Source organism: Hyperoodon ampullatus, assembly GCF_949752795.1.
Source record: "Hyperoodon ampullatus genome assembly, chromosome: 3".
NCBI classification, from domain to species: domain Eukaryota; kingdom Metazoa; phylum Chordata; class Mammalia; order Artiodactyla; family Ziphiidae; genus Hyperoodon; species Hyperoodon ampullatus.
In genome coordinates this window covers 174,393,132-174,649,425 of record NC_136916.1, presented here as the reverse complement: position 1 = coordinate 174,649,425, position 256,294 = coordinate 174,393,132, and the positions used below count along the sequence as shown (strand labels likewise).

General features: G+C 53.2%; 4 protein-coding genes across 6 annotated transcripts; 2 read left to right on the top strand and 2 right to left on the bottom strand.

Moving 5' to 3' along the window:
* Positions 1–5,793: 5,793 nt before the first annotated feature.
* Positions 5,794–31,258, bottom strand: HHIPL1 (HHIP like 1; the record flags this gene model as incomplete). Its single annotated transcript, XM_079700505.1, has 9 exons — positions 5,794–6,512; positions 8,880–8,962; positions 11,399–11,480; positions 14,643–14,788; positions 16,772–16,898; positions 17,237–17,565; positions 20,176–20,319; positions 23,103–23,749; positions 30,977–31,258. 9 exons carry the CDS (start codon positions 31,256–31,258, stop codon positions 5,977–5,979), a joined length of 2,376 nt encoding a protein of 791 aa, XP_079556631.1. The 3' UTR covers positions 5,794–5,976.
* Positions 31,259–61,907: 30,649 nt separating this feature from the next.
* CCDC85C (coiled-coil domain containing 85C) lies at positions 61,908–144,314 on the top strand (the record flags this gene model as incomplete). 3 transcript variants are annotated; one of them, XM_079700534.1, is made up of 6 exons in its annotated part: positions 61,908–62,712; positions 123,357–123,430; positions 134,267–134,374; positions 139,113–139,208; positions 140,066–140,164; positions 143,924–144,314. In XM_079700534.1, 6 exons carry the CDS (start codon positions 61,908–61,910, stop codon positions 143,954–143,956), a joined length of 1,215 nt encoding a protein of 404 aa, XP_079556660.1. The 3 variants fall into 3 exon arrangements, with proteins under 3 accessions (XP_079556660.1, XP_079556659.1, XP_079556661.1); XM_079700533.1 differs by lacking the exon at positions 143,924–144,314 and adding an exon at positions 141,081–141,170; XM_079700535.1 differs by lacking the exons at positions 139,113–139,208; positions 140,066–140,164.
* A 1,172-nt stretch (positions 144,315–145,486) lies between these two features.
* CCNK (cyclin K) lies at positions 145,487–159,628 on the bottom strand (the record flags this gene model as incomplete). The annotated part of the gene is made up of 10 exons (XM_079699373.1): positions 145,487–146,112; positions 147,403–147,474; positions 150,272–150,305; positions 151,022–151,293; positions 151,646–151,815; positions 152,788–152,845; positions 153,346–153,451; positions 157,214–157,345; positions 158,873–158,954; positions 159,432–159,628. 10 exons carry the CDS (start codon positions 159,626–159,628, stop codon positions 145,487–145,489), a joined length of 1,749 nt encoding a protein of 582 aa, XP_079555499.1.
* Positions 159,629–164,486: 4,858 nt separating this feature from the next.
* SETD3 (SET domain containing 3, actin N3(tau)-histidine methyltransferase) lies at positions 164,487–235,865 on the top strand. The gene is made up of 13 exons (XM_079699654.1): positions 164,487–164,582; positions 177,148–177,257; positions 179,779–179,871; positions 182,023–182,171; positions 184,147–184,219; positions 184,525–184,781; positions 223,029–223,087; positions 223,948–224,062; positions 228,738–228,812; positions 229,860–230,026; positions 230,906–230,991; positions 234,294–234,454; positions 235,178–235,865. Exons 2-13 carry the CDS (start codon positions 177,155–177,157, stop codon positions 235,622–235,624), a joined length of 1,785 nt encoding a protein of 594 aa, XP_079555780.1. The 5' UTR covers positions 164,487–164,582; positions 177,148–177,154; the 3' UTR covers positions 235,625–235,865.
* The last annotated feature ends 20,429 nt before the right edge of the window (positions 235,866–256,294 follow it).

Sequence of the window (256,294 nt, the reverse complement as noted above, 5' to 3'; positions counted from 1 at the left end):
ATTTTCGAACTACTAACGAAGACTTTCCTCCCTTTTATAACCTGCTTCTTCTTACCAATCCGGGTATGACAGAAGAGGCCAGCTCTGGGCTTTTTACTTCCCAATTCTTAGACTCAGGAGCAACCCAGAAGGAAAGCAGTGGATGGGAAGGGCCAGGTGTGCCCCCTCCTAATCCAGATAAAGATCCTTACAGCCGGGGAGGAGGTGCCCAAAGAGTTTAGATGCTGCTGGGTTTCTGAGAAAAGAACATGCCCCTGGGCCAGAGTCCCAGAATCCTGAGAGGTTTGGGAAAAACAGAGGAGGCCTGTATACCTCCTTCCCGGGTACAGCCAGGGACAGTCCCCACCAGGGGCATGAGTGTTTGGGGCGTGTGGGCTATGGGGTGTCAGAGAGGGCCAAGCTTTAAGAGTGGGGTCCAGCACGGAGGAGACAGGATTTCTGCCCCCAGCACGGCAAGCTGGACATCCATTCCAGCTCGGGGGATGGGGCCCCATCCTAGGGGGAGCACCAGCCTCCCCCTAGGGCTGGGAGATGGTGGCTTGCCACCTTGGCCCCATGTGGTGGTGAGAAGCAGCCACAGGCATGCACTGGCTGGCCCTGAGGGGCAGGGGATAGGGAGGCGGGGAGACCAGGACAGACCCTCCTAGGTTGTGAAACCTCCAGGGGTTGGGGGCAATTTGAAGGGAGGACACCAAACAATTGTTCCTTGAGGGCAGGACCAGATCTTAAACTGCTCTGGCCACAGTCTGGGGCAGGCATGGGACAGCCTCAGGGTACATTTGTCAGTGTGAACCTGTCCAACTAAGCTAGGGAGAGAAGTGGGCATTAATATTCTCTGGCGCATGGGTCAATACCAGTGACCTCTGGCTCTGTCCCACTGCCACCTCATCTGAGCCTCCCGGCTCTCCTGTGAGCATCAGGGAACGCTTAAGACTGTACACTGATGCTCCCAGGGGAAGCCCTTTGCCTGGACAGGCAGCACTGCAAGCCCCCAGCAGAGGGAATTCCCTGGAAGCATGTGGCCAACCACCCGGCCCTTCACTGGGAAGGTCTGGACAAATGCTATCCACTGTGGTAGCTATTGGCCACATGGCTTCCATACAGGAACTGGTTTCCTAGGAGGAATCATTGAGGGAGACGCAGGCAGAAGAGGTGGCTCTGAAGTAGCTGCCTTCACTTGAGTGGCCTGGCAGGGCACAGGCACAGTAACCAGGGAAAGAGAAAGATCAGGCTCCTTGGTTCAAAGCTAACTCCCCCTCTGAATAAGGGACCCAGTCACATAGCCAACTTGGAGATCATCTGGAAAGGAGCTGTTGACTGAAGAAAAATGTACAACCTAAAAGTTGGGAGTTATGTTTTATTTGGGGACATTGCTGAGGACTATAGCCCGGGAGACAGCCTCTCAGATAGCTCGGGAACTGTTCCAAAGAGGTCAGGGTGGAGCCAGGATACATATATAGGAGTTTTTGCTGAAAATAAAAAACATGTAGTCAAACATCAAAAGATTACTGCTAATCACAAAAACCAGACATCTCAAGTTAATGATTTTAGTGCTGAAGATGTAAGAGTCTGGGCTCATTGAAATTATTCCTTAGACATGCATCTTAACTATCAGGGCCGGTATCCAGTTTTTCTCCATCTTGAATTCCCCTCAGGGCGCACCGTAGCGGGTGGCTGCAGTGGCTGATGGCTTGATGGTGGGCAACATTCATCGTTTACCAGGATGGCAGGCAACATTTTTTTGTCCGCAGTGTCAGGGGTGTCTAGTGGGGTAGTTGTGAGGATTAAATGATTCTGCATACCTGAGGCATCTGGCATATAGTAAGTGATCAATAAAGGTTAGTTTTTAGCAGTAGGACCAGAGGACAGATGCTCCCACAAGAAGATGTGGGTTCTGGGCTTTCCTGGTGGCACAGTGGTTGAGAGTCCACCTGCCGATGCAGGGGACACGGGTTCGTGCCCCGGTCCGGGAAGATCCCACATGCCGCGGAGCGGTTGGGCCCGTGAGCCATGGCCGCTGAGCCTGCGTGTCCGGAGCCTGTGCTCCGCAACGAGAGAGGCCACAACAGTGAGAGGCCCGTGTACCGCAAAAAAAAAAAAAAAAAAAAAAAAGATGTGGGTTCTACATGTTAGCTGAAGGGGCTCATCTTCCTCCCATTTTGAGGATTTGTCCCTGGGTCATTCTCATGCTGGTCCCTCTACCTGGCACACCCGTCCCACCCTGTCTTGTGCAAATGGCAGCTGCCAATGTGGGCGCCAACAGCCTGCTACTGAGCTTTCTGTCCAGGAACAATACGGAACGTCCTGGGCATGTTTGTAAACGTTACCTCATTTTTCTTCCAATAATCCTGCTGATTACTTCTGTTTTCCGATGAGGCTCAGAGAGGTTAAGTGACCTTGCCAAGGTCACACAGTCAAGGCTGGAACCCTAACATCCCAGGCGTTGTCTCCCAGCCAAGCATTTGCAAAGTGTAAACATAGGAATGCCTTGGGGAGCTGAAGGTTGCTCCCTAGCTTGGTTGTCTTCAGCCACTGACTGAAGCTGTCAGGGCTGCCAGGGACAGTGGGCCTTTCCTGTCATCAGAGGAGAAAGGTGGCCACCTAGGGCCCAGCCCAGTCGAGGCTTGCCAGAGGGATGCAGGTGAACAGGGAACAAATGAGGCCCAGCCAGAGACCTGGAGTGTTGTTACCTGAGGCTGACGCCATGGATGCAGTCCTGGGTGCTGGGCCACACCTGGGCCATCCCTGCAGCGGTGGCTCCAAGGGCTCCAGAACTAAGCTGTGTGACGCTGGGCAGAGGCAGTCCCTCTCTGGGCAGGTTCTGAGAGATCACTCTAGTTGCTGACTGGAGGCCAGATTAGAGGCAGTGAGGGCAGAGGCCTATAGGGAGCACGGGGAGCCTTGGCCCAGACCAGCCTCCATCCCCAGAGACTTTAGAGGACTCAGAGGCAGGATCAAAGTCCCCGGGGACAGAGTCACTTGTGACTGCTCCCTTGGCTCGCCGAGGCTGGTGGTTGAGTGAAAGGAGCACTGGACAGGGAGTCTGCGCCTAACCCTGCCCCTCCCTGGGCCTGTGTCCCCATCCGCACAATCATGGGGCCCAAGGAGGGGGACACTGAATTCAGTGCTCTTGAGGTAGCACAGCGTGACAGTCCACAGCTGGGGCTCCAGAGCCCACGCTGCCTGGTTTCTAATATTGGCTGTGTGACATTTGACAAGTAACTAAGGCCCCCTGGGCCTCAGCTTCCACATCTGTAAAATGGGTGGGAGAGTGACCCTAGCACCTACCTCATAGAGTTAATACAAGGATTAAAGAGTGACTAATATATAAAGTCTTTAGAACAGTGCCTGGCATAGTAAGTGCTCGGCCAATGTCAGCCACCTGCCCTTATTATTACTAGTACAACGATAGTGTGTCTCTGTGAGGCTCCTTCTCAGGAGTCAGGCAGGCCTCAGCCTTGTTTGGAGCCTGAGGGGTGATGGAGGGGGAGCACCCTTCCTGCCACACTGACAGGCCAAGGCCGGCACTGCCCAGAGGAGTGATGGGGCCTGGGGCCTCTCCTACTTGCCCCAACAAACAACAGTGACACTCAGGGCCCAGCGGAGGGCCGGACCACTCCCCCTTGCCACTTGGGGAAAGTGCCACGGGCCCCAGATGGTGGCCCCAGGCTGTGGGTGCTGAGGTGCAGTGGGAGGTGCCCACCTCCCAGGCCCCGCCCTGTGGCATCATGTCCTCCAGGCCTTGAACTGAGGAAGGGGGCTCCACAGGGTGGGGAGGGGCAGGAAAGAGCACAGAGGAGCCCTAGGACGAGGAGGCAGAGGCTGCTAAAAGCCATACCCCACCTCTAAGCCAGAGGGCCCAACAGCCCTGGCCCTTCCGCTGAGCAGGGCCATGGTGCTGCCCTGCTCTGAGGGCCCCGAGGGCCGCCTTCCCTGGGCTCTCATCGTAGCTCGGCCCCATCTGACCAAAGGCCTGGGACACTCAGCCTCCCGGGTTCATTTCCTCAGCAGCCAGTGAGGAGTTCGGCCTGGATGGTCCCCACGGGCCTCCCAGCTCCTAGCACTTCCAGATGTCCCAGGGACCTGGAAGATGCCCAGTCAACCACCCCTGGGCAGTGGGAGGTGGCACAGCCACCTGCTTGGCAGAAGGGGCCCACGGGGGTCTCCATCAGCTCTTTCCCAGCAAGGCTGGTAGCCTACAGCGGGCAGGGGCCCTGGGCCATGCTGAGACTTTCTGTGGGTATAGCTGGGGGTTCAGTGGTTATACACCTGGCGGGTGCTAGGGCTAGCCAGCTCGTGTTCAAATCTGGCTTCCCCCTCCCTGGCTGGGTGATCTCAGCTAAGATATTTAAGCTCTGTGCACCTCAGTTTCCTCATCTGTAAAAGGGGAGGAAGAGGGCTGTTGCGGGGATTGAATGACTTCAGGTATGCGGCACCGTTCTTACGACGGTGCCCAGCACACAGGCCACACTCAGTGGCGGGGTTAATGGTGGTTTCCACGCGGGACTCAACAGGGTTAGAGGAGCCACAAGGGTCTGGGTCCCTCGCTCACCCCACTTAGGGCAGAGGTAGGGGGGAGTTCGAGAGGGTGACCCTAAAGCTTCTTTCTGCAGCCTCATACTCCACACTCAGCTTCAGCGAGCAGCTGGGAGACCCCGACAGGCTTTGCCTGCACCATTTCCTCTGCCAGGCACACCATCCCTAGTGTCAGCTCAACTCCCAGGACAACACCCAGGTTGGGTTGGGATGCCCCACCCAGAGCCCTCCCCCACTCCCCCGACACGGGCCATATCCGGTCCTCACTGCCCGGTGACCACCTATCTGCTTCCCCTCCCTGGCCCGCTATCAGAGGCTGAGCCCAGCCATACTTGATGCCCCTTGGCCGGCCTGGCATGAGCCAAGGCTGCGGCCCTTAGTGGGCAAAGGAACTTCCACCTGTGAGCAGGACAGAGGCTGCAGGCCCCTTCTGCCACCCGCTCCCTCCGCTTCCAGGCAGGTGTGAGTCAGAGAAGAGGCAGGAAGCGGGTTTGTAAACAGTCACGCTGTTGGCACGGCACCGGGTGACAGAGCATCGGTGGTCTCACTGGGTCCGCAGCCCGGTCGCCCCCGGGGTTGGGCTGAGGAGACAGAGGGTGCCCTGGGATTTCGCTGAGCAGGTGGGCGGGGAATGGAGGTGACAGGGGTGGCCCCGGCACCGGCTTGGAAGTGGAGAAATCTGAAGCCTCACCAGCGACCGTGGTGCTGGGAGTGGCTGGGTCCAGCGTGATGCTGAGGCCCAGAAGGCTTCTCCCAGGTCATTCACTGCTCCCTGCCAGCCCACCCCGGCACTCGCCTCCTCCTCGGCAGCCTGACCCTCGCTGGGGCAGCCACAGCCCAGGGGTCACCCTGGACCATCAGTCTGATGACTTCCCTTGGCCCTACTAGGTGCCTTCGTGTTCTCTTCAGCAACTCTTGACTGCCAGGCCACCGGTCCACGCCCTTTGGGCCACGTTCCTCAAGCCGCGCTCCAGCTGGTCTGGGGCCTTCCACTCCCCACCATGGGGCAGGGCAGGCCTGGTCCCCTCCCTCCACACACCGGCTGTGCCTCTGTTAGTGCAGCGAGGTCATGTCCACCCTTAAAGGGCAGCTGCCCTCCGTGCTCAGGGTTCTAGCAGACTGTGCTCCTGCGGCTGCTTGAGATGCTTGGAGGTAAGCAAAGAACCCCTCAGGCTGCAACCACACACCCACAGGGGCCACACGGATTCCAACACATACTGCGGCTGCGGGGTTTCAAAGACATGTGGGCAGGAACACACAAAGAACACGCGTGCACTTCACGCACCACAGGACAGCATTACAGATGGGCCACCCCTAGGCCACCCCCCACGTTCCCCCCCACCCTCAGACTCGGGCGCACGCACCAGGCGCGCACAGGGTGGACGGGCTCCGGATGCACGATGGACAGCCCGGCCGGCCAGACAGACAGACGATGCTCGCCTACAGATTGGGGTCCTCGCGGCTGCACACGACGCCGGCATCCTCCTGGTGGTCGCAGTTGTGGGAACCCAGGCCGGCATGCGCGCACTCCAGCAGGTTGCGTTCACTGCCTGTGCAGCGCACGTCGTCCAGCAGGATGGGCAGCGTGTGACCCTCGCCGAACTCGGCACGCTTGGCGGCCCGCACGGCGTACGCGAAGCCCAGCTGGCGGCACACGACGGCAGCGCCCTTGGTGTCCCAGGCGTCATCGCACACGGTGCCCCAGCGTCCGCCCGCGAACACCTCCACGCGCCCGCGGCCTGGACTCAGGCCCGCGGGCCGCACCAGGCGCACGGCGCCGTTCGAGGGCTCGGGGACCGCGGTGCCCAGCCGTCCCCGCCGCCGCCCGCCGCCCCGACGGCGCCCGGGCCTCGTGGTGGGTCGTGCCGGCCACGGGGTGGGCGCGAATGGAGCGGCCGTGGGGCGGCTGCGGCGGGGAGCCTTGGTGGGCGCGGGCGCCGTGGGCCGCGGGGTGCTCTCCGTTCTCCGGATGAACTCTGCGCAGAGGAAGAGCCTGTGTTCGGAAGGGCCCCGGCCGCCCCAGCCCAGCCCACGCGACCCCACCCCACCCCACCCCGGCTCTTCACCCCGGAATGCAGACCCCGGGGAAAGACGTCCTCGTTCCGCCCTCTACTCAGACCCTGAGGATGAGGTGCCCCAAGCGTGCTTCTGGGGTCACCCTGGCCCCACAAGGTGCCCACCTGGAGCTGAATGCCAGGTGCTTCTGCAGCCATGCTGCACACGCTTGCTGGCGGCTGCTTCGTGCCTCTGCTGCTGGGCCGCTCCCCACCCCCATTCCTCCTCCCCTTCTGGGAGTCCCCTGTCTGGCAGGGGAAGGACCCTCACGCTGTAAATTCCTGAGCGCAGTGGCAGAGAAGGAGTGTCTGGGAGAGCTTCTCAGAGCACATGACGCTTTCTGGCTCCAGTCTCTGGTTTGAGGGTGAGGAAGCTGAGGACGGCTGATGGGGGGTGGGGGTGGGGGGGAACTGCAGTGGGTGGAGGGCAGGCCAGCAGGATGGGAACCAGCCTGCCCGGGGCCCCTCTGCTCAGGTGAAGCCCTCCCCTCCAGGCTCCCAAGGCTGCTGGTCCCCCTGCCCATCACAGGGGGGGCTGGTCAGGAGCTCTCTAGGTGCGGAGCTGTGGTCCACACTGACCCCCGCCCATTGACCCCTCCACAGGGACCTGGACCCATTAGGTGTCAGGGAGCTGCGGTGGGTGATTCCCTTTGTCCCTGCAGGATGTGGCCCTCACGCTTGGCCCAGGTCAGCCATAGGGCTAAACGTCACTCCACATCAGACACTCTGCCAGGCACTGCCTCCCTCAGGGGAGGTGGAAACCCCAAATGGCTCGGTTACTATGGGCAAGGATCCCGGGGCCACCGGCCAGTCTCACTTGGAAAACCACTGAGACGGGGGCTGAGAAAGGGCCTGGATACAAGACCAGGTGCAGGCTGGGGCCAGAACATGGGCCAGACGCTCCCCCAGCCTGCACCCTGGCCCCCACTCCACCCGCAGGGAAGGACTTCCAGCTCCCAGGGCTCTTGCTTCTCCTGCTGCCTTGGCTGCCTAGGCTGCCCCTCCCCGACCTCTGCAATGCACTTTCCTCTCAATCCAGGCTCAACCCTCAGCCTCCAGGACCTTCCCAACCCTCCCCTCCACCCCCAGCTCTGCACTGCTCTGGGTCCCCATGGCGCCCAGCACAACTTCTGTCACGGGGCCTGGGACACTAAACGACCCCTCTGTCTGCCCCAGCCAGGACGGGGCCCGGTCTGACTTCTTCTGTGGCCCCAGCACCCGGCACAGAGTGGGTAACTAACAGAAATGCAGAAACTGCTGAATGAGTGAATGGAAAACTCTGCCAAGGCCCCAAACCAACTGCAGCTGGAAGTAAATTCCCCAAACAGCCAGCTTCCCCAGCCTTCCTCTTCCTGGTGGGGCACCCCTTCCTCAGGGCCGGGTACCCCCCCACCCCCCCAACCTCCCCCTCTTCCTGCCCCCCACCCCAGTCTGCCAGCTGGAGACCTGCTGGGCACACTCAGCCCACTGAAGTATTTCCTTTGGCCCACAGGGCGGTTTTGAAAATTGTGAACTAGTTGCCAATATTTTCAAATCGGGAGATTGTACAATAACAACCCAAGAAGGTGGGGACCATATCTGCTTGCTCAGCATTATAGCCCCAGTATGAAGCACATATGTGTGGTGGATGGATGGATGGATGGATGGATGGATGGATGGATGGATGGATAGGCTGCTCGTCTTGAGAGCTGGAAGATCTGACAACACTGGGTCTCTCTCTGTTCCCACCTAGCTTGGACCCAGTGGAACAGCCCTCTCCTCGGGCCATACCCTCTTCAGGTGGCCCCAGATCCCATGGGTGGTCACTGTGGCTTTGCCTGGACCTCGGCTCATGAGGATGTGTATCCCTCTCTCCCCACCAAGCTCGTCAAAACAGAGCCGTCGTACAGCAGACCCAGCCCAAACGCTCCCCTAGGCGCCCTTGCACCTAGAATAACTCATTCCAGTCTTGCTCACATATAGATTTACCCTCTTTCTCCGTACCTCCCAAGAACTCTGAGAGAACCTTGCCTGGGACCAGCTATTTCTCCCTTTGCCATGCTCGTTGTGAGGCCTGCGGCCCCTTGGAGCCACCCACCATGGCCTGGGACTGGCAGACACTGCATGAGTGGAAGGAGGTTGAAGCAGTTCCACCCGCTCCTAGTATCTCCTGTGTACGGGGCCCAGTGCTGGGCATGGGGGCCAAGGAAGGGCATCCAGGCCCAGCTGGGAGCATCCACCTCTGGAAGAGGGGCGGCGGGGGTGGGTCGCAGGAACTCCCGCTGTGTCCCCTCCTTGGCGGACACTTACTTTCTTTGGGCACGAAGTGGATGAGGCGGCCCCGGACCTTCACGTGGGCGGCTCGGATCTGACACTTGCCGGGTGGTGCCCGTCTGCCGACACACAAGAGGTCATGAGCCGCACCCTGGGAGCCCGCCCTGAGCCTGTCCCCCCGACGTCACCTGCCCCCTGCAGCCAGGCAGGAAGGGAAAGGGCCGGTGTGCATTCAGGCCTGGGCACGTGTGTGTGGTAACAACAGTGGCCACTTACGGAGCAGTGACCCTGCTGCTCCACGCCTCCCAGACCCCAAGAGTCCAACCCCAGGACAGGAACCCCCTATAAAGGCCTGCCAAGTGCCCGCTCAGCCTCTGCCTGAAGAGCGGGAGGGCCGGCGGCCACTTCTAATTCACAGCATGAAGTGTCCTTGGGATGTGATTAAATGTCACAGTCCTTCTCCCCAGCCTGCCGGTCCAGCTCCTGTAACTGTCACCACAGCCCCATTCCTGCACTTTACCCTGGTCCCCATTCCCCACAGCCTCTGAGGAGGGTTTCTCTCTGCCCCTCTGGTTCTGGGATTTCTGGTGATACAGAATCAAAGGGAAAGGTTAAGTCGATCTAAAGAATAAAGTGGGGAGAGAGAGAAAGCCTCGGGGCTGGCAGCAGAGCTGAGGGCTCTGGGGGCCTTGGAGTGCGAGGTTGGAGAGGGCTGGGAGAAAAAAGAGCCTGAGAAGGGTTGCCAGGGCTATGAATTGGGTCTCCTTGGACATCTCTGAGGGACACAAGTAAGGAATGGAATCCCATTTTAATGAGATTCTGGCCGTTGATCTGTAAGTCTTTGAATGGGACCGACCCTATTCTGGGACTAACCCACGTGGGTCCAAGACTTCAATGGGTCCCAAGAGCACGAGGGGAAAGCCCAAGGGCTGAAGCAGCCACGTGACCTGGGGTGGCTTTCAGACAGCCCTGGCAAAAGAGGGAAACCGAGGAGGAACGCGGGCCATTCCCCCCAGAGGTTGAAACACAGCCCAGCTCACACCCTTCTCCAAGCTGCAGAAAGCGTGGGTTTTCTGGCTGCTTTGAACTCCACATAATAGCCACACGCTTCAGACTGACCCAGCCGGGTTTTGTTCCTTAAGGAAATTACATAAAAATTTTTGTCTTGCCAAAGGGTAGGAGATACACCAAAAAATGCCACAGAGGTTTTGTTTGGGCGGCAAAGGATGACCCCACCCTACCCCCTCTGCTTCCCATTTCTTCATTTTCCAAATGTTCTAGAATGGCGCCCCTCTGCAATATGTTGTGGATGCACAAAATTACATGGATTCCCAAAGTGAAAAATGAAAAAAGGGATGAGAGGGTCACGGAGGGAGGGAGGGAACGGGGGTCTAGCACGTTGCTGGCTCCTCCCACCCACGAGACCTCGAGCAGAAATCCCTAAGCCTCGGGTTCCCTCTGTTGCGCGGGGGCCTGAGCCCAGAAGGGTGCTGCACAGACTAAAGGAAACAGTGGGTCTCAGGCAGCATCTGGCATGAATTAGGTGATGTTTCCTTAGAGAAGCACTCTTTTTTCAAAAACTGGAAATAACCTAAATATCCAAGGGATGGATCAGGCAATCACGGTGCAGTGACTCAACAGAAAATTACGCCGCCATCAAAAAGGAGCCTCCTGAGGGTAATGTTACAATGTGGAAATGTTTATACAAAATAAGGATAAACCTACGAAGAAAAATGCAAAGATTGCATGTGTTGCTCCACAATGACATAAATCCAAAGAGGGCCTAGACCTCGGGGAGAGGAAAGGAGCAAGCGCCTATGTTTTTCTTGATTAATAGTTATGTCAGTAATTAATAGCTTTGTACTTTCAACAGAAAAGTGTGGTGAACAAGGAATGTCTGAGAAGCTGTCACAGACTAGAGGAAGCTAACAGGACATGATGACTAAATGCAATGTGGGGTTCTGTATGGGATCCCGGAGAAAAGGACACTAGGGAAAAACTAGAGACATCCTTTTGTTTTTAAAGTATGGAGTTACCTCAATTTAAAAAAAAAAAAAAAAGAAGTGTGGCACTTAATGAATAGTAATGTACCAATATTGGTTCATTAATTGTGACAAATGTACCATGATAATGTAAGATGTTAATAACAGAGAAAACTGAGTAAGGGGTATATGGGAAACTCTGTACTATCTTTGCAACTTGTCTGTAAATCTAAAACTGTTCTAAAATTTAAAAAAAGAATTAAAAAAATGTGATGGTGGGGCCCATATTTATGGGCCCCCACTGGTATCTTTGGCGCCCTCTTAGCATGAATAGAACTGGACTTTGAGGCTGGCAGATCGGTTTTGAATCCTAGATCTGCCCCTCACCAGCAGTATGAACTTAGCTAGTCACTTCCCCTCTCTGGGCCTCAGTTTTCTCATCTGAAAAATGGGCATATTAACCACAACCACCTTAAGGAGTGGTAGAGAGGGGAAATGAGGTAATGGAGGGGAGGGCTCCTGGCAGACGGTAGGAGCTGAGGCCATGACGGGGGTGGGGTGGGGGGGACTCACCTGGAGGGGTCGATCACTTTGTAGACAACCCCACGTGCTACTGTGGCACTCGGCACGCCCGTTGACATGAAGTACAGCTCCCCTTGGATAAGAAACGAGGCAAGAAGTGAGAACACTGCCTGCAATACCATCCCGGCCAGCCCCACGGCCCCACCTCAGCTCTGAGGTGCACCCCAACCTCAGTGAGCCAGGAGGGGAGATGCTGCAGGTCCGTGTAACTCTCCAGTCCCCAGAACTGGAAACCGAGGCTGAGAAAGGCATCCAGATGTGCCCAGGGGCCTCTGCAGCACAGCCTCCCAGGCTGCCGGCTGCTCTGCCTGGACCCTCCCAGGCTCTGACCTCTGGACTCTTGTCTCCTCCCTGGTGACCCAGCCCCACCTCTGGTCCCTGCCTGGGCTTCATGCCCAGGATCACACACCTCTGAGCACCAGCGGAGGTCCACAGCCCAGCTCCCCACTGACTGCTGACTCAGCTTCCTCATCCCCAAAATGGGCCTGCCTCATAGGGCTGTTGTGAGGATGAAAAGAGCATGTAGTAGATGCTCCATCAGTTTTAACTATTATTGCTGTTGTTATTGTCATCGTTGCCCAGGGTCCAGGTCCTGCCAAGTCCTTGGGGACACAGTCTCTCTCCACTGACCAGCAGACACCTCCCAGGCTAGTAGCAGGGGCAGAGGAGTTCGTGCTTCGGGAGCCTCTAGTGTGAATCCCAGCCCCTGCACTTGGCCCCGTGTGAGCTCCAGCAGCTCCAGGACAGCCCCACGCAGAGCCTCTGTTTGTAGAAATGGAATTATGAGCACCTGGTGCCACGGATGCTCTCAGGGAAATTGAGTTCTCTGCTCTCTCCCCACCCCCATCCTGCCCCCCTGGCCCCTGTTGCCACAGGTACCCATGCCCAGGAATTAAGCTTCATTATTCTCAGCTTCCAGATGAGAAAACAGAGGCTCAGAGAGGTCGAGTGACTTGCCCAAAGTCACACAACTGGTGAATGGTTAAGCAGGCCTGGAACTCAGAAACGTCTGCTGTCCCCAAGCCCACGCTAATGTAGGAGACGTGGTAGCTGGGAGGCCCAGACACAGGCCACATGTGGCTCATTGTGGTGGTTCAGCCATGCTAATACCTTCCGTCCTTGTAAGAGGCAGCGGACAGCCCTCCCAAGGATGGGGGCGGGGGTGGTTTCCCCAAGGAGAGGCCAATAGAGACAGTGAGAAGGGAGCTTGAAGGAAAGCATGTCCCTGGTGACTGGTGCAGTCAGGGAGGGCTGCATGAGGGAGGTGTTTGAGAATCAAGGCCCAGGAAACCTGGGGAATTCTGGAAGGGGACGACACTTGAGAGGTGACCTGTGCAACTGGGGTAGACCAGCTGTGGCGGGGAGCTGGGAGCTGGGGAGGGCAGGATGCCGAGTGGTCAATGGCCCCTGACCTCCTTCCTTGGCAGGCGGTGGGAGGGGGGGGGGGGGGGCGGGGGGAGCGGGGGCGGGGGGCAAGTTGGTGGGGGGAGGAATAGGCCCACAAGGTGTGATGCGCCCTGTGGGCGGGAGCAGGGCCCCTGGCAAGCAGGTCCCTGCAGGAGAGTCCACAGGCACAGCTATGCATTTGCATGTGGCTTTGAACCTTACTTCCCTTTCTGGGCTCCCTTCTGGAGAGAGGCCCTTGGGAGCAGCCACTGTCCTCTCCCTGGCTGTGCAGCCCTCCTTGACCCTATGCTCCAGGCGCTGGAGCAGCTCGGAGCTCCCTGCACATGCTGCTGCCTTGGCCTGGATGCCCTTCTCCATTGTCGGCCTTTGCCTGACCAAGCTTGAGCTTGAGGTCCTGCTCTGGGAGGCCTCCAGGGGCCAGGCTATGTCCAGTGCTCCCCACCCCACGACCAGGCAGGAAAAGTCAGCCTCAGTTTCCCCATCTGTAAAGTGACAGCATTGGACCGGGTGCACCCCAAGGCCCCATCCAGCCTTAATCTGCAGGAAACCCCCAACCCCGTGCATGGGCGGGGAGCCCCCGTGGCACTGCTAAGCCCTGCCCAGGGCCACACTACCCTCCTGGTGTCTGCGGTATGGACTGTCCCTGGAGGACCCTGGGCCAGCAGAGGTCCTTGTTTTGCAATTTGCATGTGTCAGAAGATCAAGCGGAGAGGCAGAGGCCAGAGGGAGCTGGGAGAGGTTTGCTGGCATCAGACCCCCAGGCCTCTGTGCCTCCGGGGCCGCCTGCCCAACTCACCAACATGCTATCCCTGGGCTGTCTGTCTTTGAGGGGCCTCCTCCTGGCTGTCCATCCCTTGGTGTCACTCAGAGGGCTGAGGAAGGGCCCCCTGGGAACTGCGCTTTCCAGGCCCTCCTCTGGGTCTGGGCTCCGGAGGGGGAGGCGGGTGGGGGGAGGGCATCCCCCGCTTCCAAAACATGTTAACTCCCTAATGACCAAAAGAAATGGCTTTCAAGGGCCCAGTGGGCTCGGGGAGGGTGGTGGGGTCTGAGGCTGCCCTTTTGAAAATTTAGACTCTGACGGGTATCGGTTCAACAAAGGTTTCCCAGACTCAGGCCTGGGGGCTCTGGGCACTGGGCCCTGCAGGGGACACCTCTCGAAAGGCCCCTGGGAAGGCGTTGCTTAGTAACCTGGCCAAGCATCCACCAGGCCTCACTGGGGGCCCCTCAGCTTTTGTCCGGGGACAATCCGGGGCCAAGGACAAAGGCGGGATCCAGCCTCCATGGTCCTTCTTCCTCTCCCCTCCCCCTCTGTTCCTTGCATTGAAAACACAAGTGCCTGAATGAGGGACCCACTAACAGGCAAGAAAGCGGTGCCCACCACTTTCTGAAGACAATGCGGCTTCGTTTATAGGCCCCGATACATTTGCCATCAGGAACCCAGGGAGCTGGAGGTCCCCAGGGAGGCACGCCTTCCCCCACCTGCCTGCATTTCCACCATCACAGATCCTTTCCTGGTCCCATAACTGCCCTGGACTCTTACCTGTGGGGTTACGCTATCCCTCCTGGCACCCCTGCCCAGGGTGAGAGTTGGGGAAAGGGAAGGACGGGGACCACTGCTCCCAACTTCCAGATAAGGAAATGGAAGCTCAGATGAGTGAGAACTGACACCGAAGCAAGGCTCAAGCCCTCTGAACATGTCACTCTCCAGCCAGAGGGTGATTTCAGGCCTGAGATGCCATCCCTCGAATCCCAGGCCGGAAGGACCCATGGGGTGGGGCACAGTCCCAGGCATTGGCAGCCTGGATGGAGAGGCCTCAGGAGCACTCACCAGCCTCGTCCTCCGCGAAGGAGATGATGTGTGGATAGTAGTTGTTGATGAGGCCCGGGAACGCACAGGTCTGGCCACGGCCCATGCAGATCTCGTTGTACCGCCACTGGCCTGTCCCCAGGTTCTCTCGGAGGGACATCAGACGCCTGCAAAGGAGGATGGGCTGTGGGGTCACGCCTGGCAGGGTGCCCGAGGGAACCCCACCCACCAATCCATCCATCCAATCATCTATTACCCATGCAACCAGGACCATACATAACTTGCAGGGTCCAGTGCAAAGTGAGCATTCAGGGCCCCTTGTTCAAAAAGTACTAAAAATTTCAAGACAGTAACAGCAGAGCATTAAACCAAGCATGGGCACTTCTGAGATGGAGCCCTGCGTAAGCGCACAGGCCGCACATCCATGAAGCCGGACTCAGGTGCAGGCTTTACTGAACACCTGCTACGTACCAGGAGAAGCACAGGGTTGAACAAGACCAGCTTGGTCCCTGCCCCCTCAGCTCAACCCCACCTGCTGACCAGCAAGAGGCAGTCAGCAGCTGACTTCCAGTTCAGAAGCCTCCAAGGCTGGTGCCCAGGAGTTTCCACATACTTTGGAGCTGCCTCCACTTCGGAGCGTGAAGTGGAGAATTTGGCATCTTCAGAAAATGTTGATCTTGTCCCTTACTCCCTTCTATGCCTGTCAATCACCTATTGATACTTTCAGGCCCTGCTCGGTCATCCCCTCCTCTGGGAAGCCCTCCTGACTGCCCCTGGGCTGGGCTTCCCCAGCACTGCTCACAGGCTCTCTGAGGCCGGACTCGAGTGGACCGAGTGTGGGTCTGTCTCCCTGACTTGGGTACGAGGTACTCGTCAACTCTGTTGCTTTGGCCCTGGCACAAAGCCTGACCCAGCAGAGGGGTTTGGGAAGTGTTGGCAAAATTCATTGAATTTCTGAGTTCAGGTGGCTTGGGCACTCCTGGGGGACTGCAGAAGGGAAAAAGGAGAATCGGGGTAAAAAAAAGGGTTTCATCTAGACCCATTTTCCAGATGGGATAACTGAGTCCCAGAGGGAGACGCTAAGCTGGGAGAAGGACCCAGCAACCAGAGGCCCAGGTCAGGGTTCTCTGTCAGCTCCAGCTGTAGATGCACTGGCCACAAAGCCACCCTAGGTCAGCTGCCTGGAGGAGGTAAGAACTCTGCCAGCCTTGGGCTTCTTATTTCCTCTCCCGAGGGACCCAGTTCAGCTGCCCTTACATGGAGAGGCTAGGGTGGGAATAATTAAGAACTGGTGGTCCAGTGGTTAGAATTCCATGCTTCCACTACAGGGGGCCCGGGTTCAATCCCTGGTCAGGGAACTAAGATCCTACAAGCTGCACGGCGTGGCAAAAAAACAAACAAACAAACAAACAAAAAATTCATTTCACATGAGGCTGGAAGGGTCCTTAGGTAACCAACAGATCCTTCCACCTTATTAAACAAGCAAACAAACAAACAAACAAAACACAGAAATTGAGCACGTTCTAGATTCTAAGTGCTGTATATGTATGAACAGGTCTCAAACAACCCTAGTAAGCAGGTACTATTATCATTTTGCAGATGAGGAAACTAAAGCACAGAGTGGTGAAGTAACCGGCTCAAGGTCACATGACTAATAAGCGTGCCAGGCTTTGAACATAGGCCATCTCAGCTGTACTTTTAAACATCACGCCAGGTGTATAGCTTCCCTGGGCCTCTCTGGTCCTCAGTTTTCCCCTCTATACAACAGGAGGAGATGGTCATGAGTCTCCATAAGCTCCCCTGGGGAGAGAGTTTGACCCACAGCAGGCTTGGGAGGTATGTTCTACCTCCTCTGAAACCTGTTTGGGGTGTGACTCATCCCAACCCCTCTCCCAGACACACACACACACCCTCTAGGGGCTCAGTGGGTAGAGGCAACACTGCCGTAAAGCATGGGAATCGGGCAGACCCCAGCTGGAGCCCCAGCTCCCTTCTCTCCAGCAGGGTGACCTCTCTGGCCTGTTGGCGCAACGGCAGGTCCTGGCTCCCAGGAGCCAGATGGCCCCGGGGGCTGTCAAGGGTGTTGTACATTCCCCCACCTTTCACCTCTGCAGTCCCTGCCCCCTCAGAACTGTTGTCAGGCCACTTACCCGCTCATGAAGTCTCCGAAAATGTAGAGGCCGTTCAGGTTCGGGTACTCGCAGCCCCGGTACACGTAGCCCCCAGTGACCGACTTGCCCAGTTTGTGCGGGTAGGCGAAAATCGGCAGCACATCATCTGCAGAGGCGGGAGAAGCTGGGTGAGTCTTCAGCCGGTTCCCAACAAGGCTTCTTGGGTGGTCCTGAGTCTTGCGGGGGGGTGGGGGGGTGGGGTGGAGGGTGGGGGGAGGTTCCCGAGAGGGCCCGAGATGGGGCCCCAGACAGTCAACCAGAAAGGGTGGTGTTTCAAGTTTGTAAACCGCGGGGAGGGCATGGGTTTGCGCGGGCAAGGGAGGCGCGGGCAAGGGAGTCCCGGTCGAGGGCGCGGTTGGCCACGGAGGGAGGCGCGGGCGCACAGCCGTGGAGTGGGGGGCAGATCCGGGGAGACAGGTCCTCGAGGGCGCGGGGGGCGGTCACCGAGGGAGGTGTTGGCGCACAGCTTGCGGTCGTAGCACTCGAAGCCCTCGCGGGCGCGCCAGCCGTAGTTGCGGCCGCGCTCCACCAGGTCCACCTCCTCGAACTTGTTCTGGCCCACGTCGCCACAGAAGAGGCGCCCGCGGCCCGCGCCCGACGCCGGGTCGCCGCGGTCGAAGGAGCAGCGCCACATGTTGCGCACCCCGAGGGCGTAGACCTCTGGCCGCGCGGCGGGGTCGCCCACGAACGGGTTGTCGGACGGGATGCGGTAGAGGGGGCCGCGCTCGTTGCGGTTCACGTCGATGCGCAGCACCTTGCCCAGCAGCGCCGACCTGCGGGCGGAAGAGAGAAGGAGCCGGCTCGGGGTCTCCCCGCGCCAGGGGCTCGGGCACCGCGGGGCAGGTGCGGGGACGGGGGTGCCGGGGCCCGCGGCCAAGCCAGGGGCAAGGAGAGCCTCGGCTGTGTGGCCACTTACCAGCTGGGTAACCTCATTCATTCATTCGACATTTATCGGGCAGCTTACCAAGTGCCAGGCCCTGTCCTAAGTATTGGGCATACATACCGTCTATTGCTTTGTTTCATCCTCACAACGAATCTTTTAGGTAGGTGGGTGCTATTGTGATTCCCTCTTTTTGTTTGTTTTTTCTGTTTTTTTTGTTTTGTTTTGCTTTGTTTTGCAGTACACGGGCCTCTCACTGCTGTGGCCTCTCCCGTTGCGGAGCACAGGCTCCGGACGCGCAGGCTCAGCGGCCATGGCTCACGGGCCCAGCCGCTCCACGGCATGTGGGATCCTCCCGGACTGGGGCACGAACCCGTGTCCCCTGCATCGGCAGGCGGACTCTCAACCACTGCGCCACCAGGGAAGCCCTGTGATCCCCTTTTTACAGATGGGGCAGCTGAGCTCAGAAAGGTCATAAAACATTCCCCGTTGCCACACCCCCAGGGAATGATAGGACTGGGATCCAGCCTCGGCAGCCTGGCTGCAGAAGTCCAAGCTCTTTACCACACTTTCTAATCTCCCCGGACCTTGGTGTCCTCCTGTTCCCTCTCTTCCCTGCCTACTCACAGGGCTGTGCTACAGGGTGAAAATCATACCAGAAAAAGTACTCCTATTTACAGCTTTCTTCCAGCACCTAGCGCAGTGACTGGCGTGTAGCAGGTGCTCATGAAGTGTTTGCTGAGTGAATGAATGAATACCTGCAATCAAAGTCAAGTGCCCCATACAAGAGTACAGGGCAGGGCAGGGAGAGGGGAGAGAGAGCACCTCGGATCTTAGCGGGAAACGGGAGGCGGGGGTACTTGTCATCTCTCTCATACACCCCCAGTGCCATTGCAGCATGTCAGAGAGCCAAACAGGCCTCAGAAGCAGTTTAATTCACCCCACACTCCACACACACCACCCTGATCTCAAAGATGAGGCAACCCACGTTCTGAGACGGGTCAACTTGCCAGATCCCTCAGGCAGCTCTGGACTGGAAGCGAGGCCACTCCTCGGCACCATGCAACTTCAGCTTCTGGAGCCCTTGGAGCGAGGAGACCTCAGGATGTGCCCTCCAGAGCCGCGAACAGGGTGCAGCCCTAACCTCCATGCAGCCACTGGGGGTGAGCAGCTTTTGGGTCTCATTCATTGCATAACAAAAGTGACACATGATGGAACCTACAACATGCTTAAAGATGTACGCCCTCTTCATCTGTGATTTTTTGATGCGCTTACTTACTGCGTGGTTTTCCCCTAGCTGTTAGCATTTTGGTGCACTCCCTTTGGCTTGCTTTTCAAGGCAGGACTGGTTGGTCCGCCCATGTGATGCAACTGTGTACCCCATCATTCTCACATAGCATCAACACCCAAGCTTTTCCCTCATCATTAAAGACTCCTCACAAGTATTCTCTTTCATGATGATAAAACGCTCTCCCCCGGTAGATGCCCCACAGTTAATCCCCTGTTGTGGACTTCTAGGTTTTGCCCCAGTGAGTTTCTCTCATACACTCCCGTCTGCTCAGCACCAAGCTACAGATTACTCCCTGGAGCCCATACACCACGCACCAAGCTTTGATATATAAGTGGGCAAAACTCATAACAGCAAAGTAATATTTTAAGCCCTGTCCAATTATCCACAAATCCTTAATTTCTATTTTCTCCACTTCATGTCTAAATACATCCCAAACATGAGAAAGCTGCAATGATTCTTACACTGTCACATATGAAAGCACAAGTCACAAATTGGGAGCACTTTAATTACTGTAATCAACTTCATACTCGCTATTTTTACTTTCTGGGCTGAGGAAGGTTTTGTGATTTTTGACTAAGAGAATGGAGGAGGCTGCCCTGAGAGTCCTGGTTATCCTCATCTATGTGCACGAGACTCGTGTGTGTGAGTGTGTGTGTGTGTGTGTGTGTGTGTGTGTGTGAGGAGGGGAATGGTGACAGGCCATCTACTCAAGTCCAGAAGTGAGGAACTGAGAGAAAGACAATGCTTCAATTTCTGGGCCATCTTGGGTGACCCTAGGGGCAGAAAACCCACATGCCCATCCATACAGCGCTGCTCCAACCAGCCCACACTCCCCATTAGGTCTGGAAAACACCCTTTTCCTTCCTCTGGCTCCACTGGGGCTGGGAAGACTTCAGAGAAAATCTGATCTTCCCAGAGTCTCTGTGATGTCACCTCTCAGGTACCCATGACAACGAGATCACCTTTATTCTTCTTGACTAGATGATGATGAGGACTATTATTATTCCCCCCATGGGGATTCTTCTTCTTCTTCTCTAACTGATGAGAGGAAGTGACTGGGTTCCCCAGCTATCTAGCTGCAGACTGAGCTGGGGTCCAAAGCCCTTTCTACTACCCTACACTTTGTGGCTGAGGAAGTAACCCCCCCTCCAGGATAGTATGTAAACTAGGAGTATGTAAAACAACCCACCAGCCAACCAAATCAGAACATACTTGTTTTGGGCATTTCCAAACTTTCCAAAGGGGTCTCCAGCCATCCCGCCATCTCCAGTAAAGATGTAGAGGTACCCATCATCCCCAAAGAGCAGCTGGCCCCCATTATGGTTCGAGGCTGGTTCTTCGATCTCCAGGATTATCCTAAAAGAAGATAAGCACCCCGCCCCCCCCAAAAAAACCTCAGCCAGAACACAAAACAAGATCACAGCAATAAAACCTCCTGTCCCCTGGATGCCATTTCATAGTTGGAAAAACTTTTCATATCCTTTAGAGCAGGTGATTTTTATAAGGATCTGGCAGGCTGGGCAGGAGGAATAATTCACGCCATTGTGCCAATGAGAACCGAGAGGCTCAGAGAGGTTGAGCAACTTGCCCAAGGTCACACAGCCCATAGATAGCAGAGCTGGGACTAGAACTCAGGACTTCTAGTTCTGGTCTAGCGCTTTTTCCACTCTCCCCACAGCTAGCACCTGCCCTGTTAGGATCAAGCGAAACTGTTGACCCAATCACTGGCACAACTGGTTTCTTCATCATCATAGCTACCCACACGCCAGCCACTTAAGCTGAGCACCTCTGACACACTCTCTCATTGATTATGTGCTGTAGCTTCTAAGGAGCTGGGCTGGATGGTGTGGGTTGTGCTCAGTCACACTCACTCCTCAGTAACCTCCTTTCCTGCCAGGGTGGGAACCTTCCATCATACTGCCAGCCAGCTGGCTTCCGGTTAGGGGCTTGCCAGCGGAGGATGGAAGGCAAGGAGAAGGGAGGGACCACACGTCCCTGGTTTCTGGTGCTGCCTCCAGAAGCGGTGGTTGCAGGAAGGGCAACAGTGGCTGGCAACTAGGGACTCCTGGGTTTCCAGCCAGACCTCTGGGTACCAGGAGGGGCAAAACTCAGCAGCACAAAGACCCTTTTGCCTTTTGTTCCTCTAGCTTCTCACAGGCACTCATCTTTAGGTAACCTGACCGTCCCCTTGTCCTTCTCCATCCCTCCCAATCCCTTTCTAGCCAACTCCTTGTACTAAATTCCCTCTGATCGAAATGCGTAGGCTGGTTTAGGTTTTCCAGGATTGGTGACCGACTTGCCAAGCCCTTATTAATACAGATGAGAAACCCGAGATACAGAAATGTCAAGCAACGTGAACCCAGGACTTTGGACCTTCCGAGCCAAGACCAGAAGCCTTTCTATTGTGAGGCCAACACACACGCCTTGGCAAGTCATACACAACCCCAAACTCCAGGTCCTCCATGGAGAGGACAGCTCAGGCTGTCGGTCATCCATCTCCCATTGGGGTCTCAGCCCTGAGAACGGAGACTGACAGCTGACTCAGGCAAGGATGGTCACTCACTCCTGTGGCTCTGCCCTGAGCCAGCTGTGACTACTTCGGCCCCTGCAAGAGTCAATTTCTAGGCTTGTACTACTTGTGAGGTCCCCATAGAGCCTTTGCTGAACCCTAACTCTGCAGTATATTCATCTGTTTATTTTGTGTTCCACCTTGTCTTCATCAGGAATCAATTCTTAAAAGTCACCATTGAAGACACATCCACTCTGTCCCTCTCTCTCCCCTCTGTGAGATCCATGTGATAAACTTGGCCTCTCTTGGAGAACTGGTTGTGCAGCCTCATACGAGGTCATGAGAATTATGTTTTCTCCTTTTGCCCTGGCTGCCAGGAAGCTCACAGGCAAAATCTACCTTAGACCTCACATTAGCCAGCATATTTAACTCCTTCTTTTTATAAGTTCAATGTCAAGAGTTTACAGTTTTATTGAATGCATGATGCGCTATTATTTGTCTATTTGCCCTCAGATCCGTCCTGGTCCTCCCCTTACATGCTCCACTACTTCAGAGGGCCAGCTCCTGAAAACTACATTTCCCATGCTCCTCCGCTACGTGGCCTCCAGCTAGGTTCAGCCAGTGGAAGGCACTGGCCAGAGACTGGAGGGCGGGGAGTGGGGAGTAGCGGGTGGAGAGGCAGCGGTATTTCTCCCTCTCTCTCTCTCTCTCTCTGTTTCAGGCAGTGTCTTGGCAGTCCCTGCACCTCCTACCTGGCTCCAGCTCCCCCCACCCAGGTCCACCATGGCTCTAGCTTCCACCAAGTGGCCCCAGCTCAGCGGCTCCAGTAACCCCACTTCTCACAGCCCACGGGACGGAGGCAGCTCTCTCCGGTTGTTAAACTCAGAGTTGCCTCCCCTCTTCCCCAGGTTGCTCTTTCGTCATTTCCAACACCCGAGGCGCTAATTCCCAGTATCAAATTCTGCCTATTTGAGTTACCTGGTACAGGATTTATTTTCCCATTGGAGACAGATTATGGCATGCCCTCCTTGTCAGGCTAGGTCAAACCTGTTTTGAAAACAGCTGGGGCATACCTAATACCCAGAGGGCAGGCTGGGTGTTGAGAGTAGCAGAGGCCTGGAGGCAAGGAACGGAAAAACCTGTTGGGGGAGGGTGGGGAGGAGAGCAGCCTGCCCGGGGGGCAGAGGGTCCAGGTGAGAAATAGGAGGGGGGGCCAGGTGAGACTGGGGCCTTGGGGCCATAGTGCCCTGGTAGGAGCAGTGGGTTGGGCCTGGGAGGGAGGGAGGCAGACAGACCAGGGTTCCAGCTCTGACACTTCCTAGCTGTGTGACCTAACAGTCCCGTCACCTCTCTGAGCCTCCACTTCCTCATCGGTAAAATGAGGCTGTATGAGAACCAAATGAAATGCACCATCTAAAGTACCTGGCCCAGGAGTTGGACATGTGATGTCTGTTTGGCAACTACCCCCCACCGACCCCAGAACAGGGGGTTCGGCCCCCTCACCAAGCGTGACATTCAAAATATTTCACAACTCTTGGGGGGGCACAACTCCACTTGGCCATATGTGGTCACGCCAGTGCTCATCCATGCTCGCGGCCCCGGCCCTCCCGCCTGGGCTCCCGGGAACCACCTCTCCGAGTCGTGGTCCACAGCGTTCACGTCCTCCGCTGAGACCCTGAACTCGCTGATGCGTATCCACTCGTGGAAGCCCACACCCACTGAGTAGTAGACGTAGAGCTTGCCATTGTGCCGGAAGCCGGGGTGGAAGGCGAGGCCCAGGAAGCCCCGCTCATCACCCTCCCAGGGCGAGGTGAGCACGGCCCGGCTGATGTTCAGGAAGGGCTTCTCCAGCCGCGAGCGGTCGGGCAGGTAGACCCACACCAGCCCCAGCTGCTCGGCCACGAAGAAGCGGTGGGAGCCGTCCCGGGCGTGGACCATGGCCACGGGGTTGCGCAGCCCATTGGCCACCTCCTCCAGGCACAGCTGCAGGCAGCCCATGGCGTCGGCCACCACACGGCCCAGGTTGGAGTTGAGGTTCTCGTTGACCAGCAGGCGCGGGAAGCAGTAGTCCGTGTCGTCCAGGGACAGGTAGCGGCAGAACTTGGCGCGGTTGCCCTCCAGCGTCCAGAGCTCACGGTCGGGTGACAGGTGGCGGAAGAGGCCCCGGCATGACTGCCACAGGTCCAGGCAGTAGTCCTCGCAGAGCCCGGGCACCGTCCTCAGGGGCGTGGATGGATCCTCCGCGTCGTAGAGGTGGGCCGCGTATGGCGAGCATTCCTGCACAGACAGGGATGGCTCAGGGATGCTCTGGGGTGGTCTTACCAGCTGGGTGACCTCGGGCAGGTCATCCCATCTCCTAGAACCTCAGTCTGCTGATCTGTAAAATGGGAGGATGCCATCTGTCCATTACCACCAACTGTCTCAACTACAGCAGCAGCTACATAGGACCTGTATCTCCTCGCCTTCATGCCTTCTCTCTCGCCTTGATGCTTCTGTTAGAATAGCCACACTATTACTACTCTACTAACATCAGCTTCAGGAGCTAATCTTAAACACCTACTGTGTGCCAGAAAGGATCTGAGGCATTTTTATACACTTTCCCTTTTAATATGCTGCCTCTGCCCTATACCTCCATGATTCACTCCACTTTTTAAATTTTTTAAATTAATTAACTTTTTTGGCCACACCACATGGCACGCAGGATGTTAGGTCCCCGACCAGGGATCGAACCTGCATCTCTTGCATTGGAAGCACGGAGTCTTAACCACTGGACCACCAGGGAATTCCCTCACTCCACTTTTTATAGATCCCTACTCAAGGGGCACCTCCAGGAAGTCTTCCCTGACCACCCAGCCATCACCCCCATTCCCTCCTGGCCTCTGACTCGGTTTAAAAAACAAAATCTTAACATTCCCTGATATTATTATAAAATCAGTGTGTTTTGGGCTTCCCTGGTGGCGCAGCGGTTGAGAGTCCGCCTGCCGATGCAGGGGACGTGGGTTCGTGCCCCGGTCCGGGAAGATCCCACATGCTGCGGAGCTGCTGGGCCCGTGAGCCATGGCTGCTGAGCCTGCGTGTCCGGAGCCTGTGCTCCGCAATGGGAGAGGCCACAACAGTGAGAGGCCCGCGTACAGCAAAAAAAAAATAAAAAATAAAATAAAATAAAATCAGTGTGTTTACATGTTTATTGTCTGTCTTCCTCAGAACCGAAATTCCATGAGGGCAGGAATTTTGCCTGTCTTGGGCACTGCCGTATCCCAGAGCCTGAGACCATGTCTAGCACATAGGAGGCCCACAGTGAATATCTAGGGACTGTGCTGAGCACTGACCCGCCCAGACCAGCCCTTAACAGGGAATAAGGTCTCCTCCCTCATTATTCATCTAATCATCACAAGGGCCCATGAAGGGGGACTTCCCTGGTGGTGCAGTGGTTAAGAATCCCCCTGCCAATGCAGGAGACATGGGTTCGAGCCCTGGTCTGGGAAGATCCCACATGCCGCGGAGCAATTAAGCCCGTGCGCCACAACTACTGAGCCTGCGCTCTAGAGCCCGTGAGCCACAGCTACTGAGGCCCGTGTGCCCAGAGCCCGTGCTCCGCAACAAGAGAAGCCACCGCAATGAGAAGCCCGCGCACTGCAACGAAGAGTAGCCCCCGCTCGGCCCAACTAGAGAAAGCCACGCGCAGCAACAAAGACCCAATGCAGCCAAAAAAAAAAAAAAAAAAAGAGCCCATGAGGGTGAGAGTGCTACAGATGGGGAGACCCAGGTGCGGGCCCCCCAGTGTCACCCAGCACCATCGGTCAGCATGGAGGATCTGGGTTTGATCTCAGGCCGACCGCACCCTCCCAGCACCGGGGAGGCTGGTGCATGTACACGTGTGAGTGCGTTGATTACGCTCATGCCCACATGTCCACCTGACCGCCGGGACACCTTCCTCCATCCCCTAGTCACCTTGGGCTCAGCCCCTCCCAGGCAGGGCCCTGGGGCTGTCCTCTGCTGCCAGAGCTGTTGTCCTGTGAGATAAATGAATCAGGAACCCCCCCACCCCCGGGCACCTCTTCAGACCTGCTTGACCTCACTGGTCCTGGGATCTAACGTCACAGGGCAAAACCCAACAGCCGTAGCTCACCCCTCACCTCCCACCGAGGGCATCCCCATTGATGAGACGCTTGGGACCCCACTCATCTCCCACATGGGCCCCATCCGGAATGTGGGGGAGTTAATGCCTGATGTGACAGACCTTTGAGCCCTAGGAGAAGGGAGCTGACAGATGACTTGCTCTGCCTTCCTCCTCCCCCTCCGCCCAGGATAGTCCTGATTCACAGTTAGTGTGGTTTCTTGGAACCATAGTCTTGCCAATTCAAGCATCGGTCACGTTGGGCAGCAGCCGACTCGCAACTGCATCCTTGACTGGGCTCTCCCTCTGCCCTGTGCCACTTCTGCTTACAGCGTCCTCTCACCCCAATAAGGGAAAGAGCCATGAGCTTTGCCCCAGGTTCTGCTTTCTGGGAACCCAGGCAGTGGCAACAAATGTGACCAGGCCTCTCCGAGCTTCAGGCTCCAGTGCCCCCACCTGAGAGCTGAGAGCTGAGAGCCCCCCAGAGCAGAGGCCTCAGCACCCCAGGCTCTCTAAGGGACTCCCTCGGCTCGAGCCTCTGATCTGAGCATATGTAACTGTTTATGTGTCTGATACCCCCCGCCCACCCCCTGCGTGAGCTCACCAGGCCAAGGCCTGGTCTGACTCAACGCTGGGCCCCCGAGGCATCAGGGGATGCTCTTCCCACAGCAGGGGAGGCGCAGACAGGCACACGCTCCCCCCTCACAGGCAGGGCCAGGCTGGGTTCCAACAGGAGGCCCTCAGGGGCAGAGGGTGGCAGGCTGCCCTCCTGACTGTGTTCTCAGGCTCCTGGCCAGGGGCCGTACCCTCCCTTTACATGATTGTGGCTTTTGGTCACACCACGGCCTGTCCTCCTGGCCCAACTACTGCTACTGTGGGGCCGAGGGCCACTTGGTGACGTGCTTGTGGGTCTGGTCAGTACTGCCCAGGCCCAGACAGGGAGAGCGTTTCCACATGTTCCAGACGGCCAGGCCCTGGCCTCTGTGCAGTGCCACCTCTCCCACGGTTCCCCTGGAGCTCCCTGTGAGTCCAGCCAGCAGCCGTGGGTGGACCAGGGAGGGTCTGTGTGCGCACACGCCTCATTTAGTCATTGCGAGGTAGGGTCATTGTGACTTCTACTGTATAGATGAGAATCTGAGGCTTAAAGAAGGCCAGGTGCCAAAAAGTGGCCAAGCCAAGGCTCAGACCCAGGCCTCACGATGCCCAGACCAGGGCTTTTCTCAGATTACTCAGCAGAGTTTCATTCAACGAGTGTGTACTGGGTACCGACTCTGTGCCAGGCACTGTCCTCGGCTCCAAAGACACAGTGGGGAGCAAAACAGACTTCTGGAAGCCAACCTGAGTGCCCTCCACTCATCAAAACCCCACCCAGAACTAGAGATGGAGCAGGGAGGGCCTCCAGGGAGCCAGGCTGGAATTTCAGCATCCATGCATCAAACCACCGGGTCCGGCCAACCCTTACTCATGACCCATGCACTCTTACTTACACACAATACAAACCTGGTGCCCAGGCCTGAGTAGTCCAGACCAGGAAATGACAAGAGGGTACAGCAGTCGCTGCTGCAAGGAGTTCAATCGGCAACCAGCCTCACGGTGGTCAGTGAGGGCGAGGCAGCAGAAAACCCATGGAAAAGCAACCCAGTATCACATTGCTTAGCTGTCTGGGCCTTTCAGCACAGGGGCAGACAGCCTGCCCAGATTACTGCCCCGAGGTTGCCAATGTGCCGTCACTGACACTCATGATCCATTGTCCTGAGTCCCGAAGGCTTCTTTTTTTTTTTTTTTTTTTTTTTTTGTTTTGCGGTACGCGGGCCTCTCACTGCTGTGGCCTCTCCTGTTGCGGAGCACAGGCTCCGGACGCACAGGCTCAGCGGCCATGGCTCACAGGCCCAGCCGCCCCACGGCATGTGGGATCTTCCCGGACTGGGGCACGAACCCGCGTCCCCTCCATCGGCACGCGGACTCTCAACCACTGCGCCACCAGGGAAGCCCCCGAAGGCTTCTTATGTCCACCGTCTACTCTTTAGGAAGACCAAGTCTATTTTTTTTTTGGCTGCGCCATGCAGCTTGTGGGATCTGAGTTCCCCGACCAGGGATTGAACCCGGGCCCTCAGCAGTGAAAATGCTGAGTCCTATCACTGGACAGCCAGGGAGTTTCCCAGGAAGACTGAGTCTTTGTACACAATATTCTCTTATAGGACGTTCCCTCCTCGCCCACTTCTGCATCTGGCAAACTCCTATTCATGACTCAAAGAGCAACTCAACAGTCTTCCATTACACCTCTATTCTCTCAGGGCCCTGATCCCCCAGCCCTTGTGGATGCTCCTACAGCTCTCTGTCCATATCTCAGACACAACATTCACCAAACTGTAATTCTGTCGCTTGCAGTGTGAGCTCTCCACTTCTGCTGTCACCTCCCCACTGCTCAGCTGGTCTGCTTGACTAGGACTTAATTATCTCTGTGTGTCACCCCATAGGCTGTGAGACCATCCAGGGCAGGGACCCCAGGGCCCAGCACACGGTGGGGCTTCAAGAAGGCAGGCAAAGTGATTAAGAGAGGGGTTTTGGAGTCAGAGCACACTGGAGACGGAGTCTACCATTCCCTGAGTGACCTTGGGCAATTTCCTTAACCTCTCTGTGCCTATGTCTTCATCTATAAAAGGGGAAAAAATTCCATCCTCATAGAATTATTGGGAGGAATAAACTGAAATGATGCATGTTTGTTGAAATAATGCTCAGACAATGTGGACTATCAAGAAGGCAACTCAGTGCTCCCTCCTCCAAGAAGGCTTCCCTGACTTTTTCAGGGTAAGTGTGGCCTTTCTCACTATGGCTCCACAGTCACCCTTGGGAAGCCTTTTGGCCATTCTGGTAAGTGTCTGTGTGTCTGTCTCCTGAATTGAACAAGGGGACTTTTGAGACTGAGCTTGCTACTGGCCAACTACCTCTGGGCCCAGCACCCAGCATAGGGCCAACTCCTAACAGGCTCCGAGGAAATGTCTGCCCAGTACCTGAGCCTGCAGAGCATGTTTTGCACAGACTTCTATCGGAAACCATGCTTTGATGATTTTCGTACTTAAAGAGGCCAGTTACATGGGAAGTTCGTTATGTGGACTGGCTCCCATCAACCTGGGACCTGAGCTGCCATGTGTCACAAGTTGTCTCTTCTCCCAATGACACAGGCATCAGATGGACGAGGGCAAAGCCCCAAGAAAGGGTCTGAAGGGGCCAGGAAGGACTACTGCCCTCTGGCTAAGGAGCCATCCTGGGCATCTAGAGGAGTTGTGGGTGCCAGATAGGGGCAGGTTCGGGGGGGACTTTGGGCGTAGGCATGGTTTCATGGTCTCTCTCCCCATCTGGAGTCCAAGCAGACGTGGATCCCTGAATGCCGTCATTGACTGAAACTTGTAAATAAGTTACCTTGGCCACGTGGAAATCAGGAGGTGCTGAATCCAGACGCAGCCTTGGCTTGCAGAGAATACCATCCCCCATCTAGCATTCTCCTTCCCTCCCTCCCACGAGGCCCTGCCAGGGAAATTGTGATCCAGCCTTGGGTGTACTCTCCAAGCTTGCTCCAGACATGAGGTCACTCCCAGAGATGCCTGCGGTGAGACGCTAGTGGCCATTCTACCACTGCTTGCTCAAGGCCAGGCCATACTGGGAAGGTTCCCGAGGAGAGAGGGGAGCCTCCCGCCAGGGGAGGGGTAGCAGCCCTGACCCTCCCCTTCTCCCTCCTCAGACCTGCACACCTTTGGGCCCTGGTGAGCCTGGCACATAGTAAATGCTCAATGAAAAGACGTGGAGTGGATGCATGTACTCTGCTATGTGACCAGGGTGGGAAGACCACAAGATCTGGTCCCCAGGAGTCCCCAGGCAGGTGAGCTAGGTGGACACTTGACCAGACCATTCTGGCTCCCCTGAGATGCACAGTGTGGGTGCTCAGCAGAGTCCACCAAAAGACAGCTGCCCACCCCCTTGCATTCTGGAGCTCCCCAGGGTCTGTCTCCTTGTCTGCCCCCAGCCCCCCCTTATTTCTTACCCAGATGGCCCATTCACATGGCAATGATTGTGGTCCAAGTGCCACCATGGCCACCACTGAGTTGTGTGACCACCAAGCAAGTCCCTGCCACTCTGGGCGGTCCCTGAATCAGCCTGTAGGCCCCACTCAGTCCCTGCTCAGGGCTGGGCAGCCAGTGGGGACCAAGGAGGCCCGAGAGAAACCCAGGCAGAATCGTCCACTGAGCCCTGAGTATGTGTCATTTAGTCTTCATGGCAACCCTGGGGGGGGGGAAGCTAGGATCGCCCCTGTTGTAAACATGATGCAACTGAAGTGCCGTGATGACCTGCCCAGGGCTGCAAAGCCAGTAAGTGGCAGAGCCAGGATCGAACCCTAGTATGTCTGAATCTAAGCCAGCCCTCTCGCTCCTCCCATCAGCGCCTGCCCCTGCCGGCTGAAGGCTACGACTCTGTGCTGTGTGGGCAGGACCCCTCCACCCACGGGTCCTCTCACTGTCCAGGTGCGGGGCCAGGGCCAGCCTTAGGACTTCTCAGCCTTGACCCATTGCCGGCCAGGGCTTCTGCTCAGGCACTCCGGAAGCAGGAAAACGAACAGCTAAGGCACAGTCTGGTGTGAGCAGAAGCAGGGCCTCAGCCCCCACAGGGGGAGAGGGGTTTCACCAAAGGGATCTCACTGGGGTGGTCTTGGAGGATGAGAGCGCCTATGCCTACGCCGGGTGGGAGTGCCATCCCAGGGAAAGGGCACAGCACAAACCAAGGTATGGTCTGGAATCACCTGGGACATCTCAGCACCAGGGGTCACCCAGGATCGAGCACCAGTGCACGTCAGGATCCCGGAGTACTGAGGGGCTGTCAGACAGCTCCTTCAGGTTGGGGGAAGGGCCCTCACTGGGAGCAGTGTGCCCCCAAACCCCTCGACAAACCCAAGCCCAGCGCTTTGACCATGCCCTCTGCAGGGGTCTGCGGCTCGCATCTCCCCGGGGGGCAGCGCAGGGGAGCCCCGAGCGGGACAAAGGCTTCCCACCCTGGTACTCCGACAAGGGCAGGGCTCTCCAGGGCCGCGGCACTGGGGGTCTTTAAGCGTTGCCAGGGCAGAAGAGCCCCCAAACTCCGAGGGAGTGATGATCTCATCAGGAGGGGAAACCGAGGCCCAGAGAAAGCCCAAGTCACAAAGCTAATGATGGCAAAGCCCAGAGCCATCCCAGGATGCCCGAATCCCTGCCCCGTGCCCAATTACTCCTGCGGTGGGGGTGGGGGGCCCGGGTTACAAAGCCCGTCGCCCACTCTTGATCTTCCCCCAGTGGGGTTGCCAGAGCCGACCTCCCATCTGGGAACTAGGCCCCTGGCGCGCGCCCCGCGCGCCCGCTCACCTGGCACAGCAGGTCAAGCGCGTAGCCGGCGCACTCGGCCCAAATCGCGGCGTCCACGCGCGCCGCCAGGGCCCCGAAGCGCCGGGCCAGCGCCGCGTCGTGCTCGGGAGCGCAGCAGCCGAAGGCCGAGTACTGCGCGCAGAAGCGCAGCGGCTGCGGCGGCCGGAAGGGCGGCCTGAAGTCCAGGCACTGTGGGTGCGCCGCGGCGCCGAGCGCCCGCAGCGCCAGCAGCGCCAGCAGCGTCCGGACCCCGGTCCCGGCCCCGGCCCGCCCGCCCGCCATGCCGCCGCCCCGCTCCGCCCCGGCCCGGCCCGGCCCGGCCCGGCCCGCGGAGGAAGAGGCGGAGGGAGGGCACCCCCGGCCCAGTGCGGCCCACGAGTAGCCGCCGGCCGCGCCCTGAGCGCCCGCCCCTCGCCCCGCCAGCACCCTCCCGGGGCGCCCGCCCCGCAGGGCCTGGGGTTTGGCGACCTCCCCTGCTAGGAGGTCGCCTCTGGTCGGGGACGTCCCGGCGGGACTGAAGGAAGAGGGGCGCGGTGCAAAACTCGGAACTCGGCGCAACCTCTGTTCCCGCCGTTCGGGCAGCCCCTTCCTCCCGGCCCTGGAGTCTTTCCAGTTACAATGGCAGGGACCCAGCCTCCTGGGGCCTGGGTGCGGACTGTTTCCCGTTGCCGTCTGGGACGCAGCTGGCCCCCACCCCCGGCGCTTTTTAGCGCAGGACGTGCAGGAGCCCCCCGGCCAGAGGCTTGGACCCCTGGATTCCCGGTCCTACCTGTGACTGGGCCAGGGGAGGAAGACGATGGAGCCAGCGGTTGGGAGTGCTCACAGAATCACTTAAAAATGGGAGTGCAGCCGTGTAAAGGGCTGGTGCTGTTGCCCTGGGACTCACAAGAAGTGAAACCTAGGCCCAGGGTGGGGAGAGAGGATAGGGCAGACTCTAGAATCCAACCTTGGCCCCCACCCCAGGCTTCTTCCCTTTCTGCCCGCCTGGGTCAGCAGATTCCCTGACAGCCTGGGACTGCAGGCACCCCCCGCGCCCCCCCCTGCCCACTCCTGTATACCTCCTGGGTGGGCATCCAGTCCATCCTCCAGCTCCTGCCCCAGCTTCTGCCCTGTATCACGCACCTGGGTTATGGAACCAGCTTCCCCAGCAGCCCCAGGCCTCTCCTCCCTCCCCATCGCCACCACTCCACAAAACCAGAGAGGTTTTTCTGGAAAGCAGATACCAGAGTCCTTCCCCTGCTAAACCAGGTCTGAGGCCTCTCGGAGCCCAGGGCAAGGGTTTGCACACTCTTGGGAGCAAGCCAGCCCCCTAAAAATGGACCTTCTGAGGCCCAGAGATTGTTACGGCCCCCTACAAAACTCTAATTCAAGAAATTCTGGGATCATTCTTTGAGCAACCCTGGTGTACAACACACAGAGCAGGCCAGGTCTCAGCCTCGGCTCCTGCTGCTCAGACAGGACCCCCTATATGCACGCACACACACACACAGCCCCCCCTCCCCAGAATCTCATGGCACCAAACCGCCCCCCACCCCTGGGCACTTTCCCAAGTGGACCTCGGCACTTGCTCCCCCCAGGAATGCCTTTCTCCATCTTCTCTGTCTGGCAAACTCCTACTTAGCCTTCATGGCCCCAACTCACAAACCCAGCCTGGGCAGGTCTCTTTGGGCTGCCCTGGGGAAGGGGATCTGTGTCTTTGTGCCACCCCTCACGGCAGGACTGGGGGTGGATTCGATTCTGCAGGACTGCGAGCTCCCTGAGGTCTGTGGCTTAGGCCCAAACAGGTGCCGTGTATGAGCCAGAGAGTACCCAGAAGATCAAACATCTCTAAGTATTTAAAACAAGGGGAATTTAATGCAGAGAATTGATGACCAAGAAGCCATACAGGGGACAGTGAGGCAACCTTGAGACTAGCAACAGCAGGAAGATTCCACAAGTCCCTGACTGGCGGAACAGCAGGAAATGCTACTAAAGCCAAGGGACGAGGGTCACCTGGTCAAAGCTGGACACCCAGCGGGTCTGTCTGGTGGAGCCGGAGGAGGCAATCCCTTCAGAGATTCTGCCTGAGACAGAGGGAGAGAAATTCCCTGGCTTCTCCCTTCCTCTGGCCTTCCAGCTCCTTTCACTGGCCTACCTAGCAGGCAGAGGCTGGAGCTGAAGGCTGGGAAATGCAGCCCCCAGGGGCCCTCCTGCACACGATCTGGGCCAGGGCAGAGCCAAGACAGGAGCTGAAAAGGGCTTCTGCAATGGCCCCTTCCTCCCAGCCTGGAGTCAGACAGGGTGATGATACCTGTCTTCAGTCTGCTCAGGCTGCTATAACAAAATACCACAGACTGGGTGGCTTGCAAGCAACAGAAATTTATTTCTCACAGTTCTAGAGGCTGGAAGTTTAAGATCAGGGTGCCAGCACAGTTGGGTTCTGGTGATGGTTCCCTTCTGCGTTGCAGATGGCTTTCTTATTGTATCCTCATATGGCAGAAAGAGCGATAGGAAGCAAGCTCGTGTCTTTTTACAAGGGCACTAATCCCACTCGTGGGGGCTCCACCCTCGTGACCTAATCACCTCCCAAAGACCCCACTTCCTGATACCATTGTCTTGGGGGGTAGAATTTCAACATATGAATTTTGGAGGGACACAGACATTCAGACCATAATAATAACATCAACACAGGGCCCTGGAAAGGGTGTAGCCATGAACTTTGGGGACAGCCTCCTCAATGCCCAATGTCATTCCCACAGGAGATGGCCAGGCAGACACCCTCCCCACCAACATACACACCTGGCGTGGCCAGTTCCCGAGGCACAGTCTGAGACCAGAGCATGGTGTCATGCTGAGCCCCCATCCCCATCCGGGTGGAAAACCTAGAGATTTGTTCATTAGTTCATTTAATAAATGTTTATTAAGCAGCTATGGGACACTAGGCTCGAGGCCCCTGTGCCCACCTGGCTGTTTTCTGGTGTGCTGGGCTGTCTGACCTCAGAGAAGGCCTGCTGCCTGAGGTCACGGGGAGGGAGGCTGGAGGGCCCGGACTCTGACTGGTGCCTCCACCACGGACTCACATTTGCCAGGGTCCCCAACATGGCTGTTGTGACAGGTCTTGGCAGCATGTGGGCACAGAGTCTTTGTGTTGAGACCCACTAGACAGACGAGGAAACACAGGCTGCATCACACAGCAAGCTGGTGCTTGAGAGTCTCTGGTTCCTCTCTGGCGTGTAGGAGCTTGGAAGTTGTTACTCCTGTCTTGCCAATAAGAAAGGGGCTGAACAAACTGAAAACTGGTGACTTTTCCCAGACCCATTCGAGAACTGAGCTCCGCGGGTCAACCGCCACCCCCAAATCTGGAGAGACAAATAAGTCCAGAGTCCCAGCGGTGACCTGCTCACCTGGAGCAGAAGTTGCTGGAACCAGAGCCTGTCGGCAGGCTTCAAAGGTCATGTTGCCGAATTGCTGGACGCTCAGTGCAGAGGAACTCCTGGGGTGGGGGTGGGATTTCACAGTCTAAAGGAGGGGCCATGGTTTGGGGATTTTACCTCTAGGAAGCCCTCAAGCCCCCCTCACAGCTCTTGCAGGGGGAGAGGAAAGTGGCCCTCGTGAAATACTCCCACAGTGGTCTCCATAACAAAGGCCTACTCTCCAGGATTAAAGGCTTTCCCAGAGCCTGTCCGCTACCCCACCAAGGCAGCCCCCCCAACTCCAGCCCCGTCTAACCTGCCTGTCTTACCTAAGTGGGGGACAAGCTAAGAAGCACCAGTGAATGTCATAGCCTCTGAGGCCTGGGCTCCTGCCAGAGCTGGGGGCCATGGGCTAGATGGCCTGGACGATTTCACCAAATGCCATCTGGAGCCAGGGACATTTGTAGGCGGGAGGGGGACACTATCTAAGCAGCAGGAACAAAGCTGGTTCTTTGAGCCGATGTTCCCTCAAGCCCCGTGTGATGGAAACAGTGGCGGAAGCCAGGGCTGTGGCTAAGGAAACCGGATTTTCTTCCCCAAACATTGGCTTCGTGTGTGCTGTCAGGAGATGCTTCAGGGCCCAAAGGCTGCCTCCTTGCCCATCCAGGACCCTCCTGGCACAAGAGGACACCCAATCCTGCTGTCGACTCCCCTTGTGACCCTAGGCAGGACCCTGCCTCAAACTCAGCCCCAATTTCCCTACTTCTTGAGTGGAGGTAGCGTGGAGGTGAGACCAGGCCACTGCTGGCCACTCAGCAGGCCACTGCAGCCCATTGGCCCTGAGGATTGCCTGAGGGTCCAGGCGCATTGCCCACATTTCCAGGAGCCCAGAGGGCACTGTCGGCTGCCAGAACCAGGACACACAGGCCAGAGGAACACCCAAAGCCTATACCGGTCAGACTGGGTCAGTGTGGGCAGCCGGCCATGCTTCAACTCCTGCCGACCAGACACCCACTAATTACACAGCTATTAGTTTCTTCCCCAGAGTGATGGGAAAGGCCATGGGCCAACCTGTCTGCCCAGCGGGGCCACTTGCCCTCCCTGTCTCGTTGGGGCAGCCCAGGTATTGGCTAATCCTTTCTCCCCAGGGCCACCCAGCCACAGCAGGAGAATATGCTAGGCGTCATCTCATGAGCACCGTGGGGGGAGGGAGAGGTGAGCTGGTCATTGCTCAGCCACCCGGGAAGCTGGACTACCGGGAAGTGTGATGTGGATCACGGCCGGGCAAAGGGCCTAGGGCCAGAAGAGGCTTTTGTAAACTTTCACACCTACAGGAAATTACACAGCACAGAAGAAAGAACACCCAAGAACACACCACCAGACTTTACCCGTGTTAATATTTTACCACAACTGCTGTAGACGTCTTAAGTCTTTTCTCAAAACAAGAGGAACACTGAGCCACAGTATGAGAGGCGACGTGGGTTAGTAATCCAGAGCGTGGCCTCTGCCGCTTACTAACTGTGTGACTTTGGATGGCCCGATTAACCGCTCTGTGCCTCAGTCTACTCATCTGTTAAATGGGCTGGTAGGTGAGCCTGTTAGAAGAGTAGCTGGCACGTAGTATGTACTCAGTACAGACCTAGTCGGCTCCCACCCCCTGCGCCTCACATCAGCCTCATGGCCTTTTCCTCTGCTCCTGAGGGAAGCTTCTCCTGAAGGTGGGTGCGTACAGGCACCACAAAGGATATAGAACATCATCTAACATCTTCTTAAACTTGCTACGACTGAGCTCGTGCTGTGTACTTTTCCTCCTGTGACTTGCTTCTTTCCCCTCACCCCGGTGTTGGAGACATGTCCACGTGGATCAGGGTGCTCGCTCATCGAGCTGCCACCTAGGACCACATCGGACCATCAGGGCTCCCTTCCGCCTATCTCGCTAGTCACCAAAAGGCAGCTCAGGCCGCCCGCGAAGACCTGCTCACCTGCCAGTGTGCTGGTCTCTTTTCAAAACATCTATGTTTAATTTTAAACTTGGAAGAAGAAGAAAAAACCAGAAGACAGAAATAGCGTTTATTGAAGACCTGCAGGGGTGGGTGTTGGGCCTTTGTCTGTGCCACCTTGTGCAGGCCTCACACAGCACGGCTGCACACATGAGCTGTGTGCTGCCAGGTCTCAGGCGCCAGCGGGGGCCACACGGACCCGCATGCCGCCTCCACCCCACCCCTGTGCCTGCAGGATCCCCGGGTCTCCCCAGTTGCTCCGAGTCTCTGGGGGTGCGGCATGAACTCAGGGGCAAGCTTGTTGATGTCTCGCAGCCCTCGAAGACCTCCCTCCCCTCTTGCCTGTACCAGCCCATGCTGCCACTGAGGTCCCCGCCACATGCAGATGGAGACACTGAGGCACGGGGTGCTGATGACAAGGAATCACGATGGGGTCAGGACATGGCGGGGCCAGGATTTGAACCCAGAGCTCAGTGTCAGGATGCTTCCCGGAGGCCCTGAGGTTGAAGGCAGCAGACTCTGTCACCTCAGCCTGCTTCCTCCCTCTGACTGGCTACCAGCTGTGTGGCCTCATCGCTCCAGCCCCGTCTTGTTATCCCGCTGATAAATCAGGCGGAGAGGCAGCAACTGCTTGCTTATCACCCCTGTGGCTTTGGTGAAGCCTCCAGTTTAATGAACTAGCCCCAGCCACACTCCAACCCTCTCCTAGGAAAGGGTGCTCTTGGCTGGTTCTCAGGGCCCTGGCCCTCTCGGGCAGCACCTCCAGCCTGTGGCCTGGGTGCAGAGAGGCCAGCGGCTGGGGCGGGATGTTAACTCCAGGCTGAACTCGGAGCCACGATGCAGAGGTGGCCCCAGGAGCCGGTGCCAGAAAGGGGGTGTGGAGAGGGTGGCCGTGCCGACGGGATCGGGCTCAGCCCTTGGATAGCAGGTTCCCTGCGTCAAGGAATAAATAACCCTTTCTTTAATCGGAGGGGCCCAAGGACCAACTTGAAGGCCGAGGGGTGGGAGGCCGAGAGGAAAGTCGCCCGGACACCATACAGTCCTGGGCTCAAATCTGCATTCTGTTTCTAAGTTGACCTTGGAGAAATCCCTCCCTGAGCCTCAGTTTTCTCATTTGCACCACAGGAAGATGGCCCAGCTGTTCTGGGGGATTCAGATTTTAAATGTTCTCTTCTGATGTTTCCCATGCTCTGTTCTGTAGAGTATGGGTCCCGGGCGCTCTTATCAGGGGCTGGGCTGTGTGGGGTGCCACAGTCAGGTGAGTTTGGGAAACACCACATTCCAAGCCTCTCCTAGAGATTCGGGATGTACCTCTGCATGCTAAAGGCTCTGAGAAGTCCTGCAGCCAAAGCCTGGTTTATTTATTTGCTCAAATAAGACTTCATAGGGACTTCCTCAGTGGTCCAGTGGTTAAGACTCAGCGCTTCCGCTGCAGGGGGCGTAGGTTCTATCCCTGGGTGGGGAACTAAGATCCCACGTGCCGTGCAACTTGGCCCACACAAAAAAAGAAAAAAAAAAGTAAGGCTTTTTTTTTGGCCACACTCTGCGGCATGTGGGATCTTAGTTCCCCGGGCAGGGATCGAACCCATGCCCCCTGTATTAGGAATGCCAGTCTTAACCACTGGACTGCCAGGGAGGCTAAAACCAGGACCCAGACGTAAGGCTTCTTATTTTTCCCAGCACACATGTTAACACTCTTCTAGTCTGTTGCCTTGATACATCTCTAAGTCAGAACCCTCACATCTCCACTTCCTCATCTGTAAAAACGAATCGCATTCTCGCCCTAGGAGGAGTGGATAAGACTTAGGTGGGAAATGCAATGGAAGGGCCCCCAGAGGGAGGCTGGTAGATCATGCCCCTGCCCCCCAGCATCTCTAGAGCACGGGCACCTCCTCTCCCAGACCTAGATAGAGGCTAACCCACGCTCCTGCTCAGAAGCCCTGGGGAAGATGTTCCCACATGCTGAGCACACTTCCCCTAGGGGTCTGGGGCTGGGAGATTTTTCTGGAGCAGACTGTGAGAGCTTCTGCCTTCTGGGAAGCCTCCTTTCCTCATCCCGAGGTTCCGTGAGAAATAAATGCCAGCTTTGCTCCTGTCCTGACAGGCTCCCAGCAGTGGGAGCTGCAGCCTTGCTCTAGGACAGACCTTAACTCCTCTGGCCCACTGTGGGCTGTTCAGTCGTGTCCTGGAAGTGCAAGGAAGGAAGGAACGGCAACCAAAAGACATCAGGGCACTTGTTTCAAAATCAAAGGTCTGGGGAAAATCCTAGCATGCGGATGTCAGCTGGAAACCAGGCTGTCATTTTATAGACAGGAAGGCTGAGGCTACCTGATCTCCTCTGCCTTCCCTCTGCTTCCTGGAAGGACAGTGGCCCCTGGAAAGAGTCCGTGAAGACAGCCTCCCTCACCTGATGACCCTGGACTTGGTAAGTGGGGTAAGTTAAAGCTGTCTTAGAACTTTTGCCAGGTGTCTCTTCTCAATCTGCCCCTCCTCTGCCCAGAACCCATCCACAGCGCCTGTATGGCACCCCCAGAACAGTCTGCACCCTAATGCTGGCCTCAGGGAGCCCCTGGCTGGACCCAGATCTGACTCATCCCTCCCAATCCTGCAGGTCTCAAGCCATAGGGGCCCACAGTCCATTGGTTGTGACATGGCTCTGGGGTCCCCTGGCTTGGGATGTGTTGCAAATAGTTCTGCTTAGTTACTTTGGGGGGTCTGCCTGACAGCATAGATTCTCCCTTAGGTGTCCCCTACAATGCCTGGCAACTGATGCTCCCCTGAGGCTTCAGCTGAAGCAACAGAGGGCTTGATAGGTGCAGGTGTGCTGGGCTTGGCTCACCCATACTCCCCCTCCAGGGTCGTGGGCTGCAGCATCTTATAGGGCTTCCCTGGAGTGGCTGCCTTCCCCAGTGTGCTCCTAGCCCCTCATGTGTGGCCCTCCTGCCCCTAGAAGGCTCCTCATCCATCCAGTCAGGCCCACCCATCACTTGGCTGGACACGGCCAGACTTGCCCAGGTGGGTCCAAGTCCCAGCCATGGATAGAGCTGAGACCCCAGATGGAAACCTCTCTCCACCCCTCTCCCCCTCATCAGTAGTTACATTCAAATATGTGTATATGCATATATATTCATATATATATATATATATATATATATATATTCATAGTGTGGATTTGGAATAATGTAAATCCCGTGGCTCCATCCTGTCCACTCACTGGCAGCGGCCTGGGTGGGGCAGACCCATCTCCTCCATCACCACCTCTGGCTCCTCTCACCCCACAGTGTGCGTCAACCATCATCTTACTTGATACAGCAACCTCCTAGGGCGAGCATTATTATTAACCCATTTTACAGATGAGGAAACTGAGGCTCCAGGATGTTGATACTGAAGACCGATCAGAGGCACTGGATCAGAACATGGCAATGCAAGGGCATTTCTGTAGACACTGGACAGGAGGAAGTGGGGCAAGAGGATGCAACAAGAGGAATTTATGGGTACTGTGAGCGGATGGGGGAGCTGGGCAGCAGGGCCTTCTCCCTGTTGTTACAAACAGCTGCCTGCCCTGTGTGTGGTGGGCGAGTCCTGTATTGGCTGGGGGCTTGTACACAATGGCCTCAGAATCCCACCTGTTGCTGGGATTCCAAGAAACTGGACTCTGAGTTTGTTGGAGGCTAAAACCAGGACCCATGGCTCCAGGGGGTGCTCCGCCAGTACTAAACATCCAAAAAGGTCATCCCAGGAGAGGGAGTTTAAACCAGGGAGATATGTTTCTGTCCACAGAGAGAGGGTCTTTCCAGACTGGGAGCTGACCCGTTAAGGAGTAAGCTTCCCATTGCTGGAGGCGTGTAAGTCAGTGCTGCTATAACAGGGGGAAAACCCGATCACTTCCAAGTTCCTTTCTGTCCCTGAATCTGTGAGTCTATGAATGTTTAGATCTTTCATGTACTTTATATATATATTTATTTATTTATTTATTGGCTGGGTTGGGTTTTCGTTGCTGCGCGCAGGCTTTCTCTAGTTGCGGTGAGCAGGGGCTACTCTTCGTTGCGGTGCGAGGGCTTCCTATTGTGGTGACTTTTCTTGTTGCGGAGCACGGGATCCAGGCGTGCAGGCTTCAGTAGTTGTGGCACGTGGGCTTCAGTAGTTGTGGCTCACGGGGTCTAGAGCACAGCCTCAGTAGTTGTGGCGCACGGGCTTAGTTGCTCCGTGGCATGTGGGATCTTCCCGGACCAGGGCTCAAACCCATGACCCCTGCATTGGCAGGTGGATTCTTAACCACTGCACCACCAGGAAAGCCCCTTTTCATGTACTTTTAAGTATAGGCAATATTTCTATAGAGTTCAAAAACCAGAAAGCACAAAACTAAACCAGTGAAAAGGGTCCCTTCCCACCTATGCCCAGGCCTCAGGTCCCTTTCTGGAAGCCATGGGTGATAGCAGGTTCTGTGCCACCCTCCGGAGTCTGTGTGTGCCAGCACACTCGCTCTTAATTTTTCAAATAAATACGTGTTCGTGTTGTTTTTATTTGTACTCTGTCTCTTGCTTGTTTCTCTGATGATGATTCAGGACAGTCCCCTCCAGGTGTCCACATGTATAAAGTGGGGGTAACCCCTACCTCATGGGGTTGTTGGGAGGTGACCTTTCCCTGGTGACACCCAGCAAAGCACCTGGCACGCGTTCAGCTTCCTGAGAATGGTCCTATGTCAGAGGGTGTCCGAGAGTGAGCCAGCCCTGGCCTGCGTGGCTGCAGGAACTCCTCAGGCCACCAGGGGGCCCCATGGAGCGGCCCGGTCCTGCCGGTGGCCGCACCATGTCCCGAGGTGACCAACACAACACCGGAGGCTCCTTGGCGGGAGGGAGGCACCTGGGCTGGGATTCAGCATCTTGAATTTCCAGGAGCACTGCCTCTCCCTCCATCCTGTCACTGTCCTCCTTGTCCAGGAATGCAACGGCAAGAAGCAGAGGTCACCTGTGACCCCGCTTACCTCTCCTGAAAAGAGCAACAGTTTTCAAGTCATCTTTTTGGGTTTTTTCATTCAAAGACAGAGAGGAAGAGGTTGTCCCATGCACAGCCACAGCCCACCTGCCCCGTCCCGTCCTAACCCCTTAGCACCTGGGCCCTCGGCCGCTCCTGGATGCTGGGACCCCAGCCTGCCTTAGCAACGCTCCCTGGGGACCTTGGTCCCTGTGGGACCTCGTCACCTTCATGCTGGCCATTTGCTGAAGGAACCTTGCAAATCCACCCTCTCCTCCTCTTTGCTCGTGCTGGTGCCTCCCCACTGGGTGCCCCAGGTTTCCTCAACCCTGTGTCTGTGAGCTAGCCTTCTGGGCAGCCTGCAGGCCAGGCACCCGTCCTGCTGGGAGCCTGCAGGGCCAGCTTTGGGCTGACACAGGCGCTGGCGCTGGGTTCCCCATTCGGAGGCCGCAGACTTGGTCTCTAAGCCCAGAGCTGGGGCAGCTGGGCGGGCTGTGTCCCAGAGGCTGGAAATGGGTCTTCAGCAGTTTCTACCCCTGTCTCTTGGTCCCAGATGCAGGACAGACCAGAACAAGATGGAACTGGAATCCTGGCTGGAGCAGGGAAACAGGGAACCTGCTAGGCAGGCTCCACCAGGGCCTCTCGGCTCCATGGGAACCAGGGGGCCTGAGGGGCTCAAACACACGGGTCTGGGCCCCCAGGGACAGCAAGCCCTCTGGCTTCACCAGGCCAGAGCCGATTCCCCCTGGGGCCACAGGGCTGTCCCAGCCACACATGGAGACCACCATGCCACAGGGTCTATCACCATCAAGTCCCGTCTTGGTGAGCCCACCTCTTCTCCAGCATCAGGGCAGACAGCCCCTTCCAGCTGACCCCACCTGGAGGGTCAATGATGCAAACGTTTATTGGACACCAGCGCGGGCCAAGCACACTTCCAGCCCGCAGTCCTCACAATGACCTTGAGCTTTGCCCTGTTGTGCAGATGGGGAAACAGAGAAGCAGCTGAAGTCACTTGTCCAGGGTCACACAGGGAACAAGCAGAAGTGCCAGGATTTGAGCCCAGGGACCGTGCGCTTGCCCAGCAAGATGCACTGCCTTTTGGAGCAGGGTTACTTAGCTTGCCTTGGGGGGTAGGTCTGGGGGGACTCTGCTTTATGCAAACAGTGAGTGCCTCTGGTTGAATGTTCAGGGTTCCCATCCATGAATCTCTGCTGTACCCATCACCAAATGCTTCCAGGAGCACATGGGCACTGAGTGGCTGCCCGAGTCCAGGATCTGCCAGAGGGTGGGAGAGACCCCATGGTGTTGACCCAGCCTGCAGACTCAGGCTGCATGACGGGGCCTCACATCTTCAGTGTAGTCCTGGGGCCAGATGGGACAGGACTCTGCCGAACCCTGGACACCAGCCAGGTACCTGGTCCCAATGACGCAGCCACACAGACCTGCTTGCCGAGGGCACTGCTCTCAGTAATAATAATTACAACTATTATGAGTATTCTATTGTGATGATGGTAATAACCTTGGAAGCAGCTTTGGCGTGGTGGCCAGGAAACCAGACTCTGTGTCAGGCAGACTGGCACACCTTGGCTGCAAGACTTTCTGCCAGTGATGTGGCCTCCCTGACCTCAGTTTCCTCCTCTGCAAAGTGGGATGAGGTTGTGGAGAGGTGTCAGTTCCCACGGGCTGCCCGGGGGTGGGGCTGCCCAGGGCAGAGTCCCGGCCAGCCTGGTGGGGACTGAGTTGCAGCCACAGGAAAGGAGGCCCCGAGATGCTGCCACGTGGTGGAGCCTGAACCCACCAGCAGTCCAGGGAACCTACAATTCCAAGTTCCGTGGGCTGCAGCACCTGCCTGTCATCAGCAGACGCCCTCGGCTGTTGGCTTCTGCACTTCATCCTCAAGGCAGGTTTCACTAGGTCAGGGACTAGTTTTTTCTCCAGGCTCCTCTCTGTTAAGCAGATTTGAAATGGATGGGCTGCCCATTTTATTTATTTATTTTTATTTTAATTTTTTCGGCTGTGCCGCGAGGCAGGCGGGATCTTATTTCCCCGACCAGGCATTGAACCTGTGCCCCCTGCAGTGGAAGCGTGGAGTCTTAACCACTGGATGGCCAGGGAATTCCCTGGACTGCCCATTTTAGAGATATGGTGACTGAGGCACACGGGAGGCCGAGGGCTTGCTTCGGATCTTAGAGAGGGGCCCAAGGCCAGTAGTTCAAGCAGGGATTCCGAATTTGGCCTCCTCTGTGTAGTGAACTAGGCTCCTGGGGGAAAGAAAAAGGGACACAGATCACAGTTGCATGAACATGGGGGCGAGAAGGGAGTCGGGTGGCTTACAGAGGCCACCAGTGCTGTGAAGAAACTCACGCTTACAGGCCAGCTGCTCCAGCTGCCACCAGCCTTCTCTCCTCAGGTCCCAGGATGGGGACACGGGGGAGGAGAAGCCAGGTCCCACTTCTGCCACTACCAGGGTCAGAGAAGGGGCAGGGTGTCCCCAGGTGGGGAGCTGGGGCTATAAATGCCTCATCCTGTGTAAGTTGATAAGGAGACCAGACTTGTCCTTTACTGAGCCCTTCTGCCCAGACACCGTGTCACCGGCTTTGCATGCCTCCCGTCGCCACAACAGCCCCTCGGGGTAGGCACTGTTGCTACCCTATCCACAGGTGAGGTGAAATCCAAGAGGTGAAGTGACTGTTTAGGCCACATAGCTGGTGGAGGGCGGGGTTGCCCTGGAACCCAGGTCGGGGAGTCCCCAGGACCCTTGCATTGTCTCATCTCACGCTCCAGGGAGCCCCCGTGCCAAGAAGAAAGAGGAACAGCTGGGTGTTGAGAACAGAGCGAGGTGGAGAGTTAGCTCTGGGCTCAAATTCTGGCTCCGCTAAGCCCTTGTTCCGAGATCCCATCCCCTCGCGTGCAGGCACGAGTAACTCCCCCGCCTCGCCAGGCTGCCTCCCAGACTTGAAGGCAGTGCAGGGGTGCCCAGCTCACGTAGTGGATGCTCGTTAACAGTACGTTTCCATCTTCCTTTCCCTTGATAATAAAGCACTTAGTAGGTGCTCAATAAAAGTTAGTTTCCAACTTCCTTTCCCTCAGTAATAAAGCAAAGTGTTCCCTCTCCCAGACAAAATATTTACATTTTAGTAGAAGCCCTTGTCTTAAGAAGGAACGTGAGGGATGGTGGAATTCGGGGCGGCGGCATGCTGTGTCAGGCCAGGAGGCGGCCAGGAAAGGCTCTTCGCGAGCGGCCCCAGGGAGGCTGGCGCTGCCAGGGTCCTGCCCTCCTCCCCTGCCAAGCGGGGTTATCATCATCTCAGAAGCACCACTTCTAAAAATCACCCACATTCTCCTGAGCTGAGCTCATTTCACAATCTTGAGATAATAGAGAAGGATTTCCCTGGGCTCATACATACCTCTGGGAATCGTGGTTCTCAGAGCCAGCCTCAAAGGGAAACAGCAATTCAAAGAAATACAGAATAAGGCTGCTCCAACACCATTCATCCCTATTAAATCACACACAAACACACACACACAGCCGTACATCATTAAAATGATAAAAGCCAGTGCTGGCAGCTCTGTAGGAAACAGCACACCCAGGAAGGCTAGCATGTTCTTCCCCAACTCTGCTGCCTACAGAAATGGGGAGCCCGCTTTCAGGCCCAGCACATGCATCTCCTCTACCACGAAGCCTTCCTAGCTTCTCACTGAAATCACTGCTCCTCCCGGCGGCTCCCATAGCACATTAGTCTTATTTAAGGCGTGGCTCTCTGTCCCCTTCTCTAGCCCCAGCCAGGCTGAGAACTTGATGACAGGGACCGTGGCACCTGGCTCATTCAGCCAGTGAACACAGAGAGCCCGCCCCACGCTGCGCATTTTGCCCACGAGATCTGTGATCCTCAGTAAGCCTCGACCCAGCGAGCGTCCTCATGGGACAAATGAGGACACTGAGGCTCAGAGAGGTTCAACCGTTTGCCTAAGCCCAGCTGGCCCCGAGCCTGGGCTCTTTCAACAGTACAGAGCTTCCTCTTCAGGTGCCGGGCCCTGCCTGGGCTTTGGGAACCCCGGGAACCCCAGGGTGTAAGTGGGGGGCTGGGCAGACAGGGCCAGCACTGTGCATGGGGGCCACGACCAGAGAAGCCAGGGGCCGGTGGGAGCCTGATGGGTTGGGAGTGGGGTGTGGAGATGGACTTTACAGACCTGTGTCCTGGCGTGGGAGTCAGCCAGGTGAGGAAGAGGGACAGGGCTTCAAAGGGACAAAGGGAACACTGTGGCCCAAGGCATGGAGGTGTGACAGATAAGAGTGTGTCTAGGGGACAAGCTCTTTATGCTGTGCTTTTAGAGGAATGGAAAATGTAGGCTGCAGAGCAGAGCAGTTAGGAGGGAAGTCATAACTCCCTGGACAGAGTGACCCGGGGACAAAGTTCACCTTGTAAATCAGTGCAATCGGATATAAGAGGGTCTCTAAAGATGGGCCATAGGTCTCTGCCTTCAGCTCTGTTCACTTCCATCCAGGATCTGCATGGAGCCACAGGAGGCTTGCTTATCAGATGTGCAAATGACAACGCCCCATGAGAACACAGCATTTCCAGGAACCTCAGCAGGTGAAACAAGGCACTGAAACCAACAGAATGGAATTGAACAAGGAGAGCCAGAATAACCTGCCTTGAAGCACAAAAGGTTGTATGCACAGACTGACATGGTATTGGTGAGGCTTTTCCCCCCAAAAATTGTCTTTAAAATGGGCATCTCCTGTGGCTGAGATGGGGAGACCTGTTTCCTGGGCTTGCCCACAGAAGGTTCTTGATAAACTTTCTGTGGTCTGTGGGACCCAGACGGCTGTCCTGTGCCATCAGGTGTCCTGGCCCTGGGAGAGTCCTTCAGAGGAGGCAGCCAGCGGCCTGGCTCCAGGAAAGGCATCCCCAGCGATGCCTGTAAGGCTCTCCTACCCCTCACAACAGCTGGGGTTGGCCTAACCCACATAAGCCCCCAGTCCCACCCAGGGACAGCCATTCCCGCTGCCCAGAGACAAAAGAGGGCCACGGCCGGGTGAATGGAAACTCTGGGGCAAGGCGACAGGAGTACCTCCTTTCCTGTGGGAGTGGATGGACGGTGGCTACCTGTGCCTGTGATGAAATACAGACAATGCCTGGGAAAACTGGTCAAGGGGAGACTCAGGAAGCAAGGCAGCCTGGCGCACAGCAGGTGCTCAGTAAACAGTGATGAGTCCTGAATGAGTCAGCTATCTTCAGATCACCAGGCAAGCCAATTTAGCCCCTGTGCCTCAGTTTCTGCAGCTGTAAAGTGGGTATAACATCCAGAGCAGAGTAAGTACTGGGCAAGCAGTGGCATAGGCTGGGCACACAGCCCAGGAAGACCCTTCTACCCAGCCAGTACAACCTCTAAGCCTCCGAGAGATGGTCCATGCTGCCTTAGCTTGTGCACCTCCAGGGACAGAGAGCTCACTTCCTGGAGTCTGAAACAGAGCAGACACCAGCCTGCCTTCAAAGAATTCATAGTGGGGGGTGTAGAAGGGAGCACACTAGTGCCAGGCTCTGTAGGACCATGGACACTGAGAGGCTGGCCTCATAGGGCTGACTCCTCCTGCTCCTATTAGAGGCGTTCCCATAGGGGTGGGCCAGAGTGTCCCATAGGTGGGCCCTGGAGGCGTGGCCCCCACCTCAGGCAGGTCAGAGGGGCCGGGGGCCAGAAGCCCTTCGCTGTCTGAAAAGACAAGGAATGGTCAGCCCACTGGTTTCCAGGCCTTCTTTCTGGCCTCTTCCAAAGCTGCTGACAGATCTGCCTCCCCAGGGAGGTGAGGGATGGTTATCTCACTTCCTGTGACCTCCACGGAGAAAATCCATCACCTGCTGGCGAACCAATCCGGGCGGGCCCCAGAAAGATGGCATTGAGTCACCTGGGCCTTCGTTGCTCTGAACGCGTCAAGCCGGTAATTAGCTCTTACAGGAAAGGGCCAGATCTGTCATTTTCCTCCGGAAGTGCCAAGGGGGACTTGCCGGCTGCCGCTCCTTGAAGCCAGAGAAAGGCCGGATCCTCATCCCGGCGCTAGACTAGATCAGGGGTGTGGATAGGAGCGGGAAAACATCCATCCTTCCGCTCAGGAATCCCACTTCTGGGAACCCATCCCAAGGAAACAATCCGACAGGAAAACCAAGCTGTGCACAAACACGTCCCCACGGGAGTTATTTACAATAGTTCAGCCCCGGAAAGAAACCTCGTGTCCAGCAGTGGGGGAGCAGCCAAGCACCTCTGCTGCTTAAATATCACACCCAATTGTGAAACTGGGTGAATTGGGGAGTGGTGCTTGGAGGTCCTGGATCAGTCACCCTGCGATTCCTGATGGCCCCATCCCCAGCCCGGCCCCATCAAACAGATCAACTCCAGGCTTTACCCCGAGGTGGTGGATCAGAATCTCCAGGGAAGGGGTCTGGGTGACAAGTGTCCCACGTGATTCTTATCACCAGGCAGGTGTGGGAAACCCTGCTCACAGCTAAAACTGCAACTTCAGCAATGCATTTATTTAAACCTTGGTAAGTCTTAGTTTTTGCATCTGTGAAATGGGCCTAGCACCGGGTCTGCCCGTGGGATGCTGGGAGGGTTAGTGAGATTATGGACACGATGGCCCCACTGAGATACGGGGCTCTGTGAGCTGCTGTCACCACTTATACAGGCTATGTGTCCCTCTTCCTCTCCCCAACCCTGTCCTATCACCACCAGGGGAATTTACAGCTGTGCATTGCACCCAGGCCACACAGGCTGGTTTGAGGACATCCAGTGCCGAGGGGTGTGGGAAGGCTGGTGTGATGTTTCTGCGGGGTCTTCTCCCTGCTTCCCACTGCCCGGCCGGGCTCAGTTCCAGTCAGCGGAGGGGAGGAGGGAGGCTCTCGTGAGAGCACGGCCAGCCCCGCGCACCAGGGTGTGTCAGGCTCCAGAAGAGGGAATGCCGCCACCCTTCCCATTCCTTTCCTACCTGGGCCCCCAAGAGCCAGGGGTGTTCCTGGGGGTTTCTGAGCCCCTGCTCTGTACCCAACCTGGTCCAAGCATTGGGAGGGGCCCCGTGGAGGGAGGCTCCTGAGGGAAGCAGCTGGGCTGAGTTCCCAAGAATCTTCCAGAGCGAAGGAAAGGCCAGGCAAAGGCCTGGGGCTGTTAGCTTTTCAGCTGAGGGAACAAGGCTAAGGTGACATTAGGGAGGTGGTCGCACATGCAGGTCCGGAGCTTCGGGTCCTAGTGGGTTTATTTTTATTTTATTTTATTTTATTTTTGTGTGGTATGCGGGCCTCTCACTGTTGTGGCCTCTCCCGTTGCCAAGCACAGGCTCCGGACGTGCAGGCTCAGCGGCCATGGCTCACGCGCCCAGCCGCTCCGCGGCATGTGGGATCTTCCCGGACCGGGGCACGAACCCGTATCCCCTGCATCGGCAGGCGGACTCCCAAACACTGCGCCACCAGGGAAGCCCTATTTTTAATATTTTTTCATTTTTAAAAAATTTTGGCCACACCGTGCAGCCTGCAGGATATTAGTTCCCCAACCAGGGATCGAACCAGTGCCCCCTGAAGGGAAGACGGAGTCTTAACCACTGGGCCACCAGGGAAGTCCCCTGAGTGGGTTTAAAAGGCATGAGGCTATAGAAGCAATTATAAAGCCGGGCTGGGTGTGCCTCTCCAGGCAACCAGGAGGATCTAGGTGCAGAGTCCAGGGAGGGTGAGGGTGTCCCACTCCTTGGGTGGATGAGTCTCTTTCTTCCCACTAACTCTCGGTATCTCCGTGTGTTCACTGGAGGGGCAGGACCAGGTTGGTGGTCCTGAGCCACTGCGTATGCTCAAGGGGCATTTTTGTTTTTGTTTGTTTTTTGTTTTTTCTTTTTTGCCGTGCCATGCGCCATGAGGGATCTTAGTTCCCCGACCAGGGATGGAACCACTCCCCCTGCAATGGAAACGTGGAGTCTTAACCACGGGACCACCGGGGAAGTCCCCCGAGGGGCCCTTTTGAATCTTAAGAGTTTGGGGCTACAAACCTAGATAGATTGGACAATAGCAAACTCGTCAGCAATGAGCACGACTCGGAGCCCATCTCAGGAGCACGGAGACCCCGGGAGCCACCCCTGCCCCCATTGGCTGCACCTTCCGTGTGGAGGTGCCTGTCCGCTGCCCTGCCTGGCTCTCTCACAGCCCCCAGGACGCCGCATCTAAGTGCAGTCCCAGCTGATGCCAGCCCTTCCTCTTTGGCAGCTCGACAGGACACCCCCCACCTGCTGGGCGAAATGCTCCTTCTATCGGACACTGGAGGTGGCGTGTGTGACTACATATTAGGAAAGATGAACTGTAGAGTCGAGGGAAGAGTTTGCAGCCTCCCTGCTGAGCGCCTCCAGGCCAGGAGGGGTGACTCCGGCCCTGAGATTCCAGCGAGGCTGCCTCTCCCTGCCTCTTCAATGGGTCTTTCACCGGCCTTTGTAGCAGGTGCACCTGCCATGGCAGGGACCTGTTACGGACCCCCAGATACACACCAAACCTCAGCTTCTGTGGGCACGAAGGGGCGTAATAATTCCTGCTCACCTCGCAGGCTTGCTGGGAGGATGGGAGGCGGAAGCTGCCCAGAGAATGCTTTGTAAACTGGAAATGGCCGTGAGGAATGTCGGGGCGGATTAGGCTGGGCGGGCCGCCAACGGGCGAGGCTGCGGGGCCTAGGCTGCAGCTGATGAGGGTCAGGTCTGGGGGCTTCTGTCAGGGAGCATCGCTGGTCCTCCTCTCGTTTTTTTTTCTTTCTTTAACTTTTCACTTTATATCGGAGTATGGCTGATTAACAGTGCTGTGTTAGTTTCAGGTGTACAGCAAAGTGATTCAGTTATACATATACATGTATCTATTCTTTTTCAAATTCTTTTCCCATTTAGGTTGTTGCAGAATATTGAGCAGAGCTCCCTGTGCGCTAGACAGTAGGTCCTTGCTGGTCCTCCTCTCTTGTTTAACACGCCCCGGCCCGGATGTAGGTTTTATTATTATTAGATTAATTATTTTTATATTGCAAACAAAACAATGTGTGAACTTAGGTTAACAAAAATCAAATAACATGAAAAGGTTCAGAAGGAAATGAAATATTTCCCTGGCCCTTCCTCCGCTTCCCCACTCTCCAGAACAACCTGTTTCCACATTTAGTTGTTCCTTCTGGTTTTGGTCTCCACGTTTCTCAGTAAGATGCTCCCGTGGCTACTTCTTGATTTTTCAATTCTAGACTTTTCTAGAATTCCTTCCGGTCGTGACAGATGAGGCTTCAGCTCCCACTCCCTCAGCATCCCCTCAAAGGGTCTACCCAATTCTTAGTTGACCAGTGGTCCAGGGCTTTATTTTTATTCTGTAAATGTTACCTGTGAAAGTACCTAGTAGGGCTTCCCTGATGGCACAGTGGTTAAGAATCTGCCTGCCAATGCAGGGGACACGGGTTCGAGCCCTGGTCCGGGAAGATCCCACATGCCGCGGAGCAACTAAGCCTGTGCGCCACAACTACTGAGCCTGTGCTCTAGAGCCCACGAGCCACAGCTACTGAGCCCACATGTCACAACTACTGAAGCCCTCACTCCTAGAGCCCGTGCTCTGCAACAAGAGAAGCCACTGCAATGAGAAGCCTGTGCACCGCGACAAAGAGTAGCCCCCACTCGCTGCAACTAGAGAAAGCCCACGCGCAGCAACGAGGACCCAACACAGCCAAAAATAAATAAATTTATTAAAAAAAGAGAGAAAGTACCTAGTGGTTCCTTTTATGGTGGAGCGTTGTTTGTTTCTGTCCTGGCGTTAATGCGCTTTAAAAAAAAAACAAACTTGGGAATTCCCTGGCAGTCCAGTGTTTAGGACTCCTCGCTTCCACTGCAGGGGGGCAGGGGTTCGATCCCTGGTTGGGGAACTAAGATCCCACAAGCCGTGTGGTGCAGCCAAAACAAACAAACAAACAACCAAAAAACTTGTAAGGTCTTTATGTGTCTCTTCTTACTTTTTCTATCTGCTCCACTCTAACCTAGTGGTAGGATGGTCAAACGCCCAGGCATTTGGATGTCTTATCTAGCCCCTCCGGGCCTGGGCTCTTCCAGGCTGAGCCGTCCACCCCCTGCTCTGGGGCCTGGGCCTGCCCCTCCCCCTGCTCACCCCAGGAAAGGACCTGCCCTCCTGGGGAGCCCTCCTGTGCCCTGGTCTACTCTCAGCATCTAGAGGAGCATGTGCTTCCAAAGCTTCCTGAGAAGTGCACAGCAGTTCATGTTTTTCCTTTTTTTGGTGACCTTGCATTTCTGAAAATGTTTATATTCTGTCTCATACTTGACTGATGCTCTCTGTGGGCATAGAATCCAGGCAGGAGATCCTTTTCCCTCAGACTTTTAAGGCAACCGATTGCTCTGTGATCTTCTAGCATCCAGGGTTTCTAATGAGAAGTCCAATGCCAAGCTTTTTAAAACTGTATTAATTTAAAAACACGTGCACAGGTGTTTCCCTGGTGGCGCAGTGGTTAAGAATCCGCCTGCCAATGCAGGGGACACGGGTTCAAGCCCTGGTCTGGGAAGATCCCACATGACGTGAAGCAGCTAAGCCCGTGAGCCACAACTACTGAGCCTGTGTGCCACAACTACTGAAGCCCGCGTGCCTAGAGCCCATGCTCCACAACGAGAGAAGCCACCGGGATCAGAAGCCCGTGCCACAACGAAGAGTAGCCCCTGTTCGCCACAACTAGAGAAAGCCCGCGTGCAGCGACGAAGAACCAACACAGCCAAAAATAAAAACAAAAAAAAACAAAACACGTGCACAGAGTTTCAAAAATCAAATACAGTTATAAAACTTAAAAGAAAAAAAAAACAAAAAACAATCCCTTGCCTCATGGCTCCGCCCCTGATTCCTGCTTCCCAGAAGCAACTACTTTCGATTCTTCTGTGACTTTTCTCCACATTTGAAAACAACACACTTACACTGCTCTTGACTCTCCAGTTTAGGTAGTACCACTGCCTTTCTCTTAGGGACCAGGAAGGTTTAGTCTACTCACGCGTCCACCCTCACACATGCCACCCCTTCCCCTACCCTCCTAGGATAACTGTATCGCAATTTTTTGGTTAAATCAACGTTGTTTACATATTATACTATTTAAACACTATGGCCAACAGAGCCACGATATGTCCTATGACTGTATTTCCTTCCTTATAGGACTTCTGGGTTTCCCTGGTGATTATTAGTTGCCTCCTTGTTTTGACTTGCTTGGTTTTCTTTGTGCTTGTCACTATTTCACCACCAGACTCTCTGACAGAGCTCTAATGTTCCTCTCAAGACAGCCAAGGCCCCAGGGACTCCACGACTTGTGTTCTCTTTCTTGGCCAGATCCTCCTGGTGCCCTCCCTCCCTGTTCCAATCTGCACTGACTGCTTCAGGCCCTGAAGCCCTCCCTGTCCCACTTCCCTATACCATCACTTTGGGATTCCCCATTTCCTGAATTTGGGTCGTCTCGTATCTTTGTTTAATTCCTAAGTTTAGAGAAAGAATGTCTGAGAGGTAATTTTTATTTTTTTAATCTGAACATGTCATACTCTACCCTCATACTTAATTCACCGGATACTGAAATAATTTTCTTTCAGAATCTCAAATGCATTGTTCCATAGTCTTCTAGTTTTTGGAGCTACTGTAGAGAATGGCTCCTAGGGCAGCCTGCTGCCAATTAACAAGAGCTTCGTCTAACCCAGTGCTTCTCAGTCCTGCCTGATGGACTCCCATCCCCCAGATATTCTGATGAAATGGATCTGGGGTGGGGTCTGAGCGTCTGCATTTTACCAGCTTTTAGGCGATTCTAACCAGTGCCTAGAGCTGAGAACCACTGTGCTGACCCACTGGCCTTGTTCAGAGTTAGCCTGACTAGCTGCCTCCTTAGGAAACTGACTTGTTTACAGGGGCTCTGAGCGCTTGGGATGCTAAGATGTGATTCTTCGTTGCAAAACTCTGTCCTGGTATTGGGTCTTGGGGGTGCTGAGCCTGCTCTGGAAAGAAGGCTCAACTCTTCTCTTAGGGTCTCAGAGTCTCAGGCTGGGCTCTGGGGCATTCCCAGGACTACCCCTAGCAGACCAGCACCCCACCTGCCTCATTGTGTGGCTTGTGGTTCGGGCCTACCTGTCCTGGTGCATTTGAGTATCTTTCTACCCCAGGAGGAGGCTTGGAATGATTCTATTTCCAGGTATGATCCAGAGGCTCAGAGACGGGCAGGACTCCCCAGGGCTACCCTGCTGGGAAATATCAAGTCAGAGACACAGATTCTAACTCCAGGGCTTTTCTACTTAACCCAGCTTCCTCCTGTAGCATTCATTTATTCCACAAGCACTCACTAAGTCCCCAGGCTCTCTGCTGGGAGGGCACCAGGGAGCAGCGATGAACAAAAAGGTGAACCTGATGGTCCAGTTTTAAAGTTGTTCATGTCACAGCTTCTCTGCCCAGCTGTGGGCTCAACTGGGGGCTGGGGGGACAACTTGACTTCAGCCCAGCCTTGCCCAGAGCAGGTCACAGGAGGAATTACTGTTACTGCTGTTGCTATATCAAACAGGAGGGGCAGACAGAGAGGGCGGGGAAGGCTGGTCCTGGTCGGCAGCAGCCACATTAACAATTAAGGTCTTCACCGACTTCGTTCCACCATCAGGGCATGAAATATTCAGGCACTGGAGGAGGCTGGTCTCCAGTGTCTGCAGAGGGCAGGGCCGGGAGGGGCAGCGTTGCTGGCTGTAGATACTGGGCCAAGGACAGCCACCAAGGCCTGGGGTGCAAGGCATCTGGAGGCTGTAGGGGCTGGATGGGCGTGGCCCGGGGGTGTCTCACGCAGAGGGCGCAGCTGCAGACACCCATGGAACACCACGGGGACCAGGCCCCTGAGGGCCCTGGAGAAGAGGGGGCTTTGTCCTCAAGGACAGTGCAGCTGCGGGGAGGCAGATGAAAAACACCCATCACAGGTGGGCCCGCCCGCCTGGGCTTCACGCTTCCCAGCACAGTGATACCGGCAGTCACAGAGATACACAGCTGGCCTCAAAGACCATGTGTCTGGGGTCTGGAACTTATCACCTGGAGTAAACCCTGCGTATCTGACAAGTAGCATAAGTCTTGTAGCATTGTATTTGTGCATGCGTGAAAGTGTCAATTTGATAAAACAAACATTTCAAAGAAGTCAAGACAGGCAAGGCCGCTATACTGTTTCTTCTTTTTTTTCTCCCTTAATATACTGGGTGCCTCAAATGTAAAATTTGACCTGGGTTTCTCCTGTGCTCTGAGAGCCATGAGGGTACAGACCCCAGAGAAGCTTGTGGCTTGTGGGCATCAGGACCCATGTACAGGGATGTCCATGGCAGCATTGCTGGTTACAGCAAGAAAGCTAGAAACAGGAGAAAAGTAAAGGTAATGTATTCATGCAATGGAAATTAGATGGCAGAGTTCTCAGCTGGGGAGATTTTGCCCCCAGGGGCCATTTGGCAAGGTCTGGTGACATTTTTGGTTTGGTTTATTAATTTTTATTTTATATTGGGGTATAGTTGATTTACAATGTTGTGTTAGTTTCAGGTGTACAGCAAAGAGGTTCAGTAATACATATACATATATCCATTCTTTTTCAGATTCTTTTCCCATTTAGGCCATTACAGAGTACTGAGTATAGTGCCCTGTGCTCTACGGTAGGTCCTTGTTGATTATCTATTTTATATATAACATATGTATCTGTTAATCCCAGATGCCTAACTTATCCCTCCCCCACTCCCACCTTTCCTCGTCGGTAACCATAAATTCATTTCCTAAGTCTGTGAGTCTGTTTCTATTTTGTAAGTAAGTTCCTTTGTATCATCTTTTAAGATTGGAGACATTTTTGGTTTTCACAACAATAGGGGCAGGGGTGTCACTTCCATCTAACTGGTGAAGGCCAGAGATGCTGGTAAACTTTCCGCAGGGACGGCCCCTGCCCACCCCGACAATAAAGACTTCTCCAGTCCAAATTGTCAACATGCTGAGGCTGAGAAACCTCTTTATACAGCCAGCCGCACAAATAAATGAACCACAGTTACATATATCAACATAATAATACATGACTTAAAAGCTTGTTGCCAGAGAACACATGGAGTATAATACCATTCAAATAAAGTTCAAAAGCATGCAAAATTAAGCAGTATATCAGAAGGGAGAAATACAATATTGTGAAAGCACAGGAATAAGCAACGCAGCAGTCAGCATCGTGCTTACCCTGGGCTCAGGTGGGCTGGCCAGCTGAGCAGGAGGGGCTCCAGGGGCCGGCGACAGCGGTGATTCCTTAAGCCGGGCAGTCGGGTTCCAGGCACCTGCTGCTCTGCAGTTTGTTGTGATAGGAAATCGTTCATAATAAATATAGTGCCTTTAAGTGCGCTGAGGTGGGAGCTGGTCCTGCAAAGAGCTCCCCTGATTCAGTTTCCCTGTGATTGAGCATCCCTCCCTGCCCTGCTCCTGGGGCAATCGTCTGAGTGGACGTCAGCAGTTGAAAGGGGAGGAGGGTATTTCAGTGGCTCCAGCTGGGAAGGGAGAGACAGGGAGGAGGGATGCAGATGCTGATACCTGCCCCTCCCCACCATTGGTCCCTAAAGGCACCTTTCCCCCGCCTCTGCCCTGGCCTCTGGCCAGCCTGGCTTTGCAGCCTCCTGCCTGTCTCCCGGCCTCCGCGGACCCTCTCTGATCCATTCTTCCCCTCACACCTCCTGTCACCTGCTATCAAACAAAAGTCCGCCAGTTTTCTCTTTGCTCTGTACTCTTCTGTGGCTCCCACTGCCCTCAGGTTAACCTTGAGGCTTTTTTTTTTTTTTTTTTTCTTTTTTTGCAGTACGCGGGCCTCTCACTGTTGTGGCCTCTCCCGTTGCGGAGCACAGGCTCCGGACACGCAGGCCCAGAGGCCATGGCTCACGGGCCCAGCCGCTCCACGGCATGTGGGATCTTCCCGGACTGGGGCACGAACCCGTGTCCCCTGCATCGGCAGGCGGACTTTCAACCACTGAGCCACCAGGGAAGCCCTAACCTTGAGGCTTTTGCCTGTGACATCGGCAGTTCCAGGCAACCATCCTATGCATCACTGACTTCCTGATCCCCTTGGGTAATGGTGTGAGTGAATGAGCCCACCCTCCCCCCAGACCACCCAGTGCTGCCCTCCAGGGGGTCGACATCCCCACAAACTTGCCTACTGGTGGCCCCAGCATCAGTGCAGTTTCCCCACCTAAAAATGTGGGAGTTGAGACACTTCATCACTAAATCCCATATTCCATGCTGCGCCCACCCCAAAAGGAAGTTGGTGGCAGCCCAGGGCCATGGCCGGCATCCTTTGTAGCCCCGTTTGCCAGGGGCAAGCACTAGGCTTCCTGGACAGCCCTTGTTTCAATGTACCTCAGGGTTTGCATCTGGAAAATGGGTGCGATTTCAATGTACATTATGGGAAGACTGTCCTGATCCAGAGGGTGGGGAGAACACACAGGGAAGGGAGGCACGCACATCTCTTCGGAGCTGGGCAAGAGCCCTGCTAGCTGCTTGACACTGGCCCTTGTGGAGGAAGGCTCGTATGAGAAAACTGTGGCTCAGAGAGGTTAAGGAACTGGCCTAGGGTCACCAGCAAGTTGGTGAGAGAGGAGCTGTGAGATGGAGCTGACAACATGCAGTGATTGATCTGTCAGCAGGAAGAGCTAGCTGGAAAGCTCTTGCCAGTGGTCCATCCAGAGGCTTGGGGAGTCTCTCGGGCTTGGTGACAATGTGGAAGGCTGAAGTAGGAGGAAGCTGGGTGATGGACATGGTCTGGGCACAGCGTAGGCCTCCACATTGTAGAACCAGAGTCACAGTGAAAGGGATGTCACAGAGCAGTTGCAGTACAGGAGGCTGTAGTCTATGGGGTAAGGTGCACTCTTGGGCTGAGATGGTCGTGGGTTTGAATCCCAGCTCATTCACTTGCTTGCTGTGTGACTTTGGACAAGTGACTTAACCTATGAGCCTCAGTTTGCCCATTTGTAAAATGGGGATAGAGGCTCCTAACTCACAGGACTGCAGCGAGAGCTCAATGAGACAATCCTTGTAAAGCCTTAGCACAGTGCTGGGTAGATACATAAAAAGTGCTCAGCTGCGAGTTCCCTGGTGGCCTAGTGGTTAGGATTCTGGGCTTTCACTGCTGTGGCCCTGGGGTTCAATCCCTGGTCGGGGAACTGAGATCCCGCAAGTCACGTGGCAAAAAAAAAAAAAAGTGCTCAACCAACACTATCCTTTATTTATAATAATTACAGTTGCTTTTCCATGAGCCCTGATTTTTCATCATAGCCCCTCAGCTGTGCATGGTGACTTCCCCTGTTCAGGATCCTCCCTGAGGTGGGGTGCAGGGAAGAAACCCCAGAGCCCAGCCCCAGACCTGGCCAGCTGCCACTGCCTTGCTGACTTGCAGAAATAGTCAGCCACCACACAAACCTCCACTGGCCACACCAGAGTCCTTGAGCATCCACCAGCCTCTGAACACTGCCCATAAGTTCACACACAGTGGTCTGAGCTTCGTGGAGACAAACAACCCAGCCAACAGGAATCCACATTAAATCCTGAAGAGCTAATGACGCCACCATTCTGATCATCACGTGAGGGCTGGTTTAGAATCCCTGGCACCCACTGGGTGCTGGGTAAGTGGTAGGAGGTGGTAGTTATTATTATTGCTGTTGTTGCTGCTGTTTACTATCAGAGCCCCAGGGAGGGGGCCACGCTCCCCCTGTGACTATTCCCCGCTGTTCTCTGGCTCTCCTGTATGTTCCGGCAATAAGGCATGGTTGTGTCTACACCCCCCCCCGCCACCACTGCTCACCTCTAGGCCTTGGCTTTGCTCTTCCCTCCACCTGGATTATCCCAACCCTCACCTTCCCCATGTACAGTCTGATAAACTCCTACTCACTCTGCAAGATTCACTGGGGGGGTCACCTCCTCCAGGAAGCTGCTCCCAGGGCCTTCGGATGCTCCCACAATGATGTGTTTTGCCCCGCTCTTCTGTGGTACTTATGACAACGCGTGTACAATGCATATGTGATTGCACATACACATATGCATTTATGCATAAATACTTAACCAATTATGTTTGTGTGTTCAGGAAATCAGTGAATGAAAGTGACCTTGGGCAAGTCATTTCCCTTCTGCGGCTCAGTTTCCTCATCTTCAAAATGAGGGGCTCAGACTCAATTGGTCACTTACTGAAGGGTCACACATTCACTCAGCAAACAGCAAATAATGGCTGCTCTGAGGTCTCTGTTCAGGGCCCCAGCCACAGAGGAGATAAGAAAGCCCCTTCCCCTCCCAGTGAGGAGACAGTTTGCTTACTGCCAGTGTGCTCTCACCATTTCCCAGGTTCACAGACACTGCGATCGGGAATTATTTTGTCTACTATGTATTAGTGTACTGGCTCTCAAAAACATTTGTGTGGCTTTAAATGGACACACACAGCCCTGGAGATTCAGAAGAAAAAAAATTGGGGAGTGGTGGTACATCTTTATTTTTTAAAAGACCCACAACTACTTTTATTGGACATCTAGAGAATTACTGTATTAGAGGTCCATGATTTGGTTTTACTGATTTCATAACAAAGCAGAGCTAAAAAAGCAAAGACACTTGACATTTCAGATCCTGGCTCGGGGTACAGGGTCTGTTGGATGGTGAGTGCTCGAGGGGGCTTGGCACCTCTTGCTGGAGGCTCCCTTAGGGAGGGGGCTCTGGCTTAGATGGTTCCCCTTGCTTCAGGACCCTTTTGGAGCTCTGGACCCTCTCAATCTCCTGCCGTCTATCCCGCTCTGCCCCAGCCTGTCCAGCCATGGTGCGGAGAGCAAAGACCGTCCCTGGGACCACCCACCCAGTAGCCTCATCTCTAGAACCTTGTCTCTGCTGCACCGGGGGGCTGTTAGGGATGCTCTCCTGAGTCTTGGTGAGGGGGACCCATGGTCCCACAGTCTGTAGATGATGCAAGCAAGCCCCGTCTAGATGGAGGCTTTTTTTTTTTTTTTTCCTCTTGGAGAGTTCAGCTGAAGCTGCCAGCTCTGCAGGATCAGAGGGCAGAGATGCAGGCCATGGGAGCCACCTGGGGTCACACACAAAGTTGGGGTGGCGGTTCCCACAAGCAGGGTTAACCATCTCAGCAACTTCCCTAGTGAGCCCATGTGTCCTATGCTCACCCCTCACTCTCCCAGCTCAGGCTTTGTTCTGGGGAGAGCCTCCAGTGAGCTATTTAATCTGGTTGGCCTTTTGGGGTAAGAAAGACCTGTACCCTTCCCAAGCGGGAGCTGGAACCCTTTCTCTCCTCAAACTCAAACTCAGATGCCCTGGGCTGGGTCCTCGAAGCACAGTGCCCCAGTGGGGAGGGTGACCGCCCGCAGGCTCACCTGCCTGGGGGAACCTCAGCTACCCTGGGGCTTGACCCTCAAAGCTCTGCTCTGCCTGGCACATCCTCTCCCTGAACATCTATATGGAGAGAGGGGGAGAAGGGTGGGGAATGAGGTCCTGAATCTGGACCTCTCTGCACACCCCCCCCCATCCCTTCTCCACACATGGGCCAGAGTGAGTCTCTTAAAAGGAAATCAGGTCATATTGCATCCTGCTAAGCCCCCACTGCTTTCCCAGCTGCCTTAGAATCATGGATGATCCGGCCCCTCTGACCTCATCTCTCACTCTTCTTCCGAGCCCCCTCCCAGCCCCACTGGCCTTCTTTGAATAGGCCACTAACAGGCCAACCCTAGGGCCTCCGCACTAGCTGTTCCCTTCACCTGGAGTGCCCTTCCCCCTTATCTTTGTCCTTCGTGTCACTCAGATATCAGCTTAGACGCACCTCCTCAGAGGTCCTCCCTGACCACGGGATCTAAAGTAACTGATAATCACTTTCTGTGACAGCAGCTTGTCTTAATCCCCTGCACAGCACTTATTACAGACTCATAGCTATCTAGTTTGTTTATTATCTTCTCTCCCCTCCTCCCCGCAGGGTGCAAAGTCCCCTCCCCCCCAGAGGGCAGTGGCCTCCGCCGTTGTCCCCTACAGAATCCCCCAGTGGTCTAGAAGAGGCCTGGCTTACAGTAGGGGCTGTACACAGTTTTCCAATGAATGGTTGAGCAGCTGTAAATGGGGACATCAGCTGTTGCGCGGGCGCGCGCGCCAGGCCGTGGCGCTCACGGTCGAGTGCGCGGATTTTATCTCGTTGCGGGTCCCGGGGGAGGGACGCCCACCTCTGGCCGGCTGGCAGCAGACGCGCAGTAAATGCACTTCAGGGACGCGAGGATAAACGAGACGGACTCACACAGCCAGTGGGAAGACCCGGGTGCCGGGCCAGGCTGCGGTGGGGAAGCCTTTTCGCCGCCGACTCGGCGCCCCCACAGATAAGACCCCAGTGGGAGACCATCCTCCACCTTCCCCAGTGGTCTACCACGTCGTGAATCACAGATTCTCTCCCGAATTCCGGGACGAGCGGTCGGGTTGGCGGGGGAACGGTGCGTGTCCCCGGCGCCCTCGCACCCTCCTGGCAAGGAAGAGGGTACGGACCGTGCTCCGGGACGGTTGACAAGGCCGTGGCCTTCCCGGTGCGCAACCCGGGGCTGGAATGGAAACGCTGCAACCTCGGCGCGCTCCGGCAGGGGACGGGGGTGGAAACGGGGGCGGAGGAGCCGGGGGCAGGGAAGGGGACAAAGAGCCGCTCTGCCGCCGGGGAGAGCGACCCCCGTGTCAGAGTCCTATTGTCCGTCGTATCTCAGACTAAGCTGGACTCTGGTGCCCCCGGGAGGGAGAAGGGGAGCTGTCCTTCGGATCTTGGGTATTTGTTTATTTGGGGCGGGGGAGGCCGGGCGGGGCACGCGGGCCCAGGAAGGGGCTGGGCGACCATTTCCGCGCGTCTCCTTTAAGGGAAGCCCTGCCCTACCTTTCCCACCTTCCCCCTCCTTGCAGCCGTACCTGCATTTTAAAAGCACCCTGTAGCCCTGGGATTGGCCGAGGCCGCGTCCTCCCGGCGCAGAAACTTGAACCGCCAGTGGACTGTACCATCTCCGCCGCGTCCCCCGCTTGCGCCCCGCCCCTCCCGCACACCCCCGGAGAGGCCCAATCGGACGGGTGTGGGGGCGGGACCATGGCTCGACCGCGCCTGTGGCAGGGCCCCGGGCGGGCGGGCGCACGGCGCAGGGGGACGTGGGGGCCGGCCGTGCCTCGCCCTCTCCCTTTCCCGGAGGCGGGGCCGGGCCGCGGCGCCCCGCCCCTCCCCGCCCGGAGTGGGCGGGGCGGCTGGGGCTCCGGAGCTGGGCCGGGGGCGGGCCACCGCTTGCTTCGCCTAAGCCCGGAGAGCGCCCGGCACTGCAGCCGCCGACGCAGCAGTGGTCCCAGCTCGCCGAGCCTCGAGACACGCGGGTTCCCGGGCGGCCCGGGAGGGCGCTGCGTGAGGGCGCGCGAGGCGGCGCGGGGCAGGCCGCACGCGCCCCTGGTCGCCCCCCGCCCGCGGGCGGACCGGCCCAGCGCAGCCCCGGCAAGGGGAGCGCCGGCCGGGCGAGGGCGCGGGCGATGCCGCGGTGACGGCCCCGCCATGGCGAAGCCCCCGGCGGCAGCGGCGGCGGCGGCGGCGGCGTCGTCGGAGGAGCTGAGCCAGGTGCCGGACGAGGAGCTGCTGCGCTGGAGCAAGGAGGAGCTGGCGAGGCGGCTGCGGCGCGCCGAGGGCGAGAAGGTGGGCCTCATGCTGGAGCACGGCGGCCTGATGCGCGACGTGAACCGGCGGCTGCAGCAGCACCTGCTGGAGATCCGCGGCCTCAAGGACGTGAACCAGCGGTTGCAGGACGACAACCAGGAGCTGCGCGAGCTCTGCTGCTTCCTCGACGACGACCGGCAGAAGGGGCGCAAGCTGGCGCGCGAGTGGCAGCGCTTCGGGCGCCACGCGGCCGGCGCCGTGTGGCACGAGGTGGCCCGCTCGCAGCAGAAGCTGCGCGAGCTCGAGGCGCGCCAGGAGGCCCTGCTGCGTGAGAACCTGGAGCTCAAGGAGCTGGTGGTGCTGCTGGATGAGGAGCGCGCGGCGCTGGCGGGGGGCGCGGGCGGCGGCGGCGGTGGCGGAGGCGGTGGCGGCGCCGGCTCCCGTAGCTCCATCGACAGCCAGGCCAGCCTGAGCGGGCCGCTGGCGGGCGGCGCGGCCGGAGCGGGGACCCGCGACGTGGGCGATGGCAGCAGCACGTCGAGCGCCGGCAGCGGCGGCAGCCCCGACCACCACCACCACGTCCCGCCCCCGCTGCTGCCCCCCGGGCCGCACAAGGCCCCGGACGGCAAGGCTGTCGCAACTCGCAGGTCCCTGGACGACCTGTCGGCGCCACCGCACCACCGAAGCATCCCCAACGGCCTGCACGGTAAGGAGTCACCTGCCGGGCGGCGCGGGTCTCGGGCCCAGAGTCCCTTACCCCGAGGGCGGCCGCCGCTCCAGACCCCTCCTCCAGCTGGCATCCAGAGAGATCCCGAGCCCACCCGCAGTGGGGCTTTGGGTGGTGATTTTCTGGTTAAGTGATGGAGGCGTGTCTCTGCTCCTCTGAATACGCAGCGGGCCCGGGACCGCCAGACCCCAGAAAAGTTTCTCTCCTGCGGAGTTTATCCGTATCAGAGTCTGGCACTGTAGGGCTAGCCGGAGGCACCGCATCCCTGCCTGGAAACCGTTGTCCGGGAGCGGGAAGTTTTTAATGGAAAAGAAAGAAAGAAAGGCCCTTTGAGGGAAAGTGAAATTCCCTCTCTTATCTGGAGCAACAGGCAGCCCCAAACCTAAGCAGTGTTCACCTGTGTGCTGGGGCTGGAATTCCACCTGACCTTCTCCCTGCTGCCTGCCCTCTGGGAAGGATCAGAGGCAGGTGGGCCAGAGTACCCGGGGCTAAGAGCCTTCCTCGGCTGCTGTTAGTGCTGCCTTTCTCGGGGCTCAGGGACCTTTCTCAACCCAGGCTCTAAAACTTTCCAGAGGAATACGGGCTTGGAATGAATCCTGGCTTTTTGTCTGCAGGCCTCGGTTTCCTTATCTGTAGAATGGAACCGATAATCCCTACCTCCTGGATTTGAGGTGGAGATAAAAGCCTCTGAAGGGTTTGTAAACTGTTGGTCACCTTACAGGAAGTGCCACAGTCTGCGGCGGCCAGGGTGTGGGTGGGAGGACCTTTGGTCTCAGGAAAGCTCAGCTACTGTCTTCCACGCCTGTGTGACTGTCGGGCCCAAGGCAGAGGGCTCTGTAGGAGCGGAGCAGCCGGCCCCCATCCCCAGCCTTCTGATCAGTGCTTCTTCCTGCTGCCTGTCTCCTCTCCCACCTCCCTGTCCTTCCACATTTTTTAGTGGCTTGACTCCTACCTCTGGTGGCAGTTGCTGCTGCCTGAACTATTTGCCTGAAGGTGGAGATTAAACAGCCCTTTCTGGTTCTCTTTAAAGGCTTTCCTAGTTCAGAGAAAGTGTATCTAGGCTTTAAGTGACTGTTCTTCCCCAGAGTGACAGCCAGGAGGTGGGGTGGGGTGGGGACAGGGCTCTCTCTCTTTGGTTTGGTGGCCAAGTGGCCTCTGCAGGTGCCTTGCGGGGGTGGGGGCTGGGGTGGGAACTGGACCCGGGGAGGTGGGGTGATAGCCCAGCACCGTTTTTCCTTCGTTTACCTTCCCAGCCTGTGAGTTCAGGGCAGGACTAGGTTTAGAGGGATATTCTGTTACTGATTAGCAATCTAAGGCTACAACTTGGGTTTCTCTCGGTAACTCTGTATCCACCCCACCTCCCACCAGCAGCCTCCTTAAGGCCAGTGGGAGTAGCTCAGCGTTAGGCGGTTTAATATGTTAAGGTTGCACCATCTGGGCAGTGGGGAGTCCCAGGCCCAGCCTCTCCGGCCTCGGCTTCTTGGGGGCCTTGGGAGGGTCAGATTTCTGGGCCTCCGTTTGCCCGAGTGCGGTATGAGGCGGGGGATTGCTGCAGTCCTGCCTGTGGCTAGGAGATGGAATGTTTCTGGTTTTCAGCTGTGTCATCAATGACACTTGGCCAGGGCGATTCTCAGCAGGGCACTGAAGCGCCGCAGTGTCAGAGCGTATTTGCTGAGAAGTTCTGTCATGTTTTGGACAAGGCGACGCGGACCCCGTCTGGCTCAGGGTTTTGCTGCTTCAGTGAACAGAGCAGGAGTGGAGGACTGGACCCTACCCGAGGTTCCCACCCCACTGGGGGAGGGCGGGACCGGTGGAGCTGTAGGGTTTCCTGCAGAATCCATGCTGCCACCAGTCCCATGGGCACTCGGAACAGGACTGCCACAGATTTTGTGGTGGCAAAGCTTTGTGTTGGGTGGCATAAACATTCGGCATTATTATCATGAATTTCAGTTATAAGTGGGATCGCTGTCGTTTAGTTTTGTCTCATAAAGTCAGGCGTGGCCTTGAGTTGTTCTCCCAACAATGTGAGTAGGATGTCTGGAAACAAGGAAAGGCCCATCTCTTAGAAACCACTTTTCTGTACTTGGACCTGTAGTTTTGAGCGGAGAGCGAGCCAGAGATGAGGCTGGTGACAGGCCTCGGTCTGGGTGGTGGCGAAAGGAGTCAGATACCAGGCTTGTGCCTCGGGCCCTTATCCCCATTGTACAGCCAAGCAAGTGGAGGCTCAGAGAGGTTCTGAGCGTTTCCTGGGAAAGCAACTGAGATTCAAATGTCTCAGTCCCAGTTGCCTGGGTGGTGCCCCGGGGGTCCTCTACTGCCCAGGCCGTGGGCTGGCTTGCGTCTCCGGCAGCCTGCTGTCATTGTGGCCGATAATATTCATCCGCAGACACTGCTGACTCCCTATTCTTGGTTCCTGACCCACGTTTGCCCTCCTTCTCCTGTCCTGGGAAGTGTCACTTCCTTATCGGTGACCACTGAGCAGATGGCTGATAACCCTGTTACCCAGAGGGCTCAGACTGTCTCGTGTTCAAATCTACACTCTTCCCTCTTCTCTTTGGCCAGTTACTTAACTGCCCTGAGCCCCTTTCTGCTCTTCTTCTGTAGAGTGGGGCAAAACCCGAAGTGCCCCCTTTATCCCTACACACAGTGGGCCTCGACAGTTGTCGGAATCCTTGCCGTGCCTACTTCTTCCAAGTCTCCTCATGAGAAAGAGGGGGGCCTGTTGGGGGTTTGCCAGATAGACATCGGTGTTCTCTTTGAAACTGTGTTTGCTGTTTAGACAGACCCGCTCGCTTGAATGTTTGCGACTGAGCCGGTGTCTGGTGGCACCTGCGGATGTGCTGGGGAGCAGTGGCCCTGTAGTCCTCTCTTGGAAGCTGCAGGGTACCTGCAGCCCTTCTGGATGCCAGAAGGGCCCTAAGCAGCTGTGGTGGGTGGTGGCCCATCGGTATTCCAGGCCGTACCCGGCTGGGGCTGGGCCTGGTGGGCCTGTGAATGGGGATGCAAATAGGCCTTTCTCTTGGTTGTTTTGTTTTGTCTTGTTTTGATAGAGGTCTGGGCTGGGCTGACTAAAGTCTGGACTGGGATGCTCTTTACTTTAATCCGGTGGGGCAAACTGAGGCAGGCGAACCCCAAACATCAGAAGGTCAGCTTTGCCACTTTGACCAGATGCAATTTTCAAACAAAAGTATTTCCAACAATTCTCCCCTCCCCCTCCCCATCCTGGGTGTCCCACCTTCTTTCTCCCTTCCCCCCATGTCCCCATTCACATCTGTCCCAGTCCCCCCATCACACCATGGGGTCCACTCCCCTTTAGCTAACCCACAGAAACCGGGGCCTCCAGCAGCCTTTGTGTGGGCCCTGTTTACTTTTAAAAGTTTGGATTAAAAATTTGAGCTTCTCAAAATAAGATGGGTTTGTCCTCCTGCTTGTGTTTTTTGTTGGTTTAAAGGGTGGATGGAGCGAGGGTGGTCTGGGCCTCTGGCCCTGAATAGGTCTTTTATGAGGGGCCTCCCAGCTCAGCAGCTCCTGGGCAGGATGCTAATAAGGCAGCTTTTCCTAAACCCAGTCAGGCCTGGGGGCAAAGGTCAGTAAAGACAATGGGGCAGGTTGAATAAGCTTTTCCCCCTCCCTCCGCATCCTGACTCTGACCATCCATCACTGGCCTTGGGGTACCGAGCCCCCAGGGCCACATACCAAAGGGGGCTGGAGCTCACTGGCCTGTAACCCAGGGTGGGACCAGGGTGTGCCCGGCACTTCACAGTTTACCACAGAGGGTGTCCCAGTCCCAGCTCCATCCTGTTCAGAGCTCCCAAATGGTCCCATATCGCAGGTGGGGAAACCGAGGCATGGAGCGGTATGGTGACTTGCTCCCAGTCCCGTGGGCTGGCTGGGGGGCCTGGGATCAGTCTGGGGAATCAGTCTTGGCCTCTAGTGTCAGTCTGGCCCTGCCGCCCTGTGCCTGCTGCCCCTCTGGACCGGGACAGCCTGAGACTCCCATGGGAGACCCCCACCAACAGTGGAAGGCTGTCCGGAGCTTGGTCCTGGGCAGGGCCCCCTGTAGATGGACCCAGGCAGGATGGGGCGGGAGCTCCAGGGGCTGGACCTGTGTAGCAAAGGTGTGGCACCTGTTCTCAGTCCAGACCCAGAGGCTCAGTCATGCTGTCCTGCTTCCTGGCATGACGTTCACTGGTTCACGGTTCTGGAGATCAGTGGGATGGGGAAAGCGCAGGCTTCCGCGCAGGGAGTCCCTCCTCGCTTATATGTTTCATTTCCTCGCTTCCGTGCCAGGCCGGTTTCCCTCTGCTGTTGTGGCCCCAGCAGACCCCTTACCCATGGCCTGGCCTCTGAGTTGTTAGGACACAAACTTGGTTTCGTATCGTTCCCGGAGCAGCGCGATTAGCAAGGAAATCTTCTGCTGCTTGTCATCTGTGTTTTGCACCCATGGGGATTTTCTGTGCCGTGTTTGTCCTTGTCATCAGCACAAGGAGTTGGAAGGCTACGACCCTGCTCGAGTTGCAGGACCCCTGTGGACCTCTGTTTTCTCATCTGCGAAGTGGGAAGCTGTTGCCCGCCTTTGGGTTGAGGGAGGAGGGAGTGTGGTGATGTGTGTAAACTGTGCAGCGTGCGTGAGGTGGCAGCTTACTGCACCTCGAAGCCTCACCTGTGTCTCGAGGAGGATACTACTCTGGTCCTAGAACTGAGCCTTAAAGGATGGGTTCAGTGACCCTCCACTGTCACCTGGACCCTGCAGACTTGCCTCCTCGGGGTGGGGATGGGGGACCCCCTGACACATGCTCGTGAGGGGGGCCCTTGTGCCCACCGCGTGTCAGAGCCAAGTGAGTTGTTGTCTAGTTGAACGGAAGGGGGGTGGCATTCCAGCAGCAGCAGCAGGTCTGCAGGTGGATCTGGACCATGGGTGCCGAGAGCCCAGGGCCTATGAGGTGTTCTCATGACGCGTGGGGGAGGCCTGGGGCCTGGAAGCCTCCTCATGGGAACAGAAAGAACCAGAACATTGAGCCGGGGGAGGAAAAGCTTTGGGGCTGGAGAGCTGCTTGCTGGGCGGGGAGGGCTGTCAGGCCAGCGGGGTCAGTGCTGTGTGTAGCCCCCCAGGGTGGACCCCCAAAGTTCCAGCGATTCGGATTTCAGCCTTCACAGACAAGAGCGGTCCAGGTGGACTAGGTTGCATCTGGAGGTGGGGAGGCATGCAAGCACAGGGCATTCCTGAACCCACTGTAATGGGACACCCAGAGAGCTGGGCATCTGGTTGTGTGAGTACAGAAGAGCGAGTAGAGAACAGTCAGGGAGGTGGGCGGGCAGGGCTGGGTGGCTGAGAGAATTCACCCTTCAAGCAGGAGGGAAGACAGGAGCAGACGTTTATTGAGTGGTTACTCAGTCTGAGTTCTGAGTGCCACTCGCGGTGATTCATGTAGCCGGGCTTGGGGAGCGGCGGTTCCGGAGCATTAACCTGGGGTCCGTCGTGGTGGCGGCTGGGCTGGGGACAGAGGGGCAGGAAGCTTGGGGCCTCCAAGGTGGCCATGGCTGTGACCGTGGTCATGGGAGAGAACCTTCTCTGAGGTTCTCAGATCAGGCAGGTCTGCCCCAAAGCCCTGCCCCCAACCCCCGTCTGCCTCCTTGTGACTCTGACCTGTGGGGTCAGGGGTCAGTCCTGAGCCGCTGGGGGGCTCGCGTAGAGTAGCACCTGTGGGCGACAAACTCTCTCTCTCTGCAGCCTCCCTGTACCTGCCCACAGAGCAGTTATACCCACGGTTGCTCTGCCCACACTGCAACCTGGGTGCCCGGGATCCAGGCAGGGAGTGCTCTGGGATTTCCTCAGAGCTGGGGAGGCAATGAGGGGACCCCAGTGGCTTCCCCAAAGCCTGGCGACAGAGGAACAAACTTGTCTGCTAAAGGGACGTGACGCTCCTTTGATCACGAACAGGGAGGAATGGTGCCCCTCTTCCCAGGCACCCAGAGCTGGTCATTGTCACACGTTCCCCTCTTGCTGTCCTCTGCTGCCACAGGCCGGTGGGGGCAGGTGGGTGGAGTGTCATAGGGCAGGTCTGGAGCTGGGTCAGTCCCCTGGTGATGAGTGCCTGCCTGCTCTTGCAGGAGTCACTGTTGGTCTCTGCTCTCTGGGAAGCAGGGCAGAAAGATCAGGAGTTTTATCGATTCGTTTGTAAGTGTTCTTGGGATCACCCTGTGTATGATGTTTAAACAGAGGTGCGGAGCATCACTTAACCAAAGCAGAAGCCGGGAGCCCTGGGACGTGGGTGAGGGTCTGTTTCCCTTTCCTCCTTCCTGCTTCCTCATTGGCCAGAAGCCTTCGTCATTTGTTATTTCCTGAATTCAAAGATGGGCTTTCCCCTCCTCTGTTGCAGTGCAGGGTGCATCTTAGAATCAGTCTGTGTGTTTACTGCACAGGTTTCCCCTCCCTTACTCTGGAAAATTGGGCATCTGTGACTGATAGTATCTTAGAGTGGAGGAAATGCCAAGCCTGGGAAAGCCGGAAACCCTGGCGCAAACTGCCCGGAGCCCTAAAGGCGCTCAGAGGAGACTTGGAAGGGAAGGGGGAACCGCCCCAGGCTTGGCCACAGCGGTGCTGAGCTGCACTGGGGTCCCCGTTTCTGCTGAGGAAAAGACTCAGGGCAGTGAGGCAAGTCACATCCGATCATGTTGGGTGGGGAGGGGGCCGTCCAGCGTGATGCTGGAGCCTGCGCCCACCTGTGCCCCCCTTGTCCCCGTCTGACTGTTCATCAAGCCCCTTTCACTCTTGGAAGTGCCCTAGTTTGGCTCTCAACCCCTTGAGGTGGGCCGGGAGCTCAGCAGAGGGGGTGGCTGAAGTTGGGAGCTGAGATGGGCCTGGGAGGTGGAGCCGGTCAGTACAAGCAGGGGAGAGGCCAGGCGTGGCGGGAGGAAGAGCTGGGGAGCAGGCACATCTGGCTCCGAGGGCTGACGGGTGACTGGGCGATGCTGGGCAGGTGGGGTCTGTGGCACTCCTCCCACTGTACCTGCTTCCCCCACCCCGGCCCCCCGAAGTCCCTGGGCTGTGCTTTTCTAGCTGTGAGTGGTTCCAGCTGTGACCTTCTCTGCGAGTTTTTCCACAGTTACGTGTGAGGGGTGCACTCAGAAACCGGTACTTTTACATGGACCATCCCCTCCCTTTCCCCTGTGCCCCACTTAATACATACACGGGTGGCCCCATCCGCTGATATGGTCACCACATCTGGGGTTTTGGGGACACGGCTGTGCCCTCCAGGGCTGTTCTGTGTGGGTTAGATGACACAGAACGAGCAGCTTGAGCCCACTCGTGACCTGACCTAATGCAAGCCCCTTGTTTGCCCATCTGTAAAATGGGAAGCTTGGATGGGCCCCGCCCAGGGTCCCAGAGACCCTAGCATCCTCTACAACTGGCAGAGCCACAAGGAAAGGGCCACCTGCCCTGCCCATCCTGCCTCTTGTCGTTACCTTTGTGGTTAGGTCTCTTGCCTGGTGGCTGGTCCTCAGCTTGGGGCAGGTCTGGGTGGTGGCGGTGCTGTGGTTGCCATGACACACAGGCACTGCTCTGTCCAGCACTGGCTTAGACCGAGACCCCTGGCTGGCCAGCCTGTCCTCGTGAGGGGCTGCGGTGAGTGCCCCGGTGGAATTACCTGCCTCTGCCATCCGATCGCCTCCTGCAGGACTGGGTAGCAGGTTTGGTGCTAGAGGAGAATGCCTGGCTCTGGTTCCCTGGTGTGGGGTTGCCTGGGACGAGGCCACCTGTTCTGAACTTTTGCCATTTGCTGTCCTATTTCTCCCCAAGACCCTAACCTTCCCCAGGGCGGGGTCCAGTCTTCCTGGCACATGGTGGGTGCTCAGTAAATGTCGGGGTGAGGAATGGGCAGCCCGGAGGCACTGGACGAGGTCTCCCTCTTGTTTTAAACCCGACAGTGATCAAGCCGCCTTGGCCACTTGCCTTTCTTTTTTGCATTTGTTCCATTTGGCACCAAATGGTCTTCAGCTACTTCAAAACAAACAAACAAACCTGCCCCCACTCCCAGGATGATAACTTGTACACCCCGCTGCCCCTCCTCTCCCCAACTTCCCTGTTTTCTTTGAACAGTTACTAAAAGATACGTTTGCTTTTTTTTGCTTGTTGTTTTTGGTTTATTGTTATTTGTTTAATTAGTTATCTGTTTTATACATATTAGTGTATATATGTCAATCCCAATCTCCCAGTTCATCCCCCGCCCCCCCCCCCCCCGGCTTTCCCCCACCCTTGGTGTCCATACGTTTTTTCTCTATGTCTGCATCTCTATTTCTGCTTTGCAAACCGGTTCATCTGTACCATTTTCTAGGTTCCACATATATGCATTAATATATGATATTTGTTTTTCTCTTTCTGACTTACTTCACTCTGTATGACAGTCTCTAGGTCCATCCACATCTCTACAAATGACCCAATTTCATTCCTTTTTATGGCTGAGTAATATTCCATGGTATATATGTGCCACATCTTCTTTATCCATTCATCTGTTGACGAGCATTTAGGTTGCATCCGTGACCTGGCTATTGTAAATAGTGCTGCAGTGAATATTGGGGTGCACGTGTCTTTTCGAATTATGGTTTTCTCTGGGTATATGCCCAGTAGTGGGATTGCTGGGTCATATGGTAATTCTATTTTTAGTTTTTTAAGGAACCTCCATATTGTTCTCCATAGTGGCTGTATCAATTTACATTCCCACCAACGGTGCACGAGGGTTCTCTTTCCTCCACACCCTCTCCAGCATTTGTTGTTTGTAGGATTTCTGATGATGCCCGTTTGAACCGGTGTGAGGTGATACCTCGTTGTAGTTTTGATTTGCATTTCTCTGATAGTTAGTGATGTTGAGCATCCTTTCATGTGTTTGTTGGCCATCTGTATGTCTTCTTTGGAGAAATGTCTATTTAGGTCTTCAGCCCATTTTTGGATTGGGTTGTTTGTTTTTTTAATATTGAGCTGCATGAGCTGTTCATATATTTTGGAGATTAATCCTTTGTCTGTTGATTTGTTTGCAAATATTTTCTCCCATTCTGAGGGTTGTCTTTTTGTCTTGTTTATGGTTTCCTTTGCTATGTACACGTTTGCTTTTATCAGTGGTTCCCAACCTCGGCTGCATATTAGATATCACCTCCGGGGAACTTTAAAAAGTGCCAGTGCCTGGACCAGCCCTCAGAGATGGGCCCCAGTTGGTCCTGGAGCCTCCCGTGGTTGTAGAAGTTCCTGGGGGTTCTGCCGACGGCAGAGCCACTGTGGGAAGCTCTGGGAGAGAAGCTGCTGGGCCCGCAGGGCTGCCCAAGCTGGAGATGGCCCATCAGCAGGTGAGCCGGAGGGAAAGACGCGGCCCCACACTGGGGCATCACGGAGCCTGGCCCGCAGGGTGGGGAGGCTGGTGTCAGCTCACGTTAGCCGTGAGGGTGAAACAGGCCCGTTTGTACACTGCCTTGCTGACATTCGCCGTGTGGATGCCCCGGGAGCTGGCTTTGGTTCGCCCGGCGGGGCTGCCAGGCAGCAGTGGAAAGCTGGGTTTGAGCCTGGCCTTGCATTTCCTGAGCACCTACCCCAGCTCTGGATACAGCCCGGTTTGCTCCCCCAGCTCCCCGCCCTGGGAGCTAGAATAGACTGCCAGGCATCGGCACGGAGGCGCCGCCTTTGCCACCCCTGTTGTGGGGTGCTAGGCCGCCCCAGACAGGGTGGGGGCCTTTTAAGGCTGCGGTCAAGGGCGCAGAGGCAGGCTGGGCCAGTGGCACCCAGACGGCAGCTTGCGAGGAGAGCCGACCCATTTCCACAAATAGCCCATCCACTGTCAGGGGAAGCATCTCTTTGTCTTCCCAAATCTGTCTTTCCGTCGGCTCCCGGGTTGTAAGGCTAGAAGGAGGCACGCTCTTGTCTTGGAATCAGAGGCTCCGGGAGCCACCCTCCCCCCCCCCCCCCCCACAAGGGCCCGATTGTCCGTCGGCCCTGAATGCGCCCGCCCGTCACGGAGCGCGCCGCACCGGCCCCTCTCCCTAATGAGCCCGCTCTGGGAGTGGCCCTTTGTGGCGGGTTCCGGCCACGCTGCCTGTGCCAGGGCTCTCAGAAGGCTCGATTTCCCGGCCGCTTCACATCTCTCGGAGCTGATGGGACAATGGGAGGCTCCCGCCGTGCCCTTTCTCCTTTTTTTCTGTGTTTTCTGGAATGTGCACACACCGCTCTTATATACGGGACAGAAAATTAAGCAGCAGGTTTCTCCCTCTCTCAGCACCCTCTGCCCCGGCGGGGAGGGCTCCCGGCTCTCCTCGCCTTTCCCAGCCCTTCCCGTGGGACCTCCCCCCACCATTGTCTCCCTCCTCTTGTTCCCGGGTCTCTCCGGGCTCCTTCCCCTGAAAACAGGCTCATGTTTCCTAGTCCAGAGCAATAAACAAAATCCTCTCCTTTCTGTTTTCCTGCCCCCGGCTCCCTTCCTTCCCCACCCAATATTCCGAGGAGCACCAGAGGCCCAGCCCACCTTCCCACCCGCAGCTTCTTGGCCCCTGGCAGTCCTGGACCCCGGGGAAAGGCAGCTCCAGCTTGGTCCAGTGGCCTGTTCTCATCCTGACCTCTTGGTGGTGTTTGATGCCCACTCTGGGCTTGTCTTCTAGAACAGGGCAGTGTGGCTGGTCGCCGCCGACCTCCCTGGCAGCAGCTTCTGGCTTTCTCTAGCTGTCTCCTGCCCGTACTGGGAAGCATCACTCCCGGGCTAAGCCCCCAGTCTTTCTCTACCTTTCGCTCCTGACCTGGAGACCCAGCGGTCCAGTGTCATCCTGGCCACCATCCTGTTGACTCTGTGCCCTCTGAGTTTGGGCTCCTTTGTCTCACCTACACTCCTGTCCTCTCTGCCTAACGGGTGGCGACCCCACTACAGGGTTTCCTGGCTCTAGCCCTGAGCTGCCCACTAGTCACATGAGGCTGTTTCAATTCAATTTAATTAGGACTGAGTAACATGAGCGTTTCAGTTTCTGAGCTGCGCTCAGCCCCCTTGCCAGTGCTTTGCACCTTGTCGTTGCAGAAAAGGAACATCTCCGTCCTTCCAGAGAGTTCTGTCGGCAGCGCTGATCTGGACAACTCCTTGCTGCGCCGTGCACTGCACTCGTGCACAGAAGGAAGCTCTGTGTGTGAGCGTGGTGTCAGGGACTCTGCCCCGTCCTGCCAGGCTCCACGCACGGTCCCAGGGTCCGCTTGCCTTGCCGGTGCACAGCAGGCCCTTAGGGCTTCTGCGGGCAGGAATTGCCCTTTCCTACCTCCTGCACCCACTGAGATCCCGCCCTTCCCTTGAGGCTTAGGTCTGCCCTTAGAGATGGACAGTCACAGGATGTGTGACCAGCAGCCCTCGTGCACTCCGCGTCTGCAGGAGCCTCAAGCCAGGCTCTTGCCGTTTGCCCTGCAACCATGGATGCCACTCCCGCTGGTGGCCTTGTGTGTGGGTTCACGTGTATGTGTAGGACACCCAAGCCCAAGAGGCCATAGGGCTCCAGGAGGCAGCAGAGGTCTCCCCCGTAGAGCCCAGCCCCCCACTCCCAGCCACCAGCTCCTTATCCTCGAAATGAGGCCAGGAGGCCTGCGGGATCCGAAAACAAAGAAAACGGCTTTTCAGACGGTGGGGTGAGGTGGGGTCGGTTGCAGGGGGATGGACACAGGCCCTCCCCGCTCTCTCGTCCCTCCCCGCTCTCTCGTCCCTCCCCTCTGTGTGTAGAGGAGGTTGCAGACCTGCTCCGGCCGGTCCCCAGCTCTGAGCACGGTCCCCCTCCGGCCCTCCATGCGTGGCTGTGACGGGCAGCAGGCATTCTCACCACCTCGGGGTTAACGGAGCTGCCTGGGTCCAGCTGCGGGTCATTACGGCAGCCGGTCCCTGGCGGGTGAAGCCATTACGCACCGCACCTGGTGCTCTGCCCCTGGCCTCGACCCCACTGGTTACTGCCCTTCCTGTGCCCTTGAGCCCACTGTTGGGTGTCTGTGTGTGTGTGTGTGTGTGTGTGTGTGTGTGTGTGGCGGGGAGCATCAGGGCAACCGGTGAGATGATAGCAGGATGGCTCCCCCATGCCCCCTCCCCGCTTTGAAGGCCTGAGGAGGCATTGGCTTGGCCCTGGGAAGAGGGGCTAATATTCGGGCTTCCCTGACCTTGGGGGCCAGGAGGGTCTGAGGAGAGCCCCATTCTGAGGCATCTTACTCTGGAGATGCAGTTGACGGTGGTGGGCTGGCGGGAGGGGGCGATCCTTGGTGTCAGCTCCCTGGAGGTCCCCAGCACCCCGTGCAGCCACCGGGCCCCCGTTCCTCCTGCTGTCGCTCCTCTCCTGAGGGCATTTCCTGGCCTGGGGCCGAGGGTTTCCTGTGAGCCCTGCTTCACGCCCCCCTGCAAGCCCCTTCAGCCCCCCGCCCCACCTGTGGGAACTCCTGCTGACCCGCAGCAGCTCCTGAGCGTGGCCAGGAGGCCCCAGGGATGCTCCCTGCCCTCCCTCCGAGGTCCCGGCCCTGGAGGGTGGTCCCCAGCACGGTGCTGTTTTCATCTTGCCTCTCTCCCTGCAGAGTCCTTAATCCCTGTCCCCCGAGTTAAGGCCTCGTTCCCGTGAGCTGGCCTGGTTGTGGGCAATGTGATCCGCTCCCAAGCGTGTGGGGCTGAAACACTGTGGGTACTGCTGGATGAAAAGACCCCTTGTTTGTGGTGCAACCCAAACTCATGGGCGGGAAAGTGGCGGCGGGGGAGGTCGGGGTGGTGGCCGGCCCCCTGAGTCCGCACCCTTGCCCTCCAAAAAGGCGGCGCAGGTGGGGCCACTGGAACCTCCTGGCCTGGGGATTTATTTGGGGAGTTGTGATGGGAGGGAGACACCCGGGTCAGCTCAGCCTCCTCTGGTCCCTCCGCAGTCCCTGCTGCTTCAAGGTCAGCTGTGTCCTGCTCTGTGCTGACTTAAGTGGACACACGCTCAGTGGTCTCCTTAATCTGGGCATGGCAGGCTTCAGGGAGCCCTGGGCCCCCAACATGACTGTGTACTTATGCAGGTTCTCAGAGGTGGAGAGTGGTCTGTGGCCCAGGAAAGATCCAGAACCACAGTGGGAGGGGTAGTGAAATCCCTCCCTGAAGCCTTTAAAAAAATTTTTTTTAAAATTAATTAATTTATATATATATATATATATATTTTAAAATTTGTGTTCAGTTTCTTTTTAAAAATTTTTACTGAAATGTAGTTGATTTAGTTAGTTTGTGTTGTGTTAGTTTTAGGTGTACAGCAAAGTGATTCAGCTGTACTTATATATAAAAATATACTTTTTTTTACATTCTCTTCCGTTGTAGGTTATTACAAGATATTGAGTATAGTTCCCTGTGCTAAACAGTAGGTCCTTGTTGGTTACCTGTTTTATATACAGTAGTGTGTATATTTCAATCCCAAACTCCTAGTTTATCCCTCCTCCCACTTCCTCTTTGGTAACCGTAAGTTTGTTTACTACGTCTGTGAGTCTGTTTCTGTTTTGTAAATAAGTTCATTTGTATCATTTTTTTTTAGATTCCACATATAAGTGATATCATATGATAATTTTCTTTCTCTGTCTGACTTACTTCACTTAGTATGACGATCTCTAGGTCCATCCATGCTGCTGCAAATGGCATTATTTCATTCTTTATTATGGCTGAGTAATATTCCATTGTGTATATATACTGCATCTTTATCCATTCCTCTGTCAGTGGGCATTTAGGTTGCCTCCCCTTGAAGCCTTGAAAAAGTAAAAATGAATGAGCTTAACGCACGCACCTCGCCAGGAGGCTCCATGCAGGAGTCAGAGAGTGAAATCTAAAGGCATTCTTGGTTTGAGCCTGTGGTCTGGCGGGTGTGGATGTTGAGCTCTGGCTCACGCCCACCTCATCCTCTGTTCTCAGAAGTCACACTTCTTGTTGCTCTTTCCTGAAGTTGTCTGTATTCATGTGAGGGTTTAGAGTTGGGTAGGTGTTTCCACGTACATCTCTGCTTCCTGGACTTTTCTCTGCGTGTTGCTTCCTTTCTGCCTCGTTTTCCCTGGGCCTCAGTTTACCCAGCTGGGAGATGAGGCAGTTGGACCAGGTCCATGGGGGCTCAGAGACCGTGGAGGAACTTGAGAAAGTTCTAGATGCAAGGTCCTCCCTGGGTATCAGCCTTGCCCTGGTGGCTGTTCCCGGCCTGGCCCCTTCTCCCCATGCAGCCAAACCAGTGCCATTGGGTCTTCTTTTCTGTGTGACATTCCTGCCACGCTGGGGTTTCAGCGTCCACGGTGGCCCAGTTTCTAACCTCAGTCCCTCACGGTCCAAGTGCTTGCCCAGGTGGGGGACTGATCTGACCCAAAATCAGAAAGCAGTGGCCAGGAGGGATCGCTTGCTGCCCTCCTCCACCGCACCCACCGAGGCTTCGCTTTCCAAGCTCCGCCGCCCGCCCCAGAGGCACACATGCCAGCTCCCTGCGGCTGTGGGCACAGCAGCCATTGCCAGCAGGAGCAGAATGAAAATGGGAAAGTCTTCTAATTTCCTTCTTTTGAATTGCAACCTTGATCCTTCCTCTCTCCTCCTACAGACCACGCCTCTGGTGGCTTTTGAATAGGTCTGTGGGCTCCCTTTTCTCCAGCTGAAAATATGTGCAGTAGTGCCTCATTTGCCTTAATGACAATGGCAGGCTTAGGGCCCTGGGGAGAGGAGGAGGCCTGGGGGCGAGGAGAAGGCGGGTTTGGACTGCCGGGCCAGCGCCCAGCCTATGACTTTGACTCTGAAGCGTGCTCGTTCACTCATGTGCAAGCTGGTGTTTTCAGCCTCCTGGATGCCAATGGGGCAGGGCAGCTTTGGGGGGAGGGGGGAGTCCGGCATCCAGCCGAGAGGCCACGTCTCCCGGTGTCATCCCCAGTGGCCCTTCCGTGGTTCGCTGATTAGTTCCTGGAAGAAGCGGAAAGGACGGTCCCAAGGGGAGAATGGGGTCTAGGAGGCCTCAGGGGGTATGCGGGGGGCTTCGGGTAACGGGGGGCCGAGGGGAGATGGAAGGGACGCCGGGCCGGGGTCTCTGTGTTCCCCACGAGGACGGGGAGGGTGGCGTGGCTTTGGTACTCGCGTGGCAGACATGTATGAGGCTGTCCGTGGTGTGGGCCTCCGGGCGTGAGTGACTGCCTGCTGCTGGGTCCTATTCCCTCACCTGGGACTGAGCCTGCGGGAGGAGGGGTCAGCCCACCGCAGGGACAGGGAGGTGGGAGGGGCAGGGAATCCTCAGGTGCACCTGCTCCGCCGTGACCACCTCCCCACGGCGCGGTGCCCTCGGGTGTGGACCACGCCGGGCCCTCTGCTGGTCCAGTTGGGCCGGGGAGCCCCTCAGGCAGGGGAGCGGTGAGTAACAGTCTGACCTTGTTGAGGCCCCTCCCCCATCCTCCCCTCCCCCTCCCAATCCTCGGGCTCCACTTTGTCACCAGTGAAGCGGACCCTTGGGTTAGGGATCTCGAAGGGCCCCTTCACAGGGGGTTGGAATAAATCCACATACGCCATTCTCAATTTTTTGTCTTTCTAACACATCAGAAAACCAACATACGCCAGCCACCTCCCTCAGAGGTCTTGAACGAGACTTAGTTCTGACCATGTACTTCAGGCACCGAGGCTGTTTTTGGTCACGATTCATAGAGGACCAGGGGGGAGAAGGTCTTCGAAGGGGGAGTGACCCATGGCAGTGGCGGCTGTCAGAGCCCAGGGGGTCCTGCTCTGAACCGCTGGGCACTGGGCCTCCCCCGAAGCAGGTGGCCGCCTCGGATAACGTGCCCTCGTGTCCTACAGCTGTCCTTAGGGTTTATCCTTTTAATACTCGGGGTGCGTGAGGTGTCCCGCAGGCCCGGGAGGGGAATTTGTGGGGAAGGGGGGGTCCCAGTGGGAGGCTGCCCTGCTGGGGGGAAGGTGAGGTGGCCTGGCCGGGATCTGGGCCCCTGCTCTGCCTGTACCTGTCCTGCTGGGACCATCCCTCCTACCCTCCCCACAGGAGCAAGCAGAGCCCTGGGTCAGGAAGGCAGGGACCCACCCTCGCGAGCTCCGGAGGTTTGCCTGTGGCTCCAGGACTTAGCTGTGGCGCGCCAGCCCTGAGGCCGCCTGGTAGGATTTGGGGACCTGGACCGGCAGCGGCAGGGGTGGTGGAAGGGCCCGTGGGGCCGGGGGCAGGGCCGGGGGCTGCCTTGCTGGCACAGCACTATTCCTGTCCACGTCCCGAGAGGCTCAGACAAGGAGATGCTTGTGAGCCAGAGAGTTGTGAGTTGGCATCTGGAAATGATGCCTCATTACAGAGCTTGCTTCCTAAAAATGCGTGCATTTATCATGAAGGGCCTTCAGGAGGAGCCCTCGGGGCTGCTGGGGCCCGGACGTGGGCGGGGGGGGGCGTTGGAGCTGGCACGGCCCCATAGCACAGATGAGGACACGCAGTCCGCAGGCCCCTGGGATTTCACAGACACCACCGCCCCGTCCCTGTGCCTTAGTTTCCTGCCTGTCTCCCGGGGGCAGAGTGGGGATGTTGGTGGTCTTCTCAGCTCCGTGCTGTGCTGTCTCAAGCAGAGTGCCTCCGGCTGTGAGGGGTGGTAATGGTGGATGGGGCCCGGCCCCTGGTGCCTGCTCACCACTGCGTCCCTCCCCGCAGGCTGCCGGCCCCTGCTCGGGAGACACTTAGGGTCTGGTGTGTCTCTGAGTTGTGTGTGTGTGTGTGTGTGTGTGTGTGTGTCTGTGTCTGTGTCTGTGTGGTGGGCAGTTTTCTGTGGGAGCCCTGGAGGAGGGTCGGGGCCTGGTTCTGGCCTCAGCCTGTCCTGGACCCCCTCTGTGGGCCTCATCTGTAAGGGGCCCCTGAGGTCCCCCAGCCCTGCCCGTATCTGGGCCTTAGAGTCACGTTGGGTCATCATTACCATTTGGTCTGAGCACCGCCCAAGGCAGGCAGGGCCCATCAGGAAAGAAAGACCTGCCCAGAATGGGACGGTCCTCCCTGCAGGGAGGAGGAAGGAGTTCCCCGGGTGGCTGGCCTGGCCCCTGTCCCTGTGCCCTGAGTGTGGCCACCTCTCAGCCTCCCGCCTGAGGTCCAGGGAAGAGGGGCTCTGGCATCTCACACACCCCACTGCTGTGCTTGGCCAAGGCCAACTCACCCAGCGGGTCCCAGCTGAGGCTGTGATTGTTACCTGGCTGGCACCAGGTGCCACCTGATAGGGTCCAGATGGAGGGTCCTGAGCTCTGGTCATGGGTCCAACTGTGTAAACCCAGGCACGTCACACAAACCTGTGTGCCTCACCTTTCCGCCTCTGTTAGATGGAGTGACCCCATCCAGTTCATCTTAGGGCTCTTGAGGACGGACCAAGATGCTCGCATAGCAACAGCAATAGTACCAGTAGTAGGAACAGTAATAACTCGTGGGTGCTCGGTGCTGTCTACGTATCCACTCCTTTAACCCTCACAAAGCGCAGGCACCTCTGTTTTCCCCGTCAGACAGGAAGAGGAAGCGGAGGCCCAGAGAGGTTAAGCTGCCCAGGTCCCGGGGAGAAAGGCCTGGCTCTGGGGCCCGCATCCCTAACCATTGCCTTGCACTGCCTCTCCGTGCACAAGCCGCATCGTTCCCATGGATGCATTTTCTTCTCCTAAAACAATTGCCTGTTTATTATAGACAATTTAGAAAACTAATCACTTTGGGTCCCAGCACCCAGACGGCCTCTGTGTACCAGTGCGATGTGGCCAGCGGTGGTATTGTCAGTAATCGGTACATTTTCTCACTTCCCGTGGGAGGACTGGCCATTGAAATGGGTGAGTTAAGGAGACAGTCAGGAACATTCTAGGTCTGAGTGCAATTTTTCTCCTCTCTGTGGGCAGTGGGGCAGTTAGTGGACTTGAAACCTGTGCATCGGTAGAACGCTTTTTCTGGAACCTCTTGGCTCCAAAGCCCCTTTTGCAGCATGACGCACGTTATAGATACCTCCCAGTGCATCACATGCCCCAGTCTGGGGACACACAGCCCTCTCTTGCAAGCCTGAGCTCAGCCTTCCTAATTTATCCTGGGGTCCCCTGACAGGAGTTCCCAGGGGGCTAGAATGTCTGCTGATGCGTGAACCCCACTGGGGATGGGGAGCGAGGCAGCCCCTTCTTTGTCTGGACTCTGTGGGTGGGAGTGTGTGAGGAGCTCCGGACTTCGTTCCGGACAGATGTCGTGTCCGGCTGGGGTTGGGGACACCCCTACAGTTGTCGTCTCACCTGGTCCTGTCTCACCTGGTCCTTTCAGGCTGCAGACTCCGACCCCCCGTGGTTTATCCTGGAGGAGATGCAGAGTATTGTCCACCCCTAAATAATCCTTTGCTTATTGTGTGCTTATAGTGGGAGGCTTGGGAGGTACTGGAAGGTTCAGCATGGAAATTTGAAAATCGCCTACAATCCTGCCCTCTGCAGAGAACAGAAATTAACATTTTCCTCCTTTCCTAAAGGAGGAAATGCCGGGTGGAAAAGGGACGTCTGTGTACACCTTCTGTGAATTTTTTTTTTTTAACAAGGTATTGAATATAGTTCCCTGTGCTGCACAGTAGGTCCTTGTTGTTTATCTATTTTATATGTAGTAGTTTGTATCTGTTAATCCCGAATTCCTAATTTATCCCCTCCACCCTTTCCCCTTTGGTAACCATGAGTTTGTTTTCTATGTCTGTGAGTCTGCAAATAATGCCATTTGCAGTAACGTGGATGGACCTAGAGATGATCACACTAAGTGAAGTAAGTCAGACAGAGAAAGACAGATAGCATATGATATCAATTATAGGTGGAACCTAAAAAGGATGATACAAGTGAACTTAAATACAAAACAGAAGTAAACTCACAGACCTAGAAAACAAACTCTGTTAACTTTTTATTTTGAAATAATTATAGACTCATAAGAAGTTGCAATTGTAGCGTAGACGGCTCTCGTGTGCCCTTCCCCCCGGCAGTGACATCCTCGTGAGAACGGGGCATTATCACTTTTAAAAAGAATTTAATTTTATTTATTTTTTATACAGCAGGTTCTTATTAGTTATCCATTTTATACATATTAGTGTATATATGTCAATCCCCATCCCCCAATTCATCACACACACACACACACACACACACACACACACACACACACACACACACCCCTTCCGCAGCTTTCCCCCCCTTGGTGTCCGTACGTACGTTTGGAGAACGGGGCATTATTGCAACCAGGACAGTGACGTCGGCACCACACAGTGACCAGACCTCAGACCCTCCCTCCAACAGCGCCTGCCTCTCTGTGCTCTCACTCCTGTGTGTGTGGAGAGTTTTATGAGCTCTTGCCACACATGTAGAGTTGTCATACACACTTTTAAAAAGAAATGTTGCTGTTTAGAACTGTTTATCGATTTACAGAATCATTGAGAAGATAGCAGAGTTCCCATGAACCCTGTGCCCAGTTCCCTTGTTGCTCACTTCCTCCGCTGGTGTTGGTGCCTCCGTTACAATTCACGAGCTGATACTGATACACCGAGCGGAGTCCACACTCCACATTTCCTTAGCTTTTCCCTAACGTTCTTCCTCTGTTCAGGATCTAATCTAAGACATGCATTTTAAAAAGTAACATTTGCCATGTTGTATTACAGTTTGTAACCCCTTTTTTTCCCCCGGGAGCATATTGAGAATATCCTTTTTTTTTTTTTTTTAATTTTATTGAAGTATAGTTGATTTACAGGTTGTGTTGAGAGTATATGATCAGAGCATCACTGGCAGTTCTTACATGCCAGTTTGAGTGGCCCTCTGCTGATCGAATCTTGTGGGCGTCCCCACCGGGACCTTCCAAAGGGGTACCGTGCTGCCTCTTGGCTTCTTTGGTCATGTCAGCACCCTGCCCGCCCCAGGGTGGTCCAAGGGGCAGGCCTGGCACCCCTTCCTTGTGAGGTGGGGCAGCTTTGGGGGAACACAGGCCCCTCCCAGGGCCCCCCTGGGTCCCCAGACTGGAGGAGGTCACGCGGGAGGGCCGAGCGTGGCAGCAGGGTGGATGGTGTGGAGGAGGAGGGCTGGCTCTGCCCCCCACGGCCCCACGAGCCTGGGCGGTCCCACCACCTGCGTACGACCTTGCAGCCCAACGATCGCTTGGGTTAGAGTAGCCACTGGCGTCCGGGGCCGGTTCCAAAGGGTCGTTGGCCCCCACCCGCTTTGTGGCCTTTCCAGGCAAGGCCAGGAGCGGCAGGGCCCCGACAGGATGTTTGCTCCACAAGCCCATGGAGACATCCCTCTGGAAATCCTCCTTTGGCCCTGGCGCAGGCAGGCGAGAGAATTGAGGACAATGGGACCTCAAAACAAAAGGCAGTTGTTGGGCAGGGTCAGTGGATGCCCCAGGCCAGGGCAGGCCTACCATCAGGCCGGTCACTGGATTGCTGCCCATCAGGGGGCTGGCCCCGAAGCAGGGGAGTCAGGCGCCAGGCCTGAGACACCACACTGAGTGCTGTAGAGCTTGGAGTTTAACTTTGGGGCCCGTGTGCTTTGCAGGAGGTCCAGACACACAGTGGGTCTGCCCGGCTTGGCGTGGCGTGGTCCGTGGCCTACTCCCACCTTGCCCAGGTCTTTGCTGCCCCGCCGAGCATGTGGTTTATGGTGAACCGGTGCCACCGTGAGTGTGGGTCTGTGATGTCCAGGTGTGGGGCGCTCCTGCCCCGCTCTGTCGCTGCTGGTGCTGGGACTTCACCCGCCAGGCCCACCTCTGCTCCAGTTTCCTGGGGCCAGCCTCCCAGGCGGCCTCCCTGCCTCCAGGGTCTGCACCTCCAGCCCCCTCTCTGCCCTTACAGAATGTTCTTCCGGAAATACAGCCCCCACCTTGCGCCTCACCCAAGGGACCCTCAGCCTCAACATCAAGCCCAGGCTCCTGGGAGCACGGCTGGAGGCTCTCCGTGATCTGACCCTGACTCCTTTTCCACGCCCCCTCCCATCTCTTCCAGAAGCTTCCGTGACTCCAGGCCAGTAGCGGTTCCCGAATGCTATCCAGGCATTTCCATACCCCCCTGCCCGTTGCCCTGACTGTCTCCTCCACCTCCAACCCCCTTCCCCTCCCCTCCCCTCCATTTCCATTTGGAAAATCCTGCTGGTCTGCAAGCTGTGGCTGAAATGCCACCCCCTCTTTTCACAGTTCCAGCCACCTTTTCCCCCCAGGGCTCAGCGTGGGTCTCTCTGAGTCATGTCTCACTCTGCCGGGGCTGCCTGCGCCTGTTTCCGCATCAGCCTCTGCTGTGAATTCCCAGGACGGCCCCACGTCTGAACCGTCGTTGGTCTGGCACCCACTGCCCGCGTGGGGAGTGCCCCGTGGGCGCCTGGTGCCTCCCCTGCCCGACGCCGAGTGCCACACCGAGCTGCCCGTCCCCTGCTTCATCGGGGGCCCCGGTGGCCAGGCTGCCTGCTTCCTGTCCCAGTGGCTCCATCCACCTCGGTGACCGAGTTCCTGGAAGGCGTCAGCTCTCCAGCAGCGGCCCAGGAATGTGAGGCTTGGATGAAGCGGCCAGCCTCGCCCTGGTGACTCGCTCCGGTGTGTGTGTGGTTTGCCACAGTGGCCGCTGCTGGGGTCACTCCATGTCCCAACCCCAGGCCGACGCCCAGAGCTGGGGGACGCAGCCAGATGGGGGTGGGCAGGGGTGTCTCAGGCCACCTGCGGGCAGACAGCCTGACACCCTCTGTGCCTTGGTGTCCTTGTTGGTAAGATGAGGACAGTGAGGGTCACGAGAGGTGGCTGCGGGCAGGAGGTGGTGTGGGAGCCCCTCCCCCAGCGGCCCTGCCCTTGCGGCCTCTCAGCAGGTGGGGGTGGGCAGGGCCCTGAGAGTCACCAGGCAGCCGGCCCCCGTCCCATGCCCTCCTGGGTCACGAGGGCACCCCGCCTGCCCTCAGCAATCCTGGACCTGCTCCTTGCCTTCTGGGCTGTGCCCCATCCATCTGTGTTTCTTGCCTGGACTCTTTGGGGCTGGGTTTCGGCAAGGCTCGGAGGAGGATGGGCTGAGTCAGTCACCGGTTCCCCGGCTGCCAGGGGCATCTGGAGTGCGCGGGGCCCATCATGGGTGCCTGGGGGTCCTGAGGGGTCCTGTGGGGCGAGCTGGCAGGAGGCTGGGGTTCGGGGTGCCCCCTGCCTGTCCCTGAGCCCCGAGTCTCCTGACTGTGGAGTCAGCCACCAGCTTCTTGGATTAACTCAGCTGCAGCGATGACCTAGGAAGCCGAGGAAGCGTGGCCTCTCTCAGCGTCCCCTTGACCAGGTCCTGGGAACAGGGCCCCCCTGAGCTGCCCTGGGCCCAGTGCCTGGCGTCGGGCAGGAGCCAGGAGAGGGGCCCTGGATTTGAAGGGGAGCCGAGGGGGTTGGCTTGGGGAAGACGCGGGGCGGCCAGGATGGAAGGGGTGTGAGTGTGCGTGCATGTGAGAGAGTGTGCGTCTATGTGAGTGTCTGTCTGAGTGTGAGTGAGAATGTGTGTGTGTCTACATGTTTGTGTCTGCCTGAGTGTGTGTCTGTATGAGTGTGTGTGAACGCGTGAGCCTCCAGCCTGCCCACACAGCCTGTCCTCGCTCCCCCCGGTCACGTTCAATAGCCTGAAAGCATCCCTCCCCGCGGCTTCTATTTCTTGCTTTCAAGTCACCTTTATTTAAATGCTCACAACTGCTGGGCCTTTGGTGCGGTGCTGACTTTATCACTTATAATTGGGAGAGAGGGCAATTTCATTGCTTTTAGCACCCATGCTGCCTCCCCCCAGCCCCTCCCCAGAATAGAGCTGACTTCTGCAAGCTTTTTCCTGGGGTGAGGATTAAATGATCTGCCAGGTGGTATGACTGCACCCACGGAAGGTTCTAGGTGACAGCGGGTGCTCTCTGTATCCGTGTTGGTGTTTACACACCCACGGCACCCTCCCTCCATCCACAAGTCCTGTTGAATGCGCGGGAGGGTGGGCGTTTGCTGAGCCGTGCCCCCGTGGGAACACCAGCCCTTCCTCTTCGCTGCATCTGAAGCCTCAGTGCAGGTGAGGAAACCGAGGCCTGGAGCTCAGAGGGAGCTGGCTGCTCATGCAGCAGACACCTGGCAGACCCAGGTGGCCCTGAGCCCTGAGGTGCCCCTGGGAGATGGTGCCCGGGAGACGCTGGACCAATGGGACGGAGAAGTGGAGGGGCTGGGCGCCCACCATAGGCAGCGTCCTCGCCGTGGTGTCCCCATGGCGTGCCGGTGGCACACCCTGGAACCTGCAGGCCAGTGGAGGAGGAACCGCCCTGGGGGCGTGCCGGGCTGGGGGGTCCAGTGTGACTTGCCCCCAACTCGCTGGGCAAGTTGCCCACCTCACCTGGACTTAGTCTCCGCGGCTGTTAAGTGGGCTCAGGGACACTCAGGTGGTTCCGTGCAGGTCGGGGGCCCACACCCAGCACAGAGCAGGCTCTCAGTGGTAGAGATGCCTTTGTTCATCCAATATATGTTTATTAAGCACCCTGAGTGTGAGAGACGAGCAAGATGCAGACTGGAAACCCGAGAGGAGACAGGCCAGGAGTGTTGTTTCTGGGGTTGGAACCGGGCCAGCTCGGCGCAGGTGCAGCCGCATCCCCTGCTGGTGTCTGCTGTGACGCTGAGGCCTCCAGCCGGCTGCAGAGCTGATCAGGAGTAGGGGCCCCTGGGGCATATGGTGGCCCCCCTGTGAGCCCAGGCAGCCCGGGCCCGGTGGGACAGCTCATCCGTGGGTGTGGGCAGGGGCTCTGACAGGGGCATCCAGGGTGGTGGTGGGGGGGCAGGGTGGTGTGGAGGGAGTTGCTGACTTGCTGTGTTACCTTGGGCCTGTGTTCTTACCTCTCTGAGCCCTGATTTCCTGCTGAGCGACTGAGAGCCTGTCCCTCTCCCCCCGCCCCCCGAGTCCCCAGGGTGTTGTGGGGTAAGAAGGCTGTAAACCTGAACGAGGCCTTGCAGATGTTTGCTGCTGTCCAAGCGTCCCTCATCAGGAAGCCTGTTCTCAGCAGGTCTGGTGGGAAAGGGCTCGGGGTGGACGTGGGCCCTGGGGCAGCTGCAGGCGAGCTTTGTGGCCGTGTGCACCCTGCATGCTCCCGGCATCCCTATGTGGACGTGGGCCTCAGCTCCTTGCAGATTACTCCCTGGATCTCACAGGTTCTCGGAGGTGAGGCTGCCGTGCCAGAGAGGTAGGTGCCACAGGTGAGGTTCGTGGCGTGTGAGTGGACGGTGCCGTTCTGTCCTGGGGATGGTGCGTGACCAGGCAGAGGTGGGGGTGAGCCTCCCGGGAGCCCCGTCTCCCAGACCAGCCTGGTCCCGTGTGTCGGAACCGGAACGGACGCCATGCACTGTCTGGCCGGCTCACCCCATTGGCAGGGACCCTCAGGATCACGCTCGCTGTCTCGAGGCCTCTGGCCCTGGGTTTTAGATGTGGTCAGTGGGGAAGGTGAGCAGCCACACTCAAATTTTTAGTTTACTAAGGCATCTAGAAATCCCCGCCCCATGTCACCGCTTGATTTGGTGATCTGTCAACCCCTTGGATGTGCCCTTGGCCCCCTTTGTGGGATGGTGGTTTCTCTTAGGGGATGGGGGGAGATGTGACTGTCAGTCTGGCCATGCCCATTAGAACTGCATGGACAGGGGAGATTTGTGGAGTGGGCGCAGGACGCACACCCTGGTTTTCCCTAGGGTTTCCTGTCGCGACTTGAGTTCTGGGAGGGAATGGAGGGCATCGCCGGCCCCCAGGTGTCTGATGTGGCCTGGGGGGTGATCTGGGTTCCTGACTTCCACCCTGTCTCTCCGGCCAGCAGCCGTGAAACGCGGGCCATCTGTGAGGGTCAGCCTGTGGGGGGCATGCCGACCCTCTGTCCTAGGTGTCCCGGGGTGGGAAGCTGCCTTCCCGTTGGTTTTGTTTTCTCTCTGATGGCCTGTGACCGTCGCTGTGACTCAGGGCAGGACTGCGAAGCCTGGAGTAGGCTAACCTCTGCTGTAGGGCCTGGGGCACGAGTGTTCCCTGCACGGAGCACGGCTTGGAGCTGGTCTGAAGCACGTGAGGGTGTGGAGGTCTGCCACTTCGTATAAACGTTTGTGAATCATCTCCTCCGGTGTGGTCAGCGTGGGTTTTTGTAGAGCTTTGTGCTCCAGAGAGCTTCCTCCGTTTCTTGCTGGGTCCTCATGGCAGCCCTGCAAGGCCCATTACCGACAGAAGGGGACCAGGCTCACGGAGCGATTACTGGGTGCTGGTGTCCTCCGAGCCCTGCAGGGTGAGCGGTGTGCCACGGGCCCAGGTGGCAGAGGGGGCCCAGCACCGTGCGTGTGAGCCGCGGGGCCTCTGCGTCTCCCGAGGTCCTTGCCAGTCCCCTGGTTCGGTCACGTTAATGCCTGCAGAGCGTCCTGATCCCCCGCTCTGGCCCAGGGTTAGGAAGCGGGCCCCACCCCGTGGCTCCCGTGTCACGGAACTCGGCCGGATCCTGGGGGTGGTGCCAGTTCAACAGGAAGGAGGAAGCACAGGCCGTCCCCGCAGAGGCTGGGACTGAGCCCCATTCTGGATGAGATCCTAAAGGCTGCCCTCTGGCTGCAGTCCCCACCTCCAGGAAGCCTTTCCTCCCTGTCGCTGGTCGAAGCCATTTGCTTGGTGACCTTGGCAGTCACTCGCTTCTCAGGGACTCCGGGCATAAAAGTGGGATGCCCCGCGGGGTGGCCAGCGTCCCACTGAGCAGCTTCCACAGCCCATCCCTGGGTGAGGACCTGATCCATGGCCTCGTCAACCTCTAGAATGCCCTGTGGCGGTTCCTTCTTTGGTCCCTCTGCACTTGTGGGGACATGTTTAGGAATGTGCCCAGGTCACGGAGCTGTGAGTGGCGCGGCCGCAGGCAGACCCCAGCCTGCCCGGCTGGTGTACCACTCAGGGCAAGTGTGAGGACCAACAGAATCATTTCACTTTTTGTTTTTTGGCTGCGCTGCGTGGCATGCGGGATCTTAGCTCCCAGGGATCCAACTCACACCCCCTGCACTGGAACTGCGGAGTCTTAACCACTGGACCGCCAGGGAAGTCCCAGAATCGTTTCACTTTGACGAAGCCCCTGGTCAGTGCTCGGAACCCCAGCAGATGTGCCTTTCGCCCTGATTGCCTCTCTTCTTTTCTACCCTTATCTCCCTACATTCCCTAAATTCCAGGCCCTCCTGCCTCCCAGGCCCCCTTCATCTTTATCCCCTCCCCCGCCCGCACTCCCCCGGATCTGGATTGAACTTGTTGGGTTCTCTGTGCCTCAGCCTGGGAGGGGGGGAGGGAGTATGCTCTGCGTGTGCCAGGCCCTGGCTGGGGGGAGAGCCAGCTGCGGTTGGGATACTGCTCAGCCAGCATCTCTGCCTCCCTGATCCAGGAAAGATTTATGCTGAGATCTAACTGCTTCTACTGTGAACACACAGAAAACCCCCAGAGCAATTTTCGGTTCTTCATTGAGCTGCCTGCTCCCCCCGACCCCCCCACCCCGGTCCTCGGCTGCGAGGTGGTGGGAGTCCAGAGGCAAGAGCCGGTGTCGCAGAATTTAACCCCTACACAAAGCTGGCAGGTGAACGTGCCCTCCACGGGCAGAGATGTCCGGCCGAGATCCCGGGTCCCAGACGGCAGCTCCTGAATTCAGCCGTCCCCGTCTGTCCTTCACATCCCAGGATAGCAAGCAGCAGGGTTCCAGCAAGGCAGGATCTGGAGACTTCCCTGGACAGCCCCCCCCGTTTGTGTATGGGCTGTGGAGACCAGAGGCTTTCTGCAGGTTGGGGGGCACGTGTTAACACGCCCAGCAATCTGAGGCTCAGAGATGGGGAGGGACTTGCTCAGGGTCACCCAGCGCTCGTCTGTCTTCGCCTGCCCCGCCGCCCTTCCACGGGGAAGCCGCAGAGGGCATTGAGGGTCTCGGTGGGGTCGTGGTGAGGGGCGCATTTGGCGACAGCGGTTGTAAAAACCAAGTCCTTCTGGAAGGCGGACACCCCTCCTCCCCCCCAACCCCAGCAGCACACACCTGCCAGCGATTGTGGAGGACAGGGGACTGTGTGTCATGGGGGCCATGGTGCTGCCTGGGGCTCTTTGGAGACAGGAGCTTGGAGCCAGGGCCGAATGCTGCTGCCCAGGGCCCAGGCCCGGGTGGGAGTCCAGCCTCCTGGGTACGCGCTGCTGTTCGAGCCAGAGCTCCTGGGCTGCGGGGACCTCATCACTGACCAAGCAAGGCCCTGTTCAGCCCGCTCCTCTAAGAGGACATTAAGGCCCAGAGTGGGGGAGGGTGGTGACGACTGTGAAGCCTGTGGCCTCAGCCAGTGCCTGCAGTTTGGTGACAGCGGGGGGTCCTGTGCTTCTTAGTGAGACCAAATGACCTTCAGTGATGTTAAAACAAACCTCCCCTGAGCAGTCAGGCAGTGCAGGCTGTGGGGGGGTGCGGTGGGGGGTGGTGGGGCAGCACCCCTTCCTAGTCCGTGCGGGCTGCTGTAACAGAATACCACTGCCTGGGGGGGTTATGGAAACAGAAGTTATTGCTTACGCTTCTGGAGGTTGGACGTCCAAGATCAAGGTGCCAGCGTGGTCGGGTTCCTGGTTCACAGCTGACACCTTCTTGCTGTGCCCTCACAGGGCGGCAGGGGCAAGGGAGCTCTCTGGACTGGAGCCCATGGTAAGGCACTCATCCCATTCATGGGGCGCCACCTTCATGGCTTAAGCGCCGCCCAAAGGCCCCGCCTCCAGCAGCATCCCTTTTGGGGATTAGGGTTTCTGTATGAATTCTGGAGGCGCACAGACATTCAGACCATAACAACCCCCGCGCCAGGCAGAGCCACCTCCCCGGGGGCTCCCATTAGAGTCTTGGCCACCCACGGCTCCTTCCTCTGCCGGGAGCACCCAGGGGGCTGGCGTTCCCTCTGAGTGGTCGGCCCAGCTGCGGGCGTGGTGAGCAGTGGCAGCAGCGGGGCCGGCAGGGACTCTGGGGGCTCCAGGAGACATTAGGTGGTTTGTGCGCGGTGGCCATCTCTGCCTGGTTTCTGAGCGCCCCCAGAAACCGTGGCAGCCTTACTTGTCCCCTTCGGCACCAGGCACGTGCCGTCGTCTCCCGTGGTCACCGTGGCGCTATGAGGTTTTCATCATCCCATCTTATACACAGGGAAGGTGGAGCTCAGAGGTCCAGGAGCCTGGTCGGAGTGGTCCCGATGTCCTTCACCCTCTGTGGTGTTCAGGGCGTGTGCTGTCATCTGTTCATCGAGCACCTATTTCATGTCGGGGCCCCGTTTCCACGCTCTTGGGATATTTCCAGGAGAAACATAGAGGTCCCACTGGGGAGACAAACTAGCCAACAGATCAGTGGACAGGAGGGTTTTGTGTACTGGTGAGTGCTGGGAGTGGACCAGAGATGGTGGCAAGGGTTGCGTCTGGGAGGAGGGCCGCCTGGACTGGGGCTTGGATGAGCAGTGGCTGTCCCTGGAGGTCTTCCAGCCCGGGGAGGATGTGGAGGTGGGTGGGGATGAGCCCGGTGCTGTTCAGGACAGCACGGAGGCCACTGTGGCTGGAGTCTGGTAGCCGAGGGGGCAGAGTGGGCGGCACTGTTGGAGTTGGGATTTTATCTAAGTTGGGCAGAGATGACACCTTCTCATCTCACACTTCTCGAGGTGTTCTGGTTTCCCGGTGGAGGATGGGCTCGGAGTGGGGTGTGGGTGCCTGCATTGGAGGACCCCTGCCACCGGTGTCCTGGTGACAAAGGCCCTGTGCACAGCTTTCAGCCTAGGGGGAGGAGGTGACACCCCAACATGCTGGCGTTGGAACTTATGTATTATTTCTTAGAGAAAAGTAATTCATTTTTTAAGAACAATTCATTTTGGGGGGCTTCCCTGGTGGCGCAGTGGTTTAGAATCCACCTGCCGATGCAGGGGACTCGGATTCGAACCCTGGTCCGGGAAGATCCCACATGCCGTGGAGCAACTTAGCCCATGTGCCACAACTACTGAGCCTGCGCTCTAGAGCCCGCGAGCCACAACTAGTGAGCCTGCGCTCTAGAGCCCGCGAGCCACAACTACTGAACCCGTGCGCCACAACTACTGAAGCCCATGCATACCTAGAGCCTGTGCTCTGCAACAAGAGAAGCCACCGCAATGAGAAGCCTGCGTACCGCAACGAAGAGTAGCCCCCGCTCGCCACAACTAGAGAAAGCCTGTGCGCAGCAACGAAGACCCAAAGCAGCCAAAGATAAATAAATAAAATAAATTTATAAAAATAAATACATTTATAAAAATAAATAAATTAAATAATAAAGAGAAGTAAATATAACACCTGGCACATATTCCTTTTTTAAATTAAAAAAAATTAAATTAAATTTTTTTTAAATTTGTGGACAGGCCACAAATTACCCTGTGCCTGTGATTCAGGTTCCCACCCACCTTTTTCTCCAAGGAGTTCCTGGCATCCTAAATCTTGCTGCAGACAGAGGGGAAGAAAGGAGACAGAGGGGAAGAAAGGAGTCCGAGGTGGTACGGAGCACTGTAGCATCCATGGACCGAGTTTGACCTTCCTGGTGGTGGAGGACCCGGCCGGCCCACATCCCTAGCGTCCCGCCCAGGGACGCCCTGTTACCTTGGCCTTGGGCCCGCCCTTCGCTTCTCGGATCTGCTGCTCACCTGTCACGTGGGGCTGGGGGGCAGCTCAGCAGCACGCATATGTACAACGGGCACTTGGTCACCGTAGCAGTCAGAGCTGGGTGTTTTTAATTAAATTGTTGGCTGTTACTATTGCTGCTGTGGTAGCCCCGGCTGGCAGACCTCGGCGAGATGGGAAGGCCTGGTGGCCCCGAGGCTGGGCTTCCTGTGACTCCGTCCTCCTTCCTGTGCGTTGCCCTCTCGCTGGGGTGGTTCGTTGGAGAGAGTGAGCCCCTGGCAGAGGTGGGGATGGCGGGGCTGGGGGGACAGTGAGTGGGTGGTGGTGGAGACCCTAAGGCTGGCCTTGCCACTTGGAGCTGGGGAGGTGGGAGGGAAGGAGTCCTGTTTCCGTCACCAGGGACCCCCCCCAGACTGCGGCCAGCCCCAGTGCCAGCCCCAGCATGTGCCACCCTCTCCATTTTTGCTTTTGCTCTTCAATTTGTATCAGGGCCTGAGTCTTTCTGCTTCTCTTCAAAGCCACATATACCCATAAGGTTTGTGTTTTCTGAGGTCAGTGGCCAAGGAGGTCAACACCTGGATAAGGTGCACTTGGCTCCAGGAGGACCCCTCGTTCCCAGGGGCCCGCAGGGCATATCTTGGGGTCCAGGGACGCGTTTTCATTTCTCCTGTCTGGCCTGTCAGGTTGTAGCCCCATGCTCCCCTCTGACTGTCCCCTGCTGGCCTGTCACCACCTTAGAAGCCTCTGCCTGGGCCACTTCTGGTCCCTGTGGTGGTTCCTCATCTATAGAGTGGGGTTGATAAGGGACCCACATCACAGGGTCTGTGTACAGTAAGGGGCCAGGCACACAGGCCACCCCCACATTCCTGACCATCCTGAGCCCGGTGGGAGGAAGCTGTCTGTCCAGGGCCCCTTTGAGGGGTCACAGAAAACCCCAGTGTTGGCTGCTGTGTGGCTTTGGGCTGGCCGCTTAACCTCTCTGTGCCTCTTTCCTCATGGGTCTAGTGGGGGACTGTTAGAACCTTCCTTACTGCAGGGTGTGGTGACCGCTGGATGGGATGAGGTGTGTAAGGTGCTCAGGTGTGTAAAGGAGCGAGGCCGTGATGTCCGCACGTGGATGTCACTCCCTGCGGAGGGTGATTTGGTTTCGGGAAAGCATATTTCCAGCCCCACACCAAGGGTTCCTTCTTTGGAGCCATTCTCACTTGCACAGGTCCCGTCCTGCTCTCATTGTAAGCTGCCCGGTGGAGGCTGGCCCTTAGCTCAGGATCTTTCCAACCAGCTCAGCGGCAGCAAATGTCCTAAATGAGCCTGCGTCTGGGACAGTAACTTTAATAGTGATGGTCCGCACGTTTGTGTGCAGGCACCACGTGCAGCCCTCCTGTGTGGTACCTCAGAGGCGTGAGGTCGGAATGAAGGTCTCGGGCTCTAACGAGAACCCCTGGGCTGGCGGGGGATCCCAGTGTGAGGTCGGATGCTCCTGGTTTTCACGTGTTGCTTCTGGAGTGTCCTGGCTTTGTAGCCTCAGGCAGCTGGGTCCCTGTCTCTTGTCTTCTTAGGGCCTCTCTGCATAGGAGACGTTGACTTTTGCAGCTGCGGGTTTTGCCTTGGCACCAGGCCCCCCCGCCCCCCGTAACTTCCAAGGGCCCCGGGCAGTGGTGGTGTACGGCCCCCCAGCCACACGCACTGTTTCGGAACCCCGCCTGGTGCAGCTGAGCGAACGCCCCGCTGGCCAGTGGCCTGTTTGCTGGGGGCATCAGCGCTTCAGAAACCGGAGCCCTGTGTCGCGTGGTTTCCAGCTTCCTGGTTCCTGAGCTTAGCTTCCTTGCCATGGGACCGCACTTGGGAGTTAGAATTTGGCTCTTCCTCTGTGGATAAGGCATGAGGACACGTGGGTCTTTTGTCAAAGTTGGCTGTTGCGTGGCTGGGTTTGGGGGCAGGGGCTGGCCTGTCAGGCCGAGGCTTGGGATCTGACCATCCCTCTCTGCCCCCTTTCTCCCTGTAGCAGCCACCCCCTCGCGATCCCTGGGACCCTCGGTCAGCCCACCGAGGGGGCTGTTTCTGTGGCCCATGTTCCTGCCGCTGTACCAGGCACCGGCCTCCCCAGGAGAGAGTGCCCTGCCTGCCTTTCAGGACCACGTTCCAGGTGGAGCAGGACTGGGGACCCTGGAGAAGCCGGATGGGAACGCTCCCACCCTCACATCGTTTCCAGTTCTGTCTCTGGCAAGGTAATCCTCTCCTTTGTTGACAGCCTGACTGAAGTCATGTTTTATCTGCCCTTTTCTCTGAGCCTGTGTCTGGCTTTTGGCCAAACCACTAGTAATCACACAACTCGCAGTAATCCTTACAGTTGTGGGATGTGTGGCCCGGCCCTGTCCCCCGGCCCCAGAAAGGCCCAGCTTCCTCCTCCCTGAGGACGCTGCACCCTCGTCAGCTGGTCTGCGTCCCCGTCCGTGTTGGCACAGGGTCCGGCGGCGACTTCTCTCCTTGAGCGGTGCCCTCACGTCTGCTCACATGCCAGCCCATCAGGAGGGCGCTGTCTTCTGAGTGTTGGCGTGTGTCCAGGGGTCCACAGAGGAGGCCCCTGGGGCTCGCCCGCACCCTGCAAGGCAGCTAGGGAGGTGGGATGTGCCTCGAGATGCCTGGGACAGAGGTTCCAGGGCGAGGAGGGGCAGAGGCGGTTGGAGAAGGTTGGAGGGGCCCCAGGGGCCCCGGGATCCTCCTCCTCCCCAGGCCCTCGGAAATGCACACACCTGGCTAGCAGCCCCCCACCTTGGGTCTGGAGGCCTGGGTTACACAGCAAAGAGGTCTTTCCCACTGCCGCTCTGTTGAACAGCTGTGGATGCCCCCAAGTACACAAGGCTGGCCGTCCACTCCCAGCAGAAGATGGGCACCAAAGTAGCAGAGGCAGGACTATAGATGCTGGAACTCTGGGACCCTGGCCTTCCCTAGGCAGAGGCAGGAGGGCACGGGCTGGCCCAGTGTCCTGACTCCGGCCAGTCTGGGCCAGTGGCCCCTTGAGGGCTAGCCCTGGGTCAGTGAGGCCAGAGTCAGGGAGCAAATTCATGGGTAGCAGGGAAAGGTCACAGACACTGGCCCCTGAGGGTGTCCCGGGCCGGGGGTCCCTTCTGCCGTGAGAACAAGGCTCTCGTGGAGCCCTTTACAAAAAGTGTGCTGTCCTGTGTCATTGGTCAACATGCCGTGTCCTGGCGCCTGCGTCAGGGCGGCTTTTCCAGGGGCTCCTGGGACTGCTCCTGCCACTTCATCCTTGTGTCAGCCAGACTGGGGCTGGGGGCCTGCCTTCCCTGTTCCTCAGAGGAGGGGCCCCAGTGGAGGCCCAGACACGGGCCGAGCGGGCAGCTCGGGGACTTGGGGCAGCTCTCCACGTGACTTGGGGAGGGCAGGGGGGTTTGGGATCTGCGGGCCTCGCCCCACCTCGTGGCGTCTGGGTGTAGCAGACGTGGCAGCACAGCAGCACCCTGACCGTGGCGGGTTGCGCAGAAGTTCCAGCCTCCTCAGCCGCTGCCGCTTTGGGGATCAGAGCCACTGAACCCCTTCCTTTCGGCGGAGGGTGAGGGACAGTGAAGTGGCCGAGAGCCCACTGCCACTTGCAGAAGGCAGGTGCCCAGCCGGGAGGGACACGGGTGGTGGACCGTGCTGGACTCCGGTCTAAGGGGGTCGCTGGGCATGGGGCGGGTGGCGGACGTGCTTGAGGCCTTTTCAGGGCAGCAGACACCTGGCAGGAGGCGGGCGCCTGCCCAGACCCCGACGCTGAGAATCTCCCCTGCTGTAAACGGCTGCAGGGTTCCCAGGGTCAGGCGGGGAGCTGTAGGGCCTGGGCACCTCGCTCACTCTCCAGGAGGGGGTGAACAGGACGCCTCCCCTCCCTGGATGGCTGGCAGCGGGCGGGGGCGGGGAGCAGGGAGGCAGGAGACCGTAGGTGAGGGATGAAGAGCCCAGCTCTGAGAGGGTCAGCCCTGGACTCAAGGTCTCACCAGCTACCATTCTGGGTGATGTGGGCCCTTGACACACCCCCGCCCCCGGAGCCTCAGTTTCCCCATCTGGAAAATAGGGCGATGATGGTGCATCCCTCGTAGGCCTGAGTAATTCGTGTGATGTGTTTGGCGGAGTGCCTGGCACGTAGCAAGTGCTGAGCAGACTTTGGCAGTGGCCGTGACGGCTGTGAGTGAGCCTTCCCCGCAGTCGGTGCTCAGGAAGAGACCAGCTTCCTTTTGCAGTAGCACCCAGTTTAAGCCGGGAGGATGCGGGGTCCCTTGCCGCGCCCCTTCCGATCTCCCGGGACCCTCTATAAAGTTGCCCTGTTGCGGCCCGCAGCTGCCTTCCCTTGCCTTGGGGTGGGGGGCCGCCAGCATGCCCCCCCTGCATCACGATGCCTCTTCTTTGGGGTCCCCCTGCTCTGCTGGAGGCCTGTTTGTGTTTGTGGCTGTTCCAGTGTCTGTTCTGCTCGGGTCCAGTTCTGTTAATAGAACAGCAGACAGTGGTTATGAAGCAGCAGGGGCTGGCGAGTGCGGGGGGGCATGGGGGTGCCGCTGGCGTCCTGCTGGGCTCCCCCGTCCATCACACGGCAGGAGGAGGTGGCAGCCTGCCCACTCCCAGCCTGGGCACGTACCGCCCTCTCTCTGAGGGCTACATAAATCATGGGGGCACACTGCCCCTGGGTCAGTGCACATGGAGCTTGTTACCCGTCTGATTTTTAGGCCTCCTGTGCTGGTCTCAGGTTTGTGCCGCTCAGGTTTTGGATCATCTCTGGTAGAGGGTCCTAGGTGGCCCGGCTTCTACGAGGGGGACTGAAGTTCGTCCCTCTCAGCACAGTGCAGGGCATTGTGTGCCAGAGGGGTGCCCGGCCCGGCGCCCCCCCGCCGGGGGTCGGCTCTCCCCCCCGCCATGTGCATGCTCCACGTCCTGGGAGATCCTCTTGAGAGCCTGAGTCCCGGGCTGTGGTCGCAGTGGAGGAGAGGACCACTGCAAGGAAGGGGACAGCACGTCCAAATGTCCTGGACAGGAGTGGAGGCATTGCACTGTTGGCAGGTGTGGGAGGGACTCGTTGCTGCTCACGCCTCTTCCCGGGGCTCCCGGAGGCCCGTGGCGCCTGGCGTGGCCCTTCCCGGCTGACTTTTCAAAACCATCCACTGCCCGCTCCCCTGCAGGTCTGGGGAACGCTGAGGGAGTCCCGGCCCAGCCCTGTAGTGGGACTCGGCCACCCTCCTTCCTTCAGTTTCCTTCTCCTCTCCAGGCCCCTCTGTCTCCGTGTCCAGGGACCTTGGCCCGGTAGCTGGCCTCTGGGGCTGGGGTTTTCTTGTGACCGCCCCCGGGCCTTAACTCCCGGGCTTTCAGTGGGACGGAGCGGTGTGCTAAAGCCGCGCTCTGCTGTGTTGTGCAGGCGTGTTGTGTGGCCCCCCCCGCCTTTTGCAGTCTTGTTTGCCTCGGCTGGCAGGCAGGCGTCTGTACCCTGTGAGATGCTCTTGGTGGGGCATGGAGCTGTGTCTGGGCCTGCAGGCAGACGATCCGGGCACACATCCTGCGCCCTCATCTGTGGAGTACACTTGGTCAGTGGTGGACTCTCTCTGAGCCTCAGTTTCTTTGTTGGTTAGGTGGGAGGAGTTAATGCAAGCTGGTCCATGAGGCTGTTGTGAGGCTCCAACGAAGTGGTGGGGCGGACGAGTTTCGTGTCTGTGAATAAACCTCCACAGGATGGACATCCCAGCTTCACGCAATCAGTGGGCACGTCTGCCGCCTGCCCTGAGATGGTGAGCCGCCAAGGGCGGGAGCTACAGGTGCTGCATCCCCGAGCGAGGCCCGGGGTGGGGTGTGGTGCGCCTCTGTCTTAGGACCCCTGTCCCCCTCTGCAGCCCCCCTTATCCCTGCCCACCCAGGCCCACCCCCATGTCTTGGGTGCGGGATGCAGGGAGGCCCCCATCAGCTGAGTGTCACGGGTCAGCTCTCCCTTGCTGACGTTGTATCTGACCTGTCAGGTCCTGTGACTATACAGCCTCTCAGCCCAGTAGCTGTGAGAGGACTGCGGACTGGCTGGGAGGAGGGGAGGGGTGGCAGAAGTTAACGCAGTGCATGGGGACCAGAGTCCCCAAGCGGCTGTGCTTTAGCCTGCGCCGGCTGTCATTGGTAAACCCAGCTGGGGGACAGTGCGATCAGTGGCCCGTGACTAAGCTCCCAGAGCAGCCGCTTGGCTGCGTGCTCAGAGGCCTGAGGCCACCTGGGGAGGGTCCGTTTCCCTTCTTCTTCGGGGCTGGTTGTCCCCGGTGGCCGCTGCTCCCGCCCACGTTCCTGGCCGTTCCAGAGCATCCCGGGGACAAGCACACGTTCCTCACAGACTGTTTCCTCTGCATCCGCCCCCACCCACTCCCCACCCACTCCCCACCCTCCATCCAGTCGCCCTGTAAACCCATGCAGTCTGTCCAGAAGGCCTCAGATTGGCCGCATGCCCATCTTTCTGTAAAGACAGTTTAATGGGGAGCGTCCCCGAGGGGGCTTGACAGGCTAGACCTTGTTCCTGGTATCGGGAGATGAGCCTGGATGAGCCACCAGCCAGCGCCCCTGCCTCAGCTTCCTGACAGCTTTAACCGGCCACTTCCCACCGTCAGGATCCATGCCAGGCACCATCCAGGGAGATGCACACACGTGACCTGAGAGACGCCCACACAGGTTGGCCGAGTCCCTGCCCTCGGGGAGCTTGCAGTCAGATGGTGGAGGCTGATTCGGGGAAAGGGTGATGCAGTGAGACAAGAATCACAGAGAGCTTGAGGCTCTGGTGCAGGTAGCCGGAGAGCACGCGACCCCAGCGGGGCAATGCTAGAAGGCTCTGTCGGGGAGGGGGGCCTCAGAAGAGTGGTGACCTGTGCCTGCTGAACTCGACGCCGGGATACACACATCTGCCCAGCTGCAGGGGGGCGTGTCCCGGGGTGAGCCGGGTCCTGCTCCCCTGTTCCAGCCACGCCAGCCAGGGGTGCGGGGGGACAAGGGGGCCAACACCGGCCAGAGGAGGCACTTCCCCGGGTGAGAGGACCAGAAGGCAGTGAGCAGGCGGCATGCGGAGCTTAAAAGGCCTCCAGCCGGCCAACTCCTTCTCTTCCAAGAGCAAAGGACGAGACGGAAAACTTTTCTCATACGTGCGAATGGGAGGCGGAGGCTGTCATGCACACTAATGGGAGTGTGAATGGGGCCAGCCCCTATGGAGGGCAGTTTGGTGACTTAGAAAATTGCAGAGGCATGTCCCCTTTGGCCCAGCAATCCCACTGCCCGGAATTTATCTTACAGCGGACAGCACGCGTGCAGTTGGGGCACACCCCGGCCCTCATGGCAGCTGTGCTTGTGATGGTTGAGATTGGAGACAGCCCAGGGGTCCACTGCCTAGGACTGGTGCCTGCCATCCCCCCACCCCCTGCCCCGTGCGCCCTGGGAGCCATCCTCAGAGGGAAGGCGGGACTCAGCCAGCCCAGTCTGGCGTGTGCCCAGGAGTTGCACAGCCCACCTGCCCCCTCGTGTGCCATTCACAGGACCCCTTTCCCTTGGAGAAGCACGCTGGGGCTGCTGGCACATGGAGGCCAGGGCAGCCCATGCGAGGGGATGATTTATGCCTGCCTGCTGGGAAGCACTGCTCTGTGCCTTCTGCCAGCACTGGGGGAGTGTGGTGCCTGGCGTCTCCCTGCCTGCTCTGTCGCCCTCCCCATTCCGTCCCGGTGTCTTGCAGATACAGAGTCACCACGTGGTTCTGCCTACTTCCCTGGTGGCAATACACCTGCCTGAGGTCCTCCTGATGGCCCAGCTGTGCCCTAACCCACCTGTGCCTGAGGGCCAGGGACCAGGAGGTGGTCAGGGCAGGGTCGAGCGAGGCGTGGCCTGGGCCAGTTCCCGAGTGTCCTGCCCACAGCCCCTGCTGGGTCCTGACAGGATGAGCGATTGGCTTGAAGGGGCCGCTGGCCACGCCATGCCATCTGGCAGGGCTATTGTGGACCACACAAAGGATGGAGCATGGCAGGGCAGGGGCCAGCCGAGCAGTGGACAGAGGAGCGGGAGGGAGGGCGCCAGCCTCCCAGCCCACACCCCGCCGGCGGGGGCCGGCCCGTTTGTTCCTGCCGTGGCCGCGGCTTCAGAGCAGAGACCTGGTTTATCACTTCCTGGGGTGCCGAGGGGTGATTTCTCACCGTCCCCCTCCCCTAATCTTCGGCTAGAATGCTTTAAACAACTCTGGTTCTGAGCTGATTTATTGCTCTGCTGAGATGCAAAGGCAGTTTTATGTACTGGGTAATTAAGTGGCATTATAGATGGCTCGAGAGTAAGTGGCTGCTGTTTTAATAATTAAAATAAATGACCCCTTGACTGCTTCCCAGCTCAATACTTTTTCCTCAGTGTCGAGACCCTGGAGAGAGGCGGGGCACGTGTGTGGGTGCATCCCCGTGTGAATGTGTGTACGTGTGGGGGGGTGCGTACGTGCACACGTGCGAGCTCACGTGTGTGAGTGTGAGGTGTGCAGGGGAAGGAGAAGTAGGTGGCTCGTTCGCAGTGTCTGGTCTCCAGCACAGCCCTCGGGGAGCACGTGTCACTCGGGCCAGGCGGTGCGCTGTCCCGGATAAACCTCTCTTCCGCTTGTGAGGCCAGGCTGACCCGGGGTGGGCGCTGGACATCACCCCACCCCTGTGAGGCAGCCCTGATTCAGACCCCAGCTCTGGTGCCCTCTGGCTGGTGTCAGGCTGCCCCCTTGGAGGCTGTTTCAGTTCCCGTACGATGTGGTGACAGTCCCCATCTCTGTACCGGGTGCCAGGCACCTAGGGGCATGTTAGCTCTCCTCTAAGGATTGAGAGGCAGTGAGCTCCAGCTCTGTGTGGCACTGGGTGGGGGTGGCCACTGCCCTTGAGACCTGAGTGAGCAGTAGGCTTGCCAGAGGGGTGCAAGGTCATGGGCAGCAGAGGCAAAATGGGGAGCAGGACTTCCGGCTGGGGAGGGACCTCGGCCCCGGCTGGCTGGATCGTCTGTCCCCCTGAACATCTGCTGCCTGCCGGGGGCTGCACAAGCCCAGGGGGCAGCGGGCCAGCCTGCTGGGGGATGTCATTGTCTTCTGCCCCAGACTGTGCTTTTGTTTTGTGGGAGGGTGGCCTTCCCCCAAAGACGTGGGCCATGGCGAAACACATAGGCACCTCCGTGGGGCTGACCCTTGGCTGGCTGCCCTCCGGGCATTTCTGAGGGAGGATGGCATTGAAGGAAGCAAGAGGCCCAGTGGGCAGCTCTGCACCGAGGGTCATCACGTGCGTGGCCGGGGAGGGGAAGGAGGGGACGTACACATCGCTGGGGGCGGTCAGGTCCGGTGCTAGGCTCCCCACGTCCTGTGTCCTGCGGAATTGAGTTGAATTGAATCTTACCGGCTCTGCAGCAAAGGTGCTTCTTTCACAGCCGGGAGAGTGGCAACTCAGGGGCCCAAGTCACAAGGCGGGGCCGGACGTGAAGTCCCCTTCCTCCTGCCCTCCCTCCTGGCCCCCCATCCTCGGTCCGTCCTCCCACTGAAGTGTCCTAGGCCACAGTGCGTGCGGGCACGGTGCTGGGAGCTCATGGGTGGAATGTGGCTGGGCCGAGCCGGGCCCCCAGGCAGAGGCGGCCCTGGCGCAGCCCGGCCCTCGGAGGGCGTGTGCTGCCCTGTCTGCGGGTGCCTCACTCGGGCCCCCTCCCCTTTGCTGCTGCGAGCTCCCAGGGCAAACCCTCGTCCTCAGAGTCTGCCTCCAGGGCCTGGCACGGTGGGGGGCACCCACTGAGCGTCATCTGGGCCTGGGTCTGCCCATCGGGGCACAGCTCTGTGGTTCGAAGCCCCTCTTCCTCTGGCCCTCTGACCCTGCCGCTCTGGGAGGCCCCAGCGGCCCCCTGGCATGTCTCCCCCAGGGCGCGAGTGTCTTTTCAAGCTGGGTAAATGGGATGATGCCAGTGAGGTTTGGTTGCCAGAGGAGCTCGCCCAGGCTCAGGCGGCCCCAGCGCTCACATCCAGACACGTCTAGGCTTAGTGTTGCCTGTTGAAGCAGGGGCAGCCATGGGAAGGCCACCCTCGGGTGCTCTTGCTTCCTGAGGGACCCTGGAGTTGTGGGGGACATCGCTCCAGACGGGCACAGCCTCCCAAGGCTGCCCCGTGAGCACCCCTCCCCACAGGGCCGCAGGCTGGGGTCCTACTTCTTGTGGGCAGAGGTGAGGTACCTGTAGGCCCGGGAGGGAGAGCGTGGCATGGGGTGGACATGGGCAGGGCCTGTCTGCGCTGTGGTTCCCCGAGGACCTGCTGCTGCCTGTCCCCACCCCTCCACCACCCCGCCGCCTGTGTAATCCCTGAATTTTGGAGCCTGGGGACTGAAGATGGTCCTGAAGACCCGGGAGGTTGCCCGGCACCAGGCAGGGGGTGTGAAATAAGCCTTGCTTCTTCCCCTCGAGTCCTGGAGAAGGGCCGGTGCCGCCTGAGGCTTCTCTCCTGCGGTGGGATGGGCTCCGGCCCAGGCTGCGTTTGGGCCTCGGGGTATCAGGAACTCACGAGAAGCAGAGAACCACGTCAGAGATGTTCTGGTCCAGCCCACCGTACAGGCTGGGACCACACAGTGAGGGGTGGCAGGCCAGGGCTCCACCTGGCCCGGCGCAGAGAGGCCATTGATGCCCCCACATGGTGCCCTCCAGGGGCAGTGCCAGCTCATGGTGCCTGCACGTGAGTGAATTGTCCTGGCTGGACCGAGGGCGCTGGCCTGTGGCTGCAGCCAGTCCCCCGGTGCAGCTGGAATCCCCCCAACGCTGCGGGGGACAGTGGGCGGGCCCTGGCTTCTCATCCTGGCTCTGTGACTCCCTGAGAGGCTGGACCCCTCTCTGGATCTTGGTTCCCTGCAGAAGGGATTTCTCAGGCTCCCGTGGGCTCCGGCGTCGGGGCAGAGCTGGGCAGTGGCTGTTAATTAACCAAACTGCGCCCTTGGGGGTGTGCGACCAGCACAGGGACTCTCTAAGCTGGGAGTTTTCTTGCATGTGTGACCTCTCGCCAGGCTGTGGACCCACCTGGGCGGAGGGGCATGCTTTGAATAGCTGACTCCCTCCAGGGCCCTCTGAGAGGGAGTGTTTCCTTTGCACCCTTACTCAGTGGCATGGGAATGTCCGCGGGGAAAGGGCAGGACCCACTGGACATTACTGAGCCCCCTCCCTGCCTCTCCAAAGTGAGCCTGGTGCCGTGGCCTCATGGGGCTGCTCTGAGAGTCAAGATGGGGAGCGCTGAGGGCCTGTCCGGCGCCTGGCCTGCTGCAGTGGAGTGCCCTAGAATTGCTCCATGAGGGCTTTGTCATTCCCCTGCCTGCCCCTGTGCTTTTATTCAAGGCGATTTTGCCAGCACGGCTGCCTTCCAGTGATCTCACCACGTGTGTGATCATCACCGTTTCCCGGATGGGAAACTGAGACTCAGAGGGCTCATCCCAGGATCTCCCAGTCCAGAGCCTCCCGCCTGCCCCTGTGCTGGTCCGAAGACCCCTCTGTTGGCCGGGACAAGTGGGCAGCCTTGGGCGGCAGCCACTCAGAGGCAGCTCTGGCCCGAGAGCTCCTGGGTCTCATCCCTTGTGTCCAGGGCACGTCTGCCCGGGGAGGCAGCTGGTGTGAGCCAGTTCCGACAAGGAGAGGAATTCCGTGGCTGCGCAGGGCGGGGAATGAGGGCCAGGCACAGATTTGATTGATTTTATTTCTAAGGGGGTACCTATTCATTAGAGAAACAGGAAGATTTGGAAAAGTAGAAAGAAAATCAAAACATGTTTAGCCCAGTCCCCCCCGACCCTGCTCTGAAGATCTCCCACTACGACGGCAGTGTTTTATTTCCACCCCCACCCCACCCCCACCCCCCCGGTGCAGGCGTGTTTTGGCTGCTGGTTATCTCGCTGTGTGTTTAGTGTGGAATCTGGCTTTTTTCACTCAACATTGCATCAGATGCGCTTTTCCTCTTGGTCTTCGTAAACCTTGTTAGTGTCTATACAACACCCCTTCAGGTGGGTTAACCAGAATTTACGTGACTGGCGCTCTGTTTTTGGAAAGCATAGGTTGTTTCCTGACGTGTTGGCGGCTACGTTTCCTGCACGCAGTGCTTTAGGTCAGCGCTCGGCCTCTGCCGGGAAGGAGGGCTGTCGGTTTGGGGGCTGTGACAGGGACTCCAAGGTCCCTCCGTGGACAACGCTCTGGGCAGCACGGCGGGGTGACGCCTGGGATGGCTCATGGCTCATGGTGGAGGTGACGTGTGTGGCTGCGAGTTGCTTGGCATGTCCCATTCTTGCCCTTATACGTCCCTAGGAGAGAGTGTGTTCGTTTCCTAGGGCTGCCTCATCACTTGGTCATTCCTTCTCTGTAGGTGGGCTGTTCTTCCCCTGAACCATTTGAGAGAAGTTGGGGTTAACACACCCGTTCAGCCTCAACACTCCGGTGTGCGTTTCCTAGGATCGAGGACTTTCACTTAGGTGGTGACAGTACGGTGACAGTGTCGGGAGATTGAAGCTGGCACGCCGGGTGTCCCAGCACGGTGCTTTAGAGCAGTTGCTTTCTGATCGGGGATCTAGCACAGGATCACACACTCCCTTTAGCCTCCCTTCATTCGGAAAGTCTCCTCCATCCGCCTTTGACATGTCCTCTGCGTTTTGAAGACCACAGACCAGCCCCGCGTTTGGCTCAGGGTTGGATGCAGGCTGTGTGTTTGGGGCAGGAACGGCCCCGAGGGGATGCTGTGCTGTCGGTCTGTCCTGCCAGGAGGTACCTGGTGCGGCCCGTCTGGGGAGCAAACTTCCATCCGTTGGGTCAGGAGGTCTCCTCACTGTGAGGTTAGTACCTATAACTTTGTAATTAATAAGTAACCTGTGGGAGGCACTTTGAGGTCACACAGGTGTCTGACCCTCACCGGGCGCTCACAAGGCTTGCGTCCACTGGCACTGCTCTGGCGGTGGTAATGGTGACTTGCTCACTTCTCTGTCCGTCTGTACCCAGCAGCTGGACTTCTGCTGTGAGGGCCCTTCCCCTTCTCCCTCATCGGGCTGTGTGTGTGGACGTGTTTTGTATCAGTGTGGATTCTTCTTTTATCCAACATGATTGTAATCCCTGGCTCTCAGTGTCATCGTCACTGTCACTTTGCCCGGGACAAACAGCTGGCTAGATGCCGGGGAGGAGAAGGGAGTTGGGATTTGACATGTGTCCACTGTAGGGCCTGGGGGCCAGGATGGCCTGTGACCTCAGGCAAGTTGGTGAGTACCTTGGGGTCCCTCGTTACCCTGATGTTAGCAGGAGAGGTTGGGCTGACCTTGCAGGCCCTTTTGCTCCCTTTGGGGTCCCCTTCCAGGCCTTGTGCTGTCCCCCTGCTGAGACTGGGAGTTGGCTGTGGGGCAGCTCCTGGTGGCCAGCTGTCACCTGTCGTCTGTGGGTGTGATGACGCAGAGGGAGGGTCCTTGGTCCCCCTCCCACCTCACTTCCCCATGGTGCTTCTCCAGCAGGGCCCTTCCTCTGCGGGACTGAGGTCTGTTTATTCTCGTTAGTAACCAAACACCGACCTCATCCTGGCACCAGCTCTCCTGACCTTTGGGTCTGTTAGCGTTCATATCTTTCTTAAAGAAACACAGCTGCGTGGGCTGGCGTAGTGCTGCAGTGGTGGCCCGTACCCAGTGTGCCCACCAGGCCCACCTGTGCCCACCTGTGCTCACCAGGCCAGAAGGGCCCTTGGAGGCTTCCAACTCCCTCATTGTGCAGAGAGGTGTTCTGGGGCCCAGAGAAGGGAGGGGACCTGCCCAGGGTCACACAGCAAGTGATGGCAGGGCCCGGCCCCTGGTGCATAGAACCTACTCCCCCCACTGCTGCTGCCCACCTGCCCTTTACAATGCCGAGCCTCACCGTCCCCTCTCAGAGCCCGGGCTGGGTGTTTGATGCCTGGGCTGGGTGTTTGACCCCCGCCCCCCCCAGGAGGGGGCTGATGTCTCCTGCTCTGTGTAGCGTACAGGAACGTGAGGCTTGCCAGCCTTCTCCGGGTGCCGTCTTGGTGTGTGACACAGCCCTGCAAGAACGTGCAAAGGGGCGTGAGGGGCGGGCACACTCCAGTAAGAAGCACCCTGCAGCCCAGGACCCAGCGCATCCCGGGGGGGTGCCTCACCTGCCAGCTCGGGCAGGGACTGGGGGTCTCCCCGGCAGCCGAGGCTTGGCCAGAGGCACCATGGAGGAGCTGCTGTGTGGGGACAGTCACAGTCACCTTCGGCTGAGGGTGAGGGAGTGAGGGCGTGGGGGGAGGGGGCGTTTAGGCGGGAAAGCCGGGGGGCAGATCCGTGCAGCCAGTGGAGCAGGATGACTCCAGCACTCAGGGGTGGTGGGAGGTGGGTCTGTCTGCAGGGGCTCTGCGCGCAGTCACAGAGCAGCCCGGCGGGCCACCCTGAGAAGCAGGCCTGCCTCTGCAGGTGGCGAGGCCGAGGCCCTAGGGAAGTCAATTGCTCGAGTTCCACACGGGGATGGGAACTCTGAACTTATGCTTGTGGAGGCTCTGGAAGGATCTGTGAGAAGATTGTCTCCACCCCCGCACCCCCGCAGCCCAGTGAGCAGGAGCATCATTCCTCCCATCATGAGGGTGCAGGGGCTCAGAGACGTTGAGTCGCTAACGTGAGGTCGCAGGGCAGGTCCCTCTCCCGTGGAGGATCACACCCCCGGTACATCCTGAGCGGCCTGGGGTGACCAGGTGCCTGGCGGGTAGGAGGTTGAGCTCCGGGCTCGGCTGTCCCATCGCGAGCCACCGACTGAGGTCACGGTGGGAAGTGGAGGGTTTTCCAAGCCCTGCCCAAGGTGAGCAGGTGACCTTTGAGTCCTGGAAGCTTGTGCACCCTCTCCCTCGTGCGGAAAGCTGTGGGTCCAAAGGGCAATTTCAACTCAGTTTACTGGGTGAAAGGCAGCCCGGGCTGCAGGGCCATTCAGAGAGCTGAGCCGATAAGCGATGGCAGGACCGGAGTGCACCTGGGGGGACGCGTGAACCCCAAACACCCAGAGCCCCCTGTCGGCACCAACACCTGCAACGCCGTGGCCCTTCTCTGGAAGGGTGTTGTGCAGGGAGCAAGCCCTTCCTTTGGGAGGCTCGGGAGCCTGCTCTGTCTTCTTGGTTCCCAGGGCACACTGAGGCTTGGGCGGGGGTGCCCCTGTCCAGCAAATGCAGCCGGCCCGGACCTGCCGACCCCACGCCCAGGCCCTCTCTGCTGCGTGGCAGGGATTGGGGCGGTGCCCGTCTCCTCACTGCCAGCTTTGCTGGGCCATACCTCCCTGGAGCCAGCCTCGAGAAGGCCCCCACGATGACCTGGGGTGGACACGCAGGTCTGTGAGCTTTCTCAGAGCGGTTGGGTCACACAGCAAGCTCACGGCACCCCCAGGCAGCAGCCCGGGTCCTGTCCATCCGCCCTGGATCCCGGAGGAGACCCCTCCGTTCTCCCGGCGTGGGAGCCATCTGGGCGCAGGCTCCTCTGGCCTGGGAGAGCTTTGTCCTTCCTCTCCCTGCGTCTCACACCTGGACCCCCAGCTTCGGGGTTTGCCCCATCATTGCAGCATTCGCATCAGACCTCCAGGTGACCTGTGACCACGGACGTCCTCCCTGGTCTCCCTCAGCCTGGGCTTCTCATTGCCATGGGGGCCTGGGGCCCGGTTAGTGCTGGCTTGGGCCATTTCTCCTCTTGCCACGTTTCTTTCCTCTTTTCTGGACCCACCTTTCTGCCTGGATTTGGCTCGGACTGTCTCTTTGAGACCTGTTTCCTAGGGGGCTTTGAGCTGGGATGGGGGGGCAATTTGCTGGGAGGCGGGAGGCTGAACCTGGACTCACCTGCTCGCTCATTCCCTCCCTCCCTCTAGGCTGCCTGCTGTGCATCCATGAACACAGGGCTGGGCGCTGGCTGTCAGTCACTAGGGTCTGTCCAGCCCCAGTGGTCCAGGCACACAGGACCCTCACCCGCCCCAGGACTCTGTTTACGGCGGGGAGGTCTTCCCTATGGTGTATGGAACCAGCCTCAGTTTGTTCCCCCATCACAGCCAGCTCAGCGGTGCCTGTACTCCATGCTCTACAAAAATCTCACCTTAAAATAGAGAAGGGGGCATTTGCCTTATGAACAAACAATACCACCTTTGCTTCAGATAACCTCCGAGTGTGACATTCCTAAATTGGATTCACACCCCACTTTTAAAAGTGTGGTGATGCACCAGCCTTTGTTAGATTTGAAAGGGAGGCAAATGCAGGGGGCTCGGGTGGGCCAGGCCCCAGGTGGGCAGTCCTGCAGTGGAGGTGAGTGTGGCCTGATTCTGCCGTCTCCATGGTGACCTGGTGCTGGTGTGCCCTCAGCTGGCAGCGTCGAAGCCTCGGCTCGCCGCTCTTTCCCATCAAGGTCATGCCACTGGAGTGTGGGCAGTGGAGACGTTGGGGCTGGTTTTTATTGAGTATCTACTAAGGAAGTGCTGGCCATGATACCAGGGGCTTTTAGAGCTGCTACCTTTCTTAGTCCTCACAGCAGCCTTCCAAAATTGGTGGTGTTGGTTTTTTTTTTTTTTTTTTTTTTTTGGTACGTGGGCCTCTCACTGTTGTGGCCTCTCCCGTTGCGGAGCACAGGCTCCGGACGCACAGGCTCAGCGGCCATGGCTCACGGGCCCAGCCGCTGTGCGGCATGTGGGATCTTCCCGGACCGGGGCACGAACCCGTGTCCCCTGCATCGGCAGGCGGACTCCCAACCGCTGCACCACCAGGGAAGCCCCAAAATTGGTGTTTTAAGTCTCATGTTTAAATGAAACCGAGGTTCAGAGTGGCTAGGCAAGTCACCTGCAGTTGCACAGCCACAGCTTTTAGTTCCTCTGTTAGATTCCTATGGCTGCTGTCACAAATTACAACCTTGGTGGCTTGAACAACACAAATGTATTATCTTAGAGCTCTGGAGGTCAGAAGTGCTAAAGTCAAGGTGTCAGCTGCACTGTTTCTGGAGACCTGAGGGGGAATCCTCCTCCTGCCTTTTCCAGCTTCTAGACGCCACCCGCATTCCTTGGCTCGTGGCCCCGTTCCTGTCTTCAGAGCCAGCAACAGGACGTTTCTCTGACCATTCCTCAGTCACCTCTCCTTCTGACCACAGCCAGGAAAGGCTCTCCGTTTTTACACAGTCATGAGGTTAAATTGGGTCCACCTGGATCATCCAGGCTAATCCCCCCTCTCGACCGCCATAACCTTAATCGCACCTGCGAAGTCTCTTTGGCCGCGTGAGGTCACATATTCATAGATTCCAGGGGTTGAGCGTGGGCATCTTTGGGTGGACGGTAGTCTGCCAAGTACAGTTCATAAGCGCAGGCTGATATCTTTATTGTGATGTCATTTGGGGAGACTGAGGCCTGAGGGTGCTGCCGGAGCTGGAACCTTTCACCAGTTTTCTCCTCTTGCGACACGCCCTGGCCACAAAAGGAGGTGGTCCTTCACCGGCTGGAAGGACGCGCCCTCCCCAGGACCTCGGGGGACGCACCCTGGAGCCCAGTCTTGTCCATGATCTTTTGGTCAGCAGTCACCTGCTGTGGGTTTTCTGTGAAGTGGGAAGGGCCATTTGCCGTCCTCATGCCGAGTCTGTGTCATTTAACGGCCGGGTCCTTGCTGCCCTGCCTATTTGCAGGGATGCTGCCTTGTAGGGGCTCTGAGTCGCATCTCTGTCCTGCCCTCTGACCCTCTGGGTCACCTGGGCCTCCTGCCCGCCTCTTTCTGGGCCCGGGGAAGGGAAAGAGCTTGTTCAAGGTCACAGAGCAGTTGGGGCAGAGAGGGAACCCGCTCTTGTGCCCTAACTGTCTGCGGGAGGGTGGTTTCCCACTGCTGTCAGCCTCCCATCCCTGTGGCCCTTCGTCCCCATAGGCTCTTGACCTGCTGCCATTTGACTGCTCCCAAGGGGTGGGGGGCGGCACCAAAGGAGGCTCGTTGCCAGGGATGTTGTGAGGTTTTCCAAAGACAGCCCGGGAATTGGGACCGAGGGAGGGGGTGTTCCAACATCCAAAGCTTCCAGTATCTTTTCTGGAGCGTCTGTTGCGCTGCCCCAACTTTCTTCCTTTTACTTAAAAAATGTTATTACTACTATTATTGTTAAGAAATATGTAAAAAGAAACAAGCTTGGAGAATAATGAGACTCTTTATTCCACTGCCCACCTTTATCAGATTGCCAACAAGAAAGCATTTTAGCATCAGATCCTTTTGAGAAATAAAGTGTTGCAGGTAGAGTTGAGGCACCTTGTGGGTCACCTCCTCACCCCCACCTCCCCAGAGAGAGCCTCGCCGGGAGTTCGGTACTTAACCATTCTCCTGCACAGATGTGATTTCTCTTACAGGTTGTACATCCATAAGCAAGGTACGATGATGCTTTGCAGGTTTTCGGACTTTATAAATGATGTCACATTTATATGTGTCCCTCAGTTCCGCCTCCCCGCCCCTCCCCCCATCGTGCTTTTGACATGGATCCTTGTTGATGGTACCTGTCATTCCAATTCATTCGTTTCCAGTTCTGCATAGTATTTCATTGTTTGGTTAAACCACAATTCACCTGGTCTCCCAGGGAGGACTTTGAGGTGGTCTCCATTTTTTTTCGCTACGTTAGCCAGCACTGGGACACGTCCTTGTACCTGTTTCTGCACGCCTGGACCGCCGGGGGTCCTTGAAGGCAGGTGCATCTTCAGTGGCAGGAAGCCATGCCGGCGGCCGTCTGGTCTGTGGTGCCAGGGCGCCCTGTGTCCTGGTTCCTGGGTCTTACGCGCTTGCCATGACATGAGTGACCACTGTTCACTTTCTGTCGGTCAAATGGCTGAAATTGTCTCATTGTCTTGGTTTGCAGGAGGCTGGTCTTCTGACTGTGCTCACAGATCTGTGGTCTGCTGTTGGGCAGGGTTTTTAATGTTCACACAGTTGAGTATGACAGGCCTTCCCTTTATGGTTTGTTCTTTTTGCTTCTTGATTAAGAAATCCTTTCCCACTTGAAAGCTGGAATTGCTCTTTTTATTTTTTATTTTTTTTTTTTTGTTTTTCTTCTTGTTTTTCCTCCCTCCCTCCTTCCCTTTTTGGAGTTGCTCTTTTTATTGAATTTGTTACAATATTGCTTCTGTTTTATGTTTTGGTTTATTGGCCACGAGGCATGTGGGATCTTAGCTCCCCAACCAGGGATCGAACCCGCACCCCCTGCATTGGAAGGCGAAGTCTTAAGCACTGGACCACCAGGGAAGTCCTGGAGTTGTTCTCTTTTTTTTTGCAGTACGTGGGCCTCTCACTGTTGTGGCCCCTCCTGTTGTGGAGCACAGACTCTGGACGCGCAGGCTCAGCAACCATGGCTCACGGGCCCAGCCGCTCCACGGCATGTGGGATCTTCCCGGACCGGGGCACGAACCCGTGTCCCCTGCATCGGCAGGCGGACTCTTAACCGCTGTGCCACCAGGGAAGCCCTGGAGTTGTTCTTTTTTAACAACAGCTGTACTGAGACAAAATTCACACAGTTAATATATATATGAAAGTATACAATTCAGTGCTTTTTACTACTGAAATGGATGAGTCACCCAACCATCACCGTCTAATTCCAGGTCATTTTTATCACCCCAGAAAGAGAGTCTACTCATCCGCAGTTACTCCCTGTGCTTCCTCCCCCCTCGGCCCTTGGCAGCCACTAATCTATTTTCTGCCTCTGTGAATTTGCCTACTCTGGACATTTCATATAAATGGAGTCATACAATATGTGGTGTTTTGTGACTGGCTTCTTGCCTGTAGCATAAGTTGTCACCCCCTTTGTATCAAACAAGCCCAAGTTTTTAGAGTTATTTTTCCACATAGAACTCTCTGTCCTTCTTGGAACTGCTTCCTGTGTGTGGTGTGAGGTTGGGATTGAATTTTCAGTCTCCGCACCCGCCGCAGTCCCTTTCATGAAACACTTCGGCCTTCCCCCACCGGCACAGAATGCTGCAGGGCATGCGTGCCAGGCGTGCAGAGCTTCTGGGGGCCCTCACCACCCCAGAGATCCCTCCACCTTTCTTGTGATGACTTATTCTTGTTTTTACTGAATCAGCAAAGCACCGTCCAGACATGGTGCTGCCACCAGAGCTAACTGCTTGGAGCCCCCTCTTTCTCTTGCTCCCTATGCTTTGAGCCCCAGCTCTGCTGTTCTCTCACAGGGCGGGGTTTCTGCTGAGGTGTCAGATCTCCGGCTGGACTTCCAGCCGCTCCCCTGTGTCCGATGATGCAGCCAGAGTTTCTGTGTGCTGGGCCTGCTCCACCTGCCTCAGCTCCCCGCACCGCACGCCTCTGCCGGCGGCTGGAGTGTGCCCTGCTGTCCTGCCCCCCACGCCTGCCTCCTCTGCTGGACAGTTGGCCCCACTCTGGGCCCACCAGCTTTTCATGCTTGGTAGAGACCTGCATGATATCTAACCATGAAAGCAAACTCCCTTTCCCCCGAAACCAGCAAGGTCTGCACTTCTGGCTACCAAGGGGCTTGGCACATACATTCAGGGGCTCCGTGAATGTTTACCCACCTACCCCCTTTCCTCACCACCTTCAGACATCCGTCCCGCATGTCCTGGCCTCCTCAGAGCCCTTGTGGTACAGCTGTGTTTGCAGGGGTTGAGCCCCAGTGAGTAATCAAGGCCAGGAGGCGTGGGGTCCCTCGGGAAAGGAGCCCGAGAGGGGGACAATTCGAACAGTCACTGCTCAGCATAGATCAGGGGTCCCCAGCCCTGTGTGCACGTTAGAATCACCCGGAGGACGTTTAAAATGTACATGGACATCCAGGCCCCTTCGCTGGAGTCCAGTTTAGTTGGTTCCAGGGGAGAAGAGATCAAATGTTAAAATGTCCCCAGGGAGACCCAGGCCAGGTGCAACTCGCCTTCTGTGTGGCTAGGTGGCCGTGCTGGGGCCTCTAGGTGGTCTGTTCAGCCTCTATCCATAATTCCCAATCATTCAGAGTGAAATCAGGTTGTGGGGGGAGGGGACATGAACAGTGCTGATACCTGAACTGTCACCTAAGCACATAGGTTAACTTCTGGGCCTGAAAACTGAAGGCACAGGAAAGGAATTCTTTTTTTCCTGTTTTCCCCTGGTTTTGAAATAATGACACAGTTTCAATTTGGGATGGTCGGGCTTCCCAAGTGGTAGATGGATAACTAAGTTTGAGTTTTCAGCTTGAGGGCACCAGTGGCTGCAGGCGGATCCAAACCGGGGTGTATTCTATTTTTGTGTGTGTTTTTTTGTGGTACACGGGCTTCTCACTACTGTGGCCTCCACCGTTGCGGAGCACAAGCTCCGGACGTGCAGGCTCAGCGGCCATGGCTCACGGGCCCAGCCGCTCCGCGGCATGTGGGATCTTCCCGGACCGGGGCACGAACCCGTGTCCCCTTTATTGGCAGGTGGACTCTCAACCACTGCGCCACCAGGGAAGCCCCAAACCGGGATGTATTCTAAATGAGCCGAGTTGGACTCGGCCTCCTGCTTGGCCGCTCCCTCGAGATTTCGGCGCAGGTTGAATTAAATGCCGGGCGGCCCCGGGTGGACAGAGCCCCGATCCGTGGGGTCCTGGTCTGTGTGTGTGGCACACGGAGGGGCAGGTGGCAGCCAGGAGACAGCCGTGCGCCTGGTCACGAGAGGCCGAGCGGCCAGCGTGGGCAGATGCCAGTTCTCATCAATGCAGTTGTTCGTTTCTCTCTGTGCCCATTAGTTTGCTTGCCTCTGCAGGCTCAGGATGGAGAGGGTGGGGTCACGGCTGTCCACTTGAGTTGGGGATGTGGGATTTGAGGTTTCCAGGATCCCACGGATCAGGGCATGGAGCGGCGAGCTTGGGACGGGCTGGGGGCCAGCCTTTCAGACACTCGTGACCCCGTGAGGCCCAGAGCCTTGGGGCTTGCAGATGCCCTGGGGTGGGGGTCCCAGAGGCAACAGAGCCAGGAGAACACCGTCCAGGGTGGAGCTCCCTGGAGCCTGGGCCCAGTCTTAGAGGCTGAGAGTCTCCAGAACTGCCCCACGAAGAGAAGTTTTGCTCAGGGAGGGGAGGGGAACCATGAGTCTTCCCAAGCCTTGACCTTCTCTGCCTCGGTGGGTGGCCTGGAGGAGCACCGGGTTAGGGGATGGAGACACACGCAGACACACACGCACGCACGCACGCGCACGTCTTGACTTTCAGCCCTGCTTTTATGACTCTGTGACTGGACCGGTTACTGGGCCCCTCCTGAACCTTGGTTTCCCTGTCTGGAGAATGGATGAAAATTGCTGTGTCTCCCTGGCAGAGTCAAGGCTTGGAATGAGCAGCACCAGCCACCATGGTGATAATGTTCTGAGAGGCCCAGGGTGATGGTATGGGACCCCCAGGGCTGCTGGGGAAGCTTTGAGGCAGGGTGGAAGGAACCTTGGCTCTGGACAAACCTGGGTTCAAATCCCAGCCCTGCAGTGTTTTCACTGTGTGACTTTGGACTTGCTCCTTAACCTCTCTGAGTCTCAGGCTCCTCTGCAGTAAACAGGGATAGCTTGGTGTGAGGATTACGGGGGCGTGCTGGGAGGGCTGGGGTTTTGCGTGGCGTCTGCTGGCACATAATAGGTGCTCAGTAACATTTGCGTGTGCGAATGGGAAAGAAGCATCCCTTCTCCATGTCCTGTGTGGACTGGGGAACTCTTATTCACGCCCGAGGCTCTGGTAGTCATCTCAGAGTTTGCAGCCGGCTGCCTTGGCCTGCCCACCGTGCAGACCTGCTGGTGGGCAGCTCAGGTGGGCAGGCCCGCCTGGAAGAGGGAGGGGCAGGGGCACCCTCCCCGCTGAGTGCTGCCACTCCCAAGAGGTATCCTCGCAGGAACCTGATGTTCCTCTGATATGCCTCCTCAGCCTTTTCACCTTCATCCATAAATAATATCTGTCTCACATTCAGCCCGCACCTCCTGGGGCCGTGATGTATGCCAGGAGGCAGATGCGCCCTCAGCTGGGACTCGCCTTCCATCCTCCCCATCCCCATCCTGCCTTGTCTGCCTGTCAGAGTCCTGCTTGCTCTTAAGTGCTCAGCTCAGATGCCGCCTCCTTCAGGAAGGAGTCCCTGATTTCTCCCCATCAGCACATCCTTGCTCTCGGCCCCCCTCATCCCTGGGCTGAGCCTCTTCACTCCACCCTTTGCCCTTCCACAAACATGGTTATTCCTGCAGCTCCTGCATTAGGCTGAGAGACCCTCGCAGCAGGGGACCATGCCCTTACACAAGCACGCGTGATTGCTGGTCCTGCCGGTGCCTGGCTCTGTGACGTTGGGTGGACCCATTCACTCGCTGAGCGTTCTTTTTGTCCTCTGTATGATAGGCTTTCTGCCGCCCACCTGGCAGGGTCCCTGGGGGATCTAGAGGGTAGTAGAGTGAGTACATTGGCGCTGGGGTCAGTGAACAGCTTCCCTCCTCCCAGCTACGTGGGGGAACTTCAGTGTTCCAGGGGCTCCCGTCCAGTATTGAGCTTCTGCTTGCTTTTCACTAGTGATGGGGAGCTCACAGCCCCCTGGTAGCCTGGACTGTCATGAAACAGGTAACTTGCCTTTCTAGTCCTGGATTTGGGGACCCGCTGCTCTGCAAGAATTCAGTCCTTTGGTGACCTTTGGGATTGTTCAGGGTCTGGGGAGTAGGTGGGCCTGGGGTTGGAACATCCTCCAAGTCCTTTAAGAAGACAGGACCATTCCCAGGCTCTGCTGGATCAGTGTCCCGGGCCTTGATGGGGATGCTCATCCATCAGAGGTGAGGGCAGCAGGAACATCAGCCCAAGACCTGCCGAGCCTGGTCTGTGGGCAGGGTGGGAGGGCAGCGGCCGCTCTGGGGCTGAGTACCGGCCTGTCTCCCAGCAGGACTGGGTACTGCAGGAAATGTGGCCTTTGCCTTGAGCCCAGGGCTGCACTGAGCCCGAGGTAGGGAAGGCTGCCTGGGGAGAGCAGGTTGCTCTGTCACTGCCTGGTCTGCAGCTGTCACTTCACTTCCCGGAGCCTCAGTTTCTTCATCTGTAAACAGGGGTCGGTCCCCTGCTCACAGTAAGAGACGATGAAGACGATTGCCTGTAAGTAAGGCACACTGTTGGTGCTCATTAAGTGTGCTGCTTCTTGCTGGAATGACCTCGCCTTGCTCTGTGTCTGTCTTACTCTGTTCGAGCTGCTATAACAGAATACCACAGACTGGGTGGCTTATAAATAACAGGAATTTCTCTCTCTGGTCTGGAGGCTGGAAGCCCAAGGTCAAGGTGCTGGCAGACTGAGTGTCTGGAGAGGGCCACTTCCGGGTTCATAGACGGTTGTCTCCCTGCTGTGTCTTCGTTTGGCGGAGGAGGCAAGAGAGCTCTGTGGGGGTCTCTTTGGTTAGGGCACTAATCTCACTCACAAGGGCTCCACCCTCGTGACCGAATCACCTCCCAAAGGCCCCGCCTCCTAACACCATCACATTGGGCATTAGGTTTCAACATATGGATTTTGGGGTACACCGACATCCAGACCATAGCACTGTCCCTGGTGCCCGGAGCTGGTCCGAGCTCCCTGGGGGTGGTTCTCCTGGTGGCCCTGCCTGTGTGACTTGGTGCATTGCTGCATCCTTGTTTCTGTGCCTGTGGGGGGATGGGGATACCTCCCCATAGGGGTGAAGTGTCTGAGGTTACCTGTGAGAGGTGACAGCTCCACCACATCCTGGGCAGGTGGGAGGCAAGGGTGGAGACTGAGGCGCCATGGTGCAAAGTGGGCCTGCCCTACTTGGTTTTGATTTCCACGGCCCGCAGGTATGTGTGGCACTCACCTACCCCCTTGGGGGCCAGTCCTGGGGCGGGGGAGAAAGGAGAGAAGCCCAGGAACCGACTCACGGGAAGGCAGACGCTCTCAGGAGCTGCTCTCATCCTCTGGGGCAGAGAGGGAGGGAAGCCTGGAATGATGAGGGTGCTTCTGTTTAATGAGGCCCTTCCACCTTGGTGGAGCCACCGGCCCCAATGCCACAGTAGACCCCTCTTAATGAAGTGGAGGGAGAAGGGAATTGAATCAGCCGGGCTGCGTCATGGAAATGCCAGCCATCTCACGGCAGAGCTGCTGGGTGTGAGCAGGGGCCCAAGGTGTGGCGTTGCTGAGTCTCCTGCTGATGACCTGCCGCAAAGCCTACCTGTCCCCGAGACCTTATAGGGACCCCGCTCAGGGAGGGGGGGCTAGAAGGGAGGCAGGGCTGGTGGGGACCCTGGAAGAGGCAGCAGCTGGAGAATCAGGCCCCGCATGTGGCTGTGTGTCACGGTGCCACCCCCCAGCCCCCTGCCCCCAGCCTCCATCCACTTCCTCCTTTGCAGAGAGGGAAAGTCGTACTTTTTCCCAAGCTGTGGCAGATACTGTTGGCGCCCCGCCCAGATCCCCGTGGCACTTACCGCTTCCGTGCCCACCGCCCGCTTCACCTGTGGGCGCCTGCAGCTCTGCCTGGGAGCTTGCCCTGTCCCCTCTCCAGGTGGGCACTCCTGGGGCATGAATACCGCTTTCCTGCCAGGAGAGCCTCCCACCAGGGAGCCCTTGGGCAGGCGAGTAACGGTGGGACCCCCAGCGGGTTCACACCCTTCTCCTCAGCTCCCATTCCCCGCCTCGCCTCTCCACGCCCTCACCTGGGCTTCCTGGGGTCACCTCCCACGTAACCCGCTTGTATGCGAGTCCTTGTCTCGCCCAAATTAAGATGAAAGTTCCTGGCACAAGACAACAGGGTAAATGCCGTGGGCTAAGGTCTGAGGGACAGTTGCCCTTGGCCGCTGGCATGCTGTACCCTCTGGGGCCTTGGGGGTGCCAGGTCACTGTCACAGGCTGAGCGCTTCTTACTGTCATTGCAGCTGCTGCTGGGGGGAGCTCATAGGATTAAGAGTCAGCTCTTTTGGGGAAACCTGTTCGACCCAGCCGGTAGGACGGATTCCTGTTAGGTCTTCAGGTTTTCTCCAAGGGCCTACTACGTGCTTTAGCGGTGAGCTGGGTGGGGAGGGGGTGACGGGGTGATTGGACGTGGCCTCTGGCCCCCAAATTCTTGCAGTTTGGACCGATGGTGAGGCTGGGGTGACATTGCCTAGGCAGGCAGGGGGCCAGGCTGGGGGTGGGGGGAGATGTGAGCTGGCAGCTTCGGGGAGGGCAGAGTGCCCTGATGGTCAGTGCCAGCACCTGGCACAGGATTCCTCGGTGGAGCCAATCAGTGCCAGTGGGGAGGGGCTTGCAGACCCTCGGCTCCAGGACTCCCACCCACCCACGGGCTGCACTGGTCCTCCACGCCCCTGGGAACAAGGACCTGTGAGGAGGGGCGTAGCGAGGGCTGATGTTCAGGCTCCTGGGGGCGAGAATGGTGCGGGGAGCTCTCCCTGTCCCTCCAGAAGGAAGGTGGATCGTGAGTCCCCCAGAATTGGACCAGTGGGCCCTGGGAGGGTCAGGGAATGTCCAGGGGATACCTTGGCCAGCCTGGCTCGGGGTCCTTTTCGTAGTCACCTCTCTCATTCCCACGCCCCTCCCCACCCCCCCGCCAGGAAATGGCGCTTCCCTCAGAGGCCGGGGCATGGAGGCGCCCCGTGGGATTTTGAGTTGCCCGAGGCTGCTGGGAAGGATCGTCCTCCCTCCCGGGGAGCCGGGCCCTTCCTGGCGTCCCCTGCCCTCCTGCTCTCCCCCTGCCACCAACCCCGACTTGAGGGTCCACCTAGCTCTCGCTCTTCCCCACGGCAGGGCACCTGCTCTGACCCCCAGGTGACCAGATGTCCGGCTCCCTGGCTCCTGGCAGCATGCAGAGCCTGGCTTGGGGAGCTGAGGGTAGGGGCAGTGGGGACGGGGTCCCGTGTGGCCGGGGAGGCTTATCTGGGTCTTTGAGGAGGAGGCCTCATAGCCTGTTCAACTCTGCAGGATCGGGCAGGCTCGGGGCTGAGCCTGGGCCTCGGAAAAGGCCCCCAGAGCAGAGCTGGGGGCAGTGGGCAGAGGGTGGCAGGTGGGGCCCACTTTCCACGCCGTCCTCTGGGCCACCCTTCTGTTTCCCTTGACGTTAACAGGGGACTCTGCGATGTGAGGGTCCAATCGTTTAGTCCCTTCTTCTTTTTTATAAAGAAAGATTTCTCCCTATTCTAAAGGGAGATTATTTGAAAATTAACGAGAAACTGTGAATAAATAAACAGTCACCCGTCTCCTCGCGGGGCAACTCCTCCACGGTCAGTATCTCTGTGTGCCTCGTTCCTGGATTTCTGTTTCAATACATCGATATTTTTAAACATAACAGTAATTCTACGAGTAGTTTTGTGTCCAGTTCTTTTCCCTGGCATTTAAGTGTTTTTCTTACCGTTGAGAGAAACTCTCCTAGACGTCATCTGCTGACGACAAGGGTATAAACTCTCTGCTGCTGTTGGACAAATAGTTGTGTCCAGTTTTGGTCACTGTAACACTGTCTGCATTCTTCATGATTGGAATTAATTCCTTAGGATACGTTCCAGTGGGAGCACTGGGTGATTAAAACATTTTAAGTTTCTCACATTGTTCTTTTGGAATTCAAAACAAAAACCCAACAAACCTTGATGTCTGAAGTGTAGTTCATCCTCTGCAGCCTCTTGGGGTTTGGGGCGAACCCAGACAGATGGGCTGAGCGGAGCGGTTCCTTGCTCTGGGGCCACGGACGCGGCCCGTGGTTTGTGGGATGAGCGATCGCCTGTGTCCCTTCTCGCGGCGCTGGCTCTGTCGCCGCTCCTTCTTCCCGACTGCCATCCTGGGAGGTGGGCGTGAGGCTGTGGAGCGGCGGTGTGCCCGGCCCGCCTGCTGCCCGGCGCGGGCGCTAAGCTGGTCGGCACGTCTGCTGACTCCCACCCAGGCCGTGGCTCCAGCGGCAGTCTGACAGAGAAGGGAAGGGCTGGGAGCTCCTGGCTCAGCCCATCGGAATGGCAGAGGGACACAAATCGCCCCCATGGCCAGGAGACCATGGGCGGGTGGTGTGCCCGCCTTCAGGGTGGCTCTGTGACCGTCCAGGGCAGCGTGAGAGCTAGTGACCTGACTCAGGTCGTTGGTCACACACAGGTGGCTGGTCCTTCTCCTGACTTCAGGGCTGTGCCTGGCAGCACATCCCCTGGTGGGGCTGCGGTGAGCAGAGGGGGCTGGCTTGTGGCCGTGCCCGAGGGTTGGGCAGTAGTGGCGCATCCAGGGGAGATGCTTGACCAAGAGCCACGTCTCATTAGGGACCTCTGCCGGCTTCTCGCAACGGCACGGAGCTGTTAGCCCCTCTCAGAGCGGCGGGACACCTGGGGTCCTGAGCACTGACCTATGGGGGTGGGCCTGGGTGGTGGGGAGAGGGTCTGGAGGTCTGGGCCCTGGGCCTCCCTGCTCACCTGCCAGCAAGTAGGGACACTGTTCCTTGTGGCCTCCTCGTCTGGAAAATGGGGACGACGCCTTTTGGCCCCTGCGAGCCTTCAAGGAGGCGCCAGGTGAGGGACTGCCATGTGTCCCACAGGGGGTGGATGGGGGGACCTTCCCACCCCCACCCAGAGGGGGACCACATAGGGGTCAGTGGTTGTTTTAACGTGTAAGGTTGAGGGAGCTGGGAGGGTCTTTACCTTATCCACTGTTTCCTGGGTGGTGCTCCAGGGAACCCTCCTGCCGGCAGCAGGTGGAGGACACAGAGGATTGGGGAGGCCAGGCTGCACCCCATCTGCGTCCCCCTGCTCAGAGGGCCCAGCACCCCTATAACACTGAGCCCCTTCCTGTCAGGCCTGTTCGTGAGGGCGGGTGCGGACACGATGTAGGAACTGCTGGTCAGTTTGGGCTGATTGACGGGTAAACCGAGGCCGGGGGCCAGCATGGGGTGTGAACTGTAGTGACTGCTGAGGGTCCCCTGCCCGGGCCCTGGGCACAGGGAAGCCTCTGCAGTCACTGCCCGGGGTCCAGTCCCCCCGCCCTGCCCCACCACTGCCCCACATGTGTATAAAGAAGCCATTGCACCTCTCGCAGGTCACACAACGGGGCTCCTTGCAGAGCTGCCCTGTGTTACCAGGGTCTCCCTGGGAGTGAGGGGGACTGGGCTGGCCAGTGACCTTCTTCCTCTCTAGAAGGCTCCACATTCCCGAGAGGTGACTGGCAGGGAGCAGGGGGAGGAGTTGGTTATGTAATTGGGGCGGGTTGGGCCGCCCCCCATTCCTGCCCAGGGCGGGGCCGAGGGCTCCTGGACCTGGTCCAGGGCTGGGGAGACAAGGCTCCTGAGGGTATGCTTGGGGAACAGAGTGACCCACAGCAGGCAGGTCACGGGGCACACGGGCACCTCCTGTAACTGGGGGTGCGTCAGAGGCAGCAGCTTAGCGCTGCTGATGGACGGAGGCTCATGAAGCCTGGGCCAGGCTCCAGCGCAGGGGGCTTGGGGCCCTGGGGAGGGGGCCACTGGCCGCCCCATCCTCACAGGGCGCCTGTGGACTCCTCCTCTGCCGGCAGGCTCTGTCGGGGAGGGGCATGGCATCCATGTCATACACCAGGACGCTAAGGGCCCAGGGCTCGTCCGCAGTTGTGCTGACTGCTGGCGTGGTTGCATGACGGTCCAGCTTGTCCTCTGGCTGCACCTCAGCCCCCTTTGCCCACCTGGGAAGGTTAAAAGCCCCTCCGGGGCGGGGGCAGTGGTGTGGGGCATTAGGGAGCTGGCTTTGGTCGAAGGTCTGGTGCCTTCTGAGATGAGGGGCCGCTGGTGAGATCCGGGAAGACCCTGAGTCCTGCTGGGGGTCGGGGCCGGTGGGAACAGCACACTGGCCCAGGGGTGGGCAGGGTCCAGGCTGGCGTCTGGGCTGGGTGGCCTCTGGCTGGGCGCTCGTGCAGGTGAGAGGCGCATAGCCGTCCCTTAGCAGGTGGCGGCAGACCTCCTGGGGGAGGTGCCCCGTGCTGTCACAGAGGCGCCCAGACCTAACCTTTCTTCCCTCGGCTCGGGCACCTGCTGGGACTCTTCGGTCCCCTTGCCTACCCGACCCTGTGTTGACCTTCCCTGTCCCGTGTTCTGCCTCCCTCCCCTTTTGCCCTCTCTGCCCCAGGTCACCCTTGGCCTCCACCCAGGCAGGCTCCCTTGTCCTGGCCTGGAGTGAGTTAGTCATTAGTTTTCCCCTCTGAGCTGATTTCCAGCCCAATGGGGAGGCAGGACCAGGGCTGTGGGTAGCCAGGGTGGCGGAATTTCTCCCGCTTCTTCTTTTTTTTTTTTAATAGAGACAGGATGCTTTAAGGTGGTTTTTAAAAATTAATTAATTAATTAGTTAGCTTCTATTTTGGCTGCGTCGGGTCTTCGTTGCTGCGCGTGGGCTTTCTCTAGTTGCGGCGAGCGGAGGCTTCTCTTGTTGCGGAGCACGGGCTCTAGGTGCGTGGGCTTCAGTAGTTGTGGCTCGCGGGCTCTAGAGCTCAGGCTCAGCAGTTGTGGCCCACGGGCTTTGTTGCTCCGCGGCATGTGGGATCTTCCCGGACCAGGGCTCGAACCCGTGTCCCCTGCACTGGCAGGCGGATTCTTAACCGCCACGCCACCGGGGCAGTCCCTCTCCCACTTCTGATGTGATTGTGCAGCGGGGTCAGCGTGGTGAGGGAAGGTGGATTTCACCCCCTCCGCGTTCAGGAACTGGGGGCGTGTGGTTGGAGGTATCTCACTGGCCCCTGACTGCAGGAGGGGTGGTGGGTTATCTGCACTATGCAGCCCCCCAAACAAATCGCTTGTAGCAGTTTTGTGTGTCGGGCAGGATGGAGTGGAGGAAGCCCAGATGCTGACTTGGCATGCTCGGGGCCTCAGTTTCCCCCCTGAGCAGGGGAGGGCCTCCCTGGACCCTGGGCCGTGGGGTGGGCTGCCCCTGGGTGAGGGTCCCACCAGGGGAGCGTTTGTGAGAACTCGTTTTGGACCTAAAGCATTGTGGAAGCTGAAGGAATCAGCCCAGGACAAGCTGGTGAGGGTCCCATCATCCCCTTTCTGCAGGTCAGGGAAACCTGGGCTCAGAGGTCCACCGGAGGGGGCCCAGGGGAGGGTGGACCCGCCTGTTGGATACAGTTTGCTGATGGGTGACATGCCCCCTTTGTGTCGTTACAGATCCCTCGTCCACCTACATCAGGCAGCTGGAGACCAAGGTGAAGCTGCTGGAGGGTGACAAGCTCCTGGCACAGGTAGGCTGGCTGTGGGCCAACCCCACCCTGAGGGCCAGCGCAGGCCCTGCTGCCACCCACCACTCGGGGCCTAACCCTCGCCCCAGCATGCCTGGGGCTCCCTTCCCCCTTCCCACCCCTAACCTTCCACCTGCCCCCGACTCCTGCCCGGAGTCACCTCCTGGGACACCCGGCCGAGGACGGCCACCTGCCTTCCCTCCATCACAGCCTTTTCCTGTCTGTCCCACCCCGTGGTCTGCGAGCTCCTTGGGGGCTGGTTTTGGGTCTGTCTCAGAGATGGCACAGAACACACACACAAGTGCTGAAGAAATGGACTGCTTTGCCCTTTGGATGGGCGCATCAAGGCCCAAGAGGCGGGCTGGCCCGTCCCCGCTCAGACCCACATGGAAACTTCCCTGCCCCTGCCGTGCCAGTTCCTCTCTGGGCTGGGGTTGCCCTCCTCCCTCCTGCCTGGCCTGAGTCCACAGACAGATGAGGCCAGGCCTCGTCCCCGGCCTGCCCCGGGCCTGTCCCCAGCACAGGGACGGCGGGTTAGAGATGGGTGATGGGTTCAGTGCGGGGAGGAGGTGGTGCCGGATGAGAGGTGGGGGGAAGGCGTCTGTGCCCTTGGCGAGTGCGGCTGGAGCGTGGAGGGGACATGGCTGCCAGGACGAGGGGCCTTTCCTGCTGTTGGCAGGGTGGCGATGGGAGGCTGTGATCAGCCCGGTTGGTCGGGGTGTCTGGGGCCAGCTGGCTCGGCTGACCCTCCAGCCTCTTTCTCCCTTGTACTCATCCCTGACTTCATCTCAGTATCCCTCTCCCCTGCCACATCTGCTGGCCCATAAGTGGCCGGCCAGGATGCCCAGAGCGTTTCTCTGGGAACCAGCCCCAGGGAGGGCTCAGCTGCCTGGCCTTGTTGCTAGGCGACCAGTGGGCTTGCCGCCACTGCCCTGCTCAGGCACCCGCTCTGCCCGCTGGGCGGCGGCTGGGATGCTCACAGCCCCAAGTGCAGCCCGGTGACTGCCATCCCACCTCTCGCCCTCGCAGGGGCTGCTGGAAGTTCCCCCTGGCTCGGCAGGACCCTACAAGAGTATGTGACTGACGTTTGGGTCTTTGCTCCCCCATATCCCATGGCCAGCGCACTGTGTCAGGCACATAGCCAGGCACTGAATTGCAAGGCTTGTTTTCAGACAAACTGTGTCATTTGTTAAGGTGCTGGAAGGGCCTGGCTACAAGATATGCTGGCTCCTCGGGGCTCGCAAGGGCAGGGAGGGGCTGGGGCCTCGCCTGGCTGTGGGCTAGGGCTCCTTAGACCTGAACACTCCACGTGGGCTTGTCCTGGTTGCTAAGGGGGGTGTGTGGGGCGGGCTGCAGGAGCTGTAGGCAGAGGTGATGGGGGCAGCCTCAGGACTTGGGGGCCTTTGCCCTGGAGCTGGTTCCCATCCAGCAAGCAGGGGAGCAAGTCACTCACTTCAGCCACCGTACAGCAGGAGGAAGGCCAGGGCCTCGCTCTGGCAGTGGAAGCCTCCGACCAGGGGGCTCAGCAGCCTTGTGAACCTGCCCCAGTCCAGCTGTTCTTTGTGTCACTGTTTCTGGGGGAGAAGCAGGTTGAGAGCTTGGACCCCAGATTTGGGATGCCATTTGCAATGCTGTTCTGCGGTCCAGCCAGGGCATGGCTTGTGGTCCTGTTTCCAAGAACAAGGACAGGAGTGTCCCTGGGGCCCCTGCTCTCCTAGGCCACGTTGTCCCACCGTGAATATGCACCCAGTTCCACATGGCAGACTTGACCATGGACTTGTGCAAAACCTGCACATGCTCAGGCTGCAGAGTGGCAGTCCTTCCTCTTCCTCCTCCCTCTGGGAACCCCCTGGCCTCATAAGGGAGCCCCCCATAGCTGTGTCCACTTGCCCCGTGCCCACAAGTGCAGAGGTGGAGGTTGACGGGGCCCTGTGTCTGGAGCATCAGGGGTGCGGCCACCACCTGGGCAGGGGGTTTCTCTGCCTGGTCCCTCCCCGCCAAGCCTGCTCTGACCCGCTCCCAGGGGTCAGACTGGGGACCTTGTCCTTGTCCTGGAGGCAGCAGCAGTGGGGTTCTGTCCCCGACCTGTACCCACGCCGGGCTCTCCGGAAACACACAGCCGTCAGATGGGGGCGCGACCTCTCGCCTGGGCCCAGGCGTGCTGGCTTCAGGCAGATTGGACTTTAGGGATGAGAACCTGCTTTGGCCCGGCTCCGCGCTAGAACAGGAGAAGTGCTGGGAACTCAGAGACCATCCAGTGTGCCAGGGTTCCAAGTTTCTTGTTTCTTGAGTAGACGTTTCTTTCTCCCCCAGTGAAGCCTCGTGAGGCTGAGCGGCTCTGGCGGTAGCCGGGGGTGCTTGTGTGTGTCATGGGGGTGGGGCGCCTGGGTCCTGTCCTCGTCTCTTTCTCACGAGGACTCTGCTGGCGAGTGGGGGCCTTGCTCAGGGTCTCCCAGTGAGCGGCGTCAGGGCCATGCCCAGCATCCCGAGAAGGGGGCAGCCGTGTGGTGCTGGGGCCTTGGCCCCCCAGTGCACTGCATACCTACCTGCCCGGGTCCCCTTACTTCAGCCGAGGGCTGACCCTCAACCTACAGTATGCAGAAGCACCCAGGGGCCAGGGTGTGGGCAGGGCATCTCCAGGGTCATGGGCGGGGCTCCTGTTGCCCCTGCCACCTGCTGCCACCAGGGCTTGGCCTTGAGGGTGGGTGGGTGCCCTGGAGGAGGGCGTTGCTGTTCTGAGCCACGCAGGAGATGTGAGAAACAGTGAGAGAAGGGCCGCTTCTGGCCTGCTCAGGGCTTCCTGGCAGCAGTTGATACCTTGCCTGCCTCTGGGTTCCTAGGGTGGCTCAGGTGGCATCAGCTTTATGAGGACCCTTGAGCCACTTCCTCTCCCCTGGCCTCTGTTTGCTTACCTGTAAAATGGGCACTCGCTCACTCACTCCATGTGTAACTGATCACCTGCTGTATGCATGGCCCGGGGGTACAGTGGTGTCCAGGCAGAGGCCTACCCCCAGGGGACACTCTTGTGCTGCCTCCTTGTCCTGGCCAGCAGGCTCATGTATACGGGAGGCCTGTGGAGGACAGTGGAGGTGGGGAGAACTCCGTGGGCAGGGCTCAGCCCACAAGTAGACCACTGGTCTTATTTTGATGGGGTCCAGGGAAGATGGGGTTTCCTTAGCCTCCTTCCTCCTGGCCTCCTGCCAATAGCCTTCCCCAGCCACCCCCAGGTGGCCTGGCACTTGCTCTGGGCTCTCTCAGCCCCATAGGCTGCCCTCTCTTGCTGATGGGCTATTGGGATCCTCCTTGTGAAGCCTGGCCCCGACCCCTGCTGGACTGTTAGGTAGTCAAGGACTGGGCTGCTGGGTCTCAGTGGTCACATCTGTGTCTCAGTGCCCAGCTGGACTTGGTGGATGCATCTTGGGAAACCCTGGCTGCACCCACCTGGTCTCCAAGGCCAGGAGGGGAGGCTGATTCTTGCCCAGAATAAGGAGGGTCTGCTTAACCAGGGACAGTGGCTTCATAAGTAGTGAGTGTACCATCTTTGGAGGTAATCAAGTGTGGATGGATGGGTGGGGGGGTATGGATGGCCATGTTTGGGAATATTGAAGAAGGAGATTGCTGCCATGGGTGGGATTCTGGCCACAGTCTCATGGGCTGTAGCTTGTGAGATTTTATGATTCTGGCACCTGTATCTTTTCAGTGAAATCAAATTACACAGAAACCTCCAGCTCTGTGCAAAGTGGAAAATCTGCCTTTGGCGAAAAGCAGGGGAGAGCAGTGTTACTCTTTTAACTGTCTTCGGGTGACGTGGCTTTGGGGTTTGGGTGGGAGGGCAGAGAGCCTCTGTGGATTCCCGTTCCCCGCTGCCCACCCTCTCCCTCCACGGCCTCTGTTTAATTCCAGAACAGCTTTAATTAAAAATGTGCCAGAGTGTTCACAGGCTAAATTACTGTATTGCAGTTCATATTTTCTTTCTCATGTCGGCTTTAAAATTTCATCAACACAGCTGCTTCCTCTGCAGTGATTCATCTGGAGCCCCGTATGTGATATGATTTTTCCCGTGGATTCTGTGCCTAGCTGGGCTGGGCTGGAGACGGCTGTCATTGACGCGGGGGCGTCCGCTCTGTGGTTCCCTCCATTCAGTTCCCTGCTGGGCTGATCAATGAAGGCTCCGCATGTGCCCAGAAGCCAGCTTCACAAAAGAGCAAGAAGCAGGTTGGGCAAGAGTGGGCGGCCATGTGGGGGAGAGGAGGCGGTGGTCCAGGCCCGCGGCTGTGACCCGTCCCAGCCGGCCCCCCTCCGCCTGGCCCCTGTGCCCGCTCTTCCCATCCTGCCACGCCACACAGGGTCACTGTACACTCAGGTTGGAAGTGACCCCAGGATTTACGCCAAGCATGGATGGGGAAACTGAGGCCTGGGTGGAGGAGGATTTCCTGGGACAGGTGATTGTATTAGTTTGCTAGAGCTGCCGTAACAAAGAACCACGCGCTTTGGCAGACGGGGATGCGTGGAGAAGGGGCTTAAGCAACTGAAATGTATTGAATGTATTGTCTCACGGTTCTGGGGAGCGTGGGGTCAACAGGTCAGCATACGAATTTGACTGGGACACAATTCAACCTGTAGCAATGGTGTTGTTGGCCTGACGGTATAAGAAAGTGGGTTTGAGCCCCAGAGGAGTCTGGATTCAGATAATCCCTGCTGTGTGGCTTTAGGTAAGACACCTTATGTCCCGGTGCCTGGTTTGCTCACCTGTAAGACAGGGCTGATGGTGATGCCTGCTACAGCACTGACTGGAACCTGGGGGCGCCCGGGCAGTGCTCACGCTTCTCTCCTTTTCCTGGTCTTGGGAGCCTGGGATTTTTCAAGGTCTGGCAGACCACGCCCATTCAGCCGGGCTTGGTCCCTGATGGACTGCTCCTCTTTGCCTTTTGTCTGAGTTTTGAACCATCCAGGCCTTGGGACTGAGCAACAGTCTGCTACTATCTGAGCCCATTGCTGGCACCTCAGGACTGTTTCCCGCGTCCCCACGGAGGGTTGTTTTGGTTGGTTGGTCCCCTTGTCCAAGCCCTGCGGAGATGCTGGCCTCACGGTATGTCTGTGGTGGCAGTTCTGCTCGCTGGCATCTTCTGTGACGTGCTGCTTTGTTGACAGGCTCTGGGCCATCCCTGCTTCGCCTGTTTGGTGTCCGGGGTTCGCTGTCATGTCCCCGCCCCTTCTGTCATGAGTGATGTGGTCTCCGGAGGGCTTCATCTGCTTCATAGCAGAACCTTAGAACCAGTGCAGGCTCTTCCGCAGCCACAGGGAGGAAAACCCCTCTTCCCGTCATCCAAGCAGATGGCCAGTGTAGCAACGTGGGCGGGAAGAGAGACTAGGAATTCTACCTCTGTCCCCTACGCCCGAGGCTTAACCAGTGTCCACCAGGTGAGCCAGACGCCATGTGGTCAGCATGGTAAGAGGCCAACCGCAGAGCCAGAGGGCCTGGTTCCAACCCCCAAAGTGCCACTTGCCAGCTGGGTGGCATTGGGCCAGTGGGTTAACCTCTCTGTGCCTCAGGTTTCCCAACTGTAAAATGGGGACACTAACGGTGTCTGCCCCAGGATTAAAGGGCAAATCACGGAAGGCACTGAGGGCCGGGGCTGGCTGGCGATAAGGGTCATGGGTCAGCCACTGTGACCTCGCCTGTGGGCCATCCAGCAGCTGGGTGTCCTTCTGGACCCCAACTGACATGCAGGCAAACGGAGACCTGGAAGTTGGCGAGTTGCTCAGATCCACTCAGTTGCGATGGGATTTGGATTTTGCAACACCTGTACCCTCCAGAGTCCCCCACCTGCCTCCACGGAGGTTACATGACCTGCCCCTCACTCACCTCATCGGAGCAAGTAATGGTCCCGCCAGGGGACCCGTGAGGGGATGACGGTCACTGCGGTTGAGACCTGGTCAGCGCGGTACCACGCGGTTCTGGGCGGTACACGCATCCGGGTTTGAAAAATGGTTTAGGACCTGAAGTTGCATGGGAGTAGGGGGCAGTGCCAGCTGCGGGTGAGAAACATCAGCCACGCGTTAACCACACGTGGACGCCACGCTGCCTCGTCTGAGCACTAATCCGAAGAACCCACTGGATCCCCGGCCACGCCGCAGCCCCTTTGATTCACAGCCTGCTAATAAGTTCTCGTAAAATTAAAGGGGAAAAAAGCAGGTAAATCTGGTGGGTAGGACCCGTATGTTCTCGTGAGAGACCTCGCAGGCCACCTTCGCCCTGAGGACAGGCAGATACCTGGCCTCGCCCCGCTGGCTGGGATCTCGGGGTGCCTCTCAGAGGGGCAGCCGTGTTCCGGTGTGAGCCTCGGGGAGGGCTGTGAAGGGGCCCCAGTGCCTGGCGTGTGGCAGGCGCGCTGTCAGTGTTTGTGCAATCTGGAGGTTCTAAAAACGCGGGGCGCCTGTGAGGCACCTTGGGGACCCCGACCTCGGCCCTTGGCCTCCCTACTCCAGCCCAGCCGAGGTCCTGGCGGCTTTGGGCTAATGGGTGTCCAGGGGAGGGAGGGCAGAGGTGAGGGTCGTGGTTGGCATTGCTGGGTGACACTTGCTCTCTTCCCTTCCAGCTGCCCCGCCCCTATGGCCGCCCGAGAAGCTGGCTTCAGGTAGAGCTGCCCGGCAGGGCTTGTTTGCAGTGCTGTGTGGGGTGGGGGCTGTTTGGAGTGCTGTGTGATGCCCTGTCTGCTCTGGGTGCCCCCCGCAGCACCCTCCCGTCTCTTCCTGGGAGCTGACCACCACCCAGGGTGCCCTGGTCCTGCCTTTAGATTCATCGTGGGATCCGCCCTCTCTCTGAGCCGGCGTTACTGCCCAGCTTTACAAAATAACAGCAAAAGAGTTATGAGACAGTAGCCTCTCGTGATGCTCCACCCAGGCCCCTCCTTACCCACCTCTCACCGGATCTGCCCAGATTGTGAGGTCAGGGGGCAGGTCGAGATCTGCACTTTGCAGGAGAACCTGCAGTGCCTGGTAGGGTGAGGGCTTGCCGAGGCCGCAGGAGTTAGTGCTGGCTCCCAGCTGGCCCAGGTCCTCGGGCGAGGTCTCCAGGGATGCCTGGAGGTGGGAAGAACCCACCAGCACCCAGTGCTGGGCTCCCACCCTCTCCGAGCGCTACAGCCTTGCCACCCCTGGGAGGTAGGCGTTACTGCCCTGTGTTAGGGTTTCGGAAAGCGGGGCTGGTGTCACTTGGGATCGGAGCCCTGTCCCCATGATGGAGACACCGACACCTCCCTGTACCACGAGGGCTGGCAGGCTGAGGGATGGCTCCCACTGATGGGGTCCTGCCCCTGGTCACTGCATACACATCGGCCCATGGGCCCTGGGTCTGGGGACCTGAGCGGTCACCTGTGGGCAGATTGCCAGATGGGGACGCCCGAGCACCCCCGTATTGGTGCTCACCTTCCATCTCCACAGTGGCAGGCCTTGCTTCACCTGTCAGGCACTGCCTCCCTGCCTGGGTGCACACAGTAGGATCATGTCCTGTGGTAGCCTACAGCCCACCCGAGGGGCTGAGAGCCCTTTGGGACCAGGAAGGCAGGGCGAGTAGCTGCCTCTGAGCGAGCCCAGAAAGCGGCCCCCCAGTGAGGAGCCCTGAGCGGAGGGGCGGGGAGGTGGGCGCCTGGCCTTGTCTTCTCTGAGTTCTGCCCTTGGCCCGTTTCTGTTCAGCACGTCCTTTGACGGCGTTCCCCAGGAGGATCTGCAGGTGGCCTCAGGGGAGCCCCCGGCTGTGCAAGCAGGAGTCCCTGGGTAGGCGATGACTGGGTGCTCCCGTTGCCGGGGGCCTCCTTGCAGCCCCACAGAGGCCCGGAGAGGCTGGGGTGGCCCGAGCTCACACCACCCGCTGCGACCCGCTCTGAGCTGGATAGTGTTGCAGTGATGGCCCTGGACAGAGGCCCCGGGTGCCCTTAACAGTGGGATGGGTGGTTCTGCAGCCTCCTGGGTCTCTCCCCGCTGGTCCAGAACTCTTGTGCTGCTTTTTCGTGGGGGACAGGGCGGGGTGGAAGCGGCTGTTGCTGTAGCTGCAGTGCTGGATCGTTTCCTTCCCTTTTAAGGATCCGGGCAACCCTGTTCCAGCGCCTGCTCTGTGTGTCAGATCCGCTTCCCTGTGTCCCGAGGGACCCCGTTAGGGGGCCTGACGGGGCAGGGCAGTCCTCTCCTGGGGAGCAGTGGTGCGCCCCGTGTCCTGCCCGCCCCGCCGCCCCAGAAGGCCACTTCAGCTTCGCTCCACCTCGGTGGTGAAACCCTGGGGATTTCATCTTCCAGGGCACCAAGAGGCAAATGGCAGCAATTTTAATTTGGGTTTAAGTGCAATCATGTTTCTTCACGTCGATGCGTCATTAGCTGCATTGCCCCAGCATCCTCCCCGCCGGCTTTGTGGCTTTTTACTCATAAAGTGCTGTGGGCTCGCAAACAGTTACGGACACATCGCCGAAGGCAGGGGTGGGCATTGCATGCTGCTAAGTAAAAACTCCCCACCCTCTTGCACACACACCTGCTCCCCAGGGGATTATCTGCAGGGAGGGAGGAGACACACAGACCTGTGTTTTCAGTAGCAGCACGTGGGCGGCTTCTGAACCCATTTGGTCCGGGATCAGAGACGCTGTGGAGGAGGGGGAGACTTAGCCCAGAGCAGAATCTAGACGGGGTGCGGGTAAGGACAGGGCAGCACCCGCTGTCCTGGTCCCAGGGGCCGACGGGAGGGAGCAGTGGCTCCAATGTCTGGCCCTGTGGTCAAATCCATGTGTGTGTGTGTGTGTGTGTGTGTGTGTGTGTGTGTGTGTGTCCGTGTCCGTCCAGCCGGGCCTTACACCTGGTCCCTTGACTTTCTCTCGCCAGGCAGGTGGGGATGTGCCTGCAGAATTGTGTCGGGGCCCCAGTGAGAGGCCTGCGGCCCCAGGGGTGGACATTCAGCGTGTTGAGTTGAGAATGCGCTTTTCCACTGGAGAAGATTTTGTAACTGTCACAGAGACCTGGCCAGGAAAATAATTGGTTTTGGGATTTTTGCCTATAAATGGAGCTGGGGGTGAGATCCCCAGGGAGGCAGGGGTGCCCTGAAGGGGGGATCCCCAGGGGAGGGTGAATGAGTGCTGGGCGAGGGGTGGTGGTCTCTTTCTTGTTGGTGCCCGGTGGCAGAGGCTGGGCTCAGATAGACCCCTGGCTAGGCCAGGGAGGGTCAGTCTGCCTCGGACTCTAACGCCTCAGGTTAACCCAAACAGGAGTTGGTCGGTGTGTGACAGTCCCACTTTAAGATAGAGGACTGTGACCGAGGTCCCCTGGTAAGACCCTGCTGCAACTCGGGACCCCACTTCTCTCCCCTCTGTGTCCCTTGGTGACCTTGGCCACACTCCGGTCCTCCCTAGGACACGGGAACAGTTCTTAGCTAGGCGGCTGATCTCTGCTCTCCTGGGGTGGGGATGGGATGGGAGTGGGGTAATGAGGGGGAGTGACTGCCTTTCTCCTGTTCCCCCGGGCCGCCTCCACTCCTGCCCTACAGATACTTACAGGGCACTGCTGTGTGTGCCCAAGCGCTTGAGACCTGGGGCGTCTGACCTGGGTCTGATGGGGGCGGGAAGGCAGAACCCAGGGAGTTGATGAGGCTGGAGGTCCCGTGAGAAATGGGGGCCTGGGTCCAGCGGCTGGCGGGGCTGGGGGAAGCTGGGTGTGTGCGGGGGGCCCCCGGGGCAGAGCAGGGGAGTGCTGAAGAGGAGGAGGGGGGCCCCCAGGAGTGGCTGCCGCCCGCCCCGTCTTGCTCCCCCAGCCCTGGCCTCTGCCCCTCCAAGGGTTTGTTTGGGCAACTCAACAGCCTGCTGCTGATTTATGGGACGTTCCGCTGCATTTTATCTGCCCAGAAGTGTTTCCGCAGTTCCTTTGAAGCAGAAGAGGGTGTTGGGGTCAGAAGCACCACCCCAGGGTTGTGTGATGCAGAGGGTCCAGAGGCCAAGGTTTCTGCTCAGCGGGACCAGGGGACCTCCGCAGGATTGAGCGTGACCCCTGGGTCCTCCCCCTCTCTGGGTCCAGCCCCAGCTTCTGGGGGCCTCTGCTTTGCCCCGAGGGGAACCACCTGAGGCCAAATACGTGCTTGTTCATTCATTCACTGATTCATTCATTCACTCCTGCTTCCCCCCTCCTTCCGAGCGTGCCCTGAGCATCCATTAGTCGTGAGCCCGGCTGCGCTGGTACCTGTGGATACAGAGGGTGAGGCCCGGGGCTCGCACTCACGAGCTTCTTTCTGACGGCGGAGGCTCACGGGCAGCGTGTCAGAGCGCTGTGCAGGCTCACCCCTTGGGCAGCCCCAGCCCCGTGGAGGCGGGAGGACTTCCCGGAGGACGTGGGCCCCAGGGGCTGCAGAGGCCGTTCCCCAGGCCATTCGGGGACCCGAGTGTAGGATGCTGGAGCGGAGGAACGAGGTGGGCGGGGCGGGGCGAGCCACGCCCCCGTTCACTCACCTGTTTATTCAGCCATTCAACAAACGTTTGTAAAATACACAGCAGGGAGCGAAACGAAGCCCCTGGCCTCGTGGCTCTGACTCTTGATGTCGCTTGATGACTCTTGATGTCGACGGCTACTGATGACGGTGGCAGTGAGGACAGATAAACTGGGGGGGGGTGGGGGGGGGTGGGGCGGAGGGAGGACGCACAGGCCGGGCCTCCAGGCAGGTGGGAGGAGCGGAGCGGAGGGAACCCACGGAGGGAGCCCCGCCTGGACCGGGCGGGCGTGTCTCGTCCAGCGGCCCGAGGACCTGACGGGAGCATCCTCAGCCCAGCCCCTCGCCCCTCACGTCTAACCCCTCTCCCCTTCTCTCTCACGCAGCAGGCAGGCTCCGGAGAGTTCCGGACGCTGCGGAAGGGCTTCTCCCCGTACCACTCGGAGTCCCAGCTCTCCAGCCTGCCGCCCTCCTACCAGGATGCCCTGCAGAATGTAAGTGTCCCTCCCCCAAGAGCCCCACTGTTCCCATGTGGACCGCCCACCTCCGGAAGTGGAGGGGTGAGGCTCAGACCGGCTGGTGACCTGCCCAGGGCACGAGGATGGTCCACGGCTGAGCTGGGATTGGGATCCTCAGCTTCTGCCTGAGCTGCTTCCAGGGCAAGGCTTGGGCTCAGGTCCGGAGTGGCCTTCCTCATGCCTCCGCCCTCCCAGGACGGCGCCTGGGCTCCCGACCCTTGACCCTCCACCCTCGACCCTTAGAACCTTGTAAGGGCCCGGCGTGGTGGTGAGAGGTGGAGGCCCAACTTGGGATACCGTTGCTGGCAGTGCAGGCTGGGGCAGAGGCCATGAGGCCCAGACGCCGTCTCTCTGTGCAACTCGTCCGCCTGTGTCACTCCTTGGACACAGCAGGGAGTGGCTGCCCTGTGTGTACGTGAGGGCGACTACCCCAGACTTTGCTCAAGTTTATGACCGTGGGCTTCTGTTATCACCAGGGCGCCTCCAAGGTGATCCTGGCTTCCCGCCTGGGCTCTGACCTGCCCTGGCTGGGACAGGGAGGGCAGTGTGCAGCCCGCCCCCTGGGATGTGCATCCCGGCTCAGGACCGCTCCCTGTGGGTGAATGTACCCGTCATCCCTCTGTGACTGAGGGATGTATTCTTGTATTCAGAATACACAGATCTACAGAAGCAGAGAGTACATCAGTGGTTGCCAGGGCCTGGCAGGAGGCGGGAGGAGGTGATGAAAATGTTGTTGGATGACTGCACAAATCTGTGAATGTGCAAAAACCACCTCCCAAGAAGCACGCGTTCGCGTGAGCTCTGTAGACGTTTATTGAGCATCTGCTACATGCAGGGCCGTGCTGGGCGCTCTCCACACACAGAAGCCCTGCAGCAAGGCAGGGACTTGATGAGAAGTCCCCACGGAACAGATGAGAAACCGAGCTGGCCTGAGGTCACTTGCAAGGTGGGCCTGGACTCTCCCCCAGAGTCCCAGCCCGGCTGTCTCCTTTCCATCCCGGCCGGCAAGGGCAGCCCCAGGGTTCCTCCTTGGGCCTCTGCGCTGGCAGGAGCAGGCTGATGCTGCCACTGGCTGCTGGCCGAGAGCTCTGCTGTTTCTCTTCTGAGGCCCTCGCACCTTCTGCAGGAATGTAGCTGCTGACGCTGTGCAGGCAGCAAAGCCTGCTGATGACAGATAATCCAAATATTTATCCAGGAGCCCCGTGGCTGAATGAGGCTCCACGAGGAAGGGCTCTGAAAAGCCCAGCGTTGCCCCCACAGGAGTGGCTCCCCCAGCCCTTCATACCCTCTGCCCTCTGTTCATTCTGATTGACTGTGGGAATCCTAACAGCTAACGGTACTGGGCACTGAAGGCTTCTTGGTGAGCTGCAAACTGTAAAGTGCTGTGCAAGCCTGGCTGGCTCCTAGGACGTGCAGACGGGAGCAGAGGGAGCTCACTCCCCTAGGCTGAGCCCCTGAGGCCTCGACAGGGCTGCTTAATGCTAGGGGAGGGCATGAGTCTTCCGGAAGGCTTCCTGGAGGAGGCCTTAGGAGGGGCTCCCTGTGCCTTCTTTAGGCTGCCTGCATGCCGTGGGTTGTCACCCTCTTTGGAGGGAAGGAAGCTGAAGCCCACCGGGGTGGGGTGGGGTGGGACGGGACGGTTTGCCAGGGTCACACGGCTAGTGCGTGCCAGCACCAGGCCAAGCTGGGCTTGGAGGCCAGGGGCCAGCGTGCAGCACGAGGCTGCGGGCAGGTTCCCGGGGCGGACGGAGAGGGTGATGGTGTCTTGTGGGAGGGGCAGCCACAAAGGCTGCTGAGGAGGCAGTAGAGGGGCCGGAGCTGAGGCGGAAGCTCAGAGGCCAGGCCTCTTGGGGTGTTTATAGGGCGCTGAGCCCTTGCTGGGCCCGTGGGTCCACAGGGAGAGGAGGTGTGTGTGGGGGGACCCCCTGTGCTCTGATGCTGCCGGGGGCCTCGTCTCTTCCATAGCTAGGTGTGGGCACATCTTCTGGAAGGCTACCTGCATGTCCACGTGTCAGAGAATCCCGGGGTGAAGCAGGTGACCCTGTGGGGTGGGGACACCTCCTCCCTGCCCAGCTGGATGTCCCCACCCTCCCCGACCCCATCCCTACCCACTTCTCCCACCCACTGCCTGTCAGTGGAGCGAGCAACGGAGTTTGTACCCATCAGGGTCTCAGAGGAGGAGGCTTTTGACAGCTCCCTCGGGAAACTGGTTTCCCTCCTCTTTTTCGGTCAGTTGACTATTTTTAAGTGTCCATTGCAGTGGATTTTAGAACCTTCACAGATTTGTGCAGTCATCACAGCAGGACATTTCCATCACCCTGGAAAGAAACCCCGTGCTCCTTAGCAATCCCTCCCCGCAGCGCCCCGCCCCCAGCCCCTTGGCAACCACGAATCTACTTTCTGCCTCTCCACGTTTGCCTTTTCTGGATATTTCATATAAACCGGAATCATAAAATATGCCATTCTTTGTGACTGGCTTCTTTCACGTAGCACCACGTTTCTGAGATTCATCCACATTGTAGCATGTGTCAGACCTTCATGGCTTTTTATTGTCAAATTTTATTGTCCACATAAATTTGGACAGAATTTTATGTCCAACAGTTGTGTGGGTAGCCCACATTTTGTGTAGCGTTCATCAGTTGCTGCGCATGGGTTTGTTTCCATTTTCTGCCTGTTGTGACTCGTGCTTCTCTGAACACCCCTGCACAGGCACGTGAGTGGACGCCTGTGTTCAGTGCTCTTGGGGGCATCTCCCCGCTTCTGGCTCCAGCGCTGGAGTCCCACAGACCCGGGTTGGAGGCTCAGCCCCCTGGTTTACTAGCTCTGTGGCCCAGCCTCCCCTTCCTCATCTGTAAAGTGGGAGCATAGAAAGACAGCGTCTGCGCAGAGGGTTGCCATCGGCACTCCGTGGGCTGCTCTGCCCCGAGTGGGCTCTTAGGAAGTCGGGGGGAGGCATCACTGGGCTTTCCAGGCTGTGGTCCTCCCGCCATGGCAGGCCTGCAGGGGTGAGCTGGGTTTGGGAAACGCTCTAAAGGTCGCAGTCCTGACCGCTGTCCGGTGGTGGCTTCAGTCGCAGGATGCCGCTGCTATGCCGTGGCTATGCTCTCATTAGCGCCTGCCGTCTGCTCGGTGGGGTGGCCCAGGAAAGGGTTGGATTGCACGGCCTATCCCGCCCACTCCTGGCCTTTGCTTCAGAATCGGCCCCCTTACAGTGCGGGCGGTCGGGGAGCCCCAGGCGCAGACAGGACCTGAAGCCAGAGGAGCCCAGGGCCGGGCGCCTTCCTGGGCTGTACTTGTGCGCGGTCGCCCCCTGCTGGCCTTTAGTGGGGAGGGCAGCCTTCTGCCTCAGGGTGCGCACCTATGTGTGTGTGACCCGCCCCCCACCTGTCTCCCAGAAGCCGCTTTGGTTCCCCCGCATGACACACCCAGCCGGGAACCAGAGACCGGGCAGCCTGGGCCAGAGTTAGGGAAACAGCATCCCAGGCTCTCCTTACACCCTGGGACACAGGGACCCTAGCTGTTGTGCAGACAAGGAAACCGAGGTGCAGAGTGGGTCGGGCCTGCCTGGAGAACCCTGCCCAAGCCCAGCTCTGCCGGCATTAAGGCTGTGGGGTCTGGCCTCTGCCTGGAGCCAAGAGCAGGGTGAGCCTGCGAGGCCCTGGGAGCAGGTCCGGGCCACGCGGGCAGGTGGGGAGAAGGCAGAGGGTGGCTGCTGGTGGTGGAAGATTCCAGGCCCCGAGGGTCCCCGCACAGCGTGGCCTGGCTGGGTGGGGTCCCAGGGCGATGGCCTCATCAGCCGAGCTCACTGAGTTGGCCTGGTCTCTGGAGGGGTCATCGGGGGCCACCGACGGAGAAGGAAACCAAGACTCAGAGACAGGAAGGATGCCCAAGGACGCCAGGGTCTCCTCCCCCTCACGCACTCCCTGGGGTGTTCTTGGGGTTTAAGCTCTGCCTTCCAGCATCTGCCGGTTCCCCTCAGGTCCCCTCCCAGCGTCTTCTGACCTCCCGGCTCCTGCCGCCCCGCGGTTCCATCGGTCTCCTTGTGTGTGGGCTCCTTCTGTGCGGCCCTGATCCCTTCTTGACCTTGCTCTGGGGCCGGGGTCCCCACTGCAGCCCCAGCCCAAAGCCCTGCCTTCTGCCCCATGGACACCTGGCCAGAAGGAGCTGGCCAGCTGGCGAGAAGCCGGGCAGACAGACACGGGCGGGCAGAGGGCCAGGCAGTGGATCCCTTCCTCTCCCGGCCTGTCTCCCGGCCCCCCAGGCTGATGTGGGTGGTGGGCACGTGGTTGCCAATTAGGGTGCTGGCAGGATGAGGTGGCACTCTTCCTGGGTGGCCCGACAGAGCTGGGAGGGTCAGGGCTGGAAGCCCCAGGAATGCCCTGGGGGGTGGAGGCCGGGGAGGGAGGGGGGCCTTAGGAGGCAGGCCGCCTGGGGCTGGAGCCCAGGTCCTTTGCATCGTCCCAGGTGACCGGCACAACAGACAGCAGACCTTCCCCGCGGGCTGTTTAGAGGAGCTTGCGGGATGTGTGTGCGGAGTCCCGATGCTGCCCCCCGCCTCACGTCCAGCCTCCTCTCCCCCGTCACCTCCACCCCCGTTTCCTCCCGCCTGGGCCCTGGCCCCGCAGACGCAGTGCCCTCTCCCAGCTGCTGGCACACCTGTGGCTGCCACCTGGGAGCCAGCCAGGGCGAGCTGAGACGCACTTCCTTCCCACAGGGCCCGGCCTGCACGGTGCCCGAGCTGTGCCTGCCCGCCTCGGGCGGCTACAGCTCTGCGGGACAGAAACCCGAGGCTGTCGTACACGCCATGAAGGTGAGGACCCAGGCCCTGCCGCTCCCTCGGGGGCCCCCAGACCCCTGCTGCACTTCAGGAGCCTGTGACCTCGGACCCCACTTTTGCCCTCTCTGAGCCTGGGGGCAGCTGAGCGGCAGGGCAGGGACTTTGGTCTCTGGGTGGCCGTGGCTGCCTGGAGCACCGTGGTGGGGGGATTCCGCGGTGCTGGGTAGCGGCCAGGGAAGCTGAGGCCTGGGGGAGGTGGGGGAGGGCTGGCACTCTCCAGGGTCGGGGATGGGGGTTGGGGGGCGAGGCTCAGGGCTCCCAGGCCCACTCTCCTCCTGCGCCCTGCTCAGGGCGTCCGGGTGCGCCCTGCGGTGCATCTCCCACCACGGCATCCCCGTCCCTTCACGTGTGTGCGCGCCGCGGACGCAGCACACGGTCCCCCGGGTGTGAGGCCCGGCACGGCTGCACAGACACGGCACACTGGCGCCTGTGCGGGCGGTGACCGGGACACACCCCTGACGTGCGTGAGCCGGGACGCCCTGAGGCCCAAGTGGGGGCCCGGGGTCGGAGTGAGTCCCCCCGTGTGACAGTGGTCCCCACCCCACCTGTCCCCCCTGCTCCCGCGTGACCTGTCTTCAGCTCTGCCCCCGGTGCTGACACGGGGTGCTGCCTCCCTCGTGCGGCGTCCTCGGTGTCGCTGTCCTGTGGGGAGAGGACGCGAAGCGGGGAAGGACGACCGGGCCCTTAGGCCTCTCCCTGCCCCTGTTCCCCGCACACCACCCCTCCGGCCCGGGACCCCACGGCTCCCGTTTGCAGCCGGGGCTCAGGGCGACCTGCCTGAGGCCTGCCCGGTGACTTCCACCCCTGACCCTGGGCCCTGTCCCCTGCAGGTCCTAGAGGTACATGAGAACCTGGACCGGCAGCTCCAGGACAGCTGCGAGGAGGACCTGAGTGAGAAGGAGAAGGCCATCGTCCGAGAGATGTGCAACGTGAGCCTCCTGGGGCCCGGGCCGGGGTGACCTGGGGGGGCGGGCCCTGTGCGGTCAGTGCTCCCCCAGGAGGGGCCGGTGACCTGGGGGGCTGGGAGCAGGTGCTGGGGCTTCGGGAGCCCCGGCCTCTCCTTGTCCGCTTGACTTCCTCCCCGCTCCCGCCTCCCTTCCCTCTTCCCCTCCTCTCCCCTCCCCTCCCCCTTTCCTTTTCCTCCCCTCCCTCTCTCTCCTTTCCCCTCCTTCTTTCCTTCCCCGCTTCGCTCCCCAAGAACAGGGCCCCTGATCTCTGGTCTTGTTCGCCCCATTTATCCTGACCCTTGGCCCCTGTCCCCTGATGTCTGTCTGGCTCCCCGCCTCCCAGCATGCTGGTGCCCCTGCTGGCTGCCAGCGCACAGGTGCTGCTCACGGGGCTGCAGGTGGATCGCTCCATTCTGCAGGACCCTCCACCCTGGAGCTAGCTGCCTTGGCTTTTGGAAGCTGGGCTTCTCTGGGTCTTTGGGAAGGCAGAGCGTCATCCCCCGACCCGCCTGGCCAATACGCATGGTCCCCTTGGACTCGTGAGGGAGCCAGCAGGGAAGGTGCATCACGGGGCTGCACCTGGGCCTCGCTTGGGGTGGGGTGTCCCGAATCCCCCTCCTCTGCCGCCTCCTGGGTCTGTAGGCCCCACTGGACAGCCGCGAGGCCGAGTCTGCCCCCAGATGTGACCTGCTCGGGGTGGGAGGTGTGGTTGTGAAGGGTGGACGTGCAAAGACGTACGCTGAGGGTCTCTGGGCCTCACGTGGCCTCCGTGTCCCCTCCAGGCCCCATGGCTCTCGGGACGCAGGTGATTCTGAAGAGCAATGGGGCAGTCTGTGCGCACAGGCCCCTGGGCAGGCGTGGGACGGGCCCTCCACTCACAGCTCGCCCCTCCCCACAGGTGGTCTGGAGAAAACTGGGAGATGCCGCCAGCTCCAAGCCCTCCATCCGGCAGCACCTGTCTGGAAACCAGTTCAAAGGGCCTTTGTAGGGCCGTTCCTCTGTGGACGTGGACTGGCCCTGCCTGGGGTCCCCAGACGTGGGCAGGCCCTCGCGCCGAGCCACTGTCTTCTTTTTCCGTGGTGAATTGTACATAGGACGCTGCCTGCTGTGGCCTGGCTGCCGGGGGTGCGACTCCATTTCCCACCTCTCACACACCAGCAAACCGGGAAGACTATTCCCCGCAGCAGAACGGCCTGGACAGCCTCGTTCCTGCTCTGGGGCCCGGGCTCTGGGCTCCATTGGCGAGAGGCTGAGGCTGCTCAGAGATGTCCAGCCCAGGAACCGTGCCAGGCTGTGCCCAGCCTTGGTGGAGGGGCACCTCAAGACCTCCATCCCCGGCTACCACCTGTGCTGGACAGAGGCCGCTGGCAGCTGGACTGATGCACGGGGCACCACTTCTGACCCGCCTGCTGTGGCCTGAAAACTGGCTCCATAAGTACTGGGTCCCCAGAGTCGTGGAGGAGGAAACTCACCCGCGGCCCTTCCTCTGGCCCCAGGGCCCAGCCTCCCCGCTGCCGGCTCTGCTTGTTTTTAGAGTTCACGCCCCTACCCCTGGCCACACACTCTGCAGTGTCCCCTCACCCTGTCCTAGGCTGTGCCCTATCCTTTTGGGTCCCTCCTGCCCTGGGCCCAAGGCGCCTCCATTTCTGTGCTTCGCATCATGGGCTGTGTGGAGCCTCTGGGCTGGGCCTCTCTCTCCGCATGGGTGGCACTGGGCTGTGGCCGGGCCTCTGCTCAGGAACGGTTGCCCCCAGAGCTTGGCCCCCTCTTGGGTCACTGTGGACAGAGTCGCGTGGCCATAGGTGAAGGAGTTCTGCCCTCCTTGGGAGGAGCCCTGCTTGGCTCTGGTTTTCATTTTCCTGTGTGACCCTCAGCAAGTCACTCAGCCTCTCTGGGCCCCTGGTCGGGAAAGGAGGGCTCAGAGGTTCGAGGCCATCGGCTCTAGTCAGCCTGTGTCCTCACTCACAGCACGCCAGCCAACGGGGTCCTCCTGCTGGAGAGGCGGCTGGTGGGTGGGCTGGGAGGGGCGGAGGCCCCAGCTGAGTTCCGCTGCCTTGCTGCCTCCTCGGTGGACGGTCACCTCCCTTCCTGAGCCTCAGCGTCCTCCCCTGCAGAGTGGGCAGCCTAAGGCCCTCCTTGCAGGGCTCTGGGGATCAAATAAGACCTTCAGTGTAAAAGGATCGTGTATAAACTGTAAAGCGAGACATGTAAATTTTAAAGTTTGTGTGCGAGGGCAGTGAGGCCCCGAGAGGGTAAGTGATCAGTGGCGTATCACAAACGAGATCCCAGAGCCTGGAGGGCGGGGACAGGCTGCTATTGTAACCAGCCCCCTCCACCCGCCATCTGCAGTTCCTCCCCCATCGCTGGACTCCAGCGGTCATTAGAGCTCTGTGTGCGGGCGAGCAAAGAGCCCGAGGCTGGCTTGGCATCGGACAGGCCTCGTCCGAGGCTCACGCGAGGGATGGGGAGCAGGTGAGGGGACGGACGAGGCTGCCCCGTCCCTCTCCCCAGCGGGGACTCTGAGCCGCCCCCACCGCCTGTCTGCCATCGGCACCCTTGGGTCGACACTCAGGGGAAAGGCCCGCGGCCCTCACTGTGCCCGAGGAGTGCTGAATGGGTGCCGGTGGCGGCGTCGGGCACGGTCCTCTTGCCCTGGGTGTTACAGGAAGCTGTGGGCTCTCTGGAAGGAGCTGGTCCCTAGGTCACGTGGTGAGTTCCCTGTCACTAGGGGTGTGCACTTGGAGCTGGGTGAACATCCTTGGTCATGTTCTGGGTGACTCCTGCCCGGGTGGGCAGTCAGCTGGAGGGCAGAGGCCCCCTCCCGGGTCTTGGAGTCCAAAGAACCACGGAGCAGCTCGAGGGGGTCTGGGTCTCTTGGGTGGGAGCCACATCTGAGAACCTGTGTGTCACGTCTGGGTCAGGCTGGCTTGGCCACCACTGAAAATAAGCAATAAGTCAGGTGTCCTGGTGACTGCAGGTCTCCTGCAAACTGACCCAGGGAAGAACAGCCTCCAAGGGACCTTTCCCTGCCAGAGGGAGGTGACCCTGTCCCCTAGTGCTGCAGTGGCGTCCGGGGAGTGGGTCAGGCGTTCCCTCCAGAAGCAGCCTCCCGCCCGCCACGGAGGCAGCACCAGCCGGTGCCGACGTCTCCTTCCTGCCCCTGCCTGTGTCCCGGAGCCAGCACTGCATGGGAGTGGCTTTTGAGGACAGAACCATACCTGTGACGGCATCTCTCTTAACATAAGCTGTCGAAAAGCCTGCAGTGCCTCTGCGCGCCCCACGCCGGCCTGGGGCCCAGCTGCAGCGGGAGCCCACGGCTGGGAGGAGGGTCCCGGGGGCCAGCTCGGGGTGAGTCCCCGCTCTGCCACGAGCAGGGAGCGTGCAGAGGGTGACACCGGCGACCCTCCCCCCTGGCGCCTCAGCTCTGAGAGCTCGTGGTGGGGTGTTGCTGGACCTGGTGTCCTTTCATGAACACGCTGATTCTAGCGCCCGAAGCCCCGTGTGACACCTGTGCTGTGGCTTCCTTTCCCACTGTGATGGATGTCACCCTTCCAGCCTCATCCCAGGTGGCCAAGCCCATCCTGGAGTCGGAATCCACTGAGCACATTTTTATCCAAAAGTTATTAGCCACACATCAGTGTTGTTTAAAGAGAAAAAAGTGACCTTTCTTTTTTTCTTGAAAACTTGAGAGGAAACAATACATACTACTGACTTTTTTTTTTTTTTTTTTTTTTTTTTTAGAAACAAAGGAAATGCATGACTGCAGAGCGGTAGAGGTGTATATTTTTCATAACGTGGGGGAAGTACTTGTGCTGCTCTCTGGGAATGGGTGGACCGCCTGGCCCCTGTCCCCAGGCCGGCAGCCGCGCTCTATCTACCTTCTGTCGGATGTGACCGCCCGAGTACTGGGGCCGCTCCCTCCCCGGCTCTGGGCAGAGCTGGGAGCCCTGGACTCCTGTACCCGTTTCTACCTTCTATTGAACCACTTTGAACTGGGGAGAGAAAAAGAATTAGAACTTTTTGATAGTGTGGTAAAAACATTGATTTGAACTATTTTAGTAAAAGGAGTAACAGAGAAGATTGTGATAGTGTATACTTTGCGCTAGATAAATAAAGGCTCTTTGCAAGCCTCCGTGGTGGGTACGCAGTGCTCATTTGTTTTGGGTGATGGGGCCCCTCAGGGTGGATGGCGGGGGCCGCTGACTGCTGCTCCATGGCCTCTGTCTAGTCCTAGGCCAGAAATGCAAAGCATTTCAAATCCAAACCCTGGTCTAACCCAGGAACCTGTCTATGGAGGGACACTGACAGTTCCAAACCAGCTTGAAACTCAACTGCTTCCTCCCAAGAAAGCCCATGTAGGCGCTGGATGTGGGAGGCTGCCCCATGTGGGTACTGCCCGGGGAGGGGCTTGGGTCTGGCCGGTGGCCAGGCCTCTCCTGGGCAGCGTTCCTCCACTGCCTGCTGCTTGGCCCCCAGGGTCAAGAAGGAGAAGATCTGCTTCTGGGCTGCAAACCCAGGGGCTGCTAAGGCTTGGGGCCCCACCTCGTGCCCGTAACAAACAAAGGCGTCATTTCAGAACTGATTTTATTTGGGTAACTGACTGAAGGAGTCTCATTTGTAACCAAGATGGAATTCACAGTACGTTGTCACATTCACACTTAAAAAATATATCTCTATGTAGAGGAATTTGCACATTGATGTAAACATACATTACTTCCAAGTACATTTCTCCCCTTCTTCCTGGAGGAAAAAGACTAGAGCCATCCAGCAAGTTAACCCCTTCAAAATAACTTAAACACAAAGGATTAAGTATCTCTAAATCAAAAAAGTGGTTCAATTGACTTACAGGTGTCATGGGAGAGAACATCATGGAATGACAGCAATGACAACAGCTTGACTTCAGATGGAACCGGACTATTTAAAATGGAGTTTCCAGGAAAAATAGGCACTGATTTCTAGAAGGAAATTCACTCCTTATTGAAGCTATTTATTGAGCCAATATGGCTGGTTAACATTCTCACTAGTGTAAAGTAACTCTGCGCAGGACTCGTGGACGCCGCCGGTTGAGACCAAACGCACAGTCGGGTCACAACCGGCTCTGCCTGGGCTCCACTGAGAGCTGCTGTCCCCACTCCCCAGGTGTGGAGGACCACCCCAATTTCATCTCGGGGGTCCGGTCCATTTCTTCCCATACTGCAACTGTCTAGCATTACACAAGGTACCCTGCGGCTTACCCACTTAAACTACTTTTCAAGTTAATTAGAAAAACTTTTCTTTAAAAAACGAAGAAAGAAGGGCGCCAGGTTACCTCATCCAGGCTGCCCGCCCCAGCCCCCCGACTGGGGGCATGCCAGGCGGCGGGATGGGCGGGGGCACAGGCGGCTGCCCTCCAGGGGGCACAGCTGGAGGCGGGTAGCTAGCCGGCGGCAGGCCCAGGCCTGGAGGAGGGTGAGGGGGCACCGCGTGGGTGGGCGGCATGCGGGGGGGTGGCGGCGGGAAATTGGGGTTGTAGGTGGGCGGGGGGGGCGGGTAGCCAGGGGCGGGGGGAGGGATGGCGGGCGGCGGGAAGGAGGCTGGCGGTGGTGGCACGGGCGGTGGGGGCGGGTTCGGGGGGTAGACGTGGGGGTGATAGGGCAGGTGAGCCGGCGGGCCGTAGGCGGGGGGCAGAGCCCCGTAGGAGGGGCCCTCGGTCTTCATCATGGACTGGAGGCTCTGGTAGCCCTCTCCGGACATGTAGGAGCTGCTGGTAGACATGCCGGTGATGTAGCTGGAGGGCGGAGGGGGCGGGGGCCGGTGCGGCAGCGGCGGAGGCTGGTGCACGGGGGCCGGGTGGGCCGGAGGGGGGATCTGGACTTTGGGGAGGTCGCCGGCTTCCACGGGGCCTGGCGGCTCAGCCTCGCCCAAGGCGGCTGCGAGGGGTGGCTTCCGGTCTGCAGAGGGGAGACAGGCCACTGCCAGCTGTGGGACAGCTCCCGGTAGGGCGCCCCTGGGGGCTGTGCGTGTAGGGGGGGGATCCACCAACTCCCTCGGGGCAGGGAAGCCCCCCACCCCCACAGCTCACGGCCACCCCGGGGGTTCCTGGCCCTGTCACAGCACCGCGGGCCGTCTTCCAGATGAGCGGCAAGCAGCTGTCACCTTTGTGGCCAGACAGCACGGCCTGCACCCGTGTCCCGAAGCCAGCGGCTCGTGTGCTGTCACTCAGGCCCTGCACCTCGCCTCCAGCCACTCTGGGTGTTCCATCCCCGCTCCCCAGCGCACCAGGCACGGGCGGTCCCGGGCGCACACGGAGCCCCTTCCGCCCAGACCCCCAGCCCTCTTTCTAGTACAAACGTGCGCGGGGCCCCTTCTTTCTGCCCGTCTTGCCTCCAGAGGCTGCGAGGCCAGGGCCAGAACGCAGCACCATCTGTGGGCGGCACTGGCATTTGGCAGGACGCCTGAGAGGTGGTCACACGAGTGACGTGGCGTTAAACACACGCCGGGCCAGCCTCTGACATCCCAACGGCCCACACGAGCGGCATTCCGGCCCGTGCCCTGGGTGGCGGGGGCACCGCTCCCCGCCCCGGCTCCCTGGCGGCCAGCTGCTGACCGCAAGAGCTGAAGCCCCCAGAGGCTCAGAAGTCGTTGGAGTATCTCCCACCTTCTGGCACACACACCCTAACTCCTGCCTTCTCTAGTTGTACACTTCACCTTCCAAAGTGTCGCCACAGCTGAAGAATGAAAGTTCTTTACAACTTTTCTCCTCTATTTTTAATGACGCTAAGGAAGTGTCCCAGTTCACTGTGTGCCTGTGAAGGCCTTTTCACCCTATTCTCCACATGACTCCATGAACACCTGCTTACTCTCCAAAGGGTGCTGAGGAGACACCCTGCCGACGGGAAGCGGATGCGAGAGCCTGGAGTCTAAGGTCAACAGCGATCTGCCCGGATCTCGACAATGTTTCTAAGTTGGCAGGGCTTTGTTTTCCTAAAACTGATTCTAAAGTCATTTATCCTCCACCATTTCTGGATGCGAGAGGTCAGAGAATATTCAGATATACTTAGAATTCACATCCTCAAGCTATCTGGTTGTAAAAAACAATTTTTTGAAAAATCCTAGGTCATTAACATCTCTCTAAATTTCTGAAATTCTTCCATAAATGCTCCCCAGGATTTCCCAAGTGTGCCCTTCAAAAAGGCAGAGAGAAAAGCTGCCCCTCCCAGCTGCCTGCAGGCAGCACTTACCTGGAGGTGGATGGGCTGGAGGCAGTGGAGGGTGGGGGGGCTCAATTTTGGCAATTTTAGGCGGTGGTGGTTCTGAAAAGACAAAGTAGATTAAAAAGCGACTCTTCAAATAGAATAAGTATGTCAGAGAGAGCGAGAGAGGAGAAAAAGAAAAACGCACTGTTAAGGAATTTTCTGGGGGAAAAGGCTGATATGACCAAGGCTTTAAGGGAAGCTGAGGAAGGCACCAGCTAAACCATCCTTTTAAAAGAACAAAACAAACGAAACAGATACATCCCCCCTCCAGCTCCTGCCACCCCGCGCCTCTCGCCTCCTCCGAGAGTAAAAACCCTCTCGCTGCTCACAGTCTGCCAGCCCACTGTCCACCTCTGCCCGACTTACTTCTGACCACTTAGGACGAGCCCTCCAATGACACGAGAGCAGCAGACTGCTTCTCAGTTACCAAGTGGTGCCCGTCGGGGTCCTCACTAACACACAGAGCACTGAGAAAGGCCCCAAGTGCTCCCAGGAGAAGCCGGCCCCTTTTAACGCTTGTCTAGGCACACTTAAGTTTGTTTTCTCTCTCACAAATGTTTACTCCTAGTTATAGCAGCACCCCTGAACTGGCGTCGGTAGAGACCTGGAGGCTGGCAAACGGACAGAAAAGCAAGGTAGTTGGGACCGCTTGGGGCAGAGGACGGAGCCCACCCTTCAGGGTTGAGCGGCTGCATGTAACCAGCATCCTCAATGACAATCCTAAGTCGCCAAGACAGGCTATGCCACATCCAGCACCTTCCGTTTGTGACGGTACAGAGTGTGCGCACACAATCAAAAAAGAACGCCATCTTCTCGCTTGTATGGTTTGGTTCTTTCTTCCTGAAACTCACTTTATTCTGGCTCGTACGCTGCTCTGCTCTGGCACTGCTCAACGTTCTTGGCTTCCTGTGTCCCAGACACAGGCTGAATTCAAGGTCCAGGGACATCCCTCTCTCTATTCTCTTCCTCAGAGACCAAATCCCGCCTCTCTAGGCAAAGGAGCTGGAGATCTCTGCCTCTGCCTTCCATCTCTCCTCCCAAACCGCGGAGCAGGCTCCTGGGCCCTGTCCCGAGACCGAGCAGCCCACGCCTCTCACGCAGGCGCCCCCGTCCAGCCCCTCCCACAGATGGCTGAGCTGAGGTCATCTAGGTCAGTGCTGTCCGACAGAAATATAAGGAGAGCCACACAGGCAATTTTACATCTTCTAGTAGCCACGGTGTAAAGTACAAAGAGGTGAAATTAATTTTAATACGGTCTTTGATTCAAACTGGTATCAAGAATTTTATCATCTTAATGTGGAATCAATGTAGAATTTTATTAATGACATTTTTAACATTCTTTTCTCTAACTCTTAGAGATCGGTGTGTCTTCTGCGCTGAGGGCACGTGGTGTTTTTGGAGTAGGCCACATGTCAAGTGCTCACCAGCCCCCTGCAACCCAGAGCACAGTGGGGTCCTGCTTCCAGGCCCCAAGGCACCCCCAACACCAGGTCTCACGCCGGGGCTCACAGGCTCCTGCCCATACCCTACCCTCTGTGCCGTTACTGCTGCCAGGGGAACACTCTCTACAATGAACTCAGACCGTGCTATTCTCCTGCTCAAACGCCTCCAGTGGCTCCCCTGCCTGTGCAGAATCCACCCTCCACCAGGGGGGCGCTATCACCTGCTTCTAGCACATTTTCAGTCCTAGCAAAAGCTACTCCTTTTCAACCCTTCACAGTCCAGTAAGACTCCCCTCTCTGTTGTCTCCCAAATTCTCCACCCCACTGTTCACACTGCTCCTCTGCCTGAAGGTTCCACCCTGTCAGTCCTCGTTGCTCAAGGCAAGTCCCCCTCCAAGGCCACCCGGGCTCGTCTCTGCCTCTTGCAGACACAGCGCCAGCTCAGCTGACCCAACGTCCACGCGGCACGGAGTGCAGCCCCCTCTTCTGTGTCTCGCACTTACTGTTTGCCCATCTGGAGCTAAAAAAATCTCCCCTGTAATGAACTCATCATTCCCCCAAAGATCCTGAGCTTTACTGTAACTTGAAGATCTCACAATAGTTCAATAAATAATTCACTGGGTTCCTACCCTGGAACTAAGTGACAGAGAAACAGAAATGAGTAAACATGGTCTGTGCCAGCACAGGGTTCAGTACTACAGGCTGACCTGGAGACAAAACACTTCTGGTTTTCTCCTCTGTGATCTTTCAGGTTTTGCTCACACTTTGTTAGTTTCCAATACAGAAACAAGTTAATCAACTCTGGGCTCCACAAATATGGGGAAAAAAACGTGTTTAAAAGAAGTGTGCCCCCCGTAAGCAGCAGGGCAGCACGCCTACTGCGGCTCCCATCCTTTCTACCCATCGCTCTGCTGCTTGCTGCTCAGTCTGGGGGTGCCCGGGGCCCTTCACTCTGTCAACTGTGGTGGGCTTAACTAACCTCCAAAAATAAATGTTGCTGCAGCAGTTCGCCTACTTTCCTAATTATATTTTGATATACAGTCGGCCCTTCGCATCCGTGGACAGGGAGGGCGGACTATGAAACCCAAGCATCTGCGAGTTCTGGCATCCAAGGCGGGTCCTAGAGCCAATTCCCCGTGGATACCAAAGGATGACTTATGTTACCAAGCACATTTTTATTGTCACTAATTTTTTTTTTTTCTGTATTGATACTGTTAAAGTACAATCCAAAAATATACAGTCAGGGAATACACAGAGAAGACAACACAGCTAGCGTAAAGTTTTTGATGGGCTCTAGCGTTAAATTTTAAGGCCAATCTAAATCTGAAAGGAAAGAATTTTTGACTAAGAATTTAAAGTCTTGATAAACAACATATAAAACTAAAAAACGAAACACGAGAACATAAAATTACCTGCTGCTTTGTTCTCTTCTTTGGGAGAAACAACCTGTTACAAAAGAAAATACACAACTGTTAACCAAGACCCTAGATGCCGTGAGGAAAAACTGATTATTCAGGCACTGAACAGAATCATAGCCAGAACGTGGACTCAGACAAAAATTAATTTTGGCTTGAACTTGCAGAGCAAACCATGGCACCTAACAGATCATTTCTGCCTCCTTCCTCTTCCCCTTTCAAATCAGACAGCAGGCAGAATTACTAACTTTTCTGACTAGTGAGTTCTGAGCACTAAGCTTCGCACCCTCCATCGAGCTGTCTTATCCGTGGTGAGGGTGCTTGCTGACTGCCCCTATCCCGCGGGGCTTCCTTGGGGTCTGTGTCACAGCGTACGGCTTCCTCCACTGGCGGGTCTGCTACCATGCAGAGAAACTTTTACAAATACCCCTGTGTCGTTTAAAGACGGGAGACACCTATTCCGGCAGTCAGTGTGCAGATGTGGAAACTACACCCGGGCACGTTTTGGGGCCCTGACACAGGCAGCAGCGGCTGGAGGAGGACAGAGCCGTCCTGGCTCCAAAAGGTACCTGCCCTCTGACCACGCCAGCTGTCAGGCTGCCCGTGGCCAGGAAGGCAGACGGGGAGGTGGATCGTGTCACTCCCCGCTTTTGGTGTTCCGTGCGCTGCCTCAGAAAGGGGAACACACACAGGTGGGGTGTCGCCACGGGAAGCCGGCCGCAACCAGTGCCAACCTAGCGCACTCACCACGGCGCGCTTCACCTGCCGGGGGGGACTAGGCTGCGGGGATGGTTTCTTGGGCTGCTGGGCCGGTGGTGGTGGCTGCGGCTGGGCTGGCTGCTGCGAGTCCTTCTGCGGGGGCTGGGGCGGCTCGGAGCCTTGAGACGGCTGTGACTGTGGCACTTGTGGCGCTTGCGGTGTGGGCTGGAGAGATGGAGGCTGCTGCAGCTGATGGGGAGTGTGATGAGGCATCTGTTGTTTCCCTTGTGAGTAAAGATCCAGGATTTGGTGGCAGATGTCTAAATGATAGGAAACAATTACATTTGCCACAAATTGATATTTTAAATAAAATTCTACCTAGAAAAAAAACATACTCCCATTTCCCTTGCAGGTGCGATTCCCCTACAAGGGCCAATATGTGGCTGTCATATTTGTAATTCACCAATCCCTGGTGTGCACAGCACTGGCGTGCATTTTTAGTTCACCAAAACTATGTGTTTGGATAGAATGAACATTACATTAGAGAATTTAATTAAAGAATAGTTTGCATGTACCTGTTTGGGAGAATCCATTCTCGGGACTCATTCTTCCTCACAGGGAAGAATGATCTAAATCTGGAACACCCTGCAGAAAGCTCAGCACGCCCCGTACCTTCCAAAACATCCACAGGGACGTCTTGCACAAACTGCTCCCACCATCTCCGGTACATGGGTTTGGAGGTCCATTCCTGTATTTCAAATTTGCACAAACGTCCCGCAAGATACATCACTGCCACTGCTATGATCTCTGGTTCCCACTGTAGTGACAAGGTCGTGCAGAGACTAGTTCAACAAGAAAAAGAGGTGACTTGACTTGGATGAGCAAACGTTTATGATTAACCCAATGCATGGAGATTAGATGCCATATCTAAATGTCAGTTTGCTTATTTTTCCCTACACATGATCAAATAAAGTATTATAAAGAAGCAAGTTTTTCGTCTTCTAAACGTACTGAGATAAGTTACTTTAACTATAGCTACTAATTTGTTCCTTAAAAAATCAGAATTCCAGCACATTCAAAAATTGCTATGTCGGGCTTCCCTGGTGGCGCAGTGGTTGAGAGTCCACCTGCCAATGCAGGGGACGCGGGTTTGTGCCCCGGTCCGGGAAGATCCCACATGCCGCGGAGCGGCTGGGCCCTTGAGCCGTGGCCGCTGAGCCTGCGCGTCCGGAGCCTGTGCTCCGCAACGGGAGAGGCCACAACAGTGAGAGGCCCACGTACCGCAAAAAAAAAAAAAAAAAAAATTGCTATGTCATGAAATACAAATGAAAATGCTTAAGTTCTTCAAACGGCTGGAACCCTAGCACTGAACCATCTCCTTACATGATGGCACCTCCACTCGCGGGCATTCTGTTCCCCATCCAGCACCTCCTTAGATCTCTCAGCTCCAAGAACATCAAGGCTCTACAACCATTACAAGGAAGTATAAAGTTGCAAATATATAGTTTGCAATTTGCAAAACGAAATGGATTTAAGTATATACTTGTCAAAATTCTCTGGTGTATTGTTTTGGACTTATGTTTCAAACCGGTGATAAGATTTCAGCATCCTATACCACCGTGATGTGGCAGGGTATCCCCTCTGCCGGGAGGCAGATGACCTGGACTTTAACCCCAAGTGTGCCATTATCTGGCTCCTTAAGCTGGGGCAAGTCAGTTTCCTCACTACAAAATAAGAGGTTTGGATTAGATGACACATAAAGTCCCTACCTATTTTAAAACACCATAATTAAACCAACATTTGAACCCATGTACCTGTCGTTTACGAATGTCCAAGCCATTTGAACCAACTTTTGAATTTTGTTTTTATCACCTAGAAATGGGGAAGAAAAGGCAAATTAGTAATAGAAAGGAAAAAAAAAAAAAGAATGCATGAGAAGCAACGAGTACTTATTTAAAGCCTACTGTGTGCTTAGCACCACCCCCAATACACAGCAAAGAGCTTCTGCCTGGGAAACAAGGACAAATGAGCGGGCCCACGTCCCACCTCTGTTCGCTTTCTGCATGACCTACACTGAACCACCATTTATGGGAAACCTGGCTCCAAGGCTGATTTTATTAGGCTATTTAAAAAATCCTTACTCATTTTCCTGCCTCATATCACTTGGCAACTGGATGACAGAATCTGTTTATACATAAAAGGAAACAGCGTTAACAGCTATAATACTGAATTGTCTGGCAAGCTATGGCCTAGGGACTTCACACACTGAACTTTCTGCTGTCCTCTTTTGAGAAGCGTAATCTGAGCGTCATCAAATTATTATAAAGATCTGATTTCAGAATGCAAAAGTTCTCTTAACTGTTCTTTCTTACCTTTGAGTTGTTTCGCATACTTGAGTAGGAATTGGTATGGATGTTCCACCTGTAAATCAAACTTTATGGTCTGTAGTAAGATTCTCTCCAGAACCATTACTTCTTCCTAAAAATGAAATAACACATGTTGAGACAGTAATTTCGATCACAGGTCTGGAACGGCATTAAAGCAGTGACATTCCCTGTTCTTCTCTCTTCAAGCTACATCGTAGCAACTGGTTTTCATTCCTGTCCCCTCTCCCCCAGTCAGGCCTTTAACACGCTCAGAGACAATGATAAATTCTGAAAAGAACTAAAAGTAGGAAGACAAAACAATCAGAGTTAATTCTTAAAACCTACTTGAAACAAAGTAAACATTCTTAGAAATGTTATTGCTTTCCATACAGATGAGCCCCCTTTACAAAACAGACCTTTACTTTATAGATACTGTAGTTTCCTTCCAGACCTCCATGAAAAAAATGCAATCTTCCAGGCATCTACATTGAAAATTTTAAGCAATAAAGATTATGACAGTGGCAGCTTCATGCAAACCTGGACAGCGAATTGTGTGTGTGTGTGTGTGTGTGTGTGTGTGTGAGAGAGAGAGAGAGAGAGAGAGAGAATGGAGGAACATCATTTTTGTGTTTTCATCTTTCATCTACCTGAAACAAGGTATCCCAATGTCATTTACTGAGTAAATTATCATTTTCTCTTTTATTAAGCCACATCCTGAACTGTCTATACACACACACACACGTGTGCACACACACGCAATCTTTTCTGTTCACTGCTCTGTTTGTCTACTTCTGTACCAGGATCAGAGATTTAACATTTGGAAGGGTCAGTTCAATGATTATTCCTCTTTTAAAAACCTTTCTTGTTTTAGCCATCTTCCCCCCACCACCTGCATCTTAATATCATTTTATTTAGTATCATTCTAGGAAAAATGAAAGCTACTGATGTTCTGATTGGGAACTCACTGAATTTACAGGATAATTTAGGGAAATGGGCATTTTAAACTACACTGAATCTTCCTATCAAAAATTTATTTATGAAAATCTTCTTTTCAGTCCTTCAGTAGTTTTAAAGCCTCCCCGCCCCAATACGGTTTCCACAAATTTATTATAAGGTTTATTCCTGGGTATATTATTTTACTGCTGCTACTGTAAATGGAATCTCTTCTTTTATTATACTTTCTAACTAATGTCCATAAACAACTTCTTGAATTCAACCTCTGTAGAGCCTGTCCGAGCACTTACAATTTTACTTGATTGTAAAATACAATTAAGATGCTCTGTGTGGCAAGAACAATCCCAATCACCTGTTTGAAGAAGAAAGGGCCTTGGAGAGACTGACAATCTCATCATTAACAGCTGCGTAAACCCATTAACTCTGGGCAGAGAAGCCATGTAGATAACTGGCTTTCAGATTAAAGGATGGCATCACACGTCACAGAATGTGGAGATGATTCTACCATGAGTGTCACTCCAAACGACAGGGCAAGGTGAATGTCTTTCCACCCTTGTTTCCCAAGTGTTCTCTCAGGAAAGCTTTTTAAAATCTTGAGGTTTTCACACAGTATCAAAAAAAATCCCACTAACACTGTCCCCCCACCCCCTTTTTGTCACCACCTGTTTCCCAGAAGTTTCAACATATCCCTTAAATTTAGAAACAATCTTTTACCAAGTGTCCAGACTGTAGCCCATATAGTATTACGAGACAGCCCAAGGCCTGGCCTCCCTTTGTGTTTCAAATACTCAATTAATGGAATAATTATAGGTCTGTGTGCCAACATGATTCCTCAGGGAACTTTCCCTCAGCCCCATACTTCCTGTCTGGAGCACCTGTCTAGGTTCCCAGATCGAATGCCCTCACCGCACCTTTCAATAACTTTGATAGCATTTATCACAACTCGTAATCAGATAGCTGGCTATCTGAATATTTGATGAAAATCTGTCCCACCACTCGACTGTAAAATCCATGAGAGCAAAAGCCAGGCCTGCTTTGCCACCTGTTAATGTCTAGTGCCTAATGCAGAGCCTGGAACAAGTATTTGTTGAACACATGAGAAATTAATGTAACAGGGAGAAACCACAGAGTTAGGGCAAAGCTAAGTAAGACAAAAAAGTCACACATGATTCAGGACCGCAGTTTTTCTAATTGCTTATATTGCCGCCTCCCCCCAAACTTCCCTCCTCTCCTCTCCGGCGAGGAAAATGTCTTCCACAATGTCCTCACCGCTCCAGATCCAGGGTTTCTTCCTTTGGCTCCAACACCCAGTCATGCCTTGGGAGACTGCACATGAGAGAGAGGAGGGCAGGCTGCAAAGCCCCTCTGCCCACCTGAGTCAGGCTGGCCTGGCTTAAAAGCCTGATTAGCATGGCTGTTGCCCTCTTCCTGACTTCTGGGCCCTGGAGCTGCAGAACTTCTGCCTCACTGTGCCTGGCCGGGATCTCGGTTTCCTGATGTGTTGGTACAGTGGGTAAAGGTTGAAAGCAGAAGGGGACTCCTCCAAAGGTGCCCTGGACAGAACACGCCAGCTGCTGCCACGCGCCCGTGAACTGCAGCGCTTCCAGATCTTTGTGATTCCTTCTGGGTAACCACAGCTCATCAGCCACAAGGTCCCTCTGCCCCTGTGACCAAGACCTGACTAAAGCACAACACATTCCTACAACTGTCTCCCCACTGTGACAATCAAAAACCCACGGGCATTGGAAACATTATCTGATGCTACGTTACTTTTATAAAAGTACATTTTTGACCACTGTTAGTATGAATTCCTCATAGGTTCACATTTTTATAAACAGGTGAATGGGTTTATAAATAAGTTCAAGGGACAGAGTTATCCACACTGACAGCACTCACAAACCACAACCACAGTATGTGCAAAAGCATTCTGTGCCTGTTACGTCCTGGAAGGCGCACATGTTGTAGACACGCACGCAGATTCTGCTGGGCGGGGTGGGGGTGGGGCGCCGTACAGCTGACCAGGAAAAACGGCCGTGGACGGGCTGAACGGCTTCGTCTGGCTTAGTTCTGCTTTGACTGTGATTCCGAGTTTCTCCCCACATCCTTAGTTTGTCATTTATTCAACAAGTACCTGTTGAATGCCTACTCTATCCAGCCACTGCACTAGGTATCAGGCAAAACAGACAGGGTCTTAGCTCTCACAGATCTACAATTGAGAGGAGGAATGTTCTCTGTGTGATTATCTGGTTAAAATCTATCCAATTATGAGCTGTGAAAACATTATGAAGGCTAATTCGCAAGTGCCATAAGGGTTACAATGGGGGACCCTGACAAGAACAGGGGAGGAGGAAAGCTGCCACCAACCCGAAAGTGGTCTTTTTAGAACATGATAAAATCATGTACACAATTATTTTACCACCATTTCTTGACATTAGCAGGGGTTGTGGGGAAGGGACAGGATGGATAGTATATCAATCTGGGTGTCTGCAAATGTTAACACCTTCCACCACTCTTGGGAAGCAAAAGACACACAGCACACGTAGACACACTTGTACATCCAGCATCTGTACATTCTGTCTTCCCAGAAGCCAGCTGGAGATGAACCCAAGAAGCCAAACTGCTTCCGGGCCTAGGAGTGCTAAGGGCCATGAGAGGACTTTGCTCACACACGTTCTATGTGCTACTGCCCCTAACGGGCTCACAACCCAGCATGGCACGTTAACAGATGCTACCTAAGTGTAGGCTACGTTATCTTCCCTCCTTTCTCACAGCAGCAAGGAAGAATACCTTCTGTATAAGTCCTCTTAGGGACACAGGGGACTGGCAGATACAGGGCCACAGCCATTGTCAACACAAGGAACTCTATCATAATGCTGTTGTGAGGAATCAAGGCCCGAAGGCAGGAAGTTATGACTCTTACCTTTGGGTCATCTCCAAACTGGCCAAATTGTACATCATTTAATAAACTACGAGCTGTTTTGATGATATCTTTACATTTTTTTGGTGTTTCTTCTACTTTCCCAGCCAGAAAGAGACAACAAGCTCCTGTCACCTAAAAGGAAGACAAAAGCTTCTGAGATCCTGTTATCAAAGCTCACAGAGAAACAGAAAACGCATTTTGGCCCTTCACAACAAACTGGGCTCCCTCACTCTCCTACCGGCTTCTTTCTCATTTGCAAACACTCGGACACTCTAAAATCTTGAAGGAAATGTCACATACAAATACTCCACCCGCCCCGCCATTTGGCTTCACAAATTATTTTAAATTTAGTTTTCTGAATAGAATGCCATGTAAACAAAGTAGCCACTGGAAAGGGAAAAAAGTCACAGAAACACAATTTTCTTTTCACATTGCGATCTTAAAGACACTGACTCCCTGACTGGTGCACCCAAACGCATGTCCTCTGGAATTCACCTCTGCACCACTGCCCACGCCTTCTTTTTCCTTCCTCACGCTGCCTGGCTCCTGGTCCAGTTCCTACGCCACTGCGATCTTCTCACTGCTCCACCTTTAGCTTTTCTTTGCCCGCTCGCTCCAGTCTCTCCTACATGCCCCTCCCTTCACAGAATCCTGACCAAGTTAGACATCAATGAGATCCTGTGCCGGGGTACAAAGCGGATCCTGACACGGTCTCCTTCCCCTAGAACGTCACAAATTAATGAGGAAGATGTGTACAAAACTAAGTAAAATCTTAGCAAAAGGAAGACCCCCAGCAGACTAACTTCCTGTTACATCTAATTCTTTTTCTTCATGAAACCCTTCCATCACCTCAGTTTACCTACTGAAGCCACAGTTCCCTAGTCCGGCATGCAAGGTCCGCTATGGTCTGGTTCAGTCTACCTCACCGCCCAGGGTCCCACTGTGCCCCCCCTGCCGCCAGGCCTCCTGGCTGCCGCGCACGCCTCCGCCAGGCCTTGGCTCACGCCGCGTTCTGTAGGACTGCTGCTCTGTCCCGTCTCAGCACGGGTAAGTCCTACTTACAGCCAAGGCTTCACTCAGTGCTGGCCCCTCCTCCCCAGCACTTTCCTCGATCCCTCTATGATGTAGTGAATCTCTCCCTTGAATGCTACAGCCTTCCTTCTGCACCTCTCCTATGGCCTCACTCTCTACAGTGTGTTTTGTACCTGTCATACCATCTACCCTGGACTGAAAGCTACTTGAGGCAGACTCTCCCACAGAGCATACGACAGTCCATGTCTTAAGGAGTAACTGAAGAATAACAGATATGGCGTAAAGAACTACTATGCCGTCTTGGCCTTTGTTGGGTCTCAACTGTAAGGCCAATTTTATCTTGGGAAAAGTAACAAGGAAGCAAATTTTCACACTAAGTACAATATGATTATGGTTCATATTGGACTAAATAAAAAACTTAAAAATACTTTAATACAGTTAATTGGGAAAAAAACAAAGTTTAGACTGTTTTTGTTTATATATGATTTTGTTTATATATAATATGTACCATACAAAAATAAACACTTCCTGGAAAATAAAATAAAAAGGGAGACTACAATCTGTCCACTGAACTGTGTGGAAATAATAACATGTGATAGAAAATTATAATAAAATTCAAACACTTACATATCTTGGGAATTGCTTGAAGGAATGAAACATATAGAAGCGATGAAAATAAATTATTCCAGTTGCCAGGGTATCATAGTGTCTGTTGCTCTGGTTAAGGGCTTTGGCCAAGAATTTTTACAGTTTACGTCTTAGTTAAATGTGGAAAAAACAATAAAGGCAAACAATAACAACAAGAGCACTGGGAAAGCAAACACTATCAGTGGCAAAGCAGGTGAATGGGAATCTCCGGGCGTCGGAATTCTGGTACAAGCTGAAGTCTATGCTTTAATAAGGCAGGGCTTCACTATCCTTTAGAAATACTTCAACTGAGGTCACTGGGTGCTATTTTCCATCCTGGTGGCCACCTGCTCAAAGGCTAATTCTACACATTTAAATGATAAAAAGGAAATAGAAAACCCCTGCAGAGCCAAGCAAATCTGAAGTAACGTTTAAATAAGAAAGCTAATTAAGAGCTGCTTTAGTCAGGGATGTTACTTGGTCTTTTGTCTATAGCATTTAATTTAATTTGTGGTGGTGGTGGGGAGTCTGTCTATCATAGATCCCGGAATCAGGATACAGTCCCAAACGTGTGCCCACATCAAAGATGAACCGAGCCCCTTCTCGGCGGTAGCGGGCCTCGGTGGCTGGATCGAGTCCTTCTAGTTGAGAGGGTGTATGAGCCAAGTCTTTTTTATCCCAGTACCAACATGGTTTTGTGTGGTCCAGGTTTGCTGAGGTTACTGAAGGGCTTGAATTTTCTTTATTCTCCTTCATTTATTGAAGTAGACTTGTTCTTTCCAACAGACTTTCTGAAAATGTTAGAATCCTAAAAGAAAGAGAAGAAGCAGGAATGTTGGAAAGGGATACCTCACGTTAAATAATCCCAATCATTATAAACAGTCTACGATCACAGATTTGTACTTGATAAACATTTTTCAATAGAAGAAGCACTACTGATTGGTAGTTAGAAGCCCAGGCTCACTTCCAAACACAAATTTCACACTTAAGTGACCCACGGTATGATAAATCCCAAACTTCATCGCTTAAAAGGAGGAGCTTTCCTGTCTCATTTCCTTCTGCCTTTTTTCACTAGGCCCAGCTCCCTTATGCTGGTCTAGATTCTGTTCTTCAGTAAAACCCAGGTCGGTCCTAACCCCCGCCAAAAGATTTATGCTCCAAAATTATCCATTTCTTCCATCCAGCATCCAGTCAAATTTTTCCCTTTTTTAGTTTACTTGATTTCATTTAGGTCCTTTCACTTAGAAAAGCCACCAGACTGGATAAATTCATATCTGCACAAGCCACTGAACTGAGCAATGTAGATCGGGTGTGGGTGTAGTGATCTGGGGAGAAAGGATGGAGGGAGGTGGTCCACAAGGGAAGGAAGGAGTTCCTTTAAATTTTTCTTGCTCTCATCCTCTTCTCTTTCATTCAGAATGAAGAGATTCTCTAAAAGCTGTATGCTGAGAAAAGAAAACAAAACATAAGGACTCTCACCTAGAGGCCGTTATAATATGGAAATTGTTTGTAAACTGGATCAGAGAATAGACATTTTCATACAGGGCAGCAAAAGGGTTCTAAAAGAGGTAGCTAGAACCAGGTTGGTCTGGTTCAGCAAGAAAATAGCAGTTCGGCAGCCAGGCTCTGGGCCAGGGCCATCAGTTAATCTGGAAGCCTAACTTCTCCTGTGTGCTGCCTCATTTCTGGTGGGAAAGGTGACATGGAGGGCTGACCGCTCTCCTCCTTGCACCTGGGAGCTCTAAAGAGAAACGTTCCCTCCAACAGGAAGAATTAAGTACTACCTGGAGAAGAGTAATCTTCTTGAACTAATTTATACTCTGTGTGACTGAACTGGGCAATGGATGGGGGCTGGGGGAGACCGGTTAACTAAAGCCTCAGTGTGTATGAAGAGTTCCCAGTCAGATGCTCAGTAAATATGAAGGTAGCTGGGAGTTAGATGTCATACTAGATATGTTTTCTCACCTATCAGATTGGCAAAAAGTCCAAAAGTTTGACAATATACTCTGTTGGCAAGGCCAGGGAGAAGCAGGTAATCTCCTATGTCGCTGGTGGGAGTACAAAGTGGAACCACTCTCACAGAGGGGAATTCGGCAAAATCTAACAAAATTACATACACATTTGCTCCTTGATTTAGCAATTCCAATTCTAAGTATTTACTCTGACAATAAGATCACAAATATGAAACAACAGGTGCACAAGATCATTCAAAGTATTGTTTATAACAGCAAAAACTGTAAACAACGTGAAAGACCATTAGGGCACTGGTTGAATAATATGGTACATTAACACAAATGCGTACCACGTAGCTATTAAAAAAAGACTGAGAAAGATCTTTAAGTACTTGTATAGAGAAATTTCCAGGATCAGCAAGGTGCAGGAAAGGATACATGCTATGTTAGTATCTAAATAAGAAAAGCGGGGAAATACAAAGTAGAAATATCTATTCTTTTTTTTTTTTTTTTTTTTTTTTTTTTTTTGCGGTACGCGGACCTCTCACTGTTGTGGCCTGTCCCGTTGCGGAGCACAGGCTCCGGACGCGCAGGCTCAGCAGCCATGGCTCACGGGCCCAGCTGCTCCGCGGCATGTGGGATCTTCCCGGACTGGGGCACGAACCCGCGTCCCCTGCATCGGCAGGCGGACTCTCAACCACTGCGCCACCAGGGAAGCCCCACAACTGAGTTTTCATAAATTTAATAATTCCTGGCAAATTTATATCTTGTTAGTTTTGGTCTATAATTTCAGCCTTTGAGAACTCTTGAATCCTGAGTGTCATCTAACATACTGGCTAATTATCACTACAGGTTTTGAGTGCATTTATTAATTTGAGAAGCATGCTTCATATATTTAAAGTTGGTAATAAAAAAAAAAAAGTGCTAACCAGAGTAAGGGCAAGGCCAGAGCCCTGCAACTTATCTCTAAAGATCTCTCTTCAGGTTGACATCAACCCATTAATCAACATTTGGGGTTTGGTAATTTGAATGGACATATATCCATCTAACCGGACCTTACCCAGTGTACTTCTCTCTTGTGTCTATTAGGATAGGAAGAGGGATTATGTTCGGTGTCCTCAGGAAACCTAAATAGACTCATGTCTAGCAACCCCCCACCCACCACCAGTCTAGTAAACTTATAACAAAAGAAAACATGATTTGTGTCACCTGGGTTTTTTAAATTGAAGCTCTGCTGGTTTGAGGGTATGAGCCCTCTTTCCCAAGTACTTAGAAGCTCTCTTTTTGCTGTCCCAACAAGACTCTAAAACAGATTACTAATAAGCTCTAGCATCCAAAGCCACCTAACTGCTCTCTGCAAAACCCGACACATTTATCAGACTCCAGTCTTCTATCATTAACTGCACTTTTAAGATTCCTCAAAACCTATGAACAATAATTTCACAATCTTATCTGCATGTATTTTGGTACATCATTTATTTGACCCTGAAAATAGAATTAGATGCAATCCAATTAGATATTCTTTATAATCTCCTCAATTACTTTGAACTTAATCCTTCTTGATTTTGTCTTGACCTAGTTTTAGAGACAACAAAACATTTTTCCTTCTAGATACTTAGCAAACTCTCATTGCTTTCAAATATAATCTCCTGAAACGAGCAATTTATTTTGTAAGCCAAAACTATGACCATTGTTTTTCTTTATGACGTTCAATTTTAGAAATGGCATTTAAGATTTAACGATCTCATTAGCAATTAAAATGTTTCTTTATTGCTTGTTGGTGTAAACTGCGTTTTCAAAATGGAACAAATGTTTAACATGCTTTATGCAAGAATCAACTAATATTTCTCAACAAAGCATCACAAGATAATCAAAATGAGACAAAAGAAAAAAAAAAAACCCAAAACTAAAATTAGACACCAACGGTAGTCACTCTGAAAAAACAAAGCAATCCTGGATAACTATTACATTCATAGTCAAGATTATTTAACAGGCAGGCATCTAAGAACACTAAGAATCTTAACCAAATGTCTATCAATACCGCAACTATTACCATCATCCATCCATTCATTCAGCAATGAAGAGAGCTTACTATCTGTCAGGCAGTGCTCTAGGTGCTGAGGATATAAAGCTCCTTCCTGGAGTTTTCATTCTAGCAACATCATTCATACTAACCTTAACCAGCGCCAGAATTGCAAGGCAGTGTGCTAGGTATCTTTAACGATACACAAGAGATACACAAGCATTATCAAGTTTACCTTAAAAACATAAAAATGGCCACCTTCAACTAAATGCTGTGAGAAGCCGTTCCTAACGTCAGAAGATTTAGCGAAAGCTCCGTTTGACTGGCAAGCCAAATTTCGGGAGTGCTACCGACCATGCTTAGTGCGGGGAATAGTCTGAGAGCTTTTAGATATCCTCTTGCCTTACGCCTCAACCTTCTAAAGAACAATTCCTCTGGTAACAAACCAAACAACCCAGGACAGGCTCGGTAAGCGCCATGTGTCGGCAAGAACGAAACTAACCGCGGAAGTGCCTTTTCCTCATTCCTAGTCCCACCCTTGTTACACGGGTCTTCAGATTCCGAAGTCAGAGTACTCCAGATGTGGAACGATACCCAAAGTCTCAGGCGTTACCAAGGTAGGGACCGACACACTGCGAAATAACCGGAAAGACGTGGGTAGTCTTCGGTTGTACCGCTGAGCGTGTGCGCGCATAAGACCCCTGCCCTTTCTCCCCACCTTCCAGAAAGTCCCCGAACCCTAACCGCCCCTCACTTGGAGCGTCGCTACCTGCTCTACCGTCCGCGCCGGCCTCCCTGACCCGCTCCTGCGCCTCAGACCCTCTCCCGGAACGCGTCTCGCGGCCCCGCCGTCGCCCGCTAACTTCGATCTGCACCCGGGGGGTAGCGGAGGGAGGCGGAATCCGGAAAGAGAGACTCCGCCAGCGGATGGAGGCAGGTGGCCATACCCTAATCCGACCTCCAGGTACGCGGGACTTGAGTGGCGCTGCCCGCGGTCCGTCGGTCACTCACCCCTCGCCTGAGGCAAGCCCCTTAGCAACGTCTCTCCTTGTTGACTGCGGCCATCTTGGACGTGGAATGTCGGGGAAGCTACGTCATCGCGCTGCGTCCGGGACTGGAAATAAGCGACCGGAGGGACGCCTGTCAACCAATGAGAAGAAAGTAGAGCTCTCAAACGTGGAACGAGCCGCCAGTCTTCTCCTGGCCCCTCCCCGCGGGTCAGCGGTCACTGCGTGAGGGAGGAGGAGCCCACCAGAGGGCCCATCCCGTCGGAGAGAGGGAATTCGGGAGCAACCGAACCTGCTAACGGAACTTGGGCGCGAGAGGCGGGGCCCGGGGTGCCGGTCCTCCAATTAACGCCCAGGTATGGGCTCAGCCCAGCCAATTATGGCCCGGAACCTGGCGGGGGCCGAGCACGCCGCTCTGGCCCCGGAGCCCGCCGGCCCAATGGCTGGGCAGGAACCCGAGCGGAACGGTAGGGGGGCGGTGGGGCGGTGCCGCGCCCATGCGACTGAACCGCGAGCCAATGGGCGGCGGCGGCGGCGGCTCGGGGGCGGGGCCTGGGGCGGGCGGAACCGGGTTGGGCCGCGACGGCGGGGCCGTCTCAGGCAGCGGTCCCGCCCCCTCCTGTCCGGCCGCAGCCGCCGCCGCCGCCGCCTGGGGCTTGGTTGAGGTGGACTGTGGGTCCCGGCGGAGTGTGGCACCGCCGCCGCTGCGCGAAGGGGCAAGCGGGCAGGTGAGTGCCGGCAGCGGCCCCTCCGCGCGCGTGGCCTGCGGGGCAGACTCGCGTCGCAACCCCCCCACACCGCCCGGAGTGCTGCGAGGCTGCCCCCAACCCCGGCCGGCGCCCCTCGGCCGTGGTCCGGCCCGCGCCCCGCCGGCCGCTCTGGGCCCAGGGTGCAGGGGTCGGTGTGCGCCCTGGGGCCCGGCGGGCAGGGCTGGGTGCCGGGGGCCAGGCGAGGTCGGAGGGCGCCGCATGGCCTCTGCCCTCCGGCCCTCCTGGGGCGGGGGCGCGCTCACCGCTGCCTAGCGTCCCTTCCCGGCGGCCGTAGCTCCGTTCCCCGCTCTGCCCGCCCAGAGGTGGCAGCAGGTGCAGGAAGCGCCTGGCCCCTCGGCACCCACCGGGTGGGGCCGGGGTCGGTCCCTCTCGCTCTCGTCGGCTCGGCTCTGCGTGGGGCCGGCTCGCGCACCCGTTTCCTTCCTCTCTCCCTCCCTCTCTCCCTCCCGTCGTCACTCTGCTGCTTAGGCGAGGACGGTGTGGCTTTCATGTTCCTCTCTCCGAACCTCAGGTGCCCTCGGGGGTGCTCGGGGACTAGCCCCTGCTTCTCTCCCTCACTTTCCAGTTATAAAAACAGTCGTTGAAAATAGGTCATGTTTCTTCCCACGCGCCCTGGCCATCTTCCCCACGCTCCGTGCCCTACTAGGGAGAAGAATTCAGTGCTTTGGAGTTTGTCATTCCAGCATCAAACTCTTCCTCCTCGTGGCTCCAGCCTGGCGATGCAACTGTGTATCCTCTATCCCTAGTGTCTACTCGGGGGTGGGGTGGGGTGGGGTGGGGTGGGGTGGGGGGTGGGCGGGGGAGGAGCCGATTAGCGTTGGGCGCCCCTTGCTGCGGGGGGGAGGGGTGCTTACCCCTGCCGTGTGCTGACTGGTGTAGGATCACTTGGGATCCTAAATGAGGGAGGTGACGTTTTGCATTTCCAAACGAAGGAGGTGATGTTTCCAAAGAAAAAGTCCTTTTTAAAGTATGTTGACAGGTGAATTTTGCTTTTAAGAGCCTCCGAAGAGTTAACCCTTTAGTGATGGATCTGCACAGAGCTTGATTGTGGTGTGGTTACAACAGCCGTGTGCGTTCGGCAGAACTGGCAGAACTGGCCACTGAGAAGTTTGAATTTTGCCGTGTGTAGATGATAACCTCTTCCTCCCCGATTTTCTTCTCCAAAATGACCCTACTGCTATTTCAAAACTGAAGGAACCAGAAATAATTTTGGAAAGGTTTTTCTTACCATTTTAAATGAATGAATTTAACTTAAGAATATAGCAAAATAAACGCAGCTTTCCTCTGTACCCTTAAAATTTGGCAAGACTTACTTGAACCATGGTATATTGTATCCATACAGAGTCTACTATGTATGCAGTCTCATCTTAACACATTAGTTGCTGGGGCTGCTGTGATCGATAGTTTGGAAAAGTTCCAGCATTTTAAGGAGTTTTTCTCGGGCCTAGGAAAGCAATTTGAAAAGCCAAGTTCTCAGAGAGCCGCACAACAGCTTGTTATTGGGCTCCAACGGCCTGGGTTTTCCTTCTGCTAACCCTTCCTGTCTGCCCTCTTTTATATATATTCAAAGTTGTAAGTTAATGTCTGAAATGAAACTCTGGTCTGAACGAGTAAAATGGTTGCTGCTTCTCATCTCTTCTCCAGTGATCCCTGGAATAGGAATGGTGTTGGACTCGCAGATTAAAACATTTATGTCTATGTGTGCTGTAGAAACGAAAGTTTCTGTTCAATTCTGTCGATAGGAGTGCAATAAGATTGTCAGTAAGAAAGTAACACTTGCTGAACATTTAGGCCCCGTTTTCAGTGACGATTAAACCTTTGCTTTAGAAGCCACTGGAAACTGAGAGAGCTGTGAAGGTTGCACTGAAATAGTTTTCCATTCTAAAATTCAACCCCTGGAAAAGTGTTTTGTTCTGAGAGCTCTGATAACTGGTCAAAACCGTTTCCGTAAAACTTGCCGCTCTCGTGATCCAGGAGAGAATGGCAAAGGAGATGACAGCTGGAGGAGAGTATCTGCAGTACGCTGGAGTCTGCTCGCAGTAAATATTTAGCAGATAATCATTGAATTCAATGGGAACCAGGTACCTACTCTGTGGCACGTGGAATTTTAGTAAAAATATGAATGGAAACCTTACCTCCTGGCTCAGGGTTTCTCTTTCTTTTTACTAGATGTCAGTTTAGTTTGAAGCTTTCCAAGTCTCTCAAAATGTTTGAATTACAGTCTCCTTTTTTCTTATCACTAATCTGCAGTAGCTTTTAGAAATGTAACTAATAATACTGTATCTTTTTTGGTGTAGTTTGATGAATATCTATCACTGGGAGGTTTTTTTTATCTTTAGAAACTGGTTTGCCTTCTCTGGCTTCTGTGAGGAGTAGGGAGGAAGAGTTTCAAGTGTGTTTTCTCTTCTTGTACCTCAGTCCTCGGAGTGGGACCTAGATTTTGTTCCCGCACAAAGGAAATGGAGTCATTTATTACTATGGCATTAAACATTTTTAACAGAATAGTGAAGAGTGAATATATCTTTATTCTTATGGTACTTTGGAAGTTGCTTGTGGCCAGTTAATTTGTTTTCTCAATGAACAATAATTATATTTGGGCCCATTAATTTATCAGAAAGAATATTTTGATTTGCTGTGCATCCTTTTTTTCTTGCTACAGTTGAAGAAGTGTTTATCTTGGATATCAGTTCATTCTGAGTCATATTTAAGCACTTAAGGGTGTCAGATTAAGGATTCCTTGGCTTTTAAACTTTTCTGGTTTTCACTTTTGTTGCATATACAAGTGTACCTTACTTGGCAAAATTGACTTCTGTACTTTGGATTTCCTTATGTCATCTCATTTTCCTACTCAAAAAATTGGAGATTGTTAAATATTTTGATCTGCAAGTGTAATTTACATAATATTTATTCTCAAAGTAAAAATAAATTTCTAACAAAATATTAATATACATTTATTTTATTACAAAGGAGTTGAGACTTGTTTTTTTTTTTTTTCTAAGTCACTTTAATAGTCTTATGGGGAAAAAGTTGATTAACAGAATAGAATCCTTTTTGTTGTTAAATTCATTCAGTAACTCAAGCCAGAGATTAGCTGTGTAGACTCCATTTCCATTTGGGAGTTTCTTCTAGGTTTAGGAGTAAACAGATCGTAAAACCAGAGGTACTACACAGCTATTGATAATTTTCAACTGAAATATATTTGAATGGAAGAAAAATGATTCCAAATGATTATAAAATTCAAATACCAAAGTTAAGGCTTTGAAAATTTTTTTCTTATTCAAGTCCTTTCCAAGTCAAGTTAATTAATAATCAAGATAAGTCCAAACACTCTTGACTGGCAATGGAAGACAAGTCCAGCTCTGAAGTTAAGATTTTGAAAGGGAGCTGAGTGATACTGATTACCAAGCCAGAGTAACATTTTAACCTCTTACATGCGTAGGCTGAGTAATGGGGGTTCAGAGGGACGGCGGGCAGAGGGACAGGGCAGGAAAAAGTGCTGTCACTATTTTTTAGAAGGACTAAAAAATTGTCTAGCGAATTAGATAAGCAGGTGTCTACATAGAACTCTTAATAAGTATTCAGTATTTTAGCCTTATTACCTATCTACCATCCTGAATTTCACTTTCCACTTTGTTTACGATACAGTTCATTAGAACATAACAAGGTCTAAAAATTCTATGACCAAGTGGTTTAAAGGTTTCAATCTCAGAAAATAGGCCTGACTCTTCAGTATCAATAGTTTTCTTTTAAGCACTGTTAAGAGAAAGTAAGGGTTAGTGTTGAAAAATACTCATGAAAGTTGCCTTTATCATAAAATTTGGAAGTTTTGTTCATGTCCCAAATTTAAGCTGAGGCCACTCCTTTGTTTTTGGACGAGGCCAGCGTAATGACTCTATAGTTTTAAAAGGCCAAAGGGGTAAAAGCTTTACATGGTATGTTTTACAACTGCAAAGGAATACTGTTATTTTGAATTTCAGAGATAATGAACCTTCAGAGCCTCTCTAAGGGGGTTGGTTTTGCACTGAATCCATGAAATACTATTGGGCATCAGTGACGTTTGACATCAAGCTGTGCTGATGAGGCTCTGCTACCAACTGTCTGTCATGCTGCGTAAATTTATTAACCTCACTAAACTTCGGCTTTCTCATCTGTAAAGTGGGCATAATATCTTTCTTTGTCTAGTGTGTAAAATGCTTACCTCAGTTCCTGATAGAGGAAATGCCTGAGGATGCAGTTATGATGAAGACGGTCATGTTGGGGGCCTGCCCCAGGGCACACACAGGTTCAACAGCCCAGAAACAAACAACGTGACAGCATGAATAATTTGCATTTAGGTTCCAAAACTCAGTTGTTTAATGTAGCACATGTATCTGGCTGAAGGTCAGTTTACGTAACAAAGGGTGTAGTTGGTTACCACCTTATCCTCAAGACTGTGGGACCACGTCTCACTTATCCCTGCATTTCATATTAGATACTCAAGCAATGTGCACTGAATGCAAGCATGAATTGACTCATTCACTTGGCTGGTAGAAAAGTAAGGCAGTGTTAGCTATACTGACCTTCCTCGAGTGATGATGGGGTTGCATCCTGATAGCATGTTGAAAATATCCTTGTCGAAAATGCATTTAACATACCTAGTGTACCAAACATCACAGCTTAGCCTAGCCGACCTTAAAAGCGCTCAGAACACTTAATTTGCCTACACTTGCGCAAAATCATCTAACACAAAGCCTGTTTTATAATAAAGTGCTGAATATCTCATGTTATTTTTTGAACACTGTACTGAAAGTGAAAAACAGAATGGCTGTCTGTTCAGAAGGGTTGTAAGGGTGTTCGTTGTTTACCCTCATGCTCCGTGTAACCGTCGGGGAGCTGAGGCTTGCCACCACTGCCCAGCGTCACCAGAGGGTATCGCACTGCATATCACTAGCCTGGGAAAAGATAAAAATTCAAAGTTTCGGGCTTCCCTGGTGGCGCAGTGGTTGAGAGTCCGCCTGCCGATGCAGGGGACACGGGATCGTGCCCCGGTCCGGGAAGATCCCACATGCCGCGGAGCGGCTGTGCCTGTGAGCCATGACCGCTGGGCCTGCGCGTCCGGAGCCTGTGCTCCGCAGCGGGAGAGGCCACAGCAGTAAGAGGCCCACGTACCGCAAACAAAACAAAACAAAACAAAAAATTCAAGGTTTCTACTGAGTGTGTATGCGCTTGCACTATCTGTATTAAAGTTGAAATATCCTAACGTGAACCACGGTAAGTTGGGGACTCATCTCCTTGGGTTGAATTTGGCAGTGGAGAGCAAAGCACTTTGATAACCATACCTGCTACATAACATTAGATATCTTTATTTTAAAGATGTTCAGGCTTGAGGGTTAACATAGATAGCCCCAGAGGTCTCTTCCAAACCCGATGTTCCACAATTCTAGAATCTAGAATCCTTATGGGAGGAATGTGGGTGGTTTGAAAGTAATTTCTTGACAGATTATAACTAGCTGTTCCTTCACCCTTAACATTTTTCTTTTTTCTTTTAGAAAACTATAATAGGAAATGGTTATTCATGATACTGAATGATTCTTTGCTTTATGAAGAGTTTGTTTTGCAACTTCCTTTAAATAGGAGGCTCATTTTAAGTGTATTTACAACTTAATTCAATAGTTTAAAACTAAGACTATTACGTATTGAAAAGTCAATCAAAGATGGTTTAAGCGTCTCTAAAATTATCATGTGTATTAGTGGAAATATAGCAAAAACATTGTAGAAAGCAAGTTTAAATCTCAAGTTTGTATATATCTATATCTATCTACGTATCTATCTATATATGTATATATGACAGCCCAGATTGTTCTGTATAAAGACTGAAATTTTAATTACATGCAGCTTATAGGTCTACATTCATCTTGGTATGTATGTAGCTACTGAGTTGAAACTAATTCCATCATCTTGCCTGTCTGCTTGCCCTGACTTCTTGGTACTTTTGAGCTGTGACACATCAGCGTCTCCTTTGATAGAGATTGGAATGATGGGTGCTAGTTAGCCGCTTGAACCTGTATAAGTTAGTAAGGCTTGACCCTGTTACTAGATCCTGCTACTGTGCAAAGAGAGGGGTTTCCAGTATTTCAGTTAACATGGTACCAATGCAAGGACCATGTATGCTTCATCAGTTTTTGTAGGAGAGAGACCTTAGCACAGTTAAATGCTTTTCAGTTTGGGAGTGCTTTCATTTTCCTAGGCCATCATCCTGTAGTTTGTGTATTTAATTCAGAATGTAGTCATCTGATCCTAATGGCCTGCGAAGTATTTTAGTGAGATTCTTTTCTCCCTCCAAAAATTAGGCAGGCTTCACTCTCCCTTCAAGTCCATTTACAGCTGGGAGCCTGAGGTGGGAGGAAGCCCTAGGACCATTCTCTCCCTTAGTCAAACCAGCTGTAAAGTTGGGAAGATGGAGCATACATTGAAAAACAGATGCTGGGTTTGAGCTAAGGTTTTCTGGGTAAATTGTCAAATAAGTATAATCAAAAATGTTTATTCTAGTTGTATTTAGTTGAAAGCAACTCAAGAATATCGCAAATATACATTCATTCCGTTTAGAATTTTGGGGGGAAAGAAAAAAAATACCCACACAGCTGAATTCCATCTCAGTCTGTTCAGTAGGTGTGAAGTATGCTTTGTAAAAATGGGTTAAGTATCCCCCTCATCACGCCCACCACCCCATCAGCCAAGTTCCTTAAATGCACTGTGTTCTTATTTCTCGTCACCTAGGCAGATTGTGTATGAAAGAATCACTTCACTGGTCAGAAGTGGTTGTTGATTACAGATGACACTTGCATATTAGTCAGCAATTTAAATAATAATTGAATATGCCATCTATTTTACTGTTTTCTAAAGTTTGTTGTATCTCTTAGGTGGAGAGGTTGTTGATGGACTTGCTAAATAGTTTATGGTGTTATAAAGAGCCAGATTTTGAGGATTTTGTAGATTTTTAAAATATCTTCATGGTGAAGCAATGTAGATATGTGTGGAACTCTTAGCTTGCTGTTTCTTTTTATAGATGCCCCTTCCTTTGAAGGACTGTCACTGTAATTGTTTACTGTAGAATCCTTTTGCCTGTCAATCCTATTGCTTTTCTGCATATTATTTTCTTTTGTCTTAAGTATTGTTTAAGTCCTTTTTTTACTGTATATTTGTTTCCCCCAGATAATTCATTAAGAATTTGGAAATTATACCTGCTTTCGATGTAAACTTTGGGGGAGAAAAATCTTTCATTTAGCATTGTACTTTTGGCTAAAATTTGGAATTTAACTTTGTGTGTGCATACACGTACCTAATTTAGCACATCTTTGTATTTTTCTAATATACATATTTGAAATAAATGTTGAAGATAAATATTTGGTCTTTGTAGGAAGTTGATGAATTAAACTAATAGGTAGTGTTTTTCCACGGAGATCACTAAGAATATTCAAGACGCCTATTTGGCTCTTTCATTTGTTGAAACTTGGAATCTAGCCCCGGATTCAGCTGAACTCACAATGAAAATTATTCATTGTATGTAACAAGTTTTTGAATCATAAATGAACAGGGTAGGTAGTTATTTTAAATCCATGAAGTTAGGGAAATCTTTGTTAGCTAAAAAAGGCAGAAGGGGGTTGAGTTTAGGAAACCACTCAGCCTGGATTCTAACACTTTCTCAGACTGAATCGTAACATCTAGTCCTTCTTCTTTACCTGTACTTTATTCCTTACCCCTCTCTGGTTACTTTGCCCGCACATTTTAGGAGTTATCCAGGCTGAGTCCAGGGTCCTCACCTCCTCATCCTTGAGGCCCGCAGGGCTGGCTGTCCCTCATCTGGCTGTGGTCATCTTCTGCAGCGGCCGATGTGGTCCTGGCACGTGGATGCAGGAGACCTTGTTTAGTTGCGAATGTGCTGGATGTAACACAGGGTTTCAGGTTGAAGCCGTAGGTCTGCTGCTTGTTGGCTCTGGGCTCTTGGCCAAGTCATAGCCACGCCTGAGCCCCCTGCCATGCCAGTGGTCACCACTGGCCTCTGCAGGCTGTGGTGGGAACGTGTCCGGCCAGTGCAGAGAGCCGTTACAGATGCTCGTGCCCCCAGTCACAAGTGCCCCTGGAGCTTGAAGTTGTGCTTGAGTAGCAGCTCTTCCATTTCTATTGGAAACGGACTTATTCCTGCTTGGTTGTTTTCTAAGAGACCAAAAACACTTTAAAAAATTAGTTTGTGTTTATTGGAGAGATTCTATTATGAACTTTAATATCTTAAAGCTTTTCTAACAACTAACTACGGTTTCCCAAAGGAAACTTTTTTAAATGTGAATTTTATATGTGTACATTTATGTTTTGACTTTTAAGAGTCCTCCTAGTTCTTAGAAGGAGTAGTTAAGTGTTAAGTGAATGTCTCATTTTGGCTGCTGTTCTGTCACTGGTGGGAGAACGTATCACAATGGTTCCTTGCTGTATAATCTCACTATCGTGATGGGAAATAAATCTTACCCGTAAGTAACACTAGTAAATTCAAATAAGATTTTCCTTCATTCAACAAATATTTGACCCTCAACTGTGTCCGTGGCACCATCCTAGACCCTACAGATAATTTAAAAATGGAAGCTTTGGGTTTTTTCTGCCACAAGACAGAAACCCACACCAGTGGGTGAGGTAGGCACATAAATGATGTCAGCTACAGCGCGTGAGGCCGTGGAGGCTCCAGGGCTGAGCTCTGCAGGGTGTGGAGTGGGGAGGGGGCCGTCGGTAAGCTGGGGTTTGAGTCAAGACTCAGACACCTTCACCAAGGGCTGAAGGCACGTAGGCCGCAGAGAAGAGGGAGCGTGTGGCTCAGAGGATGGCATGGCGCCGAGGGGCTGAGGGAGCTGTCAGAGGGTGGCAGGAGGGCCTGATGCTTTGTGGGTTGAAAAGAAGTAAATGCGGGGCTGCCACCTTTGAGGTACTTTTACGGGGGGGTGTCACACAAATGCGAGAAGGAAGAATTGGTGCCAAACCATATCGAATCCAGAGGCAAATGAATCTTATAGACATTGACGTCTGTAAAGTTCAGAAAAACGGCTGCTGGGCCATAGAACTGGGTACAGAGAACCCCCGCCCTCCAGAAACGTTAGTTCTTCAAGTACACACTTAAGGCTTGAGGACCTGCCTCTGATTCAGTGCGCCGGGGGCTGAGTAATTAGGAGCTCCGGGACAGTGGGTCCAGGTGACTGGAGGCTTTCCTGGGTGAGGTCACCGTCAACCCGGTTTCTGGGTAGAACAGATTAAGAGCGGGTCTGGACCTAGGGTCCTGTACCCCAGGGAGGTACATCCCCTGGGGAGAAGGACAGCCATCTCCCTACCCCTCCTTAATTGAGAAGCGAGTTAATGCCTACTGGAAGATTCTTACTGTCTAACCTGGGCAAGCTGCTTTCTCTCTTTAGGGCTTATGTCCCTGTGGGAGGGAAACAGTCCAAAGAGAATTCCAAAAGACTGATCTCGAGGTAAGCCAAGCCTTTAGCATCTGTTAATCACCTTGAACTTGACCCGTTCTTACTGATTTGCATGGAAGTGAGGGCTGCCTGGAGGAGCCTGGAATTTCCTCAAGGCCATGGGGGACATTTTGACTGAGTATGTGAAAAATTTTGCCAGGAGGAGACAGGGGTAGCTTTATTTCAGAAAAAGGGGGGAACAAGAGCAGATCCTAGAGCTGTGTTGTGTAAGGGGTGATGGGAAGAATAAAGCCTGGCAAGTAAAATGGGGTGAAGCAGTGAAGGGCCCTGAGGGCTGTGCTGGGGAGGTTAGGGGTCACCTTAGAGCCCTGGAAAGACCTTGTGTGGAGCGAAAGAAGCCTATATGTTGTCTAATTTCATGTGTATGAAGTTCAAGGACAGCTGCTCTCCCAGGTGCTAATTTCCTGAAGTGTTTTGAAGTTTCACCTGTGTTGTATATCGGTACCTGTTACTCGGTGGGGGCAGATTTAAGTGGCAGGGGTGGCCTTGGGCAGGGAGAACGCAGGACACTTACAGTCCAAGCAAGAGGTGAATTCAAGACGAGCAGGTGGCCAGAGATACTCAGGGGTGTTACCACTTGGCCGGATGTTGTCGGTGTCGGGTCTGGAAGACGTGTCCGCCCTTCTGCTCCCTGCGGAGCCCTGTGCTTTTGCTCTGCATGTCACAGAAGCAGTGGGGCAGTGGCCGAGCACAGGCTTTAGAGTCAGGCAGACCCGAGTTCTAAGTGCACCTCTAACCTTGGACAAAGATGGAGGACTTCACCTTTTTGAGAATGTCCTCTCAAAGCTGAGGCTAATACCTACTGATTAGAGTGTCCGGGAAGATCGAATGAAGAGATGATCTTAGCCCAGTGCATGGCAGAGGTTACAGACTGCACACAGACAGGGTCACTACGGCTGCTGCTTTAATTTACGATGGTTATCTCAGGACAGGTATCTAGATGCCAGAGAGTCATGGGAGTTGGAGGGATTCCCGAGGGAAGACGTGGGGTGGGGAGGGGAAAGGGGCTGCAGCAGAGGGAAGAAGCCTCTTGTAGCCCTCGGGTCCTCGCGCTGGGGGCGCTGGCGTAGCGGGGGCGCGGCTGCCTTGGGTTCACTGTGCCCCAGGCCTGCTAAGAGGAGGGAAGGGTCTTGGAGTTCCTATCTGAGTGATGTTTTTGAGTTGTTTGGCGCCTAACACACAGAAGGTTCCGCTGGCAGGGAGAGGCCGGCCAGCCCATCTCTGACGGCGGGCTTCGCAGTTCTTATATTTGGAAGTGTGATTAAAGCCCTACTGTCCAGGCTTACTCGTAGTCTTAGTTGTTTTCAGGTCAAGTTCAGTGGTCCTCCGCAGAGATGCTGTTGGTAGATGTGGAGAGGGCCTGGTGCCAAGAAGAGCGGCAGGTGCTCCGTCCAGGGCTCTCAGCCGTGAGCGAGTAAACCCGGGAGCTTCCTTCTTGTTTAGTCCTTGAGCTTAAGGAAAGGTGCTTAAACCATTCCCCCGCCTGCTCCCCCCACCCCACACTTTTTTTTTTTTCCTTCTGCTTTTGATCTCAAAATAACTAATTCTCTTCGCTGCCGAAGTTTTAGGTATTGTTACCTGTTCACTTTTGTTCCAGGGTGCCTGGCACTATGTGTTCCACTCTTGTGGCTTTTTAGATACGTAAGTTACAAAGTATACTTCATGCATCAGATGCATCAGAGAAGCTGCATAAGATAGCCCTTTAATAGAGTGCTATTTTCTGTTGTTTTAGCATGGCCTGTATTTGCATGGAGTCATTGCAGTGGAATCAGTGATCAGCTAGGCTGTGGGAGGATATGCGTTTTCAACCTTTGGTCCCATCACAGCTCTCCACACCACAATAGTCATTTCTCTTTGTAAAAAACAAGTAGGTCAGAGTTTGCCTTTTGGTTCTCCCTTGAGATTAATTGTAGCTTGTTGGCAAGGGGTCCGTGGAGCGTCAACGTGGTGTGTGGTATTCATTAGTGTGTGGATGGCTCCAGTCGCTTCTCTGGGGGGATCTCTCTCCGTCTTCCTGGGTTGTCGTCCTCAAGCGCTTCTGTCTTAGGAGGAATGCTGAGATCAAAGTCCTCGGGCAACAGTTGCAGCCCTCCTGCAGCTGGGGGTCCTCCGTCCCACCGCTCCCCACAGAGGCCTCTCCACCTGGGGTGCTGTGCCCCCTGCCTTGCCTTTGAGTTGCCCACCCTTTCTTCATACATCCCAGTCCCTTTCTTTCTTCAAGACACATCTCCTGACTCACTGCTATAAAATGTTTTCAGACAGATGTTACAGACATCTCTGCCCAGTGTCCATCGGTGCATCCCCTGTCCCACTGTCTCGTCTGCTTGTGGCATATCCTGGCCATTTCTTATGTGTTAGACCGTTGAGGGCTCCAGGGTGGTTGAAGTGCCAGACTGGGAGGCAGTGGAGACCTCTTTCGAGGGTAGGGTCTGCTGTCGACTTCCTGTGAAACCCTGGGCAAGGATTTTCCTTGGAACAAGATGAAGGAATTGAATTAGCTCTCTGAAGTTTCTTTGATCTCTAAAATGTCTTCAGCATTTGTCTAGAGAGTCTAATCTGTTGCTTATGATATAGTTACTCTTTATGGGAAATTATTCTTTTAAAGCAGAGGGAGGAGAGACTATATAGGTTTTTGTGGCCATGTGATAATTTGTGATACATGAATGTAGATGTAACTTCTATCTATGTAGTATCACAGAATACTAGGATATACAGTGAAGTCTATGTAATTTGAAAAAAGTTCTAGAGTAAAACTTGCTTCTACTATAGTTTTTGTAGGTGGAAAGGAATGAGCTTTTCTTCCAGAGACAACAAAGCAGGTTCTTTTTTTCACATTTGAGGGCCTCCAAATACTAGTATTTGTTACACGTTGCTTTTTCTGGAAGGAAACTTCAGGATATGGCACCTTTGAGGTAAGATCTTCATGTCTCAAGGCTGAGCTGCTGCTGTGCCACATTTTATTACTCAGTTTTATTCTTTGGAAATGTAATGCTTTTCTCTTTGTTTTTTCTTTTTCTTCTCCGTAGTCAGAAAATGGGTAAGAAGAGTCGAGTAAAAACGCAGAAATCAGGCACTGGTGCTACAGCAAGCGTGTCCCCGAAGGAAACCTTGAACCTAACCAGTGAGCTGTTGCAGAGTAAGTCTCGGCTCGGCCTTCCCGCCTCTGTGTGGGACACGTGTGTCTCTCTCCTCACACCCCTGCACCGCATGGGGGTCCCTGGTCTGGGGAGCAGGCGGTGAAACAAGCTTGTGTTCAGGCCCCAGCTTGTTTAGCCATGGGACCTGGCACGTTACAGATCTTCCCCAGCCTGCAGCTTCCCTGCCTGTAAAAATGGAGGTACGCTACCAACAGGTTCCAGCAGGTAACTTTTACCTAACAGGTACGGTACTAACTGTAACTCTGGTTAAGGAGGCTTGGACGACAGGACGAATGAATGTAGAGCTGCTACAGCATAACCACCAGCCGCCTGCACCGGTGGGCCAGGCCGAACTCCACTGCTTTTTTTTTTTTTTCCCCCCCCACTGCTTTTTAACAGTGTGGCCTTGGACCAGTTCCTTAACCCTGCTGAGTCGCAGTGTTTGCATCAGTAAATAGAGTGTCTCGAGCCCCATGTGAGCTATGGCACGTGGAGGTTGAAGGTCATTGGGCCGTGAAGCCAGAGGTGAGCGCAGCGTGCCGCTCAGAGAGCAAACCGTGGGAACTGGGCTCCCTCCCCTTTACTTTCAGTGATTCGTAATAGTTTTCCAATGTCACATATGGAGGTTATCCGTTCTTGGTTCTAGGAAGTTAAATATCTGTTAAGTGCCGACACTTGCTTTAGCAAGTTAGTGTAAACTGGTAACTTCTTTTTTTAAATTGTGAATTTAAGTCTGTGCTCTGTATGTTTCAGATTTAGCCGTGGTCACTCGATTAACTCACTACGTTTGTCTCGTTTTCTTGGCCCCTTATGTTTAGATGATGTGACAGGCTAACCCCCCAATAAAAATTCAGCTTTCGTTCCCTGACACAGGCAGGCAGGCAGCAACCAAGTCAGGGTCAGGCCCCTCCCCGAGTGCTGCCGTCCTCCCCTGTGGGGTACCCCCCAGAAGGTGAGTGTGGGCTCCCACAGAGCACGGCTGTGTCTGCCCCTCCCCACCTGTCTCTCCTGCTAGACTACAGGCGGCCTCAGGACAGGCTCCTGTATTCTGGGGCCTCAGTCAGTGTTTGTTGATGGAAGAGTGAAGTCAGACTGGTTAACCTAAGTTATGAGTCAGTGCATAACTAGTTATTGTTCATTATTATTAATTTTTAATTAATTTTAATTGGAGCATAGCTGCTTTACAATGTTGTGTTAGCTTCTACTGTACAACAAAATGAATCAGCTATACCTATACATATATCCCCTCTTTTCGGATTTCCTTCCCATTTAGGTCGCCACAGAGCATTGAGTAGAGTTCCCTGAGCTATACAGCAGGTTCTCATTAGTGGTCTATTTGATACATGGTATCAATGGTGTATATGTGTCAGTCCCCGTCTCCCAGTTCCTACCCTCCCAACCCCTGTTGATTATTTACCACATCTAGTCTTCTCTTTGGGGAACAAAGGGGGCCAGGAGGTTTATCAGGAATGTGGTCGGGGTCTCTCTCTTTAAACTGATACTTACTGTCTTAAAAGGTCAGGGCTGCTGACAGGCCGGGTGCCCAGGGTGCAACCTTCCACCGCCATGGCTCCGGTCTTGGCGGTAGGTCTTTCGGTTTTGGCCCGACAGAATCTTAGCTTCTTTTTTAGCGGCAACTGTGCCATCTCTTTTTGTAACTCCCCCAGAGTGCTTATTATAGAGCCTTACACAAGGATGTGAAATGTTTGTTGACTGATTGTCCTTATGTCCAATTTAACTGGTTCCCTTAGGGAGCCATTGTTATGGAGTTTAACTAGAAAAAAATGTTGACTCTTAATATACCTTCTTTTCACCATCCACAAGAGTTTTCAGGGAAATGTTTTGCATTTTAGCTTAGCTTTTTAGATTCTCCTGTTATGAGTATTCTGAGGAAAATTGATCAGAGCAGCAAGAATGAGGTAGATGCAAGTTAGGTGCTCACACCTGTGTCCTGTGGTCACAGTGTAATATGTGGCTTGGGTGGTTTCAGAGGGTTTACGTGCTTTAAAAAGTACACCTGGTTTATGGGCTTCCCTGGTGGCACAGTGGTGAAGAATCCGCCTGCCGATGCAGGGGACACAGGTTCGAGCCCTGGTCCGGGAAGATCCCACATGCCGTGGAGCAGCTAAGCCCGCGAGCCACAACTACTGAGCCTGCATGCTTCAACTACTGAAGCCTGCGTGCCTAGAGCCCGTGCTCCGCAACAAGAGAAGCCACCGCAATGAGAAGCCCGCGCGCAGCGACGAAGAGTAGCCCCCGCTCGCCGCGACTAGAGAAAGCCCGCGCGCAGCAACGAAGACCCAACGCAGCCAAAAATTAAATATAAATAAATAAATTAATTAATTAATTAAAAAAAAAGTATACCTGGTTTATACTTCTCACCTCTGTCATCACGGTTATATATCTTTTGTCCTTTAAAAATAAACCAACAGCAACAACAAAACCCAGATCCTTTTTCTTCTGAAGACTAACAGGTTAAGCTGAAAGAAATGTTTGGGTGCCATGGTTTTTGTGTTACAGAATGCAGTAGTCCTGCCCCTGGCCCAGGAAAAGAATGGGAAGAGTATGTGCAGATCCGGTCTCTAGTTGAGAAAATACGAAAAAAACAAAAAGGTAAATTTCCTCAGATGATCATCACATTTTAATAACATCCTGTGGAAACCTGGCATAAGCAGAGAGGCTTTGAGAATGAAGGTCTCAGCATCAACCCTCAGGCCTCCGTGCCTGTCTGGATGGTGGTTGTAGAAGGGTTCCTAGATATTGGGAGGGAAACTGCATTGGGAATCCATCAGGATTTTCCCCATTTTTGAGGTGCCGTTGCTGCTTTGGAAGGGGTAAAAATGTTGAGCTTCAGTGGGGACAGTTTTTCTATCTGGGGACTAAGATGGTATAACTTTCATTTATTTTTATCTTATGAAATACTTATTTAAATTTGTTTTTGCATCCTGTGTTTCCTTTAGGGTTTGAGGTCAGTGCATGGTGTTGTGTGGTCAACACACAAATATATACGGATTGGTTAATGTCTTGTCATGATTTACAATGAACTCAAATATGTCTTGATTTAATAAGAGATGTAGTTATATTTCTCAAGCTGTGTTTTTCCAGGGTGTATTCAGTAGGCATCTTAATGATTCTCAGTCAGGCTGGCAATGGGGCCAAGTGTCAATTCGGAAAAGCGTATTCAATATACCTATTGTTTTTGTGCTGTAAAGCACAAAAAGTAGATTTGTATGCAGGCCACACGGAAGGTAGAAGGAGAAAACATAATAAGGAGCCTGCGTTCAGAAAGACAGTTTGTTTTGTATTTGCCCTCTTAGGGAGTAGTTTTACCGTTCTCCCGTTCTCCCGTGTACATCTGCAAACATGCAGTCTTTAGGTTAGATAGTCTCAAACCCTCAATGGGGACGGGTTCTTTTATAATGTGTTAATTTGCATTAAATGGTAGATTGTGCTAATCCTGGCTCACCAAATTGGTTGCTGAAAAGTTTTTTTATATCCTGAGTTTCTGTGCTGAGAAGAGACCGTTTACTATAACTGGCACTGAAGTTAGAGCATTCACTAGTTCTCAGTAAGGGAAGAGTAAATTCTGTTTTAGAGTATCCCTAACAAAATCCGTTTTCTCCATTTAACAGGTACCTTTGCAGACCTAGCCTGGCACGGCCCCAGGCCAGGCAGTCCTGCTTCACAGATCTAGTTAACCATGAATTGTATCTTGGGGACATGGCCACAGGCCCTGGGCTGGGTTCTGTGCCCAGCACCTCATGTGGTTGAAGTTCCTGTTCCTCTCCCTTTATTCCTCAAAAAAATAATGATTTTTCCTGTGCATGGCTTTTCATCTTTTTTGATATTTCAAACGTGCTGAAAAGTGCCAAAAATAACACCTAAGCAGCTACTATCTCGATTGGATACATGCCAGAGTCTTGTCGGTTCAAGTTCTTCTTTCCTTCCTTCTCACCTACTTGTCCGATCTCTTCCCCTCCCTCCGTGCTTTGATTGGTTCTTATATTTGTTTTTAAGAAATTAGGCATTTCAGGCACAGCTGAAGCCCCACACTTCCATCCCACTCTCTCCCCTCCCCTCCCCCTGGGGGGGGTTGTCTTTACAGTGAATGTGTTTCTGCTTCATGTATAACCCCATACAAATAGATGGTAGTAATTGGTATTTTAACAATTTACGTAAATGGCATCATACCACTGGACTTTCAGAAAAACAGTGTTAAGTTTTGTGTTTCACTTACAGTGATACATAATAGATGCTGCTCATTTAAGTTGCTGGACGAAATTCAGAGCGCTCCAGTTTTGTGCTCTTGGAATCAGGGTCTAGGGCTCCTCCTTACAGATGTCTCCTTGTGCGTGTATGTGAGCTACTGATTTTTGTTTTCGTGGGAGTTTTGTTAAAGAAAGTGTGCACCTGAGAAATGGCAGGTTGCTCTAGAAACCTGCAGTGGTCATGAAGGCTTTCCCCGTCCCTGTTATTGCACCTACCAGAACCTGACCGCCAATATTCATATCACCTGGGACCAGCAGCTATTGCTCTGTAACCAGCAGAGCGTTCAGGATTTTGACTCACCTTTCCTGTCGCTAGTTAAGGTATATGTACTGTGACGTCTGGTGGTCAGTTTTGATTTTTTTTTTTCAAGATCGGAGTCCTATTACTGTTTCTAGGTAGTTCGTTCCAGTGGCCTGTTTTTTGTTTTCTGAGAGCAGCATGACTGATACATGTTCTAAAAGGAGCTCTTGTTTTCTAAAACACGGATTGATACAGGTCTGTCTGTTACTTTTGATGGAAAAAGAGAAGATTACTTTCCTGATCTAATGAAATGGGCCTCTGAAAATGGAGCCTCGGTTGAGGGTTTTGAAATGGTGAACTTCAAAGAAGAGGGCTTTGGTTTGAGAGCAACAAGAGATATCAAGGTGAGTTTGTAGGTGAGCATCTGGGTGGTGTGGCATGGAGGGCCCAGTACCTGGAGACAGGCGTCTCGGGCTGTCCTGAGAGCACACTGTGGACGTGTCGGCATCGTGCAGCCCACCTCCCTCTCCCTGACCTGCAGTCTCTCGGCTGGCCCCGTGGTCCTGAGGGGCCTCAGCCCAGGGCTCTAGACAGCCCCTCCCAGGTCGTCCTCCTTGGAACTGAGCTATCAGCCAGTGAGTGGGGCAAGTCGGGTCACATCTCTGAACATCTGTTAGGAGACCAGAGAACATGCCTCGCGGGCTTTTGAGATTTGAGTGAAGAGGAGGATGTGGGCTTGGGTGGTTTGGAGGGAGAGCACACAGGGCCCTGTGATGGACTGGATGTGGGGTGGGGTGGAGGATGGGCCGTGTCGAGATGCGGACCGGTTTTCTGGAGTGGGTAACTGAGTGGCTGGACGTACCACTTCCGGAGACAGCAGCAGCAGAGGGGAGGGGAAAGAAGAAGAGAAATATCCACGTGCTGAGGGACAGATGCTTTTCTCCACTCTCAGTCCTTCCCTCCAGATGAAGGGAGCAGCAGCCCCCGGCGGGGCTCTAGGCCTCTCTCTGGCCCTCACTCATGCCGCTCCTAGAGAGGAGGTGTGACGATCTGACGGTTCTGGAAGAAGGATCTGGGCTTGGCCTTTTTCTCCGTGGGAGCTGGTTGCCATATGTGTTCTCTCCCCTGCTCTCTCCACCCTGGGAGTTTTACAGGGCAGGCCACACGTGGGGAGTCCTGTCGGGGCTCCAGTCCTGCCTGTAACTAGGTGGGGAGTCTGTCTAATTCTGGGATTCCGTAGGTGATATTTTGTGTCACCATCTGTTGTATTCTTGTGTCTCTCTCAGTTGGTTCAGAACTTCAGTGGAGGAAATGGATGTTATTTATTTGGGTCCCTTCAAACTTCAGCAGCATCTCTGGTCAAGTCGTAGCTTACTTTTCAATGATACCTTGATAAGCCATACACTGGTTTATTAGATACCTGTTAAATATCTATAGTGTGTGAATAGTACCTTGCTTGTTATTATACCATGCTTCCAAAAACACCAGGATCTCTTCCTTCATGAGGCTGATATAGTCAGGGACGAGACACACATAAAAATAAATAGTAGACCTTGGTAAAAGGCAAGAGTAAACCAGCTGTCACACGTTTTTCTCATCTCTGATGAGAAGCATCATTAGTATGGATGCTGCCCGGAATATCTTAGCGGTGGTCCGTCTTCACTATGTGCATGTTTTTTTAAGCTTTATCGAGGCATAATTGATATACAAAATCACACATATTTAACGTATATGTTTTGATGAGCTGGGACATGTGCATATACCCGTGACACCATCACCACACTCAAGGTACTGTGTTGATGTGCATGCTTCAGGCAGCATAGACACACGTACAGGACTTCCTGAAAAGAAGCATCTCGTGTTGCCAAAGTAGTGAGATAATGCCTTGGGAAAAAATTAGTAACCAAAGTATGTCTTACCGGCTCGTGCTTTTGCTGGTATCCGTGTGCTTTAAGGTCAAGCATGTGGAGGAAGGAATGTTACTCGAGCTTCAGAAACTCAATAGCAATTCACACTGGCAGGTTAGGGTTTTTGTTGGAGGTAGAACTTTTTTTGTTTTGTTTTTAGAACTTAAGTACAGCAAAGAATAAATAAACACCCTTGTGCTCTATTCCCAAATTGTTATATTTGCTTCAAATTGCTTTTTTTTCCCCAGTGTATGTAGTTTTTCTTTGGAAACAGGATTCGAAACGATGTTTCTACTCCTTTAACTGTAACATAAATGTTTACATTTAAAAGTGTATTTGATAATTAGAAATAAAATGCTTATAGGCAACCTTAAGCTGTATTTCATTGTGATTGGATTTCTGACCATAGATGTAGCTGGATTGACGATTGTAACATGTCTTGGTGATTCTACTATTATTTTTTTCCTTCTAGGCAGAAGAATTATTTTTATGGGTTCCACGAAAATTACTAATGACTGTTGAATCTGCTAAAAATTCAGTGCTGGGTGAGAATAATTTCTGTTTGTTCAAGGCATGGCAAAAATGATAAAAATATATAAAATTTAATTTTGTGGCACTAGGGACTATATATGGTCGTTTTCTCAACTAGTGAAATATTTCCCCAAATCCACACGAAGTGTTTTCCACACTTGTAATCTGACATAGTAGAAGAATGTCAAAAGAAGAGGGCATCTTACCTTAAATGTTACATGACTGTCAAGATATTCCTATAACTTTAATATATATTTTGAATGAACACTTTTTAAAGCAGTGTGTGGAACTGATGCTGTCACCTTCTGGGTTAATTCAGGGCCCTTGTATTCTCAAGACCGAATTCTTCAAGCCATGGGAAACATCACACTGGCCTTTCACCTGCTGTGTGAGCGAGCCGACCCTAACTCTTTCTGGCAGCCCTACATTCAGACCCTCCCCAGCGAATACGACACCCCTCTCTACTTCGAAGAGGAAGAGGTCCGTTACCTTCAGTCCACACAGGCCATACACGACGTCTTCAGCCAGTATAAGAACACAGCGCGGCAGTACGCCTACTTCTACAAGGTCATCCAGGTGAGCAGCTGGGAGCTGTGTAAAGGATGTGTCACAGGGTAGGGAAGGAGGGAAATTGATTGCTTAAATGTTCCACCTAAACATTTTGCTTTTTAAGGTAAAAGGCATCGAGTGCATTGTTTCTGTTTTTACAGAAATGTGGTTGGAATACATCTGACTTCCTCAGTGCCCAGTGTTAAAACAAGCAGCGGTTGCTCCTAAGTTGTGAAAGTCATTACATTTTCTGAAAACGAAAGACAACCATGGACTTTTAGAAGCTCTACAGTCTATCTAGTACAAAAAGATATGCCCCATGTCTAAATTTTCCAAGAAAATGAAAGTCCATTTGTGGGTTCTTCATACGTATATTAGTAGTAAAATATTGACAATTGATTTCTTTACGTTTTGCAAAGTGTACTGTGTATTATATTAATTTTAATTAGTTCTATGTAGACGTGTCACATGGAAATCTCTATAAGGTCATGAACATTTGAATTATACCTGATTGCTCCTTGCTGTGTTTTGGCAGTTCAGCCAGCGTTCTCTTTCCTTTCCAGTTGAACAGCATTCAGACAGCTGAGGGCCAGTGTCAGGGTTCCCTTGGGAGCTAAGAAAGGGCGAGTGTCTCTGCCTCCTGACTCGCCCCTTTCTCATATGCCCACGAATCAGCTCCTGGGCTGCTGTACCTAATAGGTGGCAAGTGGGAAAGTGAGCTGCTCCCTTTCCCTTTTCTTTGGGTAATTCGATAACCTGGATTAGGCTTGATTTGGTTGTTCCTTAGCTGGTCTGTCTCTGCTATGTTTTCATTGCTACAGGAAATAATGTTTTTGTGTTCATCATTTAACCTTACAGCATGCTTACTGCACAAGAATGCTACACTCAAAAGTATGTCCTCCCCTGTATGAAATACTTAAGATACATAGAAAACTATGACTCTTGTCTTCAAGTAGAAATCGCTGCTTTCCTAAACTTTGAACTTCAGGAAGCCTTTAAGAATTATCATATAATATGTATATAGCATTTATTTTGAGTGTGCTTGATTTGAAAAATGTTGATGGAGCCAGGCCAAAACTGATTATTCGGTTAGTTTGCACCTACAATCCTGCAGTCTAAAGTGTGACGTGGCTCTTCGTGACCTGAAGGGGTTGTGCTTTTATTCCTAGTTCTCTTTTGTTTTTTTTTTTTTGTGTGTGGTATGCGGGCCTCTCACTGCTGTGGCCTCTCCCATTGCGGAGCACAGGCTCCGGACGCACAGGCTCAGCGGCCACGGCTCACGGGCCCAGTCGCTCCGCGGCATGTGGGATCTTCCCGGACCGGGGCACGAACCTGTGTCCCCTGCATCGGCAGGCGGACTCTCAACCACTGCGCCACCAAGGAAGCCCTATTCCTAGTTCTTAATTGTGTTTCTTCAATGACTAGTAAAAGCGAAGCTGAACCTAGCAGGTCTAAGCCTTTGTCATTTCCTATTGTTAGGCAACAAACTGGAAACCATCTCTTTTCACAAATGTGTTTCTAAAATCGGGGCTGTGACATGGCGAAGGCTGGCGGCCTACCCTGAGAGGAACTGCCTCTGTGGTCAAGTCGAGGGTTCTGGAACGATGCCGAGTCTCCTGACAGCTGGCTTGGCGTGGTCTTTGGATTTTCATTACACTCATCGGTCTGTTTATTTCAGTATTAACAAAGTAGTGCAGTTTTGCTTCAAGGTTCAATGAGATTTTAAATGACCATGAGCCACTAAAATACTCTGTTCATTTTGATGGAACCGTCTCATGCCAGGTCTCTTAATAACCCTCTGAAATAAACCCCTTTAGATGATGTTTAGGTGATTGAATTATACCACAGTCTGTGTAGTAAATAGTACTATTGTGAACATCTCAGGAACTAGAGAACATTTTAAAAATAAACTTTAATTCAGAAGTTTTTCTAAGAGTAATAAAATTCTCACATGACTAACAAGAACAATTTGGATAACTTATAATGAATCCAAATATCCTTTTTAAAAAAACAACCACAGTCTTAAAGCATTAATGAATCTATCCATTATTCCTTTTTAGTATTCCTTTATTTATTTATTCTTCCTTTTATTTATTTATTTATTTTTTGCGGTACGCGGGCCTCTCACTGCTGTGGCCTCTCCCGTTGCGGAGCACAGGCTCCGGACGCACAGGCTCAGTAGCCATAGCTCACGGGCCTAGCTGGTCCGCGGCATGTGGGATCTTCCCGGACCGGGGCACGAAACTGTGTCCCCTGCATCGGCAGGCGGATTCTCAGCCACTGCACCACCAGGGAAGCCCTATTCTTCCTTTTTATTGAAAACTTTGATTAATACATGTGAAACAAGGTATATCCAAATGTGGAATTATCAGACAATCAAATGTTGGCTTTTTTGCATAATTAAGCCAATCTTGAGTATTTGAAAATAATGGTCGTGATTTTAAAAATGGGTGAAGGAGATCAAAAGGTAAAAAGAAAAAAAAATATATGCAGAATCATAAATTTTAAAAATGATTTAAAGATGCAGTCAAACTGTACTTTTCTTGACTGTCAAAAGCATCAAACCGAAGAGAAAGCAAGGTGTGTATGTGACCACATAACAGCTTCTTCTGTGTTACATCAGTGCATCTCAGCTGGGCGGTTGAGAGGGTATTTGCCCTTGAGAGAGCATTTGGTAACAGTTGGAGACAGTTTTGATTGTTAGGTTTGGGGAGGGGGGATGCCACTGGCATCCAGGCTGGGGTTGCTGCTGAACTTCTCATCATGTGCAGGGCAGCCCCCAAACAAGGAATTGTCCAGCCCAACATGTCAATAGTGCTAAGGCCGAGAAACCCGGCTTTGTATTTATATAGAGCGCGGACAGAGCACCTCAAATACCTGTGTGATTCCAAAAGTCACCATCAATCCCTTCTAGTGGTTGGATGCCTAGGGCCTGACTGACATTGGTTGCTGGTCACTGTCCCCCTATGTCAGAAAGTCTTCATGGGCCAGTTCCAGACCCCCCCCGGCTTTAACTGCCTGCTGTAGCTAGGAGAATATATTTTAAAGTGCTTTTCTGCTTGCTGTCATTTAACAAGCATCACTTCTTTTTAAACACTTACAAATAGAAGACTAGGTTTGGAGATGTTTGACTTGTTAAGGATATAAGTACAGGGGAACAAAGATTGAAAAAAATCTAAGTGTAAAATTCAGATTACTCTTTACAAACACAGACTTGGACCAAGGAGTTGAGTCGAGATCCTTGAAATTGCGTTTTGAAAATGAACTTTTATGTGGTGGACTGTCATCATTTCTCCACATAAGCTGGTGAGAGTTCAGTCGGGAAGGGGGCATTTAACCGATGGGAGGGGAAGGACCTTGTGCCCTGAACGGGGCAGCCCCGACTGAGGGTGGTTTCAGGAAGGGTTGAAGCAGCGGATGATCTGCCCAAGAGAGAGAGAGGCCGCACAGAAAGAGCCTGAGCTTTGTAGTCAAGACAAACCTGAGTTGAAATCCTAATAAATGTATTTATTATTAAATTAAATATAGTTTGGCATTTGTTGCTTTACCCTACCCCTCTGTGTTTGTCTCCTGATCTGTTAGGTAGAAGACCCATTTTTCAGTGTAACTGCTGTCAGCCCAAGTTGGGCTCTTCATCATAGCCCCCAGCACAGTGCCGGGCTGCAATGCCTGTGGCATGAGGAAACACCAAGGAGGTCACGGTTGAAGCCACCCGAGCCAGGGCGGCATGGTAGTGGAGAGGGTGGGCTCTGGAGCTGGCCTGCCAGGGTTCAGATCCCCACAGCATCATTTTTTTTTTTTTTTAATCATACCTTATTTTTTTTAATTGATTAATTATTTTTGACTGTGTTGGGTCTTCGTTTCTGTGCGAGGGCTTTCTCTAGTTGCAGCGAGGGGGGCCACTCTTCATCGCGGTGCGCAGGCCTCTCACTGTTGCTGCCTCTCTTGTTGTGGAGCGCAGGCTCCGTAGTTGTGGCTCACGGGCCCAGTTGCTCCGCGGCACGTGGGATCTTCCCAGACCAGGGCTCGTACCTGTGTCCCCTGCATTGGCAGGCAGATCCTCAACCACTGCGCCACCAGGGAAGCCCCCCACAGCATCATTTTTGCCAGGTCTCTGTGCTTCTGTTTCCTTTTCTGCAAAATGAGATAATACAGCACCTGTCTCCCAGGGTTGCAGAGTGGACGAAATGAGTTGATCTACCTGAGGCCCTCAGTACAGCAGTACTTGTCATAGAAATGCTCCATTTCTGTTACTGTTTTGTGTTTTGATCCTTCAGGCCATGCCGTTTGGTTGTTTTGTGTTTATTGTTTTAAGTTGCATCTCCCCTGTCCCTGCAGTACCTTATGGTAGTATTTCTTAACTTTACTACTAAAAACTCCTATTGGCCACGGATAATGAAGAGTATTCCTGCAAGACTAGGGCCTAGACCCAAGTGACTCTTCACAAACTCAGATTGCTTTGATATCTCATGCTTTTGTTGTTACTGTCATTGGTTTTTTTATCTCATGTTTTTAAATATTAAAAATTCGTGCAATTGTTTGTTTGCTGTGGTTTAACAATCGTGTGAAATGACTTACTATCAGGTCAGACTGGCACTGTAGGAAAACAGCCCAATTTCTCCCATGACCCTACCTGCCGCTGTGCATCCCTGGAACCCACATTCCATCAGGAGAAGCATGGCTTTATGTGGAGTAAATGCCATGAGCCCCACAATGTGGCCAGTCTAAGGGTGGTTCTTTTTCAGTACAAGAAAATGTGACAGTCACTTAACGTTAGTAAAAATAGGCAGCAGAAGAGATGATTGCAAATTGAAAATACATCAGAATGAGCTTTGGCAGAAATTTTCCTTTTTTTTTTTTTAAGAAGATGTTGGGGGTAGGAGTTTATTCATTAATGTATTTATTTTGGCTGGGTCGGGTCTTCGTTTCTGTGCGAGGGCTTCCCCTAGTTGTGGCAAGCGGAGACCACTCTTCATCACGGTGCGCGGGCCACTATCACGGCCTCTGTTGTTGCGGAGCACAGGCTCCAGACGCGCAGGCTCAGTAGTTGTGGCTCACGGGCCTAGTAGCTCCGCGGCATGTGGGATCTTCCCGGACCAGGGCCCAAACCCGTGTCCCCTGCACTGGCAGGCAGACTCTCAACCACTGCACCACCAGGGAAGCCCCGGCAGAAAATTTCTTAGTCGATGATTTGATTTCTGTGCCTGTTGGAATAGGACCTCAAGGCAGCCCAGAATGAGACGTACTGCTGAGACAACCAGGGGGTCTAGGTTATGGAGGAGAAGGTTTTTGCATAAGAATTCATGACAAAGAAAAGCAGATTTAAGTAAGAGTTATCTTTTTAAAAATAATATTTTGAGTCTAGCTGTTTTTCTAGTTTCAGGACGTTCCCACTGCTTATAGAAGTCTTCAAAAACAATTGAGAATAAACATGAATGTTAACACGGTACGCTGTTACTTTATGTATCATGTTTTCTCACTTCAGTACCAAACTCTTATGCTTTTCCAGGCTTGGATGTTGGGCTTTTTCTCCCTTTTAGTAGATAGATCACTTCAGCAATGCGTTATCCCTCAGGGGAGGGTGAGTAGGATTATAGCAGGTCATGTTTAACATTTTCAGTACAGCGACCTGCCCTCAGCTTGATTTTTTCTTTTTTCTTTTTTTTTTGCATTGTAGCTGTTAACCTTTTTTCAGCGTCTTGGGAACCCTCTTCCCAGAGACATGTGTATGTGTGCTATAATCACAAACCCTGGCATACCATTTGGGGGCTCAAATTCCAGAACCTGATTTGCAGTTTTTTGTTATGACTTCCAATTTAAAGTCTTTTTTCTGGGGATGCAGACCAAACTCTAGTCTGAGCTGAAACTCATTCTTTTTCTCCTGAGCTGGCCGCTGGCCTGAAGGTCTGCCAGCTCCGGCCTGGCCACTGTCTCCTGGGGGCACCAGCAGTGTGACGCAAGCACGGCTGGTCCCTGTGTGGTGGCGATCCCAAGTCCCTGGGAGAGGAGCACAGAGACGTGTTCATAGTCATCTTGCTTCAGCCTTTAGGATGTTTATTCTAAAAGAAAACTGGCGCTAATAGTAACTTCTAGGAATTATAAATGCCTCTAGGTAAATTTCTCTGCATTGAATTCTGAATGTTTAGAGAAACCTCTCTCTCGCTCTCTCTCTCTCTCTCTCTCTCTCTCTCTCTCTCTCTCTCTCTCTCTCTGCTTGTTGTTGCCTAAGAACTAGGAAAATAATTTCCTCCCAGCATATTTTCTTGGTCAAAGGCTTTTGAGTGCGGCCGCTTGGTAGTTCAGGTTACTTTCTGTCTTTAGTTTGCTTCACAGAGTTGGTTTAAAAGTCTTTCCAGGCCTCCGCTCGTCCTCTTCTGTAAAGTAGCACTTGGGCTTCACGGTTCTTTAAGGTTTTTACATTGTATCTGCATTGTATTCTTCTTGAGATGTGCAGTATACAGTGTGTCCTTTAGGTATCTAACAGATGATAGTATGTAACCAGAAGCCTCAAACTCGGAATTTTTTGTGCATACCTGCAGTTAAGATCTCACACCTGCTGGTGAAACATTCTACTGCAGCTTCATGGTTGAGAAATGTCAGCACCCAAACTCAGGAAGCTGAATTTAGAAATTGTGGCTCAGCCAAATGCTGGAAAAGGCTCGTGGGGATTGAGAACCTGAGTGGTGGTAGAATCTCTTCCTGTCAGTTTGTGAAGGGGGACGCGAGGGAAGAAGAGCGGGTTAATAGTAGAGGCAGAACTTGGCCTTGAAAACTGCTGCAGAGCTTTAACCTATAGAAGTACCCCTGTCAGACCAGGACGTTCCAAAGTTCAGCTCCAAGTTGGGACTTTTGCATGGAAATATATGACTAGTTTTGTGATAGAAATCAGTTGGAAAAAAAGTAGGATTTGGCTTAAACCCAACTTTGAAGTGGTGTGATTGTGAGAAAATGAAGAAAGTCATATCTTGACTTAACGTAGATGAATGATAGTCCAAATATTTCTCACCCGTGTCAATGAGAAAGAAATGAGCAGATCCTGTGAGTGAGCTGTTTGTCTAGTTGATAATCCCGTGTAGTGGGCTGGGCACTGCGATGTGGAGCGCCAGCTGTCCCAAGGTTAAGAGCCCTCTTGGGATGAGCACATTTTCCTGTGCTGTTGAGCTTGAATGTGATGCTCTTTTAAGTAAATTCAAGTGTACACAGTTGAACAGCGTAGAGGCATATCTATAAAATTACTATTTTCCCATTGATCTCTTCGTTTAAGTGATTTATCCCACCTTACTTGGGTCTCCTCTTTCTGCGCTGATCGAATCTGAGAGGTACAGGGGAAGGGCTGATGGAGAAACGCCTGTGTGTGTTAAGTGCTGTGAATTTTATTTCAAGGCTTCCGCCTTTCCTGCCTGATGCTGCAGGACGGGGGGAGGCTGTGTTAAGTTGGCCGTCCTCCCGGACAGGCAGCTTCTCCCACCTGGCCAGGCCCGTGGTGGCAGGAGACCCGCGCAGCCAGACTCATAGTGTGCTGCGAACAGGGCCTGCCCAGAGGCCAAGGAAGGTGCCACTTCTGGTTCTCGGCATCCCGTGGCAGTTGTGGCTGAACGTCAGTTGCTGTCCCGTTTCTCACTGTTCTCCTTGTCCCTGACGGAGCCACAGGAGAAGAGCACAGACGTGAATTTTTGCTGGAGATAGGTTCACCTCTGTTTTCCTGAAGCTCATAGAGAAATCTGATCATGCATGAGGCCTACAGGAATGAACATCAGATTTGAGTAAAGCCCCTGGGCCTCAGCATACTTTAAAGATCCAGCGTCTTGACACATGCAGGCGATGTACGTGGGCGTCAAATGCTGTCCTAGACACGTGTGGGTGCGCGTACCCAAGAGCCCCGCAAGGGAGGATGTGCACTTGCGTTCATGGAACTTGACTTCCGCTGGTGGCTGAGGTGGTGGCGGGCACCCCCTGTTTATGTGCAGGTTTACTCCACATCATCCCTGAGGCTGTGGGGAGCTTGGGGGGCTCTCCGTAGCCGCTTCTCCCTCCGTTGGCCCTTCCCCTCCGCCTAGAAACCTGTGTCAGGGTCTTCCTTCCAGATAAACCAACCCACCTTCTCCTCCTGACCTTGGATTCACTCCCCTTTCTTTCTGTTTTTAGCCCACTGTACCCTCCTGATTGTTCACTCAGCTACTGTTTCTTGAGGATCTCAAGCGTGAGGCACCGCACCTGGGGACCGGGACTGATGTCCCTGGGGTACAGAGAGGTGTTTTTGAACTTTGTATTTTGAAATAATTTTTTCGACTTAGGAAAAAGTTTTAAACGTAGTACAAAGTTGAAAGCCTGGCCGTGGGCACCAACTCCTGGATATCCTGCTCCTGCCCTCGTTCCCACGTAAGTTCCCTTCCGGAGGCACGTGTGTTCCGTATGTGACGCTCTTGTTCTCAGCCAAATTCCTGACAATGTCACGACTCCTGACGCAGGGTTGGGGGTATGGGACACCGAGGAGGTGAGTCAGAGGCGAGGGTGGGCATGAGAGAAGGCTCTTCAGTGGCTGGGGGTATCGAGGTAAACGTGGGTTCTGTGGTGAGGACACTGGCTGGAGATGCAGGATGTGATGGGGAGAGAATGAAGCCCTCTGATTCCAAGCTGTGCCCGAAGTCCGAGGGGCCTCTTCCCATCCTGTGAGTCGTGTTCTGTGCTGGGTGCCCTGGAGCACTGGCCGGACCGGGAGGTGGGAGGGGCTCCTGAGCTTGTTGTATGGACCCGTGGTCACTAACAGAAGATGCTTCGTGGGGACAGAGCTGCCCCATTGGTGTGACCCTCTCAGGGCTCTCTCCTCAGGGCTTTAGTCCTGACAGTCACCCTGTGAGGGAGGCAGTGTCCATCCTCCCTTTGCAGAGGTGCAGTGGGAGATGTGGGGTTCCCAGGCCCAGGTCAGAGCAGGCCGGCTGGACCCGAGCCCTCCCAGACCGGGCTCGGCAGGTCACAGTCTTTCTCTACGGCTCTCTCTGGTCTTACTTTTGGGGCAAAGAAGTGGTCTAGTGGTTTTTTTAAAAATAAATTTATTTATTTTAATTTTGGCTGCGTCGGGTCCTCGTTGCTGCACGCGGGCTTTCTCTAGTTGCGGCAAGCAGGGGCTACTCTTCGTTGTGGTGCGTGGCCTTCTCATTGCAGGGGCTTCTCTTGTTGCGGAGCATGGGCTCTAGGCGCGCGGGCTCCAGTAGTTGTGGTGCACAGGCTCAGAAGTTGTGGCTCGTGGGCTCTAGAGTGCAGGCTCAGGAGTTGTGGCACACGGGCTTAGTTGTTCCGCGGCACTTGGGATCTTCCCGGACCAGGGTTCGAACATGTGTCCCCTGAATTGATAGGCAGATTCCTAACCACTGTGCCACCAGGGAAGCCCCAGACGTGGTCTAGTTTTAAAGGCAGAGCAGTCTTGTTCAAAATCTCTCTTGGGCTCTTATTTTGCAGAAAGCTGTGCCATCCCCTGGGCCTGCACAGGGCACCTGCTGGGGTTCCTTCCAACTCCTGGAGGGACCCACGTCCAGCCTCAGTCTCACTCTATGCAGAGGTGGAAGAGGGTCACACACAGAGGAAGCCGTAGGCTGCTGGCTTTCCCCCACGCTGGGATGAAGCTGGTGGTCCTGTCTCTCTCTCTCTTTCTTTCTTTCTTTTTTTTATCCTTACCAACTTGACTTTTAATGTTATAAAAAATTGGAAACACTGGAACTTAGGAAAATCACCGCAGGCTTGCGTGTTCTCTGGAGAGTTTCCAGCGACTTTGTGATCCTTGTAGAGCCTCTGGCTGTCTTGCTGAGACGCACTGACCCGTGTCCTTGCTTCTTCCCGAGAGCTGACCTTGTGTGTTTTACTAATTTGTGTTCAATGTGTGTGAGTGTTGTCCTTATCATGTCCTTATTTAAGGTTTCTGACTTTGTAGATTATTCATTCTAAACGTGTATCTAATTTTCACCATTTTTATAAATACAGGCTGCAGATATGACATTTAAAAACATCTAATTTGTGGTTTTAACTGTTTGCTTGTTTTGTATAATATTATAGCAATTCAAATAGATATAGACTTCACCTGCTGGGAATCTAGTGTTCTTTGTTCTTTCCAGTTTTTGTTTCAGCAGCCTTTGAGGGACTCAGGAAACGAAATGCTTTTTCTCTGTATTCCTGGTTCTAAATGGGGGAAGCCATACCTGCGTCCAGTCGGTGGCGCATATTCCCTCTTGGCAGTTATTAAGAAAGGTCACCGTTTTGTGGTGTCTGGACAAGCGGGGAGGCTGGGCAGCCCACGCTCTGTGTCCTCCTGTAGGAGTTTTCCAGGTAAGATTCCCAGATCTCCGGGCTGCCGTGGTTGCTAGGGCGCTCCTGTCTCCTGCCCTTGGCTGGCCCGCTGGCCCTTCTGTCTGGCTGTCCTCCTGTGAACGACAGCCTTCCTCCCCTTACTCGGCTTGTCACCTGGGCCCCTTGAGAAAAGCTTCCAACTTTGCCGATCAGAGTTGGGAACGGAAGTCCGGCAAAGCCATTACAAGGGTAATCATTCATGGCAATGCCGGCTATGTGTCCAGCACTGTGAGAGCTTTCTTGCCTTTTATTCCAGGAACTACTGCCTTCCCATGAGAATCTGAGACAAAATTAACCAAACTAGATTCAGCAGAAACTTCCAGTCCTAGGGCCCAAGTCTTTGGGGCATCACCCCGTTGTACAGGTGAGGAAATGGGCTGAGTGGCGAGTCAGGATTGAAGCCCAGATCCTCCCGACCCTAGAGGCTGTTTTTCCCGCTTCCCTCGTCTCCACAGACCCATCCTCTTTACAATTCCTTCTCTCCCCTTCTAGTCCCCGCTTTACCAGTCCTGGGTCTTTCCCACAAGTCTGATCAGTAGAACTTTTTCGAAAATACAAGTTTAAAAACAAAAGCTTCAAAATTGTTTTTTCTTGAAACCTGCTTTTTTTTTCCAGCCCCCTAAGGTCTGTATCTGGTGACTACATTCCCTGTTCTCTGGGATAGGAATTTTAGTTTTATTTTTGTTTTGTTTTGTTTTGAGTGTGTGTGATAAGACGAGAGCCTGCTTCTATTTTTTGAGACCTCTGACAAGCGCCCTTACGAGAACACTCTCCTGAGTGAGCAGACACGTTGGCAACCACTCACGCTGGGTGACGTTGACACGCAAATTCTGTTCCTTCCCTGCAGAGCTGTACTGCTTTCATAATTGCTTATGACCTAAGAAATTCTGGCTTAGGCTGCAGCCATCCCGTGGCCACCCTGCATATCCTTCTCACCTTCTCTCAGGGAGAAAAGCATTTACGGTAGAAGCATGAAAACGAATTAGAGGCAGTAGAGGAACCTCCATAACATCAGGGATTATATTATTAATTCATCCTTTTTACTCGGGTTGGGCCGGGACCTCTCGGCAGCTGGACGTGGAGGCACGGCTGGGACTGTCCACCCCCTCTGCATTTTAGTACCAAGCGGAAGAGTGGATTGAGCTCACCCTCCAGTGAGCTTGAGGGAATGTGTAGACCTGCATGGAGTGAGATGGTGAGGACGATCGCTTTAACAGAATCGGTAGGTTAGTGAGCGTTCACAGACAGGGAACAAAGGTGCCTGTGTTCTGTTGCCCTTATTCCATAAGGTGCTGTGGGTTAGACACGACCGCAGTCCACTCCGCCTGACTTCCTTGGAATTGAGAGCCCGAGCGTAGGTGGGGCTTTGCTGTTGGTATTCATCGGGCTGTGAGCTTCCTGCATTTGCAAAGGCGCTCTGATTTGAGTATTTAGTGCTTCATTCTAGCCCTGGTGGGTTAGATCAGGTGGATCACATCTTTTACCGTTATGGAAACTCATTTTAGCAGCGTGTTTCTGCTGGGCAGATTATCCAAAAAATTGCCCATGCAATATAATAATTTTTAAATAGTCTTGTTAATAGCAGCTTCTTCCGACTGCCTAGCCATCCATTCTGCACCCAACTTGCCAGTTTTCGGAGGAGTCGGTGTCCTGTACAAGAAAGAATAGTTCCTCCGAGTCTGAGCTTGTCACCCGCTAGGTAAATCTGGTCAGGTTAAGTTGGAGTCTGAGTTCCCTTATCTGTAGAAAGGAGACATGGGTGCCCGCCAGCCAGGCTGTGTGGGAGTGAAGAAGAGACATCTCTGCGGGGCTCAGCATACAGGTGCCAGCCCTGCAGACTCAGCGGGTCGGCCACACCCTCTCCAGGGCCGTCCTCTGGCCTCTGCTAGAGCACGGTCCCTGCTCAGGGCCCGATCTGACAAGGCAGCCCTTCCCAGCGTGAGGACTACTTAGAGGACCAGTCCTTGTATGGAGGCAAAACATGCCTCCCTGGAACGTTCGTCTGAGTCGTTTCCTGACTTGAGAGCAAAAGAGTAGATTTCGTCTTACGCCACGACTCCTTCCTTCCCTCCCCGTCTCCCACCCCCACCCCCGGCTGAGGCATTCGTTCAGCAAACACCTCTCTGCAAGGTGCATCTGCTTGGAATCGATGGTTTACAAAGTTAGTCAGAAGCGTGCTTGCTGGGCCTGTAAAATTAATTCAGTAAAAAGTGATATTTGAGGGCATAGATTGAAAGAGAAGGAAGAGTCCTTTCAGCTGAGAAGTTGAGGAGGACTTCTTTTGGTTTTTGTCATTTTTAAATGGGAGCAGTGGTGGTTGGAGAAGGTGATCTCAGAGACGGGCCCCCGCTGCTCTCTGACCTCGCCTTTGGCCTATTTTTTCCTCAAAGCACATTAGTATCTGACAGCATATGTGTATTTCTTCATTCGTTTGTCTGTCTTCCCAACCAGAATGTCCGCACACTGGGGGCAGGGACTGTGTTTTATCCTCAGCTGAAAGGTGCCTAACACATAGCAAGGACTCAATCGCGGTTTGTTGGGTGAATAAAGCCACCAGCCAGTAGCCGAAACTGCAGCAAATAGCATTTAATAAAACTGGTCAGATACTGTGCCTTAGTTCATTTCCTCCTGTCAACACCCAGTGAGAGGTGTGATTCCTCTTTCCTTCTGAAGAGCAGACCTGCCGGGCCTCACGGGTGGGCAGTAGCCAGGCTGGGTCTCAGGTTTGGCTCAGACCCCAGAGCCTGTGCTCTCTCCAGGCTGCAATCCTCCCTGCCCCCCTGAGAGTCCCAGAACTCAGGCCACCTGTCACTCAATCATCTGTTTTGTGGCTCTTCTGGAACCTGCAGGGGGTCAGGAGCAGACTTCTCTTCTGGGTTCCCTAGCTTAATTCTCTTCTGTTCTATGGGGATGTTTGCCTGTTTTCTGCGTTCAGATAGCTTTCTAATTTTTTGTGGTTTGTAGGAGATCACCAGCAATGACTATGGTCACATGTACAAGTTTTTTCAATATTCAAGTCAGTTATTTTTGTTTGTTTGTTTCATTTTTGGTCTGGAGGAATTCTGACTTGTTTAAAATGGCCAGTGGCTTTCTTACTGTCATTTCTCTTACTTTGGAATTCATTTTCCTTCCAGTGATGATGGACACCCAGTCCAGGCCACTGTCCTGCCTTCCAGAGGGTCCCTCCAGTCTTAACCCTCCTGTCTGGGTCTGTGTGCAGAACTAGAGAGATCTTTTTGTAACATAAATTATATCATGCTGCTGGTTTACCATCACACTTGGAAAAACTCAAAGGGCAGGGCTGCTGAGATGGCTCCTCCTCCCACTCGAGGTGAACCCTTGGGTACCCTTCCTCCCCGTCACTGCAGCCGCTCCTCTCGGCTGTGATCAGTTCGCCGGTCTTGCCCAGCCTCTCTGGCCCCATCTGCTCCCTTTCTGCAGGGGCTTCCCCCAGTTCTGTGCACGCTGCCTCCTTCTCAGGCTTCTGGTTTCAGCTAAAATGTTGCAGTTTGAGTGAGGCTTTCCCTTACCCTGAAGTAGATCTGCCTTATCCACTATGTTAGTGTGTTAGTCAGGACTCTTCTGAGAAACAGAACCAACAGGATGTGTTTATGTGTATAGAAGGAGATTTATTTTAAGGAATTGGCTCACGTGATTATGGAGGCTGGCAAATCCAAAATTTACAGGCCAGGCCAGCAGGCTGGAGACCCAGGAAAGAGCTGATGTTTTAGTTCAAGTCCGAAGGCCTTCTGCTGCAGACTTCCCTCTTGCTTGGGGGAGGTCAGGCTTTTGTTCTGTTCAGGCCTTCAGTTGACTAGATGAGGAGGAAAGGAATTAGGGAGGGCAATCTGCTTTACTCAGAGTCCACCAGTTTAAATGTTAAGCTCATCCAGGAACAGCTTCACAGACACATCCAGGATAATGTTTCACCAGATATTTGGGCATGTGGCCCAGCCAAGTTGACAGATGAAATTCACCATCACAGTTAGCATGCTTTTTAAAAATTTGTGTATTGACATTATCTGTGTCCTCCTCTGGAGTGACCCTGCTCTCCAGGCACCACCGTGGCACTCTTGCCGGCACAGTGCCAGGCACACAGAGCTCGGGCAGAGCTTGTTCAGTGGGGAGCCGGTTGCCTGCCGGCCCTCCAAGTGAGTCTCGCGTGGCCAGGGCCTCGTGGGAGGTGAATGGCCGAAGTCCAACCTGTCCTCTGCTCCCTAAGCTGTGTCCCCTCAAAGCTTTATCCTTACAGGCAGGCAGCTTCTTCCAGTTTGTACAAAGCTCCTCTGATGTCCCTAGACCTGATGGGACATCAGAGGAGCCATGTAAACGAGGGCTGTCGCAAGTCTAACAGAGCATCACTCTGCCCAAAGCTCGGTGGCCCTGGCCTTTCTTCCTCTGTCTTCCCAGACGTGAAACTTACCGTGAGGGGAGGATTTATCAGATCCTCTGCTTTTAGCAGACTTAATCTAGTAGCTGTCCATAAAACTGGTTTATACTCTCTTGGGCTACTGTATTTTTCTCTGTAAAAAATAAAATACTGTTGGGCTTCCTTGGTGGCGCAGTGGTTGCGAGTCCGCCTGCTGATGCAGGGGACATGGGTTCGTGCCCCGGTCCGGGAAGATCCCACATGACGTGGAGCGGCTGGGCCCGTGAGCCATGGCTGCTGAGCCTGCGCGTCCGGAGCCTTTGCTCCGCAACGGGAGAGGCCACAGCAGTGAGAGGCCCGCATACCACAAAAAAATAAAATAAAATAAATAAAAATAAAAATAAATAAAATACTGTCTATATTTTCCAAAAGATGAGGTGACGTGAAATGTACCTCACAGCACTGTCGGCTTCTGTTGTTCCTTCATTCCTACCCGGTGTTCACGACCGGGCTCTTATGCTCAGATTCAGAGTCTTCTGCAGACGTGCTCTGGGCCGTTTTTCTTCACCTCCCACCGGAAGTCCTCCACTGCCTTCCCTCCGCTGACTCTGCTCCAGCCAGGGCCTCCTGCCTGTGCCGGGCCTGGCGGCCACTGCTTACATTGCTGCAGTGCACTGCTTCTCCTCGGCGTGTTGTTGTGTGGCTACCTGAGGCCATATGCATTCCTTCTGACCCTCTCCCCAGCTGTTTCCTCCTGGAAATCACTCAGTATCTCCACCTCACATATGACTGTAGCAAAATGCCCTACCGTTATTGACAGTTGAAACTTGAATTATATTTTTGGGGAGCTGTTACTTTTAGGCCCACCTGTGTTCTTTAGTCCTTGAGCTTTGTCATGTGTTACAATTTGGGTAATGTTTTCATTTCACAAATCAATTTTATTCCTTTGGCGTACAAGAAAAAGTGAGTTCTAATTATTAGTAATTGAAAACATGGATACTGTGTTTATTTTTATTTACATTCAGCCTCATCAGGAACAAATTATAATAGTATTCGTTAAAAATTTTAAGTCAAATAACTACCTATTTAAAATATCTTCTAATAATAATGGTGGTGTGCTGAATGCTGGCTTCTCCTCCAGGTCAGTGGTAGGTGCTCTAAGGAGATAGAGAAGTAATCTGAGTCCTTGGCTTGTAGAAATTTATAGTAGAGATGGGAGGAAGACAATTGGCAGAAGACGTTGAAGAGCAAAAATGGGAAACTGAGGCAGTGACTGCCGTCTGTGCTCCTGGGGGGCAGTCAGGTGGTCCCTGAGTTGGGGCTCGAAAGGCAAAATTGTCTGGTGGAGGGAACTACTGTCAGCAAAGGTGTGGAGTTGGGGGGCGGCAGGACACATTCTGAGGAGGGGACACAGCCGAGGCCAAGCAGAGGCCGCAGCCGCTGGATTTGAGGGAGGTCATTTCGGGGTTTGCAGCAGGGACCAACTCCCAGAAGTTGGGTCCCTGCCTCTCCCTGGGATTCCTATAGCTTCTGTGGCTCGGGCCATTGTGGGGTGAAAATGGCTGTGACCTCAGTAGTTGTATTATATGACACCTGCCCAAGTGCCTCAAACTCTCTGAGCCTCAAGTTGTCACAATTACCTCCCACCCTGTCTCACAGCTGAGCTATCAGGGAGTAAAATGTAGTTTTAAAACGTAGCATTCTGTTAATATAATTAACCAGAAGCTGGATTTGAGCACACTTCTGTGATGTCAAAAAGGAAAGTTCCAGCACTGGACATGAAAGGCAGGAGGATGAAACAGAAAAGCCTGTTCCCAGGAGCTGGGATGGAGGGTGCATGAAGGAGGGAGGGTGGGAGGGCACGAGGGCCTTCAGCAGGCTTTGGGGTTTCTGCCCTGCATGTCACAGGGAGCCCTGGGCAGCAGAGTGATCAGGTTGGCCTGGGTTTGTTTGCTTGCTTTAAGATAACCTCATGGCAGGGAGGCCAGAAGACCAGTTAGCCTGAGGAATTTGAGAAGTATTTGAAGGTTGGATTGACCGTATCTGCTGACAAACTGGATGAGAGGAGTTTGGGAGAGAGTTAGTTTAGGATGACCTTGAGGTTTCTGGAATAAACTGGTTTTAAGTTTACTAGTCCCCCCTTATTCCTAAGCTGACTTTACCAGCCTTTCTCTATTTCTAACCTTTATGGTTTAGAAAGGAAACTTTTGATCCTAAATTTCTAGCTTATTCTAACTTGTTTGAATGCAAGACACCGAAAGTAATCTTTGTATCTGAGTTTTCAGTCCAGACAGGTTTATTTTGTACTTTGGAATAGATATTTCAAGCAGAAATCTTTTGTATTCAAAAGTCAAGCCTGGAGCAAATCTTTATTGTGAAATTATAAGCTCATGAAGGTGAAGGTTTTAATGGAAGTGCTCAACCAACCTTAACCATAGTGACAGACGCACAATAGCACGTCTGAACGAAAAGCTGTCAGACGAGCAGCGTTCAATTTAAATATATCAGTGATTTCAAGACTGTCTCTAATGAGTTCTGAAATCTTTGTGTCAGCCTCATGTTTTTTCCTTAAATGCTGTGAAATCATTTAAAATTAATAAGCCAGTCTTTATTTGGTGGCGTTTACATCAGAACTGCTACCATCAGCTTGGAGGTCCTTGCTCTTGTGTGGTCTTCTCCTCAGTCTAGTGGCTGTGGTTTCTAGAAGCAGAAGGACAGCAGCTTCCTGTTAACAGGTCAGTACGCTAAGCAGAGGGACCTCCTAGAGACAGCCGCTGGGTCTCAATGCTGGCACTTCGTCACCTGAACGTGGGCGGCGGCGTGACAAGGGCAGTGTTTCCGTTACTGCTAATGTAGATGTGAAGTGGAGCTTCCTCGAGGGGGTGAAGCGTTGGACCAGGGTGTATGGGGGACCTCGGAGTACTATTCCCAAACCGAGAAAGGTCTGCTGGCAGGGGTCACTTCTGTCCGCGTCACACACACACCCCCGCACGTCGCAGAATCACGCAGAAGTCCCGCTGCGCCTAGGCCTTTTCTCTCTGGCAGTCAGCCCCTGTCACCCAGCACCACTGACGTGTGCGGAGCACTGGTGGGTGCTGGGGCTGCAGACGTGGTTTCTGGCCTCCAGGAGCTCTCTGTCTAGCGGAAAACCAAATCTCGTCCCGTGAGAGAAGAGCGAGGGGTAGGGGGCGCTAGCCCAGAGGCAAGGGGAGAGCAGAGAGACTGGGGAGTCAGGAGAGGCTCCTCAGAGGCGGGTGAGGTAACTGACCCTGAGGAAGGTCCGGGGTTTACTGGGGGGGAGTGGGCAAAGGGCACAGGCTGGCCACTCAGTGCAGCTGGGGTGTGGTGTGCACGGGCAGAGGAAGTGAGGGTGGAGAGACAGGCTGCACGGGGGCGGGGAAGCAGGACCAGCGCTGCAGTAGCACTTCATTTGGTGCCCAGATACTCATTAAGCACACTGAGTCCTCACAACCACCCTCCCGGGCCTGGCTGTCATTCCCGTTTGACAAAACAGAGGCCTATTTGCTGGTCTGTCTGTTCCAGGACTTGAACTCATACCCAGTTACTGGTACAAAAGAACTTAGATTCCTACCTGAGTCTGCTGTACCTTCCGGATCTCCAGTATCATGCTGACTTCACCCTGTAACCAAGGGAGCTGGTCGCTCACTCTGTAAGCATTTATGGGCTGCCCACGGCTCAGTAACTAATCTGGTTTGTATTTCAGCATAAGCAGTTACAACGCTTTAAGCGGTGGACATGTACTCACGAGTCCTGCTAAAGCGGAAGCACCACAGAGGCAGGGGTTGGCCTGCGTGGATCGGGCACCCAGCCCAGTGAGTGCTGGCACGCAGCGAGGGCTTGGTAACCAGTTACTGGGTAAGAAATACAACTCTCGGGTGAGGCTGAGAGTAGGTGGTGACCGACCCACGGTGTCAACACTTTTGGACGCAATTCTGGATTTTCTTTCGAGTGTGTGGGTAGCACTAGCTTCCTGGACAGGCTGCTCTAGGAATGAAAAGCACATAAGAACATAGCCATGGACCGGATCAAACCTGCATTAAGAAAAAATCTTTCCAAGCCAGCTTCACCTACTGTTTTTCTTTTTGATTTAAAGGAGGTGCTTAACTTCAGCAAGATACTCATCCAGGTGCCTTAGCAGAGGAACAGAGAGTGACTCTCAGTGTGGCCGGAGAGATGGCAGGTGGCGTCAGGCTCTCTCCCTGGGCCTGTCCTGCCTAGCACTTTTGTCAGGATGGTGAAAAGACCTAGGAGGCGTGCTGGTCAAATTTCTGGGTGGTGAAGAACCAAGGAGACTCCCTATGTAGGCTAAGCCTGTCTGGATTCACAAAGCTCTTGGCCGCACTAGAAGGATACGGCTGAGCAGGAATCAGTGGGAAGGCAGTGGGCATATCAGGAGGACTGGTGACTGGACCTCAGAGCCCTGGAGCCCTGTTCTCTGAGAGTAGCTCAATTTGTGACCGTGGACCAGTCCCTCACACTCTCTCAGCCTCACTTATTAAGAAAGGGAAACCTGCCCTGTGTCCCCTACAGGAGGGTGGGGCAGGTGAGAAGCGAAGGGAAGCTGTTTGTAGGTAATAGAGCATTTTACAAATGCATGTTTTTTTTATTCTTTTTTTATTAGTTTCTTTATAACAAAGTGAATCAGTTATGCATATACATATGTCCCCATATCTCTTCCCTCTTGCGTCTCCCTCCCTCCCACCCTCCCTATCCCACCCCTCCAGGCGGTCACAAAGCACTGAGCTGATCTCCCTGTGCCATGCGGCTGCTTCCCACTAGCTGTCTACCTTACGTTTGGTAGCGTATATATGTCCATGCCTCTCTCTCACTGTTCTTAAAAAAGAAGCTACCCGTCCCTGCCCTTCGGGGGTCCTGAAGAGGCAAATCGTGGATGAGGTGTGACGTGAGCTGGCTGGCCAGCCAGGGTTCCTCCCAGTTCAGAGAACCACGGTGTGGCTGCTACAGTCACGGCCCTGTGGGTGCAAAACTCAGCCCTGCTCTCTCCTCAGTCTAGTGGGGGAAAGCTAAATGGCAGTAAAGCAGGCAAATAACAGTTTATGGCAATAGAAGGCTCTTGCTTGTTGGTATAGGGTCAGTTACCAAAATTCTAGGGAAAAGCTGCTAAGAGAGCTTTAGAGGCAGGAAAGATACAAGTGATTTGAGTTATCACAATAAAATATAGCTACACTTCAAAGGCAGTAAAGGTCAGTAATTGCTTCCAAACATCAAACATTATAAACTTTTTTATAATAAGATTTATCTTCAGTCTCTCCACACATTGTACATGGCAAGTAATGGAAAAAGGTAAAAATAGTATGTATCTATTGATGGATTATATCATATATAACAAATATGCCTTTGCTACGTCAGTTATTTAGAATGGTCAATATCAATGGAATAAATATATGATAGAAAAAAAAGGTAGGGCCATCTAGTAGCTCTCTGTGGTAGTACCTTCTGTGGCAAAGAGGAACAGTTTGGGAAATGTTCTGTTGATTTTTTAAATGGAGATTTAATTTATACACTAAAGCACCCATGCATTAAGTATAGATTAGTCTTTATACTAAGTAACTAAATCAAAATCAAGATATGGAACATTTTTACCATCCCAGGAAGCTCCCCAGTCTCCTTTCCCAGGCTGTGTCCACCCACCCTTTTCCAGAGGTGACCCACTATTACAATTCTGTCACCATGGGTCAGTCTTGCCTGCTCACGAGCTTCCTGTCATTAGGGTTGCACAGCGTGCACTCGCTTGCACCTGCCTTCCTTTGCTCAGTGTAATGTCTGTGAGATCCATCCAGGTTGCTGGGTGTAGCGGTAGTTTATTCCCTTATTGTTGCTGCATAGTTTTCCAGTGTGTGAATGTACCACATTTATCCATTCTCTTATGGGTGGACATTTTGGTGGTTCCCACTTTTTGGCTGTTGTAAACGAAGCTGCTGTAAGTAATCCTGTATGTGTCTTCTTGTGGACCTATGCATTCCTTTCTTTTGGGTGTTCTTGGAAGAAGACTTACTGGGGTATTGGGTGGTCATATATGTGACCACCCAACCTCAGTAGACGTCGATGAACCATTTTCTGAGCGACTAAACCCATTTGGTGGCGGGAGAAGTGCTCGAACGTTCTGGTTGCTCAGCTCCCTCCCAGCCTGGGCTGCAGGGCCGTCCTGTGGGCATGCATGTAGTCCCGACTTCCATTCCCCAGCGACTAATGGTGCTGAGTGTGTTTTCACCTGCTTATTAATTACTTGGGTATCTCCTTCAGGGCAGTGCCTGTTGGAATCTTTTACTCATTTAAAACAAAATTATAATAATATACTTTATTTAACCCAATATAGCCAAAAGATTATCCTTTAAAAATATAGTCAGTATAAAGTGATTTATGATATATTTCACTTTTTTTGCAGTAAATCTTTGAAGTCCAGTGTGTATTTTTGGGGAGAGTAGTATATTATGTTACTAAGTTTTTAAATTGAGGCAAGATATATGTAACATAAAATTTGCCATTTTGACCATTTTTAAGCGTACAATTCAGTGGTGTTAATTACATTCATCATGTTGTGCAACCATCACCTCTATCAAAACTTTTTCATCACCTTAAACAGAAACTCTGTAAATGTTAAGCAGTAGCTTCCCCCCACCCGCCCTGCCCCGTTGCCTGTTTGTGATTTGGCATTTTCTTCTGATTACGTGCCCTTTATAAGACATGTTTTGACTATCTCCTCCCAGTGTGTGGCTTGCCTAGTTGCTTTCTTAATGTATCATTTGATGAGTAGAAGTTCTTAATTTTAATGAAGTCCAATCTATCAGTCTTATTTTTTAAAGATGGTGGTTTTTTGTGTCCTTTTAACGAATTCTTTGCCTAACCCAGGGGCTCTCAACCAAGAGCGGTCTGCCCCTAGGAGGACAGAGACATTTTTTTGGCTCTCACAACTGGGCCAGGGATGCTGCCAAGCCTGCAACGCCCAGGACATTCCCCACAACAAAGAATCATCTGGCCCGAAATGTCAGGAGTGCTGAGGTGGGGAAAGCTTGGTCTGGCACAGGATTGTGAAGATGTTCTTGTACGTTTGCTTCTGGAAGTTCTACTGCTTCACCTTTCACATTTAAGTCTATGAGCCGTCTCTCTTTAACTCATGCATATGGAATGAGAAGAAATTGAGAAAAATCTTGATTCTTCCACATCTGTGCCCCTAGCCTTTTATTTAAAACAAAACTCAGTACATTAATTATCAGGAGCTTTATATGGAGCATTTAAACATCTAGAGCTAAAGTTTCAGTGTTTGCTGGTCTAAAGGCAATGTTTGAAGCATGAAGTAAATGGCCTGGCATGTGCAGAAACTGAAGATTTTTTTCCCCTTCCAACTTGCTTATTAAGGACTTGATTTAGAGTTTTTGTTCTTGTGGTCTTTTAACTTTCAGGTTACAACCATAATGAAAATGCCCACACGAAAGATGCAATTCATAAAATAAATTGACTCGGAAGTGTGCTGTTTTAATTAGACTGTAATCTGGTTCTTTGCATATAAGTGTCATGATTAGACATTTGCCAGAGAGAAGGGAATTTGGTAGTTTTTCCATTGTAGTTCAGTTGTATGTCTGCTTGTCAGGTCTTCCACAAACCTGACCACTTAAGTATTCAAATCCTAGTAAAATAGGTTGTGATGTTTTAGGATCGGTAGGAGAAGGAGAGAATACCTTCAGAAGTGGTGCCTTAAACCACGTGGACAGCTGTTCTTCAAGAGGATGGCAAGGGCCGAAGCGTTGTTACGAGAAATTTTCCCTGTGTTTAATGGTCATGTCCGGTACATTCAGAGTATTCTTATATTAAAATCTAATTTTATATAAGAATTTACGGCTTCTGAGTGGTCAGATGGGGAAAATATCACCTTGTTCAGCATACGTTGTGGGATGGTAATTGTTCTGCTGTCGAAACTGACCCTGGCAAGGGGATCAGTGGTTCTAGGGTTAGATGCTTAGATCTTGCTTTAAAATCCGTAAAAATACATGTTGCTATTTTAGGGCAACACGAGTTCCCCTTTTTCTGCATTTGTGTGAATGGTTGTGCCAGAAGGCGCTGATTTGGAATCAACAGCTGGTTTGAGTCACCGCCCTGCCTCCAAATAGCCTAGAGATGGCAGGTCACCAAGCCTCAGTTTCTACATCTGGCATTGGAGGCGCCAGTCACTGCCACATGTTGGTCCTGGAGGATTGAATGAGAAGCGTAAGAGCATTTTGTGAAGTACAAATCTTCACAGAAATGCGGGGTGCCCACTTTGTGGGCCCACCCAATCTTTTTTTAAAATTTCTTACCATGTTATGTGTTATATTTATATAGAGGCAGCACCTGAAGTTAGATGAATGGATTTGGAAACTCCTCCACTTCGTAGCTGGGTGACCTGGGGCACGTTTCTTCTGGGGCCTAGTTTCTTTATCTGTGAAATGGGGGTGATGGTGGTACCTATCTCACAGGGTTCCTGCGAGGTTTAAATTGGTTAATACTATAAAATGCCTAGGACATTTTATGTGCGTGGCACACAGTAGGTACTCGATAAATGTTACTTATTATTTTATTGTTACTGTAGAGTTGATTTGGGTGATAATGACATTGAGCACCTGCCTCAGTCAGACCCTTTTCTGCACACAGTGGTCAGTCCTCTGGAAGCAGGCTGATGAGTTCCTGACATAGAGACTGTGGTCCTCAGCACTAGGAAGTTAGGTGGGGTGATGGGCACGGAGGTTCTATCGCGGGGAGGAAAGTGATACGTGAGCCAGCGGCACTGAATTTACCTGCATCTTCACTGCTCAGCAGATTGAGAAGTTTAATTGTTCATTAATGAGTTGCCTGCTTAATTTCACTAATTTCTATTTAATGGGGCCATTTTGAGCCCCTGAAGGGCTGAGAACAGACTTTCTTCAATTTTGTTTCCACAGCTCCTAGCCTGATGTTTGGCACATGATAAATATATGTTGAATAAATTTTAATTATCAGTTATTTGCAGGTCAGGTCCAAAACTGTGTTAGAGATCCTGAGAAACTAAGTAATATGGCTGGAGTTGGAGACCTTTAGAGGAAAAAGTAATATGACTGAGTCATTGGCCTTGCTGTCAGCAGCCTTTTTGACTTTTTTCTTTTTTTTTTAAGTGAAATTATTTTAAAATTAGAAACCATACGTATGTACAGTAGAAAATATTAGAAAATACAATAGCTTGAGGAGGAAAATTAAAGTTTTATATATTCTATTTGGCAGAGTTTCAATGACCCGGAACCTCAAGTGGGCAGATCCGGACAAAGATGGGGCCAGAAACCCTAGTGTGAAATTTAGCTTCTCCCAGACTGCATTTTGCCACCATTCATCTGTGTGTGCATATGTACCTGCAAGGCATGGGGAGGGGTTTAATCAGATAGCAAAGATCTTCACTACCTCCTCCTTGGTGGCAGCTGGCAATATACCCAGTTCCTAGATTCAACTCAAGTGAGGATAAGACCTGCAAACTTGTTAAAAATGGCACTTCCTGAGCTCCACTCTTGGTGTCCGTAGGTCTGGACTGAGGCCTGGATGCAGTGCACCCAGACAGCAGCGTCCTGGACTGTAGGACTTTGGAAGAGCAAAGAGCTTGCTGTTGGAGCCTGTCCAGAATGTCTTACAATTCCCTTTATGCATCACAGTTTTCATCTGTTTTACAGAACAAAAACAGGTGTATGGAACTGAAGAGACCAAAATAAATCCATAAGCTTATGAGGTGGGCCTTATGGAGGCCTTCACGTTGCCTGATTTTCATAAGTAACTTTGGAAATTAAAGAGACTCAGATGGGTTTCTATATTGGATTTGATCCTCTGTGAGACTGCCAGTGTAAAAGCAACTGTTTATCACATCTTAACTAGCCAGTGTCTTTGTTCAGAGTACATAGCATATGTTTCAAAGAACTGGGATGTCTCCAAAAGCTGTAAATTTAGGATTGAAATAAAGTATTAGTTTTCAGGTGACTGAGTGAGTGCTGAGCACAAGTGGGGCAAAGGGGACAAGAAACTGTATCCCCACACTAATGATGATTGTAAAGCAGACCAAATGCCCCTCATTCTAAGCACAATCTCCTGCCTCCAATAGGAAGAGAATTGAGGTGTTTTGTCCACCTTTAGTTTCTGTGGCTTGTCTCCTTCTCAGAATTTCCCTTTACCGTCACCATCCTCTTTTTTCTTCACCTTTCTCTCCTTGTCCAGGCCAACCCTTTTACCTGTGCTCTTGGTAACATAATGCCCACGTGTCTTTGTTCTGTCACTTACTCCCCATCCTGTGCATCTTCTTCCTTTTTTTCCAGTAAATATGTTCATTTCCCCTTTCCTAAAAGGCAGAAAGGTGCTAACATTTACTGAAGACACTTGTTACTACAGCAGCTCCTAGCCCATCCTGACCGATAAGGTATGTATGTGCTTGTGTGAACTTTCTTGAGAAGTACTCCCAGGCCCATAGTTGTCTGTTTTTTAGAGGCTTAAAACGATGCACCCTTATTCTCTCATGGGTGGTATGGGAATCCAGGAATCCAGGCATAGCCTCACCGGGTCCTGTGTTCCAGTGTGTTTCACAGGCTGCAGTCAGTGTGTGCTCTCATCTGAGGGCTCGACTGGGGCAGGACCAGCGTCTGCACACCATCTCCTGACTGGTGGCAGGATTCTGCTCCTTGGGGACTCAGTTCTCACTGGTGGCTGGCCGAGGCCTTGCCACCTTAGACCCAATGTTTTTATCAGGTTCACCAGCACCCTCCCCACACTCTCCACTTCCTCTGCTCTCTGTTTTGATCCATCCTTTGGTACATTACTTTCCCTAAAGAAAACCTTCTTCTTCATTTCCATTAATTTACCATTGTCTCCTGAATTTAAGTCCCTTCCTCTGCAGGGCTACTAACTTACTGATGCCTCTCAAGTGCCAGCAAACCTAGGGGGTGGGCCCTGTCTTCCCTTTACGCGTGAGGCAGCTGGCCAATAGGGCCCCTCCAGAGCTGCTGCCCTGTGCACTGCGCCCTCCTCTGCAGGGCCCTCGCGTGCCCACCAGCCTTTCCCTGCTGCTTCCCTACACGAGCTTTTCCACCCAGCACGCCTCAGCCTCTCCTCCTCCTGCACCGATGTTCCTGGTACGGTCTGGGGCACTTCCTCCCTCCCCACCTGGAGACCTGACTCACATGGCCCCTCCTCCCTGAGTCACTGCCTGACCTCTCTGTTGCCAACAACGTCTGCGGCCCCTTCTCTGTGATTCCAGCACACGGCATGTGTTCTGGTGTGACACGTCATGTTTTGCCCGCCTGGATGCCCTGCGATGGTGTCATTACTCTGAACCCGTCTTACTCATCGTCCCCCACGGGGCCTGACCCGCAGCAGGAACAGCAAACTGGAGTCTGTCTGTGTTTATCAGCTCCTTGCGTTTGACGGGTTCAGACGGAGAGCCCAGGGCTCCCTCTGCCCGTCCCTTCTCCCTCCCTGGATCCACCTGCCACCCGCCGCCTGCCGGGCTGGATCACTTCCCCCTGCTCTGCACTCTTCCCCTCAGCCGCTCTCATCCCGACCATGACTGTGTCTAGTACCCGCCACCCGGCAGACGGCAGACAGGAAGCTCTGGGAGGAGGGCAGGGGCCTGAGCCGTTGTGCTTACTTGTTCCCCATTCCCTGGCACAGCATTTCACTTGAGAGCGGGCACTCTGTAATATTTGTTGAATCTAAGGGAGTGGGTAAATGAGTGAATGAATGAGTGGATCAACTCAAGAGCAGTTTAATATGGTGTAAGGTCAAGCACCGGCTGGTATTTTGCAGACTTCCGTGTTAGAAATGCAGAGGTCACTGGAGGGCATCTGAAGGTTTGAAGGAAGAGGGATATCAAACCATCTTAGGGTTGGCATAGTGAATCAGTGGAAGGGAGGTAAATCTTTCTGATCTGGAAAGTAATATCAAATTATAGTTATGAAAATTGGGGGAAACTGTTTTCCACATCACGTTTTTTTGGGGGATATATAAGATTACTTCCAGGTTTTGCAACTTTTTTTTTTTAGAAATTAGAAGATGACTAGAAAAAACAATGGCCATTTTGCCGAGGATAGAGTCTTAATTGACAAAGCTAATGATCTAGAAAAACCTATGTTGGAAAATGTCACTTTATTATATGTGTCTGGAAGTGCAGATGGGAAAACAGGTTTTTTTTCTTTTTGCAGCAGATTCATTAAGTGTTTAGAAAGAGGTTCTCTCTGTACCGCCTTCCCCAGCCTGAGTAGCTTGAGACTAAATCTAAACTCTCTTCTCTCGTGTCTGTTACGAAGCAGGTGGCTGTGCTGCCCTTTATAGCAGACCTGCAGCCTCCACACCATCCTGTCTCAGCCTCTGCTCCCGGGCCCCAGAGCATCGGCAGGAGTGTCCAGGTGACAGTTAACTCCGAGCTGGGTCAGACTGTAGCCTGGCCGGAGAGATGCCTTATCACACCTCACTGACTGTCTCATCCCCCGGGTGTTGTTTCAGAGTCTCTCCAGCCCTGAGCTGCCCCCAGGCTCACCCGTTCCCAGTTTACCAAGAGAAAACTCAGACCAGATGACAGGAATTTCTTCTATTTCTTGTTGTCTCCATCTCAGTTTCTTTGTGTCTTTGCCTCCCTCGGTCCCTCTGAGAAGGAGTCCTGGCCAGCAGCTAAGGTGAGCCCAGTGGCCCGTGCCCAGAGCTCTGTGACATTGCTCTGGGTGCCGTCTCTCCATCCCCATCTTTCTCATCCTTTCCTTCCTGCCCAGCTTTAGCCCTTGGGTTTACAGAACGTCCCTGTGCCTTTGAGATAACGTCCTGTCCCCTTCTGTCTTTAACCACAGCATGTACCAAGAATATTCCATGCTTGAGAGTTCTTTGAGCCCCTGTGGTCTAGGCCCTCCCACTGCCTCACCAGTGACATGCCCCCTGATGGGTCCCTGGGCCACCAGTTGTCCGATCCCATGGCTGTCCCACTGCCCTGTCTCCTCGACCTCCCTGACGTTCCTGCTGACCCTTCAAGCTCGCTCTTCCCCGGGCTTCTCTCACTGCCATTCCTGCCCCCCCCCCGAATAGAAGTGCTCCCCAACTTTTGGGACTCTGGGTTAGGAGTTAGACCTGGTTTTCAAAACCCAGTTCTAAAATCTTCTCTCATCTATGACTGTAATCAAAAGTCATCTTATATCGAAAGGTGACTTAAGTTAATATATTGGATTTCTTGCTTTCGGTTCCAAGTGAACAATGTGATAATTGCGTGTTTTATAGGTAGTGCTTAAAAGCTATGCACTGATTAAACTGTTCTTTCACTGAAAATTTGTATCCAGATATTGACTGCTCCAACAAAATGGTATTATTCTTAGAAAGTGAGACAGTATTTTCTCCGATAAAAACGAGAGTGAAATCCATCTCATAACTATTGATCAGTAAAGCATCTAATTAAGGAAATATAAGGCAAAGCATATTTTTTGTGGAAAAAGAAGTAGACTTGCATTGTCTCGCTTGTCCTGCTGGGCTCTCACTTGGGCTTGTCTGCAGAGATGGAAGCTGGGCAGAGCCTGGTACAGTCCTGCACGATTTGATCGGCCCTTTTCCTCTTCTTGATTTTATACCTAGTTCTGTTTCAAGGTAGACTCTACCTTTACAGAAGAATTTTTTTTATGACTTCTTTTCCCTAAGAAATTTTGATGCCAGTAGGGAAATAGCCTGGTTTTTACATTTTTATCTTTTGGTAGAACAATGCTCGAAAGAGTTATGGTACCTTTTCTGGACTCAAAAGGAGAGAGGGAAATTTTTTTATCAACTGAAGCTGAATATAAAATAATTTTGCTTAATCAGAAAGCAAGCTCTCAGCTACTTTACCCAAAGGCAGGGACATTTTAAATTACATTTGGTTAGTCAAGTGAGTTGTCTTGACTTACTGTAATAACATTCTGTTGTGCCTCTAATAAATTATAGCCCTGTAATTCAGCTCATTGTAGTTTCAATGGGGGCATTTTTACCAAAAATGTTAAAACATTTTTTTATTTATCAAATCTCAGGGTGATAGGTTTGAAAGTTCCCTTTTCAGGGGGTACAAAAAAGGTTTTCTACACTTTTCTGAGCAATAGCTCTTTATCAGTGACTTTATATTGTTCATACCTCCCTCCCTCCCTCTGTCTCTCTCCTGGAGATGCAGAGAGCCTTCCTGTGTACCCAGCCATGGAGCAAGAGAAGTGTGGTCACCTCTTGTTCAGTGGCCTCTGTACCTCTCCTCCTTGGTTGGAACATTTGTAGTTGTGCTCTCCTGACGGGGACCCAGAGAAGTAGTGTTGGGGATTTTCTCTTTGGTACCTTTAAGCACAGTTTAAGCATCAGGAATACAGAAAAGGAAGGTACAGGAGTAGACTGCGATGGCGGGGGCACCAGCGCCCTCACCACTGGGCGCGTACACGTCCCTGTGGACCCCGGCACCTGCGGGGGTCGCGAAGATGCACTGAACCTTGGTGCTGTGGTCTCAGCCACCCGCTCTTACCCACCTCCCTTGTGACCAGCAGCTGGCTGTGTGCAGCAGGGACCTTTACCCTGGATTTTGTTATCCTTTGGATTTACCAAAGTAAACTCATAGCAGCTGGTGACCAAGTAGCATATGTGATGTGTGGATCCATATGATGTGCCTGAGCCTGTGAGGGTTTCAGAGGCTTGCTCAGTTGTGGGAACCTTCCTGAGTCCTTGGGATTGATGTATTACGTCAGAATTTGGCCCATCTTTATCAGAACCCCAAGTCTGAAATATGCGGGTTTTCAGGTTCCGTGGTGCACCCCTGGGTTCATCGGCTTACAAGCTACTCGTGACTTCAACTTCCTTTAGGCTTAAAGGCAGGACATTTAAGGCGCCAAAGTTCATTTCTCTAACCACTTGACAACTAGGAGAGTTGCAAGTAGCCAAAGAGATGGTACCCGTATAAGCCCTTGGAGGTAATACTGGTTTAATGATTGATAAAGCTGTGGGGTGTCTTAGAGGCTGTTCAGAGTTATCATGAAAATGATAGGCGTTCCAGATAATGTAATATTGGAAGTTGTTGGGACACCAATGTGGCATCATTCTAGTGAAGAAAGTACCAGAAAGTGAATTCCAAATATGACCTCTATGTTTTAAAATGTATTAAAGGAAAAGAGTGTACCTATCTACATGTATTTGGTACATATGTGTTTTCTGGGACCAGGGTTCTTCATGTCCAGAATAACAGGGGAATTGGGCTAGATGATCTCTAAGTTACCACCTGGGTCTGAGATTTTATGACTACAGATAGCGACTTTAACTAAATATGGATCCTTTCTGGTGGTTTGGAAATAACAGACATAAACATTCTTAGTTTTGGTAATGTTGCCTGCCTCTAAGCTTTGTAATGTCCTGTAAAATATCTCTGTGCTGAATTTTAAATGAGAGCAATATTTACCAAGCATTTTCCTAGAATTTCAACAGGAAAAAAACGTGTTTACCATATCAGAACTTAACCTTAATTTATAAAAGCGGGACAACTAATTATCCTTTGCCTTTCAATAAGCTCCAGAAAACTTTTGCCTGGTTATTATCCCAGCCCCATCATTTATTAACTGGGTAATAACCTTGGACATGCTGTTAATTTCTCTGTCCCTCAGTTTTTGCAGCAACAGAATGGGTCTACTAATAGTGCCTATTTCACAGGAAGCAGGATGATTAAATTATGTAATACACGTAAATTTCGCAAGCGTTCCTTGCGCAGACTGCTTAGTAAATGGTGACTGTTAATCCCTCCCTTCCTCCTTCCCTCTCAGTTTCTCAGTCTCTCTCTGTCTCTGTCTCTGTGTCTCTGTCTCCTAGAGATACAGAGAGCTTTCCTGTGTACCAAGCCATGGTAATTCCTTTTCTGGGACAAGGTTTGTATGCATCTCTGAATGTCAGTCTCCCTATCAAGGAGATGGGCTTCATAATGGTGGTCAGAATCCTCTCCTCTTATGAATGACTGGTGCCCCTAATCATGCTAGCTTGATTAATTTAACCAGAGTCCAAAGTCTCTCCCCTGAACTGTTGAAATCTAAAGTAGCCGAAATGAAAAATAAAATCCTATGAAGCTGATGATAAATAATTCTAGCCTGCTTTTCTGATGCAAATGCATCCTTCTAAAAATGAAAACTGCTTTTTACCATTCTGTTTATTTCTAGTTTCTTTGGTGATAAGTTGAGGAGTTGCTCGCTTGCTGGAGTTGTTATCTTTTTGCAGACCAGAAGAGAGATTCGATCATGGTTTGGAGTCCTCAAGTTAATCAGCAGATTGAGATATTTGGGGTGGGGGAGTGTCAAAGGCAAAGAAACAAAAGATTTAAGAGCTTAGAGAAAAGATAGAGGCTGCTCTCTGACCCCCTTTTCAGATGAGGAGACGGAGGCTCGGAGTCAGGTGATCTGAGGTGACCAGGGAGGATGAGGCTGTCTCTGTTAAGGTGCACCGCTGTTGGGGTGAGTTGGAGTGTCACGGTGGAGGGACATTTGGGACAGGGAACTGCTGGGCTTGGTCCATTTTGCCCCTTATTGGATTCTTAGAGTAGAGCTTTCTCAGATGTGCTTGAAGATAGATTTGGGGGGAAAAAAGAGAGAAGATTCTTTGACCCTAGATGGTGGGAAAATACCCTATTCATGAGAGAGGGCAGACAGAAGAAGAGGAAGCCCAGGTCTGTTTCTCGGGAAGCCCGTGGGCAGTGCCTGTGTGCCGTGCTGCAGGGGAGGAGCGTGGCAAGCACGTGACCCCGGGGTGGGGTCTGGTCACCGCCACATCGCCTGCTTGCCCTGGCGCGGCCTCTCGCCACCTTCGGAGTCGACGCTCCTCTGTCCCACCTGTCACTTTGGCCATGACGGGTCCACTGAGAGGAAATCTCCTAGCCCCCAGGTCCCGGCTCTCCCTTCGCTGCTGCCCAGGGCAGAGGGCAGGGGGAGCGTTTCCCTCTCACTGTGGAGGAGAGCGTTTCTCTGAATGAGGCATCGTGCGAGGCACTGGGAGTTCCCTAGTGGTCCAAAAGGACGTGGTCCCTGCCCCGCTCACCTCCTCGGGCAAAGAAACATGCACTGAATGTGCCTGTGTGCGTGTACACACGCACACATGCACACGCACGCACGTGCACACACGCGCGCGCACACGGTGGGAAAGAAGGGCCCGGGGCTGGGAGGACACAGAGCAGAGAAACCTGGTGGTTGGAGAAGGAGGGTCTGGGCTGTAAACTCTGGCATCACCTTTCTTTTTTTTTTTTTTTGCGGTACGCGGTCCTCTCACTGTCGTGGCCTCTCCCGTTGTGGAGCACAGGCTCCGGACGCGCAGGCTCAGCAGCCATGGCTCACGGGCCCAGCCGCTCCGCGGCATGTGGGATCTTCCCGGACCGGGGCACGAACCCGTGTCCCCTGCATCGGCAGGCGGACCCTCAACCACTGCGCCACCAGAGAAGCCCACCTTTCTTTCTTCCTTTTTTTTTTTTTTTTGTGGTACGCGGGCCTCTCACTGTTGTGGCCTCTCCCGTTGCGGAGCACAGGCTCCGGACGCGCAGGCCCATCGGCCATGGCTCACGGGCCCAGCCACTCCGCGGCATGTGGGATCTTCGCGGACCGGGGCACGAACCCGTGTCCCCTGCATCGGCAGGCGGACTCTCAACCACTGCGCCACCAGGGAAGCCCCCACCTTTCTTTTTAAAGTCACTTATCTGACTGCTGCCAGGCAGGACCCCCCTGAGGATGGTGACTGTGTCCTCCTGTCGCACAGCACCTCGCAGAGCATCCAAAATAGTCAGTAAATGCAGTATTTGTTGAATTTCTAGTCCTAACCTCTTCAGCTTTTTTCTGAGTCAATGAATATTTGTTGAGTGAACAGATGATTGACAGTCAAAAATGTAGATCGATTATGACTAAATTTGATTCGTGGCTGATTGCCCCTCTTCAGGGAATACAAATGGTAACCAATAAAGTTTTTAAACAGGCATATCTTTTTCAGTGTTTCAGTAGATTTCAATTTAATCTAAACTGGATGTAGATTATAAATTTCAGTGTTCCAATGAAAAAACCAATTCTTCCATCCTAAAGTAATTTTGTAAATTTGTTGAACAGCATTGATATTTCTCTACTAATCTCATTTACTTAATTAAAATTTTTGTATTATAAGGTAATACCCATTTGCTATAAAAATTAAATATAAGTATAAGGGAAAAGCAGACAGTTTAAATTTAATGTGTATTGATGTATTTATTTGATCGTATTGAGTGAATTCAAAGAACTTTATGATGAAAAATTCCCTGAAGAGTTGGGTGTAATCTGTGTTTAAAAATAAAAGTCTTTAAAATTGATTTTTTTCCCTCAAGAGCCAAACGCGTGAACCGTGCTTTGATTCTGATTTATGGTCATCAAAACTAAGTTCTAGATTCAAAAGATATTTTGCAATTTGTCATTCAGTTAAACTGTGTTATATCCAGTTAGAAAACGAAATACGAGCAGGAGGGTTGAGGACCGACTAGAAATTGCTGCCTGACATGCTGCTGCTAGTTAGCCTATTTTTGGAGCGGGAGGGGGAACCTCAGTGTTCTAAGTGTAGATTTTCCTTCGGCCCCTCACCTGCCCCCTGCCTTTTCATACATGTGCCAGATACAATCTTTGACATGTTTTAGTTAGGAAGTTCAAATTGCCTGCTACTATGGTTTTTTATCGGAACAAAATAAGTACAACTTCTAAATCATGGTTTGTCATTCCTGATACTGTAGAGCCATTAATAGGTCACTGAACTACCATACATATTTTTCAAGTTAACAATTGATTATATATTACAGCAGGTTATAAATTCTTTAAAATACAGTATTTAGGAGTCATTTTTATGAACTGAGCTACTTTCCTTTTAATATATTTAAATGCCTCATTGAAGGTGATTATTAAATGTATTCAACTCAGTTTCCATATAAAAACTGGTCAAGGTTAGAGATGAGTATTCTTTAGAAAAGTAAGGATCTGATTTTGAGAAGTATTTGTGTCCTAGAGGCCATTTGTGTGTTTTAATCTTTTTTTGTTTAATTTCCTTAGAGGGTTTTGAATCTTTCTTTAGGTTAAATGTGTTTTTTTTAAAGAATTGTTTTGGGAAATACCTCTCCATATATTTATGAAAGTGCTTGTCTTTATTTTATTTTTTGAAATGTTTACTGTTAAATGTTAAAAACAAGAAACAACTTTAACTCAAATGTATTTTGTTCCTGTGCAGAGCTGTTTCAAAGCTGTTTCACATACTAGATGTTTCTGAATTAGGAATTCACATAATAATGAATTCTGCTTATTTTGCTTCTCCACCAAGATTTGTTGTGTGAGCTTAAAATAAGACTGCAGCTGATTCGTGTAGCACATACTAACTGTTTATTTAGTGTAAGTACATGTCTGTATCTTTCATTTCTGATCAACCCGAAAAATTTGCATGCTACACAGCAGTCATCTTCTTTATACTTTATTAAATATCTGTCAATTATAAATATCAAGGTTTTACATTAATGTCAAGATAGTACATCAAAAATTCATGGAATATGTGACTTTTTCCAAGGGTATTTAATACTTAATGCATTTGTGTCATTTTTCTTTCCCGAGATATTGACAGGTTTTATTAAGTGTTTGTTAGGGAGATTTCATTTTTATCAAGGGACTATAAAGAGAAGCTGCATGCTAAATCAATTTTTAAAAGCCAGAATATTGTTCATTTTTTCAAACTCTTGTAAATCCATAGGTTTTATTTAAATTTCTTCTTGGTTTATTTTTGTTTTATGTGAGTGATAGTTCAAGACAGAACTTTAATAAGGATCAAATATGCTGACTGTGGTGGTTTTTAATTTCCTTAAGCATAGCTACCAGACCCATGCAATATGGTAAATTCTTCAAAATGTCATACTTACATATTTAGCAATATTACTTCTTTTTATTGAAGCCAAACAAACGATTTTAGATATTAATCTTCCCCAAACAGAGTGATTATTTTGTACTAGGTACAATATTACTGTGTCTCATCTGGAACACCTCCTGTGATAGAAGAGGGAATGGGAGAGAGCTTCCCTGGCTTGCCAGGCTTGACTTAAGGAAACAAGAATCCTCTTTTAAAAGTAAGCTCTGTAGGGCTTCTAGTCTGATTATGAGCTACAGGAACTGTTCATCTCTCCAACTTCAAATATTTATAATGCACAAGAAAGTGAAAATACCGCTCACTTAAAAAATCTGGGCTTGTTTCTAAACCTGTATTTATGGGGTGGGTGGGGAGTGGGGAGGAAGTTAATGCTCGGTGGACCCCATGGCCTGCTCCTCTTGGGCCCTGGTACCTGAGAGACCCCATCACTGTCGTCTTTCTCTGCTGCCAGACAGACCCTCACTCATCCCATGTGTAGCTAGATCTTGGAAACAGCTATCTCAACTAAAACTAATTAGCCACAATGAGTAAGTTTTCTGCTTTCATTTACAGTTTTATTTTTAAAGTACAGGTTAAGAATGTCTTCTATTGGAGATAAACAAAACCCTTACAAGATTTTGCTCTATAAAGTGAGGAGTGTTCAGTTATCCTCCCCATAAAGTGTGAACTTAATGACTTTCATCTAAGAACATTTTTAGGAGCTTTCAAGTAACTTCAGGTTAATATTATAATTTTTGGAAAATGTATTTTTAAACCTTAAGGCTTGATGTGTTAAAAAAAAAAGTTCTGTCCAGAGCTTAAATAGTGTTTGGAATAGACATATTTCTTATTCTTGTTTATTTTTTCAGGGTATGTGAAAATACTTATTTTTAAAGTTAAATGCTTTTCATGTGAAAATCACTTCAATATTTGAATGTTTCAAGGTCCTTGTAAAACTATTACATAATAATTTAAAGAGGTAGGTTGGTTTCTTGTTTTGTTTTTTTTTTTTAGAAACCAAATTTCTCTTGAGTAAAGCTGAGCCAGTAGCCATTCTGGATAAAAAACCCAGTTTTGGCTTAGGATAAGTTGCTCTGGGGGCCTTGCCCTGGGAAATAATTCAAGAACTCTGCAGCTGTAACCGATTCCACCATGAGGCCAGTAGGTGGCGCTGGTGTCACAGCAGTGAGGGCCCTGCTGAAATGGAAGATACTTGCCTTTCTCTATAGCCTCAAATTCCACTTCAGTATAACTGTTAAGTGCATGTGTCTGTGGTAGAATAGCTTTTTTTTTAAAAAACCAGAATTACGTACAGTGGGCACACCTTATTTTTCAAGCAGATAAGAACAACTATTTCTAACAGATTCTGCAAATATTACATAACTCTATAGCCAAAATAATCTTCAAAATTAACCTGAAGAAAGCATTTGTGTATTTTTTTTCCCTTGCATTTTCTTTATGACTTCATCAGGCAGGCCTGTGAACATAAACTTGTATTTTTGGTAAGAAATGTATATAAATAATAGGAAGGGAGACATTCTGGAGAGTTAATTTTCCATCTTTTTGGTCCTTGGGGAGGCTGCCCTTGTTTGAAGAGTTTTCTTCGCAGAGTCCAAAGCTATTTAAAGATCTTTGAGTGTTTGGAACATTCTTCCACAAGTCGTTTTGACATTCTAATTTTGAAAATTGTCATCTCTTCTCCTATTCAGTAAGTCAAACTTTTTGAGGGGGAGGGGTCGAATTTTTAATACTCAGGGCGGTTAGCATTGGAATTTACCAGCTTTCAAAATACCACAGGGCATTCCACAGTTTAAATGAATTTAAAACATTTTAAAATAACAAAAGCAACAATGCTTTCCCACCTCCTAGAGTTTGAGAAGAGATGGGATGTGCAACATTCCCAGTAGGTCAGACTATGTGAAGCTTCATTTTATTATAAGTGAAAGGAAATTTTAGCAATGGAATTTCTTTTCTTTAAAGTTCTGAAAAATTTCTATGGTACTTATCATCAAATTAGTTTTGGGTGGAGGGGCACTTCTTATCTGCGGAATTTGTACTTTTATGAGGAAAAACCTGAGCACCCTTATGGTCAAGTTCCATAATTAAATGGAAAGCTTCTTTAGGACTCTTAGAACACAGGCTTGCATTTCATTCATTACAAAGAAGAGGCAATAAGAAGCTTCTCCTCGAATCTTTGCTTTGCTTGACCATGGTATTGGGTTTTTTTTTTTAAACCAGAGATAGTTTTTTCTAATCTTCCCAGCTAGAATAATGCAGCTAGAGAATGCCCCTGAGCGATAGGTTATTTTATATTTTGACCTAAATTATATCTTCTTTAATTTCATTTTTATTGTCAGAACATTTACATATTATGTGACTGTATTTCCATATGTTGACTTTTCTTCCAAAGGGTTAAAACCGGGTTTAGGATCAGAGGGGAGAAGCAGGCACCTGGGAGCTAGCACCCAATTGGCAGCCTTTTGTAATATATAATTTGCCTAAAATTGCGCGCCGAGCACAAGCTTTTGTTTTCTAATTGATTTACGGTTCGAGCCACTTTTACCTCATCCCCTACTGTCCTGCATACGGTGCCAGCTAGTACTGTGCAGTGAGCGATGATAAATTACCATGCACTTGTGATGGTAATGCGTCAAAAGTAAAAACTGCACACTACACGGGGCTCCGTGCATTTACAGTGCTGCAGAGACAGTGCAGCCGAATCGCACTGGTATCTCAGAAATAACCATTTGTTCATTTGATCACTTACTGCGATCTATCAGTCTGTAATGGAAACCGAAGATTAAAATTATACTGTTACAGCTTTGAATTTCTTAGTTGAGACACAGTTTTTTAAGTGCTCGAAAGACCCAAGGTGGGGGGAGTATTGTGGAGAGAGAGGATGTGAGATGTGTACAATTTTCTCTAAAGTGTGAAGTTTTGGTTATTTTTATCAAATGTTCTTTTGTCCAGAGACAAAAAAGAAAAGGAGTGAAATTTACATATGCCGACCTCGATTTTATCTTTATTACATTTGTTTGTAAAATTTAATTCATAATTTCACAGAACTGTGTTTTTCTTGATTTTCTGTATTTGAGCTGCATCTGCCGTGTTGTATGATTCATTTGCACATAAAAAGTTGATTTCCTTCCAAATGATTTTAAGTCAGAGATAAATGAAAGAAGTTTCAATTTATTAGAGTGCCTTTAATTGTTCCTTTTATTGATATAAGAAGAGACTTGGACGATTCATGAGGGCTGTACAGCACATAATGTCAAGAGATGCAGAGGGAGTCCGGGACAGACACCTGACATGGAGACTCCGGGTTTCCGTGTAGACGAGAGACTCATGGTGTGGGTGTGCCTACCTTTTGTAAACTCAGTCCACCTTAAATTTTATTTCTGTGCCGTGTCTGTGGGTCCTGGTATCGAAATATGAAGCAGCAGATTTATGGCGGCTGCTGGGCACAACAAATTAAGTTGACAGTGATGTATGAGAGCATAATAGCACGATGATCCCTCAGTAGCGCGGCTGGATGCCTCCTGCTTCATTTGGCTCTTGTTAGGATCTGTTAGGCAGCTAAATAATGAAATTTTGCTGACTGATTTCTGTTTTCCCTTTTTCTCTTTTCACCTCTGCTTTCTAAAACTTCTAATTCCCAGACCCATCCTCATGCCCACAAACTGCCCTTGAAGGATTCTTTCACTTATGAGGACTACAGGTTGGTGTGAGGGGTGTGTGTGTGGGGGGTGGGGGTGGGGGGGTGTGGTGTACGTACGTGCGAGGCATGTGTTGGAGGGTGGTTTCTGAGTGAAATTGGGATCTCAGAAGTGCGAAGGGCTTGGGTAAGAAGTGACTTGCATGACCATTTAAAGCCTTAAAAAAGAGATTGTCTTTCCGGAAGTTACACTGGACCCCGGGGCAGGGAGCAGCGTTTTAATAGCCCTGTGGAAATTGCCATTAACCTGTACTGCTGGGGCTTAGTTGATGTAGCCAAGTGATGCTCAAGATTAACATTAGCGTGGGGTGAGGATTTTTTTTCTTTGAAACAGACTGTTTTAGCGCTTTAAAGTAGGGACTTTTTTTTAACAAAAAGATTTAATGCAGTGCACAACATAGTAAAAAAAAAAATAGCAGTCCACATTTTGTGGAGTTCTTAGAGGATTTCCGATCAGAAAGGAGTTACAGTGTTTGCTTTTCACTGAGGCTCAAAATAGGTACAGAGTCAGTGTTTGGGTAAAAGAGGGGTGGGGTCTCTCCGCAGCAACGCGGACCGGGACCCGCTGAGGCCTGGCTGGCTCTGTTCTAGGCCCTCCTTCCAGGCCGCTTTCTCCCGGGAACCTCCTCCCTTAATCTCTCACTCCTAGATTTCCCCTGGCTCCCTTTTCCTTCCATATCCCCCCTCCTCTTCTCTTTACCCTAGACTTAATTTTAAATGATGATGAACATCACCTTTGCGACTTAGGAAAGGGTTTTGAAAATTCGTGAGAGGTCAGGCACACCTCGGTTTTGGTTGCATTGTGACTGCCGTGGGCTTTCAGATGGGCCGGCCGTAATTCGCCTCTTTTCTGATTGTTACAGGTGGGCGGTCTCTTCCGTTATGACTCGACAAAACCAGATTCCCACGGAGGATGGTTCCCGGGTGACCCTGGCGCTGATTCCTCTGTGGGACATGTGCAATCACACCAACGGCCTGGTAAGGACCTCCTCGGGTCGTGTTCATTAATCGGCGAAGTTCTGCCTACAAGTCACTGTCCCCTACTGCCCCCTCCAAGAGGAGCAAACAACGCCAAACCTCGCCCCCCATGAGTAGAGGCTGGTGTTTTTTTCTCGCTGGGTTTACTTAATCCTGAAAACGTGAGTCTTATATCACTTTCAGAAGCCACAGTGAACTGCATTTCTTTGCTAAGCCACGATTCCAGCCTAGACATACATTTTCTTATCTTATTGGACGACAGACTTAAATGAAAGTTTCTTTTTTCTTATTCTTTTTAAAATACCAATTTATTGAAAAAAAAGTCCTTTCTCCTTCTGGGTTTTCCTTTTGTGTTGCTTGTTTTCTCTCTTTGCTGACTGTATTATCAGTTACTTAAGTTTCTCTGATTCTTTCCTGCCCGCTCTCCCTTCACCTGCTATGCGGACACATCTTTGGCCCCGTTGATTAACCTGCTTTTGTTCAGGAGACAGTCCTGGTGTCCCTGGCCGTGGGGCGGGAGGAGGTGCACTTCGGCGTTTGGCTCTTGGCCTTGGATGCAGGAGTCAGTTGGCATCATCAGACGTTGGGAAAACAGGGAGATGCTGTGAGGATTGTTAATCCTGACGCATAGAGGAGGCTGCCTCTGTCTCTCAGCATTCTTCAGGTTCTGAGCCTCAGAGCAGGTTTCTGTGCTCTCTGTGCTGAGAAAGATTTCCTGATATTACTAGTTGGAAATATGATCAACTTCAGAACGTTTTGAATTTTTAAATATTATAATCGTATACTGGTTTGGTTAGTTTTTGTTCATCTTTTCTCAGTGTCAGCTTTCTTTGTTATTATTAGCAGTATTATAAATAGACTGGTGCTATAGATGAGTATTTCACATCTAATTCCACAAAATGGCCAGAACACACGCCACGTGTGCCAGACACTTAAGAGAGGAACCCTAGTGCTAACCGGGGAAGGTCTAGCCACAAGCACACTCTTAAACTGGAGAGAAAGAATAACTATACTTTTATAATTATATTTTTGCCTTAATTTAGATATGCTTAATTTAACTAGCCATTTTGAGGAGTATTAACATATTTTATCATTTATTTTCATTAATGAATACACTTTTATATTTTGTTCTTTTTGTTTCAGAGCTATTTTAAATGATTATAACATTGAAGTTTAAAAATTTTTCAAATAGCTTTTAATATTTGACAGTGACATTTTTCTTTTTCTTCTTTTGGATTAGGTCATTGGTTCCCAAGCTTGATTGATCATTGGGGTTTATTTTTTTCTTTCTAAAATTTAACAAGTACATACTTTACTGTAAACAAAGAAAACCAATTAAAGAAAACAGAAGCCTCTGCAGTGAAACTCGGAGGTCCCCTACCAGTCCCGGGCCCCGGCAGCCCCGTGGCTGGTCCACTCGACGTTTCCTGGGTAGCTGGTTACTGGCTTTCTGCACATCTCTCCCATTCTTTTGCTGTGCATTTGCACCTTCACATACTCACATACACACTGGTTTTGTGTGGCTTTCATGTAAACTACTCACTCTTTTCCCCCCTAAAAGTAAAAAAAAAAAAAAAGTTTTTATCTCAAAATAAAAATAACGAATTGAAGACAACTACTAATGCTGTCTCTTTTCTGATACTGTTCATCAAGTCCCAGCCACTACAGTCCTGGCAGAAACACTGCTAACCTTGAGAAGGTTTATACAAGATGTTAGTGCTTTTTCTTACAGCGGTTATCTTCTCCGCACACTTAACTCTACTACACCTTTGTTGGACGGTTTCCCATCGTAAAAATAACACCTGATGGGAAATTTTGTCTGGTAGGATTTCAGAATCTCTTTTAGCACTATGAAGTTGTATGTCATACATATTAACAGTTAATCTCTTTTAAAATAAGGTACTTGAAAGGAAGGCTCAGCGTTTCAGACAGTAGATTTCTTTTGTGTGTGTGTCTGTCCTGACAGTCGTCTGTCTGATCTGACTACCACTGAGGGAGCTGATAGAAATTTGTAACCCAGCAACGCTGCGTGCTTCTAACAGCGTCCCCAAACCTGGTTACGGGGGTAGAAATGGAGGAATCAAGCCTGTGACAGTGATTCCAAACCAGCAGCAGCGAGGAAAAGCACGAGAAAGTAAGAGGCTGGATGAATACCTAGGCCGGGCTGGAGACTCCAGCGAACGTGATCTATTTCCTAGCCACTCCGAGAAACAAACGTAGACAAGTTTATAAGGCGGCGTGTTGGACTGTGAGGCATAACGTGTCTAAATTCTGCGTGGGTTGTTCAGAACTAACGGGGACAGGTCTGCTTTCCCTTTTGTGAGGTTGTTCAGTTTATACAGAGAAGGATACTTGTAAGTGGGCTTCGGCTGCTGTATTAGTTCCAACAGGTAAAGCGTGTTGGAACGATCAGCCCTTGTATTTGGATACGTGACTCTACCAACCAGGATGAAAGGGCTTTGGAAGATTCAAGCAGAATTGCAGGGGGCTCTTTTTCGAGGCCTTTCTGTTTGAGTGTTGAAGATCTGAAACATTTAGATGTGCATGAGGCTTCCAGTCTCAAGGTGAAAGCCCAGGTGTTTACAGTAGCAGACAGGGCCCCCTGCTCAGCCTGTCCCCGCTACACCCCAGTCTGTCTGGGCCCTACACGCCCACTGAGGGCCTCTGCGCTGACTGTTCCTGCAGCTTCCCCAGGCCGGGCCATCCTGAGCACTGGCCACGCCTCCCCGCCCACGGGCCTCCCTTCCTGTCCTCCACCGTCTGTCTCCTGTGCTTCCGCACGCTCCCCTTGTGGACTGCTGGCCCTCCCCCTTCCCTCCTGCTTCCCCTGACTTCCTTCTGCCTGTGCGTGCTCCTGTCAGGCCCCCGGGTACTGCCTGCACCATGGAATGCCAGCCTTCTAGGGCTGGGGGGGTCATGGGCAGTCCCCACTCTGTACCTTATCATCAAGGTCATGTTTGGGGGTCAGAAAAGTGATTTTGATGTTGGGCAGGAACTTCATGGAGCTGATTTTTTTATCAAGTGTTTAAGCTGTTCTGTGAGTGAAAATGAGCCAGAACACCTGCCTTCAGTTAGTCCTTGTTGCTTTCATATTTCTCATTGGTCTTGGTTCTGGGGATACTGGGTTTAAAGCGGAGTGTTATCTGCCCTTGCATCCCCCAAATGCCATTCCCTGGACTCAAAAGTAATCTTTTGAGCTCTTGATACCTTGAATAGCAAAGTAGCACTTGTAGCCGTCTTGAGTTTTGATTCTCCAGGATAAAATGAGGAGATCGAAGTAATTAATGAGCATTTACAGACAATCTAAGAGATTGGGGGGCTGCTCTGAGGAACAGACTTCTGAGAAGGAGCTTTTAAAATAAATTGGAGAGCTTATTCTTTTCCCTGCATCTAGCAGATATTCTCAAGGGCAAGGGCAGAGTCAGGTGTTGGGCCCGGTGAGCTAAGCTCCAGGCGCCGAGGTGGAAAGGGCTAGGCTGCAGGTCTGGCTGGTGGGGGGTATGCAGATATAAATACCCTAATATTGGGTGGGAGAGGCTTGGGAGGGTGGGATGAAGGGGGGCATCTCCAGAGAAGCCAGGGCTCAGGCAAAGCAGGAGCTGAAGGTGGTTGCAGGCACGAGGGAGCGGGGACAGCGCCCGGAGTGGCAGGCGAGTGGCGTGTCCAGAGACCGCAGGGAGGTGTGGGCCCCCTTGTAAATTGGCCTTGCTCAAAAATTCGGATGTTTTCCGCAAGGCAAAGTGGAGCACCACTGAGAAGTTTTAAACAGGAGGTCAAACACGTATGCCACATGGGATGCAGGAGGGACAGTCCTGGAATTTGAGACCAGTTGGAAGGGTCTTGCACGTGATGAGCTGGGTGAGAAGAGCCAGGGGACGGCAGGACAAACAAAATGCAGAGGGTGACTCGGAAGGTAAAATGCTGACCAGTTGAGGCCCAGAGGATTTTGCAGTGCCGAGACCACGACATCGCCTGCCCCACTCCCACACCCCTTGACAGGAGAGATTAGGAAGAGATGCGGATTTGCAGTGTGGTTAGTGGATCTGGGGGTTTAGAAACTCTCACAGTATAGCTTTCAGCATAAAGAGAGTGAATAGGGTACAACTAAGTTGTTTCATTTTGCCTTTGCTTATCTGAGAGTTTTAATTTCTCTAGTTCCAGAGTAAAATACGTACATAATTCGGAAACAGAGCTTTTCTTTCTCCATGATTCTTTATCCAGTGGGGAACCCGCCTGGTGTTCTTAATGGCCAAATACTAAAGATGCTGTTTGCAAGTCAGTTCGAGTTCTCCAGAGATCCCGCTTCCCTCCTTGCGGGAGTGCAGGTCCTGTGGGTGGGTGGGTGGGTGGAGATGGGGGTGGCGGGGATGAGCTCAAAGCCTGTAACTTTGTAATGAATGATTATGTTTGGTTGAGGCCAGCAAGGGATAACCTATACAATACATTTTCTGAAGAGTATGTCCTTCACTGCAGGTACCGGGTCTTCCATAAGGATTTCTGGTGTGAGTAGAATTAATGAAAATAACCAAGCAGTTCTTTGCTCAGTTTGATGAAGCAAACAGAATGCACCCCTTTAAGTAGCTTTGCGTGTCTTTTATCCTCTAATTGCCGAAAAGAGGCCCTCCTGAGCGAGAGCACTTAGACGCTGTCCTGTCATCCTTCCTCCCGTGTACAGATCACCACCGGCTACAACCTGGAGGACGACCGCTGTGAGTGTGTAGCCCTGCAGGACTTCCAGGCCGGAGAGCAGGTGGGTTCCGCGCGGAGTCCCTCACCTCAAACTGTGTTGATCGTTTTTAGAAAGTATTTAACTTGGGCAGAAAATTTTGAGATTTGTATTTAAGGCTTGTTTTCTGGAATACATATTGAGACCCAAAGCTGTAATAAGCATGCCGTGCTTTGAATGGGACCTTTGGGTCCACCAGGGAGAAAGATGTGAGCGCAGTTATTTGCACAACCCACCTACTGTGTGTAACACCGTCAACTGAAAATAAATTCTGTTACAACAGTAGAACAGATTTTTCGATTGTATAAACTGCATTGTTTTCGTATCTTTTTCTGTTGATTAGAACCTTCTTTAAAAGGAGGCAGTTTATTTAAGCGGCAAAACCATAAGGGAATCAGGAACCACAAGAGCTGTCTTCTTGTACTTTCACTTTAACCTGTGAAGTTTTAAGCAATATTTGGGGTGGGGTTGAGCCTTTCAGTAAGTTTGAACACATGCACGAATGGACACCTGCACTCTGCCTGGCAGTCCTGCGACCAACCAGGGAACACAAAAAGACAGAACTGACACAGACCACTGACGTTCGAGCTGGGACAAAGTGAAAAATACTAGCCTAACAAAGTGCCTGGAGACAGTTCATAAACCCTCCTGCTACGTGCAGAATTGCCGCAGCACCTAGAAGTGGATTTCTGACAGACACTACCTTAAACCCTGGTTCCAGGAGACGCTCTTGTAGTTAAAGGAGAGGGAGAAAAGACCATAGTGAATTTTAAAGTGCAGTCGTAAAGCAGCAGTCTTACTGTTCCTGGGAGTGTGAGGGGGTATGAGAAAGGCTGGGACGACGGGGTCCGGCTCCTCTGGGTGCCAGGAGGTCAGCGTGTGCTCTCCTCAGCCGGCTGGTCCCCGCCTGGCGGCACATGATATTCAGAGCAGGGTCACCTCAGAGCTGTTTGTCTCCTTAGTGTGAAGTCGCATTAAATATATGAGAACTGATCCTTTGCCCTGCTCTGTACTGAGAATGGATGTTAAGTTTCTTTTATATCCCTTTATTTTTTCTTTACTGCATCTCAGATTTACATTTTTTATGGCACTCGGTCAAATGCAGAGTTTGTGATCCACAGTGGTTTTTTCTTTGACAATAATTCACACGACAGAGTGAAAATAAAGCTTGGAGTGAGTAAAAGTGACAGGCTGTACGCCATGAAGGCCGAGGTCCTGGCTCGCGCTGGCATCCCAACGTACGTAGAAAAAATCTGTCAGCTCTTTACTGTGGTACTTGAAATATTTCCATTCGCATGGTGTTTAACTGGTGTGTTAATAAAACTTCTCTACTGTAGTTTGTCTTAATCCCTTTATCCCTATTATACTGCAAATTTAAACCGTTGAGATGCATGGTGATTTACCAGCATTTTCAGATCAACATAATTGTGTCATTGGAAGCGTCCACAGCCAGTTCTAGGGGATGGGGCCTGAAATCCTCGTTCAGTTAAATAAGTGCCTCCATGTCATTAATGCCTTTCACCTTGAAAAGGTTAATGACCTGGATCAGTTTGTTTCATTTAATTCTTTGCCACCATTAGTTTCCGTAATGAAGTCATGATACTCAGTGATTTCAAGAATTTCTGGTTAAATCAAATCTTCAGATTTTCTTGCATTTGAGGTGCAAAATGATAAGGACAAGAAATATGATTTATTGGTTCTCCAGGGAATGGAGAGAACCATTCTTAATGAAAATGGATTATCTAGACCTTTTTTTATTGAACTTGTCAATATTTGATTAATGATTAAAATGTGAACTCAACATAAATTATTGTTAACCTTTTTTAGGAACCATGGGTATGCTTAATTCTCCTGATGTGTTGTGTGCACCCGAGATGAAGGCTATTAGACTAAGAACTGCTGGCAGTGATGGTTACCGCCATCCTCCTCGGCCAGCCCAGGCCTTCTGCATTTCGCCAGGGCTGAAAATTCTGTTTTTAGAGTTCTGGTGAGGAGGTGGGGTCCCTCATGCTGGCCCAGGCTCCCTGAGGACCACATGGAGTGCAGATTCAGAGATTTCACTGTGGGGCGAGGAGGCCACTGCAGCAGGGGCTGATCTCTCTTCTTCCTCTCGTCAGCTCCAGTGTCTTTGCATTGCATTTTACGGAGCCACCCATCTCTGCCCAACTTCTGGCTTTTCTCCGAGTCTTCTGCATGACCGAAGGTAAACCGTTTCAGAAAAAAAAAATGTTGAGTTTTTTTTCTTTTTTTTAGTTCATGAAGTGTGAGGCAGAGGGATTCAGATTAAAGATAAAATTGCTTAAAATTGTGGGCTTCCCCGGTGGCGCAGTGGTTGAGAGTCTGCCTGCCGATGCAGGGGACGCGGGTTCGTGCCCCGGTCCAGGAGGATCCCACATGCCAAGGAGCGGCTGGGCCCGTGAGCCATGGCCGCTGAGCGTGCGCGTCCGGAGCCTGTGCTCCGCAACGGGAGAGGCCACGACAGTGAGAGGCCTGCGTACCGCAAAAAAAAAAAAAAAAAAAAAAAAAAATTAAAGCACTTTGCGGCAAAGAGGTAATACTAGAGAAAGAAGAAATTGATCTGTTTTATCCTGGAAGTATTTTATTAAATCCTCAGTGTGTTGTCAGTATACGCTTGTAATAAACGAATAATTCTCTACTGCATTGGAAGAAAACTTAATACATCTTGGATTGTCTACCTATATCAAAATTCGACATTTGTAGATGGGAGTTTTTGATGTGCCTATTACCCAGGACGACAGAGCCTAAATGTACTCATGGTGAATGGTCATTCGACACTGAGGTCGGGTGGTCGGCCATGACCCACGTGGGCCAGAGGACTTCATTTGTTAACCAGCTCTGTAGTGTGAATCCGAAATCGCCAGCCGGCCTTTCAGTGCCAGGCATCCAGTTGGAGTAAATAACACTGCAAACAGCACCTGTTTAAACTGCAAAATATTCCTGTCTACAGCCTCTTATTTCAGGCACAAAAAGAGTTAAATATATGCATTGAGCATTACTTTTATGTTTCCATAAGACAAGCCATTTGGGATCTCTGGCACTGAAATGTGATCTGTTGCGGTTGTGTGTTCACTTTTCATCTGAAAATATACTCCTCCAAATCCCCTGGTTGTGAGGTTCCATTTTTAATTGTGTGTGAGTTTGCTGTTGTTGTAAACTACCCTGGATCCTGTGCACAGCGGATTGGGTGGGAATGAGGGACAGTGAGTGCGTGCCACCTGATTGAAGAGACAGACAAGTGTTCTACTGCAGGAAGCTGTCCGAGCGCTAGAGCAAGGGCAGCCGGGGCCGGAGCAGAATTGACGGCTCGAGGAGAGTCTGCTGGGCTCTGCCGTCTGGCTCCCTCCCTCCACGTCTGCAGCCAGAGAAGTGCCACCCAGGTCCTGGCTCGACATTAGAAGTAGAAGAAACTGAGTCCTGAAACACAGACAACCAACTGCAGAGCCCAGAGCGGTGTTAGGCGGTCCTTGTCCCTCGCTCGCAGCCACACGGCTCTAGACTCCCGGTCACTCAGGTGGGAGCTTTTGGTGATTTTGTGCTTTGGCACTGGCTCCTCAGTTCAATTCAGTGAACACGAGTTAAGGGTTAACCGTGGGCTTTTCTTGCGTGTAATATAGGGTTACAAGGTTGAACGTCACAGTTCATATCCTGATGAGAGATGACGACGATGCTAATCCCTATAATTTGGGAGCCCCCACTCCGTGCCAGGCACGATGCTGAGTGTGGTGCAGGCTTTGTTCATCCTCATCAGCCTTGCTGGAGGGAGGTGGGGCTTCCCACTTGACTGACGTAGAAGCTCCCACACAAAGAGGAGAGTAACTTGGCCACTCAGCTGGCCGGCGATGACCCTGACTTGGGACCCAGCTCTGCCGCCTCAGAGCCTGTACCCCAGGCCCCCACGGGGCTCCTGCAGGTTTGCAAGACCCATAGCCCACGGAAGAGATTCTAGTGCTGCAGGGTCTGCAGGGGCCAGGCTGGGGGCCACCAAACCACACTCTTGCGGTGGGCAGGGAATCCAGGAAATCCAGGAAGGGTTTGTCAGCGAGAGGGGAGAGGGGAAAGAAACCTGCTCCTGGAGCCTGGGGTTCATTTCCTGAGTGTTCCAGGCAGGTTGATGGCCTTTCGTAGGTTTTATTTCTCCAGGCATGTGAAGCCAGTGCAGTATCGCTGTTAAGAGCAGCAGAGAGAAGACTCTGCTTCAGCCCCTCACCTTCCCGATGTTAATTAAAGGGTACAACTCGGGTAGGTTGAGGAAGAAAACAAAAATTGTAACCTTAGTATCGGGGGCGTCTAAAAAGAAACTTCTTCCACTTAAAAAGCATCTTAAAAATCTTCATTGCTTTATGCAAAGACTATAAACTGAAGGATCAAAAATCTAAAAATCCTGAATTTCATCATGACCTTTTGCTAACAAATGCAACTTAAGAAATTTCTTTTCTGAATATTAGATTAACTTCTATTTTCTTAAAAAAAAAAAAAAGTAACCTGCTTTTGAATCATCTTAGGTCCGTTGAGACTCTTTAGTTTCTCTTTAGTCATAGACAATTTGTCTTGTCAAGACAATTGATGCATTCTTTGAATCACTCTCACTAATACTAATAAAAGTTTGGTTTGCTGGCAGCAGAAGTTCTTCCATTTGAATTGTAAATAGTGACAGCTGTAGGGCATTTTGCTCTGAAAGAGATACTGTCTCATAATTACATAAGAAGCCCGGTTGTATTTCTTGAGCATGAATAGGATCGGCATGTTTTGGTCTTTTGAAGATAATGTGCCAGGAGATAAAATGCTCAGAGCAGTTGCTGAATTCTTTCCTCTTACATATATTTGAAGGTAGTTGAGATGTGCACTTGTGTTTATTTGTAACTCCTTTTTAAATTCCTGACAAGTGAGGGATATAGACACATATTTCATAAACTAAGATTTTTCTAGCCCATTTTTGGGTTTCAGTTTGTGGTTTACTTGTTGTAAGATGAGACAAATAGCTTTGTCAGGTCAACTACTGGAATTAGCATCCATCAGATTTCAGTCTAGAAGGATCACTGGGTTGTTGTGCTGTTGTCTGTTTTCACTGTTTACATTGCTCACCTACATGTCTTTTTGACCCAGTTGCTGTGACTGGGCTCAGAGTTTGCAAGAAGGGTATTGTCAAAATAAGGCATGTGTCGCTACAGATGGTCTTTAAGAAGTATCTTCTGATACCATCTAAAGGCTCTCGGGATCCCTCTTAAAAACAATGAAAAAGGTGGAGGGTTGGCCCAGCAAGGCTTGATCTGGATTCCAAATCAGGAAGACCTCCCCTCTTTTTTCCCTGAAACAGCTCTGGCTCTGCTCTGGAGAGTCTAGCCGTGGCCTGGCTGATTGATCAGGGAGAACTCTTCACCACAGGAAGATGGCATTGTTGGGAAAGATGTTTTGTGAGGTGGGCTGCTGGTTAAAATGGGAAGTGGTGCTGTTTCCCCTAACAGATGGCTGTTTGTGTTCTTGTAGAAGAATTGAAAGAACATTTGCTGGGAGATAATGCCATTGACAGAATCTTCACCTTGGGGAACTCTGAGTATCCTGTTAGCTGGGACAATGAGGTCAAACTGTGGACATTTCTTGAAGATCGAGCCTCACTTCTTTTAAAAACATATAAAACAACCATTGAGGTAATTCTGTTGATTAAGGGAGGATTTGTGCTTTGTCATGTTTTAAAAGATGTTTAATAAGAGATTCTTTCTTAAATGTAAATTACTATGATGCTTTAGCAAAATCATTGTGTATTTGACATTTTTCATTAAACTTATTAATATTTTTCTATTTTACATGTTCACCCCTACCAAAAGAGTCACACTGAGGCAGTGTTGATTAGAATATACATTTTTTACATTATTTAACATTTTTCCATAATTTCTAATTCATATGATACAGACAAACACAAGTTTTCATCCATGCTTTCAGGGTTTACTCTTGGGTCACTGACTTCAAGTACCTGTCATTCAGCCATCGTTCAGCCACGTGCCGAGCCCTGGGCTCCATCAGGGCACAAGACGGAGGGTTTTAGAAATAAGTGAACTTCTGTCAGTGTAGTGTCCACGCACTATTTGATTTAGGCTCTTCTTTTTTGTTCTATAATCATTTACTTAAGTATAATTTACATAGAGTAAAATTCACACTTCTGAAGTGTACGCTTGGGTTTAAGCGTGCAGTCATGCAGCCACCTCCACAGTCAAGTTCCAGAACCTTCTGTCACCACCACCACCCCCGCCCCCAATTTCTCTCATGCCTTCGTCCCCGGCAGCTCCCCGGCAGCAACTGATCTGCCTTCTGGCACTATCGTTTTAGATGGTTTAGACTTGCTGTAGTTAATTCTGCTCTGTTTCCTTTTCCAGGAAGATAAGTCCTTCTTGAAAAACCATGCCCTCTCTGTTCGTGCCACGATGGCCATCAAGTTGCGCTTAGGTGAGAAAGAGATTTTGGAAAAAGCCGTCAAGAGCGCGGCCGCGAACCGAGAGCACTGCCGCAGGCAGGTGGAGGGGCACGCCCCGCTCCCCAAGTACGAGGAGAGTAACCCGGGGCTGCTGGAGGGCGTGGCGGACTCGCGGCTGCCCCTGGTCCTCAGGGACCCGGAGGGGGAGGCCGGCGCACAGGAGGCCTTGACCCTCACTGAGGCTGTCCGCAGGGCAAAGGCTGCAGAGCACGGGCTGGTCAACGGCGAAAACTCTATACCCAACGGGACCAGGTCAGAAAAGGAAAGTTTAAATCAAGAGGAAAGTAAAAGAGCAACCGGAGACGCCAAAGAATCTTCTTCCGACAGCGCCGAGGAAGTTGGAAAGTAGCTCTGAGTCTGTCGGGGGACCCAGTTTAGCAGAAGTGTATGAACGGCCCCGTTTACATCGCTGTGTTTCCTTGTTCACGGTTTTCTTTCTGCAGAGAGGAAAATATGTTTTTGCTGCTTTATATAAAAATGATTTTTTTAAGTTATTTAAAAAATCTAGCTTCCCTTTCTGATTAAGATTGCCATCTTGCTTCTTGGCCAAACAAACAAGTTATCAAGCAGAGCACAGAGGGGAAAAGGTGCCTCGGAAGATTTTGCAGCCCCATTGCGGGCAAATGTATTTTCTTCCTGGGGAAGAATTCAGTTCCTCTGTCAGCTGTGCTTTTGTGGGCCTGTCATCTTGACAACCAGAATCAAAGCCTGCCCTGCCTCCTGCCAGTGGTGCTTGACGGTGGTGCTCTGGGGGTGCAGTGCGAAGGTGGGGCATTTGGCTGCACAGCGGAAAACAGGCTTGAGGTTAGGAAACTTGAGAGGCTGGGCAAAAAAAAAAATTTTTTTTCCTAAAAAAAAAACACCCCAGTACCAAAAGAAAAGGTAAGGTGGCAACCTTATTTTTAATAGTTTTAAATGTTGATGATAATCCTAATTATATAAACACACACAGACACACACACACACACACAGATATCTAGTGATTTCTAAAGATTTGTTTACTTTTTGTGTTTTGTTTTACTGTATTGAGAACTTGTCCTTTCTCCTTGAATCCAAGTAGGACATGCATCCTCCTCCTAATTTTAAATGTTGGCTCTGATTGTAAAGTGGTGCATTTGCCCTCCAGCCCTGGTGCCAGAGAGCTTGCGAGGGCACCATGTTCAAGGCAAGGCCGCTCCTGGCTTCTCTGGTTGTCACAACAAGCTAGAGATTTTCAAAGCTACACTTTTGAGTAAAAAGCCTTATTAAAAGGAAAACGTAATTAATATTTTTGTCTATTCCTTTTCTTTGGAGTGCGACAGGCCCCTTGAATCGAGCTTTTATGCAAACCATCCTGCTTATCCACGGGGCAGGTTTCGAACCTGACCCGTGCTGTGTGTTGCTCCCGCCTGGGGACTCAGAGATGGATGAGAGGCGTGTGCTCAGCCCCTCCCTAGCCTGCAGGGGGTGCTCAGGGAGGGCCGCTGACACCAGGAACACAGGAAGAGGAGTTCTTACTTTCAGGGGAAGTAGAGGCTTGGGGTGGTGTCCTGGGGGTGAGGTGGGATCCATCCCCAGAAAGCCACCAGCCTTCAGGTTACGGATTGCCAGTCTTCCTTAACTACAAGTGTTCACATCATCTCTGATGTCCTAACTATTAAGTACATCACTTATTTTGGAGAAGGCTATGTGAATTATTCCCCCGACCGTCTCGGTAAACATCGCTGCACACAGGTAGTCTTCAAGGTGCTCTCGGTGTTTCTCCTTGGAGAAGACACAGCTCTGCCAATAACTTGCTTTATTCTCTACCAAGGACACCCTGCCTCCCAGCGCTCCGCATGTCACGTGTACCTGCTGCCTTGGACGCTAGAGACAGGTTTCATCTTTACGTTAGGTCGGCGCCTGTAACTTCCTATGCTGTTAATGTGAACACAATCTGAACTGCCTCAGAAGAGGATGCCAGTGACATCAGCTCTCCTGTCAGCCCTGTACCTGAGATACTTTACCAAAGATATGCAGTAGTCTGGGAAACCTACGTACTAATTTCCAAAAGGCAGAAGCACGGCGGTACTCAAGGAGTTTTCTCTCTGGAACAGGAGCCCCAGAAGAGATGAAGAATGCTCATGACTGATTTGTCTGTAGATGAGTTTCTCATTGGATGACAGCTTTCAAGTCTAATGTTAAATATATGTCCTTTGGGGGAAAAAAAATTATATATATACACACACACACACACACACACACACACACACAGAGTTCAGACGTAAAGTAGCTTCATGAGATAGAATAGTTTTCAAAATACTCCCTGGAGAAGATTCGAGTTCAGGTGGAGCTGGACGGGGGTCAGGACAAGCCCTGGTCCTCACGGCACCACTGGAGGGTGCGGGGACCCCACGCTCGGGCCTCAGTTCCCTCATTTACTTGGGAGGTGAGGGAATGGTACTAAATTATCAGTGGTCCCTGCTTAAAAATTCGGACACTGTTCTGTCCATGAATTCCCCATCCACAGGGTCTCTTTGTTAAGGTTATTGGACCAAAAAATGATTATATAGGTTACGCTTCAATCAAGGAGACTGTGACAAAAAGGTTGCTCATAGAACGCTTTCGATGTTGGAAGACAGAGCGTGTTGAACAACATGATTTCCTAGGTCGGATAGAATCACCTTTGCAGGACTCCAGCGGGTCAGCGAGACCACAGTGCATGTCATCAGCCCTCTGCGCCCATGAGGGATCCAGCGCTGCTGCACAGACACTTGGATTCACAACTGAAGCCATTTGAAAACTGAGGAAAAGTGATTAAATTGGCATTGAAGAACCCTCACTGCCATCTGTCATGAAAATAGACCTTTCTCTCAAATCATTTTAAAGTTTACTTTCTTCTTAATGCTTTTGGATAAGAGGCTGCTCAGGCTAGTCATTGGAAAAATGCCAGCTTCTGCTTCTGTTTCGTTAGCTCTGTGTGTTATTTGTGTAAACAGTTAGCAATTAGATATCACGAGCCTAGAAAAATTACCCCGTTTTTCCACTCAGTCTGGCAATTGATGGGTGATTTCCCCCAATAGTTTCTAGAATAGGCTCACTAGAAGATGTATTTAATTTTTTGGAGAGGTGAGGTAAGACATTAAAGCTATAATATACCCAGGTTCCCAATATGCAGGGTTATGCTAAATTAAACTTTCACTTAAAAATGAGGGAATTCGTTTTCTGTAAATCATCACTATGTTTTTGATGGTTAAAGCGTACATGTTGGAGTGAAAGAATTAAAAAAAAAAACAAACAACCCAAAGAAAGTGCCTACAACTTGAGTTCAGAACTAAAATAGCACTGGCTGTAAAGAAAATAGGGAATCATGGTTAGTGGTGGTTGGTCTTGGGGGTGAGTTTCAGGAAGCCCAGATCTTGGAGTGTTGGCTGTAACCATGGCTACGGTGAGAAGCTTTTTATGTGATATACCGTGCCATGTTCACATTATTACCGACCTGGCAAAATGAACATGTTTATTAATAGGATGTAGCAATAACCTGACCCAAGAATCGGGCTCACTTTTATTTAAATGTCAATTTCAGGTAAGTATACAGTAGAATCCAATAACCTAATTAGGGGTCACCCTACTATTTTAATTCGCAGCACCTTATATAGTGTATTCCTAAAATTCTGTGTGTAAATTGAATTTGAGTAACAAATTGTATTTAGATGCACTGGTGAATTTGTTATTTAAATGAAGCTGCAGTGCTGGCCCTGGATATTTGAAGAACTGTCATGGGAAGGAGGGAGGGGACTCACTCTGTCTCTGCAGAAGGCACAGCCAGGGCCAGTGGGCCAGGAGGCAGATCCCCGCAGAGGGAGGGGCGCTTCCTAACAATGCAGGCTGCTCTGGACGTGGACACGGATGTGAACAGACCGCCGGCCGTGGGAAGAGGGTATTCTAAGTGTCTGGGGCACTTTGATTTTATTTAGCTTTATGCAGAGGATGGGGAGGCTCTCCATGGTGGCTGAGAGTGCAAGTCCCAGACCACATGGCTCTGGGGTCCTGACCCAGCCCCGCTTCTCTCCTGGGACCTGGGGACAGTCCTTGGATGTGTTTGTACCCACCTTTAGTGCGTCTTGTGCCTCCTACCTCTAGAGGGTCTGGGAGGACCAGATGAGGTAACGGGTATAAAAGCTTCTGGCACAGTGTCTGCCGCGTGCTAAGCGTTCAGTAAATGTGAGTCATTACTCTTTTCCAAGTCTGAGCCACTCCTGGGAGGCAGGAAATGTTAGTGGGACTGGGTGGGGGGGCTGGGGGGCAGCAAAATCATCCCTGCTCTGCAGGCAGGCTGCTGGCATCTGTCCACTGAGACAGACCTGGACTGAGCAACAGTTGTGTTCCTGGTGTAATGCCAGGTTCTGTGTAATTCAGATTCCTAAGAAGCCCTTGCTGCCCCCGCAGGTGGTGCGGCAACCGTTTGAACAAATAACCGTAACCCTGGGCAGAGCATGCCACGCTTCTGGAGACGGGGTGGTCTGTGCACTCTGGAACTCGGGAAAAGAAGCGCTGGAGGAAGTGGCACCTGGGCTGTCAGGGGTTCGTCTGTGAGCAGTGGAGTGGGGACAGGGCAGTGCCAGGCTGGAGGTGGGGGCTAGGAAGTTGAGGTTCCCCTGAGGAATCCTGCAGGAGGCTCCTGAACTGGCTGGTGCCCAGGGACCCCAAGGAGAGCTCCTGCAGAGTTTCACCTACCTTGTAATGAATGAACTTCTTTAGATGGAAAAATGTAGCAATGGCCAGCTGCTTGAAAAGACCATTGGTATTTCCTGTAGAAACGAGATAAAACGGCAGAGAAACCTGTGTTCATGGACGCCTTAGCCTGACTGTGGGGTTAGGAAAGTTAGCCCAGATTGTCACACTCATTTCAGTGCCAACTCCTAGGTTTATTCATTCTCCTAATGCCCTCGTACGACTCGGGCATACCTGTGTGTGTGTCCATACATATATTTTATATGTATACATTTACACAAGTGTGTGTGTATATGTATACATGTGCACATAAGATTTTCTCAAAACTCGTATTCTTCAGTTTCAAGCAACAGAGAAGGTGCTCGGCATGGCTGAGGGCAGACTTCACCCAGCTGGTGCGATGTGAGTGCTGGTGCCTCTGTGGCTCATCTTTCATTTCCTGGTGCCTCGTGCGGGACCTGGCACCGAGTGCGTGCTCTGAAAAGGTTTCCTCACTGGTGGAGCACCCCCAGCAGTGGGAGACCTCCACCTCGGCGGCTGTGATTTACGCGCTCCTGCGGAGAAGCTTCAGGCTGACATTAAAATCCCGCTCTTCTGCCCCGGCTGGATCAAATCAAGGGCGCGGGAATAACCCCCCTCCCCGCTCACATCCGTCCTCCCCCCTTAGGAAGCAGGTGCTATCACAGACGCACTGACACCACCAGCTCTACCAGCAGCTGTACAAAGGTGGTGTTTTACAGAAGAGCCTTTACAGGGTTATTTTTGCCAGACTTGGGTGCTGAGGGTGCTCGTGGTGTGCGTGTTTGCTGCCTGTTGAGATGCTCTGGGAGCTGGTGACTCATGCGCCGACGCCATTAACAAAAGCTACCGAGTGTTTCAGGGAACGGGCCGGGCCATTCCGCGTAAGTTAACTGGGTAGAGCTCTCAGAGTGCCAGGAGCCAGGTAGCACTTGGCCTTCCGCTCATCCTTTGCGGTGACAGGATCGGCTGTCTCCTCCCCCAGGTCCTCAGCCCTGCGACATGAGTGGACCGGCGGTCGAGCAAGGGTGAGCAAGGGCCCCCACGGGACCCAGCGGTTTTCCAGGTCAGACTTCTTGGAGGCTCAGACGGCAAAGACTTCAGACCTTCAAGGTGTGGGTTCTTCCCCACAGGGATCCAAACAGCCTTGGTGTGCTGCTATCTCGCACTGCACCCCGGTGGCAGGGGCAGGTGGCAGAAGCCCTGTTTTCCAGATGACAAAACAGGTCCAGGTGCCGTGTTGAGCTGCCGGGAAAGGGAGACACGGGTGGCCACAGGCTCTCATCCCACTTCCTCTTCCTTAATAAGCTTTGATTCAGTGACCCCCGTAGATTCACCCAACGGTTGTTGGAGTATCTGATCAGTGCTGGAGGTGCCAACAGTGTGCCCCCAGCCGCTCGCCCACAAGGAGCCCCAGGAGCAGCAGGCCTGGCACCCAGCCCATGTCTGGAGGCTGCAGGGGGCCTCCCAGGGAAGTTACACCCAAACTACATCTTGAGGCACATTCCTTTTTTTCTATCCCTAACAGAAAAGAGACTGTCCAGGGCTTTTAATTCCACAGTCTACAGAATGGTAGATTACCTGTAATTCTCTCTTAGACTAATTTTTATTCCTTATCCCCCCTCCCCAAAAGGTTCATTTCTGTTACCAAATAATACAGAATTTAAGTCTGATTCCTTTTCACAACTTAAGTGCTTTGAACACATGCCTCAGGGAACTAGAATCTTCTTCATGTTTACAGATACTACATTTCCAGATTTCCTAACATTCTGGGATCTTCCGAAGGAGGGTGGAATGATAAGAGGGGAAACCCAGCATCATAGCTTTGGGGTGACTCCAGATAAATGACCGTGAAATCCCTGTTTCCTTTGCTGAAACAGAAACCCGTTATGAGACTGCTACGTGAGAGCGTGAATGGTGGGGATTAGCCCCGTTTCCCCAAACTAGTCCGCAAACACCCATCCCAGAATGATGACATAAAAAACAAACAAACAAAAAAAAACACCTGTTAATCCTGTGGGGTTTGACTAGGCCACACCTACTTCAGTCTATCTCAAACGGACAATTAAAAAGGAAATGAGGGGCTTCCCTGGTGGCGCAGTGGCTGAGAGTCCGCCTGCCGATGCAGGGGACACGGGTTCGTGCCCCGGTCCGGGAGGATCCCACATGCCACGGAGCGGCTGGGCCCGTGAGCCATGGCCACTGAGCTTGCATGTCCGGAGCCTGTGCTCCGCAACGGGAGAGGCCACAACAGTGAGAGGCCCGTGTACCGAAAAAAAAAAAAAAAAAAAAAAAGAGGATCCAGCGTCAGTGACACACCACATCTGGGCATAGAAGCTTGTCACCTGTTTCCCTGTCATTCCTGTGATAAGTTTACCGCCCACGTTGCTTTTGGCCAAAGCAGCTAGGCTCTCTGTCCACGACATTTCAGTGTCTAGAAATCCAAACGAACAAATACTCTCCCCTGAAACAAATATAAAATGACGCCTGTAGGCATCAAATAATTCTGCAGGCTATCTCTAAGGAAGCCAGAATTTCCAGCAGCAATTAAATTGCATGACTGGATACAGGAAAAATGTTATAATTGCTCACAGGTAGCAATTTATTAGGATAGATGTTACTTATGACATGTGTCAGAAAGGTCAGAGTTTATATTTCCTTGGACATTAACCTAATCTTTGAAACTCTAAAAGTTACACTTTTTGGTCATTAATTTTTTTTTACAAGCAGAGATTTTGACAATTAACCCAGTTAATAAAGGTCAAATTTCAATTTTTTTTCCAATTTCTGGAGCACTCAAGTTACTCCTTTTTGAAAATGGGAAGATAGAGGATAAACAGTTATTAAATGAATACAAGGATGTAGTTCTGCTGTCAGGGTGATGATTATAAAACAGCTGTTACTGGAAGAATAGAATTGCTGTGTATGTGATGGGGAGGAAAGTAGATTACAAGCTGAGGAAATAGAAAAATTAAGCCCCAATAATGTGTGCAGTTAGTAGGATAATATGAGTATATGCGCTTGTTAAATCATCTCAGGATTCTAGTCATTCAATTATGTAGACTTCAGGCTTCCACTACGGAATCTGCACATTTAAAAATAAGTGCTTTCTGCAAACTCGCAATGAGGTGCAACATGAGTTAGGAACGAAGGTGTCACCCTCCAGGTTGCATCCCTGAAACGACCCACAGGCAGACGGGCAAACAGAGCAATCAAGGCAGTTCAGCCACCAGGGACCAGAGGCCAAGGGTGAAGCTGAGTAATGGGGAGCCTGCCAGCCCAGTCCCTGCACCACCACCGCGGGCAGCCCTCCCAGATCGGGGTCCACGAGGAGGGGAATTCTATCATCTCTTCATGGCATGGGAAACAGCAGAGAAAGTCCACCAAGACCTCCTCTGCCACCAAAACGAGACAAGCCAAACCTCCCTTATCACCCTCATCCAAACCGAACCCACACCCCTCCCTCTGGCCCTGGGTCCCACCTTCCCGCAGGCTTTATAGGAGCTCCTACCTGGGCAATCTCCTTTCCCCTGCTCCGTTTGCGCCCCCTGGTGGCAGTGCCAGCTGGGACGAACCGCCCTCCAGGAAGCTGCCGGGGGAACCCAAGCCAAGTTCTAGCAGGTACATTCGCAGACCGAGCCAAGAACTTGATCCGAGAGGTGGATTTTTTTTTCGCATTATGTGTATTTGGGGTTTGTTGGTGCTCCTGTTGTGTCGTATAAATAAACGCTTCTCAGTACAGATGTGCTCAACGTTAAGGAATATGTAAGACCCACAATTACATCTGTTTATCCAGCAAATACCAACGATGTGCACGGATCCAGGACCCTGCCTTGTCTGCGGGTGCCCTCTGGCCCTGGACGTCTCCCCGCCATCCAGCTTCTCCATCCTTAAACTGTGGCTGAGGCCCTGCACGTCCACGGCACATTGTAGCGCCCTCACCCATGGGATTTCACTTTGCAATTGATACGCGAGGCCCCGTTTACAGCTCTCTGTGCCCGCGGCTCCTTGCACAGTGTAGGTGCCCAGAAGAGGCCCAAGAGAAAGGAAGTCCAAGGCAGTTGTCTCAGCAAGAGGGCTGGAAACTGTAAACAGCAAAAAATAGTCTTCGACAAAATATAATTTGGGAAATTGTTAGAATGGTGACTTTCACTATAATGCTTTATTCCCAACAATTCCACAACGTTATGCCTGCGGGCACAGTGGACAGATGGACGGATAGGAACTCACAGGGTGATCGCATACTCTTAAGAAGGATAGATCACTCTCCCAAAGAATTGTGGTCGGGAGGCAAAGACACCACTCGCTTTACAGAACTGGTAGCAGCCTGTCCTCGGGGACGCGTGCTGCGCAGGGAGTGCCACCTGCGCGGGGACACCAACGGAAAGAAAAAGCAGGCGAATGGAGCAGCGTCTGCCAATCCCGAAATATCCCTGCAGGCTGCAAACCTGCGTTAAATCCGAGCACACCTGATGCTCTGGGCCCTTCGTGGGGCTTGGTTAAAATAGGCTGTCGTGTCTTTGCCAGGAAACTGTAGGGAAGGTGACTCTGGCCTGCATTTTTTCCCTGTTGACCTCCTCCACTCGCGAGTCACCTGCCCCACAGGCTGTAGGATGCCCCCCTCGGGCCTCATCCTCTTGCCCACCTCTCCGCCCCGCATCCTGCCCCCTCCTGTCCTGCCCGCGCCACCGCATTCTTTCTACCCCATGTCTCCTCTTCCTTTTCCACAACAGACTTTTCCAGAGATTTTATTGTATCCACGATTTGCCCAATACCTACGGGGTGGGTGGGCAGACCCTCAGACTGGAAGGAATCAGGGCTGGTCTGGGTACATCAGAGCGACACAGGGGTGGCCTCCGGGGAGGTGGTGTGGGAGCCTGGCCCCAGCAGACAGCAGCACTTTCCCCAGTGGACAGAGAGGCAGCTGATGCCTGGCTGTTCTGACGCTGGGGGGCTGGAGACAGGGGTGGGGCTGAAGTGGAGGAGGAGGCCCCTTGGAAGGCTGAAGGCTGGTCACAGAGCATCCTGCACCCCCACGCCAGGCAAAAGAAACGGGGCTTTTCTCCTCTGAATTTTGGGGAGATCCCTGTGGGGCCCTACACAGTGCACTGGGGGGACCAGGCTGGAGTAGGGAGCCGCTCAAGTGTCTGCAGCAGTGAACCCCAGGAAAGGTGAAGGGGTCCAGCCAGGAGGTCCAGGAGGAAAGCAGATCTGAGGGAGGTGCCTGTTGGGGAGAGGCGAGCCCAGGACTGCTTGGGCCATAGCCTGTGGGCTGGAGATGCCATTAAGTAAAAACTGCTCTGGGGATGGGGAGCAGGTATCCTGGGGGAGCAAAAAGCCCCCTCCCCACCTCTGCAAAGCCAGCAGGCTGCAGTGACAAGTGTGAGCCCTGTGGACTCACACTTCCACCTGTGGACTCAGTCCAGCCCTTCCACCACTTGACGGGGTTATTTAACCGAACTCCAGTTTCTCCACCTGGACAATGGGTCAGCAGTGAAAGAGCGTGGTAAAATGCCAGCACTGAATCTACAAGCCCAGATGGTCCCCTTCCCCACCCTCCCTCCATGTATGCTCGGAGGGGCACGGGACCCTGACCTTGTACCTCACTGTGGAATAAATCTATATCTTCATGAAGCATGGGTGGTCAGCTCAATTTTGGCAGATCTACCGGAATCTGAAGTGTTTGGGGAGCCACCTGTGTGAGTCCCTTTGTAATCCTTTCAACTCCACAGTAAACTGGCCTGTCTTCTATTTCCAGCAGACCCTTCCACCTTCCCCTGCCTGCTCCTGCCCTTGACCACCCCCATCAACCCCCCCTCCCCACTTTAAAGGACTGCACTCAGGGGCAGGTAAAGACTCTAACTTTCCCTCAAAACCCAGTGGCAACACAAGATGGATAGATTTGACTACATAATTGTTTTTAAAAATTTTATTGGATTATAGTTGAGTTACAAAGTTGTGTTAGTTTCAGGTATACAGCAAAGTGATTCAGTTATATATAGATACATATATTCATTCTTTTCCAGATTCTTTTCTCATATAAGTTATCACAGAATATTGAATAGAGTTCCCTGTGCTGTACAGTAGGTCCTTCTTGGTTATTTATCTTATATATGGTAGTGTGTGTGTGTTAATCCCAAGCTCCTGATTTATCCCTCCCCACAACGTGTCTCCTTTGGTCCCCATAAATTTGTTTTCGATATCTGTAAGTCTGTTTCTGTTTTGTAAATAAGTTTATTTGTATCATTTTTAAAAAAATTAGATTCCACATATGAGAGATGTCATATGATATTTGTCTTTCTCTGTATGACTTACTTCACTTAGTATGATAATCTCTAGGTCCACCCATGTTGCTGCAAATGGCTTTACTTCGTTCTTTTTTATGGCTGAGTAGTATTCCACTGTATATATGTACCACATCTTCTTTATCCATTCCTCTACTGATGGACATTTAGGTTGTTTCCATGTCCTGGCTATTGTAAGTAGTGCTGCAGTGAACATGGGGGTGCATGTATCTTTTCAAATTATGCCCAGGAGTGGGATTGCTGGATCCTATGATAGTTCTATTTTTAGTTTTTTAAGGAACCTCCATACCGTTCTCCATAGTGGCTGTATCAATTTACATTCCCACCAACAGTGTAGGAAATTTCCCACCATTTTAAAAAGTTGCATTAAAAAGCCCACCATAAACAAAGTCAAAAGATGTTCTCTCCCAGTAAACTGGAAGAAGATATTTACAACATTTACCAAAGGACTAATATTTCTATTATATAAAGAAGTTTTAAAAATTGAGAGAAAAATGGGAAAAAAGACATGAACAGACAATTCACACACAAAGTCCTCAAGCACACAAAAAGTGTCCAAATTCATTCATCATGGAGAAATGCAATTTAAAGCAACACTGGCGTACCATTTTGCCCCTATTGGACTAAAAAAAATTAAAACAGGGCCACTTATTCTGTTGGTGAGCCTGTGGGAGAACAGGTCCTCTCATGCACTTTTGCATTTGCACTCCTGCAAATTAGTACGACACCTTTGAAAGGAAACTTGGCAAAACCAAGCAGAATTACATACGCACTTACTTGTCAGCGCAGCAATCCCACTTCTAGGAATCTGTCTTGAAGACACACATGCAACATACAAAAATAGACACACACAAGGTTGTGCACTACAATGTTGGTTGTTATCGCAAAATACTGGAAACTGCTCAAAAGTTCATAAACAGGAGAGGGGTTGAATCAACTCTGGAACCTCCACACAGTGGAGGAGGAAGATCTCCGTGAACTGACGTGGAGTGGTTTCTAGGACACGTGGTGAAGTGAAGAAAGCAAGGCGCGAGAGAGTTTCTGAGGCGTGGCATCCTTCATGTGGAAAAGGAGGTCTAGGGAAATACACTCATTTGTGTAAAATAGATACAGGAAGAAAAACAGATACTAAAGAGGTGAGTTACAGGAAGTGGGTGAAAAGGAGTGGGGAATGGGGCCAGAGGGCAGGGAGGGGGCTCGGGTGGCCAGGCTCTGAGTCTTTCCTTTGGTCCAGCTATGACTCAGGACCTTTGCAATGTTCCCCAGACCTTCATTTGTCCTTCACATTCCCCCCAGAATAAACCAAACAAACCTGGATATGATGGTAACCCCAAATGAAATAACCCCCCCAAAATGAACCAAGCCATATTACAAATGAATAGCACAACCACGCTGAAGAGTGTGGGGAAGGAACTAATATAAGCAACTTTGAAAATCAGTGTCTTGACTGGTTACTATAAGGGCACAGGGGAAAGAGCTGCACACAAACCTAGTCAGTAAGTGCATTTCTTGAAGGGGAACAGGTCAGCAATTCTGAAACGACCCTCTACAGCCATGAGAATTGAACAAAGAATCATTATATTGTAGATAATAAGCACTGGGTTTCTCCCTGTTGGAGAAAGAAGTTACAAAGAAGGAAAAGAGGGAAGCTAAAATAATCCCTGTGATCAGTATGAGCTCACAGTCTTTACTGTGTATAAGACAGGGAGACCCAGAATCACGGATGTGTGTGGGTGTGGTTTAGCGCATGTACAGCACACGTGTTTCCCAGCTGTGTCCACTGAGTGGGCCTGGAAGCAATGATGCCCCAGTAACAGCACCCTTAGTACCTCGTCTTGGTTTCTAATCACCATCCTCCAATAAAGACTCCTGGGAGAAACGGTCTCAGGACTGGAGCAGGGAAAATACAAAACGAGCTCGTATCGGGCATCTTGTGGTGTCAAGAAGCTAGGAGGTGATAAAAAAAGATGGGGTCTTGTTGAGAGAACACAGGAGTCAAAATGAAGAGGCTCCCAATGGCTAAATTGGAACAATTTGTGCAATAAAATAAATAATGGTAGTGTTGGATTATAACACATAGATTACAACAATTGCCCACGAGTCCATACTGATATAAACCATCAATTCAATAAATAAATGGAGAGAAGGGACAGTTCTTCCTTACAGTCAAATTCCTGTTTATTAATACAAAGAAAAGAAGAAAATAGAAAGTGACCTTCTGGCAAACATCACACTAATAATTGTTGTGGACAAGATCCACCGATGGATGTTAAAATTAATGGGTGAACGTTTGAGAAGAAACAGAATTTGCAAGGTCTCAGAGTACCTCCCTCAAGACATGTATTAATTAGAAAGGAAAGATAGGAACTTGACTGTGGAGAAGCCTGGCAGACACCACCTTAAACAAGTGATCAAGGTCAACGTCACCAATGAAGAGACACGGACACCATGAACCCCTGATATGAGGACCGAGCAGGACCCAGAATCACCTCTGTGGGATTCTTGCCCCAAATGCACAACCTCGGTCCAATCCCGACAAAAACATCACACAAGCCCAAACTGAGGGTCATTCTACAAAATCACTGATCGGTACACTTCAAAAGTGCCGGGATCATGAAAGACAAGGAAAGATTGAGGGACTGTCACAGGTTGGAGGGGATGAGGGAGCCAGGACAAGTAAGTGACGTGGGATCTTAGACAGGACACTGGAACGGGAAAGGACGCTCGTGGGAAACCTGGTGACATATGAGTAAGGTCTGAGGTTTAGTTAGGAGCTGTGTATGAAGTTCATTGCCTGGGCTGGCTCACTGCTCTCTGGTCATGCAAGACATGAACTTGAGGGGAAGCTGTGTGAGGGCTATATGGAAACTCTGCACTGGTTTTTTTTTTTTTTTTTTTGCGGTACGCGGGCCTTTCACTGTTGTGGCCTCTCCCGTTGCGGAGCACAGGCTCCGGACACGCAGGCTCAGCGGCCATGGCTCACGGGCCCAGCCGCTCCGCGGCATGTGGGATCTTCCCAGACCGGGGCACGAACCTGTGTCCCCTGCATCAGCAGGCGGACTCTCAACCACTGTGCCACCAGGGAAGCCCTCTGCACTGTTTTTATAGCTTTTCTGTAAGTCTAAAATTATTTCAAAACTACAGAACAAAGCCCTGTGTCCTGGTTACGACTGCCTGGGCCTGAACCCTGCCTTGCCACTCCTCACGTGCATCAGAGTCCCAGTCCCGCCCACATGGACAGAATCTCAGTGAGAGAGCCCAAGGGAAGCTCTAAGGACTGTGCCCAGGGCTGGCCGCTGCATTCTCAGGGCTGCAGGAAAAATCAGCTGCGAGCCTGCACAGAGAGCGTCAAAAAAATTTTTTTAATTTCTTTTTTAAAAGTACAGCAAGAACTGCAGACAAATCTGTGCAGCATGTAAGGGTCCAAGTGGTGCTTTTTTGTTTTTGAAATGAAATGCTGAGAGACTGGTAGCCCAAACAGAGGAAACAGGACAGGGTTTTTCGGGCAATTAAGCTCAGCCAGTAGCAGCGCATACTGGTGTTCATCTCCAGGGGAAGGGGACCACATGCGCAGAGCACTGGTCTGTCTGCTGGGCTTTCCAGGTGCTAGCCCACCGTTCCCAGCCAGCCAGGGAGGGAGGGTCACCTCGCCACGTCACTGATGGCTTCCTCCAAGGCCCCGGCCCTGCGTCCCCCTGGCCTGGAGCAACCTGGAATGCCCTTCCTGACACCATCTGCCTGACAAACCCCTCCTTTTCTGGCTCTGCATGCCCGCTGCCCACCTGTGCCATCCCCCACCTCGTGGACCTGAACACTCACCTGGGGCGCCAAGCCTGCCCCCCCCACTATCACCAGGACGTGGGTGTTACACGGGTGCTGGATTATGGTCTCCCTCTGAGGCCGCCTGAGTCCCCCCACTGACCCCCCCACCCAAGGGTAACTGGCAGGGACAGGAGGAAGGAATAATGGGATGGATCACCAAGTGCTGCTCATGCATTGTGTGCTTCCCATGTGCCAAACGCCGCCCCCTCTGAGGTTCCAGGGCCACCTCGCTTGACAGCCTAGGAAGCTGAGGCCCAGCGAGGTTAGTGCACACGTGTGCCTGCATATGAGAGAGTATGTGTGTGTGTACGTGTGTGAGTGTGCGTGCATGAACATGTGACTGGGACCCGGGCAGGCTGGCTGCAGAGCCTGTGCCCTTGCACCCACATTGACACTACAGGCTGTGATTATCGCCTTTTTTCCAGACAAGGAACTGGGCGCAGAGAGGACTGTGACCCACCAAGGGCACAGCCAGGGAGAGGCCAAGCGGGGCTGCCCACTGAGCAGCCTGCCCTCGGCTCAAAGCCTCTGGCAGCTTAGGAGAGGCCCTTCCGACCTCAAATAGAAATATCCAAGAAGCAAGGGAGACCCTTTTCCTGCAGGACATAGCTTGGACGGCACCTCGCAAAAGCAGGAGGTCCTCCCTGCTGCCTCTCCCCTTGGCCTTCTCAGCAGGACTTTAATGATTTGTTTCTATGGCCACCTCCACCACTAAACTGTGAACGCCTCAAGGTCAAAGGCTCTTCAAATTCAGCTTTGAGACGTCCCTATTTCTAAACCCCGGGTCACACATACTCCAGTGCCAGCCCTGAGGACGCTCATTTCTTCCAGTGAGGTGTAAAGACATAATGGTGCTCCCACTGCCTCCCTGAATCTTGAGACTTGAAAGCACGTCTTATTTCTCCACCAAATTGCCAGGATCCCTCCACCCCTGAGCCCTTGAAGGATGTTACTAAATCTCCACGCCCAGGAAGAAGGTGGATTTTTTACCCCCATTTTCTGGTGGAGGAAAACTGAGGCCTCAGAGGCCAAACTCATTCCCTCCCACGTGATGGGAGAGGAAGATGCGACTTGAACTTGGCCTTTGGACTCTGGTCCCAGCCTCTTCCGACCACGCTGTCACCAGCCTGCAGAATTCCTTCCAGGGCTGTGCATTTCCTGTGTGGGCCCCGGAGGTTCTACGGCAAGGATGAAACTTCTCACCTCTCTTTTCCCTTATTTAAAAACAAACCAAGCAGGACTTCCCTGGTGGTCCAGTGGTTAAGAATCCACCTTGCAATGCAGCGGATGCGGGTTCGATCTCTGGTTGGGGAATTAGGATCCCACATTCCGTGGGGCAACTGAGCCTGAGTGTGCCACAACTACAGAGAAGCCGGCGTGCTGCAACTAAGGCCCGACGCAGCCAAAGATAGATAAATAAATAAATATGTTTTAAAAACTAAGCTATTTTTTACTACCCACACACTGTATCTAGCTATATTAAAACCCTCCCTTCCTTGACTATATTCTGTTATGTGGTATTACTTTTCCACCAGCTATTTATCTTGCAAAAATAAATCTTCAATTCAAAAGCAGCTTAGTCTCCATCACAGTAAAGAGGCTCAGCATTTATTAGTCTGAGTCCACAGGACTGAAATGAATGGTGTGCACAGGTAGCTTGGGGACCGGTGAAGCCCCTCCAACAATGGGACAGACGCACGAATGTTTCAAGAAATAAACAGGCCTATAGAGCACGATGTGGGCGTCAACTGGGCACTTCTTGGCTTTCAGGGAACCGCTCAGCGGGAGGCGAGCCGGGTGAGGCCTGTTCACGTGGGGAACCTTCACACCCTCTCATCCAGGGGCGACTTGCAATCCCATCTGACCTTCACCGTGGCCCCGAGATAGGCGGGTGCAGGGATTTGTCCATCTTGTGGATGAGGAAAGCAGGTCAGAGAGATGAGCTGGGACAGGAATACAGGACTTAAGTCTCCGGCCAAGTTAAGCTCCCAGCTTTCGGGGCTCCTGGACCATGTGGGTTCCGCATCAGGGGAGGCTTGGGGGGCTCCCGTTCTGGAGGGAGAATCCAGGGCATAGCTAAGATGATTCCAGAGGCTGACAAGTACCTACAAGAAAGGAAAGCAGGTTGGTAGGTGGGCAGGTGGCTGAGGAGGGAAAGCTCTTTACTGGGCGGTCGGGGAAGGCCTCTCAGGCGGCATGACCCACACGGGGCTGCAGCAAGTTCCCTGGGGTGGGAAGGAGCCTGGGGTGTGTGTTGGGGGGGGTTAAGGCACGGAAAGGCCATCATGGCCCGGGCAAAGGGGGCGAATCGAGCGGGGTGACAAGATGAGGAATTGGCTGGGAGGGAAAGCAGGGAGCGGCGGTTGGTACCTGGTTCCAGCCAAGCCGCTGGGTGGGTGGGTGGAAGCCATTTACTGGGATGAGAAGGACACAGAGCGGAGGGGCGGGAGGTCAGGAGTCTGATTTTTGCCAAATGGCATTCAAGGTGCCTGCTGGCGGCCCAGCCAGCTGGAGGGAGATGGATGACAGCACCCAGAGGTGGAGCTGCAGATAGACATGTGGAGGTGTAGGAAAGGCCTGAGACCGCTGGGTGACTGCCTTTGTCCTGGTTTTGCAGACTTAGGTCCAAAACGGTACTTGGTCCAGGTTGCATCCGCCTGGAGAGGTGGGGTGATGGATGGCGTGGGCTCACGGCTGAGCATCCTGCCCCTGCTCTGCTGTCTCAGGTGGGTGGGGAAGCAGGCAGGCCCCAGAGGACCGGCCTAGGCTCCTGCATCCACAGGGTTCCAGCCAGGTTGGCTTTGCAGGGACAGGGCTCTTGAGCTTCCTGAATGTCCGCTGGGACCTTCACTCTCTCCGAAAGTATCATCTGCACCTGTGTACAGTCCTGGTGGGGGATCCTGGGGCCCAGAAGCTGGCGCCTTGGGCCCGGTGTACCCTGCAGTGCCCACAGGCAGAGACGAGGAGTGTCCCAGGAAGAGCCGTCAGCCATGGGGAACGCTGGCACCCCCTCTGCCAGGTGAGCGACCACTGGATTTGCCCATGGGAAAGCTCCGTGGTGGATGGGGGACGCAGAGTGTGGGCAAACCTGGGGGAGGTGGGGAGGGGAGACGAAGGCAGTGATTACCCAGACAGACAGACTCTCTTTAGGGGTGCGGGCAGCAGGAGTGAGCATCTGGGGAACGATGAGAAGGTGAGGGAAGGTAGTTCTGCAGGGGGCGAAGCCGGCTCGCCAGGCATGGCTTCCAAGAGGACCCTCCGGCACAGAGGCATGCTTTTCTCCGGCCATCGCTGGCTGCTTCGGCGCGGGCATGAAGCATGAAGTCTAATCCATTTGGCAAAACCCCTGCTGCGGTTTGGGGTTCGGAGGCAAAGGGACAAGGTGGTGAGGCGCACGGTTGGGTGAGAAGACAGGTGGGCACCTGAGGGGTGAGGCTGATGAAGGGACGGGGTCTCCTGAGCCCCAGAGCTGTGGAGTGAGGGTGCAGCGGGGGGCGCTGGAGGGCAGGAGGGAGCGGCAGGAGGGGGCAGGCTGGGGCTGCTGTGTGGAGGGGCGACGAAGGTCAGGTGGTGGCCATGGCTGGGGGACTGAGATGAGGTGGACGGCAAGACCACAGGAGGTCACGAAGCAGGAGGTCACGTCGCTGGGCAGCTGAGAACTTGTCCCCTGGGGGCTGCAGGGGCCCCCGGGGAGGCGGTGGGGGCAGAGAGCTGCATTCCAAGCAGGGTTCATCCTTTGTTCGCCAAGGACATCCATCATTCGTGGCTTGGCCGAGGGTGAGGGACCCCCGGGAAGGAAGTCCCTTCTCTTATCAGGAGGCGGAACGCTGCAAACAGAGCTGGTCACCTCAGCTTTATTGAAAATACTCAGTAATTTCTGGTAATGACCAGCCGGAACTGAAGAACAAGCTCTCCTGAAAGGTCGTTTCTCTGAGAGAAGAAAATTACTCCTTTTCCTGGAGGCTGTCATCTTTCGCTTTAATTAATGTGAAACGTGTGCACGCTTAGCAGTGGCTTCAAACGTTTGAGTGGACTTCCTGTGACATTTTTAATAAAAAAAATGTAAGTCCTCCGGGGATAACCGAGGTGTTCATCAGAGCCTTCTTGGGTGCACGGATGCTGGCACCGCCAGCGGCCCAGCGAGGACCGTCTCCCTCGAGGAGGACAGCATCACCCCGGCGAGGACTTCTCTGGCACATGTGCTGCTCTATGCGTCCGTTCGCTGGGAAATGATATGGAAGAACAGGATTGTCTGTTCACTTCAGAGCTGCCTGGGCAAGTGAGCTAACCCCCTGCCTCAACTTCTCCATCTATAAAATGGGGCAGTAGTGGCACCTATTTCATATGGCTGTTTTATGGATTACATCAAATACTTTATGTGGGCTGCACAGAGCAGAGACTCTGTGACTGAGGCTGGAGTGATTTGTCACTTATGCCCATCCCCACGCACCTGGCGCTGTGCTAGGCGCCAGGATGACCTGGATGGATGGGCCGAGTCTGGTGGTTTTGCTCTTCAAATCCAGGGTGGCTGTCGGTCTCTCGTTCTTCCCCAGGGGTCCCCAAGGCATGTGCCCCATTGTGTCATGGTTGTTTATGTGCCTGCCACACCCACCAGACTGAAGGCAGGCCCATGTCTAATTTATCCTGGTCCACAGGCATCCAGCTCCGGGGCTGGCTGATCACAGGGCCCTGGGAAACAAGAGCCAGCATGGACCAGGGCTCTGAAGGGTAGGAAGGGTGTGGTCCAGGGGCCCAGTTTGGGGTGCCAGACTGCCTGACCGTCACTGGGACCTCAGATTCTCTCCACATACCTGCAACAGACTGTCCAGTCCAATTCCTTTATTACTATTTCCATTTCGCCAACAAGAAAATTGAAGCTGAGTTACAGGATTTTGGCCCAAATCACAAAGCCAACCTATTCTTTAAGGAATCAAGAGATGAACACAGTCCTAGGAGCAGCCCTTCTCCAATAAGCAGGTTGGCTTTGTGATTCCAAAACGACCCCTTTAAAGACCACCTATAAAGTGCCTACTACATGCCAGCACCAAACTGGTGATTGAGACAGACCCAGTCACCCCTTCTGGAGCTCATAGTGCAGTGAAGGCTCTTCCCTCAGCTACACCCACAAAGGCTCAGGCAAAGCAAGGGTAGTGTAGAGAACTTTCTTTTCCTGAACACTATTTGAGGGTGCCCACACAATGCCCTATCAACACCAGCCCCACTTCCTGCAAAAAAGCAACAAATCAAAGCAAAATACCTTAGCGTGTATTTCCTACAAACAAGGACATTCTCCACCCAATCACATTACAACCACCAAGGCAGGAAATTGACGCTATGCATTACGACCATCTGATGCTCAGACCGTATCTAAGTTTCACCAGAGGTCCCAGAACGTCTTTTATAGTGAAAGGATTCCAGATCACGCCTCACGTTTAGCTGTCTCACCCCTTTAACTGTCTTCATCTGGAGAGGTCCTTGGCTTTCCCAAACTTGACTCTTCCGAGGACCCCAGGCCTGTTCTTTCCTAGAATGTCCCTCAGCTGGGGTTTGTCACGTGTGGATTCAGGTTCCGCACCTTCTCAGCAACCCTACGGAAGTGAGGCCGCGTTCTGCTCCCTGCATCCTAGGATGTGGGACAAGATTTCTATTTGTCCCAGAGCCAACTAGGGTGACTTTGTTCATTTGATAGTGATCGTTTCTGCCATATTTACCAACTGTGGAGTTACTTTCTCAGTAATTAATTATCTCCTGTGTGTGTGTGTGTGTGTGTGTGTGTGTGTGTGCAGGAGTATTACATTTGTATGTGTGTGATATGTAAATAGCCCTTTCCTCTTCTATTACTGTCATTATTATCATTTATATTTTTTACCATTATTTATTTTGATATTGAACTTGGTCCTGATTTGGCCAGTGGGTTAGCCTTTCAAGCTGGCCCTGGTCCTCAACATTCTTTGAGCACCTCCTTACCTCCTGTCACGAGATATTCCAGACGTATCTTGTTCTTTCTCTGCCCCAGCCCCGGATCGATGGATCATGCCCTGTTTCTGTTTAGTGGAGTGTGGGGTTAGCAGCCAAGATCTGGACAGGAGGTGTGCTCATTACTACTGGGGGTGTCGGTTGCCAGGCTCTCTCAGTGGACAGAGCTAAACACACACAAGTGTACACACTCAGCTACCTCTACA

Coding starts and splice junctions, on each gene's coding strand:
- SETD3 (XM_079699654.1), top strand. CDS start 177,155: ATGGGTAAGAAGAGTCGAGTAAAAACGCAGAAATCAGGCACTGGTGCT. Junction 228,813..229,859: donor ACTTCCAGGCCGGAGAGCAG/GTGGGTTCCGCG, acceptor ACTGCATCTCAG/ATTTACATTTTTTATGGCAC. Junction 234,455..235,177: donor CATATAAAACAACCATTGAG/GTAATTCTGTTG, acceptor TTCCTTTTCCAG/GAAGATAAGTCCTTCTTGAA.